This window comes from Parambassis ranga, chromosome 22 (genome assembly GCF_900634625.1).
Source record: "Parambassis ranga chromosome 22, fParRan2.1, whole genome shotgun sequence".
Taxonomy (NCBI): domain Eukaryota; kingdom Metazoa; phylum Chordata; class Actinopteri; family Ambassidae; genus Parambassis; species Parambassis ranga.
Genome location: NC_041042.1, coordinates 8,336,057 through 8,617,695, shown reverse-complemented (window position 1 = coordinate 8,617,695; position 281,639 = coordinate 8,336,057). Strand labels below are relative to the sequence as shown.

Sequence of the window (281,639 nt, the reverse complement as noted above, 5' to 3'; positions counted from 1 at the left end):
CACCATAGCATGTATAATAGATTTATCTCTTGAGTTAGATGCTTCTGAAAGAGACATTTGGACGACAGGGCAGACAGTGTGTCACTCTGCTCTTTCCCCAGCTGACCCTCTGATGCGCCTAGTGATAAAAAAGATGATCATAAACCATTTTACGTAAGAAGGAGATTGAGCAGGATTATGACGGTGGCAAATGTACACAGTACAGCACATAAACACACAGTCAGTGGTGGAAGACAAGAATGCCACAAGGTCACAAACACACACACATAGATGTGATTTGGGTCAACCAGTAGTGGACCAAGGTTTTAATTTTGCTAATGACTAAAACCTGTCAGTCTGTCACTTCTGTGGCTTCACAATCTGAGGACTCATCAGTAGGTTGCTAGTTTCTGCTACTGCTCTGACTCAGATGAGAGGAGAGATGAAAGGGGGGAGGGAAGGAGAGACTGAGTGTCTTGTTTCCTCTCCACCAGCAGAGGAAATACTGTTTAAGCAGGGGTGTGGGAACGCCAAAGCCAGCAGCTAGGGGCTCAGCAGGGCGCCGAAGGCCTCCTTGGCAGGATGCAAGCAAAGGGGATTGTGGGAAATTACACGGGATTAGAGCGGGCGTCTAATGCCCTCATCCAGCGGGACATTTTCATCAAGAAACAGGGCTGTTGGACAGGCACAAAGAGAGACAGAGAGAGAAACCTCAGCCGACCCTTTTCTCCAGCTCCCCAGGATTAGACCTTACAGAAACCTTCTTTCTTCTCCTTTGTGGAGCTCCTTTGAGCAATTGTCCAGACACACGGGAAGAAATGAGGGCACAATAAAGAGGAAAAGGAGAGTAATAAGGATGCTGATGGATGGAAGCCCTGCTGTTTGAGGTGTGTTTGGAACTGTGTGCCTCCACAGCAGCTATACATTATTTTTCTCTCCACTCTCCATCACTCCACATGGGGTTTGTACCATGGTTGTTTCTAAGGCTTCAGGTCGCTGCAGTGTCAGACTCGGAGTTCAGGAGTCAACTGTGTTAGGATAATTTCCAGTTTCCGGATACTTTCAGGCCCAAAGCCAGTGGGTTTTTTTTTTTTTAAAGATATGTCAGATGTTTGTTGTCTCTTTGTTCTCTGTATGATCAACCACACCTATGCAGCCCGGTCTGATTTTTTTTTTTTTACAAAGAACTTGTGCTTTAAGCTGTTTTTGTGCAAATCTGCTCCCTGTAAGTGTCCATTAAAAAACATCAATAGCTGTTTGTCACTCAGTCAAAATGCACTGCCGGTCTGTGCATTCCCCTCATTTGAACTGCTGGTTGTATGAGCTAAGGGAGTCCATAAAAGTGACAAAAAGAACTCAATCCCTGCTGGTTTTAAAGACAGGCTGTAAAAGCAGATGACTTTACTGCCACTTTGCTCATCCTAATGGTTCAAGACATTTTAACACACAGAAGAGAGAAGAAGAAAACACAGACCTCAGCATACATTCCCTATGGCTGGCAAGGGTGGAAAAACAGGAAGCCTTCCTCTTTATAAGGCAAAATAAAACCTTAATGGCCTTTTTAATATTTAGGTTGCCAGGTGCTGCCTACTCTGGCATGCATTTCCCCCTTGACTTGCCTGGCTCTATTCTCTATGGGCCTCTGTTGTATGCTGTGGGAGAAGCCACTGAGAAGCCATTCACTAACATTGTAGTGGTTTACATGGCCATTAAATCAGGCTTAAACACTGCCTATATGGACATGACTGCTTTGTGTAATTAGTCGTGGAGGGATAACTGCAAGGTCACTGAGTGTTATTATGCACAATCTGATTAAAAACCCTTCATTTCTGGCCAGCCCCTCACTAATAAGATGTTAGAAGTAATGGATTAACACGGCTTTGCTGAAATATTTGACAAAGCATTCCATTTTAACCTTTCACACGGGCTTTAAAAACGACAATAATTTTAACCTTATTCATTATATTATTGAATCAACTTTTAAAATTTGATTTACATCGTAATTTGTCCTCCAGTTGCTATGAATGTCATATTTATAAACAGAGGGCATAAGCAGAGGGCCACAGCAGAACAAATCATTGAATCTAACTGTGGAGGACTTCAAAGCCCCATTGATGATCTGACACTGTCAGGGATTTTCCTTCTGCATTCCAGTTTCTCCTTCAATTCTTTTCTCCATTTAAAATTAAAAGTTGTATCATAAAACAGCCCTGCTCACATCAGTACAGAATGCAAACCTCATTTTCAAAGATTTACTATACAGCAGCTGTACGTGGTTACACTCTTTAACCCTATAGTATGATTATTAGTGTAAGCTTCTCAGTGGCATGTTCATGACATGGATGTGATGCACCAGGAAGACACAAATTTTTAAATGATTTTGGAAGCTGCGTTTTTTGATCATTATGGTTGAACAGCACCTCGAACTCCTCGATCTTCCAAAAGGAACTGAACATTGCAATGTTAATAAAAGTTTCAGGACTGTCTTACTGTTAGCTTGGTGGTTCTAATAAACTGGCAGTAGCAGTGTATATTGAATACAAATTCAGTCCTATAATGTTTATTGTGATTCATGTCCTTTATGAGCACTTTGTTAAGTACAGCGCAGCTTATAAAGCTGTACTTTAACACCACAGATAGCATGCTGCCACTGCCAACCAACACAAACTCCAGGTCACATGACTCTGGTCTGCTAATTCTTCCAAGAATCAAAAACTGCAGGCAGCAGGACTTTCCAATGCCAAGCACCACTGACATGGAATAACCACAAAAAGGACAGGGTACAGACAGGCTCTGTGCTCAAATCCAAAGACTGTGGTTCTCCTCCATCTCTGAAGGGGGTTCAGAGACCCAAGAATCAGCCTTACCCTGCTGGACCCCCTCTTTCTGTAAGGGCTGCAAATCTTCACTGTAATTAAAGTGCACACAGTGATGAATAGCTTGCATTTTACGATGCATAACAAGAGTGATTAGTCAGAGAGCTAATTATTCCTTTTGAGAAGTGTGGGGAAAGACCACAGGCTTTCTCAGGAAGCGTTTTTTTTATTTATCATGTGAATGTAGTAAGCCAAAGCATCCAGGGGAAACAGGAGTGGTGGTTTTTGAGTGCAGTGACTTTCACCCAAATTCAGTAACACATGGTTCTCCTATTTAATTTAGCTGTTTCCCTAAGCTGCTCTTTGGTTACATCCGTCACTTGGGTTCCCACCTTCAAAAGCAGTTTGTTTAGTCATAAGCCACACAGGGTGTCAAGTGTAAAGAAGCCTTTAAATAAACAGTGTAACCTTAGAAGTGCTTTGCCCTGCCAAGATGTCAGTGGCATAATTACAACAGGCTGAATCTTTAACATACCTTACATGCACTAACAGGGGGGAGTTTCACATATTCACTTAAAAACCATGTCATTAAATGCTGCTTTCCATTGCTGCTGAGCAAGTGACTCATACTTGTGCAACCACCTCGAGACAGGAAGTGGCACACTCAGCAATGACTTGAAGGAGAATAAAGTTCATTGGTATTTACACAATGTTGTTACTGTGGAGAAATCTATATCAGGTGATGCTTCTGAAGAAACAAAACATTAAATCAAGGAGTAAAACAACACAGGACTTTTAGAACCACCTTAGTTGTAAAAATAACAAACAGTAACTTCACACTAGGCCACCAGTGAGTACACTAAATATACAGTTTGTCCAGTGAAAAATCAACAGTGTCACAGCTGGCAGGCTGTTTGTGCTGCCCAGACAACAGTCAGGCTCTCTAAACAATGCTGCCAGTACAGCGGCTGCCCCACAGCTCACACACACAACCCTGCCGGTCCACTTGTTTGCATTCCCTGCTGCATGACATCACTGCTCGGGGTCAAAACCCTGCGAGCCCATTGGTCGACTGTGACAGAATTGCTGATCAAGTCCAAAGATCACAAAGTCGTGCCAAGAGGTGACATCAGTGTGTGGAGCTTAGCCAATGGCCGAGAGATGCCTGGATGACTGTAAAGCAACATCCTATTTACACACACACACACACACACACCACAGACCAACATCAAACCAGCAGGGGGTGGAAAGATGTTGGCATCTTTCAGCAAACTCAACATGTAATGTGTCCCTTCATTCCATCCCATTAAAAGGATGCGAAGCAGCTGAAAGTAAGTTGTGTTGTAAATTAAAAATGTGCTGTGGTTGAGCTTTGAGTCTCTGTTTCTTATTGACTCTCACTTCCACTATTTATGATGACTTGACAATAGACAGAGCGCTTAGCTTTCAGCCCTAAAACACATGTCTGTAGTGTGTGTGTGTGTGTGTGTGTGTGTGTGTGTGTGCGCCTGCATGTAAGTGCCACGGGTGTGAGTGACTATTAAAGCAGGAAAACAAACAGCAGAGAAGAGCTTGTGTGTATGTGCAATGTGGATCTGATGGATCTGATCAGCTGTGCATGTCTGAAAATATGCACAGCTGCTTTTTTGTTACATCAGCATTTTCCTGCTTGTCTCACACAACCTTAATAACAATGAATAGATTGATATTTTGAGTCATCCAACATCTAGTAAGTGCCAGTTCCTCCAACATCTAGTTTTTAAAAAGTGCCAGTTCTATGTATCACAAGTTTCCTTTTACTATAACTTAAAAAAAGAACGGTGGAAGAAAGTGGAAGTTGGTGCAACCTTAAATGAGAATTTACCCTAAAAACGTGTGTGTGTGTGTGTGTGTGCGTGTGTGTCTGTACATTACAGTGGTTGAGCTGTGTGAATGAAGCCATAACCATCAAGAGAGACTTTATTAAGTGAATCACCCCTTGATGGGCAGCCCTGGTTTTTGGTCTCCTTACAAGCCAGTTCCTGGAAGAAACCCTTTTATCAACTCAGAGTGGGTCTGTTTTCCATTCAGCGGTGTTTGAGTTTTCATTAGGGAATGAAAACTCGACCCCTCCCCCTCCTTAACATGACATTGATGAATCATTTGTCTTTGAAACTGTGGTTAACAAACTTTGACTAACCAGACTCCTGGAGAGCATCCCACAAAAACTCCCAGGGAGCACAACAGGAGGCCACAGTTACCGCCTTAGTAAAAGCCTGTAAGAGTACACAATGACTTCTGGGACAGAGCCTTCTCTAAACTTGACTGTGTGGAACACCATACTATTTGGCTGACAGCAGACTACATGAGATGCTCTTTACTGTCTATAATCTAATGTTAAGCTATATGAAGCCCAGACCTATACCTAGAGATCTTTGTTTGTTCTTACGTTTACATTTTTCAAATTTAAAATCATGACATTGCTGAACCTACAAAGGATGGAGTCCTTCTAACACACACTCTACTGCTGTTGAAACACATATTTTAAAAAGTGGCCTTTGGGATTGGGGAATTTTAGTAAGCTAGTGTGCGTCCCTGCCTGTCCCGTCCTCTGACACAACAACAGAAGATTAAATTATCTGCCATCCTTTGTTAGTTCAGGGACTTTTTACTCTTAGTCTATCGCTGGATATTTGTGAAAATGAAAGCTGGGGAAGTAGGGGGATTTTTCTGGCACCTACTACCTTAACAAACTCGAAATGCCACTCTAAAGATGAGCAAGTATAACACTTCCTCTTTCTTGCTTTCAGTTTCCTGTATTTATCACTAAGAGTGAACAGATACAAAAGAGAACTGTAAAAGAGACTTTAGTTATTACGTGGTGTCAGGAATTTCACAAGAATGGCCATTGTTGGCAGCTGAGGGAAGCACCATGTGTGGTAAGTGAGTGATGCTTGTGTTAGTCACTGTACAATACAGTTAATCCATCTGACTGACTGGCACTGAATCCAGAGTACAAGAAGGAGCATGAAATCCCATCAGACGGTACAATCATGTCTCTGACATACTGATGCATAAAACACGGTCATGCCATTGCTACGCATAGGCCTTCCTTCATACAGGTTGGTTTGCCTGGTGCTACATAGTTTGGCACAGGGGGAGGGGCCTGTGTGCCTTCTTGTCTGCAGGGCAGAAAGGCTTTGACTCAGCTTGCTGGAGGTGGGTGCTCGGGGGAAGTACCTCTGACGAGTCGAAAGCTGCAGGCTTCTATTAATATCAATAACATGGTGGTGACTGTGCTGCTTTACTTGACATCTCACATAACACAACATTCTTATCTTCCAATGTTCTATGTTTGTAAAAAAGCTTCAGCTTAGGGACATGAATCAGTTTTTTTAAAAAGGTGTCAACACATCGAAGAACTAGTGGTGATGTCACATTAAACATCAAACGTTTCAAATTGGATTTAAGTTACAAATCAAGCACTAACACACACACACACACACACACAAGTATCAGATATTTTTTCAGTCTTTTACACCCAGTAGGATTCATCCTCAGGAAACCATGAACGGTTCAGCATTTTCACAGAGCCGTGGTTTTGTTTATGGGAATTCATTTGCTGCATGCAAAAAGGAAAATGTGAGGAAAAACTGAAAGACACATGGAAACAAAGACTCCGCCATATCTCCTGTTAATCACAGGCTGCCATTCATTAAAAAAAAAAACAATTAAATAAGCTCATAGAGACACACTGCTGCATTGATGAACATAATCCATCACTGTAAATGAGACGGTGCGATTTGTTCCTCATGCTTTTTTCCACCAACAGAACTTTATGGAAGAGCATTGATTGCAGTTATAATCCTGTCAGCAGCAGCTTCACTCTGCCAGAAATGTTCATGTTACTGCACATTACCATGTTGCCTCCTCACTGCCACCAAATCTATAGAACTGAAAATAAAAAAACTAGTTCTATTAAGGGTGATGATTAGCAGCTTAGTGAAGTGCTGTTAAGAGAAATTACTAGTTGTCTCTTTTAATATGATGGATGGTGTCTGTTAGTACAGCGCTGTGTCACTGTCATCTGTTTTAATGTTTTTTTAACACGTTGCCAAACAAACAGATGACAGTTTCTGCTACACTAACTAATGATAGATATAAAAATATGTTGTTTTCATGGTTTTTGTCTTATTGATAGTGATCTGAGCTCAAGCTTTAAACTTCACACAAAACTTTTCTCAGAATGTGACATTTATCAAAACTTGTTTTCCCAGAATTTGATGAATTTGTTGGCCCCTCAAGCAACTGGCCATTAAATTATGATCTGGCTGGTGCACCTGATGTTTTTGGCACCATGTACAATAAACTTTTTTATCTGTTGAGAGGTGATAAAAATCTCAGCCTTAATACAATTTTGCACGCCGTGATGAACTGTACAGTAGAGCTGCACTTTCAAATATTTATTAGAATACACTGCAGTCATTGTTCACCTCAAATGCTCCTTATGTCAAGAGAGTGATGAAGCAGGCAGGATGGTTTTTACCTCTACCACTGAGAAAAGGCCTGCAGCTGTGCAGCCGGTGGTGGCAACTAATCTGACATGTGGCGGCTTTGAAAATTCCCAGCCTGTACATCAAGTCGGAGCAGTAAATATCACAGTGGCAGTCAACAGAGCAATCCTCCTGGGTTTCAATCTGTTGCATGATGGGCTGGATATATGGTCCATGTCAGGCGCCCCTTTGGGTTTTCAAAAATGCTTCCCAGCTCCAAAACTGTATGTAGGCCTGGAACTATGCCTGAAATCCAATCACCTTTGACTTTCTTCGTGAACAATAACAAAGATCTACAGCTGTGCATTTTTAGAAGATGCTAATCCCAGCATACAAACATGTTCACTATGAAAATGTACAAAGTGTTTCTGGGACATAATCATGACAACACTTTAAGTCTTAGTTCAATCATGAGAGACTCAGCGAACTGAATGAGAAAGAATTTATTAATACAATAATTGTGAATGTGCATTGGCGTCCTAGACCCTGTCGTGAGGACCACGTCCAAAAGGGGGGAAAGCTCGAGCGGAGAGGCCGCTGACCAGAAGAAACCCCCCCCCCCCCCCGGGGTCTAGACCTGGTGGTGGTGTAGAAGCAGGAGAGCAGGAGAGAGGAGGCCTTGAACTGCATGGATCGGGAGGTGCTTGGGGTGGAGGAGGGTTGCCGGATTCGATCAGGAGGCAGCTGGACAAGAGACAGAGGCTTTTAAATTTCTTGCTACGCTATGATTGGGCAGGAGAGGGACAGATTGACAGCTGATTGGGGAGGGAGGTGCCAGCCATTAAACACCTGACTATGTGGGAGGTCACTAGAGGGAGTGCAGTGCAGTGAAAGAGAGAGAGTGCAGGGTGGTGAGGAGAGAGAGGGAAGCGGATAGAGATAAGTGGTGGATGATGAGTCTTCATGACTGAACTTACGCTGAGAGCTACATTCTTAAATGTCTTAAAAGGAAACGTATCCACAGAGACCAGAGCTGTTTTCTGTACTAGACTCCAACCATGTTTCACTGCTGTAAATTTGGAGTGCTGTCATTTGTGCAGATATCTTGCTAGGGACCAGACCTCAGACAATTTTTGTTAACCATAGTGCCATGCAGCTAGCAGCAACAACAACAACACTTTTTACTGAGAAGCAAATGAGCAATGAGTATTTTTCTTCTATGTTTGAAATAGAAACTGACCTCAGGAGTTCCTCAACAGACCTGCTCTTTTCCTCTGTCTCAGTGAAAAAAGTCCAGAGCAAGTGTTGCAGCACCATTAGGATATTCTAGTGTTTCTGCACCTGAGAAGGGAGAAAAATCTGTGGGGTTTCCATCAGCCTTCTTTTGAACCGGCCAGCTGTCAGGCTACCTCTGTGTGTCCCAGTGACCTCAAAGGATTTGATGTATGTCTTTTCCTGCTCCATGTGAAAGTCTTACATAGTTTCTCTGTATGCCCTGAGGCCACAAATAAGGTGTATGTGACACTGAAAAGTATGTGATTATATTGTAAATAATTTACACTATTTGGCAGTCGAAACATCTCTGTATGTTTCTGGAAATCATTCTGAGTTGCAGTAACGTAGGCTCGTGTTTTTCAGCCGGCTTTGATATCGAGAAGGCAGCACAGTGTTTTGACAGCTTTTAGACTGTGATGGAGAGGGGAAAAGGGGGATGGGGGTGGGGGGGTTGAAAAGGATAGAGATGGGAGGGGAATGGGAGAGAGGGGAGGTGGGTGGGTGTGGCAGAGAAGGAATCTTGAGCTGCTCAATGTCACACTAGGGAGGACTGCAGGGGGAAGAAAAGAGGATGGGGGTAGGTTAGAAGGACAAGCTTATCAGTGTGTTTGTGAAGATAGAGGGGAGCAGGCTGGCTGTCTGAAGCACAACAGGATGGAGAAGTAATCCAGAGCTCATGAAGATACACACACACACCGTATAATATGTAGCACACCTCCTACCCGGCTGTCTCACATGCTCACATTATGTCGAGTAACACTGCAGAAAGGCTCGGGGTGTATGGATATTTAATGAAACACCCCCACTCTCATCCTCCACCAAATCTGCTCACTAGTGCAGGAGTCCAATGGAGGAGGAAGAGAAAAGTAGGGCACGTCTGCAGATTTAATGAGGCAAAAAAGCGCTGTATGACAAGCTTATGTTTTCTCCTCCAGCAGAGCAACTCTCTTCAAAAGGCAGGCCATCCCATACCATTTCTTTCAATTGTAAAACATGGTGGATTTTGTGGATACTTAACAGCGGGATGAAGGCCAAAAAACATGAGTCCCATCTACTGCATGTCACCGCAATCACGTTTGATCGTTTTCAGAATGTAATCCCATTGAGTAGGCTTACACTGCATTAAATCTCAAACCCCCTTTCATTTTTGTAAATTTTGTATTAGGCCGAGTCACAATGCTGTTTGGGCCAACAATTATTCAGTGATCATTAAAGTACTCTTCGAATTTTTGATCTGATGGGAGAAAAGCGAGGAAATGCAATTAACATGAAGTCCAAAAGAGTTTTTAGACGATCGGCAGTCGTGAAGGGGGACTGACATGAGGATCCATGCTGCTACTCCCTACATGGCTCTCTCTGATGCTCTGAAAGACACTCTATTTTCGTGGAGATGTGCTCAAGCTGATTTCACCTGGGGGGATTCTGGTTGCTAAAACAGACACACACACAAAACCGTCCCTTTGGTATGACCAAGGAACACTCCCTCATACAAATAGGCACAAATGTAAATACTTCAAGGCAAGTGCACATACTTAGGAAGCAGTCTGTGCTGGCCCGGGTGAAGAATCAAGACAATACAGGCAGCCATGTATCCAGAAACAGCTGAATATGTGGCTAATTACATCTTGAGGTAGGTCAGAGCTCGTATTTGTGCTCCTCTCATAAAACCATGTTTACCATCCGCTGCAGATTTCTGCCCTCATGCTTTAACGCTGGCTTTATACCAACTCATTGTATTTCTAATTGAGGACATGGGGTGTTTTCAACAGGGTCACCGTGTTTTACTGACCCATGTGTTCAGCCAGTGGTGGCATGACTCTGGATGGTCTGTTCAATAGGTGTCAGTAAGGCAGAATTTTCCAGAGAGGCTGTCAATTTGTTTGTCTACATTCTTACCGCGGGGAATCATGGTGTACCATTGTGGTTTGTGGTCAAGGTGACAGTCGAAAAAAACATTTTGAATGGCATATATATTAGAAACGTATCCTAATTATGATTTTTAGCACAATCTGCTCACCATCTGTTTGATTTATGATTGTTTTACAAACATCCCTTCTTGAAATATAGACAATGCAGTGCTGTTAAAAGCCCTACTGTCTCTTTTTTCATCTGTTCGATCAAAAAAAGCCAGTCATATATGTCTGTATTGTATCTCACTTTGGAGTGAAAAAAAATGCAACTCATCATGCCGACTTTAAAAGTGTCTGTCATTTTCACCCTGGGTGAGGTGGGAGCAGAGAGGGAATGCAGGTAGTGAGGCAGACGGGGAGAGGGGGAGAGACGGATGCTGCTCAGAGTGCGTTTGATTGCTGTCTGATTACGACTGCTCCTGGAGGGACGGGCTCAGACTTTCTCTCACAAAATATGTGCAACACACACATCAGTGGGTTCATTAGAGGCAGGCTGAAATCAGATAGCTGACTGTACATCAGCATCCTGGTTGGGACATGGACGTGTGACACCATGTCTCATGTATTCAGCACCTCATGGGACTATACATATGCACTTTTAAAACTGCATGAATATTCTACACCATGCAACTGGCTGCTGTTTTTTTTTGGTTTTATCAAGCATCTTTCATCAGGAGGAGATGGAGAAAAGGAAGGATGTGATGTGTGTGTGTGAGGGGCCCCTTCCATGCCACTTCCATCCCTCTAAAGTTACCCACTGTCTGTAGCTGCAGCCAGCAGGTCTCACATCACTATGTTCATTAAAGGCCCGCTGTAACCAGATAGCCCTAACTGGGCCCACACTGCCATCATATTTTGGTCAACATTGACACAGTTGCTCAGTCACACCCATTCACACTCTCTTACTCGGACTCTCTTCTTCTCTATGTATCATTTCTCTGCTGCCTCTTATCCTCTATCTTGTACAGCCATACTGACCAGTTACAGATCCAGTGAGGCTAATGAGAGATGTGAGTTGACAATATGGCTTATCACAGGCTTGGCAAAGCCTGCAAATGCTGGGCTGTGTGTGTGCAAGAAAAAAGCAAAATGTGATGTGGAAGAAGAAGGCGAGTTTGTTTAATTTTGTCGGCCCATGAGTCATACTGAGAAGCTTTGTTGCTTCCTGAAGTTATGCTTGTGCATCAACATCCTTATCTAAGACCATTCAGTATGTATGCCCTTATTTTTATGTCTGTTATTAAATAGGTCCACACAGCTCGGAAATTAGTACATTGGTAATGCTGTGGATGTATTGATTTTCTGTCTCTGCCTCACTTTCTCCTCTCCTTTGCCAACACCATCCAATGAAGGAGGCCTCGGCTGAGCCTTTATGAGCCCCTCTACGTGCGACGTTACTGGAGGCCGGAGCTGACCAACTTCGCCACCCCACACCAGGGAAAGGGTGGATACTGGTGGAGCTCTCAGAGGTACCAGGACGTGGGGTCTACATGGAGGGACACACGTCGACGTCGTGTGGTGTTGCCTGGAAACACTGGCTTCTCCGATGTGCCTTCAACTCTAAATGCAGGCTACTGCCATATTCGCCCCACCCTGGTGTGAGTGGAGCACTGATGATAGGAAGCATGTGTGTTCGAGTGCACTGCACTGTGTTCGTATGAGGCCTGCTTTTGACGAGCCGCTTCTTGAGTAGTTGTCAGCACTCTGAGAGAGGCAGACGACAGATCGGTTTGTACTCAATCAGCACTCGGCCGGCTTATCAGAGACCAGGCGTGGAGCCACGGTCAGGAGCTCTCCTTGTATGTCACCAAGGCCACATCTTCACACAGGGGCCATTAGGCCTGTCAGAATGCCTGTATGCCTACAGGGTCACCTCCTCATCTAAGAGCATGCTGCCCACCTCCTGTCATTGCAATAGTTGTCACTAACTGTCAGGAGGGCATTAACACAGGATGGAAACACAGTCAGAGGACGCTTTAGCTGCAAACACTTGAAAATGGTCAATGCTATTGGTCCAAAACAAGTCAAAAAAGAGCTTTTCTAGTTTACTGTTAGTATAGTGCAGCCCTCTTGCTGCTTACTCAAAGAATGAGCAATGGCAGGGGACCTGCTGGTACAGTACCACACTGACCCACATCCCTGTTTTTTATCTGTCATGAAAGTGTGCAATCCTAATCCCACCATCACCAAGTCAAATAAATATTACTCTACCCCTCCAGCTACCCTCATCACACCCTACATCCCCCTAGGAGCCAGAGGACTCTGACCTAAATGGATGGGCAGAGTAATGGTCTTTACACCCCACAGCATCTTGTTGTCATGACAGCAGATCGGTTGTGACCGTCTGGCACACTGATCTGATTTTTACCCCTCTGGTGATTGAGGTGAGCACATGACAGTAGAAAAAGAGATACAAAGGTGTGGTGGATCCAAGAAGGAAAATGAAACAAGTGATTTGAGCTGTTCACCAATGAGAGGGAAGGGAGCTGAGAGAAAGTTTGGAAACATGAGAATTTTATATTAGGAAGGTCCAGTAAAGAAAATAGAAAGATGGTGATTAAGAGGTTAAGAATATATATTTTTGAGGGAAAGAAAGAACAAATGATGGTCAGGGGAAAAAAAGAAAAAGCGGAAAGAGAGAAAAAGCCAGGGGGCTAATGGGCTCGTGGCTAATCAATCCTGAGTGATGGCCACTTTAGAGAGGGCCAGGCTGACAGATGGAGACCATCCCTCTGCTTTCGCTCTCCCCTGACTCCAAACTCCTAACTCACCAAACCAGAGCACATCAACGCCCTCACCCCCACACCCCTAGAGGGTTTCTGACATCAACGCACATACGGAGATGCAGTCGGCCCAGCCAACCTCTGTCAGATCAGTCGATCCATTTATCATGGGAGAAATGGCCATACTGTTATTCCTGACATGGATGAGTTTGAATGAGTGCAGCATCAGTTGTAGATTGATTCTCCATAAGAATTGATCAGACTAAATGAGCGCTGGGATCGATTGCTGGAGATAGGAGGAGTGTATGGTGACTGAGTTACTGCTCAGGCAGCCACATGGTATTTTTGTACACTTGTTCTCAATGAGCAGAAAGAGACTGTTCCATTTATTCAAGATTGCTGTGTAAATCGGCGATGTGCCACCACAGCAAGACAGACACACACTTTCCACATCGCTGTGCAAACCCACAGCATGTGGACCAAAACGGACAGGAGGATAATGAATGGAAAAAAGGGAAAATAGATGTTATTTAAAGATTCTCATGATGGTGTGGCAACTTCTTTTTAAAATAGACTAGGACTGTGGAAGTTCAGTCTTATTGCAATAGTGCTATTTTATAATATGATGTAACCCATGAAGAAGAAGACACCACAGCTCTTCCTTTTTCACAGTGACCTTGTAAAAATAGAGTGATCCACAACACATCTAACAAAGTCATATTTTACCCACAGCATCACAATTATAGTTCCAACATTAGAGGTTGTTTACAATCTTGTACTGAAACTAAGCCAGGGCCCAAAACACAGCCAAACAAGAAGGCAGGGTCATAAATTGCACTCTGCTGGCCCTGTTAAAAAAGATTAAAGGGAAGAAAGTGCAATCCTGTGACAGGCTGCTTGGACAAGGAGTGGATGGAGGGCTGCTATCAGCTCCTAAAAGACAGCAGGAGGGGGACAGAAGGAGGAGGACAGCGCTGAGGTCTCCAGTGATAGATATTCAGCAGACAGTCTCTTTCTGCCCACACTATCAGCAGGGACTCTGCCACTGGGTCACGGCTCGCAGGCACACAAGCTTCTTATTGGTGCAGTGTCAACAGCTGCCAGACTCCAGTTGCTACTGTGTGCTTGGTTGCTGCTGCATGTACAGTACATTTGCCTATGCACACATGCTTGTGTCACTCACATGTTTTCATTCTGTGCACTAAATCAGCGTGTCATACAATCCAGAGCATTGTGTGTTCTGTCGTTTGCCAATCCTCTTGCTCTGTTTTCCTCACCCAGCTGTCACGTCAACAGTCAGTCAATCAGCCAGTAGGGCAGCAATGAGTTTCTGCTAGGGTTTTAGATTCTTCACTTCCTGAGCCACAGAAAAGGGTCAAAGCACAAGCCACAGATGGCAGAACCCAGGCCGAGCTTTGGAGAAATTCAACTCTGCTGAGGGGTGGAGAGCTGGAAGGTCGAAAAGGCAGAGAGAGGGGAAAAAGAAATGGATCTGGCTGGAAATGAGGGAGGAAACTGAGCAGAGACAGGCAGTTTGTTTCCACAACCCAGCACACAGAATGGAACACATCCATTAGGATTAGACCAGGGTCTGCATTGTTTTACAGATCGTGAGGTATTCTTTCAAAGCATATTCATTTTCATACCTCTTCATAATTTCCAGGCGTAACCGTTAGCAGTGTTGATGTTGCAGAGATGTAAGATCACAGACAATCCCATAGTATATGTCTTTCTTAGAGGTGAAAAGCACCTTTGAAGGGGGAAAGGGGCTTCAAAATTACCTGACATTTGAAAAAGTAAAGTCTGGCTCCTCAGTGCTGAGAGAAAATCACCTGCTGAGCTTGGTAATTGAATGGTTCTGTTCCGCTATTATTATCCTGGTTCACCTCAGAGAGGGTGACATGCTCAATAATGAAGTCTTTGGTAATTAAGTTAGCTGATTAGAGACCTAATATATAATTAAATTCAGAAGAAATAGTTGTGATGGTAGTCTCACTGTTTCACTGTTTTTTTGGTATGAGGAGATTAAATGAATCTGTGGGCAGGTTAGCTGAAAAAATGGATAAACTGTCCACATGTAATACAACTGCTATTTTACATGTAGAGAAAGAAAATGAAACTATGACAAGCCAGCAGCTGGTAGTTAGTGGTGGTTGGCATCCTTTTTACAATTCAATGAATATAATAATACCTTGGTTCCACCCATTTCTTGTATTGCTAAGCATGCTAATGTGAGATCAAAATTCGTCCTAGATGGTTACCTCTTAGAGTTAGAAAGTAGCTTATGCTACTGACTAACTGACAAATGTAGGCTTAATAGGGCTAAGGAATTCATGTGTCAGTATATTGGTTCTTCTTAATTAGATCAACCAAACTAGCACACAGATCTGATTTGTTTATTGCTTCAGATGGCCAGCAGACACATCCTGGATGAGACATTTATGTGTATACACATACTACATACATTACTCTAGGATGTTTAATTTTTCGCACAAGGCCAGTAATATTTAAAACTCACTAAACCCAACTATGCCTTACCCTAAGGCTTATCATAGTGCTGATTATCTCTTGAGTCAGAGTCACCGCAGGAGCCTTTGAACACTCTTCCTCAGAGCAGAACAGATACAAATTTAGACTAATGAGTGATTTTGCCTGGGCAGTATAAGACATAAGGTAGTCATTAAGGCCTGAAAAATCAGATAAGTGAAGTGCTAATGCTTGACAAACTCCCTTTTCGTCACACTCTATCCATCGATGCGTGGAACATCCAGTGAAAAATGATGCCGAGCAGCAGAAGGCGGCGAGCTGAACAGGTGACAACACAGCCCAGTCACTCCCTGAGACGGCCTGCCAGGCTCAGTTTACTGTAGAAAGTCACACAGCAGATGGTGTCCAAGGAAGTGAATTAGCTCAGAGAGGCCATGTCCACATGCACCAGATGGGGGTAGAAGAAGAGACAAAGAAACTAGAGAGAAAAACAATGACATCGAGGCAGAATGGCCAAGGTGCAGAGAAGGGGTGGGGGTTGGGGGTGGTGATCCTTTGTTATAGGCTCATTTGTTTGTTTGCTTGTGTGTGTGTTTGTGTCTTTGTTGGACCAATGCACAGCCTTAGCCAAGTTCATGAGCCTGTCGACCGTGATTATACCCATTCACAGACTCATTTGTAGTCCACAACGCATGTGCAGCACTTCTCATTTTGATGATAATGTTACATGTGTTGTGCAAAGAAAAGTTGGTTAAACACCCTAAACTGTGTTTTGTTTTCTGCTTGAAAAGGTGGAGATATCGCTGGCAAAAACTCAGGGAGAGGGTGCCTCAAGTGCTGAAAAGAAGGGAGTAAGAAAACTAAGCCTAGTTTGCTCCAAAACTGTCGAACACCCCCAACCTGTTTCTAATATAATGTTTTTCTCTTTTGGTCCCTTCTCAGGAACTTTCTTGTCCTCTGAGGTTTCTTGGTTCCTCGGTGTGAATGTGGAGCCCTGACACTTGATACGTACATATTATATGGGTGACAAATCGCTCTTTGGAAAACAGAAACGACTGCTGTAATTTGTGCTGGAGCTGGAGAGAAACAGCCATGTTTTGGTCAAGGTAATCTCACAGTGTCAGTGGTTCAGGAATGAGCTCTGGAATGTTAATAAGGGGAAAAAAGGGCAACATGACTTAAATGCCACACAGATGGCCTATCAGTGATGCAATCTTACAAGGAAATGAGTTGTAGCACTCTCAGCCACAGAGCTGTGTTGGAAACTGTTAACGAAGTGTATTAACTGTACACAGGGCTGTGAATGGAAATGTCAGAATAAAGTTGCACTGTAACCTAACTCTGAAAATGTCCTACTCTATCTTGTTTTTCAATCTCCCTCTCTGTCCACGCCCCTCCACAGCCCATCTGGCTGTGATTATTGGCCGTGGCCTAATCCAGCACCGTGTCCCTTTTGACACAATGGGGAGGGCCAACTCTCTGTTGTCTCACTCGTCCTTCTTCTTATTCTATCCTTTTTTTTCTCCGCTCTCATTTTCTTTTCTCTCTCTTTTCTTTTCTTTCTCTTTCGATCTGTGACTGTTTCATCTCCTGTTCCTTTTCTCCTCTTTGCCTGACTGCTGCTGCATCTGTCACTAACCGAGCGGCAAGCGTCTGTGTGGCACTCTGCCAGTGCTGACAGCTGGCAGAGAGAAAGAGAGAGAAAAATAAACGGCAGAGGAGAGAGGGCAAAGAGAAAAGGCAGGGTGATGAGGGGATGGTGGTCGATAAATATCAACACAAGTAAAATTCCAATATTGCCCTTCTCACTGTGCACAACATTGCAGAAGTTGCAAAGAAAATCAATAACAGTATTGAAGATAAACAACGCCAAGCAGCGAAACAACAACAACAAAAAAGTCTGCATTCAGAAACAAGTGGCAGGGCATCTTTTGTCCTTTAACTGTAGATCAATTACCCTTACTTTCTGCTTTTCTGAATGTTGACGGTGGAGTCTGAAGAAGTTTTAGGGCTCTCTGTCCTCTTCTTTTTGTTGGAAGGCAGCCATGTTTAATGACAGTCAGTCTACTGTTCTATTTTATTGACCTTTGTTTGTTTACAGGAAGAAAAACATCAGCAAATAGAACTACAGAATAATCCCTAAATTTAGCTCAGCTTAGAACAAGCTCCCAGAATGAAACCACTAAATCCACATGGATTGTCAGTTTGTGTAATGTAATGTAAGGTTAGAATGAATGGCCCTCAACAGGTCTCAATTTAAAGGAATAGTTTTGGGTGGCAGTGGTGGGGGGTAGGTCTGAAACTTCAATATGACCAAGAGGAGTCCCAGGATGCATTGCTTCACTCAACATTCTACTAAAAGACAGGCTGCAGCAGGATAAAGGCTGGCCTCCAACATGTTAGGGTGGTCTGAACCAAAGCATCAAGTTAATCACAATGTAAAAGTTGCAAGGCTTTGATGATGCTGGTCTGTAATACATTTACATTAGCTTGTACTGCAAAGAGCTGGTATGAAATTTTAACCATGAGAAAGTACAGAATCTTCCTTATTTTATACAAACTTGCAGAGTGGGGCCAGCATGCCAAGGCTTCAAAGGCGACAGATTAGCAAATCTCCAGCTCTCCTGGTGCAGCATCATTCTTGTGTTAGTGTTTAATCCCGCTTGCGACGTCAAGGGAACACACTGAGTGACCCATCTTATAAATATCTACAGCGTGTTTATTTGGCAGCACAGCACTATTATTTCCCTCCTCTGCCTGCTATGTAAAAACAACAGTGGCGTGTTTATTGTATATACCAATATATGAGAGCTCTAGTGGAAAAATATTTCTGTATTTTGCAGGCTGGAATCTCAGGAATTACAAGGGTCCTTACTGTGACAACAGAGAAGAGTACTGCAGAGGGGGATATGGAGGGAAGAAACTAAAATGCAGCATTTCAGCCATGAAGGAGGTTGTTGTTGCGCTTTTTAAGACTGTGACGACAGAATGTGTTACTGTTCTAATAAATGTGCTGCGGGGAGAAGAGATTTATCGGAAGGGTAATCGGCAGTTTGGGTGAGGAGAAGAAAGATCCAGCTTCGTTCCCACTGTGGGTTTCCAACATACACAGTGAGCAATAACACTAAAGAGGAATGAAGCTTTCCCTGCGCAGAATACAAAATGGTTCACTCACACTCAGGAATGAGCTGGCTGTAGTAAGTCTGATTAAATGGCGGGGGTGGTGGGGAGGCAGCGAGAGAGTAAAGGAGTAAATCACCATTTTTCCATCTGGAGAATGTATGTCAGTGGGCTGCACTATCTGCCTGGCCTACATCTCTCTCTCTCTCTCTCTCTCTCTCTCTCTCTCTTAGTTCCTCAGCCTTTGTGAGTAGGACTGTGTCAGCACAGTAAAGTACAGTAGTCTGCTGCCACTGCAGCCAATTCTCATGCACAGTGCGTTCTCGGCACTGTTGCACAGCTCACACCGCACACTCCCATTGACTGGCTAATAGATGAATTGAAGAGGTCTATCTGGGCAGCCCATATTCACATCATTAAAGTCACAGTCACTCGCTCTACTAAAACACTGTAAGAGAATAACATCGGGCAAATGTTCATTAGAACATATGGCTAAAAGTATGCGGACACTGACAGTGACTCTGACTCTTAGGCTTTTATTCAGTTCACCTTCTAAGCTCAGGCAGGACTTGAACAATGTTCACCAGCAAGTTTCTGTTGAAGCTCAGAATGAACAAATGGCCAACACTGTTAGGTTCACACATCATGCTTATCAACCCTAAATCTAGTCTGTTTAATCCAAGAAAAGGGCCAAGAGCAGTGACAAACCAAATAGCAACACTCCAGCCAGGTTGTGGTAAACTATAATACCATTCACAAATGTGAAAGGTTTCATTCAGTGCAGATCTTAAAACATGTCTTGTTGTTAACGGATGCCACATTCTTTTCCACCTCCTTCATGGATACAGATGGTGGGATGCCACTCCTCGTTAGCTCTGATTATGCGACCGTTTGCATGATCAATAAGACCTTGGAATGTATTCCTTAAATTGATAATGAAATTTCAAACTTTTGGATTGCCAGCAGAGCTTGAGGGAATATCCCCTTGGCACAAACACAATTATATACACACCCAGAAACCCCTGATGCCTCAAATTAAATTAGAACTTTAATAAAGAAGTTATTTACCTCACTCAGTATAAGCCAGAGCAACAGAGTAAAGTCAGCCCTGTCCCAGTATAGTAAAGATCCACCACATTCCCCATCTTTAAACTACATTCACCAGTATGTAGGTTTGTGTGAAATTAAACAGTTAAATTGACTTATATTGGGGATGAGCAAAAAAGAGCTGCACTTCTTGTCTGAGAAATGTGCTCACACACTGTTTCCTGTGTTGCGGTTCCAATGCCAACAGCTGTAGGGGAAGTCAGATGGTGTTTAGCGGGTGAAGGAGTTGTTTATGTGTGTATAAACGTACACGGCCTGTTCCCCTGCTGGGGCTGTTCTATTTCCTGGTTGCAGGTGCTGAAGTGAGATCACTTCCTGCTGGCTCCCCTTTGCATGTGTATCCGAGGACTCCAGCCATTTCCTGTCCGTGGGGGAAGAGGAAACTATAGGAAACAGGATGAGCATCCCGGGCGGGAGGGGTCACAGAGGGTTAGGAGAGGTGGAAGGAGGGGTGATGACCCTGGAAATAGTGGAGAGAATCACAAATACCGCACCTTATCAGGATTGTTGTCTTGAATAGACAGTGATGCCTCTGAAAGCATTAAGCATTCACAAGAGACATATTGTATTTTCAGCTGGGAGTTGAAGGGAAATCCCAAAATAATTAGTCTGAAATTCTCTTTCATTCACAGCCCATAAGCCTCCCTAATATAAAGGTCACAACACAGGATAGCAGTACCATGTTTGTGAGCCAGCAGCTTGTTAGCTTAGCTTCAAATAAGAATGCCATTTGTTATTTGGAATAATTGCATCAGTTCACTTCCATATTACACACACTACACATTATATATTAGGGTGGTGTTTGAACACGGAAGCTTGTGCACTTACTGGAATTGTTGATAGCATTCAACTGGCTAATCTACTGAGCTAACTGCAGTAACTCAGGAGAAGCCTCTACGTAATAACAGGGTTTTGTTACTTAGTGCAACATGTAGATGGTGTGTGTTTACACTCACAACATGTTACCATGTCAGTGTGAAGTCGGCGGCGTACAGAGTAGGTATGTCCTTGAAAAACGTGCATGACATGGCTTGATGCTGATCGGAAAGGACACACAAAGGCTGAAAGGTCAGGAGGTGTTCCTGTAAATGTTTGCTCCACCTCACATCTGCCCAGTAGTTGAAAAACACACATAAAGGGATTTACCTAGTGTTAACAATGAAGAAAGGTAATGAGATGTAATGATAAATACATCAATCTCTGAATTTACAGTAAAGGGAGGCATCCTCAAACAAAACAGCCCACAGATGAGTTTTAACCCTTCCGAGTAACAATGATGATTCCTCATGTTTGTTTCCCGTCTGTCATATTTTCTCTGACTCACAAAACAATTCCTTTAAAACTTTCTGTCCCCCACAGAAATCAGCAGCTGTTACTCATATGTAGTCACACGTACTGTACACTCTGACACACACAAGCCCATTCATTAAACAAGTTCACAGGCCATAAGAAAGGCAAGCCTGGGCACATAAGTCTGTCTTTTGACATTTCCGCTACACTTCTCTCTGTCTGTCTTCATGTTCTCAACTTCAGGGAAAAATCCTGCACTCGTGGAAAACATTTTGGGATGTCACCATTAAAATATGCTCTGTATGTGGACTGATGTATTATTATGCAGGTTCACACATTTTATGAGGATCTTCCTTCTCTGCTAAAGGACGTTATTTCATCCTTTATGGTGTCTTTTCATAGCTGGTCAGACTCTAGTCAAAATAAAATTACAGGCAAGTTCCCAAATGTGCTATAACTTGAAAAGGCCCTAGCGACAGGAATCTTTTTATTATTACGATCAACTGCCTTGTCTGCACAGTAAAACTGGTTTAATGTCTGGGGTCACCTTAAACATTTACTTTCTCAGTGTATGTGACAGAGAGCAGGAGCAGAATGGAGCTGAGCTATCAGGACATGTGATCTGCAGCTTTCCAGGAAATTCCTCTTTACTGTATCTGAGCTCCATCTGAAGATGAAGAGGACACATCCTAAGGCAAAGAATTTCTATTTTTTGTAAACCCCCCAAACCCACCCACACAGGTCTCAGCTCAAACCCAGCCCTGAGATGACCTCTGACCTTTACATATCCTGTCAGACGCTGTGTGCGTTGTTGTGAACTTCATTTGCTTGGCTCACTAGTTATGCTCTGCTCTTGTATGTTTGCACATCAGGATTTATGAATGGAGTGGTGGGCCAAAGCCTGGCAGAGCTTCCTGACTTACTGTGTGTGTGTATGTGTGTGTATGTGTGTGTGTGTGTGTGTCGCTGAAACTTCCTTTCAAAAGATGTGTGATTTCCCGTGCTCACACAGCTGGGCTTTAAAGCTCTCTGGGAAAATACCAGAGGAGAAAATGCTGTGAGCTAAACATCCCATGCTAAATATGATTAAACTTTTGTGAAATGTTAGTGAGTTATTCTGAAACCCTGGCCTGGTTTTCTCTCTCTTCTCCCGCTGTGCTAGCCTGTTTGTACGTGAGGAGTGACACACAGAGCGTCGTACAGGCACATGTCATTGATTCACTCAAGCATGCCAGGAATGTAAAGGAAGACAGAAGTGGAGAAACACAAGATAAAGGATGGAGATGGTTTAAACATGTCAGTCTTGGAGACAGCTCAATGAAACCACAGAGGCTTTGTTATGCCACTTATGAGCCAAAATCAATTCCTCAAAAATTCAGCTGGATTGTTTCTGCACAGAAAGGTATATTGTTTTGGGCCGTTGTTAATGTAAACAGTCCGCTGACCTTTGACCTTTTGCCTCAGAGTTTTGTCCTCAGGAAAAGGTGCAGCTCTCACTGGGAGAAGTTTGAAAGAATCTGATTTTTTTTTAAAATATGTAACATTCATCTCAACACCAACAACACCATCCCTGAATCCACAGTTATCCCCTATCTTCTTCCTCTGTTTATGAGGACCTAATTGGTGGAGAGCAGCTTTGAGGAGGCAGCCGGGATGGGGGTGCCTTTGTGAAACAGACTCCTCTGATCTCTCCTGGGGGGTGGGTTAATGGGGCAAGATCAGGCATACAGGCGGAGTGGTCAGGCAGCAAGCCCAGAGGAAAAGGGTGTCACAGGCCCATTAACACTTTTGCAAAAATGGCTGGTTTATATGAGGTGTCAAACCTGGTGGGACGACACATCTTTGAACTGTAAAAAAAAAAAAAGAAACACATAAGAAACCAGCTAAATTGCAAAGTTATGTCAGCTCCATAAAGGCTGTGTACTCAGTGAATCAGCAGGGAGTGATGAGAGGAGCTGAATCATCTGCCATTCAGGTATTTGACAGGACTGTTAGTCTGAAGTGGAGACTCAATGGTCATGAAGGAATTTCCTCTTTCCTCTCACGGCCGGAAGCAGTAACTCCATCCTTAACTGCATATCTTCATATTTCATTTCTGCTGCTCCATTGACCCCACTTATCTGGGTGGTTCAATTCTTTTGTCACAGAAAATAAATGGCCTGCTATCAGTGTTAGGTCCTCAGAGTCTCATTAGTTTGTGACTCAACTTCTCAACAGCCATTATTACCTAATATCCTCTGGTCCAGAGTTGTTATAATTTTTTTCAATGTTAATCAGGCTGACACTGAATCTTCAAACCTCTGTCTCACTCTGACAAACTTACGAACATGTGTCATTCCGTCACATCTCTAGGGAGAACTAGGGGCACTTCCTCTTCCTGTGGGATGAGTGTCCCGGCATCCTGCGAATGCTCTGCCGCCCAGCAGGGTACTCTGGGCTTCCTGTATGACCTGAGGGGGCATCAGTGGGCGGTGGGGGAGGAACAGAAAATAGCTGAGAGGGTAAAAATCCTGATTCATAGTTTCAGGAACATTCCAGGTGCTGTGTACATAAATCATCATTATGAAACCCTTATGGTATCATTGTGAACGCTCCAGAGAGGATGAGACTGAAATGAATCAGTGTGCAGTGCTTCCCTCTTCACATACATGCCCGTCATTAGTAAGTTCATTTTCAATCCGGAACAGATCCAAAACTTCTGTCCCACTTTGTAGCTGTACTGAAGCTGTTTTAAAATAAAAGGAAAATCTTACAGAAGAAGAAAATACACAGCTGGCAGTGAGCAATGACTTACTAAGAAGTATAAAATAAGCAATCAAAATGAATTCCAGAGTGTCTCTGGAGGGGTTGAAATGTTCAAAACAGTTCGAGTAGTATTTTTTTTTAATTTGCTATGCTTACAGCTGCCCACCATCCAATTTAATAACAGATTCATGTGTTTAAAATGTTGAAAATGTGAAGAGCTGCCTCAATCAGCAGCTCTTTAGAGGCAGCTAAAGACAGAGCAGTTGTTCAGATTACACAAAAAACCTGAAAACCTCAACAAAATACATATCGGTTGAATGCCTTTACTAAGCAAACTAATCACTGTTTGTGGGGTCTGTGTACCTTCAGTGTAGACTTGGTGTATTATTACTATTGAAGAAGATTATTTCAGAGTCACTTTTACACATCTCGCTCTACGATGTTGCGTCATCACACAGATTGGTGAGTCAAAAAAGCTGCTTCATAATGATGTACGATCATATTATGCGGTAAGTGTTTTGTCTCAACACAGCAGCTGATTTTACACCTTTTCCAAACTGTTGTCCGACTCCGGCCTCGTCGACTGCAGAACAAAGAAAGAATGCACTTACAGCGCTGCAGTATAATTACAACATGGAGTCAACAAGCATTCTCTCCTCTTCACTGTGAAGGAAAATCTGTGACTCAAGTGACTCAAGATTACAGATTTCCATTCTCAGAGAGGAAGTGCCACAAAAATGACCCTTATTCTGACACAAACATGAGGAAGAATGCGGTCAGGCACACACATGCCCACTGTGAAAATTGGCAACCCAAAAACTGCAGGATTGTTTTCAGTACATTGTTATCAGCTTGTGTATGTGGTGTGGTGTGTTTGTGCGTGTTTTGCACGCATGTGTAAACAGTACCTAACCCATAGCTTTCATAGTTCAGATTCCTCTGGTTGTCCATGTTTACAAAGAGCAGATAGAGACTCTCCTCTGCTTGTCGTCCTCTTCTTGAGATGAAGCTGAAAGAATGCTGGGGTTCAGATAGTGAAGGGATTTAATTTGAAGTTCTTTTTTAACAAAAAAAAACTTTTAGGTTTGGTTAAAGTCAGAATTCCTCTTCATCTTCCTCTCAAACACAGTCTCTGATCTTCATCTCTTTGTCCTTCACCTCTTTTCAACTTTGTAGCTGTTTCTGGATGATTCTTTCTCAGTGCATGTGGGAGGATGGAGGTGTTTGAGCTGGAGCTCACGGGACTCTGATAAAACATACAGAAGAAAAAGAATTCCACAGAAAGCCATGTACACGCACGCAAGAGTGCACCGTCCAAAACATACAGGAGCTTCAAATGTGGAAAAGTGTTGGCTCTCACCATCTCACCATACTCTGGTTTTAATCTCAGCGTCACATTTAATAATCTTTCATAATTTACACTAAATTCATCATGATGTTCATAAAAAGGCCAGAATGCCTGGAACAGGTTTACTTAGTGAATCTGCAGTGATACAGGGCCTTTAGTACTACATATACACACACACAAACACACACACGAAACCGAAGGAGCTCAAAGTGCTGACAGGACAGGAAAAGAGATTTCTAAAATGTCCAAACCAGTTCCAATCTTGGACTATTCAACAATAAGGAGCAATTTATTTCTTAGCAACTGCTGGTGACATTTCCATGGGAACACAGGAATTGACAAATTCAAGGTTGGAACAGTCAAATACCTTTAAACCTAGCAGCTCTGAGGTTCCACCACAGTCTACAAAACTTGTGATCATGTTTTGCAGCTTGTAACTGTGAAGTGTTGGCTGTGTTTACGAGGCTGGGTTTGGCCTCCTTGTTGATCCTTGCTTGATGTTTAGAATCAAACTCCTAGGCCAAATAGAGGCGTGCAGCTGAGGTGGCTTTTGAAGAAGAGGAGGACTTTGTCGGAGCCTATTAACAGGATCATGTTTCCTCCTGAAGACCCAGAGGGGGGCTGACCACTTCCTGTGGCTATACAGCAAGCACCAAACCGTGTAAAGACAAGACCAAACAGATGGACTGGGCAGGGCTAAGGGAATTGAGTATATTTCCTCTGAAACTGAGCTCTCTTGCTCCTGTTCTGCATGCCCTATCATTTTATTTATTTTCTGCTTCATTTGTGTCTAGCTCTGTCTCTGTCTGTTCCTTCCTGTCCACCTCAGCTATATTTCTCTTTACAGCTCACACCTCATTTCCTTTGAAACTGCTCCAGGTTCATCTCATACATCTGCCTGCACTCTGTTGAGATACAGCATTCCCTCACAGCTCTGGCACCATGTAGCCTTGCATCCCTCTGCTCTCAAAGATGAGACAGTTGTGGGACAGAGGTGTCAGATCTCTGACTATAAACATCTGGAGAATGTTAATGGAATCAACGCAAATCAGATTCCTCTAACAGTCACTGGCAGGAGTTCAGGGCTCGGGAGGGAAAGAGGGTCTAGGGAGAATTGAAGCAACAACAAAAAAAGTGAATGATAGAAAGAGCCAATGAGGCAGCAAAGGAGGAAAAGGTTGCTGGTTTGTGTCCTGGAGATCTAAACAGACGTTTTGTTGAAGAAGTGACTTGTTCTTTTTACTCTCTCACTGAGTGTTCTGACATTGTGCTCATGCTCTGAGCCTGAGAGATTAGTGAGGAAGCACTTACATGGTGAGAAAATGGGGCCCACTTCGTGGCCACAAATGAAATCTCAAACCGTGAGATGTATGATCTTGTGGCATGGAAGCTGAGAGGGGTTCAGGGTCATGTGTGTGTGTGTGTGAGAGAGTGTGATTAGTGTAGCCATTGAATGGTTGAACGTGAGAGTGAGCCATATGTAATGGTAACCTTTGACCTCTCAGTTCAGAGCTGTCGTAACTACGTTTCCTCTCCCCCTGGGTAAGTGTGTGTGTGTGTGCATGTACCACAATTGGGGAATTGAACGAACTTCCTGGTGCACAGTCTCCCTAAATCCCACCGTAGTGGCTGACTGAGAAAATAATGACAATGCAGGAGCAATGAGGTCATCCAGTTGAGTCTCTCTCTCTCTCTCTCTTCCAGCCTGACCCAGATTACTGTAACGGCCAAAGCAGATTCTGATCCAACCCCCAACTCCTCCACCCCCATGGACAGAGCACGGCCCCCAGGCCTGCATGTGAAAGACACACACTCCTCTCTCTCCCCAGTTGCGCCCACTGGGTTTTTCATTGTGAAACTGTCACTGAACACTACTACACTGTCTACTAACCATTAATGACATCCACACATGCTGCTACAGTATGCTGTGCTTGTGTAATCCACCAGTGCAGCCTGCTCTTTGTGTCTGTGTGTGTGATATACAGACACAACAACATACTATGGAATATATATATATATATATATATATATAGCATGTTTGTTATTTTTTGTGTGACCTCTCTACATAACAACAGATTTGAAAGGAAGGAAGGCAGACGAAGGAAGAATCAAGCTGAGGGAAGGATGTGAAGGACAGGATGAGGTAAAAGGAAAGATACTTGGACGGAAGCCTGTAAAAGGTATTTATACCCACCCATTGAGCCTGCTAAAAGACAGAGAGGGAGGCAGACTAACAAGCACACAGCCAATATACCGAGGCAGAGAAATAAAGCCAGGTGGCTGAACCAGACAGTTTGCAATCAAAAGTAAAGATGAAAAATCCAAGGGTGAAGTTTTAAGATATGGCTGAAGCAGCTTTTGTAAAATCTCAAGCAAAGCCAGACATGGTGTAACAGATGTCAGCAGCAAAGTGCAGGTAAAGACCGTCTGATACATTCTGCAGAGAGGAGGTACTTATCATAAGGTTATTCTGAGTAGATGGCAACATATAAATGCAACATCCACACACACACATCATACATTTTGCTGCTATTATGGTGCATTTGTAGCTTATATATGTAGGCTACAGTAAACGGCTTTGTCAAATCTTTACTGAAGGAATGGTGTGCACTGTTAATAAGTGTTTCGTGGGCCAAATAGTGAGCCTATGATCACCGACTGGAGCTTCATTTGGAAGATGTCTGTGATAATTTTACTTCCAGTTGTCCACAAAGTAACTGTGCATCAGAATATGTAACAAAAAGGAACAATAATGTCATATTTTAACATGTAACCTATAACTATGGGCATGTGTGGTGATGATGTATGAAGGGCACAGTCACATATAGATATGCATTAGGATGAACATTGAAGAATCATAAGACAAGACAAAGTTTAACACTCAGAAAATAAGTAACTGCAGTGCATTCCTTGGAGAACTTTCCTGAACTGTGTGTTTGATAGTGCTGAAGGCTAGCTAGTTTGGATAGAAGCCAAAATAGAGAGAAAAAGATGCTGTTTCAAAAGTATCTCCATTAGTGTAGACACAGCGCCAGGAGAGCTCTGAGGGTGGGGAAGGTCAAACTATTACCATTCTGCCCTGGAGTTCTCCCACAGCTGCCACTTACATCCCAAACAATCACTGTCAAAAGGCACACACAAACATCAAACAAGTAGGGGTTGGAAAGATGTTGATACCTCTTAAAAATGACCACAACTGCTGACTTCAAGAACCCTTCATCTCAAACTCCTGCAATTCACCAAGGAGCACTGGTGTGGCACTTGTGGTGGGTCCCATCAATGTAGGCATGCTGTGTGGCAATCTGTGTTGGCATGAGACACTTAACCTACTTCGATGGCAGCATTAAGACCAAGCCATGATAAGAGTGTAAGCCACAGGCCAGGAAAACATCCAGTGTTTGATTTAATGGCCTCGCTTGATGAAATTCGCCACTTCCATCTGTACAATAACATAATGCTAACACTGCTTTCAGTGATCTAGACAACACAGTGTTGTAAGTGTAGACGAAGTGTGTGCGCTGATGAGCAGAGGCCAATGATAATGACCCATAAACTTAACACAGGGTGTGGTAATCAGCTTAGAAGTTCATAACAGCTCCTGAGAGTTAGGTGGCGATAAAACCACGATGCATTATAAAATAAAGAGCTCAAGGCAGCCCCTAACGCAGTAATGTTATTGAATTATCCCATAACTGGCTCAGCCAAATCCGCCTGCTGCACTTTGTTTAATGTACAACAGCTGGTGGCAGCTGGGGCCTGTGGCAGCCATGATGGATATGATGTCATTTTGCAATTCCCGCCCACTCTGACCTCCTTGATTCTTCATCTGCTGAAGGCTCCAGGAGAGCGGTGAGTGTGGTGGAATGAGTGGTGAGTGCAAAATTGTCCACAGCTTGTCCCTGATTCTACACACTAGGTAATGATATTCGTCCCATACATCATCAGTTAAGGGACACACATACTTGGTGAGTGAATTTCATGCAGGAGACCAGAATTTGTCAACTCTTTACCACAGGCTTCACCATGTGGTTTATCTCTTAAAGGAGAAGTGCTCTATTTTTACACATCTAAATCAGTTTACAGATCATAGAGCAAAAAAAAAGTTTTACTGGACAAAGACTGCAGAATGTGGAAAAATGTTGGCATTAAAGTTATTCATATTTGCAGGTGGGCCAATGGGGGGGGGGGGGGGTGTCCTACTTTCCCCATCTATACAGAAAGTTACCAGACATTTAGTCCTTTAGGTTCAAACTCTCCCATTCAAGTGATCCCAACGCCAAATGAATTCCATCACTGTCGTCATGGCATTGTCATGGCAACCACTTAGCTCACTGACAGTGATGCCGCTGCTCAGTCAACAGCTAAAGTGTGAGAGAGAGAAGCGAGAGAGGGAGAAAATGGAAAAAAAATGGCAACATAAGGGGAGAAGGAGGTCAGGAGGAGAGAAATGTGGAGTCAGAACTGGCTGGCAGAGATTTACAGTGAATGACAGGATGACAGTAAATATTTTATACAATCTGACCATTAAATCATTTAATAATGTAGGGAAGCTGAGAGCACTGGCTGACATGAGTGTTACTAGTGACTTTCCACAGATGCACGTGAACATCGAGTATGAGTGTCCTCTCTTCTCTCTCTCACTCCTGCAGGGAAATTGGAAAAAGCTGGGATGCACAGCAGGTACATGCTTTATTAATGGATATGACTCTATTCTGGGACTCTGAGAGCAACGGCTGCCTGAGAGGCACAAAAATATACTGATCACACACTTGATCTTTACATAGCTGAGGGCATGTAGGCATCACTTCCCTTCCTTTTCATCTGTGCTGTGACATACAAACATAAATCCACCTAGCAGAGTCACATTTTTCCATCACATTTCCAGGTTGAGTTTCAGCTCTCACATGCTACCTCCTCTCACAATCAAACACACACTCAATCTTTTCTCCTTCATTTTGATTCACTCTGTTATAGGCCAGGAAATGTGGATACAAACATGCATGCATATTTCACTGTGCCCTGACACAAGCACTCTACTTTACCCTCCCTTCAGACTGGGAGCTACAAGAGTAATCCATTTGCACAGCAGCGGAGGGGAGGGAGGAGCAAACAGGGACCAGCATGGAGGGAAAGTGAAAGGAAAGAGAGAAGAGTCAGGTGGGCTTTACTGTATCTTACTTCTAGACAGTGACAGTCTGAGTGTGCTTCATGCAAACAAATGAATTATTAATTTGATCATTATAAGATATTGTCACTTGTTTGTGTGTGCAAAGGGTTGAATTGCCTCTGCTCTTTGATGTAGACGATGTATGTGACATGTGATGATGCAAGCTGATGAAAAAGTGAAAAAGGGCTCAGCAAGGGAATGTTTCATGCCTGCAGGGAGTACACCATGGATGATGAGAGATGTCCTAATCTATGTGAGGGTGTAGGTGGGAAGACAATTGGGGGGAAAAAGTTATCTTGGATGACGACTACTTTGAGGAGCACACTAGAGACCTCAGAGGTAAATACGTAAAACCATTTGTGTCTGTTTGCAAACCTCATCGCCATTGCAGACACCGTTGGTCAAACATGAAGTCTGTTTGAAATTCGACATCTCCTGCACTGGCTTTCATCATCGCTGTGACATTGCCATCTGTGTAGTTGCAGCAGAGGCCCAGGCCAAAGCTAAGACAGGTATCTTTCCATTACAGTGCCCCCCTCCTCTCATCCGTTATTCTCATTTGAAAGGTGCGTCTTGCTATTGATTTTCTCCACCTGCCAAAAGCTTGGTGAACAGCTGCTTGGTTGGACAGCAACATTACTCATCCTGGACACTTAGCAGATATCAATAATCAGCCGTTTCCCTCTTCTCTATTTGCAATAACAAGGCCATACATCAGGTCCAACAGTCACTAGCTTGCTGCCAAACTGCATGAGGCTCCAAACTCTTTCAGCCCTTATAAGGTGAATCAGCCTCTGGTTAGACAAGAAAAGAAGAGATGGGTCTATAGGTTGGGACATTAGAAACACACACATCAACGAAAGCTCTTGTTTATGTTCAGCTCTGAATGCTGAGACGTTCAGCCCATTAAGCTTTATTTTGCTGAGAGCTCAGCCATTATTGCCCCAAAACGTTCTCTTGTTAGACTGTGACACAGCAACTTCGGGAACACACACACACACACGTGACGTGCTCATCGATCAGGCTGAAAACCATGTCCTTGAACAACCGTGAGTGTGTCTGAGAGAGCTATGTACACACAGGTGTGCTCTGGTGTCTCTTAGAACCTTGCAGGACCCGCTGAATGTTTGAGGGCCTTAATGATAGCACCGTGGCTGAGATAAAGCCTGTCAAAGTGCTCTGCTGCAGGTCGTTAATTACTACGGATCGCTTTGACCTTGAGGAGACCGGGGTCACTCAGCCCATTAGGAGGAACAACTTGCCTCCACCCAGGCAACTTTCCCATGACGCCCACATAAATCTCCCTAAAAGAATCCTCTGAATGCTCTGCAGAGAGCATAAAAACAGACAGCACACTTTAATATGACGCCCTTTTAAGCAGTTTATTACCTCCCCACCTACCAAATACTGAAAGCAACCTGGAATTTTCTGTCCTCTGTCTCTTATTTACTTGAATTATAATACACCTTCGGTTGCCTCTGTTTTTTTCTTCTTTTTTTAATTTTGGGAGAAAATTGGACACCCTGGAATGTTTTAGGAATAAGCCTCTTTTGAGCAAATTCTTCAGCATGTGAAAAATGAGCTGCTCCAAAGCTAACCACATCCATCATATGCTGCAGGGACAAATTTATGACACCAAATAGCCTTGACAGTTCAAAAGTCTTTCCTTACCAGAATGAAACCACCACAATCCCCCAACGGCACTCTGCACCAGAAATCAGGCCACAATGGACGGTGATCACATTTCAAGTGTTATGCATCAACCTGGTCATCTTCCTGTGACACAGGTTATGCTCTTATGTTACACATCTATAGACTTAAATCCTTCAGTGACATCAATAAAGAGTTGACAATCTCATCAAATTATAGGTTTCTATCTGTATATCTAAACCATTGTTGTTGGCTTCAAAGAGATTATCTCGCACACAGTCATGAATGGTGCCTGATCGGCTTACATGTTGAGTATTTGAGGATGTTACACAGGAGTACCTGATCATATGGTGCACAACCTCCTGAGAAATGCATTGGCTGATGCCCTTGGCCCCAATACCAGACCTGCTGTTACCCCTTTCCCTCCTGACAGCAAGACCTCCACTGTGGGCAGATACCAGAAGTCTTCTAAATGCCTTCCCATTGATCTCCAATCCCAACTCATCAGTGACCCGTGATAACCTTGTTAGTAAGTCTCAAGGGGACGACACACAAAGACAGTGTCTCCCTTTGGAACTGACAAATGGCTTTTTCTTCCATGTGCTGTTGTTGGAGCAGGTGTCTCTCATATTGTCCCTGTCATCAGGAGATATATTCATCCCATTTTGTTTTTAATGTCTCTTTCTGTCAGGGCGGTATCTCAGGCTCTGACAAGGAGTGAATGTATGAGAGAATAATATGGGCAGTAACAGTAAATCTTTGCCCAACTTGACTGCGCTCGTTTCCTGATGAGACACAAACGTAAATAACTGCCAACAATACCCATACCCTTACCTCAGTCTACCTCCCTAACCACTGTTTCAACCAATCAATGTCTAATCAATCACATGCAATCACTGACAGGCAGTAGCCAGAGTGTTACAGGCTAACTAGACCCAAGCTAGTGGGAGGTTAATGCAGACTCAACTATAAAGATTGGTCAAGCTACCATAAATCAATGCTAGCTGTCTCAGCAGACCAGTAGAGATGAGGTCAGTGCAGCGCTGCGATCACAGGCAGTTCTGGATTAATTAAAGCACTTATAAGACAATGGAAGGCAATGCAAAGTGGGTTTCCTGTGTGAACATAGTTGTGACTTCCTAGAGGTGAAAGCCAGCAGACAGGGTGAGATTTTGTAGCCATTGTCTTTGTAACATTGTAGTCATCAATCTAATAAGCAGGAGCTTTAGCAACCTTCAGGCTGGAGACTCCTAACTTCATTTGCATGGCTATCACCCACACCCATTTAAAGAAAACAAAACTACGCTTCCCAGGTTTGAATCTGGTGTCTCTGTATACAAAGTGTTTGTAAAGTGGACTATTCTGCACATTTTTCTATATATACAAAACTAACCAACTTCAAAGAACTAGCTGCAATGAAGAGTAACAGCAGCGACTGGAGAGCAATAATATTTAAGTGGTCTGTGTTCCAATCTCACCTTCCCCTGCCTCCTTTTAATGGGAGAAAATATTTGCGCTTACTCTGAGATACATCACGTTATGTAAGCTAACCTGAGTCAGGCTTCAGTTTTGTGGTAACACAAGAGACAAATGTACAATGCAGACTGCAGGGTGGAGTTAGCAAACACTCGTCTTCACTGCTTCTTTTGACTTTCAAATAAACGCTCAACTCACATGTCTCCTGTATCCACATCTGAGCTAAGAATATCTCTAAAGACTGCAGTAAATATGCCAGACTCCACACCTCACATCTTCTCCTAAATTATTTAATAACTCGCGAAGATTTTCATGCCACAGTGATGGCCCAGTGTCAGTTCAAAGGGAGCTGTTTTTATGTAACAGTGTTTTGATAAACTGGAGGAGGACAAGAGAGGGAATTGGGGGCAAGAGAGAGAGAGGGGGTGGGTTATAAATAGGTCACTCACAAACACACCGCAATGATGCTCCATGACAACCCAGCTGCAATGGCAGATGGATAAAATGGAAAAGTGGAGCAAAATGACAAGCAAATAATAAAGCGGAGCAAGCTACGTAAAACTCCAGACTCAAGCAGTCGCTGAGAGTGCACTCTGATGCCTGCAATGGACGGGACAGGAAAACAGAGCAGCATGCTATCAAATTATTATTATTACTACAACTGCTAAGAATCCTAATTATGTAACCTTATGCTTGGGAGTGCAGTTCAAACAGGAAGAGGAGTCAACAACAAAAGTGAGCCTGATGTCTTTTTTTCAGTGCAATAAGAGGTGCAGAGTCAATGAATCCAGCCCACACACGGCTCATTAAAACACAATGGCAGAGTATCGACTCCAGACATTTATTTATTTTTGCTGCAGGCCTTTTTCTGCTGTCTGCCATCTCTGCCCTCCATTCTGGTGTGTCTGTGTGTTTGGTAGGAGGGGGGGTTGCATTGTCAGAGGAGGACAGGCACTCGGTAAATAGCCAAGGTTTGACTTCTTGCTCTAAGAGAGACTGGATTACACTCCGACAGCTGGGGCGAGCGTGGCCGTAGTACACATAACAACTACACACCCCATATGCACACACACACAATGATGAAATACACATCCCAGCACAATTGCGTACAAAAACGGGCCACAAAGCTGCTCTATGCGAACAGGCAAATTAGTGGGATTCCAATAATAGCTTTACAGTCCCTGCACAGATTAATGCCCAGCCATTTGCAAATGATGATCACTATTCATTTTCCAGTTAGTTTGACATGGTATTAGTCTATGGCAGAGGGAACAACAACCTGACCTCAGTGACATTAAGCTCATTATGTCTACACAGAACTAAACGCCATCGAACAATCCATTCCTCTCTGTTATACTCCTGGATGCGATTACTGTGGCATGAAGATACACAGGGCGTGTCTGCTATCTTTTATTTCAAGATGGGATGAGATGATGATCTGATATCTGAGTCATGTATACAGGATAGGGGGTAACCCTCAAAGCTCTCTCTCTCTCTCTCTCTGTCACTCTCTCTTGGACTCCCCTCCCCCTAGCCCACTATGGACTGCCCGCTGAGGCACAGCGGGGCTGCCAGGTCATACTTAACACCAACCACAGCCCCAACAAACCTCCTCTCTCCCCATCCCCCCCAGATCCCATCCCCCTCTCGGTCCTTTAAATCTGCATTATAATGAAGATGGCAGAGGAGGTGGGGGGTAGGGTGATTGGGTGCTCAGAGAGAGAGTGATGATCTCACAGCAGACTCGCCAAAAAATAAAAAAAGGCCTCGGCTGCAGATAACCCAGGACTGAGCTAATGAGTCTGTCTGTGCATGTCCGTAGCTTGTGTTTGTGTGGGGCAACAGCAGCAGGGGGTAAATGCATTTACATGTGGCTGCACGCAAGTGGTTGTTGTCGTATATATGTCTTAGTGTTTATCAAACAAATGACACTTATGCTGCCAGCTATTTGTGAGCAGCAGGGAGGATGTCTGTGTGTCTTCTTAACATCTCATTTTGATCATGATCACTCCTTAAAGAGGGCTGTTGATGTTGGACCTGAGATGGCAAAGAGGAGGATTTTATGAAAACCTGGACACTATGGTGGATGCACCTAAATGTGATATTTTAACCCAGAAGTCAGCATGCCAGCATGTGCACATTACCAGCGCTTACATGCTAAATGTCATCTTGTTAGTTTGTCATGTCTGCATGCTTAGATTTGCTTCCTAGTAGAACTTTAAATAAATTTAATTTGGGCACCATGTCTGCAAAAATGTAATGGCTTCTGTTAGGTGAAAGGTGCAGATGCAAAAGTCCAGCTGGTGTCTGCATGAATAGTGGATTATTGTTAATGTGTCATGCAGATTATCATGCACCACAAACTATAGACTTATTGCAGTAAGCCTGGATGTGGTCTAATGAAGAGCAAAGAGCACAATAAGTGTTAAGTAAGCCGTGCCTTTTGGCAAATTTCTCAAGCTTTAAAAAAAAAAAATTAACCATGTCCCAACATGACACTTCTTTCAATCTTGAACTACCAACACGTTCTGTTGGGTCAAGCATGATGTTTGCTGTTTTGCTACATCTGTTAGGGGTTTCCATTCTGTCTCCAAATCTGTTTTTGCAATGTGTGTGTGTGAGGAAGAGAACAACTGCAACAAAATGTGGGAGGGATGAGGAGGGAGAGTGAAGGAGAAAGAGCCGGCTGTGATGATGAATGAGATGATGGCACACTGACCTAGTAACGCCGCAGTGCCGTTGCCAGTGGGGATGAGCTGCCCTACTACTGTACTGTACACCCCTGCCTGAGAGACAGAGACACACACACAGACGTTTCCTCCCCCCGTTTCCCTCATCAACACTTTCTGTGCTTCTTAACCCTTCACCCCTCCCCTTTTACTTGTCTCGTCATCTGTTGCTGCCTTCTTACCTGGCCTGCATGTTATGACAATGGTTACATTTGGTGCCAAGAACAAACACAGGACAAAGATGTCTGACTGACAGAGAAAGAATGCAAGATGTGGAATAGAAAAATGAATCTGACAAGAAGGCAGTGAGGGTAAAGGTTAAAAGGAAGCTATGCTTATTTCTCTGTGGTCACAGAGAGGTTGAGCGTCTCTGCTGCATAAATTGTGGGAGTCAGAGTCATTTAAAATAAACAAACCCCAGATGATAAGGCAAACAAAAACACCAGCAAAGCCATATCCTCTTCCATTCTCTGAGTTCCCACCAAACCGCGTCCCCCTGTAACATCAGCCAGAGATGTCGATGGAAGCAGTAGTTGCCATGGTAACCGGCTCCCTGGCATGTCTGCACGCACGTACAAATGTAAGGGGGGTTTGGGGGGGCGGCATGTCACGTCATGTCTGCCACCTTAGGCATGGAGAGACGGAGAGAAGCATTTGTGAAGAAATCTACACACATCAACGTGTTTACCGCTGGTTTCCCTCCATTTTTAGAGGTTACGTTTCCAAGCTCTTACTAGCACTCCTTCCTCCTCCTCATCTGAGAGACAGATATGTCTGCACAAACCCCGGGCCAAGATGGCTACCATGTGCAGCTTTGTGGTTGCCTGCTGGTGAGGGGCTTTTTGCAGTCAATAAGCCAGTTGATCGAAACAATTAGCATTACAAAGGGCTTTCTTTTAAGTCGATGCACTCCTATTCATGGCAGTGAAGAGGGCTGTCCACCTGATTCTCCTTGTAATTAGGCACTCGGCAATGCAAATGTTGTTTTTAGGCCAAACTAAATCAGACATATAAAATCACTTTTACATCCCAGCATACAACAGTGTTTAAAATTCACTCCTGAGTGGAACTTAGTGTTGCATTTGCATTTTTGGTACATTTTTATTTTGCATATAAAATATATTTTATGATAGTGACTTCGAAGGTGGCACTGCAATAACTATTGAGGCATTTGCTGTGTAACAAATCAGAAAGCACACAGGAAACAGTGCTCTCTTGTTTGTGTGATTGTGTATGCATGAATTGCTGACAAACTAAGGAACCTTGGGAAATTACATATTCATCATGCTGATGTGCTCAAGTAATTGTTCAAGGTGACTGTCATTTTTTCTCCCTGAAGTAAAAGGAACCCCAGAGACATGGTTCTGATTCTTCTTCTGATTCTTTTGCATATTTTTCTTGTGATACGCATTAGTTGGCTCGCAGAGGAATAGACAATAGAGGCTTTATGGTGTGGATTTGTCAGGGCATGAAAATGAATGAACAGCAAAAACAGGGTCATTGACTAGAAAAAAAGAGTGCAAACAGCAGGAGCCCCATGTTGCAGGTTGGGTCCAGAGTTCTCCAGCCACAATCTTATTGTCAAGGAAATCACGATGTATCATCATTAGTCTGTGTGCTGTTCTAGATTGTGTGCAATATTAAATTAATGGTAAAGCAGTCCTTGTTGGAATACTCTGAATCATCTGCACCACCTGTTTTTCTCTTTCTCCAGCTGTTTTTAAATGGGCCCAAGCTAACTGAAGCTACGTCTAAATAAACCTATAACTACAACAGCACTAAAAAGAAATGGTAATACTTTGATAGCTGGATCATTAAAGATCTGTTTTAGCAGTTTAAACTCAAAAATGCCTGTGCAGAAGAAGATTTAGCCAAAGACAGAGTTTATGATTGACAACATGGACACATGTCTGAGGGGCAACAGAGGCTTGCCCCCCTTTGAAATCAGAGTGTATTGGCATCCCACATCAGAGAGCTAGGAATTCCAAACCCATGTTTGAATTGTGTATGTGCTGGATGGTGAGACTGCGGTTACCTTGACTTAGTTTTGGAGAGTGTATGTAGTGGTGTTGGTTGGTCAGGAGTGAGGTGGGGAGGTGCAGGTTTGTTGCACCCCTGAGGGTGTATTCCACTCTGGGGAATCTCAGCCCACTGAATGGATGGAGATCATTCTTTTGGTGGCGTATGCATGCCTCGCATACCATGGCGGTGACATGTTCGTGTGAGTGTGTGTGGAGGGGCCATCAGACTCATGGAAATAGTGACAGGAGAGTTAAAGAGTGAGAGAGATGGACCTACAAAGGGATGCCTTAGAAGAAAAGAGGAAATCATAAATTCAACTTAATGAAGTTCTGTAAGAATGACAGGAAGACAGAGTGCAATTTAGTTAACATGGGTTCATCCGAGGGATAAATGAGGGCCTTATTGATGGGAAAGAAAAAGATCATTTGGTTAACGTTGCCAGAATTAAGACTAACGGCTCCAAAGGAGGCAGCTGGCAAATATAAATGCACATATCCAGACTATAGAAGCCTTCCACTGGCTCTCATAACTCAGCCCTAAAACACATGACCTCTGACCTCACTGGATCACAAGAGGGACCCATCAGCTTTTGGCCCCTGAGAAAAAAAAATGCAGTGTCACTGCTGCGATCGTGGGATTCACTGGTCTGGCCAAAGAGACCTCATTAGTGGCTGACAAGCTGATTCTCTGTCTCTGTGTCTGTGACAGTGACAAAGCAGCCCCAGTGCCCTCACAAAGTCTCCACTCAGTGTTGCGTGTTATGTAACAACTTTAGTGTTGAAAATGGAGGCTGTGTCACTCAAAATCCAGAGGCCATTAAAATTCCTCACTATTCATTGATGAACTGTTTATTCTCCACCATCATAAAGATCATCTGAGGATTGATTGAGCTAGAGGGACACTATAAACATGAGAAAAGGAGGCATCCTACGAGACTTCTGCACTCCAAAAAGTAGTTCCTTTTTCAGGTGTGTGGCTTCAATCATCTTTGGAGCCTGAAGGAAACACTAAATAAGACGGGACAGTTGTACAAATATTGATTATCCTTCAATTTTGTTGAAAAACTTGAGATGGAAGTTATAGTTTTGCAGATTTGGACCTGTATTTTCATGATGCAAAACTTTTGAATCAAGCGACATCTGAGTGATATCTTGAGTGTCTAAACTATATTTCACACTCTGACAATCACGTTGAACATTATGGACAAATTTTGTCCAAAATCTTCCAAGCATCTGAAAGTGGAAAAAGTCTTTCTGACCCTCCAGTTGAGCAGCAGACTGTTGCAGTGACAGCGGGGTGAAGGAGGCCCATCCCCCTACTCCAGATTGGACAAAGCGCGGCTGGCACGCCCAGGGGAGGAGACGCTGGTCGATTTTGAGGCGCGGTTGAAATACTCACAGTCGTCTCCCTGCCATCCTTTAATTTGAGCTCAGCCGCCGTGGGGTTCGTACACTCACACACAGAAGGGGGATCATCTTGTGTCCAACCTTATAGCTATAGGGAGAAGGAGATCTGGTCGGATTTTTTTCACCTCTCTGGGCAAGTTCTGACCCATTCAAGAGCTGGATTTTTAAATTCTAAAAACTCCTCGAGGGTTTTCTTTTTCGATTTTATTTTTTGTTTAGAACATCAAAAGGAGAAAAAATGGGAGCCCCGTTGTCCAAGGGTGGAGTAGCTGTTGAGGGGAAAGCTGCCGCCGACCCTGCTGCTGCCAAAGCCAACGGCCAGGTGAGTAAAGTAGGCCTGATGTGGCGAGAATCAGCGGGGAGCCACATGGCACCCAACGCCCACTGGCAGCATGGGTGTCACAGCGCAGGGCTGTGGGGGGAGTGTAGCCGTTCCTCTTTCCTCTTATTCTACTCACTAACTCATGCCTTATGAGTAACTAATTAATTAAATCAAACTTAATTTAAGAATGATCACCACAATCCAGGGGACCTCCAGCAGAGCAGCCGTCGAGTGTCCGCGCTCGTCCCCGCTCAGCGCGCACCAGAACTGCCTTTGTTAATTCTGTCTGCTGCCTGTGAGGCTGTTTTGCCCACAAGCTGTTGCTTTTATTTTGCCAGAATGGCATAATCTGATAGAAAAGTGCGTTTGGAGCGTGTTCTCTCTCATGAGTTGGCTGCGGTCTCCCAGACAGCCGCTTTCACGTCGAACAAAAGATGTGAGGCGAGCGGTGCAAAGGATGCAAATGCGCTCTGCTGGAGGCGCGTTTTGCGGAGTTGCAAACAAAGCGCGAACAGGCGCCAGTTCAGACCCAGTTTCCACCAAAGTGTCACACATTTGCTTGGGGTTTCTATGTAGATAGATTTGTGGAGAATAAATTATTGATGGATGGGTGGCATATGTTCCAATAAAAGAATTTACATTATGTTATGGCAGAACAAACACCTCCCTCCTCTCAGGACCCGTTTTTGTCTTAATCACCACAGTGGTAGAAGGGGCATGTGGCTGCGCTCGGAGCTCACACAGGGAGAGTTGGTAGATGTGAGCTGCAGCTTGTGAAAAAGAGCAGAAACCAGGCGGGGATTCCTTTGTTCCCCAGCTCGCTGTCTGTGTAGATGTAGGTTTGATGCAGCGCTACTGCCCCCTTGCGTCTGGTGAAGGTCCCGCAGACAGCTGTTGAATTCTCCCCTCTGGACCACACTTAGGTCAGGCGGCTACCGTTAAAGGCCACAATTCCTAGGAGTCATCCCATCTGTGTTTAAAGTATCAGGCCAAGTGTTTTATTTTATTCCATGACTAATGAGTATTTGTCTCTGCAGGAGAACGGCCATGTCAAAACCAATGGCGACGTCTCAGCCAAGCCCGATGGGGAAGTGGCTGCAGCAGATGGGAATGGAACGGCCGAACCAGCCAAGGAGGGCGAGGCCAACACCGGGGATGCCATCGAGCCTGCTCCTGCTGCCGAGGGCGAAGCTGCCAAAGCAGAGGGCGAGGCCACCAAGGAGGGCAAGAAGAAGAAAAAGTTCTCCCTGAAGAACTCCTTCAAGTTCAAGGGCATCTCACTGAAGAAGAGCAAGAAGGGCAGTGAGGAAGGCAAGGAGGAGGCCACCTCCCCAACAACCGAGGACAAGCCAGAGGAGAATGGCCACACGGCCAAGGAAACCAAAGAGGAGACGCCAGCTGCAGAGGCCAAAGAGGACGAGGCTCCTGCTCCTGCACCTGAGGGAGAAGCCAAGGCAGCGGAGGAGGCCCCACCAACAGAGGCTGCCCCGACCGAGCAGGCTGCTGCTCCCGCTGAGGATACGACACCTGCAGCCCCCGAGGGCGAGGCCAAGGCAGAGTGACTGCACCCCGCCACAGCACCTGAACTGATTTTCCAAGATTAAAGTATATAAATATATATATGAGAGACTCGTGCCACGTTCTTAAAGTTATAAACAAAACTACAAAAGAAGACAAAGGATATATCACGTTTGCTGATTCAACCACCAGTTCACTGCCTTTATTAGTTCTTCGACAGACGGATCTCACCGGGCCCTCTCATGATAGCATCGGCTTGTGTCGCCCCCCTCATGGTACACACAGGGACTGGCGTGCGGCGAAGGTAATGGATTGGATGTGGAGCGAATCAGGAATACTGACTTATTTTCCCAATTCATGGAGAAGCATCCTTTTTTAACAGCGTGGCAGCCCTATAACATCATATGTTTTCTCATCTTTTTTGGGATCTAAAAATTGTCACCACCGCAGAGGGGAGCGTACCATCTTCTTCACTCGAAATGACTGTTATATGGACACATAAACCTTTCAAATGATCTTATTAATTTTTAGAATTCTACATTCCTATGTTTTACCCCCAAATTTCAAGTATTTTGTCATGTATAGAAAAGTGAAAATCGAGGAGGGGAGGTGGACAAAAGAGCTATGTCTTTGTTCGTGCATTTTGATTCCTTTTCTGGCTAAAACCACATTCTAGCTTCTGAGTATTGCAGTGTTCACATTTCAGAGTTTATGACGCAACAGGGGTTGGGATTGTGTACAAAATGTGAGCTTTTTATCTGCAAACTGTCTCTGTAAATATGTTTTGGCCGATATTTTTGGTTCTCTTTATTTTGCTATCGTTTGAAGATGTTAATGGTTTTATTGTAACTTTTAATAAGGGTAAATAAATGTTTGATCCCCTCTTTCTTTGTCCTGCCTTGTTATGATTGACACCATCATTGCACACACAAGACATCAGTGATAGAGTAGAAACTCAACAATACAAGTCGGATGTAGTTTCAATGTCGAGTAGCCAACTTGCAAGTTGCAATAGTTGGCTATATAGCTATACGCTGATTCATCACATTTTTAACATTAAACAATACTCTGCAGCATATTTATGATAAACCTTTTGAAATATTGAAACTGAAACGGTTACCTTGATTTAAAGTCTTGGTAATAACCAAGAGTGAGCCTCCACAGACCTCGACCCAGTGCAGTGTCTCACAAAATTAATGAAACGTGTAATAAACATGCCACCATACTGTGTTTGATACTGAGAGACTCATGTTTATTTGCTGCCTAGACCGTCACTTAAATATACGAGTGTCTGGCGCTCTCTGGTGGTCAGAAACTTCTACTGCATCCATATTTACTTTGGACGACAAAGCATAGACGATAGTAAACACATTCACACCTAATGTGCACGTTGTTTCAAGTGTTTTAGCTAATTTGTGTTTCCCCAGATGTAGCAAGACCCTATACCGTGTATTACTATGGTGAGACCTTATTCTCAAACAGTTTGTGTACATAACGTGACGAAAAACATATTCTCGGGATTTTGAGGAAATAATTGTCCGTCATTGCTTTGAAATCTTTGAAATTTGGGTAACATCCACAAGTGTCATATTCGAGAACTACGTCATCAGACGAGGTGGCCGAGTGGTTAAGGCGATGGACTGCTAATCCATTGTGCTCTGCACGCGTGGGTTCGAATCCCATCCTCGTCGGTCTTTTTCAATTGCCGCCCAAACATTGTGGTGTGACCTGCACCTCAGCGTTATTGCTACTGTTTCCACAACATATACTGAAAATCTAACCATCTTTCCACTGCAACACATTATTTTCACTTCTATTGCAAAAACAATTTTCGCAACCCATTGTATGCTGGCTGTGACAATGTCCTTCATGGCCTTTTATTTGGCAGGTGAGCACAGTAAAGATGGGCCAGATTTATTCCATAGTTCATATTTGCAGTTGAAGACAAAATTATTAGCCTTATTCCTACACTTGCCACAGACATTTAACAGCCCTAGTTTTTCCACTTGAGAAAGCATTAGGCATTAACTCATTTAAAGATAAGACATAAACCAAAAACCACTTAAGAACTGTCCTCTTAGTTTAGCCATAGTGCAAATCAATGTTATGCAACACTACTACATAGCGTATGGTTTAACTGACTGTGTTTAATGTTTTTATCATTCATACCAGACATTAATTAAACAGTTGTAACATGTTCAGTGTTATATATCAGTATTTAATTAGTATTGTATATGTATTTATTATACTAGCATTTAGTCACAATTAGTAGGAATGTTTCTTAAATGTTGCCATCTTCAAATACTCACATCAAAGTTCATAAAATAAGATTTTTCTAGAGTTTATGCTTTCTTTACAAATGTCCCATATCTTACAGCAAGAGAAAAACAAACAAAAAACTATAATCTCAAATTACACAGGCACACCAAACACAAAAATAGGCTGTAACTATAATTATGAAGACGCTTATGAATGAAATCATTCATGTCCTTTTCTGGCACTATTATTTGAGAATCATGGATAGTTTCTATGTTGTCTTTTGCCAACCAGATGAATGGAACTGAATGCACTACTCTGTGGCCTTCCTTCAGTTGACACATGGTCACTTAGGTTCCACAGTGTGGACACCTTTTAAAGTACAACAAAATAAACTTCAGTTAAGATGTGATGGCTCACAATAAATACTGCAGCCTGTCTGGATAGGTACATGTCTGCTTCAGTTGAGGACTACAAACGTTAACTATAACACCTTAGATAACACTATTGTGACTGTAATTGTTGTTAATGAATCGCATTTCTAAACAGAGATTTTAGCATGTGTGTCTCAACCTAAAACTGGTTTGTGTACTGGCAGGAGAAGGGCACCTGAAGGGGAGACTGTAACATCATCATCATCAGTGGTGGATGTTGGTGATGATGTTACATTTGATCATCTCTGTAGTGTCTGTATCTACTCTAAAAATATTCTGGACAACTCATCTGTGGAGCAGCCTTTCCACCACTACTGGACATTTACAACACCCGGGTCACAAAGAGGGCACACAACATCATCAAAGACCGCACTCACCCACAGCACACACTGTTCACACTCCTGCCGTCTGGCTCTCAAAGCAAGGACAACCAGACTAAAAAACCGTTTCCATCCACAGGCCATCAGGCTGCTGAATCACTGACTGAACTGTGAACATTTAAAAATGTATCATTGCCTGACCCGCATGCATCTGTGGATAGTGATGACAAGGTGACACCTGCACATTATTTTTATTCTCTCTATGTTTATAGTAAATTTCCTTAGTATATTTTGGTTGTGTACCTTACTCGTGTGAAGGGAATTTCGACAACAGCAACATGCACAGAATTATAATTACGATTTAATGAGTTTATCCTTGTTATAAACTACAAGACTTCAATCACTTTGTGGATAGCTGCATTAACTGTTGCCATCCTTAAATACTACTGACCAAAAAGTTCAAAAGATAAATATTTGTGGACTTTATGCTTTCTTCATGAATGATCTCTCTCTTTACTGAAGGCACACAACACCGTTTAATGGCTCTTTCAAGTGCACTGTTAAATTCACAGGGTAAATTTGTTGTTAATGGAAATTGCGTAGCACAGAAGGTTCATGTGAAATTCAATACAACAGAAAACAATCATCTCAAATTACAAAGATACATGAAACAGCACATGAGCCACTGAAAGAGAGAACAATAAAGAAAATGTTAAGAAGCTGGTCTCTCCATGTCCTCACAACCAACACAAATAGGATGGCTCCCAATGAGCACGGAAGCTTACCAGGATTTGTGCATGCTGATTTAAAAAACTAACTAAAAACTTAACAGTTAAAAATTTATAAAATAAATGTAACAGCTTTTATAAAACATGTCATTGACACTTTGTTGTTGCAGTTTCAAAGAAGGAACACAGGGTGGCAATATCTGCACCTCAACCCGGTGCAAATATACTACTGACCCCAACCAGGAATAAGAAATAGTACATGACAATCAAGTCATGGTCCTCCATGACCAGCAGGCCTGCCTGGAATCTCCTGGTAAAAAAGTATGGTAGGTCGGGCTGCCGCTGACAAGAACAAATTTAAGCTTCACATGAGTGCTAAGCTCAAAGCCATTGTCTGAATGCAAATTCATCTAGATACGTCTGTTTGTTTAACAGCTGTCTGTGTTCACTCCTCTGCCACAGCAGGTTAACATGAAACACATCACCATCGGTGCAAAACTATCGCCACAGAAACCAGCTTTGAACTATAAAAAATAGAATAAAACTTTGAACATATTTACATATGTGCAGCCCTCATCTGGGTACCAGTAAGTCAGAGGTCAGGAACCTCTGCAAAGAAAAACAAGTATACACACAGGAGCATGAAACATTAACACCTTCCACCAATAAAGACAAACTGATAATCTGACATAATACACTTATAATATCTATCTATCTATTTATCTATCTTAAACAAATGAGCTTAGTGCAAATTAACACTAAAAAATAACTTTGTTTTGTGTGGAGTAAAAGCACTGCACACCATCTTCACATAAAGCATGAAGCAAGTTGCAGTACAATAGCACGGTAAACATATTGTTTAGCACCAAACAGAGAGACAGTTTATGATGGTCATAAAAACAAGACTTCAGAAAGAAACAAAACAACAGTGTCAGAATAATAATCATGCTGGACATCTTACAGTTCTTGAGGAAGGCCTGATGTGTACTGTGTACCAAAACAGGTGAAAGTCTCCATTTTCTGTATTTACAGAAATATAATAAATGTATTGCAAATCTGAAAATAGGGTTAAAGTAGGCTATGGCTGCATTCTATGTGTCTAATAGGTTTTTACAACAACATAATAACAGGAGTAAATGTAGCTGAAAGTGCCTTGAAGTGCCGATCTGTGAATCTGAAGGTAACTTTAGCGTGGTGAGGTGAGGGACAATGGCCGAAATCATAACATACAACAAGCCTTGTCCACTACTATAGATAACAGCGTGTTTTAAGGATTAATAAAGGAACACAGATCTGTCCGTCAGTGCTGCCTGTAAGCTAAGTTTCCCTTATTTACGGTGGCACTTGTGGCTTCATGTAACGCTTGGTTATAGACGCACATTAATGCTTTGACTGAGCAGCTACCAGATAGCTAGCTAGCTAGCTAGCTAGCACGGCTATCATGCAGTCTGTAATTCACGCTATTTTTAGGGCTATGATGAATGTCTTGTAAAAACACCAATACTACTACAAACTTCCTAAAAATATTTTTTTTTGAATCAACGTTAAACCTAAATCTTAAATGACCTAACATGAATTTCAAATAGGAAAGCAAAACAATATTCAACTTGCGGAATAAACTCTATTTGACTCCACCAGGGGGCTTTAGAGCAGGGCATAATTACGATGAACCGAAAACTGAGCAAAACAAACCTATAAACAGAAAAGAACAGTAAACCTAGCATACAGAAAGGCCTCTACACTTACACACAGAAGATAACATTAGTTAATGAATCACAACCACGAACAGGTACCAACCATCCGGGCTCACAACAGGCCAATGCGGAAGTGGCTTTGAGTGCAATACCGTTGTTGGCCGGTAGGGGAAGGCTCCAAAAACTCTCTCTGTTGCTGGAGTAGTAATTAACTCAGCTTTGTCTTATAAAAGGACAGACCAGCATTTTTAAAAGTCATCCTGTCTGTGGGATTCAGCAGTTTAGTATACTTCTTTTTTATTAATTATTATTAATAATTATATTATAATATGAATAGAATACTATTAATAAAACAATGCAGCCGTTTGTATGTTTAATGACTAAAGTCTAAGGCCTGGGTAAAGGAATAATAATTAAAACGTGCACAGTGCAACAGTCTGTAGTTAGGTTAGAGACCAGCTGGTGTAGGTGGGCAGAGGTACAGTCCTTATCCACCCCTTGCTGCTTCCCCGGGCACCGCCCTCTTGATCAAAAATGTCAAGGTGCCATATGGGGAGTACGGAGTGAGAGATTGATTTCGGACACGGCAGTATGCATGCAAACCTGTCAACACATTGTAATATGGATCATCGAAATGCAATCTAATGTTGAATGTTTCCTCAGGGATTGTTGAATCCTGTTTTCTAATATAAGTCACACTAGTTTTCCCTTATCTGGTGTAACACATAATAAGTGATTAAAATGTGTAATAAGCTGATGTTAGACATGGAGCCCTGTAGGCAAATATGGGCTGCGCCGTCCCACCTGGAGCAGCAGGGGAGCTACAACAGGAGTTTTTCCCGACACTGTTGCTCTTTGCGCTGTATACATAAAACTGAATTGAATTGAATTAACACCTGAAAAAAATGTGCTTGGTTGTAGTAAATTTGCGATGAGGTCAGAAAAGACACCAGTGGATTTTTCACAACAATCTAGACCGTGTGTATATTGTAAGTATGCCTGGAACCTGAAATATTGTGATACCACTGAGCAGTTAGATTTCTTCATTAATCACAAAGAAGCATGGTTTAGAAAAATGAACTGCTTTATTAGTGCTATCATGTTTATACTCATCGTATCAAGTGTACAGCAGTCATTGCTTAATGAGGGCTAGCATGGTTTAACTATTATGCACAAGGTTACACAACTTCTATCATGAAGAGTATGGTGTATGCTTAAATAAAATATATAACATTTTCATAAACAAGCTTTCTTTTCTCTTAACTGAAAACAGGAGGGGAAATTGGTTGTCATGGCAACACAATTAGATGATTGTGTCAGTGGTGTTTCAGTAAATGATGAACAAATCATCAAAATACTTTAGTGTACCCTGACTCATTATTTTTAGAGGTAATGCCCTGTGAGCTGTTTCAAAGATCTACACATCACTGCATACAGTCAAAAAACTTCCCCATTCATCAGCACCGGATGCTTTAATTTTAATTTAAATTTAATTTTTTCTGTCCTACGCTAGTACTTTGGAGGAGCAAACTTTGGAAAACTAATATTTATTAGTTTTATTTTTACAGTAGTGACTGATTGTCAAACTACATAAAATTAAATGGCAGTTACTCCTGGAATGTATGTGTTGATTGTAGCCACATTGCACATGACCACAACTACTTCTTGTAACAATGAGATATCCTCCTTTTTTCCATACATTCAGCCTGCTACCTTTGACTTTCACACCTCTGACTTCCCTGGGCTGTAAGCATTCTAATGCATATCACCACCTAATCAGTTGACACACAAAAAACAACTACCCTGCTCCATAGTCATTGACCATGTAGCACACATGCATCACTTACACACCCCTTCCACACATCTACCAACATAAACCCCGGGTTTACATGTACTGGGTGCTAGTCCTAACATATTGAGTTGTCTTTCAAAATGGTGCCATTGTAATGAGGAATGTAAATACATTTCCTGGTAATCATGTCATGGTGTCCTGTTTGTTCTCTATAACGTTTGTTGTTTGCTGCATGTTTGTTCCTCTCTCTCTCCTTCATCCTCTCTGTCCTGTCTCCCTCTTCTTCTCCTCCTCTACCTGGGCCGACTGTCAGCAGGAAGGTTCTCCCTTATGAGCCAGGTCCTGCTCAAGGTTTCTTCCTGTTAAAGGGAGTTTTTCTTGCCACTGTTGCTCGTAAGGGGGTTCAGGCTCTGGGTCTCTGTGAAGTGCTTTTGTTGACCATAACCTGTTCAAAATAAAGACAAAAGTTAGTTTGCTTCAAAGCTCAGACAGTTGTAAACTTGATTCAAAGCTTTAATAACAAAGCTGCTGTTCTCAGTTTGAATCATGCAGCGCCCTCTAAAGGTCCCACCACAGCACTTCAGTCAGGTTAAGGTCTAGAATTTAATTGGACCAATTTCTTCTCAGACATTCTGATGGAAAAGTGCTGCTGTGTTTGGGATCATTGTACTGCATAACCCAGTTCAGCTGTGGGACAGACGACCTCACGTTAGACTCTACAAGACTTTGGTATGCAGAAGACGTGATGGTACATGCAAGCTGTCCGGATCATCAGCACTCCTCCACTGTGACTGACAGCCAGGGATGACCTTCATCCAGCACAGGTCCCTGCAGAGAAGAGACAGCAGGTGCAGAGAGAGAAGGTGAGAACGAATGTTTGAGCAGTGGTGTCTGGAGTTCATGAGTGAAGTATGTGAGGACAGAAGACCAGAAGGAAGACAACCAAAGCAGGATGTGTCTGAGGAGAAGAACAGAGAGAGCGGTTAGACTGCAGCCAGCTCAGCACACTGGGGGCCACAGATGCTCCAAATCACACTGATCAGGCCCCTGCAGATCACACAGACAGAGTCAGTCCCACATCAACCCTGAGAGGAGACCAACACATACAACACTGTGAGGACTTCAGTGCAGCCATGTCTCCCAGCACAATCCACATGACCTGTCAGTCACTAACCGCCAGCGGCAGTGAATCTAAACCCGGGGGTCTCAAACTTGTGGCCCGCAAGCCGATATTTTGTGGCCCCCCACTTGACATCAAAGTTTAGTGTTAGTGCGACCCACACATGTGAGCGCACTCCTACCAGCAGACAGAGAGCACACATTGAAAACTGTCAAGCGACGTGCTGTCTTGGAAAGTCATTAGCAGCCTAGTCACGCTGGTATGTTGACGTGTTTGTTTAGAGGTGCTGCGTGATCTCTGTGCGCATGTAGCAGTGCTTCGTCAGAATACAGTCCCAAAATGGATCAAACTAAGAGATTGCTGTGTGATAATCCGCATTTCCATTTGTGCTTGTTGTGAATACACAGGTCACATGAATTACTTGGAATTTCTTTCTTTCTTTTTTAATCAGGATTCTAGTTGAATAGAACCCGTGTTCTCAGTAGCTGCCCTCACTGTAAACAAGCTGCGCACACGCCTGACTCCTGGACATGTGTCTGTATGAGGAGGCAGTGAACAACTTATTTTCATGTTAAAGTAGTTTACATATTTTATTTAATTTCTATTCACATCAAATTGATTTTTGTTATACTAGCCTACATAAATGTCATTGTCTGTACTGTATCCCCAATGGTACAGCAAATCACTCAAGGAATATGACATGCAGGAATATTGCCGCTTATCAATTAATCGTTAATCGAACGATAAGATCATTCAACTAACGATTAATGAATTAATCAATAATTTGCATCCCTATTCTGACTTGTTATTAATAAAGATTGAGAACATTGGACCAGTTGTGCTTTTTTTGGAATATTTGAAACCCTTTTTTTTGTGGAATACTTAATGCGGCCCAGCCTCACCTAGACTACCCCTAGCGGCCCCCCAGGTAAGTTGAGTTTGAGACCCCTGCTGTAAACAATCCCCTCTTAAACACCAGGTTTCTACAGCACACTAAAAGTTATTTTTATGCAAAGACAGTCTACTAATAGTTTATATAGGCATTTTTATATAACAGATACATATATCACTGCTGGACCTAATTTTTTACATTACAGCTGACAAATATGAAGTGAGTGTGGTGTTTATAAGTTACACATGATATACCTTTAAAGAAGATATTGTCCCATCAATGCATGTTTTTCAAAATAATACACAGATTATAGCCCGCTTCCAAACAGGAAGTTTCAGTTTCTGTAAGTCAGACGCACTGCATCCCCTGGCAACACAGCATTGGAACAAAAACAAAGCAGCCATACGTCTGAACCAGAATCAGACCAGAATTTTAAAAGTTTTTTTAACCTGATTGTGCATAAAAAAAGATACACATAAGGCATGACAACCTACACTGCAAATGTAAAATGTTAAATGATGTAAAGTTGTAATGTAATGTAAATGACTTGTTCAGGCATACATGGATTCAGAGACACAACAAGGCCACATAATAGTGTTCTAAAAAACAAAAAATGCTCATTATGTACATAATTATCAATAGCTGCATTTGTGACCCCCCCCCCTTTTTATTCCCTGTGCTTTGCTCATACAATTGGCTGTCCAGAAAACTCTAGACACATCCACAGCTACTGTACATTAGATCAGATCAACAGGAGGTAATGCTGGGTGAACTTGATGCAGGGCACCAGCTCATTACAGTCCCAGTCCCAATTTGGTCCCATTAAAAGAAGAAATATTCTTTTGTCAATGTGACATCTAATAATATGCCATTAATAGTGCGTAAGATACCAAGAGACGTTACAATTTACAGTATTTACAACGAGATGGAAGATTTAATTTAAAATGATATTGTTGCAGATTAAATAGTGCTCTGCAGTGGCACCAGAGTGATGCAGTAACTGCCAGTATGATCTTAGTGTGTTATATGTGATGACTGGCAGTCCTCTTTTTCCTCAGTGTCCAACTACACATCAGCAGCTGCTGGTGGTAATCCATCTAAAACAGAATCATGAATGTTTCATGTTCCAGTGGATCACAATACACAGGAGCGGCCCAAGTTCAGTTTTCATAATTCTGTTCCTGTAAGTCACCCATGATCACAAACACGGGTCAGCGAGACTCCAGGATTCCTACAGTGTTGTACTCACAGCACCTTCTTTAACCTCATCCACATTTGAATTCAGCTGGCTCTCATCCAGCGTTGGGTCAGTCCGCTTATACTTGGAGCTGGGCCCAGCAAGTGTAGTGAGCTTATGCTGGTCAGCGCCGTGTCGCAACCTTGATAGTCTTACGATGCGCTTGCCAACGAGGTAAAGCATCTCAAGGATACACATAAAGATGCACACCGCACTGGACGCAACCATGAACAACATAAAGATCTTCTTCTCTGTTGGACGACTGATGAAACAGTCAACTGTGTTGGGGCAAGGATCCAGTGAACACTTGGATAGCCTAGCAGAGAAGATTAGAGGAGATTTTAGCTTGCACAGAACATTATTAATATTATATGAAACATTATCAGTTAATATCAATACCTGGGGAGGTCATATCCATGGTATATGTGGTACAGAATGTAGAGAAAAGATGTGTCAAATCCAGCTTTGAAGATTAAACTCAGCAGGTACGTCCACCAAAGGCCCCCTCTCTTCTTGCCAGGGTTTGCATATAGGTGAGGGCCATGGTGCAGCTCCATATGCTTCTTATCCTTTCCTTGACGGTACTTTACATGAGCCACCACCATCAGAGACGGGCAGGTGACAAAGATCAGCTGCAGCGCCCACAGGCGAATGTGGGAGATGGGGAAGATGTGGTCATAGCAGACATTGGTACAGCCAGGCTGCAAACAGAATGCAAAAATACAGTGGTGTTATAAATTATGAAGCAGTTTCTTTTTCCAGGATGACTAAGGTGGTTGAATTTAAGCCAGAGAGACTAAAAAAAGTTGCACTATTTTATATTTTAGTACAGCTAATACACCTGTAAGTAAGTGAGCCACACATCTTAATACAAATCGTGATTTTACAATACACTTCGATTAGGTTCAGGAGTTTTCTCAAACTTTAAGAACTATGTAACTAAGGACATAATATGTTTCAGAAAGAGTTAAACTGGATGAAAAATTATTCCACCTCCATTGTCCTGTATGACAGGGTCATAGCAGTTTGTGGAAGGAAGCCAGAGTAGCTGGAGAAAACCCATGCAGGCACAATGGAAGATTGGACAGATCCATATAGTGTAAGACATGCCAAAAAGTTGAGTAAAATTGTTATGATACAAGTACAAAGTTGTTTCAGTTTCAGTTACCTGTCGCGTGTTACACACAAAGTCTTTGCTCTCGTCACCCCACACCCTCTGTGCTGCCACCACGAACACCAGCACCCGGAACACAAACACCATGGACAGCCATATCCTCCCAAATGCAGTGGAGTATTCATTGACTCCACTCAACAAACTCTCCAGTCCCGACCAGTTCATCCCTGCTGCTGCACTGGCCTGGGAGACACTAAGTGCACACTGTGACAAGGAAGCACAAAAGTGACATGTTTATATTTTCCATAGCAAAGCTGCTTTGCAAGAGAGTCAAGCATTTAGAATGTTTTGTTTTACATTTGCAAGTTTTTTTTTACTGGACTGCACAACTAAATACTGAGAATACATAGTTTTTCAGGCTTTATCAGGCCCCTTACTAATGAACATGCTTCAGTAACTTAAATGAGATGTACGATTAATATTTTGTCAGTAAAACATCATTTCCCAAAATCTAGAATTCCGTCTCACTTTTTTTGTAAGTTAACAGCAGAGCGTATGGTCTTTATAGACACAACAAGTCTGTATGTTTTTTAAACACATAAAGGTTCTTTGTTTATCTCTGTTAACTCAGCTGCTGTGTGTGTTATTACTATCACCGCTGTCTGTGTGGGTCTGCTGCTGCTGAATGTAAACACTGTGTGAAGGTAATGAGTTTGTGAATTAAATTAAAGGCAGGGCAGTATGCATGCAAACCTGTCAACACATTGTAATATGGATCATCAAAATGCAGTCTAATGTTGAACGTTTCCTCAGGGATTGTTGAATCCTGTTTTCTAACATAAGTCACACTAATTTTCCCTTATCTGGTGTAACGCATAATAATTGATTAAAATGTGTAATTAGCCGATGTTAGACATGGAGCCCTGTAGGCAAATATGGGCTACGCCTTCCCACCTGGAGCAGCAGGGGAGCTACAACCGGATGCTCTTTGTGGTGAATATGATGGGCTCATTGTAAACTAAGGACAACGTCTTAATGGAGAGTTATAGCTGATTTTAATATAATGAAAACATAATTTAGAATGCTGGACTATAGAAACTTTGTATATTAAACCAAAGGTAGGAGAAATACATATATAGCGTAGCCCACAAAGGGAATGTAAGCCATCGTTTCTGTGGTTTTTACTGACTGGAAAATATTTAAAATAAAATCCATGTGGGTTCTGTAACACCCTCCTCAGACCTTCATGGTTTGTGCAGGAGTCAGTGAGTGTTTAGAAAAGAGTAAAATATTTGGATTTCAGAAAACAGGGGATGTTTATCACTGAGGAGTTTTCAGTGTTAACACTTTAACCTCTGGATCAACTCCACTGACACTTAATATGCTAAATAACACAGTAATTTAGCATGAGAGGCTCTGACACCGATAAATGACTGTTGATGTACATGCGCAGCAAAGATCATGTTGTTCCAGGCATTGAGTGTTTAATACCAGACGGAATGATGGGATCAGATATCAAACCTGGATTTTAACGACTCACATGAATAGAATTAATTATTCATCACACATTACTCATAATGTCATTGTCACAATGTGGAAGATTACATCTTCAAAGGAGCCCTGCCTCCACCACACCTCTGTCTTTATTATGAGCCTTGAACACTGCAGTCTTTTTACACTTGAATTTTTCAAGTATTAGTCATAGCAAAAAGGAAAAGTCACTTCCTTTGTGGATTTTCTTTGAGACTATATATCCCTTTAACTTTCTAATTTGTTGACAGAAATAGCACCCGGAGTGTCTGTTGCTTTGGAAAGAAAGCATGTCTGGTTAATGTCTCTTTGTTTAGCATTCAGTCCTGACTTTAACAACCAGTGAAATGAATCAAACATCAACAGAAAACAGTGTTACCTGGTGCTGAAGCCTCACTCAAACACCCCTAGTATGTGGACATCGGCAGGAGACGAGTAAAACTAGTTTCAACTCTTGAGCTCCTTCCTCTTTGTGCTCTGTCTCTGCTCTGCTGGCTGAGAAATCCTGCCAAACCAGATTCAGCCGCTGCAACGTCATAAAGCCAGCACAGCAACACACAGGCTTGACATGCTGTCTTGTCAATTTGCAGGAAACAAAAAGACTCCACTCCCTTTGAGATCTGTAACCTAACACCTTATAAATAGGTAAACAAACAGGCACATATGCTTTACTGAGCAGAGAGACAGAACCTTCATCTTTGCCAGATTGCATTCCTGTGTGTGTGTGTGTGGGAGTGGGAGAGTGTGTTTGAGTAGGAAAAAGAGACTAAGCAAGAGAAAAATGACACACCCTGTGTGCTGTTGGGTTGTCATGCAAATGTTTAGATGAACAGCATGTTCTCATTGCAGACAAGTGAACCGCCATTTCTTTCAGTGCAGCAAACTCCTTCGGTATCTGTACATTCATTCCATTAAAATATTTCAACCAATTAGACCACACATGCAAACAATTTCTTTGGAATGAGAAACACCCATGGATTTGAAAAAACTACAACTCCCAGTGGACAAACTGTGCATAGAGCCGCCAAAACTAACTCCTTACAGACTCCAGCACACCTCCCACCAGAAAGCTCCTCCATGGAGAAGTACTGAAAGTGATGTGGGGCTGAGCCTTACACTATAAGCATGTGTATTTGCATTATAATCAGGCCTGTCTCATCCACCATATTTATTAAAAAAGGGACAGAAATCCATCATGTAGACCTCAAGCATGTGCGCCAGCCCTAATTAAATGTGTGGGCATGCCCTGCTCATGTGGAAAGTATGGATAAGTTAAGGGATCCAGAAACTCATGCAACATGATTCATGTTTATATGAATTAGAAATATCATGTAAAAACAAGTTTGATAGAGCAGCATCTCGCGAGCGTAAAATATAATAATAATAATCTGTAGCTTGAAATTTGTAGGAGGAGATACATTTGGTAGATGACCCTCGTTGAAGGGCTCTCTGTAGACTAAGGCTTTTGAGTTTTATTAATATTTTGAAACTGAAACATATTTGAACAAATCCGACTACAAGTTTAATAGCCCTTGAAGAGCTGAACAGAATGATGTTTGAATGGTTTCTGTAGCTGAGTTGAGTTGAAGGTGGTTTTGAAGGCTGAGACTCCCATGTTAAAATAGATGCAGAAATTGCTTAATATTTGAAAAACTATAATTTAAAAAAAAACTTGGCTTTGGTTTGGAGAAAAACCAGAAGTTGTTTAGAGGGTGTTTTTACATTGGAAATGCATTAGGAAGGGGGCAGAGAGAGTTGATACAGTTGATAAACATTCAGGTTGTCATGGATGCAGGCAGGCAGGCAGGGCTGTTACCATGGTGACAGTCTAACACACAAGAGGCATACAAAGCAGCCACTTTTGTAGTCTTTATCAGACTTTAAGCATTGTTTCTGTCATATTGATCATCCTTCAGCTGTATACTACTTTTCCACATTCAAATCCCACAGCCTGAGCTTCTTATAGTCTTATGGTATTATTCCAGCCTTTAAGGTCAGTGACGTCATACTGTTCTTGTCTTCAGCTCTTTTTCATGTCTTCATAATATTACAACATGTACTTTTCAAAATAGGAGCTTCATCTTTCTAAATTCTTAACTGCATTTCAGCAAATTAAATTCAGATTGCAGATTCTCCAGCAATTCAGAGCAATCCTTCACATCAGCATTCAAAGCAATGCTTCAGCTGCAGCAATCAAACTTGCATTGTCTTCAGGAAATGCTTTTTTCTAGTTCATTTATAGATTTAAACAGTTTAATATGTTTTGGTTTTTGGCCCTTGGTAGATTTATGCAAAATAGTATCAAATATAAATATAATTTATATTTCTGCAACTTAATTAAACCCCGTATTTAACATAAATTATAAGTACTCAATTTCGTCCGAAGTTAAGTCCGAATGATCTCGGAAGTATCTTATTTTTGAAAGCTTGAAACCGGAAGTTGTAATTATTTGTTTCTAAGTCGACATTCGTGTGCATCATGTCTCCCTTGCAGACTCTTCTCTGTCATTAGAAGCGTCTGGATTTTTCGTGAAAGTACTACATTTTGTGAGTACTTACGTTAATCCTGTGCATGCGTAACACCGGTGTAATAACTGTCACTGTTATTTAGCCAGTGTTGTCTGTGTTAACAAGGTCATTGTGCTCGCTGTCATTTGGCTGTTGCTGAAAACCGGTTAATGGTTTAGCCTGGAAGTGTTAGCTTGCTATTTACTCTGGGAACATGATTGTTGACCTGCTTTTACATGACCTGGCTGGCGGAGCTTCTAATGACACAAGGCGCTGTTTGTTTGTCTGGTGAGAAACCTACTAAATCATGTGCTAAGTTTGTGTTTTAAACTACGTGGTATTTTATAACCTTGTTTATGGCTTTTAAATTTATCTTCGTCAATCTAGCTAGCCGCTCGGGTAGTTAAGGGGAAAACATATCCCATGCTAACGTTAGCAGGTTTTCGTTGTCCTGGTGTTTAAACCGTATAAAACCAGATCGAATATTATTTTTCGTTCTGTTATCTATTAATACAAGGTGCCTGCTGGATCATTTCAGAAAGATTAGCCATGCTAAACGGCATGGACGCGTATATCAACACATTAGCTAACATTCGAAATTCACAAACGGTAACAATTTCTCATACACATACATGTAATGTAACACTATCTTGTTTTCCTCTGCGCAGAAGGTTAGCATTAAGCTAGCGGGCCGTTGTCAGCAAGGACCCAGAAAGCAGCAGCATCATCATCAATGGTGTGTCTACATCCCGGAGCCGTCACATTTTCCTGTGTCCGCTCAATGAACCATCTCCTCAGCTCTCATCACAGTAAGTATTCAACCAGCGTGTCGCTTCGACGCAGTTCTAGCTGTAAAAGCAGTGAGAAACAGCTGCTAAAGTAACAACCTGCCGTTCTTGACGTTGTCCCTTCCAGGCTGCACATGTATGGCGTTTGCGAGGCTTGGAGGGGAGTTTTGCCAAGCCCAGCACCTGCTGCTTATTGTGGACAAGTGAACAGGAGACACCAGCTAGGCACATCCACTGCCATATTCACACACACAGGTGAGTAACATGAGTAAAGTAAGCATGGATGATGTCTCAGTTTTAAAAACATGAAAAAATATACTGTGTTATGGACAGCAGAGAGTAGAGGCACGCTGAATCAATGATCAAATAACATCCCCTGTCACACATTCACTACAGTCCTGGAGCTGTATGTTAGGAAGTAAAGGCCTGATGTGTGAATGTGGAAATCCACAAGGGAAATAAACTGTCAGGCTTAAACAGCACAGTGTAACGATACATTGTCATTTTTACATCCTCGCAGGTCCTTACTGCCATCCTGTTAACCCATATGAAGACAAGCCAACCTTCATTCAGTGACCTGTCCTGGGGAGAAGAGGAGGCGTTGGTGTCAGCCCAGGAGTTCCCACTGCTGTTCTCCTTTCCGGCTTTTCTGTTCTCTGCTGCTGAGATTTGTACACAGCTTCTCTGAATGGGCTAACAGATTTTAGAGAGAAGACAGATATTGTTTCCGTCTTTATTTTTTTCTTCTTCAGGACTTCTTCTCTTGCAATTCACAAGATTTTAAGTTCAACCAAGCCAGTTTTTCCTGTTTTGCCAAGACAAGTCTTTCCTCTACGTTTTTACGCAGAAATAGTTGTTGTTTTTTTTAATACTTTTTGTCAAAGGATTATATTATTTAGATGCTTTGATTCAAAACCACTCTGACAGTTTTTTTGTTCAGCAATAGGATTATTTGTCATTTGTCAGTTTTTAAACCATTTCGGTTTTTAAAGAGTCCTGCCTGAAGACTCTGTCTGTTACTCCATTCTTTGAAGAATAGTACTTTCTGATTTTTTATTCTTTATAACCAAACGTTTGTTGGACTGAAAATGAACCGACCGGCTCCAGTGGAAATCACCTATGACTGTCTGAGATTCCTCATCACGCACAATCCCACCAATGCACAACTGGGAAGGTTTATTGAGGTAGAACTTGTCTCAGTTGATTTTGTTTTCTGGAAGGGATGAGAGCAACACATGTTTAAGTGCATTTTGAATTTGCAGGATCTGAAGGCATTTGGAGTAAACACACTGGTGAGAGTGTGTGCTGCTACATATGACAAGACACCAGTGGAACAAGAAGGTATACAAATCCTGGTAAGTGATGCAGTAGAGAGTGTTGTGCCATTGGTCTTTTTAAGTAATTATAAGGACGTTTAAGCCTGTGAATCATGACTCACAGGTTTAAGTGTTTAAGAGCATCCCAACCATTAAAGGATTAGGTGTACTTACAGCACAGAAGTCTAAATAAACACAGAGCCTAAATCCTGCTACATAATGGTAACATGATAAAATGAACCAGGTCAGCAAAGTAAGGAAGATGAACTTGATCTACAGGTTAGTCGAGTTTGAATGACAGATGGTGAAACAGAAAGCATTTAAGTGGAAAAATGCTGGCACAGTATTTTCAGACATTCCAAACCTCCAGTGATCAGGTGGACATACCACAGACTCTTCTGGAGTATGGTTCTATCAGCATAATAACATGAAGAAACACTGATGGTCTGTCAATGTGCAACAAAGACTGTTTTCCTCCCAGGATTGGCCATTCGATGATGGGTCTGCCCCTCCAGACCAGGTGGTTGATGACTGGCTGAAACTGCTACAGGCAAAGTTTAGAGAGGAGCCGGGCAGCTGTGTGGCTGTGCACTGTGTTGCTGGGCTGGGACGGTCAGTATTAACTCGATATATTGATCATTACATTACATTATATTACATACAAGAGATAGATACAGTGGAAAAACATGCATTTGAGCTTTCCTTTCACCTTATTTAAAGTTTGTGCATTAAAGTGTGTGATTTGTACAAAGCTACCTAGGCGCTGTTGGTTTTGGTGTTCTCAAACAGATGGTTGCACATTTCCTTTTCTACTCATTCGTCCTCAGGGCTCCTGTGTTGGTGGCACTGGCTTTGATCGAATGTGGGCTGGAATATGAAGACGCAGTGCACTTGATAAGACAGTGAGTGCTCCGCTCTGATTCTGCTGTTGTAAATTTTTGTCAGTACCACAGACAGCTGTTCTATGTCTCCTTTGTTTTTTCAGAAAGCGTCGTGGAGCACTGAATGCCAAGCAGCTGCAGTACTTGGAGAACTACAAGCCTAAACTGTGTCTGCGCTTCAAAGATGCCAATGGACAGAGCTGCTGCATTCAGTAGGAATCTGTTCCTTGGTTTGTAACCTCAAATGTACGACATGTAGCAAAAAAACCCTCAAATACTAGAATTAAAAGCTTGTTTGTCTGTAAAAATTAAAAACATTTATTCCAAAAGTCACTTTCTCAGTTCGCTGTTATTCAACAGATTTGATAACGCTGTAGCTTTTGTGCACAGAGCAACTTGCAGGTTGAGTTTCTCAATGATCAATTGGCAACCTAGCATTCAGTTTTACAGTTGCTTCTGTGGTCGTGCTCTGTGTAGTCGTCCCTGTACTGAGTCTGAGCAGTTGTGATTAGTGAGATGAACTCGTATGATGTTTTTTTTACTCCTTCCTGTGTGGATATTAAGCCCACTTTACCTAACAGTGGGGCTGCTTTTGTGCAGTGGAAGAGAGTGGTCTTCACTGGTGTGTGTGTCATATAAAATGCATGTCTAGTGCTCAGTTTAGACAAGAGGATTATATTCCTGCAGATATGGTAGAATTTTAGAGTGGTGTAGAAGCCAGGAAGTGTGAGACTTAAAATCAGATTTTGGTACTGGTGCTGACAGAGACTCGGGATGATGCCAGTGATACCTAGCAGGTACTGAGCAGACTCTGGGCCATCATATACACATGAATGTACATTTATATACTACTACTATTTATAATACTTGTGTCAAAGCTTCTGTTTGCATACACATTGTTAGGCTGTCCCTTCTGTGACTTAAAGTTTTTTTTTTATGCAGGTGTCAAATGTTGTAGACATATTGAGTACGTTCATGGCCCTGATATGTTGCCAGCCTGCAAGTTGCTCTTTAGTCTCTTTAACTTTGGGATCAGACATTACAACTAATTCAGTGTTGTATGTTTGACAGAGAATTCAGTCTTCTATCGGCCGCAGCTTGATATTCCTATAAAACTGTTAAAATAGCTGGACGTGTGTGCATTGAGAAGCTTGATGGTTTATGGCACATCAATCCCCTCGGTGGCCGAGACTTACAAATGTATTTTTAATCAATACTCACTGACCAAACTGACGACAAACACAATCTGACAAGTTAGAAAATATTTAAGAAGTATGCTTATAAGGATGATGTAAAAGATGTAAAGAAATGTGTCCTCAGTAGGTGTTTCGCTGTATTTTGAGTCATAAGCTTCTGCTTCCCTGGAACAAACTCATGTTGGCTATTAATGTTTGGTGCTGACCTTCATAATACCACCAATGCAAGTATACCAATGTAAAAATTCACTTGGTGAATGTATTAATAAAGGAACACTGAAAGGTTTTGGTAGATTATCCTATTAAAAGTGCTACAAACACAAATGAAAATCCAGCATTTACTAAAAGATGAAGGAAAATAAGCTCACATTACATACACAAAAGTAGGATGTTGCAGTAATACAAACACCCTCATTGCTAATTAATAGGACAATCTCTCAGATACTTTGTGTTCCTGTTGCAACAACAGCTGTGTAACAGGAACGTGGGATCAACATGGCTGCCGCTGAAAGCTTTAGTAGCCACAGTCCTCATCTATTTCCTGCTCTACCTTGTTCATTGGTCATCTGCTTTGTCCGTAAGATACTTTGTGCTTTTTTTGTCAGTTTTGTAATGGTTTTCTTTCCCTTGTACCTTGTATCTGTTTGTACTTGTTATTTATTTAGCAGTTTTATCGTGTTTCTTTGTGAAATGTCCGTCTGATGGAGAAACGCCTATTAGTCTTCTTGTAAAATTAAAGTGTTTAGCACTGTAACTGCTGCTTTTTCTTTGTTTTAACACAACCTAATGTTATATTTTTAAAGGATGCAGCAAATTTGCTGAAATGAAAGCTGTTTAAGTTTAAGAGCCACTCAGAGGTGAATCACGTTGATCAGAGCCACTTCACATAGTAATATAATGACATGTATGGTATTCATGAAAAGTTCATGGGAAAAAAATGTAACATATCTCCTCTGGCAGTTCGTAATGATTGGACAGGCTTTCCAATATAAGGCAGAGCCTGACCTGATCTCGGTGCACTCTGTGTGTATGAGTGTGAGTTCCACGAAGCGAGCTTGCCTCTGGCTGTGGGGATGCTGTGTGAATGTGGCTGTCGGAGTGGAATCACAGCATCACGTGGAGCCAGTGGATGATTGAAGGTTGACTGGTTTTATTGACTGACCTGACAGCACACACGGGCTAACCTTGAACAAAAGACACCACAACAAATATTCAGTAAGGGGGTTTGTGACTACAGGAGGCATGTGGCATGTTATAGTTGTTCTGGTAAAGATGGTGCACCGAGGGATTTGTGAGAGACTATGCTGCTATTAGGCAGTTTAGTCAGCTTCATTGTAGGTTTTTCCCGTGGACAGTAGAGGGCACCATTGTCTTGTTGAGTACTTCACAGTTGACATTTGCATTAAGGTTAAAAAGCAGAAACCTGTTCTTAATCTCTTAAATGTCTTTGTAGGGCGTGAATCTGGAAGGTTGACCTCATCCCTACAATAGTAACATTTTTCTGAAAGATCTACAGTGTCTACAGTGAGGAAACAAATCTCCGAAAAATGTGTCATATTTATAAAATTTGTAAAACATGACTTTAAAACGGAGGGGTTACATCATTGAGGACACACACCGACACACAGACACCAGCATCCGAGGAAAGCTCTGTGATAATCTGCTGAATTCATGACTGCTGAACATCTCTAAGCTCTCAGGCTACAAGCAGCACCAGCCTGTGTGTGTGTGTAACTCTGAAAGGAACCCGGCTTTCTGTCTGATCAGGCTGAACAGGCCCTTCATACATTTACTATCTAACCTGTTAAGTATTTTCTTTTCAAACAAATTTTGTGCCTTTTTTTAGTTTTATTGATGTATTTTATGTCTAGATATTTCATTGCTCAGATATAAGAAACAGGTGTTTTCTTAACACCTAAAATTATATCATCAAAAAAATTGAAAACATGGAATTTATTTAATAATTAACACCCAAAAAAATCATCATGAGCTTGACAATCTGCACAAGCAAAATGGCTTTTATATAAATACAGTAAGTGCATTTATCTATATTTAAAGTGCCTTTCCTGATCATAGCTGAAAGCTTGTGATAAAAGTATGAACATGTATCACTCGAAATGTTAGTCCATGGTTGCCTTTTTTATTAAAGTGGAATTTAAGAAACATGTCACAAAAATATACAAAAAGAATATCTACAAATGATATTTACACTGGTGAAATGTAAATCAAAATATGCAGCAACATTTTAGCAGTTAGTCTTAATACATGGAGTCAAATGTTTTGCACTTTTTAATATTCTCCTTTCTGATAAACATTCCATTTAAGTAATATACTTTTATTACACAAAACATTAACTTACTGTTGTAAAAGGTCACACTGTTCATATTCATGAAAATGCAACAATAATATATCATAGCAGCACACTAAAAAGTGAATTGCAACAGTGCATCGAAATATCAATTTTTACAGCTATTCTTTTTTGTTTTCTGAGGATTTTGGTTCAGACAGATTGTCTTCCAGTAAGCCATGCACACGCACACCCATTAACCACAAAGAAATCCTCAAACAAGTATGCACACGTTAACATGTCATGAGGGGAACACTGCCGAGGGAGGTCTGAGGTCAACCACTCAACAACACAGCCACATTAACAACTCATAAATGAACCACCAGGGCGACACAGTGACCAGGTCAGGTGTACAGTGCATAGTATGCTTTGGCATGCTGACATCCAGAACATAACAGTGGATGTTACATTCAGGAGGAAGGCCACAGGATTTGGAATAACCAGTAAAAATAGAACAAACAAAATGACTACATGAGCCCAAAAAAAAACAATCAAACAATACAAAAAGAATCCAAACCCGCATAAACACTCAGATTAAGGCTAATTCATTTTGCTACATGTTTTAAAAAATGGCATTGTCAGTAACACAAATTCATAGGCCTGCCAAGTGGCAAATCTGCCATTTGGATACACAGATAAGCTCATTAAAAAAATAGTCCATCACTGAAATGATATGCAGAGATTTTTTCTTTTTTCTCAATGATAATGTCATGTTTTCACAATCAGGACTGTGATGAAAATGAGCCTTGCACATATATGCATGCACCTAGTTTTGAGGCAGTAAGTCAAATCACCACTCATTTACGAGCTGCCAGGTCTGTCCTCCTCCTCTTCTTCACTTAAATGCATCCCTTAGAGGGCTGATCTTTTCCATCCTAGGAGACGCCGAGTCAGGAAGGACCTCAGTGCGGGGTGTGGACACACCTCCACACAAAGAGGCTGGAGAGAGGGAAATAAAGGAAAAGGATGCATCATTTAACACTTGGATTGTTATAGCCTTTTCTACACCGTGCTGTTATTTGGAGCACCTGTTGTACCTTCTGTCATCTCCGCCGGCACTGACGACAAAGCGGTCTCCGTTTGTGAAGCGTATATTTGTCAAATGAGCAGAGTGGCCCAGGAAGCGTTTGTGTTTGGCCTGAAACAGGTAGAATTTGAAATATTAGTTTCACACTAATTTATTCAAATTTGTATGTGTTTGTAAAAACATACTATTATACAGGCTAAATGTGGTGAAAGTTAGTCAGATATGGTTCTATTATTTATAGTTACTACCACTAGAGGGCGTTAAAGACTCATAATGCAACAAAAACATCAAAGCTAAGAAACATACATGAAATCATTGCACTTTACTAATGCTGTTCTAACAGGCAAAAATGGGAAACATGCTGACCAGTAATAATAATATAACTTACAAACTTATCTGGGCAGGGGAAGTCAAACAGCTTCACCATTCCAAAATCATCGCCTGTGACGATGTTAAGGCCCGAGTGGGACACACAGGCACAGGTGACGTCTGCTTTGTCAGTGTTTCGGGACCAGATGCCTAGGACCTCGTCCCCAAGGACACTGTACACACACACAGAGAAACATTTCCTAGTCTTTCCGTACTATACCCATGTCCTATGTTTTTTTTATCAGTGTAACTCTCACCTTGTCCAGGTGGCCCAGGTAATCCTGTCAATATGAGACTGCTCCGTGACCTGTTTCCCAGAGGGCACCTCATACACCAGCCGTTTATAAGCACCTGTGGATATCTGTGTGGAGGCAGAGCAGGTTATAGAGAAGCATCAGTCAGACGCTGTCAGAGCTGATAAAGCCTCACACAGTCCGTACCTGGACATAAGTGCTGTCAGCAGAAAAGTCCATCTGCATCACGAAGCTGGGGATGTCCCTGCAGCAGTTGATGCGGTTCAACTGGGGGCCGAGTGTCAGATCGTAGAAGTCAACGGCACACTCGGTAGAGCCCACAGCCAAGTAACGAGAATTTGGACTGAACCTGTAGAGGAGACGCACAGAGTTAAAAAAAAATCCAACTAAATTTAGTTTAAAAAAAGCTGATGTATAAAGCATTTGAGAATACTACTGTTTATATTTTATTCAGTATATTGTACCTAATATCTTGGATAGGAGAGCGCCGGTCCCTCTTCTTGCCCCAGATTTTGAGCGAGGCTACCAGCAGGATGATAAATTCTCCATTCTTCATGCCAATGGCCACCATGTCTCCTTCAGGACTGTAGCTGATGGTGCGCGCCGGGTGGCCCAGGTTCACCTTATTCAGCATCTTCTGTTTTCCCAGAAGGCAATGCAAGATCACTTGTACTTATGAACCAGCTAGTGCAGTTACTCTATTAGTCTCATGGCTTAACGTCCCCATGTGTCCACCACAACCCATTAGATTAACATCACATGGCTAAACTGAGACTCTGACCTTTTCTGGGATGTCCCACAGACGAACAGTGCCGTCTTCTGCAGCAGACAGAAATACATCTCTTGAAGGATGAGTGCCCAAACCCCATATAGGTCCGTCCATGTGTCCGTTCACCAAGATGTTGCACGCTGCGTTCTTCTCTCCCACTTCAATAATCTCTGCATTTCTGGTCCCCACAAGGATTTTACCCTGACATAGCACAGATGCACTAATATGTCAGAATCCATATGACAAAGTCTGGAAGATCTTCTTAAGTATTGAAACCTACCTTTCCTCTGCATACAGAGCGAACACAGTCTATAATCTGTCCAGTTTCTAAGCGAAAGGCTCTGCAGCGTTTCAGCTCCTGATCCCAGAGTTTCAGAGCACCGCCCTCCTTTGACCTAAGAAGGAAAACAAAGTAAAGTTTTAGATGGAAAACACAAGTTAAAATCATTTGTATCTGAAGTTAATTAGCTGTACACCTGATCTGAGCAATCATACAGTTATTAATATTAGTACTACAGCAATCAGAATACAACTACATCCTTAAATATAAATAATACATCTACCCTGAATGTAACTGAATGGAGAATCACTTACGGTCTTTCTTTGCCTCCTGTGACAATGAGGCCGTCTCTCAGTGTGGTGTACATAGTGAACACAGGGCCCGTGTGAGCTTTGGCCACTATTCTTACTAGAATGTGTTCCTTCCATACACACACATCCCCACTTATGGTACCTGTAAATGTCAAGTTATTCTGAAAAGAAAACAAATCTGCACTAATCTAGTGGCCTAAAAGCACAGCAAGCAATGCACAAACATTCACAGCTCACATTTAAGCAGACAGTTCAAGCTCAGCATCCTGAGCTTTGAATATTAGCAGAATCAAAACATCAAATGTGATATATAGGAAGTCATTTAATAAAACCTTTGAACAAAATAAAGCATATGACATTAGCAGGATTTACTTACAGCTCCAAATGCTACAGAGAGCATGGTCTGCATCCGGGCATCCTCAAGGAAACTTAGCACACCTTTCTTGCTAAGCAATGCCCGACCAGCTAACGTCCAGAATCGCACATGCTTGATGCCAACAGACACAAAGTGTGTATCTGAGTCGGGTCGAAACTCAGCAACAAAAATCCTCTGGGTGTGACCTATCCGGCTGGCCACTTTGGCCCCTGTGAAACAGGAGAGGGCAGCACAAGTGTGATCTTGAAAGTTAAACCCCAAGAAAAAAAAGAAAAAGAAAACAAAAGCTGATTTTTTTTTACCTTCCTGCCACTTCCAGATGGTGACAGTGTGTTCTGGGTCCAGGCCCACAGACAGCAGGAGTTTTCCTGTGGCGCTGAAGCTGACAGAACAAACCCCGCCGGAGTGGAAACAGCGTAGCACCGACAGCGTCTGCTTGGTCATGGCGTCCCACACATGGATGGATGGAGATGTGGCTGAGGGGCAGATAAACAGACTTTCTGTCTAAATTTAGCCTTTATGATAATAAAGCTCTTTTTTGTTTGACTGAGACAATGTTGGAATATTTGTTCATGTATTGTATTGGCCTAATTCCATAATCTTTCTTCAACAAAATTTAAAAATTTTTCCTTTCCATATTCTCTTTGAAATTCTTACCTGACATGTCACCAGCATCACCTGTAAAGCAGGAAAATACGATTTATCGACAAAATCAATGCTTCAGCTACAGTCATTTGTTTGCTTATTTGTTTTTTTGTTTGGATTGGTGTCAGAATACAAACACAGGATAAATACAAAGGAAACCGAAGCTTCTCACAAACATACCTACTTGGCCAGTTGCCACCACGTTGGGGAATTTAGGGTGTTGATTGATTGTCAGGCACAGAATGTCGTCACTGTGTTCTATGTAGAAACTTTGGCAAGCTAGAAGGAAACCGCACAAAGTGAATCACACTTCAGGTAGCGAACAGCAATAGTCCTTCACTCTGTTAACTTACAGGTTGTCAAGTTGAGGACGATGCCGACTGAGGCCGTGTGGTAAATGATGTCCGCCCCCTCGTTCAGGTAGTGTACGTTATTGCGGCAGTCATTGCCACGGTAACCGAACACCAACTCCAATACCAGGTCCTGTGGGAGAGTCAAAAAAAGACACAGCCTGAAAGTCACAGAGGTTAACACCATGGCAACTGGGATGCTCAGAGCCAGTTGCCGGCTGAAGAGTGTCATTATTTGATTACAGCATCATCATAGTCCTCAGAGAGGCTGTCTGGCCAGAGATTGAGCACACAGCGTATTCCGCTGAAATAATCACATTAGAATCCGCTTTTCTGACAGACAAGCCTCCTTCTGCTTACATAAAGATCATCATCTGTATTAGTCTGTTGCATTTTAGTAAAGATCTTCTTACCTCAATTGGTCTCTTCTTTTTGCCAACATTGTTAGTCTGCAGCTTCTCTGGCTGAGGCAGCGCTCTGCTGACAGGAGGCCTGAAACAGACAGCTGGGATAAGACGGCTGCCACAGAACTGCGGATCATTCTGAGAATAATGATAATGATGATAACTATTATTTCACTAAAGGACTGCTTCATTTTACTACTGTCTATTACTGACTGTAATAGTTATACTCATGAGAGGGAACATCAATTTAACAATGGTTACAATATGACAGACTTTACAACTTTATTTATTTATTTTCATTTAGAGGCATAACGTACTATCAATACACTAACCTAACAAAACATAAATTAAAAACATATTAAGAGGCTTACCGCGACCCTCTTCATGGCAGCAATGACAAAGACAAAAAAAAAGAATTAGGAAAAAGTTTCCCATGCTCACTGCTGCCTGGGCGACACACACACGTAACACAACACCTCAGCCACTGAGGACATAAAATACAGGGGTCAGCGCCACTGTGTAACCATGATAACCAGAGTCCATTTCTATGACATCTGCTGCTTAGTTGAGGTGTTTTTATCAAACTTTAATTGTTGAGTGTTATCACTCAAAGTCTCCTTGGTGTTTTGTCACAATGCTCTACAGTACCTCTCCTAAATTTTGCTAGAGGATAAATTTCTTCTGTCATTCAATACTTGCTTACTGCTAGACTGATAAATAGGACCTTAATTACTGGTATTTTTGAAGGTGACCATGTAACAGATTCCACATTTGCAGTCTTCTCTTTTTAGTCTACCGTAATTATACATATCGTGTCTTATTTTTTGGTAATATTCAGCATACATGATCTCAAAAACTTACCTGACCACGCCTTGTCTTCAAGTGGAATTAAAGAAGGAAGCAGGATAATGACAGATGGACAGCCATTAAAGGAAAGAAGAAGAGCAGAAAGGTTTGAGTTATTACAAAAGGGAAGAGACAGGACAGGAATTTTCACACAGGAAAAGAAATGTCTGAAGAAGACAGCTTTAGCTTCATCTTGACAGAAAGCCTTATTGTGATCTGAGCCTCAGTGAAAAAACATACCTTTCATCCACAGAGGGCTCTTTCAGCTGCAAGTGGGGTTTCACACCCGTCATTGGTCGCATGTTGGTGGATAAGGCCTTGATGGTGTAGTTGATCTCGTTCTCCCTTGTTACATCACTGTCGTAACCTGATGAAAGACAGAAGTGATGGTTTGGTTGTAGCAACAGAAAGATCTTAGAAAAAATAAAAACCTCAGAAGAAGTTCATGTCTTGCCTCCATCATCCTCGCTCTCAATATCTGACTCCTCACTCTCACACTGTTTGAATTCCCGGTGGCCTTCAGGCTCATGGGCCCAGATCATGAGGCACGTGTCACCTCCACCGACCGTCACCAAGAGGCTGTCGTCATGTGTCCATCGCACATTGGTAACGTGTGTGCTGTGGGCCACATAGCGTTTGAACTTTGCATACTTCCCCTGAGGGAGAGGAACAACAATTATTCAACACCTGTGACATTAACACAGCATTAACATAACATTAGCATAAACCTATCCCGTGAGTTGTGAGATAGCATACATCGCACCTTGACGGGGTATCTGAAGAGCTTGACGTATCCCAGGTCATCTCCTGTTGCTAGCACCTTCCTGTCATTACTAAGGCAGGCAGTGGTCACCTCTGTGACATCACTGATTACAGGCCAGATGCCTTCAACAGATGTTCCCAGGACACATGTCCACGTGCTCCAGTCGATCTTCTCCACCTAAACCAAGTCAGTAGATACAGATTATTTGTGCTCCACAGGGTTAAATGTCAAAAAACACAAAATTTCAGAGATTGTATTAATATAATGAATTAAAGTCCATCTTAAGAACATAACAATATACATCAACACACACACATGTAGCTCTCAGCGTAAGTTCAGTCATGAAGACTCTATTCCACATCATCCACCTCTTATCTCTATCCCCTTCCCTCTTCACCATCCTAGCACTCTCCTTCACTGCACTGCACTCCGTCTAGTGACCTCCCACATAGTCAGGTGTTTAATAGATGGCACCTCCCTCACCAATCAGCTGTCAATCTGTCCCTCTCCTGCCCAATCATAACGTAGCAAGAGATTTAAAAGTCTCTGTCTCTTCTCCAGCTGTCTCCCGATCGAATCCGGCAACCCTCCTCCACCCCAAGCACCTCCCGATCCATGCAGTTCAAGGTCTCCCCTCTCCTGCTCTACTGCTTCTACACCACCACCAGGTCTAGACCCCGGGGGGTCTTCGGATCAGCGGCCTCTCCGCTCGAGCTTTCCCCCCTTTCGGACGTGGTCCTCACGACGGGGTCTGGGACGCCAATGCACATTCACAATTATTGTATTAATAAATTCTTTCTCGTTCAGTTCGCTGAGTCTCTCATGATTGAAATCCTATTAATGCACAAATCCATATCAAGTGTATGATGGCTAATGTAAGGAATGGAAAGAAGACACAAATATATCATGATGGGGTAAAATGAGATGAGAGCAAAGAGGAAATCTGCGACATGACCTAGCAGCATCCACCATCTCTGACCCTTATTTTCTTAATGCTCCCCTCCACTGTGTGCAGCACAAGGTGTATGAATGTCACAATGTATTAAAGGGACCCTAAACACTATCCCACTTCCACTTCCAAAATTAGAACGATACTGGTGAAAAGTGGGCCGTGTTAATGCTTCACCGCCCTTCCCCGAGCCTCCTCTGATCCCGAGGGGAAAATGTGGGCCAACAGCGCAACAACCGCGGCTGCTCCTGTGCCTTTTTTCTCTGCTTACCTCAGTAACTGGGATGGTCTGCCTCTTGCCACGGGGAGCTTCAAAGAAAAACTGTTCTTTAGCACCTGTGTTGACTTGGAGTAGTTTACCTACGGATGAAAGTATAGTGGTTAAATGTTACCATTTGTTACCAACTGGTTCATAGGATTTAAAGATGCATGTTTACCTCTCCTGTCCCAGTCCAGATGGGTTATGTAGTTGAGGCATCCTTTACACACTCCAACCCGCTTGCTGCTCATTACATTGTAAATATCCACAAAACTGTCTCCAGATGCTACTGCGAGATATTTCCCAGCTCCTGATCCAACAAGAGAGAAAAAGCTTCCACTCTAGTCCAGACTGTAAGCACAACTCTAGATAAATAACCATGGCTTTCAATCTTATTATTTGGTTTATTAATGATTAATGTTTTCTCATATAACAGCAACAAAACATGTCCTAATGTTCCTAATGTTTTCCTGACTTGCCTTTAAGTGGGCTCATTTTGGAACTTCTAATACGACTCTAATAAAACTCTATAAAAAGACAGACTTAAAAAACATTTGCAATTTAACGGTAGCAAAACCAATTTTCCCCATAGAGTTGTGTTAACTCTAAAGATGTATGCTCTCAGGAATTCATTAGTGTTGGGTGGAGAAACAGGATCCCTTGCATGGTAGATTAAGGTTAAGTGTCCAGGAGAAAGAGAGTTTAGTTTCTTGCTCTCACTTTGCCCCCCCAACTGTTTCTCATTCCTCTCTTGCTGTTTCGCTGTCTGGCCTTATTACAGAAAGCCATTAATTTGGGTCAGGCCTGCTGCAACATCACCCAGACTCACAGTAGTAGGGAAATGTGTATACCTGCTGCAATTCCATAAAGCACCCTATATTCTGTGACCTCAGGATCACAGAGCATTGAGAGGTCTATTTACTTCTCAGACAGACATACTTCAGGAGGTGCTTAAAAGAAATGCACAGGTGATGAACAACAGACCTGGAGAGAATCTGATATCAGAGATGATGTCCTTGCGGTGGTGGAAGGACACCAGGTCCTCCAGGGTGTCTGCGTTCACAATGAGGAAACTGCCATCATTCAGGCCCACTGCTAAGGCTTTCCCATCAGGAGAAAAGCAGCAGCAGCGGCCTCCTGCAGAGGACAAGGTATTTATTAAAGCTGTGGGACCAGTGCAATCCTTGTCAGAAAACACGATTGTCTGTCAACAATATAATGACTTACCTTTCCTGAGTTTGCGTACAGCCAGCATGCAGTGGCTGGGTGAGAGGTCCCATATGCGCAGGGTTTTGTCATCGCTGACAGTGGCACAGAGAGGGAGATGAGGATGAGTGGCCAGGCCCCACACTTCACCCTCCATGTGACCCTGCATACAATAGGATAAATAATTTATTCATAGCTCATTCTCAAAACAGGTGATGAAAGAAAACTAAAAAGGCAAAAAAAGTCTAACCAGATGCTATACTTCATTCAGAATCATCCACATTATATCACAATAAAACAATAATAATCTGTTTATATAGCAGACCCATGCATACACTGTTCTGTTCAATATTCACGTCTTCTCAAAAATCTGCATTGGTCTACATATGCTGAACGAATGAACTGAGCCAACATGGTTACCTCACTGGCCTACAGAATGAATTTTCAGGCGCAAGTCTCTCATCAATTGAACCCATCTGTCAGAATGTGTGACCTAAAGGGCAATCGATAGCATTTGTTGTGTCTTGCTACAGTCAAGGGAGCCCAGGAGACACTGCAAGACCACTTAACTAAATTAACAATGTCACACTGAGTGGCATTAATTCATCAGCATTCATAACTGTTTCCTTTGTTAATTTGCATTGCTAAATTCTTATGGTTAGGCTTCTTAACCACACAATTCATTACTGACTACTGTTTTTATTATAAGTTTTTATTATAACTTCAGCACTTTTGCCTAAACAAACGTGTAAGATATGATGGACACTTTATTTCAAACCTTAAAGTCACTCCTTCTCACTAGCTTGCCAGATATATATCAGTTTATCTTTACAGCCTCTGCCATCTAATCACTTAATACTAAAAACAGTGTTCAAATTTGGTAAGTAATCTATGGTCTCAACACTGCATTAAAAGATGCTGGGCAATAAAAAAATTGAAGTCTGATGTAATCTTCAAAGTGTCCTTGAAAAGGAATGCTTTACACAATCCCACAAGAACATATAATATTTCAATACAGTGCATCTTCAACTTTTCAAATCTTTGCTAACTTAAAAGACATTCACCATCCCCACTGCGGCTGTCAAGTTACAGACACCCAGTTTATCATTCTGCAGAGAAACTAGCCTCCACACGAATATCCTGTCTGAGTACAGACTGAATCTGATTTACATTTGTTACATGTACCTGGACCAGCAGTGTGATGGGGCCACTCTTGTCTACCTCCAGGATCTCGCCATTCTTGGTCCCAACTAGTATGTGGCCATGGCCGAGAGATATGGCACGTATGGAGGGATTGTCCTCCAAGAGCAACCCTGATGAGACAATGAATCATAGGATGAAGTCAGACCTTAGCTTGAACCAGGATACAGGACACAGTCTTCATTAAAATTAAAAGCACTGAATGTGTTAAATGGATTTTCATAAGATGATGACAGAAAAGAAGAGGATGACCATTTTACCTTTGGAGCCTGGAGCCAGGACTGCCCTCTTGATGGCGTAAGTCTTGAGGCACCTCTCGAAAGTGTCATCCCACAGAGCGACAATACCATCCTTTCCTCCAGTCACAAATCCCTACAGAGGCAAAATAGTGACACCTTTAAAGATCTTGACAGAGCATGCCTAAAAGAAAATATACTCAAGACGAGCAGATAGAGACAGAAATAACTTAGACAAGATAATACGTCTCATTATGCAGAAATTATTTTGCTCAAATGCTTCCTCTTGCTTGGTGACATACCTTTTCTAAAGCATGCATACTGAAAACAGGGCCATCATGAGCCTTGACAGTCTTCATCAGGAACATGTCCCTCCAGATGCAAATGTCTCCTGTGCATGTGCCTGAAAACACCATCTCCTCTGACCAGCCATACACCGCACACATCATGGTCTCAGTCTTCCCCATGTTTCCCTTGCGCCCAATTAGACCACCACCTGAAAGAGAAGCACACAGTCAGCTCACACTAAGAAGTGTCACAGCTAAGCCAGTGTTGCTACTTGTTAGAGTCTAGTCAACAGAAACATGTGAGTCTCACCGGCTTTATGCCAAAACTTCATATGTTTCACACCAGCTGTGATGAGCTTGTCTGGCAGGTAGGGATTTATTTTTACAACAAATATCTTGTCCTTGCTTCCCCTGAAAAACAAATTGAAAAACATGAAATATGGACAAAAACATCCAATCTGTAATTTCTTGCTCTCTCATAAATGTCTCCTGGTTTTGTGTACAGATTGGTTTATACAGTTTAACTGTGGCTTGCACTGTTTCTCATCTCAGATTCCTACTCTACATCCTCCTCATCCTCTTTGTTTCCTCCTCTGCCAACTAAAGCCATGATGAGGTACAAGCCAGGATCTGTCAGGCCCCATTTCCCTCTGCCCACCTCAATGCACTGCCCACTGGGGTCTGCAAAGGAGATTAGTGCTGCTCCAAGCTGTCCCTGAGCTGCAGTGGGAGCCTTGCACACAGCAAGCAGGGGAGCAACGTGCAATTGGCCACTCAAAAGTAGCCAGTGGGGAATTTCAATTGAGTAGGAACTAAATATGAACATCAAGCGGGACGAGCAATAAAGCAAAAGCAAAGCTGTTTTTGAGACAAATTCTTCCGGTTCCTTCTGGCTTCTGAGTTTTATCACTTGCTACTGCTGTGAAAGTGAAAATTTTACATGTTCAGAACAAACTGTCACCTCTCATTTAGATTTTTTTAATTTGCTGCTTAATTTGATGTGTTAATTGTACTTTGGGAAACATGTACTAAAAGAAATTAAATTCAAACTAATTCTCTTTAAATATGAATCAGCTATCAGCCAAGACTGTGGGGCAAACTCACAGCTACCCAGGCTCAGGCAGGGTTTAGCACTGCAGAGGAGGAACCTCTAATTTAAAAAAGTAATTCCCTTTCTTTCCTCTTCTCAATCAATCACACTGTCGGCCTCACACAGCCAAATGGCTACAATTTAGCTCTCATCCATAACTGTCCATATTTAAACTGAATGTGTTCAAACCATTTGTAGAATTAGCTTTGAGGTTTGTAGAGGCTTTCTCGAAGTGAAGACTGCAGCTGCTGCATACTGAAAGTCTGGCGTGCAACAATGTAAACATTGTGAGTGCTAAGTGCTAACCGCATGGCAGAAAGCTTCTCCCCCTTCCTCCAGTCCCACAGCACAATGGTGTGATTGTCATCCAGCCCCACCGAGGCCAGTCGCTTGCCATCCGCTGCAGAGGGAAACATCATTCAGTACAGTACAGAGAGCCAATCCTTGTTACGGTTCAGTGAAGCTTGGCCCTTGTTAGCAACATGAAAGCATCCTGGTGGGTTTGATCTAGGCAGGTGATTCACTGACACAGACATACAGATCACCACCATGCCTCTATCTGGGGCCAATTACGGATAGCAAGATGAACAGTTCTACCTTGATGCTGTCAGACCGCTGTGACTAAAAGACTGAAGGAAAGGATTTTTCATGGTTGCCTGTAAATTGGGTATCTTGTGACTGTATCTTTCTTTTTGTTTTGTTTCATGTGAAGCCATTTGTGGCTATTAAAAAAAACATGCTCTGTTGGGTATGTATGTATATATATATATATATATATATATATATATATATATATATATATATATATATATATATATATATATATATATATGAGAAGTTTTACGCAGTTTGGAAAAGCTGAAACAGTACCTGAAAAGTCCAGTGCGCACACTCCAACCTGGTGGGCACCCTTCAACACAGACATGGGTTTTAATGTTTCTGTGTCCCATATGTGAATTGAGGAATCTCTGCCAACCTAGAAAGATATAAACATAATCCCATTATTGAAATAAAGAAACAGAAAAAACCTGTAACATTCCACAACTTTTTTTTTCAGAAAAGCCTTGACTATTCTATGCTAGATGTCCTGGTGGCTACCTGGCCTGTTGCTACAAAGTCCTTGAGTGGGTGGATAGCCAGACAGAGGATGTCATCATCATGGCCCATGTAAAAACGTTGGGTATTCTGTTGCCTGTTGTATACAATCCCTATTGCGGCTACATGGTAGACGATCTCCCCAGTCTGGGTGTAGAACAGGTTGCTCCTGCAATCGTAGCCCCTGTAGCTGCAAATATAGCAACAGATGGTATTAAGTTAAATAGAAAAGAGTCACTATGCAGAAAAAGTTTTGGAACGAATGTTCCAAAACTGGCATGGCGTGGATTTTAAATCATTCATCAGCCTACCCATGAATGAAGTGCAGCTTCACCCCACTCCCAGGTGCCCGTTCTCTCTTCTTCATGGCTGTTGCCCGATGCTTCTCTTTGCTCTGCTCTTTGAGCTGAGGTAGATCTTCTTTATAAACCTAAATGCATAAAGAGACGTATTTATGTTTATATGACATTCCAGTTGACATTTATTGGAAGAGTTTTTTTTTTTATGACAAACCTGTCTTCGATACGTGAGCTGCGTCTCCTGCTCAATTTCTGAGTCCATCTCAGGTACATCTGACTGATCGGAGTCTGACTCTTCACTGTTGGAGTCTGCCAAGGTCTCTGCAGGGAGAAACAAGGTTACATCACAGCTCGCCAGTAAAGTCCTCCCCCATCTCTAAATCAGACAAGTATATTACAGTAAAAAAAACACTGCATCCTGTTTCAGTGGGAGTGAGGGTCGATCATGTAATAATACTATGACATCTCCTATTTATTAGGCTGTCGTGCTACACAGTCAAGACAAATGTAGAAAAATGCTGAGGCAGCACACTATAGGCCCTGCCAAGACTAGGCAATAAGCAGAACTGACAGCTAAGGGTGGCCACTCATAAGATCCATTAGGAAAATTAAAAGGAAAGGTAGTTAGTGTGTGGTTTAATTTCAGAAAGCACAACTGCACCCTTTGCCTGGAAAAAAAATATGACTTGGGAATGACAATGCAATTACACTTTCCAAGCCTCATTCGGTTTTATTGCATTTTCGTCTTAATTAATTCTATGGCTGTTCCATTGCAGAGCTTTATAGAAATGATAAAGTAAGTATGGGAGGGGAGAAATCTGGTACATTGTTCTCTGGTGATTTAGCACACCAAGTTCACAAGGCTAGTGGGAGCAGTATGCACATTATGTAACAGAAGGCTCCATTCACAAAAGCCTGTGTAGGTGAAATGTTTAGACATGAATTATGTCTTTTTAAGAATAACATTGTCACCAATACATTAAACACTGCAATATTCCTTAGTGAATATATAAGGGAGAATAAATCCTGCCATTACAGTAGCGACAGTAAAGACATTGTCTCACCTTGTGGTGCTATATGCAGAGCTTCTTTGGACTTTCTTTCAGGAACAAACTTCCACTGGAACACTGAGTGATCCGCACCACCAATGGTTATTACCCATTGATAGTCATGAGACCATCTAGCATTAGTTATGTGGGCTGAGTGACCTAAATATTTTTTAAATTTCGCACCTGAAATCAAGACATCAGCAAAATCAGACAGTGGACAGATCAGCGGGCCATCATTTCAGTATAATAAAGTCACTGCTGTTTCCAATAAGCCATGATTACCTTTTTTTACACATGGATATCGCAGGAGTTTGACTAATCCGTAGTCATCAGCTGTTACTAGAACTTGATTGTTAAAGTTGGCATCCACAGAGTTGATGTCATTGATGTCTGAGTACTTGGGCCATATTCCATTGACCTCAGGGCCCAACACACACGTCCATGAAGCCCATTGTACAAGCTTCAGCTCCTCCCTGTTGGTCACCTCCTTCCCACCTCAACAAGACAGAAACATTCTATCTCAGTGGGCATTTCCTCAAATATTAGCACAATTCACAAAACAGATCTTACTTGGCATTCTGTAGAAGAGCCTCCTGCCACTGCCATCATTAGTTTGCAGGTACTTGCTGTCTGTGGACCAGTCCATGTGTGTGATGAAGCTGTGAGAGCCGATGCACTCACCCACTTTCTTGTACCTCTGCACCACACCATAGATGTCAACTGAATTATCATTAGAGCCGACAGCCAAGTGGGCACCGTCAGGGGAATACTTCAGCTCATGGATGGCCTCCTTCCTGTCTTTGATGTGGACCACCTCTGTCATGTCTCTGGAGGGAAAAGGAGAAATGAATCTTGAATGAGGAGCAAAAATGGACGCGGAATAATGAAGCCCTTCATTTTCTGTGGGCATTCACTGAGGATCAAATTTCCCATTCACCTTTAGAATGGTGTACCCACCTGACCCTCAGAACGGTGAATGAGCCATCCTTCATCCCCAATGCTAGGTGAATACCGTCAGTGCTTACAGCTGCACAGCGGATGGGCTCCTCCATGTTACAGCGAGCTATCAGTGCATGATCTATAAGACTCCAAATCCTGTAGACACAGAAAAATGTGTTTATATATGTTTGTGACTACACTGCACTACTCAGGCTGATACTAAAGTTTTACCTGACTGAGCGGTCATCACTTCCTGTCATGGCCAGAGGCTTGGTGGGGTGCACGGCCAGCGCCCATAGCTCCCCCTCACAGTGACCCTGCATGATGAGGAAGGGCTTGTTGCGGTCATGGACCACCACCTCAAAGATCTCACTGTCCTGTGTGCCCACTAGGATGTGATCTCCCCGCCAACATACACTGCGTACAGACAGCCCTATCGAAAAACACACATATACAGATGGTAAACATCAGGCAACATTTAAAAATAAACAATACAAACATGGAAGCAGACAGACATTTGACACTTATACAGTCATTAGAAGAGACACAACAGGGATAATAAAGACAGGAGGTGATAATAGCCATCTGCAGGCTAGGACGGAGATTTTAACAGAAAATACAACAATGTTTTCAAGCCATTCTGACTCAATACAGCAAGATTGGAATGCAGGATGCATTTGCTGTATACTAACAGTTCTGTGCAAAAGTTTTAGGCACTAGGATGTTCGGATTCCTATCCATCAAACCATGTATCAGGCCTCAGATTAGTTTGCAGCTCAGTCTGTCAAATTACAATGGCTTTAAACATACAACCACACTAACCTGTACTTACTAGGATAACAACAGTGGTGGACTAGTGTTCATGTAAAAACATGTCAAATCACCCCAGCCAAGGCAGGACCTAAACCTAAACTCTGTAGTATGACATTAATGTAAACCAGCATGTACCAAAAGAGAACAACACAATGGTCTAAATCTGGATTAACCTAATGCACAGGATGGTTTAATTACATGGAGATTTACAGAAAAGTGCCCTTGGATTTTGTCACTCTTTGGCTAATGCAACCAAACACCCCTTATTACACAGAGAGTCAGAAGACAGGCAGACTAAATCAAGTGAAAATTGTGGCAAGTTCTCTATAATGCTTAGACTGTATGGAAAACAATCAATAGTATCTGTAACTTAAAAATGTGCAGAAGAACAGGTGTAACTGTTGAAGGTTACAGTCACAGTTGCTTTATTTCTGTCACAGCACATCATATAATTTAATAATGGAAAGTATGAAGCTGCAAATACGTCTTTAAGAAATCTTAACAAACTTAACAAATCTAGTTGCCTCGCTTCAAGCACTTGAATGAAAAATTACTTGGATGACAGAGTCTTCATTACCAAATAATCTTTTAAAACATCATCAACAACATTATATACTTTTGCACAGGACTGCAAGAAAGAGATTTGCAACAGAGCTTGGACTAACAACAAGAGGAATAGCAGAACAATGCAGGGACTGCTACAAACAGACTGACATGGTTGTTAACTCCGCCCTCAGTGACATTACCCACCTCGGCTATTTTCACCTCTAGCTACTGTTAGGTCCAAGATTACAAGTAAAGGAAATAAAAGAGAACAAGAAAGGAAATGTTAGTGAATGTGAACAAAGGATTTAGACCACAGTTTGGCCTGTAAGCTTTCCATACACAGATTAAAGGGAAAAAGGAGGCCATTTGACATCACCTTTATATCCTTGGTCTGTTTCCCTGAGATCAATGACAGTAATTGGTTTGAAGTTGAGATCCCACAGCCGGACGCAGCCATCTCGGCCTCCGGTGGCAAAGCCCTCTTCACAGGCATTCATGCTGAAAATCCCTGACTGGAGGAAATGACAGTCTGTCAGTGGGAATATGCACAATAAATGAGAAATGACATAACCAACCACAACTACAGGTCGCAGAGTGCTGCTGCTTAGCAAGACGTTTGTTTAACAAGGCTATTACAATTACAAACCTGCTACTGTGGCCTCAAGATAAGACCAAAGAGAGAAACAGGAGGTGTCGTATTTGTTTTCATTATTACTGGAAAGCTCCACTGATGGCCTTGTCTCAGAGGCAGAGAATGTACAAGGAGGCCCTTTGTCAAACCCCCAATGAAGCGTTTGGAGATACAAAAAGTAGGACTGAACATGTACTCTAGTTATTATCCCTTCCCCCATTCGTCCATCCCCTCACCCAGCTGTTGATCCCATAGATATCATTTAATCCGGTGGAGCAAAAGGCTGATCCCTTTCTACTGAGTAAAATCAAATGAAGCCAGCTTACACAGCGTTGAACCTGTTCAAGTTTACTCTGCAGTTTTACCACAATTCCAGAATATAAAGGTGCAGCAGGTAGGTATGCTAAAGCAGCCCTAGTCAAATGGATCTTACAAACATACCCCATGAGCTCCTTGTACCGTCCTCATCAGGTTGATCCCTTTCCACACGTAAATATCTCCATTCAAGGCACCCGAATATGTAATTTCGTCCTTGGCGCAGGCAAGACAGAGGATGGTTTGGAGATCTCCAGTTTTGCCAAAAACACCACGTTTGGGCGTGAGAGCATTACCACATAAGCTCCAAAACTGCAAACACAAACAGAAAGAGTGAAAGAGTATGGTGCTAATAATCCCCTGTGTAATCCTCTACTGTAAGAGCAAATGGACAATTATGGAGTCTTTGGGAACAACAGAGTGAAAATCATTGAGTCATTTATGGTCTGACACAAACACAGACTCTATTAAAACACAAAGAGACCTTGAGAGGAAGCAAAGTCAAATTTAAACACCCACCCCTTCCTCTGCGTGCGATACATAGAACTCTTGCTGCGGGGTCAGAGCTGTAACTACCTAATCAGCATGCACAGACAGAGATGTACGCACACATACGTGCAACTCATTATTTATGAACAAGGTCATTGGGATGCACTGGCACAGCCACGTCTGAGGGCTAAATCCATTGAACAGAGGAGGAGAGAGCGAACGAGAGACACAATGTCTGCATGAAGATGAGATCACAGGGAAAACGTACAAGGAAGGTGTCTTACATACTGAGACACAGCTGCATGCATAACCATAGACCGTATATATGTATAACATAGACATGAAGTCATTACTGATATGAAGATGGGAATTGAGAAACTGACCGTCTTTATGATTTCCCTAAAACCAGATTTACTCCCAAAGTTCCATATTCATTGAATAACACAACTCTTCAACAGTAGAATGAACAAAGAAACACCTATCATCCTAACTGATAGGGCTGCTGTGTGCTAACAGGAAGGATCGATTATCAGAGACAGGCATCACCAGCTCAGATACAGCCTTGTCATCAAATATCTAAGATGTGCAAGCTCTTTACAAGAGCAAGACTTTGCTAATCTTGAGGTCCTAACAGAGATTCAAGTAAGTATTTGTGTGTGCGTGAGCTTATATGTGTGGGGTTGAAGTGCTGGGTATGTGTGGTTGGTGGGGTGGGGTGGGGTGGTTTGTGGCTCAGCCTGTTGTGGAGGCAGAGGGGTTGGATGTGGCATGACTGCACAGCCTTCCCTGCCCACAACTGATAAGGCAGCAAGACATGGGTAGAGGCTAATCCCTTTCGCTGCTGAATTACTCAAAGGAGATGGGATGCTGGAGGGGTTTATGATGAGGCCAGAAGCAGGAGAGAAAGGCACACAGGGAGTAACACAGCACAGTAGAAAGGTGTTGGAAAATGAGAAGCCTGGTTAACATTGTGGCTTTCTCTGAATAAGACTTTTCATCCTCCAGAGATCCTCCAGCACAGTTGGAAGCTTCTCCTCTTAACAGAGGATTAGTGGTGTGTCATTAGCTCAGTTACCTTCACCATCACTCTAAGGAAGATCTTTTAAATACAATCAACACAGAGAGGGCAGCTATCCATCACCTACTTCACTGCACCACCCCACACACCCTTCATGTCACTCATAACATGCCCTTTTGACAGACTACAATAACCCTGACTGGTGTAATTCTGCTAACAGGGGTCAACTACTTGGCAGCTGGCAGTAAGAAAAACTAGATGATTGGCCGGTAGCTTTCCTGAAAGCACATTTTCACAAAGCTGCTGCCATCCATTCAGTGTGTCAAAGCTAAACACTGTGGCACTTCACTGTTGGTTCACAGGTCACAGCTAAACACAGAGATAACAAAAAGGTCACTATGATGAATTACATAAAATTAATGGAAAACATGGAGTAGTTGTCCAGAAAAGAAAAACATCTTGCTTTCACAAATGTGCTAAGCATGATAATCTGGGAGATAATTGTGGTTACCAACCAAGTGCGTGATTCCCTGCACAAGAAATTGAAACATAAATTGTACTTCTCTAATCTTCAAAAATTAAAAGAAGGTTAAGGTTAGCAGCCACTGGGTACAGTGGTTCTATAAACAACCTCTAAGCAGCAATTAGGCAGTAGGCTGTAGGCACATGGTAGACAGTACGTGTACATATTGGCAGGCTGAAGGAGAGCAAACTATGGTCTGATATGTGATGAACAAATCCAAACACAAAGACTTATGAGGATCTGCGTGAGGAGGAAAGCGTCCTCATCAGGGGTTGCGTTTTCCTCAGCCTGCTAGTGAGTGGATTACTGAGGCTAAATCTCCTGGCTGCTCTGAGTGCTATAATCGCTGAGCGAGCAGAGGCCCAGGGAGCAGATGTCACATGGTCTGCAGGGTGAAGGCTGGGGAATTATGTGGGACAATTGCTGGATTGCCTTGGCATCAGAAAACCAGAAGGGAGAAACATGGGGGAGGAGGAGGGGAAGGACTGGAGGATTCGGCAGGGACTGCTGGGGGCGGGGTGCAGCGGTCAGAAAGGGTTTCTGTGTCACGGTGGTAGAGGCAGAGTTCAAGAGGGAATTACTACGCGAAAGGAGGCTGGTCAAGCTGGATTGAGATGAGGCAGTCATCAGTGAGATGGTACACCACTGTGGACCACTACATGCAGCAGGCAAAACCCCCATAGATGACTGCATCAAACCCATTAAAGCATGGTGCAATGTTTAGCCTCACAGGGCCAGAGGGCATATTTTTTATAGTGAGCAGGATTCATTCTTTTCCCCACGTTTTAGAGATAAGCCTCCTCAGTGGCTTCATACAGTAGTACACTTCCCAAGGGAAGGCTTGGTAAAGACACCCTGCATTATCTCATTGAAGATTTATGAGCACCACTCTTCTGTGAAAAGAAGTGATAGAGATAGGGCCTGGAAAGGGAAGTGAGCACAGCTGCATGCTGTATAGTAGAGGGTTTTTAAAAGCTGAATGAGGAGAGCTGAAATGGGAGCTGAGCAACAGAGTCACGTCCCCCATAAAAAGACATTTTTCTTCTCTGCAGTGCAGATTACAAATTTGAGAAAAGACACTGTGAGTCATTGCCTGTCCTACTTATATTAAGTGTCTAATAACCATGGACAAAGTGAATTTGCATAGATCTATTTTAAGGCTTTCGTATGACCATGATGATTAAGCAAGGAAGGCAAAGGAGAGAGGGGAACAGAGCCGTCAGATTCTTCAACCTTTGTAAAAATGATCTGTTTTGAAATATAGTTAATATAGACGTTAATGTAAGTGCATATAAAATGAGGAGGAGATGGCTATACCTTGATATGTTTGACACCACAGCTTACAAGTTTGCTTGGTTGGTACAAATCCCACGAAATGTCAAATATCTGTGGGAAGAAAAACATACATGGCATTAGTGTTGGTATTATTAACACTAGTGTTAATTATATTTGTTACAAAAGAAGATAATTAAAATGCACTGCCTGTGTTATCATGTGTGTGGGCTGAATTAGAAAACAACAGCTGCCTGTATTTCATCTTTTTAAAAATCCTTTTCATTAGCAGTGCACCCTCTCAGACGGGGCTCTGGAAAGCTCACAATCAATCTGGCCTAACTTGTTTATGTCTCCGCTGGGCAGGCGCTCCATCCTGCGTTTATAGCTAATTGAGGTGGTCGATACTAAGATGTGACGGAGACAAGGGAGGAAGAAAGTGTTTACCCTGTCTGTATGACCAGGAGCAGCTGCCAGAACCTTCCCTCTCCTCCAGTCCCACACACAGATTGTGTTTTTAGAGTCCAATCCCACAGACACCAAACACTGAAAAGACAGCAAAGGAAAACACACATCACAGATTTAACAAACTCTGCTCTGTTGCACTAATCACAGCAAAATCTTATCTTAGCTACCTCCACTGTAGCATGGTAGGCCACAAGGAAAAGGCTAATCATGGCTACAGAGCAGAAGAGAACAGTTGTCCAGCCCCTGGCACTTCCAGTGAGCACATTTGAGTGCTTTTGCTGGAGGAGCCTCCTATAGCTGATAGAAGGAGTAGGCAGCAGCAGCAGTGGAGCAGAATAGATGAGAGCAGCTCGAATGGAAATCCCTCACTATTCTGCAGAGCTCTAGCTTTACATGGAGGAGGATGCCCTGTTTGATCCACTGCTAAATCAATGTTTGACTATGGATAGAAGTCTCTGGTGATTGCTTTGGGAAAACCCTGCGTTTTAATGATGAGCAGAGAGGCCGCTTGTGACGAAACCCTGTGAAACTGTGTGGATGAGTGCAAACTCATGTAATGTTTTGGCCTTGCTAGCAGTGTAGCTCTCAGGTTGTTCTGTGTACTGGTCCATCTAATTTACTAATGGAGGCATTGCTGGGAAATTGTATTCAAACAACTAATGGCAGACTTTGGTGATCCTCCAGTGCAACCATGTTTTTGATTGTTAAAATGTTAAGAAAAATATTGAACACAATTTCATGCACACGTTCATGTTCAGTTGAGGAAAACTTAATTGTAGTGCTCCCTGCAAAACCAGTTTGATTCGTTCTTTGTATATTGACTGGACTCCTATTTCCACAAGCTTCACAATGGATGTATCTCAACACTGTAAGCATTGTTCATCTGCTGATGTTAGCATGGCTGCTAGCTTTGCTAGAAACTCTTGGTCTTGTTGAGGGTTCATTAGGGTTTTTTAAGACTTAACATGATCTCAACCACAGCCTAATGTGGCATGCAGACAACTGACTAAAGTTTTGAAAGTCTTTGTGCTAAACAATACAACTGCAGCCCATAGTGAAATATCCAGACCCAGAGTTGTCTCAAACATCAGTGTAATTTTTTGATATTGCCTTAATGGATGGACAGGATAATGGCACCAAGGGATCCCTCTTGATTGTCCTGAGCTCAGCTCTGACTTCCTCTGATCCAGTCGGGGAAGAGATAGAGAGTAAATAGAGCCGCTAAACTAAGAAGCGATGGAGCCTCCCCTGGCTTTAAACTCTGTCACATTCTATCTAAATCCCCTGCTCTCTACCCAAGCAGGAAAGTAGCACTGGGTCATCTCCCTGGTTCTTATAGCAAAATACAGGATGTAAAACTCTGCTCTTAAAGCTCCTATGGGAGGAAGGGAGAGACATGCAAAGATAAAAACCCTAGCTATGGTTCTGTGTGGTATTGATTTTCATAGTCTAAATCAACATTGAGTGGAGGCTGCAGTGTGTAAACACTGACCGGTGGTAGGTCTACAGAGAGTTTGCTGAAAAGGCAGCATAAAAAGGCTGAAAGGAGAATGTGTCAGCAGTTAAAATATATTAAAACCCTCAAGTTGGCATTCTGTTTATTTTTACAAGAGGAAAATCTTCACATTGTGAGTTGCTACATTGTAAATTAACTGTAGAAATTGTGTCGTTGAACTCTATATCGGTGGAAGGCTGCATAGCATTTAGTGATGCATCCACATTTTCCAGGAGGCTTTCCAGCTAAAAAAAGTGTGCAGAGGTTTAAACTACAGCAGCAGTGTGAAAGATCATTTAACTGCATTACAACTGTACCTGTCCCTCCAGGTCAAAGGCCAGGCAGGCGATGCCATGGGTGTGCACATCTTTGAGGATGGACACAGTCTGCACAGTGTAAGAGTCCCATACGCAGATGTAAGGCTCCTTGCCCACCTGTCCTGTGGCCACCAACACACGCTCTGGATGGAGAGCTAAACTGCACAGAGAGAAAGGGGGGAGAGAAAACATCTGGTTAGCTTTAGTGTCATGCGTGCTTGTTGGTGTGTGCTCAGACGAGAGGGTTTGCCCTGCCAGCAGAAACCACTGGCATGTGATGAACACATTAAGGTCTGAATATGTAAGCAGAGGGGCAGCTTGACAAGGGGACATGGTTCAATTAACCCAGTCATGCTCAAATGCACACATACAGTCTGGCTTCATGCATGCCTACAGGGTGTTCACACAGTAATAAAAACCAATGTTGGTAAATGTGTGAATTTTGTCATTCTTCATTCTTTTAGCATCCATTATTCCACTATTCTCCTCCACTTTCACCTTTTCTATTTCATATGGGGTTTCCTCACATCAATGGGCATATGTTTATAACAGTGTTACATAATCCCCCCCACCCCCCCTACATACACTTGTTCCACCCCCACCTACAAGCATTCCGACTCCACAACTGAGCATCAGCATGCTGTACAAAGCTGTCACCTCCTCCTCCTGCTCCACCCATCCTCTCAGCAGACCCCAGTCACGTTCCAGGCAGGCCTGAGTGATTCACTGGGCGATTCTTCCCCTTGCCTCGTCCTGCCCTATATATTTCACGCTGCGGTGGAGCACCCTCTATTATAATCAGGCTAGTTGTTTTGCCAACTGCTCTACAGAATTTCTAATCCCGGCAAGTATTTAGACAGCAGGTCATGCAGGCTTCATGGGCTGTGTTGCATCAACCTGCTGAGTCAAACACTGGTGAAAGTTGAGGTGGGTTAGACGTGACAGGCCTGATCTTTGTCCTCCCTCAACCTGCTTTGTTTGTCCTCTCCCATCACCTCTGCTTCGCTCCCTTCTTTGTTGAACCTCTCTCCAACCTGGTACAATTTCTCATCTTACTTTTTATGATTATTATATAATCAGAGCAAAGCAGCTAAAAATAGCATTCAGAGGAAGAGAAAAAATGATTGGAACACTTTGAAATGCAGACAGACACAGCAGAGAAAACTGTTTCAGCATAAACAGGTAGTACACAGAAATCTGGTTTAACACCAGAACATCGTAAAACACAGAGAATACAACTTCTGGTAGGTAGAGCTAATGCTCATTTGGACATTTTTATATATTAGTTGCTTAGTCTTTGAGCCAGCTGCAATGAGATCACCGTTTCATTTCCATTTCTGTCAGCGAAGAGCTTGCTAAATGCCATCACTAATGACTTAGCTTCTCCTGTTTGATATAGGCTACGGCTGTTTGATGCGGCTGTCTGCCATCTGCCAAATGCTGTAGTACAAAACTAGCAGATACTGCAGCAATTAAACAGCCTGTTTTCATGTAGATATGAGGCATGTAAACAACCTCAGGGGCCAATTTCTTGAGATGACGATGCAAAGATTCAAAACAGGAAAGGTCAGAGGTCAAATAAGAAAAAATGGTACAAATGCTTTTTTAAGCAGCACGAATTTAAGAAAAACATCTATGGCCAAACAAATACTACAGCACAAATGGATGAAAATATGATGATCATCATGTCAAGGTGATTGTGGTGTAGTTGTCTTTGACTGAATTTAAAGAGGATTAAGGTAGGTATAGTGTAGAGGACATTTCCTATGATACAGCCGCCAGCTCCAAAAACTAAAAATAGATTAGCTACAATGAAAGTAAGCAGCAGGTACAGTGGCGCTCTGCTTGATTAGATTGTCAAGAGGACAAAGAACAGGAGAGAGAGCAGTGGTAACATGGGCAAAGACCCCTTAAGACCCAATATTGTATGACTGCTAGGATTCAGGAAATCGTTGCTCTGTAACCTGGACTGGAAACAATTAACTGATTGAATTAATTGACAATAATAATAAGATAATAATCAACTGGTAAAACTTACCAATGGACAAAGTTCTGTATTTGCTGGTTCAAGCTTCTCCAATGAAGGAAAGCTTTCATTTTTTCATATCAAAGTATTAAAAATAACTTTTTGATTTTTAACGAATTAAAGATGAAAACAACTGGTCGTTGCAGTCCTGAAAATGAGTAATTCTCTTTGTTAATCCGTCATAAATAGTAGTCTTCTGAGTATCAAAATCCAAAAAACACCAGGTATAATTACATTATATTGGGCTATTTTTATGTATTCTATTGATATTAGACGGATTGTAGTAAGGGTGAATTAAGGATAAGAGCAGACTATCCGTGCAGCCACTTCCACATCATCTGTACAACATTTATGTAAACACCACTTAAAACTGTCTGAGTTAATTTCTTTAATCCCTGCAACAACAATGCTGAATCATGCTGTCATCCTAAGTGACTGAACTAAACTCTACAGGATCCTGATTGGGTGAGACACATGTGCTCTTTAGAGACCATGCTTCCTTTCACAGAGAGACCTGGCAGCTATTCTAACAGTGAGGGCATTTTACGTGTGCACTAGTATCCTGGTTAAGTGGGATTTGAAGAATCAGTTTTCCTTGTGTTCCATGCAAACCACCAAACAGGAACCAAACCAGGATGTAATAAAACCAAGCTACAAATGTGCATTTAAACATGCTCATTTGCACATTAACTGACAGCAGGACTTCAGCATCTTATTAACACTCTAGAGACGTGTGTAAAGATAAGACACAGACAGCCTTGTCAACACTGGAACACTGATGCAAATCTTGCAGTTTTGTCCTTTAACAGTATATTCTCAAAATTTGCTCATACATTTCAGAGCAATCCTGCTTGTGTGAACCCTGCAGCAGTAGTAAAATAAATAATATTCACCTCACTTTATTCAACCTTGCTGAAACAAAACCAGTCGCTGCCTGGCATCTATAATCTATAACTCTGGCTCTGGTCCATCATAAAGTTAACAAGATAATGTAATAGGAGACAGTCTTTTATTCCTGGCTTCTTTATAACACTATCACGTTAACTCTCACTATCATAACAGCAAAAAAAAAAAAAAACAATTTACCAGGTGGGGGTTTTTCAGCCAGAGAAAACGTTCTAGAGGTCAGAGGAGGTAAAAAATGTTCCATACTTTTATATTTACTGTTATTATTTATGAACTTAAATAATAAAAGATTTAAAAAAATAAACAATCTTTAAAACATTAAAAAATATCTACATAAATAAGACATTCTATTATCAAGATGGTAGTAATTTACTATGAGAGTCAGCCTAACGGGCTTTTCCCTCCATCACAGGATGTGTGATGGGCAATCTTTATCTTTACTTCAGTCAAGTGTATTTGTAGCCTAGTATCTATATTTTGAATGCATTCATGTGCCTGGGTGAGATTTATGTTCTGTACATGTCAGCATATAGTACGAATAAATTCTATCAAGTGCAGAGATCACAAATCAATGCAACAGCAGAATAGCAAATAATTCTGTTTTACTGTGCACAGAACAGCTAAACAAAGGGCTGACCATTTTGCACCCTCGTCACCTGAAAACCTGCTAGCTCTCCCACATCAGACTGGGAAGCCAGTTAAAAGAGCCTATGGGGTAAACAGAAGGAGAAACCGGGGCAGCAATTAACTCTTCAAGTCAGTTTAGGCACCTGACAAACATGATGTAGCAGTAACCAAAATAGACTAAGAAAGTGAAACATAAGATTACAGTGAGGTATTTGAACTGTAGGTCTCTACAGCGAGGAGGAGCTGCACGTATTCCACATGAGTGAGTGCAATGTGAGAGCCCTTATTCAGCTCTGACCCTGCTGAGGATTGCTCCTGGTTGTTCTGTAGAAGTCAAAGGTTTCTGATCTGTCATACAGTTTAGTGTGAAACGGTGACATCAAATATCCAGATTAGGCATTGTGGATTCAAATATTTATCAGTTTTGCAAATTTGGTTTTGCAGTTTAGCAAAAAAAAACATCAGGTTCAGTCAGTGAGTCCTCCGGCTAGGTTTTTGAACACCGGCACTTCACCCAGGGGCAGCGGAGGGTTAGTGTCTCTACTGTCTGTCTGATTAATAATGAAGCAGGAGTCCAGCTGACTACTGACACAATATATAAAGGCAGTCATCTCCAGGCCAACACACAAGCATACATGTCAACACAAGCACTGGAGCATTGGACACAGGTCATTTTTGTGTGGCATGCTGAGAAACAATTAGAGAAAGGACCTAACACTGAAACCGAGCAGAGACAGATGTGGACTTTGTGGTGTTTGACAAGTCAGGCACTACATTAAAGATACAAAACCCTGCTCAAATGATGAGACGAGGCCACCAAGAAGAAGTGACATGTGGCTGGTTACAGACACCTGCCCTACCTGAGTACCCTTGAGCAATACACTGAACCTACTAGCTCGCTACAGGGATGCTGCTGAGTAGGAGTGTGCTTCCACGAGCTCCCCAGCTCATATTACCTTACAAGGTGACACTAGCACCTACAATGTCAACAGCACACTGTCAATGCATTTAATGCTGTAGCCAAAGTCTGGTGCTGTCCGCGGTGCTGAAGCCTGTGTGTGTGTGTGTGTGTCAGTGCACACATACCTGATTATATCATCGTTGTGCCCCAAGTAAAATTTCTGTTTGTGTTCCCGGGTGTTGTACACAACTCCCACACCGGCGACAAAATAGACAATTTCCTTGGCGGCGGTGTAGTACAGGTTGTTGCGGCACTGATGTCCCCGGTATCCGTACACCCACTCCAGTCTCAGGTGGCAGTTGGGAGCAGTTCTGTCAGCCATGTCCGCACTTCCGTGTGTGTCTCTCTGTCGCTGTCACGTAGGTTTTCTGATAGAGTGTCATTCACCAAAAAGGATTATTTTAAGCCCGTGTGTCCCATTAGTTCCACTGGGTTTTAACCAGTCCACGGAAAGCGTTGAAACGAGGCATTTTCGAGGCTGGTGTGAATGAATCGTGTCGCTGCCCGGTAAGATGAACGCCCCGTGCCTCTATTTAGGACGCAGCGTTCTGTGCTGTTGTTTTCATTGCGAGAGTCTTCTTGTACTTCTGCAGCCCGCGGTCCTCTTCGACACAGGTCAAAGCTCCTGTCAAATCCTACAAAGATGGAGCTGCACTGTTATTCTACAAGCACCGCCCACACTGCTGACGAAGAGGTCTGCCGTCCAATCAGATGCTTGGACTCATCATACAGGAAAAAGCAGGAGAGGACAACTCCTTTCACGACTCGCGCTGACCAGTGCTGACTAATTTCAAACCAGATATTTTAGTGAACTAGTTAAAAATATAATTTATTGGATAAAACCTTCATTTATTTATTTTTGTTTTAATTCAAGAATAACGCAAAGAAGTCCATAAATTGTGTCATAGCTCTTTGTGAAGGTAGTTCATTGTTGAATTTAAAATTACAATGACACTGTGGATCCACACGTCCAACACGTTTGCGATTGACTTTTTGTTATTGTTTTTTTAATACTTTATTTTTGTTATTGGTTTAATTTTACTTTCTCTTTTTTTACAACAATGAGGGAGTGTTTGTTTGAGGTGATCTGATACTTTCTTTTATTTTCTTCTCTTGTCTTTTCTTTTCTTCAGAGGAAATTGCGTCACTAACAGACCGCCCTCCTCTGCTGTTGCCGAGCGACAGAGGAAGCTTTGGATTCGTCATCATCCCATCTTCGTTTATCGGCTTGCTGAACGATTTGAATAGTTGTTTTAACACTTGCAATGGAGGTGACAATGGACCCCTTGTTTTTGGCTTGGAGCTATTTCAGAAGACGGAAGCTCCAACAATGTTCAGATATCTGTACGAAAATATTACGGGACAGCCCATACGACCAGGTACAGTGGAACAGTTAGCCTAGCCAGGCTAGCATGCTAGCGATTATCACGACGGAGAGCTTGCTAGCGTGCTAACGCTGGGAAGCTATGCAACCTACTGCATAATCCCGATTAGTCGAGTCTGTACTTTGTCATTATTAACGGTGCAAGTAGTGGTGTTTATTGAAATTGTCTGTATCTTACTGTTGCTGGACATCTTGCTGCATTTGACTCCTGTCTTCTGCACCCTATGTCATTTGTTGTCAACTTTTGCATTTCTCATTTACTCACTCCATACTATCTTAAGGACTCCTCCTTACTCATCTCAGAGGTAACCATGATTGCACTGTTCCTTCCTGCCATTTCCATCCTTTATAACTTTTATAGCTAGAAATAAAACCCAGTCGTTTACCTCCAAGTTTATCTGATTACTTTTAAATGATAAAATGAATTATCAATGATAAAACATTTTGTGCACAGGCAGCGTGGAGCTTGAAAACCCGTGCTCTTACAGAGATGGTATACATAGATGAAGTCGAGGTGGATCAGGAGGGGATTGCTGAGATGATGCTAGATGAGAGCTCTATTGCACAAGTTGCTCGTAAGTGTTAGCGCTCATTTAATACCTATATTTAACCGAATCAATAATTGTAACATTTCCTTAAAGGGCAACTGATTAAAACTTAACCATCTTGCAGGACCTGGAACCTCATTGAGACTCCCTGGGACGAGTCAGGGTGGAGGTCCCACACCAGCTGTGAGGTACTGGGTAGCCTAACTAAATATAATCTGGGAGATCTTTTTAAGAAAGTAAGAAAATATCTGATCAGCCTTTGCTTTTCCTTTCTCTTAGGCCTATGACACAATCAGGGCGGCCTATCACAGGATTTGTGAGACCCAGCACACAGTCCGGACGCCCTGGCACAATGGAGCAGGCCATCAAAACTCCACGCACTGCCAGCACTGCTCGTCCTGTCACTAGTGCATCAGGTCGATTCATCCGTTTGGGAACGGTGAGTGTAAAGAACGTATGTATGTTATGGTCAAATATTCCGATTTTATATTGATAGCCTAAAACATTTTGCATTTCCTTTCCCCAGGCCTCAATGTTAACCAACCCAGATGGACCTTTCATTAACTTGTCAAGACTAAATCTAGCCAATTATTCCCAAAAGCCCAATTTGTCCAGGGTAAGACAGAGACTACAGTTATAATATACTATATTTCTTATTATTTTTACCTCTCATTTAAAATAATGTCTTCAACAGACACTCTTTGATTACATCTTCCATCATGAAAATGATGTGAGAAATGTAAGTTTTGCACAATTCTGTAGGATAAAACTGGTTTATATAATATTGTAAGATTGGTTGACATGAATGTCATATTTGTCATACAGGCTTTGGATTTGGCTGCTCAAGCCACTGAACATGCACAGTTTAAAGACTGGTGGTGGAAACTTCAGCTGGGGAAATGTTACTACAGGCAAGTAACTCACAATATTTCAGTTTTTAATATTACTCTTTTTTTTTATTGTTTTTCTTTTTTAATCATTTAATTATCTGACCTCCGCAGGCTTGGTTTGTATAGAGAAGCAGAAAAACAGTTTCGATCAGCTCTTAATCACCAAGAGGTGGTAGATACATACCTCTACCTAGCAAAGGTAATAATTGAGATATTAAAGTAATACTTTACATAACCAAATTACAGCATAATCCTCATCTGTGTTGTCCCATAGGTTTACCAGCGCTTGGATCAACCAATAACGGCACTCAACCTCTTTAAGCAAGGCCTGGACCACTTCCCCGGTGAGGTCACCCTTTTAACAGGAATTGCCCGCATCCATGAGGTACAGTATGTCCTAACATGATATAACTGCAGTAAAATAAGAAGCCATGTTTTATGCCTCTAATGTGTCCCCCCCAGGAGATGAACAACATTTCCTCCGCTACAGAGTACTACAAAGACGTGCTGAAGCAGGACAACACTCATGTGGAGGCTATAGCCTGTATAGGCAGCAATCACTTCTACACAGATCAGCCAGAGATCGCCCTACGGTTCTACAGGTCAGATAAAAGGTTTCTGTTTAATTTATGTACATGTGATGAGAGGTTATATTTCATCTGAGATTCACTTCATTTATAAATGTGACTTTGCTAGACGGCTTCTCCAGATGGGAGTGTATAATTGCCAGCTGTACAACAACCTGGGCTTGTGCTGTTTCTACGCGCAGCAGTATGATATGACTCTGTCCTCATTTGAGAGGGCTCTGACCCTGGTTGCCAATGATGAAGATCAGGCTGACGTCTGGTACAACATAGGACATGTCGCAGTAGTAAGTGCACTGCCTTTGATAATATCAATGCAGAATGTGACAACGATATCAGGCAAGTTCATTTCACACACAGACGGATTGCTGCAAAGTGTTGTTTTTATTTTGTGCACACAGGGCATTGGGGATTTGACGCTGGCCTATCAGTGTTTCAAACTGACTTTGGCTTTTAATAATGACCACGCTGAGGCCTACAATAACCTGGCTGTGCTGGAGCTGCGCAAAGGTCATATTGAACAGTCTAAAGCTTTCCTGCAAACTGCTGCATCACTGGCCCCTCACATGTATGAACCACATTTCAACCTTTCCATCCTCTCTGAAAAGGTAATATATTCAGCTGACCGTGTATTCAGTGGAGTGCGGTTCAACTGACGTGTGACGAGTAATAATCTTAACAACATAATGTTTTTGACTGTGTCCAGATTGGGGACCTCCAAAACAGTTACACTGCGGCCCAAAAGTCTGAGGATGCTTTTCCAGAACATGTCGACACTCAGCAGCTTCTCAAGCAACTTCGGCAGCACTTCTCAGTGCTGTGAGGATGCGACCACCACTGTGAGGACCACGAGGCTTACAGACCCAAAGTTATTTAAAAAGTAAAAGGTTTGCGGGTTAGTCAGACTTAAAAAGAAAACAATATATAAGAAGTAGTTTTGGATTATTTATTAAATGGTCACTAAACTGGTCACAAAGTTCACTGGTCACACGGTGTTCAGTGTGGATGTGACTGAGGTCTCTGATCCACAGGAAATACTGTGGTGGGCATGTTATGTGCAAAAAAATCACAGTTTTTTGCACCATTGTAATTAAAACACCAAGACCAAAACACCAAGCTTTAGTGTTTACATTGAAGTACTTTATGTAAAGCACAATTCCTAAATATTTTATTTATTATAATAAATGAACACATATTTTGTATGACACTTCATCCATTTAGTAGTCTCATTGAACAGAATAAAAAAACATAAGATGTCACATTAATCTGCAGGTCTGCTTCTCATTTCACAAATCCATTTCAAGGAATAACTGCACGGAGCATCATTCCAGGACTTAAAGGGATTGATTCTGGGATACATAGCTGCACAATCTTCATTAGAGTGGTTGTTGGGCTCTCCGTCATTCCAGTACCTGAAACAAATAATAGGCTGCTCAGTGAGGCTGTAATATCTATTGTGAAGCGGATGGCTGCCACAATTCTAAGTGTAGGGTGTCACAATGACGTGCAACACTGACAAGACAATACTGATCTGCTGATGCTAGATACAACTGTTACCCATCAGTCAGTCTTGTCCCATCCAGCCACTTCCAAATCCCTTCTTCGTCAATGTCTCTCAGTCCAATCCAGTAGCCGCTCACCGATATGGGTTTTGTGGGGTCTCGATTATTATTTATCAACTCAAAGAGACGCATCTGACAACAAAGTAAATACACACAGGTACGCTATATTTAGTTATATAGTTCTGCATGTAGCACAGACCTCTTGTAACGGGTCAGTAATTAAATGTGAAGTCTTTGTAGATCTGTCTACATTATTCTGTTTTATTGAGCCTCACATGTGTCTCTCTGCTGTCTATCACTGCCAAGTCCCCTCCTTTAATCTTGCAGTAGCGTCGGGCTACCAGCCATGGTTTGCGTAGATTATTAGAGAAAGTGATGTAGTAACACCTTGAGTTCATGAAGGTCCATCCTGGCATACATTGTCTGCAGCCCTCCTCTGTTGTCAAAGAAAAGGGGAACATGAAGAGTTCTTGTTTGAATCACAGTAATTATGAACTGAGTATCTCACCAATCATTGGGATGTGAGACTTCATTGATGCAATTTCTATTTGAAACTGGTTAATCTGTTCTTTGTAGCTTTTGCTCCGGCTGTCCAGGTGATCCATCTCCCACTTGGTAAATTGGTGCTCACTGGTCTCTTTCGCCAGCTCTTTCCTGGCTTCTTCTTTGCTTTGGAGTTCAGTGTCATATGTGGCCTGCAGCTTAGCCATCTCACTGGCGATATCAGTCACTAAATGGTTTCCACTTGTAATTTTGTTATCTGCAAGTGGTGAAGAAAGAGTTAAAAAGCACCATACATATGTGCAATATTCACTTTAGAGTGAACATCTTGTCTGTTAACCTCTAAATGAACTTTTAACCTTGATACTATGTTACTACAATATGGAAACCTCATGGACAATAACTTACAGTAGACTCCTAGACTGATATCGACCACCAGCAGAATGACAGCGAGCACTGCCAGGCTCACTGTAAGCATTTTGTGATAGCTCAAACTGGATTCAGGTCTCCATGTTGACATGGACACTACACAGAACAGTAAGACATAAACAGAAAAAACAACCTGGATGATGACATGAGGGTGGGCCTGTCTAAGACAATTTTCGATGAATGTTCTCAAAGTTCAAATTAGCACAATATTGTTTTTCCATTCACATCTGTTGTTTAAATTAGCTTACCTCGCTGAGACTGCTCATCAGCACCAAAGTCCTCTTGAGAAATCAGTTTGTTATATGTGCCTTCGAAAATGCCACCTGAATTATCTCTGTCCTCCATTTTGGCTTTCTAGAAGAGTCTAATATGACAGTCCAGGATGGATTATTCGTCAGGACATTGCCCCGTGTGTGTGTGTTGTCAAACACAAAGTGCATTTGTTAAACATTTACAGGAGGGGCAGCTTATTGGTAGAGCTGTCGCCATTTTCTAATCACATAAACCAAGACAATGACATTTATACATATATTTTATTATGTGACACATAATTATCTGCTCTTGTTTTACATACATCTGAACAAAGTCACATCATACACAACAGACATGTGTCAGATTGAGGCTTATTTATTTGAAATATTTATTAATCCACATTGTATGGTTAATTTCTAATCATGTCTCTCTCACAGATCCACTTCAGTAGATGGGTTTGACAGTTTCGATTAAGCCACATCTTTATTTGAGAAATATGGGGGTAAGTAGCAGCACAGTTCTTGCTCAGAGGTCCACTAAAGTCAGGCTCTCTCTCTCCCCAGTACCTGTGGGAAATCAGAATCAGTCAGTCACATGTGCAGTGTATCCTGGTCATGATGTTGAAAATAAAGATTCATTCACTGCTTACGCTGTGGACACCTCAGTCACATTGTTAATCCAGACCCAGGTTCCCTGCGTCTCCATATGAGTAAGGCCAATCCAGTATGCGCCCTCCCACCACACAGTAGATCCTGACACCCTTGGACAGTTGTCGGCAATGAATTCCTGTTAGAGAACACATACAGGAGTTCATACCCTGTGTTGTATATTTTATACAGTATAATTAATGGATTTTAAAGGTCCCGTGTGTAGAAACAATAATCATATATTTGTTTTGGAGTCTGTTCATGTAAGGCAAAATGTCATCAAAACATAGAGATGAAAGAGGGTTTTTTGCAATCTCACCACTAGATGTCACCACTTAGCAGCTTTACTGAGCAATAGTTCCATAAGGAACTATGTGATAATCCCAGTCTGTAATTTTATTCTGCAGACAGCATTAGACCTTTTATTAGTTAACTTAAGAAACAGAACCCTAAGATGAATTTTGTGGTATTATGACATGTTGTATCAATATGCATTTTTGACCCACCTGCTCCTCCAAGCTGTTGATCACAAGCAGGTCGCCCCCTTTACTGATACAATCTGCTCTACTATCCTGCCAGTTCTTTGAGGATTCAGGGGGAGAAAAATAATAACAGGATGTATTAAAGAGAGTCCATCCAGGTTGGCACCTGCCACAGCTTAGCTCTGTTGCAAGGGAAGAAATAATACATTTGTTGTGACAGTTAGGGATGGATTTTTTCCTACTGGACTGTTGCAAACAATGACAAATAGAAGGTCCGCCTCACCAAAGAAACTTTTGTTTGCCTGAAGATTTGACTTCTCTACATATAATGTCTCGAGTTGACTCTGCAGCATGTCAGTGAGGGCCTTTTTCTGCCTAATGAGCTGCTTTAGCTTCAGGTGGCTGCTGCGCTCTGTTGCCAGGGCTGCCTGGGCCTCCTCTTTGGCTCTGATGATGTCACTGATGTTGCGGAGATGGTTCATTTCAACGATCAAGGGGGTGGCAACTGACTGAGCAACCTCAACGTCTTTGGCTTTGGCACCTGATGTAACACAGAAACAGGAGAAAGAGGAGCTCTGTGTGGAGTCAGTGTTAGTGTTTCTAGTTCCAGCAGCTACACATTAGTTAAAAATAAGAATGGAATTTAAAAAAAAAAAACAAAGCAAATCCCTTTCCTCTGATTGGTGCCAGAGGTTTCAAATATTACAGCCATGTTTTACTGTGACCTTTATTTTCTAACTAACACACTTCAGGTATATGAATGACAGAATAATACTGTGACCTCTAATACTTACAATAAATTCCAATGACAACAGCAGTTAAAAGCAGAACCGCATTCAGCAGGCCTAGACTCAGTACAACCAGTCGTTGCTGTGGAATCGCAAACACCCGTCCTCCTGCAAACAGACCTTGAAAATGTTCCTCTCTGATGAAATCATAATCTCTCATTTATATCCCTCTGAATACAGTTAACAGCATTTAATGATGACCTTTTTTAAACCATCTGACAGGATTCACTTTAAACTGATACACAAATTAAAATAATATCTTATCTTACACATATCTAAAGTCATATGTACGCTAGGTATAGAGCTAAAGAGGAAGTAGGACAGAGTTCAGAAGCTGTTGAGATTTTACAGTTTTACCTTGTCTAAAACTCCGACTGTGAGAGAACGAATGTCCATCTTCATTGAAATCATCAGAAAATGTTTGTTCGCATGACATTTCCTCCTCATGTTCTGACTGTAGCTGGGAGGCCTCCATTATCCTGCTGCAAGTCGTGCTTATTGATCTGTTTGTCTCTCTGGCTCTCTGGCCTCTGGTTGTGTGTGTGTGTGAACCCTGTTCTGGGTGCTTCTGTGTAAATGTAAGCATGTAAGCAGGACAAAGCCATAATCCATCAGGTCAAGAATATATTTATTTAAACATTACAACACCAAGACACAAGTGAGCCTTTTTAAACATAGAGGTACATCGATTAATAATAGGTTTGTTTGTGAAATTGTAATCAGATGGTGTTTATTGATGCATGATTTTCCAAAGCTAATAATCCCTATATTAGTGCTGGTAAGTAAGAGGTGACGATTAAAAAATGTGCGAGTGATCTATTTGTGATGCTTTGATATGTTCAGTATGTAAGATTTCTGTGTGTTATGACAACACTAATATATTTTGTGTGTGTGTTCTCCCTCCCCGCCAACAGGGGGGAGCATACTATTGGTTCTGCAGCTGGATGAAGCTCGGAGGATTGGAGGACGCAGATGGGCTCAGAATTTAAAAACCCTCCACGTCAGACACCCGATGCTCTTGCCCTTCTCTCCACATCTTAAGAAGACTGAGCTCGATTTTCGATTGTATATTTGATATTAGATTGTGAATATTAGTTCATGTAATTTGGATTCGTCGTTTGATTTGGACTTTACCTAGAGTCATTGAATTTAAGTTATTATTACATACCAGGCACATTTAAGTAGGGGTGAGAAGCCGTTTTTGTTTATTCGTTTTCTCCTATTTTTCGTTAGGAAGTCAGGGAAGTCATGTGTTTTTGTTTGAATTTATTTTCTTTTGTTCAGGAAAGACAGGAGCTGAGAACCTTAGTTTTGTTTGTTATTTTAACATTGCTCACACTGAAGTTTTCTGTTGCCTCGGTTCATTTGTAAATAAATTATTTCATTCGTCATTGGTATTTTTCATATCTACCTTGGGAGTCGGAACAGGAGGGAAGAGTCACTTTATGTTACAACTAGGTTTCCCTAGGTGACAGAAAATGTTCAACTCATTCAGTCAAAGTTGGTGCCTTTTCACAAATCCATTTCATTGGGACTGCACACTTAGCATCATTCCAAGCCTTGAAGAAGTTTTCTCTGGCATACAGTGCTGCACAGTCCTCTTCACCAACATTATTTGGTTCTCCATCATTCCAGTACCTAGACAAAAAACGTCATGCCATGTTTGTTGTGAGAGCAACTTGAAGACACAACAAGCATAGTCATTTCTTTGTTGACGTTTGTGGTGCTGTGTTTATCTGACTATTATTATCCTGGATAGCCTCAGAGTGTACCAGAAACACACCCACGCAGTGAGACATTATGACAACAATTACCCACCTGACGCCTGACTGCAGCTCAATTTACACAGAATGCAACTTACGCTTCAGCAAGGTGTTTTCCATCAATCCATTTCCAGGTGGTTTCTTCATCCGTATCTCTCAGACCAAACCAGAAGCCCATTAAAGGTTTCGAGAGGTCTTCATGAGTTATCAGCTGATTTACCATTGCATTCTAAAAACATAACAAATGTAAGTAAATATTATGATATCATAAAAAAAGATATAAATTAAGAGTGTTTCAGTAAAATGTTGACTTACCTCTTTGTCTTTGCTGTCTATGATTGCCAGGTCTCCTCCGTGTGTCTGACAGAACTCCCTAGCTTTCTGCCATGATTTGAGTCCATCACTGCTCGAGAAGGAGAAGTAGTAACATATGGAGTTCATCAGAAACCATCCTGGTGAGCAGTGTTTGCAGCCACCGTCTGTCATATAATTAAAAAAAACACCAATATATGAAACCATGAAGACAAATGTTATATAAATTGGGGGGTTTGCACTTATAGTAAAACATGTCTCACGGATCAATGGTATTTGTGATCTCAGAGTGGCGATATCCTTTGTTACTTTAACAATCTGCTGTTGATAGTCTGTGCTCATTTTTGTCAGGTGTTCAAACTCCCAGTTGACTTCTTTCTGAGTCCTCATCTCGTCTCGCTGCTTCCGGGCCTCCGTTGTGTTTTTGACCACAGCCTTGAAAGTGTCCTGGAGCTCTTCCAGCTCTTTGCCAATGAGTTCTGCATCATATACGGTGAGGCGGGTATCTGTGAGCTTGTTATCTGTGAAGAAAAACAAGAAACTGTTTGGATTTACAACCAACCCATTCTTGTAAAACTTCCACCTTATGAGGATACACAAACCCAGTTCAGATAAACAATGAGATCAGTGACCTCTCAGAATGACTTCAAAAAACTTTTAGGATATAATAGGTTCAGTATAATTATTACACAAACATACACAATAACACACAAATAGATTGACTTACAATGAACTCCAAGACCAATATCAACTATTAACAGGACAGCAGCAAGAAGTGCCAGGAACCCAGCAGCCAGTCTGCAACGTCTCTCAGGTGTCATACTGAAAAATGGCACTAAACAGAAAAAAATGAACCATCATCATGAATCTGTTTTAGCAGAATCCAATGGAAATGCATTTAGTAAACATTTACTACCTTGTTGCCAGGTGGATTGGGGGTATGGAGGATGCTCTTCCAAGTCCTCTTCACAAATCAGTGTGTCAAATCCACCTTTAAAGTTAGAACCTGCATTTTGTCCTCTGTCCATTCTTGCTGTTTAGTTGTGATAAGTCAAGAGTGGACATGTGAGCATTAATCTGCAGCTGTGTTGAAACGAGCTAGCACAGCTGAGTCATGAATCTTGTATTATTTCAACAAACTTCTAGTGAAGTGTCAGTTAAATGAAAAAAGAGAAGTGAAATCAGAATATGAAATCTCCACCGTTACTTTCCTCACTGTCTGAATCTGCTGACCCTGCTAAAATAATTCAAGGCATGCAACTGAATGCAGGTCAAGCCATTCTCAACTCTCATAGAGCTGAACACTATTTCAGGCTGCAATTGACTGAATTATCAAACAACAGATGTGAAAAAAACAAATGTATGTCTCCTTTGAGTGTGTCTAAAGAGGCCAAACCAGGAAGTTTTTTCCTAAAATGTTGGTTGTTTTAAACATGAAAGAAGCTTTTTTTGGAGTCAGCCTCATTTTCAGTTCAGGCCCACAAATGAGGCATGTGACAGCTGTCAATCTGATGTTAGGATCTGGGAAATTATTTAAAAAAAAAACACACAAAAAAAAAACTGGTGGCCCATCCTGCACTGATTTTAGCCCCTCTGAGTGAGCAAACACATGAGTCTCATTCAAAGGGCATGTCAGCATGTTAACATTTTTGAAGCATATGTCATCTTGACCATGTTCTTTCCATGTTTCATTGTTTTCAACCAACCAGTGTCAGGACTCCAGGTTGAGCCAGGCCTTTTATTTTGTATTTTAGTGTTTTGGTTATGTATTTTGTTTTACTTCCTGTTCCTGTTTTATTTTGATAATACTAACTCTCCTCAGGTTTCAGGTGTCTTGTCTTCCCCTTCCTCATGTTCTCCCTCCTCCTGGTGATCATCTGCTCCTCCCTAATGTGTCTCACCTGTGTCTAATTGTCTTCCCTTCTCCCTAGTTTGTCTCCCCTTCACTCGGTGCCAGTTCGTCTTGGGATGTTTGTGGGTTTGTCGCCTTGTCCAAGCCTTGCCAGCCTTGCCAGCCTTACCTCAGATCGGGTTCCTCCTTGTTCTCACATATGCCATGCTAAGGATCTGTTTTGTTTTTTGCACCTTGCTGTTTGCCTTGAACTTTGCTTGCCTAGCCATGTTTTTTTGAACACCATGCCAAGTGTGATTTTTTTTTGTCACTCCTGTGAGAGACTTTGATTCTGGCCCCCTGGTCAGTAAATAAAGACTGCTTTGATTTTTAAGTGCTCTGTGTTTCTGCATCTGTGTCCACCTCCTGCACAAACCCTGACAGAAACACAACATGTCTTAAAAGTATTTTATTCAAAAACCTTCCAAGCTGAGCATGAGCAGAAAATACATTTGGTATTTAACTGGAAGGAATTTCACATATCCAGTGTAACATGTGTTGGTGACAATGTCCATCGTATCTTGTCTTCCAGGGATTTGTTGGTGTGTACAATACAGCCCCACAGTCCTCGTTAGACCCATGGTTGTTTGGTTCTCCATTTATCCAGTACCTTAGAAACATCAGACACAGAGATGGCGTCACTTCATCAAATTAGTGTTTAATGTGAAAATAATGAAAGAACAGTTCTGCAGCTCTCACCTTCGTTCCACCTCTGTGACATTATTAATCCACACCCAAGTCCCCTCTGCCTCTTTGTCAGTCACACCGACCCAGAATCCATTTTCCCACCATTGAGAACTGGTTTTCTTGTTTTGGATGCTGTTGCTCACAAATGTCTGAGTGAGCAAAGGAGTCAGCATTTTCAAAGAGCATGTCAGCATGTTTACTTGTATTTGAAGCATATAATCAGTTTCTTGCCATGTTTTATTGTTTTCCACCAACCTGCTCCTCTGGGTTACCAATCACAACCAGGTCTGACCCACGACTGATGCAGTCTGCTCTGCTGTCTGGCCAGTTCTTTTTGACAGTCATGGACTCAGAGTAAGAAAAAAAATAGCAGGTTGAGTTAAAATAAATCCATCCAGAGAGACATCTGCCACAAGATCCCTCTAAGAGAAACAAAAGTCAGCGTTAATGTACTGTAGATCAATTAAAAACTGCTATATTCTTATATATTTTGTGTCTTCATGTCACCCATAGTTGATATGTTGGACTGCAGGTTGTCCTTCTCTGTCCGCAGTGCTTGAATCTGTCCCTGATAGTCTTTGTTGGCGGTCTTTAGCTGCTCGATTTTCGCCTTAAGTTGTGCCTGGTTTTTGATTTCCATGTCTAACTCCTTCTTGGCCTCCTCTTCAGCCTTGATTACATCACTGTGGTTGCTATGGAGATCATTGAGCTCAGTGAGGAGCTGTGCAGCAGCTGAGTGGGAGGCCTGGACGGAGCCCTCTCTGAATTTGTTACCTGAACAGGTGAAAATACAAAGACAATGAGATCTACTGAGGCGATGGAGGTGAATAGTGTGTAAAAAATTTATGTAAGGTAATAATTTACAGAAGAGGGAAGTGAAACTTTTAACTGTCATACTTACAGTTTATGCCAATTGCAACAGCAGCTATCAGCAACACAGCGTTGAGCAGCCCCAGAAACAGCAGGATCAGTCGGTAGTTTGGAAAAGTGAATCCACCTATCATTATGGGACGTAAAGGTTTCCAATGCTCTTAAAATCTCATGGAGATTTAGTGATATACAAATATTTTAAAACTACACATGAGAACTCGGTAGCAACATAACCTTTCAGGAACAATGTGTACTAATAACCAGGAATCTGTAATAGGCAACAATATACATCTGATTATTATCCCTCATTTAGCCTGCAGTCATTAAAATCATACCTTGTCCAAATACTTTATAGGAAATCCCTCCTGTGTTGTCATTTAGCCTCTGCTGCTGGTTTCTCATGTCTGCAGTGTTGCTGTTACTGCCCACTGAACTGCTTGCCTCGTCTTTTATACTCCCATCAGCAGAGTTTGGACACAGCATGAGTACTCTCTGGGTGACTAATGTCAGGAAATCAAAAACAGAGATGTCTTTATCCAATCTTCAAATCCACTGGGTTCATATTGCTAAATACCAGTCCCACACACAAAAATAATGAAGCTGGAACTTATGGCTTTGTGTTTCTTCCAATGTCCATGCAATTTTTAACATATATTTTGTGGCACCAAGTATTTCTCGTGCTTCAGCTCCTTACAAACTCACCTGAGGTCAGTGCAGTCCGCTGCCATGAAGGCCCTTTTCTTGTTCAGTAGAGCCTTCAGGTCAACTGTAACCCATTGTGTATTGTCGGGGTAACAGTGCACTGTCTGGATGGGGAAGGAGTTGTTTTTGCAGAACTTGATGTAGTCAAAAACAATGGTTTGAGAGGTCTTGACAATTTACCAGCTCTCATAGAAACATGAACATTTCAGCAAATATTGTGAATTAATAACATAAATCTTAAAAAACCTTTTTGTCTTTGGTGTCTATGACTGCCCGGTCTCCTCCATGTAACTGACAGAACTCCCTGGCTTTCTGCCATGATTTGATTCTATCTCTGCTCTTTATCATCTACTGTGTGGTTGTTACAGTAAACATGTAAATATGTGAAAGGAAACTGCACTTTATGGAAACTGAAGGTGACAAATACACAGAAACACAACATGTCTTAAAAGTATTTTATTCAAAAACCTCCCAATCCATGTATGAGCAGAAAATATATTTGGTATTTAACTGGAAGGAATTTCACATATCCAGTGTAACATGCGTTGGTGGCAATGTGTATCGTATCTTGTCTTCCAGGGATTTGTTGGTGTGTACAATACAGCCCCACAGTCCTCGTTAGACCCCTGGTTGTTTGGTTCTCCATTCATCCAGTACCTTAGAAACATCAGACACAGAGATGGCGTCACTTTATCAAATTAGTGTTTAATGTGAAAATAACGCAAGAACAGTTCTGCAGCTCTCACCTTCGTTCCACCTCTGTGACATTATTGATCCACACCCAGGTCCCCTCTGCCTCTTTGTCAGTCATACCGACCCAGAATCCATTTTCCCACCATTGAGAACTGGTTTTCTTGTTTTGGATGCTGTTGCTCACAAATGTCTGAGTGAGCAAAGGAGTCAGCATTTTCAAAGAGCATGTCAGCATGTTTACTTGTATTTGAAGCATATAATCAGTTTCTTGGCATGTTTTATTGTTTTCCACCAACCTGCTCCTCTGGGTTATCAATCACAACCAGGTCTGACCCACGACTGATGCAGTCTGCTCTGCTGTCTGGCCAGTTCTTTTTGACAGTCATGGACTCAGAGTAAGAAAAAAAATAGCAGGTTGAGTTAAAATAAATCCATCCAGAGAGACATCTGCCACAAGATCCCTCTAAGAGAAACAAAAGTCAGCGTTAATGTACTGTAGATCAATTAAAAACTGCTATATTCTTATATATTTTGTGTCTTCATGTCACCCATAGTTGATATGTTGGACTGCAGGTTGTCCTTCTCTGTCCGCAGTGCTTGAATCTGTCCCTGATAGTCTTTGTTGGCGGTCTATAGCTGCTCGATTTTCGCCTTTTTTTCGATTTCCATGTCTAACTCCTTCTTGGCCTCCTCTTCAGCCTTGATTACATCACTGTGGTTGCTACGGAGATCATTGAGCTCAGTGAGGAGCTGTGCAGCAGCTGAGTGGGAGGCCTGGACGGAGCCCTCTCTGAATTTGTTACCTGAACAGGTGAAAATACAAAGAGATCTACTGAGGCGATGGAGGTGAATAGTGTGTAAAAAATGTATGTAAGGTAATAATTTACAGAAGAGGGAAGTGAAACTTTCAACTGTCATACTTACAGTTTATGCCAATTGCAACAGCAGCTATCAGCAACACAGAGTTGAGCAGCCCCAGAAACAGCAGGATCAGTCGGTGGTTTGGAAAAGTGAATCCACCTGTCATTATGGGACGTAAAGGTTTCCAATGCTCTTAAAATCTCACAGAGATTTAGTGATATACAAATATTTTAAAACTACATGAGAACTCGGTAGCAACATAACCTTTCAGGAACAATGTGTACTAATAACCAGGAATCTGTAATAGGCAACAATATACATCTGATTATTATCCCTCATTTAGCCTGCAGTCATTAAAATCATACCTTGTCCAAATACTTTATAGGAAATCCCTCCTGTTTTGTCATTTAGCTTCTGCTGCTGGTTTCTCATGTCTGCAGTGTTGCTGTTACTGCCCACTGAACTGCTTGCCTCGTCTTTTATACTCCCATCAGCAGAGTTTGGACACAGCATGAGTACTCTCTGGGTGACTAATGTCAGGAAATCAAAAACAGAGATGTCTTTATCCAATCTTCAAATTGACTGGTTTCATATTGCTAAATACCAGTCCCACACACAAAAATAATGAAGCTGGAACTTATGGCTTTGTGCTTCTTCCAATGCCCATGCAATTTTTAACAAATTTTTTGTGGTAATTAGTGTTTCTTTGCTGCATTTTTGATAACTTTCAGTCCCTGATGCCTTAAGAGTAAGCAGACCAATTTTCAGGTGAATTGGACAAATCCCCCAGGAGTAGTTCTGAAAGATGGAAAATGCAAAATGGTGCTGTTTTTTCAAAATGCCTGTGCGTTCCTGTGCATTTAAGAGGATACCTGCAAGAGACTTTTTTTCTCGTCTTGAGGTGATACATATGTGTACCAATTTTCGTGTCTGTAGGGCAAACAGAGACTCAGATCTCATTCTAGGGGGCACTGTTGAGCCATGTGGCCACGCCCGTATATGATGATGAGGTGATATGAAAAGGTGCACAGGGGCTGATGTCATGATAGAGTAAGAGGCAGGTAGGATGAACAAATCAAGACACTGTGTTCTGTATGGTGGCGAAGGGTCACCTTCGCGGCATTGCCCCGCCCACACGGTGTAACATCGATCTGCGTTTTTGATAACTTTTGCTCAGCTATGGCTTCAGAACCATGTGACAAAATCTCGGGTCTGTCAGAGTATTTCCCTAGGGGGAGTTCGTTCAAATACGAGATGTGGAACATGGATAATCAGCCTGAACACAATTCATACTGCCAGTAGGTGGCACTATGAGTGTATCAGCTCATTAGCATATCAATCAATTTTTTCATCCACATAGGATGAAGTATGTGGGAGATACAGCCACAAATACATCCATTTCTTGTGCGTTGGCAAAGGGTCAAATTCGTGGCGGTGCCACAGCCAGATGGTATGACGAAGTGCTGCGCTTTTGATAACTTTTAGTCCCTGACCCCTTAATGACAAGCGCACCAATTTTTAGCCGTATCAAGCGGAAGTTTGTCAGAAGCAGAAGGGAAGTGAAACTTTTCATTGTCATTCTGACATTAAGGTCATAAATATTATAAAAGTCATAATGCCCTTAATCAAATAGATATTTGGTTAGTGGTGCAAAACCATTTAAAATCTACATATTTCCCAGATAGCAAGTGAATGTGGTCCACTTATCTCTCTTATTGACAAGGATTTGGGCTGCACACTTTGGGTTTGTTGTCCGCAGATGGAGGTGCATTTACGGTATTATTTTTTGTTGCCAGGTGAATTGGCATGGAGGATGCTCTTCCAAGTCCAGTTCACAAATCAGTGTGTCAAATCCACCTCTGATGTCCATCCATGCGTCCATCTTCAAACTTTTTATCTAAGGCCGGGTTGCAGGGGCGTCAAGACTTCCTTCTCCTAGGACACTTCCTTCCCCAACATTTCTAATGAAAGTGCCTTTTCAAATTAGAAAAGAGAAGAGACATCTGTACATGTAACCTCCACCATGTAACTTTCCAGTAATGATGGATATAAATCTGCAGACCCTGCTAAAATAAGTTGGCATGCAGTCCGGAGCATGTCAGGTTATCTTCAAGTCTCATAGAGCTGAACACAATTTCTTTTTGGGAGAATTGTCAGCTGCTTGAAATGAGGCTGCATTTGACTGAATTATCAAACAACTGCTGTGAAAAATTAAACTGAGCATAACAAAAAACAAACAGCCTTAATTCAGCCTTAATGAAACCTGGACACAAAATGTCTGTCCCTCCCCTTGAGTAAAAACAACAACCACACAACCAAACACACACAGACACAAACACACAAGCTGTACCTCATGAAAGCCTCTCGAAAGGCAGGTGTTGATGCTGACCAACTGGACCATGGAGCAAGGGAAATAATGGCCTGGCCTGATGTGTTTTTTGACATCACATGGAGGTGGGACCATGCTCTGTATTAGCTCTAGGGGGTGGGATGTGTATGGGAAAGTGGGGTGATGGATTTCACAGCTCTGGGGAAGAAGCTGTGTCTCAGTCTGTTGGTGTGTGTTCTGATGCTCCTGTACCTCTTTCCAGAGGGAAGAGGTACAAACAGTTTGTGTCCTGGGTGGGTAGGGTCTGCAGCTATACGACCAGCTCTCCTTTGAATCCGGCTGTCGTATATGGAGTTCAGCTGTGGGAGAGGACTCCCTACAATCCCCTGTACTGTCTTCACCACCCGGGCCAAGTCCTTCCTGTCCTGTGCAATGCAGCCCCCTGTACCACACTGTTGCACTCAGACAGAGGATGCTTTCTATTGTGGCCCTGTAGAAGTTTGTCAGAAACTGAGAGGAGAGTCCAGGCCTCCTGAGCTTCCTGAGGAAGAAGAGCCTTTGTTGGGCCTTCTTCACCAGGTGTGTGCAGGGACCAAGACAGGTCAGATGTGATGTGAATGCCCAGGAACTTGATGTTGTCCACCCACTCCACCTCCTCCCCATGGATGAGGAGAGGGATGAGTGCCATCCTCCTGGATCTCCTAAAGTCCACAATGACCTCCTTGGTCTTGCTCGTGTTCAGGGCAAGGTTGTTGTCTGTTGTCATGAGTAAAAACAACAACCACGCAACCAAACACACAGACACAGACACATGCTCTGTACCACACAAAATCCATGAACTGCATAGATTCTAGTGCCCTCTGAGGTTTAGGGGGCTACTTGCTGTTATATGTTGTTAATAGAAGACCCTGGCCCTCAATGGTGGGTGAAATATTTTTGTCTGTAATATTTCTCAGAAGAGGGAAGTGAAACTTTTCATTGTCATTCTGACATTAAGGTCATAAATATTATAAAATTCATAATAATTGGTTAATGGTGCAAAATCATTTAAAATCTACGTATTTCCCAGATAGCAAGTGAATGTGGTCCACTTATCTCTCTTATTGACAAGGATTGGGGCTACACACTTTGGGTTTGTTGTCCGCAGATGGAGGTGCATTTATTATTTTTTTGTTGCCAGGTGAATTGGCATGGAGGATGCTCTTCAAAGTCCAGTTCACAAATCAGTGTGTCAAATCCACCTCTGATGTCCGTCCATGCGTCCATCTTCAAACTGTTTATCTAAGGCCGGGTTGCAGGGGCGTCAAGACTTCCTTCTCCTAGGACACTTCCTTCCCCAACATTTCTAATGAAAGTGCCTTTTCAAATCAGAAAAGAGAAGAGACATCTGTACATGTAACCTCCACCATGTAACTTTCCAGTAATGATGGATATAAATCTGCAGACCCTGCTAAAATAAGTTGGCATGCAGTCCGGAGCATGTCAGGTTATCTTCAAGTCTCATAGAGCTGAACACAATTTCTTTTTGGGAGAATTGTCAGCTGCTTGAAATGAGGCTGCATTTGACTGAATTATCAAACTGCTGTGAAAAATTAAATTATGTTGCTCACTCTGTGTTTTTGTCTTTGATGTAACAGAATAAAATGTATGTCTTGCAGCTATATAGACCTTAGACTGGATATATGATATCCTTTGAAAGTGGCTTTGAAGCTAATCTAAGCTAAAGCCACCGCACTGAGCATAACAAAAAACAAACAGCCTTAATTCAGCCTTAATGAAACCTTCCTGACAATGGACACAAAATGTCCGTCTCTCCCCTTGAGTAAAAACAACAACCACACCACCAAACACACACAGACACAAACACACAAGCTGTACCTCACGATAGCCTCTCGAAAGGCAGGGGTTGATGCTGACCAACTGGACCTTGGAGCAAGGGAAATAATGGCCTGGCCTGATGTGTTTTTTGACATCACATGGAGGTGGGACCATGCTTGTCACTTACCTGTGGAATACAGGGCCCCAAGATGCACTATGGGAAGAAGGCTCCGATCAATAAGCAACTGCTATCACAGTTCACACATGACAGTTTTTTAACTGCCCCTATGTTATGAGGCCAAACCACAATCAGTGTTGGGTAATTTTACCACATTTCGTGTCGGTACCATGTAATGCAGTGTTAACAATCCGTGCGTATGTCATGTATTTCTGTGAGATCAGGTTGATTTGAATCAGTCAGGTCATTTTCTCCCAGTTCCAAACACAAAAATCATGAAGATGGTACTCATGGCTTTGTGTTTCTTCCAATGCCCTTGCCATTTTTAACAAATATTTTGTGGTCATTTGTGTTTCTTTCACTCCTCACACAGACTCTGGGTTTTTTCTTTCCTGTTTTAGTGACTATCCTAATATATCACAATGTCCTACAAAGCACAGTTATTGTAGGGCTCATGATAAGGATAAGAGCTCTTGACACTATTTGGTGGATTACTACTAATATTGCTTCTTGTTATTATTCTATTCTTGTTAAAGCAGGTTCATGTCATTGTTGTGTTGTCTCATTTGATGTCACCTCCTTGTTCACCTGCATCCCTACATCAGAAGCCACAGAGATGGTAAGGACGTGCCTCACACAAGACAGCACACTCAAGGAGAGAACCAACCTAACGCCAGACCACATCTGTGACCTGCTGGACCTCTGCCTGACCACCACTTATTTCCAGTACAATGGGAACTTTTACAGACAGAAGCACAGCTGTGCGATGGGATCACCTGTGTCTCCTATTGTGGCCAACCTCTACATGGAAGAAGTGGAGAGAAGAGCCCTGAGTTCCTATCCTGGAACCACCCCCACCCACTGGTTTAGATATGTGGATGACACCTGGGTCAAAATCAAGACCAACGAAGTGGAACAGTTCACAGAACACATCAACGCAGTGGATAACAACATCAAGTTCACTCGCGAGGACACCAAGGACAACAATCTGGCCTTCTTGGACTGCACAGTACATATTGAGGAGGACAGGAGCCTCAATGTGGAAGTGTACAGGAAACCCACACACACGGACCAGTACCTGTTGTTTGATTCACACCACCCACTGGAACACAAACTGGGAGTCATCAGGACCCTGCAGCACAGAGCACAAACTGTACCCACCAGCTCAGAGGGGAAGAAGAAGGAGCAACACCACATCAGGAAGGCCCTGCAAACATGTGGCTACCCGAAGTGGGCACTCATCAAAGCCACAAAAACAAGACCCCCCAACAACAAGAAGAAGGACGACACCAGGTGGAGAAAGAACATCTCCATTCCATATGTGTCAGGAGTATCAGAGAAACTCTGCAGGATCTTCAACAACCATGACATACCGGTCCATTTCAAACCTATGACAACACTAAGACAGAGACCGGTTCACCCGAAGGATAAGATTCCCAGGGAGAAACACAGCAATGTGATATATGCAGTCCAGTGCAGTGAGGAATGCTCTGATCTGTACATTGGAGAAACTAAACAACCACTCCACAGAAGAATGGCTCAGCACAGGAGAGCCACCTCCTCAGGACAAGACTCAGCTGTTCACCTCCACCTCAAAGACAAAGGACACTCCTTTGAGGACAACAGCGTTCACATTTTAGACAGGGAGGAAAGGTGGTATGAAAGAGGAGTCAAGGAAGCCATCTATGTTAAGCTGGAAAAACCTTCCCTTAAAAGAGGTGGAGGCCTCAGACATCATCTTTCTACCACATACAATGCAGTGATTCCATCCATTCCCAGGAAGTTTGCACATACTCACAGTAAGAACAAAGGGCTGTCAACCAGTCCCCCTCCGGCAGTTTCATAGTCGTTAGCCAGTCGTTAGACACACCTGGCCCAGTCAGCCAGAACATCACAGGTAAGTATGGAAACATTTAGTGCTATTGTTTTTTAAGTTTTTTAAGTTTTACCCAGACCCACCCACTGAGGTCTGTAACCACATATAAACCATGTTTCCCCACCAAACAGTTAGAACTGATGAAGCTGCTTGGATGAGCAGCGAAACGTCTTCTAGAAAACTCTACAGGTCCAGACGCCTTGCTTCAACCTTCTCTACGTGTGATGACCTGGATGACTGAGAATCTTCATCAACAAACTTCAGTATAGTTAAGTCAAAAATAATTAGTTTGGTGTACTATAAAATATCAGTTCAGATTAGATAAAAAGTGTGAGTTATGTTAAGTAAGCACTACTCAAGTATGAGGAAACTGATGCCTCAGTCCCTGAATAGAGGATTTGCACCATGAGTGAAGGTGGTTGGGGGAGCAGTGAAATATCTACAGAAAAAAAACAATGACTATAATTACCACTAACACTATTAACACTAAACAGATGAATTACTTTATGACCACACTTTAAAGTGTGGACAGCAGCCACTTCCAGTAGGGCTACATCTGAGTGGATGAAGGGCCGGTTCTAGACAGGCATGTATGAGGGGGCAGTCAGAAATGTGAAGGGGGCATCATGTGTTCGCTTCATGTTAAACCACCTTTTTTTCTGTTCTTATAGTGACTGTATTTTCCTTGCTGAATTGGGTTGTTAGCTGTGTTCAAAGCCAGCCTGGAGAAGTAGATTGCACTGTGTCTATACCGCCACCTACTGTACGGTCTTTGAGACTGCAGCCACTGCTGTTCTCTTGTGTTTCTAATATCCAGCTGTTGTGACTCACCATTGTAAACTGTCTCTCAAGTCAAGTCAGCTTTATTGTCAACTCTGCTATATGTGCTGGACATACAGAGAATCGAAATTGCGTTACTCTTCACTCCGCAACATATAACATGTAACTAAAAACTAAAGATAAATATAAAGTGTAAAAAATGTACCTACAATGAGGCACACACAAAATACAAGGCACATAATGAAGGCACAATGCAGTAAGAGTGCAAAAGATGTATAGTGCAAGTCAGTGCAGTTGGCATAATATAAACAGGAATGGTTTAACTTATAACAGCTTATTGAGACTGGTATGAGAGTGCAAAAGATGCAATGGTGCAAGACAGTGCGGTTGGCCTAATGTAAACAGTCCAGGAATAGTTTAAGTTATAGCAGCTTATATGAGACTGGTGTGACATGACAGGGTAAAAAGTGACTGGTGCACAGAGTTCCTTTGGTAAAGTGGCTGGTACAAAGAGTTCCTATCTTGGGTGGTGGTAGGGGTGAGGGGATGGTGGTAGGGGTAGGGGGTGGGGGGTGGTGTCAGGGAAGGGGGAGAAAGTGGGGCACAGCAGGGAGAGAGTTCAGCTTCCTGACAGCCTGGTGGATGAAGCTGTCCCTCAGTCTGCTGGTCCTGGCCCGGAGGCTGCGCAGTCTCTTTCCTGATGGCAGCAGACTGAAGAAGCGGTGTGAAGGGTGGGTGGGGTCTCCTGTGATGCGGAGGGCCTTTCGGGTGAGACGGCTGTCGTAGAGGTCTTGGAGGGAGGGGAGAGGGACGCCGGTGATCCTCTCAGCTGCTCTCACTATGCGATGAAGCGTCTTCCTGCAGGTGGCGGTGCAGGCTCCGTACCACACAGTGATGCAGCTGGACAGGATGCTCTCAACAGCCCCTCTGTAGAAGGTGCACAGGATGGAGGGAGGGGCTCTGGCTCTTTTGAGCTTGCGGAGGAAGTAGAGGCGCTGCTGTGCCTTCTTGGTCAGGGATGCAGTGTTGTTAGTCCAGGAGAGGTCCTCAGTGATGTGCACACCCAGGAACTTGGTGCTGCTCACCTGCTCCACAGCAGCACCGTCGATGGTCAGAGGGGAGTGCTGACTGTGTGCTCTCCTGTAGTCCACAACCATCTCCTTTGTCTTATTCCTGTAGTATGTTTCATCTCCACCGGAGATGAGACCCACCACAGTTGTGTCGTCCGCAAACTTCACAAAGATGTTGGTGTTGTGTGTTGGCGTGCAGTCATGGGTCAGCAGAGTGAAGAGGAGGGGGCTCAGCACACATCCTTGGGGAGCCCCGGTGTTCATTATGATGGTGCTGGATGTGTTTCTGTGTTTCTCTCAGTTTGGGGTTAAAAAATAAGGACATAACATAATGTTTAAAATGCACCTCAAAACTCTTTGTGTGTTAAAACTGTATGTGCTTTTTTGGAGAATGGTATGCAGCGCCTCTGCCACAAACCACACACACATATTTGCATAATTTTCAATTGTTTGTTTTCCTTTTTGATGGGATACTGTGATGTTTTTATGTTTCTGTATTTTTGTTTTTCTTTGCAGTGGTTCCTGCCCTGTACTTGATGAGGGCTATAGTGACGTGTTTTTGGCTACTGCACTTAATCAGTGAGCACATACACACCATAGCACATCACAACATGATGAAAGCGCCGCCCTCTTGTTTCCAAATATGGTTACTTCTGGCTCCAAAATGTCAAGATAGCAACCAGGAAGTAAAGAAATCAAGGCTTCAAAATAGGAGTTCACAAACTAATTGCTAGCAGGTTGATGGCTGCGTCCATCTTTTATATGTGGTCTATGCTTTGTCCATAGTTGTTACTGTCAATGATCGCTCAGAATTATCTGAAACTGCTTCACCTCTATGATGAGGGCTCATATTGATATTTGGTAGGGAGCAAGTTGATGTTGTGTTGTAATGCATTGCTCAGAAGTTGAAGTATTTTACTATTGTACACTCAGGGAAGTTCTGTACCTGCAGCAGATAGTGTTCATAACACGTAATCACCTGTAAATACAGCAGAAGACCACTGGACCAACTCTGACTGCACAAACATCCTGATACATATTTTGATGTGGGCTCACAGTGAACACAAAAGGCCCACTTAATTATCACAAGCTGACCTTTGCTTGCTGTGTTATGGTGGGAAGACATGTTACATGTAACAAAAAAATAAAACAATAAAAAGCAAAGTTTGACAAAGGAGACAAAGTTTTTTTTTGGATGCAAATGAGAATTTATTGAACAGGAGAAATTCATCATGATCAGAAAATAGAGTGTGATTAAACAGTGATTAAAGTGATTTAAACATTTCACCATTATTTCTCAGTTATATGTAAAACAATCACCAAACTGATTAAAGTGTATTTTCTTTTTATTCATTTCCATTTCTCCTTAGTGAGCATGCTCAGTTGAGTCTCCATAATGACTCTCAGCTATAAAAACACAGGTACTCACTCCTGCCTTTGGTGCCTTCATTGAGATTTTTTCTGATGACCTGGACCCCTGCTCTCTCATATGACTCTGCAGCTGCTGTGTTGACCATCACAGTGACAGCCTTGATGGGGCTGAAGCTGCAGTCATCGGCCTTGTACCACAGGAACACGTTTTTTCCTAGAGTACCCTCATTGAGATTCATGTTCACTGGTTTATACTGCTGATTCTGAAAGCTCTGATACTCGTCATCATTGATAGAAACTTGCAGATCTCTGAGGGCCTTCTGCTGATCTGTGGTGAGACGATACCAGATGTAGATGTAGGAGCCTCCTGCACCTCTGTTGGTGTTTTCATCCACTCGGATGTAGCCCTGCTGGAAGTGGCTGCTGTCCACGTCAAAGCTATCAGTAGCAATGAGGTCACAGATGTATGTTGGTTCCAGTCTCTTCACCCACAGGAAGATCCAGTTCCCTCCAGCATTTCTGTTCAGGTCACAGGCCAGCTTCTCATAGCCCAGCTGGAACCTCTGGGCTTCATCTGGCTCTTCTGTAGAGACATGGATGTCCTCAATGGGAATGTCGTAATGGGAGGTACCTTTAAAGTACCACAGATAGATGTTGTCTCCTCCTGAGCCTGTATTGAGGTTTTTGTCGACCCTGTGGTACCCTGCCTCTCTCAGACCCTTGCCCATGTCATCAGTGAATGAAAGCTGAATCCTTGTGACTCCTGGACAGCCACTGCCTCTTTTGTACCACAGATAGATGTTGTTTCCTTTAGCTCCTTTGTTCAGATTAACATCAATTTTGCTGAAGCCCTGGTCACGGAACTTAGTCTCCTGGGTGTCATTCAGAGACACTTCGAGCTGAGTGATATACTGGGACATGATGGGTTCCTGTGTTAAAAAAAATATTAAAAAAATCATAACAGTCAATGAGCATTTTTTCACTGAAGTTCACATGACTGAAATTTGCATTTAATAACATTGACTATGCATATTTACACATGATGTGGATAAAAAATCTCTTCTAGCGCACTAATAGAAAGCTGCTTCACCAAATAAATAAATATTAAAAATGATCACATCATTCCTTTTATCTGACAGTTGTCTATTAAAAGTGACATTGTGAAATTGTTCTGTTTATCCAATAGCAGCACTGGAAATGTGTAAAATTCATGTTAAAATACTTTTTTCCCCATAGTTAATCTAATCGTGTTTAATATTATGTTAAAGAAAATGTCATCGAAAATTAAAAGACACAATAGACAATCTTTATATAGTGACTACTTACACTTCTGCAGAGTAGATTGGGACTGATTGGATATGTGTGACCTCTTGGCGACTGACTGCTGCTATTCTAACACACAGTACCCTGTCTTTATACAAGCCCAGACTGTACCCAGCCCAGACCACAATTCACATGTTGTGAAATCAACACATGATTAGTTGTGGTTTATTCATCCTTATGCTGAGTGAGCATTGGTACTGTTACAGTGTCGATTAATAAAAATGTTCCTTCCTTAAAATAATGTTGCACTACAGTCTATTCGTCAACAGTGGCCATACCACACCTGAAGATACTATATAATTTATAATGTATTGTTAGCTGCTGTATGGTGCTTCGGTGGCAAAGAGCCAGAGCCACAACGCAAACCTGTCAGTTTACATCCCTGCCCTCACCTGTCCATGAACCTGAAAGGAATTGGTCAGGCTCGATCTCAGAGATATGACTATGGAATCTAAAAGAGGGACAACTGAGGAGAGCCAGCTGAGGACATATTTAACTGGAGAAAGATACATATAGGCTCAATTGTTTGGAGAATGGGTGTTTATTGTGTGTCTTTTCTTTGTTGTTTCAAGGTTCCTACAGTTCACAGAGTGTAAAGAAAGCACAAAAAGCAAGACCAGACTGCTTCTCCGTGCTTGGACTGTAAAAAAGTAGCAGGTGTATGAGAATGAGTGTCTGTCCATCTATCAGTATAACCTTTCTTTGTTTCTTTGTCTTATTATAACATACAAGGGATATGTGTGTGTGGTGGCAAATACTAAACCTTTTTCAAAGTCATTGAGCTTCATCAAGGAAAGAAACTGATTAAAATATTTTTAATGCAAAGAATTGATTTGACATAAAGTGACACATAAGGAAATAAATGTGAAATAAGTGAACACTATGGTCTGCTCATGTGATTTTATTTTCCTTATACTAGGAATTTTCAGTTCCCGTGGTTTAGAACTTGCACATATGACAAGAAAAATGAGAATGTTTATTAACATAAAAATTTGCTTCTGCCTACTTTTTTAGAAGTGGTCTGCAGTAGAAACCAAAACTTGACATGGCGACACACTCACTTTCGCTTTCTGTAGACTATTATATATTATTATTTTACTGATCTTTTATAAAGGCACTGCATATCAAGTTTTCACTCAGACATTCCTCATCAGGGCACTGCACATATCATACATATTGTGCATGTATGTTATATGTAATGCCACCTGGCTGAAAAACCTATATGCAGTGCCTTTATGTAAGTCTATAAATATACAGTGTGGTTGCCTTTACTGTTGGAAGTCCTCAGACCTCAGGCTTCTTTGCCCAAGCCTTTACCATAGTTTGTGAGGAGACGAGCCACCGTGTACAACTGATTGATGCTCACAAAAACCTGTAGGGTGTGCTCTTTGACTTTGTGAATGGAGTGCTCTACATGCACCATTAGAAGTGCTACAGCCTGGGTCTCCCTAACCTCAGATGAAGACATTTGAGGCCTGCCAGAGAGGAAGGCTGGCCTGTAAACCTCTGTCTACCATGAGAGCCATTCCAGGTTTGAGCAGGTTGAGGGCACCAGATTCATGGGTAATCTGTTTGTCACAGAATTGTGACTCTAAAGCACAAATTCTGTCAAAAAAAAGGTTAAAAAGACTTTTTTGTGCGTCTGGGGGTGACACTTATATGTGCCAATTTTCATTATCCTGTGTCAAACCGGCCAGAGGGGGCGTTAGGGGGCGCTATAGAGCCATTTCCCACGTGCGTTTCAAAAGTCTGCAAATTACAACATTTTTTTGGGCGAATGAATTTTTCTACCAAGTTTGGTGAGTTTTTGAGCATGTTAAGGCCTCCAAAATGCGATCATTGACGGAGAAAGAAGAAAAACATTTCAAAAATAAAAAAAATTATTGAATATATACAAATACCCATCAGCGTTTTCCACTGCTTTTATACATATCATATTTTCATCCACAAATGTTTTGACAGAAATTATTCATAAAACATATGATTGAGTTTTGAGCAATGTGAGTCGTGTTTGGCAGTTTCCGGGTTTGAGCTGAAGCAAGGATGGTGGAGTTGTCGGTGTGTTGTTGTCTGTTTCCAAGGCCAGCTCATTTTAAACACACATTACGTGTGTATTTGTTAACGCAGACCCACTAAAACTCTTTAAGCGCAATAACACATACAGCTCTGCATTAGATCGTGCCAGACAACGCCGCGCTATACTTTCGTCTTGCTAACTTTCTAGCAACGTCAAGCTGACGGACACAATAGACGAGTAATAATCTCGGAAATGAGCTCAATGCTCTTTCATAATAAAAGCCCTCACATTGTGTATAAAAATAAAACTTTTATTTTGAAATTAAGGAGAAAATCTGGCCGAACGTCCTTATTTTTAATGGGGCGTACTTGACACGAGTGCAACTACTACAGTTGCACGCACTTTGCTACGTACGTTGTTTGTTTCTGTCATTGTATGCTACACCTATCTTTGTGGCAGCTTAGCTGCATTTGCTGCACTTTAGCAGGTGTTTTTGTTAGCCGACGAGGCTAACATGATAGGTGTCTGCACGGGTTTGTAGAAGTCTTTCAGAGAGTTGACGTTAGGCCTGTTCGGGTTATTTCCATCACTGGCTAACAAGTCCGTAAACAGAAATGTCACTGGAGGACTACGAGAGACACTTTGACTCGCTAAATTCGGATTTGGGCGGCGGGTCTGTGGTCAGTGAGCGATCAGCTACAAGCACGTTTAATGGCGAAGAGGAGAAGCTGCACTACATTCCTATCCGGATCCTCGGGAGGGGGGCGTTTGGTGAAGCAACTCTGTACAGAAGAACAGAGGTATGTTAACAACACACGGACAGTTTATGCACGAACACATTCTCCCTTTGTTATCAGAGTTCCTGCAGCGCAGAAACACAGTTGTAGTAAAATATCATATGATGTAACTTTACCAGGATAAATGACTTGCTTAAAGGACTACATTCTGTCTCCTAAGTGAAATAGTATGTGCCAACTTGCCTGAATTGCTCTCTGTTCCTCTGTCTTCACATTCTTGAATGTGAGAAATTCTTGCGTGAGAGCAAGATAAATGACTTTCTCATGCCTATCTTGCTTCCTCACCATCTATTATAGCCTTACCTGTCTGCAGGAAAAGGGCACCCCTGCTGATTATTGTTGATTATTGGTCACGTTTCCTGTCTTTCTGTCCAGCAAAGAGCTAGCTATCACAGCACTACCTGTGCATTTCACCCACTCCTTTCACTTCTATAGGACAACTCTCTGGTGGTATGGAAGGAGGTGGACCTGAACTCGCTCTCAGAAAAGGAACGCAGAGATGTCATGAACGAAATAAGCATCCTGTCCATGCTAGAGCACAACAACATCATTGCCTACTTCAATCACTTTATGGATAAAAACACTCTGCTCATTGAGTTGGAGTATTGCAATGGTAAAAAAAACACACGCTGAAGATTTGATTGATAGTTTGGATGCTGTGCTAAATGAGCCTTGTCCTCGCAGGAGGAAATCTGTATGATAAAATCAACCAACAGAAGGGAAAACTCTTCACTGAGGAAGTAAGAGGACACCCTTTCTGGTTGTTAATTTTAAAAAAAAAAATCTTGTCTTAATCTGTAATGTGTGTCTTTAGGTGGTCATATGGTATTTGTACCAAATCGCTTCAGCTGTGGCCCACATTCACAAGGCAGGGATCTTGCACAGGTAGGATGTTCGTGCTCTTATCAAAGGTACATGCAAGCCAGATAATGTTTAAACAATGACCTTTAAGATAAACTCTATTTTTTTTCTTGCAGAGATATAAAAACTCTCAACATTTTCCTGACCAAGACTGACCTCATTAAGTTGGGAGACTACGGCCTTGCAAAGAAGCTTGACTCTGAGTTTTCAATGGCAGAGACTGTAAGTTGTGACTCCCAACAGTTTGATCAGAAGATATGGTCGAGTAAAGCTGTTAAATCATCTGTTCCATCTGTTGACTTTGGTGTAAAGGTGATGCAGTGTCATAGCAAACATTTTGAGGTTTAAAAAGACAAACAACAAGACAAACAGGGGGATACTAATAAAGGATTATCTTATCTCATCTCTTACATTTTACACCTTTAGTTTTAGTTGTTCTAAAACAACCAAGAGTTGCAGCAGTTTGTTCCAGGCACATAGAGAACACAGAATGGTGTGGCTTCACCATGTTTACTTTAATTCAGAGAACAAAAAGCAAGATAGTCAGATAAACTGAGAGGAATACATTTTGTGTCTAAACCATTTAATGCTTTGTAAACTAACAGTAGTATTTCAAAATAAGGTTGTTTTACGCCAAGAAGCCACTGTAAATATCTGAGAACTTTCCTGGGTCAGACACAAGCAGCATTATGAGTGACTTTTTAAAATGACTCAAGTTGAATGAAAACAAATGCATGAAAATATTTGTCTAGATCATTGAGCCATTGAGGCTCTTAACCTTTGATATACTGTATGTCTTAATTTTGTCCATGATTATGATTGCTGGCACAATTTGTCATTTTCACTAATTTTTCGTTATACACCTTTCCTTCCCTTGTACATGCAGTGTGTGGGAACTCCATATTACATGTCACCTGAATTATGCCAGGGAGCGAAGTACAACTTCAAATCTGACATCTGGGCTATGGGCTGTGTACTTTTTGAAGTATTAACTCTCACAAGAACCTTTGATGCAACGGTAGGTTTGCCAGCTTCAGAGTAATGAAACATTTGAAACTTCTGAAATTGTATCACTCACGCCATTTATGTCTGTGCAGAACCCACTGAACCTCTGTGTAAAAATAGTCCAGGGCAACTGGACTATGGAAGTGAACTCAGATGTTTATTCATCTGCACTGATAAAGCTGGTGTATGAGTGTCTGGATCAGGTGAGTGAGAGGAATAATTAAGAGTGTATAATACTGTCTGTTAAGCAAGTCTTTGATTAACTATTCTTGCAATCTTTTTGTGGTGCAGGATCCTGCAAAGAGGCCCACAGCCGAGCAGATTCTAGAGCTGCCATTCATCTTTTGCTGTCGACCGTAAGAATGTTTCTTTAGTAAGAAATTCTCTTAGTTTCATTTCATCACTTAATATCTTCACTCTGCAACAGGGAGCTTGAAGAGAGAGTTGCTCTGCTGAATTCAGCAATGAAGAAACCAAAGTAAGTTGACAGCTATGATCCGACTGTCCTTAATAATTGTTATGCAGAGTGTAACTGGTCTGTTGCCATATATGTACCATAGGCTAAGTACAGCGACTGAGACACCTGTTGCTGTGGTTACTACTCGCTCGAGAGAGGTGTATTTCTGGGGTGGAGGGAAGTTTACCCCTCAGAAAATGGACACATTCAAAGGGGGCAGCAGTGCCCAACATGTGTGTGCAGGAGAGAGCCACTTTGCAGTGGTGACGGTGGAAAAGGAGCTGTATACCTGGGCTGTAAGAACTAATTGATCAATCAGAAGTACAGCATCCACTTGTTGTTGTCCTGGACTCCAAAGAGCTTTGTCAATTCTCAGAATGTCCAAGGTGGTGCCAAGATGGTGGGCCAGCTGGGTCATGGAGACCAGGCATCATACCGACAGCCAAAGAAGGTGGAGAAACTCCAAGGCAAGGCCATTCGACAGGTGGCCTGTGGGGCTGACTTTACTGCCTGTGTCACTGGTGAGTGTAGAAAGCTAAAACAGAAATTCAAGAAATTCATTTTCAACTAAAAATTGTGCTACTTCCATTTCAGATGAGGACCAGATGTACATGTTTGGGTCTGATTATTATGGCTGCATCGGTGTGGAGGGCGAGATGGGGATGGAGATTTTGGAGCCAGTGCTTCTGGAGTTTTTCGAGGAGCGGCATGTCCGCCAGGTTTCATGTGGAGACAACCACGTGGTGGTGCTGACTCAGAGTGGGGACATTTACTCGTGGGGCTGTGGAGAATATGGTATGTACGTGTGGTTGTTTTGAGCTAATGTTTGCCGGCGTTTGTGAGTTTGCTTTTGTTTTTATAATTGTAGCCACCAGGTGGAGACAGTAACTCTTAAATAATTAAATACAGTGAATATTCCCAGCCAAATTTCCTCCTTAACTCCTCTCTTCTGTTTTTTCTCCTGCCTCAGGGCGTCTTGGCCTGGAATGTGAGGATGACTTCTCTTCGCCAATGCAAGTAAGACTCTTTTTTTCTGACATGGCTAAACCCAAACAGGAGCCCCTAAGACTGAAGGTAGCTCTGTGTCTAATGTCGGTTTTTTTTCTAGGTAGAGATTCCTAAAGGTGCCACCATCTCCTCTGTGTTCTGTGGCAGTGATGGAACCTTCTTTTTGACAGAGACTGGTAAAGTCCTGGCATGTGGAAACAATGAATTTAACAGGCTGGGGCTGAATCAAGGAATCTCTGGTCTTAAACACCACCCTGGAGAGGTACTTGGTTATAGTTAAAGTACTATAATAACAGCCTTACACTGATGAAGGTATGTTCATAAGCTTCTCTGTTTTTATGTACAATACACCAGGGTTACCAGGGAATCCCATACATCACCACGCTGACCTTGGTAAAACAGCTGTCACACTTTAAGATCCAGGTCATTGCTCCAGGGAAGACCCACACAGCTGCCATTGATGGTACAACAAAAACACTCGTGGAAAACAAAGTGGAAAATATCACAATTTCAAGGAGGTGTTATTTCATGTATGATGCATGATGTCTGGTTTTGCAGAACGTGGTCGTCTGATCACCTTTGGCTGCAATAAGTACGGGCAGCTGGGGGTGAAGAACTTCAAGAAACACCAAAGTGTCCAGGTCCTAGTCGGACCATTTGGAGGGAAGACAGTGACCAAAGTGTCTTGTGGAGATGGGTTCACTATTGCAGCCACTGAAGGTAAGAACAGTACATGTAGTCCAGGTGTGGCAACAATATTAAATACATTATAGTTTTATATTCTGTGACTTCAGTGGGTATATCTGGATTTTTTTTAACCTGCAGACAATCAGATTTTCGCATGGGGAAACGCAGGAAATGGGAGACTTGGGATGCCTGCTGATAAGGGATTTGGTTCAGAGGTTTGTCCTGCCATGCCAAGACCCATCTTTGGTTCACTCCACCATGTGCCAGACCTTTCTTGTCGTGGCTGGCACACCATTATTATAATGGGTCAGTCATCAGAATCAATACACACTACAGACATTACAACATATAAAATAACAAAAATATTTTATTTATATATTTTTCTTTTGTTATAGAAAAAGTGCTCAACTCAAAGACCATCCGCTCAAACAGCAGTGGCCTTTCTATTGGTAGTGGTAAAGGCAGTTTTTGTCAGATTTGTGTATAGGTTCATGTGGACTGATTGGTGGTAAATGTGCATTTCTCCTTGTGTGTGTATGTTTAGGGCTGGGTCATGAAGCTTCAAGATCTACAGTAGATCTGGACATAGAACCTGGTTCAGAGACAGAGTGTCGTGACAGGGGTCTTGGTGGTACAATGGAGGTTAACACGGATTGCTTGATGGAGACCCCAATGATGTCAATGACAAATCAGACCGGGGACAGCTCCTGCCCTCTGTGGCTTAGAAAGGTTTGTTCCTGTCAACGGTGTGTCATAGTTTGAATCACAAATTAAAATGCAGTCACTAATTGAGAGAGGTTCTCCGCCAACAGGAGCTTGAGGACGCTGAGTTCATCCCGATGCCTGAAGACTCGGAGCTGTCTACTCCTGACCTCCCTTCTATTTCTGAGAGCGTAACTCTACCATATGAGGAACTGAGAGAGCTTAAGGCCGCGGCAGCAGCAGTCAGTAAAAAAGACCTATCGGTAATACCATGAATACTGCAGAATTTCCACATCAAGGAATATTTCAGTTAAATGTATCCATTCCATTCAGACTTTTATCTCTGTTGGCTCTACAGACTAAGCGAATGAGCTGCAATAAAATCAATGGATTGGGAGAGGGTGCCATCTGCCGAAAAGGAGAATCGGGTGCATGCTGCAAAGCAAGTAGTGAGGTGGCACAGGTATCAATTGTACACACTCAGCAGTGTACATCATAAGATATTAAGTGTACTCTATAATGGCAAATTGACAGTAGATCATGTTTTGCAGCTGCAAGAGACAATCGCCAGTCAAGAGATGCGGATTCAGATGCTTGAAAAGCAGGTGATTTTTTTTTTGCTTCTAAATCCATCCACTTTGGAGCAGACTGTAATCAATATGCTTTAATAACCGCTAGCATGTATTGTATCTGTCTCTAGGTCCAGGAGCAGCAGAAGGAGAATGAGAAGCTCTGGGCAGCATTCAATCGTTTAGCGCTGCAGGAAGCTGGATGTGACAATAATGGAAACCATCGCTCTGATCCTGTGCCTGGGGATGGAGGGGGAGGAGGAAGAAGAGGCGGATTCACACATCACGGAGGCCGATCAGCTGGTGCCAGCGTGTGAGACCTGCATGTCGTGGTTATGGGATTGTTACGAGAAGTGTCAAAACTTGCTGGTTTGTAGGGAGGTAGAGGTTCGGTTAGAGGTGCAGCAGAGACGGTGTCCTCATTCCCACTCAATGGTTACATTATAGTATGTTTAACAGAGTGCTGAGTAGCATGATTACATTTTATTGCATAATGTATAACACGTTGCACACTTGTTCACCTGGGTGCGGTGATCTAATTTCTCCAGAGACTGAAATGTTGGCTGGATTCAACATGAAGCATCAGACCTTGACAGCAACTGCGAGGGACAGTCTGATCACAATGTTACACCGCAATGTGAAGCCTACATATTGGTGGTGTTATTGTTGACTCTTGGTGAGGTCAGCGTTGAGGCTTTAGTCCCTCAGACTTTAGTATTTATAATACACCAGTTTAGATCAGCTTAACCAAATAGGAAACAGTTTCCTAATGTATCCAAAGTTGTTTTCTTTTTTTAAGTAGTGAGATATGAAGATGTGTTGGCATCATCTTCCAATGTGAAAACAGAACTTTATTATTGCATAACTTTGAAAAAATTTTAATTTCAGGTGTTTTGAAAAGTGCCTAATACAATACAGCCTCTTAACTTTTTCATATTTATCACACATTTTAGCAAGCATATCTAAATTATCTCATGCAAACATCTATTTTCAATTGCATGCTGTAGTGTCATATTAAGAGCATTTGTGTGAAACACCAAACTACTGATTCATTTTTTAAACAAGTAGGTTATTTTTCTTCTTACTGTCTTTAACCTTGAATTCTTGCAGCACATGTAGTTGTGTTTTCTTTATGTGAACACTTGAAAAGTTTTCTCATGTGGCCTTTAAAAGATTTATAATATAGCTGACCTTGCAGCTATAATATCATTTTTTTTTTACTTTTTTGTCTGCCTTTGGTACCTAAGCCATTTTGTTTGTCATTTGTGAAACCAAATATGTAACTGCATCTTTTTTAATGTCTGTTGGGTGTGTTTATTGTGTGTCTTATATTTGTGTAAAATCCCTAACCCATAACTCGTGGTCAGATGAGCTGTCAGATGTCAACAGGGTAACACTGGCAGCATTTCATGCAGTAAATGCAGCACTGTATTTTACAAAGCCATTGAAGCTAGAATGAATGCAACTATGACAATGTTGTACCTTGGGTGAAATATTTACTGTTGCTTTATATTTTGCGTACAAGCCATAAATAAAACCAATAGCTGTATTTCATTACTTGTGTGTACTGTAGGTATTTCTATTTAACAATCTCAGATATGAACATTGACACAACAGCAGATTTACAAACTTCTTCTACCAAGTGACTAAATGAGACATAGACAGTAACTAGATCATGGGTGACTTTGGTGACACCTGAGCGTCTGTTGCTTGTTTGGGTCAGCTTACTTGAGTTGCTTTGACTTTAGGGTGCCAGCTGGGAGTTGGCTCCGGTGTAGATTGCTTATGTTTCCCTTGTAGTTTCGTTTTTTTGTCTTTATGTCCTGGACAAAAAGATGTTAAAACAGTGTCAGGTTCTTGTGTATTTAGACATGTATTACAAAGTAATTAAATGTGAGTTTCAGCCTGTGGTGACACCTATACTTACATTTGGTGTCTCACTTCTTGTGTGAGTTTTTAAGAACTCCCCCAGATCTGACCCCTTGGTCCTATGAGCGTAGGAGTTGTAGACTTGACGATGCGACTGTTTCAACTTTTTACAGATTTGGACATGCCTCTCCAATCTTTCTCTTACAAACATTCTGCTGCAAATTTTGCAAGGAAGACTCTGGATACTGACAACTGTGCTATCGAGGAGTTCAAATTCAGCTTGCTGTGGTCCGCTACGTTGAACAGGATTAGACTCGAGAGGTTTTCCTCTGTGGTGTTCTGTGGCCATCTTCAGAGGGGTGTCTTGTTCACTAACTGAGCAGTCAGTCTCCAGATGTGTTCCTTCTCCATATATCTTTTCCTGTGTCTGACCTCTATCCCTCACAGAGGCCTTACTTTGTTTGTTGTGTTTTGTTTTCTCTGCTTCTCTCCAAATGACATCATCCCTTTCATTCTCTCTTTTTCTTCTGCTATGCTCTTTAACATTGTGCCATCTTGATGGGTTCAGTTCCACACTTACTTCTTGCTCTTTGGTCTTTATGGTCGGATAGGTCTCTTCATGTATAGTGCTCATATAATCCTCAGTCTGCTGCTCTTGTCTTTTCTTCACTTGTTTAAAATCTCTTTGTCCTCTATCCTGCATCAACATGTCCCTGTTTCTCTCAGGCCTGTCCTCTCTAGTCTTTTGGTCGTCACCTGCAGCTCTGTCCCTCTGGATTTTTTGTCTTATTTGTTCTTCAACCTTCCAGAGCTTCTCCTGTAGCATGAGCTTTTTTTCATGAATTTCTCTACTCATCTGCAGATCTGAACCAGGCACTCTGTGTGAATCTTCCTTTGAGTGGCTGAACTGTGGATCTCCTGGACGTGTTGAAACAGTCATTTTTTCAAAATCACGCAAGATTTGCATCCTGAGAGGTCTGTGGATAACAGGCTTGGTTGGAAATGGGGGGTCATCAGCAGCATCTGCTTTCCTATTAGACACAACACCATGCTGTGCATGGCTGTAGACATTACCATGTCTTTTTCCTGCAGTGTTGTATTGCCTTTGCATATTTAAGCAATGCATAAGCAATTTCCCCCTGGATTTAATCAAGTGTTACTGATTCTGATCGTGTTGTGCTGCTGTTCCATAGATTCAGCCTCTGTCCTAGATGTTGTCTTAGATGTTTTCTATACTGTAAACAAGCAGAAACTAAAATAAGGCTTAAAGTCAATGTAATTTACAGGTCAGCACTTTGCAGAATACTAAACACCTAGCCTTACAAGAAAACATGCAAGAGAAGTATTATAGGCTACATTACTGGGGTGAGAGGATTAGAAAATAAAATACTTGCAATACCTGACTAATAGGCTAGTCGTTAACAAAATAATACAATTAAAAAAAAACTCAAAATGAAGCTCCTATTTACTTACCAGTGTGGATACTTAATCGGTTGTTAACGCAATTGGCCAAGAGTTCGGTAAACTTTCATACATTTACTTTATCTTCGTATAAATGTCTTTATCATTATCTGATGCGACACAGCTGCGTTTACGTTTGTTGCCTAGAAACCAAGTTTCTAAGCTATCCTTTGATTGGTCAGTTAAAATCATCACTTCCGGTAGTGTAGTCCCGGATGTTTTAAACTCGACATCGTTCGGAGCCGAGGGATCGTGTCAAGGCTTCCCAATAACATTCAGGTAATTTACATGAACGACAGTTAGCTTATTGTCTAATACGTATTATATGTAGTTAAGACAGTTAAGTATTAAATTATTATATTGTGTTAGCATAGCTTTTAGCCAAAACGTAGTGCCTGCAATGCATGATGGGTTTGTAGCACAGGCGATGCGGCACCAAAGGACTCTCTTGTTTCTCTGTTTTTAGGTCCAATATGTCCAATGAAGACCTAATTTCAGTGGATTATGAAATTTTTGGCAGAGTGCAAGGTGTATTTTTTCGGAAGTACACTCAAGTGAGTTTGACATTGGTCTGCTTCCCTCATTAGCTAAGCATGACTGACTTTTGCTGGTAGTCAATGTAGTTTTTAATGATAAGCAGTCTGTCCAACAGTGTCATAGCTTCTGAGGCTCACTTATTATAAGGCTTTCTGTATAGTTTTACCTATTTGTATGACTTCTCATCTATGTCATCCCTGTCTGCCATGTTCACCATTATAACTATCAGTGTCATTTTCCAGGCTGAAGCGAAGAAACTTGGCCTGGTAGGCTGGGTCCAAAATACTGGAGCAGGAACAGTTCAGGGTCAGCTACAAGGTCCGCGTGGCAAGGTGAAAGAAATGCAAGAATGGCTGAGATCCACTGGGAGCCCAAAGTCACATATAACAAAGGCAGAGTTCAACAACGAGAAGACGGTTGACAGCCTAGAACACTCTTCTTTTAACATTGTAAAATGAAATAACATTTGGACTGTGCCTGTGATAGTGACACTAATAATAATAATAATAAGCAGATATCTTATTTATTTAGATTTTTTTTTATTGGTTGGATTTTAACATTTGAATGACTCAAATGAAAAACGTGTGTAATGTGTCATTAACATCCACAAAATATGTATTTACAGTAATAAATGGGGAGTTCATTTAACAGGGTTCACATTGTTTGAGTTTTATTGCAACAAATATAAGTGGATGTTTCCGTATTTTACAGCCAGTTGTAAAATATTTTATAGGTGTGGTTGCTGCAGGCATCATCTGCCTGCATAAAAACAAAACAAACAAAAACAATTCTAAAGAGCCTGATAAAAGGGTAAAATACTTATTGAAATACTTTTTGTCTTGTGTAGCACCTAAACAAGCCGGTTGTTGTAGGAACATGATTACAAAATTGTGAAAACTGCCTTAAATAGATCACTGTGGTCATTGTGTGTTATGTCTTTATGGCAAAATTGATGACAGCTGATATTTTTAACGTTGTGGTTTAATATGGATGGGTACATTAATTATAGATATATATATTAATGTAGTTAATGTGGATTTTTGCCCGGGTCTGAAATAGCACACTTCGTACAGTAGGTGGTGGTAAACATACCAAGCTGCCCCGTAACAACAAGAAGGCAGTGGGAATGATGCGTTTGGCGGACATTCGGAAATCAGATTTTCATATGAAAGCACCCTGTTTAGCCAAACAATTAGGAGTCTGACCACTGGTATTTGTTACATAGCATGTATGTAAGTGGTGTTAACTTTACCAGACATTTTTGTGGACATTCTCGTGTCACCAGAGCGTTTGTTTGACTGTGTATTAAAGGTAAACTCCGACGTAATTTGAACGCAGCTGTAGTTAGATCCGTCACACCAGACGATGGCAGTATTCGCTTATTCTGTTAGCAGTACATGGGTAAGGTCTTCTTCTGTAGCTCGTTGACTGTAAACAGTAGCTGAGCTATTGTTGGCATATGTGTTTTAGTATAATTTTTTATCACGTTTCAATGTATTGTGAAGCTCGACTTTTGACATGTTTGCTCAAGGGTTTTCGTTGGAACTAGTGAAACTAGCTAGCATTATATACGTTAGCATGTTAGCGACGAGCAACTATTTTTGTACTTTGCAGTCGATTCTAACAAGTAAATGACTCAACTTCCAAAAACAGCAGAATTAAATGGTCGTCATGATTAAGTGTTTACCTAGAGAGGTTCAGGGTAAACTGCGTTCCGGTGTTGCCATTCCCACCCTTCAACAGTGCGTGGAGGAGCTGATTCTAAACAGCATTGATGCCGGGGCAACGTGTGTGGGAGTCAGGATGGACATGGAGGCATTTAAAGTTCAGGTAATCGACAACGGTGCTGGGATGAGTGCTGAGGACATGGAGTGTGTGGGAAATAGATATCACACGAGCAAGTGCAGCTCTCTTGGAGACTTGGATAACCTCAAATGGTACGGTTTCAGAGGAGAAGCTTTGGCAAGTATAATTTCTTTAGCCACACTTGTTGAGATCTCATCTCGGACCAAATCATCAGTGAAAACACACGTCAAAATTTTCAAAGGCGGTAAAGGCTTGGATGTCTTCGAAGCAGAGGCTACCCGACCATCTGCAGGGACGACTGTCATCATATGTAACTTCTTCCATAACATGCCAGTCCGGAGGAAGAGGGCCGATCCTGTGCTGGAGGGTGAGAGGATCCGACATAGAGTGGAGGCTATTTCACTGATGCATCCCTCTGTGTCCTTCACTCTGAGGAATGACTGCACAGGAGCCATGATGGTGCAGCTTCCGAAAGCCAGAAGCACCTATCACAGATTTGTTCAGATACACAGCCTTGAGCGAGCAGAGAAACTAGGAGAGATCAACTTCAAGCACAGACAGTTTGAAGTGATTGGTTACCTTGGCCGAGAAGGACACTACAATAACAGCTTACAGTTCCTATATGTAAATGAAAGACTGCTACTGAAAACAAGACTCCACAAGTTGCTGAACTTTCTCCTGCGCAGACTGAGCTGTTCGAACCAGAAAAGCGACAGTCCAGATGGGCACTCTGTAATCAGAAGTCCAAAGCACAAGCGAAGCCAAGAGATGTATGGAGTGTACATCGTCAATATCAAATGCTCCTATTCAGAGTATGACATCTGTCTTGAGCCTGCTAAAACTCTCATAGAGTTCAAAGACTGGGACAGCATTTTACTCTGTATTGAAGAAGCAGTGAAGGCTTTCCTAAACAGGGAGAACTTGGTGTCTGTTTTTTCTCAGGATGACTTGAATGGCTGTGTATCTCCAAAAAAATTCTTCGCTGACAGAACAGAGGAAGCAAACAATAGTAATCAAACAGGTGGCCAGTCCGCTACTTCTACACTGGATTGTAGTGTTGGAATGAAGCTGGCATCTGAATCTGTTCATCGAACGTGCACAGATAAAAGTCCTGAATCTGTCCTGAATGAGTGCAATGCAGCAGAGTCTGAACAGTCAAAACAAAAACAGACACATGCAAATGAGTTGGAAAAGATGCACAGTGAAACATGTGCAAGGGAAGAATGCAGAGACAAAACACCATGTGATATGGATACAGTGCAGTCTGCATTACATAATAATGTTAATGAAGAAAAAGAGGCAACATTAACTAAAGCTGGGGAAGAGTCTGAACTTGTACAAATGTCATTTGAACCAGAGTGTGTACTTTCCAAAGATAGACACATAAACATGTTACCTCAGACAGGTAATCACACTGCCTCAACCTGCAATGCCACTTCTCTGCACAGGCACCACCAGAAAGCTCAACTTGATTTAGGCTGTAATCAGATAATACATAGTGACAACCAATGTACAGGCAGATTTGGACAAACTTTTGGAAGTAACAGAAAGATCAGTCTGTCTGATCCATACATACATGAGAGTCTGCAGACACATGACCTTTCCCAAACCAATGCAGCATCACTCCAAGAGGATTTAGCAGCAAAATGTGAAGAAAAAACCTCAAAACGCAAAATCTCACTGGATGATGGATGGGACAGATCATTTCAGAGAGGAGAATCAACTTCTAGTGTCCCCTCAAAGGTTCCCAGAATAGTTTCTTGTGAGAAATTGTCAACATATAAAGCATCTGGATCTCTTGACAAGTTTAGAAGACTATATGTTAAACCTCATGGACTGAAATTCAAATATCAGAAGGATTGTTTAAAAAACACTAGAGTTTCTCAGGAAGACAGGATTATTTTGAAGCCTCAGAGTGCATCAGTTTTCCCAAAAGATATACAAGATGAGAGTGTTTCACAAACACAGGAAAAACAAGAAACAGAAAGTCCACCAGCCCTCTCAGTCAGCCCCATTAAGCTACAACCAGCCATAGCTCAAAGTGGAGGTAAACCTAATTTGAAACAACACAGAATAGAAGACTCAGCAGTGTTGCTAAACATGTCCGTGACTACTACAAAGAATAATACCTATCCCAGGAGTAATAACAATGGTATCCAAGATAGCAACAATAATGACAATTCCTGTGACACCGCACCAAAGCTTCAGCTAGTCTCAGAAGTCAATGCAAATCCTGAGGAGGTAAAGGAAACCGCAGCAAGTGACTGGCTTCATCACTATGACACATCTGTTGGAAAGACAGTCTATGTCAACAGAGTGACAGGGCTCAGCAGATATGAGGATCCAGCTGCAGAGGAGACAAATGTTTGCTGTACGTCTGATGTCACCAACATGGCAGTTAGTGTCATCTCTGAAATGGGTGAGTTTACAGACGTGATACATGCAAATTTCCACCACTGTCACACTAATAACACAGAAAATCTGCCCGTCATTTTAGAAATGTTGTGTTCTCCTGTGGATAGAGTGCAGGCTTAGACTGTACATTCATGTCCCTGTTTCTTGAAATGTAGGGATGGAATACAGGTGTTACCCTTTTCAGTTGGATCTAGTTTTGCCTTTCCTGCCTAAACCCAGGCCAGAAAGAGTGATTAGCTCAGGCAGTGACTATAAAGGTATTTCACACACATATCAGAGTGTAGAGTGTAAGGGCCCAACACACACAATGTACGCAAAGTTTATGTTTGTGGTCACGTCATGTGGTTTCTCCTTACAGATGATGATGGCGAGAGCTCAAACTCACTCTCTTTACTGTACTCAAAATGGAAAAATCCTGTGTTTGTCCGCCCTCCTATGGTAACATTTTTTACATTTGTATTCTTGTTTGAGATGTTTGTACTTAATGATGTTTAAGGTAATTAAAATCTATTTCTTTGTTTTTGTATGCATCATTAGGTTGGTGTGGACATTTCTAGTGGACAAGCTGAAGGACTGGCTGTGAAGATCCACAACATCCTGTTTCCATATCGCTTTTCTAAGGCCATGATTTCATCAATGAAGGCAATTTCTTCCTCTGACTTTGATCATTTCTTCGTATTTTGGCAACCTGGAATGAAATGATGCTATGAGGCTGTTGTGCTTGTAGGTTATTCATCAAGTGGATAAAAAGTTTCTCGCTTGCCTTATCAATACAAGAGATGAAGAGCCAGTGGTACATACTGAAACTGAGGGTATGGGCAGAAGCTTTGAATATGTTTTGTTGTTTACAGATTGTGTATTTAAAAGTTTTTACATTATCTGTTAAAAAACCCAGGAAACCTTCTGGTGCTGGTGGATCAACATGCTGCACATGAGAGAGTACGACTTGAAAATTTAATCGCAGGTAAAGAAAACAGTGGACAATAAAGGATTATTTAACCAAAAATTTGTCATTGGGAAACTGATGTATTGATGTGTTGTAGATTCATATGAAGACAATCCAGATGCACTGGGGGAAAGACGCCTGTGTTCATCAACCATTTTGCCACCTCTTGAGATCAGCATAACAGACGATGAGCTAAGACTGCTGAGGTTGGATTTCTACTCTACCAGTTTGTTTGAGCATAGCTAAATACGAAGAGATGCTAGCATTTATTGAGTATAGAACAAGTCTGACTGACACGCAGGGGCATTAACAGATAGGCATGTGACAAACAAGCAAGAAAAAAACTCAGTCGAACATGTTTTTTTCCTCCTAAAATTGATTTAAAAAAATGGGCAAGTGGAAGAACTGGAACAAATTCTGCAAGGGTCAGATTGAGATGGCCAGACAGCTGGCTCGGAGCATCTCCAAAACTGCAGCTTTTGTAGGGTGTTCTTGGCAGGTAGACAACTTGATGTTATGGCTGATCGTTGTATCTCCCTGCAGATCTTGTCAGGCACATTTGAGGAGTCTGGGCCTGGAAATTGCTTTCCCACAAACTGCAGATACAAAAGTGTTTGTTGGGAAGGCACCGCTGTGCTTTATAGAAAAAGAGAGTAATGAGCTGAGGCGGGGGAGACCATCTGTTATCAGGCCTATTGTTGAGGTAAGACTTTCAAACCCTCATTTAAAAGTGATTTACCTTAGTGAGGCTGTTAACGCCTGTGCTTTGCTTTCTCTCACATCAGGAGTATATCCGAGAGCAGATTGAGGTAAGCTGGATCCTGTCCGGTCACAGTTTGAACTTCTGTGCTTACTGATCAATAAAAGAATTTCTTCTGTCTTTTCAGTTACTTCACTCAACAGGTAGAGTGAGGGGAACGTTGCCTCTAACTGTCCTGAAAGTGCTTGCCTCACTAGCATGCCATGGTAAAGATGAATTATTTCCCTGTGTTATTTTTTTTTTGCTGTTACAATTAACCTCACATTTTTGACATTTTCAAACATGCATTATAAACAGGAGCCATCAAATTCAACGAAACTCTGACTAAAGATGAATGCCACAGCTTGGTAGTGTCCTTGTCATCCTGTCAGCTGCCTTTCCAGTGTGCTCATGGCCGTCCCTCCATTGTTCCCCTGGTAGATATCCTTCATTTGGACGAAGACCAGAAGGTACCAGAATGTAGTAGCACATCTGAAGTGTGGACTAAATGTAGGATTCAGAGTAATTTGCAGCACAGCAATCTGATGGTGACTAAGCCTTCCTGTCCTTGCAGGACTTCCAGAAACCCAACCTCAAAAAGCTGAGAAGAATGTACAAAGCATGGCAACTATATGGGAAATAGAGAAGTGTTATATAAGCCCTATATTGCAATGTGAAGGGATATGTACAAAAAGCTTTACAGTGTTGTAACTCCCCAGAAAGAGGAAATACTAAAATAAACTGTGATGATCAAATGTGATGCATCATCAAAAACAAACAAAAATGCAAAAAAATGCAGTAAGTAGTAATGTATTTGTAATAATATTTAATAATTTTTGGAATGTGTCTGAGATCAGAAATTACCCATAAAATAGTATTTAATTGCATTTTTTACATATGGACTTAGGTGTTGCTGCAGCTTCCCCCACTCTTTATTTATTGTGTAACTGTTGACACCAAAACACATCTTGTAATTTAAAAAAAAGAAGAAGATATTTTTGTACCAAGGCTCCTGATGGCTTTGTTTTAGAGGACTGATACTGAAGGTGACAGTGGTCTCAGTGGGGAGACAGATGAGTAGCAGGTGGGTGAAGGTAAGATTATTTTATTTTCTTGTACACTTGTACACTGCATCTGCCATTTGTATTTGTGGAATCTAAACAAGTGAAAGGTTGATAGTTTATGTGTATATAGGGCTGTCTGCCGTGTGATGCGTTCATGCACCCTCAGACAGCACAACATGATGTAGCTCTTTAGTTGTACGGTCGGTCTAGCAGGGCAGCTGTCAGATGCACACGCGCTGTGTAAACGTGCTGCCGCTGCTCTGTTGTTGTGATTGGAAGTAAAGGGTGGTGATGATAATGCTGCTCCCGTTCAAATGGCTCTCCTCCTTCTCCTCCTCCTCCTCCTTCTCCCCCACAGTTCCGGGTCATGTCACATGACTTGCCCGCCCCCACACGTCTCCGCTTCAACATCGCCTCTCCCAAGTAAACAATTCAGCATCATTTCATTGTCAGCCAACAGTCTGATTCTCTGAAGCAGAGCGATGCCTGTCAGACAGCTTTGAGTTTCATAAAAATTTAAATACGTGCACTAACGACTTAATTGCGTGATTAAATCTATGAGCTATATTTATATATATATATATATATATATAAAATATATCGTGCCCAGTCGACCTTGGGATGAAATTAACTTCCACGTTAGGCCTATTAAACACAATCATTCCCAAAACGCATATTTTAGGCTTCATTAAATAAACGCATCAGAACATATCATTTTAAAAGAAATGGTTACATATGAGTATTTATAAATAGTCACGTTTTCACCCCATATTGCATAAATAACAGCCGATATTTATGAATGGGAGTAAGGACTGCTACACGCGGTGTTCATTCGGCGACAAAGTCGCGACTACATCTGAGTAAACCTGTTAAAATGTCTGTGATGGAGGACACATGCTAGAGGATAAATGTCTAAATAATGCTCCTTCACAACAAAATGTAGGCCTGCGTGGCTGTCAGGCTGACCCCCCCTCCGCGGATGGTACAGTCTTGGTTCATTCATAAAATTCTAGCAGAGCATAAAAGGAGGGGCTTGCATTCTAGTCGTCCAGTTACCAGGTATATACCTGGAGAAAAGACCCGAGCCGCTCTTCCCAGCGGAAGGCCACGGTCGTATTTGTCATTGATCAGTGCACTGAGTGTGTGTTTTTGTTTTTTCCTCCGTGGTGTATCATAAGAACCTGACGCCTGACATGGATTCAGACTCTTCCACCTGCAGGACAGAGTCTCCTGTCGGGACACTCTGCCAGAAGACGCCAGAAGAGGCGAGTTCTCCAGCTTCCTCCTCAGAGAGCAATGCAAAGGTATGAATGGCTTTGTTAATAATTTATTCAACATGCAACCCAGAAAGGGGGGGGGGGGGCATAAACAGACTGAATGTCCCCCCCATTTTATATGTGATCCACAGACTGAATGCTTTTCATCTTCGCGGTGGGGGGAGGGGGAGGTGGAGCTGATTGATAAGATTTTAATTAACTGGATGCGCTTTATTTTTAAACATCGTCTCTGATAGATTTACTGTAAAGATGGAGCAGGGATCAGAGCAGGTGCAGATGTGTGGCGGGGTGGAAAAATAGCCCTGTAGATTGTGTTGTTATGATTCCGACGTCCTGATACCATATGTGAGCGTGTCGATGCAGCGGTTCATTGAGAAAAATAAATCCATTCAGGAGACTCCACAGCATCTCTGCGTCAGTGTTGACGTCAGAAACAATGATAAAGTCAAATATTGATCTGGAGAAGGCTATTTCTGGTGGGGTATATTTCAAGAAATATAACACATGCTGCCTACTCTCTGTTTTTAGACCATTGACATGTGATTTTTTTAAAAAAAAATAGATATTGTTCTAACAATAAGATCCACTTGAAATAATTAAAACAAAAAAAATCCTTATTGTAGTCTTCATGTCAATTATTTCCATTTTTTCAGGAGGTCTGTCAAGACATGAACGCTCAAGACTCCCCATTTGTTCCAACAGTTACAGCAATTTCCTCCACCCCAGATTTCCAGTGGATGGTCCAGCCTACGATTATTACATCTGTCTCTCCGTCTCTGGGTAGCAAGCAAGCCAATGAACCACAAAGCTCTCAGCAGGCAACACCCAAAGCAGGCGGGAATAAGGGGAAAAATGCTGCCAGAAAGGGGAAAGCAGAACAGGTAGGTTAGCTCAGATGAAGTCCACCTGCTATTGGATAGAATGGTCAATAGTGTCAATTTGCATATGTCAATCTGATTTCCTGGTGTGCAACAGTGCTGGTTGTGCACGCTCCTCCGGTGCCGTATGCAAGCTGTGTGCCTTCCTTAGTCAGTCAATTTATATTCAGGTCACAGCAAGTCTGCAACAATGGTCTATTTTTAGACGCATTGCAGCGAAACATGCTTTTGCCATTCTTCAGAGGGAGAACTGGGAACGGATGCAGTGGATTAGGGGATGAAATGGCTGGAATCTTCAAGGTAATAACTGAATCACTTCTTTTGCATGCCAGCTGTCTCCAGAGGAGGAAGAGAAAAAGAGGATAAGGAGGGAGAGGAATAAAATGGCCGCAGCAAAGTGTCGCAACAGACGGAGGGAACTCACAGACACACTGCAAGCTGTAAGTAAACAGTGATCCATTTATTCAGCTGTCATTTGCTCCTACTGTTGTGTGTTTTCCGGTTGGATGATTTTGGATGTTGATCTATCTGAAGGAGACAGACAAGCTGGAAGAGGAAAAAGCAGCCCTGGAGACAGAAATAGCCAACCTCCTGAAAGAGAAAGAACGCCTCGAATTTATCCTCGCCTCACACAAACCCATATGCCAGATGTCAGAAGAGCTTGAGTCTATTTTCCAGGAGCCCGCAGGGTCCCCAGAGCTACCACCCAGTCCAGACGTGGACAGACTTCCAGAGGACGGCACCCAGGAAGCTCCTTCACTCCAGGACATGGACATCCCCAGTGATCCGTCCACAGCCATCTCTGGGAACTCCAATATCTTGCTGTGTGCCAGTGCTGAAATCAACATCTGCGATCTGGAGCCCTCTCTGGACATTAAGGAGGGGCTGCTGGACAATATGTTACCCAGTTTGGAGGAGAAAACTCCAATGGAGACAGCTCGATCCGTCCCAGACATAGATCTGAGCAGCTCTCTTGGAGTCTCGGACTGGGAGACTCTGTACAAGTCTGTTTCCAGCGACCTGGAGCCTCTCAGCACTCCTGTGGTGACGTCCACCCCCACCTGCAGCAGCTACCTGTCTGTCTTCACCTTTGCATGTCCCGAGCTGGACTCTCTCACAGAGGCACTAGACAGCCATAAAGGTGGAGGCAGCAAGGCTGAATCTGTCGACATCCTCAACTCTCCAACTCTCCTGGCCTTATAATTGACAGAGGGAGGTCATCCGTCTGATGTCTCTGGTTTCTCTGTTTGCAGGTCCCTGACTTTGAAATGATATGAACAACAGTACGCTGTAACACTTCAAGGAATACATTCATGAAATGTCTTGTGTGTGACTAAGCAAACATATAAACTGTCTCCAGATACATAGCCAACAGAGTGATGTAGCTGAAAGCATGGCTTTTAATTTAACAAAGGGGGGCTGAAGGAAGTTCTGATTTTAAAACGCATGCAGAGAAATTCCAAATAATTTTCAGAGCTCATATACTATATCTGATCTGTTACTAGATCTAAGGTGTAACGTGGAATTTAATGTAACAGTATGGTTTTGTGTTTTAGGTGTCAATAGTGTATCGATTGCTGTAAATGTTGTATTCATCTATGTTCAGTACCTGCATACCTCAATGTCATCAACTGTGCTTTGACCTCATTGTTAAGATGTTAAGAGTTTTCCATGAAAACATCCAGTGCTATATATATAAATATATATATCTTATCAAGATGTAACTTATGATTTATTTTTTTACCTTACAGATTTTGACTTATTTGTTAAAATTTAAAGATAAATAGGCTGAAAAAAATGGGCATTGATTGCTTATCTATGCTGCTGAATAATTCCAATAAATCCAAGTTCACAGTGGTGAATGTTTGTTAATCAATTCCATGAAGTTGAAACAAAGATGCTGGAAGCAGATGTTTTGGATATATGTGTGTGTGTGTGTGTTGCCTGCAGTTCAGTGTCTATCCTGTATTTCCAGGCCAGGCCACAGTGCTGTCGTTGCAGCAGTCTGCAGCCTCAGTGTTTCTTTATGGGAGGAGCGGTGCGACTTCCCCACTTCTGCCCCCACTATGTACTTTTTTACATCCCTGCTTACGTTTGGCTGGCATAGCCTAATTTCCGCATTCCCAAATCCTCCCAGATTGGGGATCACGTTTAAAAAAATCGGGCTGATGCAACGATTTCCACTTTTTAAAATCTACTGTCGACCCTCGGCTGACCAGAAGAAAGGACATTTGTTGCACCTGGGATCAAAGTCAGGTCGGTGTTACAAAACTTCATAAGCTGGATGTGCATTTTTGTTGTTGTTGTTGTTGATGTTGTTGTGTAGACTTACTGGCTGAATGGCTCGTTGACGCATCGGCCATAGTTTGTAGCGATGTTTTCCGTAATGCAGCTGTTTGTGTGCGCTCCGTGTGTTTTGTAGCTGTGCGGGGTAAAGCTGAGTGCTGCAGAAGCAGCCGTTCTTTTGTTTGCATGCTCCTCTTACAGGAGTCGCAGCGCGCACAATTCAGAACAAAATGTTCTTATACTTAGCCTGCTGTTGCATTAACGTCAGTGCTGCGCAATGATTCATGTGCTTCACGTGAAACATGTGAAAAACTAAACAGCTGTAATTTTTTTTTATCAGTGCAGGTCTCTGATGGAAAGACAAAGTTACGTAAGATAAATGCCGCACTGACAAAAAACTTCCGCTTTCAAGTTGAGCAGTTGAGCAGTGTTAGCGTCAGAAAGATGACTGCAGGGATAAAAAGTTTATTCATGGCTGCACTGGAGTGCAGTATTAAGCAAACGAAAAAAATTAAAAATTTAAAATAAATAATGAGGATACTCTTTAATAAAGTTTTCACTGCAACTAAAAGATTTTTGTTTTAATTGTGCATTCTGAGCTATAAAAGGAATGTTCAACTTCTGATTGGGCATTTTGTAAAATAAAAATAAATCAATACATAAATAATAACTGGTTTCTCATGGAGTGATTACAGGTGACAGCCTGTTTTCTTCTTGTTGTTGGTGACCTGCTGAGGTCCACTTTGTCTTTCTGAGTTGCATTTGGAGGGAGTGACAGTGAAGGTCATCCCCATGTGAGATTCAGTGTGTCCATGTTCTCACAGTTCACAGATCAAATTAAATCCAGGTGTCTGTTTCCTGTATGGTGATATTTTGTCAGACGTTATACGTCCACTGTGAGTAATTGACCTCAGATAGTGCTTTTTGGCTGTGTCATGTGGCTTGGAAATCTGCTGAGCTGTTGTTGTAATTTCCTGTGTCTTTGGTTTCGCCTTTTCTCACACGCCTCTGTCATTGTTTTCTGTTTGTGTTTTTATATCCCATACTCGATCAGTGTCATCATCTGGAGGATGCCACAGTTAGCAGATTTGTCTTGGCTGTGGCAGCATGAGAATAAAGTAGACTTTTGTTTATTCATTCCAGGGAAAGTATAGGGAAATAATAAAATAAGTCACGGAGCAGCCACTTCAGCATTCTGCTGCTGTAACCACCATTCATCACAGAGCAGGGAGTCTGACTGCTAAAAAAAGGATCAGTGCACCTCAGGCAAATGCTTTCTTGCAGGTCAAATACAGCACTTTTGTTTTCAATTTGTTTTGTTGGAAAAAAGCTGTTTTCTTCCCTCACGCTATAAAAAAGGCCCCATTATGCACTATAACAGGCAGGGCAGACAGAGTTTTATGTGTTTTTCATTGATCTGGTTAAGTCGCCGTCTGAGTATGTCTCCCATTTTCTCCCTCCTAGCTGTGGTCACGACCGAGTCTGACACGATGCCAGGACAAATCCCAGATCCCTCTGTGACAGCGGGCTCCCTGCCCAGCCTGGGCCCACTTGCTGGGATCTCAGCCACCACGCTGACTGACAAGCTCAAATTTGGCGACCTCCAGGAGTTTGGGACGATGCTGTCACCTCTGCACATCCTGGGCAGTCTGGGGAAGAGATCACTAGTCATCAAAACTGAGGTACTGAGCACATTGTGTAAAAGAAATCTGTGTTTTTACTCAGATTACACACTCTAGATACAATGATCTTTAGGTGTCATAAACAGGTTTGCTTGAAGTGAAAGCGCCTTTGTTGTTGAAGTCATATTTTAATCAACAGGTCCCTCTAGTGGACATGGTGAGGTATTTTACTGTTGTTAAATGAACTGTGGGAACTCTCCACCATTATGGTCCAGGGGAGAATGGTGACATTAAGATTTATTTGCTTCTGTTAGATAATAGGGCAGTAAACACACTTGTCTAGTTTTTATTTTCATCCCCTTCTGAGCGCTCCTCCTTGTGCTGTTCTGTAGAAAGATGAGGAGGAAGAGAGGAGGAAACGAAGGCGAGAGAAAAACAAAGTGGCTGCAGCCCGATGTCGAAACAAAAAGAAAGAGAGGACAGATTATCTACAAAAGGTGAGATATGACCATAATCTGTGTATTATTCCACAGTTTGTTAAAATACATTTCCTTCTACAGCTCAGTCCGTCTGTTCTTTTCAGGAGTCAGAAAGACTGGAGATGTTGAACTCTGACCTCAAAGCTCAGATCGAGGAGCTGAAACTGGAGCGACAGCAGCTGATCCTCATGCTTAACCGCCATCGCCCTACATGTATTGTCAGGACGGACAGTGTGAAAACTCCGGAGAGCGAGGCGAACCCCTTACTGCAGCAGTTGGAGGCCAAGTGAAGATGCAACCCGCTTCCACAAGCAGGTTAAAAGCAGCCAACGAGAGGCACTTAGGTTTGGTCCAGTCCCCCACACCTTAAAAACACACACAGTGCTGCAGCACAGCCTGTGGGTCCAGTGCACATGGACATGCTTTTCCATTTCAGAGCTCCACATATTTCATACAACCCCATAGGTTTCTGATTTATAAAAGCTAGAGTTCCAAAAACATCGATGTTTCATATCAGCGGAGTAATGTTTATGAGTCATTGTGGGTACAGACAGGGACAGGGGTGATAGCCCATTTGGAGAATCCGAACTTTAGGTGGAAGTTAGAGGGAAACCAGGCCCACAAAGAACCACATACAAACATCATTTCCTGCTCAGTTTCATTCATTCATTTGGTGACAGAACAGTTTTTATTATATATATATTTCTTGTTTATATTTTGGCGCAGGCGTCATGTATGCACATATAGATATGGACTGTTTACATTGTACTTTATTTTCTGTTACCATAATGCTACTACCAACTGTTCATGTTTTTATACTTTTGTATATGATATTATATAAGCATATAAGCTATCACAAAATCCCCTTTTGTATTTCAGTAAGAAATAAATGTTTAGTTTCTTTTTTACTGGATTTTTTTTCATTTTTTTGAAAATTAAAAAAAAACTCAGGTACAACAACAAGTTTCTATAAAGGTTGGGATGCTTTATAAAATACAGATAATTTTTTAAACATATGAACTCCTTTTGAATTTGATGGCAGGAGCATGTTTACTAACCCCAAATTCTTATTTTTACAGTTCCCAGTGTGTCCTAACTTTTTTTTAAACACTGCCATCTGGTGGTTAGTAGTTGCATTTGTTGTTATAATATATTATATTACTATATTTTATTACTTGTACTATTTTATTACTACATTCTGTGCTCAGTGTACACATGTTAATGGCTTCAATTGGAATTGGAGTGAAAATGTATTATTTATTTTCGATTTAAGTTTTAGATTTAATCGACTGTCTGTATTACCTATTACTATCCTTTTTATATATACAAACTAAACTGAGGCATGTAGTAACCAGAGATCTTAAAAGTACCAGAGACACATACTTGAGTAAAAGTACTCAAGTATTAAAAGTGAAAGTACAAGTATGGAGTTTAATGTGTGACGGTGCTGCTCAGTCTCTACCTAAAGAAAGCAGTCCAAACTTCTGTGCATGTAGTTCAGTGGTTCTGAGGCAGCTTGATGACCCGATGATGAAACCAGCTCCACCAAACCTGCTTGTAGTCAGCTGCAGAGCCATGCTGCTCTGGCAATGATGCTGTAATTGTAATGGAGGCTCTGCTCCAGTGTGTCACTGCCTGGTTGGGGGTTTATCACTTGTTCATGTGTGTCAGCCTGAACACGACTTAATGCCACAATTCCCAACATAATGAAAGACAACACAGAGCTGGGTTATCTGTCCCTTTACTTATGTAGATGGAGGGCGTGGTGCAGGGCAACAGAACAGTCATTAGTTTAACCTAAACAAATTCCTTGAAGTAATAATAATCATAACTACAGTCAAATAACCAACAGGCTCTGTGTATAACATAATTTTTCTCCCTTTTGCACTAAGCTCTAATATTTATAAAAGAAAAACAAACATATCAGTAACAAACTGCTTCCAGACTGGAAATGTATAAACTAAATTATCCATCTATCCTCAATATTTATCACTATAAAATCATCATATATGAACAATGTGGCATAAACAGCATACTTGCAGTGCATAATACTCCAATAAAGTACAGTAGTAAAGCAGTCATACTTCAGTCAAACCAACAAGGCACTCATTGTTTTTACCAGGAGGGATTTAACTGGCAGATTAACAAGACTGACTCAAATTCTGAATCCAGTTTCTGGTAGAGAAGGAGCACCACCAATAGTCCTCTTATTTATTTGCTTGTTTATTCTAGTGAGAGGACTTTCAGTTTTGTCTCTGAACATTTCCGATGTTATAGTAGGAGGTGGGATAGAGCCCAGGCCAACAGTCATGTCTTATCTCAGCAGCTGGGTGGAGTAAAAGTCGAGTCAACTCGCTCTTGGTCTGTATTTCTCAGAAAGCTCAAGTATTGAATGAACTTCTGCACAGTTCAGTCCTCTGGAATGATCAGCGACCTCAGTGTTAGTGTGAAGGCAGAGAGAAGCGGTCCGTTCTGTCAGTGAAGGCAGGTTGCTGTCACCTCTGTGAATTCTTCTTTTTTTTTCTTTGGAAGAAATCCTCTGAGGTTTTCTGATCTTCCAGTAACAGAAATGGGGGACCGCAGTGCTCAGGACATCAATGGTCCACATGTGGGGTCGAAATCTCCGGATGCCACTGACCAAATTGAACCCAGCAGCATCCCAAACGGAGACAGCGGCTCTGCGCTCACTACGCGCCTGTACAAGAAGCGCTGGCTGATTGTGTTCCTCTTCAGCTCATACTCTCTCAGCAACGCGTACCAATGGATCCAGTACGGCATCATCAGCAACATAATCATGAAGTTCTACAACGTGGACGGCTTCGCTGTGGACTGGCTGTCCATGATCTACATGCTCATCTACATCCCCTTCATCTTCCCAGTCACCTGGCTCCTGGATAAGAAAGGGCTGCGCACCACAGCGCTGGTGGCAAACGCTCTCAACTGCGCAGGGACGTGGATAAAGGTGGCCAGTGCCAGACCCCACCTGTTCTGGGTGACTATGCTCGGGCAGTGCGTAACTTCCATAGCCCAGGTATTCATCCTTGGGATGCCCGCCCGCCTAGCGTCCGTCTGGTTCGGCAGAGATGAAGTCTCCACCGCCTGCTCCATTGGAGTTTTTGGCAATCAGGTGAGTTGGAAGGATGTCACACTTTCTGACATGTACATGATATTAATCCACACATTTGGTTCCTGCACTATGTGCGCAGTTTATTATTTTATTTCTTAAAAATATTCATATATTTTTAATAAGCCACAGCATCATCGATCGTTTGATCTAAAGCAGTCCTACAACTCATTTATTTATAAAAATGATGTTATTCATGGCACAGTTTGCTATTTAATAGATACCATGGTATTTGAATTAAAGACATATATGATCAGTAATCTTCCATTGATGGAAGCATTAGTCAGTCTGATGTTGGTGACTAGGATTAGTCAGTATAACTGAACTGTGGAAGTCATAGTTAAGTTTCACTGCAAGAAAATGAAGGATGGACCCAGGAGAGAACACTGAGGGGAAAGAGCCATTGTTTTCAATGAGGAGGACAGGAGGACGGGAACACACAGGTCTAAGGAACACAGAGCCACACGCAGCAGGTGACCCTGTGGGTAAACAAACAATCCCACACGAACAGAGGGGAGCACAGGACCTAAATCAGTGAGACACCTGTGTCTTGTTTCCCTCCTGTATTTCCACATTAGGGTAGGAAGTAAAACTCATGGGGAAACACAAGGGAACACAGGTTTTAGAAATAAGACAGGGAGACACGAGACACAACTACTGACAAACACGGGAGGGACTGGAAGGAAACTTTACAACACACTTGCAGAAGTAAAGTAAATAGGACACAGGGGATGCACAGGGACACAGATCACAGAACAACACAGGAGGACGGGGCGAAAATGAAAACTAATAATGAAAAACCACAATGTCAAAATAAATTGAGAACTTTACAGAACAAGAAACAGGACCACAAACAAAATCTTGTTCATAGCCTCCAAAATCTGAGGCTTATAGGTTAGCAGACTGGCCAGCCAGCACCAACATGTCAGAATAACATCCCCTCTTGGTTTGTGGGTCCTTGAACACCTGCCTGTTGAAGAGTGACAAATGGAGAATGCAGGGGACTAAATAGTTGTAACTAAATTGCTGTGGTTGTCCTTACCTCTAATTTTAGGTTCAAAGCCAATGCACTACAAACACACGTCACAGTTTTTTTGCAGCACTGTTTGTGTGACTTGTGGCTGGTATAAAATGCAAAGCAGCAACACACATTGACAGGATATGTAGGCAAACATCCTGATGTTCTATCCTAAATGATATTCTGGAGAATTATGTGTGCCTGCTTGCCTTGAAAAAAGCCTTATCAGAGTACATGGAGGTTTTCTTTTATTGGTAACATTTTTATGCTCACTCTGACAGTGGTCAGATCCCTGATACCCATCCAAAATGATCTGCATTCCACATTTAACTACAAAATGTTGGTTCAGGCCCAAGGTCACTGCATATTTATTATGTTATGTCACAAGTGGCCACACTATTGATGATGACACTAACAAAAGGCCACCTGTAGTGGAATAAAATGTGCATTTGCCTCTGACATTAGGCAAAAGTAGAATAAAATGCATCTCAGTATAGACTATACCAGCAGGCTTTTTTACACTTTAGATATAACAAGTCAAATGTAACACACACAGACAAATATGTTCATGGAATAATCCACTGATCATAGCACAGCTTCATAGAACACGTGCCTCATATGTGTGCGTAATTGGGAATGACGTGTCAGTGCGCACTCTCGCCACCTTCTGCTGGAATCCTGTAAACACTTAAGTGTGTTGTTTTGTGTCCATCCTGCCCTGCTCCGGGTATGCCACACTCACGGGTCCTTTAAAATTCACATTTTGCGTGAATATTTCAGAGTGTTCAAAGAACAGAGTGTACAGCCTGTGTGTGTGTGTATTCGTAGCTTTTATGTAATCTGATCACTATCAGGAAGCGTAATGATCGTGATGATCTGTTTAACAGCCGCACTATCAGCTGTGATTACGCGGTTTATGGCGCTAATTTGAAGGAAATAACACGAATGCGATGCCAACAAACAAGTCTCGCTTCACGTGCGCCTCTTGCATCCAGAATCAAAACGTGTTATCATGATTTACTGTGTCGTACAGACTCATGCAGATGCTTGTAGTGCTTGAAATGTATGTGGAGTTGTAGTTTGGATGTACGAAGAGAGAAGCTACACACCACACACACACACACACACACACAGGCAACACAGTGAAGACTTATCAATAGGGAAATCTAAAAGAAACACCCAATAATAATAATAATAATAATAATAATTAATGATAGATCATATGTAGTAGTTATATACAATAAATACATAAATAAAGATCAGAAATATGCTATTATAAGAATTACTTATACTTATAATTTAAAACTCAAAACTGAATAAATCTGTGAATCATGTCACACATTATGCAGCCTACATCAGAAAATGTTGGAAGCCTGGTTGTAGACATGTACCTTGCTCTCCCACACCTTTACATGCCTTCTGTCAGGTGTCTCCCTTGGGTCCTGTTTGTTCCTTCACTCACTCATGTTATCTTCACCAACAAGAGCAAAGGTCAGTTGGCCTTTTGTACTGAAGCTTCCAGCTGAAGGCCCTGATGCTGAAACATGTGAGACCTTTGTGTGTGAAAAGCTCAGAGATTTGAATGAGCTCAAAGGAAATCTCCACATGTCAATTTGGGAAGGAGGAAAAATCATTGAAGTCATCAGTACCTATAGTCCCCCCCCCCCCCAATCTCGGTGCACTTACTGACCTATGTCCTCTATCACAACAGAACCCCCCCCCCCTTCCACTTATGTGGACTCTTCAGTGTAAAAGTGAACACATTTAACATTTACTCAACACGAAATGATTTTTACATGTCGGACCAAGTAGAACTGAGTGAACAAATCTAGGAACATTAAGCATTCTTGCACACCACGTAAGGCTTTTGAATATAAAGCAGGATAAGACAAACAAATAAATAAATAAATCAGAAGAGGATGTAAACACACTTACTGTTGAAGCTATAATGGTGGTAGTGCAGCCTGGTGGAGTGTCAATAACAGGCTTCCTGAATTACTTAGTCTGTACATATTAGTTTGCATAATGCCACATGTAAACACCTTTGAATTAAAGCTGGACCCACTGATATGTGAGCCAGTGCAACAAAACAGTGACAGAGTGCTAATGCTTTCTGGCTGCACTGGTGTGTAACAGCAGCTTCTTAAACCACCAGGCCTGTGACTGCTGTGAGACAGATGATTTAATCTGAAGTGATTGGGCATTCCTAAATCCAATTTATGACCCAGAAACAGGTCTAATAACCCCAACCATAAACTTGTTACTGTCACCTCCTGTTTGATTGGAGGCACACAGCCTCCCCATAGCCACAGCATGGAGGCTGTAAAAGTTGTTAAAAAAGTCATAGTGTGGCAACTTAAGTTGCATTTCTACATTACAGAATAGGGTGATGGGGTGGACTTTAACTTGTCAGTTGATGTGTATCTGTGGTGTCATGTGCCTGATCTGAGCTTTCCCCTCTATAATGTTATATTTTCCTGTACTGTGACCTGAGCTTGGAAGGAGGAGGAGGAGTCAGGAGAAGAATGTAGTCACATGACTACACAGACAGAGCAGACTGATTAGTGTAGGCAGGTATATAGGTTAACTTCTGCTTCCAATCAGACCCTCTAGCGGTGCTCATTATTTTCAAACTACAACCTCTGCTGCACCATCAGGAGTAACAGGTCGTAATCTCCACTTTTGGCTCAGCGGGCAAACTTGTTATGAGCTGCCAATAGGAAGTGCCTGTCACCTGGTAAACTGTGCTAAGAGAACGGCAACACAAGCAGAAATGTTTGCTCTGCCTTCCAGCGGTTCAGTGCCACAGAGGACGAGTTTCAGTTGGAAGAAGATGCGCTTTCAGAATGAATTCCCTGAAAACTTGGTGGATGGGCTAAGCAACATCAGGGACGATCCACCAAGGACAGAGAGGTGCAGTTTGTTAGAACACGACCAACTGTCTGTGGGAGAGAACAGTGACTTTGAGGCTTCGGTCATAGACACTGCTCAGCTCTTCCCACTTATGGAGACCAAGCTGTTCAAGAGGCGATGGGTGATGTTGTTCATCTTCAGCACTTTTTCCATGAGCAATGCCTTCATGTGGCTGCAGTACGGCATCATCAGCAACATCTTCGTGCGCTTCTACAACGTCGGTGCGCTGGCCATCGACTGGCTCTCCATGGTCTACTTTCTCACCTACATTTCTCTTATCCTGCCCGTCATGTGGCTGCTGGATAAGCGGGGCCTCAAAGACATTGTGGTGGTAGGCTCTGCCTTCAACTGCATTGGGGCCTGGATCAAGACCAGCACAGCTGACCCTAACATGTTTGCCATGACTGTGTTCGGACAGTTTGTGTGCTCAGTGGCCACAGTTTATATCTTGGGCATCCCATCCAGGCTTGCATCCCAGTGGTTTGGGCAGCAGGAGGTGTCCACTGCCTGTTCCCTTGGAGTTCTGGGAAACCAGGTGTGTCTCTGTTCAACTGATAGGCTGAAAAAAAGATCTTTGGCAGTGTGTGCACTGTGTGACACTTTTCTCATAGTAAGAAGATGTGTGTGTGTTGATATTAACATGCAAAACAGGCAGGTACATGTTATGCCACATCAGGATCTTCTTACATCTTAACATGTGTTCTTGTTATTTCTGTTTCCACCTTTCTTCGTGAGTCAGTCACCCTCTCTCTCTGTCTGTAGAATAAACTCAGTGCTAGTATCCGCTAGATTGTAGAGGGGCAATGCAGAGTTTCACTTCTGCTCCCTCAGTGTTTTCACATGGCAAGTGAATTATGGGAAGCAGTGAATCTGGCTAAGCCCTTTTAAACACAACAAGGGTTAGTTTTTTTTCTGCAAGTTATAGACACAGTTTTGTGGTATCATGGCAGTGTTGGCTTTATAGATGACCTGATCAAATAATATTTTAGATTTAGCAACAAGTACATGATATTTTTCCTTAATAATTTCATTGTAACATTATGACAAGGCTTCTGAGTTTGTAAAAATGAAAAGTACCACATGCAGTCCCAGTGTACACATGCAACAGGTATGTGATAAAAATCCCTCCAGACTGGGTGGAAGTTAAAGGCAGAGAAGCACGCATGACACTAAAGTGATTACCTTTATGTCTGTATGGTTTGTTCTTTCTGAATTTGCTGCGGGTGGCGGGTGACTTCTACCGCTTGCATCGTCTGCTTCTGAACAAGCTCCCACAGCTGTACAATGAGAATGCTGTGTGCGTGGCAAGTCTGGCTGTTATCTTTCAGTTTTTTATGTCCTTCTTGGAAAAGACAACAAAAAAGTGTATGAACACTGCAACATGCTATGTATGTATTAGGCTATATATGGGTGCTTTGTGATTATGTGAACACCATCAAAAGACATCTGACCCCTCTGATGCTCTTTAACCTCTGAGTTCACACCGTTGTTTCTTCATTTTGAAGCGCCCACTCTCAGCAAACACCAAACACCGGTCATTGTCAGAGCTGTTCTCATTGTGTCCTTTAGTCCTGCTCCCTACCGATGATGATGAAAGGACACATTGTTGTTGATGTTTACTTGCTCACCATGACTTCATTTCTTTTGGCTTCGGTGCCTATAAGCAGGATTCCAAGTTTCCACATTTTTTCAGGCTGAAGTACTTTACATATCCCCCTGGACATTTAGAAATAGTTCACACTAACAAATAAGTAGGTAGGATTTCCATAAAGGCCTGTGATGATTTGAAGATCAGACAGATCAACAGTTTATGTGCCAAAAATAACTCTGAGAGGCCATCGTTAGTTTGAACAAGTAAAGAATAATATGGTTTTTGTATATTCTTGAAAAGAAATCAAGTTATTTTACAAAAAGGATCGAATATTTAGTTCTTCCACTGATCTCTAGCACAGTGACCACAAGGTAAGTTAATGCTTGTTTAAGTTGTTTAGTAAGTTAAAACACAAAGCTTCCTGCAGAGGTTAGCAGGTGCAGAGCTGAGAAGAAAAGGGGTCTGACATATTCAGTAGAGTAGAGGGACCTCAGCAGGTGTCTCTTCTGGAATGTACTTGGGCCTGTAGGAAGCACAGGAAGTGGTATTCAAACCTGGGAAATTGAATATCCCATTTATTCACAATCTACTGGATTTGTTAGTGGTCATTGGAGGCTAGGGTTTGAAGAGTCAGATTTTGTCTTCACTTCAGAAACTATAAGCTTTAACTTTCTTTTTCTGGCTCTTCAACCTTTTACCACTTTCCCTTGTGTACTGTGTATTTGTGTGTGTAGTCATCAGCTAATGGCAGGAACTCTTTTTCTAACTTTGTATCTCTTACCTACAGATGGGAATTGCTATTGGGTTCCTGGTCCCACCTATCCTTGTGCCTAATGTGGATGATGTAAATGAGCTGGCGCATCACATCAGAATCATGTTCTACATCAGCGCAGGTGTGGCCACCTTCATCTTTGTCCTTGTAGTCATTGGTAAGTCTGTCTCTCTCTCTCACACACACACACACACAGAAGGAGGGAGCTGTCAGGGCCCTTTAGTCACTCATGCAGCAGTTGCCCACTGCAAGTCCCTTTTGATGTCACATAACTCCCACAGCCATGGTAATGAAAATATATAAAGAGGAGTTGACAGTTTGTGGTTTCCAGTGGTGGACTGTAACAAAGCTGTTACCTCACCCCACTTCCGTTGTGCCTAGTGCCAGCAGTTTATTTAGGGAAGCACTGAAAATATATTTTCGTAGTTTTCCAGGAGGAATATTGGAAGCACTAGGTGTGATTTCAAGGTCTGTGCATGTGTATACTCACTTAGTGTTAAGCCCAGTCCCAGCTTGTTTGTTCATGTATCAATTATCGTTGTGTGGTATCGTGTTTCCTGTGAAATGTCTTTGTGACCTACCTCAGTCATCTGAATGAGTACATAATATTGACATTTTAAACCTAGTTAGGGTGAAAGTCGTCAACATGGTAGCTGAAAATGGTGGGAAGCTTGTTGCAGATGGGAGAAGACAGAGACTACATTTTTAGTGTATACTTGTTTGTATTAAATGCACCTGATGTAAACAGAGTATTCTGGTTACAGTTTTTTCACACATTCATTCATTTTTTTTGATGGTAGACATTTATGTTGAGTTAACAGGATCCTCAACCAGCACTGCTGTGAAGCCCGAGATCTGCCGTCTACTAAAACTCCACTGGAGCTTTGTGCTCCACTAGATGAGCAGCTGCAGTAATTGCTGTAATTGTCCATCTCTTGATGAGATGTGTTTGGACATGATGTGAAATAAAAGCAGGGGCTCAGGGAGTCCCATCAGTGTTTTATAAAATCATCTCGCCCCCTCCAGCTCTGTTAAATTCTCCTTTCACCTCCACCAAGGACTAAAACTCACAGAGAGTCAGAGAAATGGGGTAAAAGGGGAACCTGTGCCTTTCTGAGGGATAAGAAATGACAAGACAGAAAGAGAAAGAGAAGAAAGGATGCAAACAAATTCACTGAGCCCGGTAAAATCATGTAAAGTTATTGGCTTATTGACAACAGATGTGTGCACAGTGACGTCTTCAACTGTATTGACGTATTTATTGTATCTTTAGAGGCTTGTGGGGCACGTGCACAGACACACACATACACACCTCTGCTCCATTGATCTCCATTAGGAGGAGCAGACATACACTTTCATGAGCAGATTCATGTTGACCCCACACATGTCCTATAATACTGTATCTTTGTGTGGCAGTGTTTCAGGAGAGACCTGAAATCCCTCCCTCTCAGGCCCAGGCTCAGGCCAGGAACATGCAACCTGACGAGTACTCCTACACGGCCTCCATTTTGAGGCTGCTGCGCAACAAACCTTTTATGCTGCTGGCTGTCAGCTATGGTGGGTCCCTTCCAGCTGGAAGAACATATTTTTTGTTACATGGTTAAAATATCACACATGGTGCCTTTCTTACATCAGCTTGCATCATTCAATTATACTATCACTAATTCTGTATCACAGGTATTAAAGTGAGAGGTGACAAAGGTATAAATGCCTTTTAAAGAGACATCTAAAGCTATCGGGCCTAATCAGCTGCCATGTAGATATGATGACGTGTCATCGTGATGCATGTCTGACTATGTGTAGCCATTGATCCAAAGGTCTTCTGAGGTGTCCAAAGGTCTCTATGTAGTGATGTAATCAATGTCTGATTTCTGATAATTTTCCTTTGTCTTGAGAGTTTTACACCAAGAGGTGCATATTATTTGTAGATAGAGATTAGAGGCTGTGTTCTCTTGCTGCAGGGCTGAACGTTGGCTGCTTCTATGCTATTTCTACCCTGTTAAACCGGATGATCATCGAACACTACCCTGTAAGTCTGCCTGTTACCTCATATGCACCCTTCTTTCCTGCCGGATGTTCAGTGTGTGAATAGGCCCAGTATGTATGATACTTCCTTTGACACTGAACCATAGAGCTGTCTTATATGATCTGTAAAACCTGAAGTGATTTTTCCTTTCAGGGTGAAGAGGTGAATGCTGGGAGAATTGGTCTTACCATTGTCATTGCTGGCATGGCAGGGTCCCTCATATGTGGCATTTGGCTGGACAAGACCAAAACCTACAAGTAAGATATACCTACAAAATGCTTTGTAGTCCTGTTCTCTGCAGTGTTCACACATCCTTGCATGAACATCCTTCTGAGACGTCCAATTGAATCAAAGCTTTTGTCCAAAGTGGGCACGAATAAGAATCCAGCGGAAGTGAGTTTTATATGTGATGTCCCTCTCTGCTTATGTGAACTGACAGGCTCAACTCAACTGGTCCTCCCAGGTCGCATCTCAGGCCTTTCTGCCACTGCATTAAACATGGAAAACAGTAATAATGCAGACTTAAAGAGAATTAAAAGCATCAATAGTGATTTTTGATGCTGTCGTTTCCACCAGTCAGTTTATTGTTGGTGTGTGCTGCTGACTGTTATGATCAGAAAAAAAACTCAGATTCCTTTCATGCCATTAGGATGCTTAGCTGTCAAAGTGGTTAGGCCAGATTTATGTTGTGGACCCTCGTGCTGCCTTTGTGTTGTGATGGAGAGACTTTGCTATACCAACAAAAATGTTTTGCAGCATATTTTACGCGTGGTTGTACCAGAGACAGCACCACCAGAGTAAGCCTGTTTTTGCAGATGGCCTGTTGTTGTTCTTGAAAATCTGCAAAGCAATCCTCCAAAACATTAACACTAGAAGCTCGGTTTGCCTTTGGCTACCAAATTAAGCTGTGTGTGTGTGTGGATCAGCTTTAGCAGGTCTGCAGCAAACATAAGACTTGTCACAAGACTAGGACCAAGATTCAGTTTATGCATTGTCTGATGTTGGTCTCCTGTTTCCACAGGCAGACCACGCTGGCTGTGTACATCCTGTCTCTGGTTGGGATGCTCGTCTACTCCTTCACCCTCAATGTGGGGCACCTGTGGGTGGTGTTTATCACAGCTGGAGTTTTAGGGTAGGTAATTAATCAACATACATATCTCAGCAAGCTCAGTTAACATGCTACCAGCAAACATGTAACATTTATTCTTATTTATTCACCAATAAACATGTTAAAAGGGCTGATTTGTTTTGCCAGAACCATCAAACAGACATTTCAGCAAGAAACCTTGTAACATCTGGTTAAACTGGTAGTTGTGGTCATTGTGACACGTCTGTCTGTTATGATAAACCTTATCTGTCAGAGTCTCACACATTGTGGTAAGGCTCTATGTAGTTCATGTTTTCTGCATTTCTTTGAAATGGGAGCTTTGTTGAAGTGAAATTAATACCCCTCCATCTCCCAGTCCACACGCTTCCTCCTTAAAATTACAGCTATTTATGGTAAGCTGATTATGCCTATAACTGGTCTCCATAGCAATTCCTTTGTCTGGTTTTCATTTTTCAAACCCAGACAGGATGTATTTATTAGAAATATACACGTGTCCTACTTTTCCATTTGTGGTGCTGTTTCTCTTTTACAGGACAAAAGCTAGAAAGATAATCACCTTAATTAATGCATTCATTTAGTTTTTTATTTGACCTTCATCTTCTTTTTGTCTGCAGCTTCTTCATGACAGGATACCTTCCTCTAGGTTTTGAATTTGCTGTGGAGCTCACCTACCCAGAATCAGAGGGAACCTCATCTGGGCTGCTTAACTGTTCAGCTCAGGTCAGCAATAACATACCATTAGCAGAATTAATAATCAATAATTATTCAAGAAACGTTTTGTTAAATCTCATTTCAGATCTTTGGGATCATTTTCACCATTGGTCAGGGGAAGATTATTGATATGTGGGGAACCTTAGCTGGAAACATCTTCCTGTGTATATTCCTGCTAATAGGAACTGTAATGACAGGTAAGATCCTGCAACAGTGATTTCTGAAAACGTGTCAGCACATGCATGCACGTGATTTTAGAAGGAACTGGACACGCTGTTTAGTGTTAACATTTTAGTGTTGGAGTATGACTCCTTGAACCTTAAACCACTGTGTTGTGATTGTAGTCATCGATCAGGATGTCATATATTTTACTGGATATTGTCTCCCCCTAGTGGCTAAATGAATAAATACATTGTTATTTTCTGTTCATTTTAATTTAAACCCTTTTTTTCGCATAATAATACATTTTACACCTCCCTGTTTATCACAGGATTTATCAAATCTGACCTCCGGCGGCAGAAGGCCAATCTGCAGACTGCAGCACTGGAGGAGAGTGTAAGTACATCAGGTCAGAGGTGGGACCCTCACATCTCTGTATTGAGGGGATGTGTTGGATTCCATGGCTGTAATCCCTGCCGGCTGCTTCCCTGCAGTCACTCTTCAGTGTGCTTCTGATTAAATGAAGGCGGTTGGCCTGCTGCACGGGTGGACACTTTAACCCACTAAGAACATCATTTCTCTCACTTCTGCATTGTCCCTAACAAACAGCACGTTTCACATTTTTACCCCATTTTGTTTTGTTTTTTTACACTTTCAAAGAGGTGCAGTTGACAGCTGTCATTAACAGCTGTTTAATGGTTTGATGTAATCCACTAAAAGACACCACAAGACAATATTAACAAATGATAAAGCATTGTTTTGGCTAATCAGACAAAATAAATTAATTGCAACACAGAACAAAACTCAGTGGCATCCAGCTGCTCAAAATCACCTTCAAACGCTGCTCTAATACAAACCCTTACTTCACATTGTGTGTGCTCTGCAGCTGGTTGCGTCATTTAAAACAAGCATGTGGCTGCTTTTCTGTCCTTTTTCTCTCTCTTTATAATATTGTAATATTAACTAAACAAATGCAGCCACAACACCAGTAACCCACAGGAACTGTACTTGTTCAGTTTGTTTATTTGATGAGCCCGTTCTGTTAAATTGATGTGAACCAGCCTGTGTAAGTGTCACTGGTAGGCTGGTGGACAGGCTGCAGGCAGCATAGTACTGTAGGTGTGCAGGTGTTTCTGGAGGCGCTGCTGCTGGTGGTGTGGTATGAGGTAGTAGTTGTTTGGAGACAAAGCGATCTCCTCATGGGCCCCTCCTCAGAGATGTGACACCTAAGCTGTCATTCCAGCCTACAGGCTCCATGTCATCGGTGCAGGACTACGGGGCCACGGCGTGCAGCGGGCCCTGGCAACAGCAGTCATGACATAAACCCACCTCACTATAATCAAAACACACACCTGCCAAGGTAGGGGCACACACATTCTGATTCTTCAATACTAGTGATACCACACACACACAGCATGCACACACTATTCAAGTTGTAAAACCATAAAAGCCATATACTCAATGTTTAAAAATGCCACTGAAACTTCCATAAAACAAACCACAAACACATGACTGATGTTGAGTACATGTTGTGTTGTGAGTTACTGAAATATAGTTTATACTATGTATAATCTGATCTACTGTTACTGTGAAATGAAACATCTATCCTGTGATCTTAACCTCCTATAGAGATAATTATATAGTTTTCATATACAGAATCAAACTGGTCTATTGTCTTTTTAAAAGCTATGATCAGTTGAGAATTTGCATCTACCTCACTCACTTGTTGAATTTTAATTGCGTGTCCCTTACAGAAAAAAGCAGCTGACCTGGAAGGAGGTGACTCTCCACCTGAAGTGCTGAAACAAAGGAAGCTTTAAGGAGGACCGGCTGTCGCCGTGTACAGACACATCACCATGCATAAATGTGCACAAATGACCACAGAGCTGCTGGAAGGATCATTCCTGATCAACAGACCTGCTGTTCTTTTCATGTACTGTATGGACTGCAGAACAAAAACATTAGTAGTGAACATTATATTTTACAGAAAAGGCATATTATGTGTCATCAGTGCAATGAAACTTTAGTGACTCTAATATACTAACTGAATTACTTCCCTAGCCTTTACACTCTCTCCCCCGATTAATGTTAATGTTTTATGCATTTAATGATGAATATTCAAACTGTTTCCTCCTCTTGTGTGTAACTGAACTCAGTCTTTACATTGCTGAAGGTATTCATTCGAGTGTTCTGTTTTTTAGAATATATAATGCATGTTCAATGCAGACTAAGGACTGTGACGTGCTTCCCTGTAATGGCAGCCTGTGTGCCATTAAGGATCACATGGAAGTATTACTTCTGAATACTGCTGATTATAAATATGATTGATGCTGTGCATCTGAGTACACTATGGAAGGCCAGTTATTGTCCTTGTTCTACTGTCAGTGAGCTCTACTAGAAGACATGTGGTGATCAACACAATGTCAGCACAAAGCACAAAGGAAGGATCTGGCAAATCCAACCTGCCGCCCTTATCATTTTGCACAGAAAACTGTTTTTATGTGTACTTTTAGCATGTAAATTTGTTACTGAGAAATGTAGTCCATGCTGTGTAACCAGTATTTATAGTTTGTCATTAACATGTTCATGTGTTGTTGAAATGTTCCTGTGATTGTGAGGTGCTAGCCATTCATTCAGTGACATCTTATGAATTTTCTACACCATGGCTTTTTGACATTTTTATGATGTGAACTGTAAACTGAAAATTAAGACTCTTAATACAGTGCAGGATTTTCTGTCACTAAAGTAATGAGGAGTCAGAACAACAAAAACATAAATAAATGTGTTCTAGTACAATTTGTTCATCTTCTGTATCTGTCAATGGGATTTTATTTATTTATTTGGAAAGAATTAAACAGATGCAATTTAAATCACTATGACATTTTCATTTAGAGATTATCATTTAAAAAATACATACTCTCATATTACTGGGATAAAAAAACATTTAAAAATCTGAACATTGCATTTTAAAAAGTTTTATATCAGGATAGTTGTGCATAAAGTCACAGCACAGAGCAAACATTCAGGGAAACTTTGTAATGAGGAGCATAGTTTTATTACTCTATAGTCATGTGATGTCTTTGGTGTGAATCAATAACAGCACAGATAGATTATGTATGTATTATTTTTGTTGTCATTTCTGCCAGGAACAACTTAACTGGAGATATTGTGCGTTAAGACACTATATGTATTGCTAATTTAAAACTATCATAATTAGAAACAAGCACACATTAACCACTGTAGTCTTTTGAGATTGCACTGTCAACAGTAAAATCAAGATGTATGTATCAGGGGTGATTGATAGGTCCACAGCAAAAATGTCACCACTGAACTTCGTCTTGGGGAAGATGTAGTAGTCTTAAGATGCCAAAGGGTTATTAGGACAGGAGTTAAGAGTTCAAATCCAAATCCTGGATGGCAGCCATCACCACAGCTGAACTGTGGACTGGAGCCTTGCCCTGGTGGAAAGGTTCTCCTCTTGTCAGGTTTCAAGACCAAGTCTTCTTCTGTGTCCCATAGGTCTGACAAGAGATCAGCATTGGAGGCCCTAAAAATAATGTTTCTTAGGCAGATTTAGCTTTCAAAGGGCTCTTAATGTTTCTACTGTTTCTGTTCTTTTGTTTCTGGTTGGACACAATGTCATGTCAGACACAAGTCTCACCTGGGTCTACAGATTATTGGATAAATATGTTGGGACTGGCCTCACAAAAATGAATGAAGACTGTCCTTTGAGACATGTTCTATCAAGTCAATTTTTCATCAGACCAAAGGAGTTGCAGGACCCAGTAAGTGGACACCTTGGTCTATATTCATGGGTAATTGCATTGATACTGATTGATACTGTGAGATACCCAGCTCTGTTGTGTTATTCTGTGATAAGTTTCTAGACATGGTATCCTGTGAGGTATGGTGTGGTAACTTCTCTCCTTATACCTTAGTCCAAAAACCTATCAATCACCCCTTGTATACACATAGACATGGACTTACTGTATATACTTAAAATGTCACAGTAGAAAGAGAATGTACATTGGGATAGCCTGTTCTTCAAGGCAAGAAGGTGGTGGATATGGTCAACGAGAGGAAAATGCTGGGATTTAGTTACGCTTCTTCTGCCGTGGAAGGAAAATGCTGGGATTTAGTTACGCTTCTTCTGCCGTGCTCCAACTTCCTCCTGAGTTTCTGGAAAACACTGGAATCCAATGAGCATTGCTATGACAGAAAAACCTGGAAAAAACACATAGAAATGATATTAAGCTTTTGAACAGTGTCTTCCACTGAGACAAGAGGTTTGGTCTTTGACAAAAATATGTCACTATTATTATTATCTATACTCACTGGCCACAATGAGAGGGGCCATGACTCCAATGGTAAGTGGTGCAGTTTTATAAAGGAAGGCTTCAGACAGAAAGTGTCCCAGTGCCAGCACGAACGTCCACAGTGTGATGTGGTACAGCCTGCAGGAGGCAGTGTCACATATAACAGTGAGAACAGATGTAGGTAACCAAAAGGAACAAGAATTAAGAAGTAACATGCTGCCTTACGTTTTATTCTGGATATCAATGGCGCACGCACAGCGAATGATCGATGACAGCAACGTCCAGATGCCAAATGTTCGAGCCTGGAGACCATTCACTGAAGGAATGGATGGAAATAGGAAAGAATGCAAGAGGCTTAAAGTACCAAGTACATCCAGTTTAGGACAGAACACACTAATCCTGCTTTATTTGATGATTTCACAGACCAAAATATCTGTTCAGATAAACATTTTTTAGCCTGTCTATAACTCCTGGAAGTCCAAACATTATGCTCACTTGTCTGAGAAGTACACTGATGTGACATCTAATGTTGTATTCTGTCAGCAGTTTGCATACCAAACTCCGGTGTACCCGTGTAGAGTTTCTCAGACAGGAAGCTGTGATCTCTGAAACTCTGCACCGTGTTTCCCATCGCGATGACGGACACCATCACCAACCAGCTCCGCAGGACGTTGAGAAAGCGACTCATCCTCTCTGTCTGTGAGACGCACCTGTCAAAGAGGACGAGTCGCAGCAAAACAAACAACGTCAAACTACATGTTATATTACGCTGACAAATTCATTTTTATATCTTGTATATCTCCTAACTGATAACGGAAATAATCTTTCAGCTAGCAATGCATCAATAACTAATGTGACATAGCACGCTAACGCGGCTATGATTTAATACAATTAGTCGGCCTGCCATAATAAAAAAAAATAACAATAATACGTGTTTACCTGGTTGTAACTATGAAACTACAGTGTGTCCATATTCCTGACCAAAAAAACTAACACTAGATGTAAAACAATAAACTGGGACAGAAGCCAAATGTGGGTTCTGTTATGTTCACGTTGTGGGTCCTTCAATCTTGGTCCGCGGATTAACCAATGAGAGAGCTCACAAATGGCTCCATTTCATCGCACCATGAACGTCATTGGCCTGCGTGAACCATGCGGTCCCGCCTATTTTCCTCAACAGCCAATAGAAATCAAGTAATTCGGAAGCCGGCTAGGCTGTACACAAACAAAGAGAAGAGGTGAAGCGAGAGAATCATCTTCAGTGACTTCTTACTTTGTTAAATGGAGCGTTTTATTCCGGTCAAAATGACACTAGTACTATTCGACAACATTAAATAGAAAATGTTCAATATTTGTGTTTCGAAGTTTTAATATACAATTAAAATGCGCACTGGCAAGTATTTTGGACTGAAGGAAAACAGTTTCATTGCAAATATGATCACGTGGGCAAATTTATTCACTGAGTGCGCATGCTCCTTTCTCTGTTGCTACTCAGTTGTTGTAGTTACCAGGAAGATTAACCGCGATGATCAACTGGCTCTGGTGATACCAGTTAGCTAGTTAGCTGTTAGCAGCCTCCGTAGAAATAAAAGGCAAGTTTACGTTTGTTTGAATTTCTACTAAAAGCGTCTGGCTAAGCGGTCTGACAGGTTGTACCTAGTTGGCTAAATTAACATGTAGATTTAGCTTATTTAGCTAACGCTTCCTGGACTATGTGGGTTTAGTCTTAACGTCTTATGTTTTACATTAGTAAGGTGATTTCAGTGGCAGTAGAATAAGAGAGCACCTGCAGAGAAGTAGTTGTTATTATTAGGCATGAAGGGACGGATGTGAAACTGAGTTGCGTTAATCAGTGGCTGTCGTTTTATTCTGTTGTGCTGTATTGTGTTTTTGTTGATGTGTTAGATGCCGTGGTTAGATACTTGATCCCAGGGAGATTTCACCGGGCAGCGTGTCCCCTCTTAATGTGAAAATGCCAGCTGTGACCCGGGATAAAGAAGACTCTGAGTCCTCCTCAGAAGACGAGCAAGAGTAAGTTTGCAGTTTTCATTTTAGTTTGTCTGCTGTAAAATGAAAGTGACTGTGGATGTGCTCCAGTTAGATGAAGAATTGACCATTGTCTGTCATGAATAAAAAATATCCAATCTTTGAATAAATGGAGAAACCTCCCAGCTATACGCTGCCATATTTGCGTGTGTGTTCATCAGTGAGTCATAAAAATGAAAATTTGTTCAACTGGTCTTAAAATAACTGTTGTGAGTCTGTTCTCTATTAGATCTCTACAGTATTAGAATTTTTTTGTATTCAAGTATTGTACCATATATTTACATAGGCCATTCATCAATATGTCAGAATTGCTTATGGAGCAGAGATTCCGAGGATTCAGGAACCAGGCTGCACAGATGGAACCAGATAAACCAAACGGTTTCTTGGCCCTATGTTGTATTTATACTAGCTGTACCTTCTACAGTATATACTGTAGATGGTTGTCAGTGAAGATTCTCAGTCATCCAGGTGATTTTTATGCAAGAATTTGAAACAAGGCAACTGGACCTGTCAGTTTTCCTTTGAGATGTTCTGCTGCTCCTCCATCTGTTAGTAACTTTCTTAGATATAATGACGGTTGGTTTGAGTAATTTCTTTTCCATACCAGGCTCTTAACATGAGATGAACGGTAATCACCATTCTGATTCTAAACTGTGCAGAGGAGTTGCTTACCGTCCCTGCAGCTTTTGGACTTGGCAGGTCTTCTTTAGCCTACTGATCCTCTTGGCATACCTCACAAGATTTGCCTCTTAGTAGATTATTAATATGCCGCCACAGGGGACTAAAGGCATAGCTGATTTTTTTTTATTTCTGCTGTACTAAGTCTTCATCTTTGCAGCTTGTCATAAGGTATTGTACAGGTAATGTAATCTATGCTGGTTTACAGAAGATGTCCTAAACCCTTTTTAAATATTTATGTCAAGATACATTTAGACACAATGAATCCTTTGGGTGTCTTTCATTTTGCATAATTCATGAAAGTTCTGAGAGAGATTAACGTCTAGCTCTCGGATACACCAATTGGTGTGTGGTTCTTCTCTCCAAAGTAATTCCCTCTTAAGCCATACTTAAGGTCAGTCTTACCTTACTGAGTGCCGCTGTGTCTGCTGTTAGGCTTCATCACCTAAATTAGTTTGGATTGGTTAGATTTAGAGTTTAACCTCCATGTGACCATTGCTGCTTTTACTGACATGGTAGTTATTATGTATCAAGATGTTAACAAAGCACTTAAAAAGTTTTAGATTTTATAAAAGATTTAAAAAAATAATTTCTTTCCCCACTGATCTTCATTAGTGATGTGGGAGGACTGGAATTAATCATTTAACTTCTACTGCAACACAATGCTTCAACTTCAACTACACAATGCTAAATAATGCACACTAATTTTGCACTGCAAAAGTTTCTATGTTACTCCCTCCTATGTCTCAAGTTTCTATGTTCCTCCCTCCTCCTACATTTCTTCCTTACCAGAAGCACTGCATACATACATAGCCTCACTGCTGTAACTACGACATAATGGCTGTTCTCTGTCAGGTTGAGGTAATATTGGTGGTGAGGGGTTCTTGACAACAGAGAGCAGGCTTTTCTTTACTCGTGGATGTTCTCAAATAAGATCCAGCAGCTTGTTTCCCAAACTCTGACTTAATTATTGAGAGTTGTATAGGCCTGTTTATTTGTTTATTTTCATTTTTTTAGGTTTTTATAGAACGCATTGCTTTACTGGCTTCATGGGAACCCTAAATGATCATTGGCTCAAATATCACAGTTGTGGTAACAAGTCGGCCTCTTGTCTAATATCTTGTGTGCAGGTACACTGTTATCACAGTAGTCTTGATGCTGGCTTATGTTCATAATAAACAGCAACCTAAACCTTTATCAAAATACCTTGTTTAACATTGTGCAACTGAGCCATCTAGCAGATATCTGCTTTATTGTGTGACATACCTGTATGTTTGGAAGCTAGTGGCAGTATCTGCCTACATGCCTCCCTGCTTTATCAAGGCTTGTCATACCTGATTGAGTTCTTTTCCATCATCATGCCACCTTATCTTATTTGGACCCCTTGATAAGCAGGCTGTGTCTGGTACTATGAGATAGTCTGGACTTTTACAAGAGCGTTTCTAAGTACAGTACGTAGGTTTGTTATTGCCCAGCACCCCATGAAACAGTGTACGATTCTGTCTTTATCTGCCTAACTGAAATAAACACCATGTCAGGATGCATTCCCTCAGCATTAGATAAGCTGCCCATATAGGCCGGTTCACATCATCCGAGAATGAACGGCTAAGATTTTAGGGGCTGAAATTTACTTGAAAGTGCATCACTATTGTTTATGATAAATTTTGATTTACTAAATTGTTATAATGTGTTTCATGTAATTTCTTCTCCACTAGAGACCATCCTTGCCTCACATGGAGCGGCCTTAGTAAGACCATCCCAGTTCTCTTGTTTCTTCCTGAAGCTGTTGTGTCAAAAGATGGGACCATCTGTTCTGTTGGAGGTAAACTACAAAGTGGCAAAGTTTCACTCTGACCATGGAAACAGTACTACCATATAATTAAAAACCTGAACCATTAATAATTTGGATACTGTGCCTTATTTGTCTAGAGCGATATAATATGGGCTTCAAGATTGTGCGCACAGAGAGCCGTCTTGTACGAGGAATACTCACCAATCATGGATTCCATGAGGTAATGTTCTCCCTAATGAATTTAAGAAATATCCATCCTTAATCTTACAAAAATACATATTTTGCAGGTCATGCAATTCAGGTTCATGCTCTGCAGTGTAGATTTTGTAAATACTATTGTGCGTCTGTTATTTTTCCTTTGACTACTAATGCCACTGTCAAAACCTGGGAAAGCACCAATGGAAAAAACTAAATGACCTCAAGATCATTAATCCTGCTTCAGGAGGGTGCACAACCCCCATTATTGCTTTATCCAAGCAGTTACAATTAATTCCCTTTTTATTTCATTTCAATGCTTCTTGACTCCTGCTAACCCATCATCAAAGGCAGGCGAGTGTCTACCACAGCCTCCTGAGAGCCAAGCTTTAATATGCCTTTATTGCAAACATCTGGCTCTCCCGGAGATGCAGACCGAACAGTCATGCGAATTCTGCCTCTTAACGAATTGTTGGAATACAACAAACAACAATAACAGAAAAAAACAACACGACTGTGATGCAAATCTGTGAGCCGGCCTTCCTTTTGAGTCAAAAGTGCAGGCTGTATTTCTCCAGGTCAGTGGTGGACTGATCTGTTTCTTACATTGAGCTGAGCTGTCATTTGTGATGGACGTCAGAGTATAATGCTGCTGTTGGTGAATGGAAACTCCACACAGCTCATTCAACCATACTTGGCTTTTTAAATGTATCCCTTATATATATATATATTATCCTGCTTATCAATTGAGGCCAATTAATATCTCTGTTTTTCAGGTTCACCCAAACAGTAATGACTTCAACCTCATGTGGACAGGATCTCACCTTAAGCCTTACATTCTACGCAGCCTTCAAGATTTCCAGAAGGTCAACCACTTTCCCAGGTACAATAGAGTGCTCAAATACACCACACTGCCACTGTTTTCTGTATTATAAATATCACCACAGAGTCATTCTAAGCCTCGGTTCAGGCCATGTGTTTGTTGGCTTCCGCTGCAACACGCATTTAGTTTGGACCGGTGCCTCTGTGAAGCATGAAATGAATCATACTGTCAGGCAGAGGGCATTCTGTCACTGCTATGTATTCATATGTTTGTTCTGCAAGTGGAGTGTACTCTGCTCATTTCCAGGTCATATGAATTGACGCGCAAAGACCGTCTCTATAAAAACATCCAGCGAATGCAGCAGACTCATGGCTTCAAAAACTTTCACATTGTTCCTCAAACGTTTGTGCTTCCCTCTGAGTTCCAGGAATTCTGCAGTAAGAGACACCCACCTCTAAGCAGGGTTATATTTATGATATGTCTACACTTATTACACCTACATTATAGACTTCTTCCTGTTTGACTCTCCTCTTTCCCTTTCTCAGATTGTTTTGCCAAGGACAAAGGTCCATGGATTATCAAACCAGTGGCATCTTCAAGAGGGCGAGGCATCTACCTGGTCAGCAATGTGAGTGATTTCTATTTACTGTGACTTCATAGGTTGGTAAAGGACAAAAGATGTTTGTTACAACTTACGACAACAGAGTTGCAGACTAGCAAGTGTATACATCTGCCAACTTTTTTCATCCATGTCTGTCCAGTGCATCTTCTGGCAAAATAGAAGTTATCACTATGTTGATATAAATGATTTCCGGAGTAGTTTCTAGTGAGAAACATGTTTTATATGAGTATGTGTGTATTTGAAGAGTGAAGGTGAGGGGGTTGGAGTCCAAGAAAGGCCAAAACATTTTGTAAAGTCACCTTTAACCTCAAAACTCTAATCAGTTCATCGTTGAGTCCCACAAGTGGAACTTTGTGCCAAATTAAAAACAAAAAACCTGTCAAGGAGTTCTTGTTGGGTGGTCTTGACCCCCAAGTTGGGAGACCCTGCTCTAATACGCCTTTCAGACTAAAATAAACCTGTGTTTGAGGCTGACTGTGAATAGACTGACATGTTTGCATAGACATGGAAATTTATTCTCATAAGAATTAGCGTTTTTATGTTTGTTATTTATAGCAGGTAAAACAGCGCCGAAGATTTATTAATAGATACATGCCCATGGATCAGACCCTAAAAAAATCAAACTGAGGATATACAAGTGTAGTTTTAAACCGAGACTCAGACTAAGCTGAGAGAAAACTGCTAATCTTTATGCTTAGCAAAGCTAAACACTGTCAATCAGCTTTTCTGTTTCTGTGTGAAAAATCCCCTCTGTTCACATGTAAGCATGGATTCAAATCAACAGCAAACCTAGTGGGAGTTAACTATAAGCATACTGACATAAAAAATACCGTGTGAACTCAAACAGTCACTTGGCCAGATTTTATCTGTGTGTGGGGGGTGCACTGATACAGCTGTCTTTATAATAAGTGTCAACCGGCCTTTCAGACATTAATAAGCTCCATGGAGTAAATCACATACTTCCAAGGCCCTGGCTCTTGGAGGAGCTCAACAAGGTCCTCGCTCTTGGAAACATATGCACGATTCTTCTTCTTCTCAGGCATTTTTATGAAACAGTGGAAAGAATGTCAGAGCGATACTTGGAGAGAAGAAAGAAATACGTTCATCTTTTTGCTTTGGGTTTTCTCTGAACTGTAGCCAGGACTGAGGTTACTACACTCACCCCCCCTCCCCCTTCCATCTCTTCTCAACTTCGCCACCTGCAACACATTTCAACCTCATAAATGACCCATCTCCCACCACCAGATTGTGTTTTTATAGGCTGTTATTGAAGGTTGACCTGCTATGGCCAACGTCACTGAAACGTTTCTCCATCTGAATATGCTTTGATGTTTATGGTTGACTGCAGTCTCACGTCAGCTTTTAGGAATTGAGTATTTAATGCTGTTCTAAATGAATTAAGTAGCAGTATTGTACTTATGATTAAAATAATGCCGACATCTTGTTCTCTGTGCCTATATCATGTTGTCTTTTATGTGTTCTGTTTCTCATCTACAGCCGAATCAGATTTCAATGGATGAAAACATCTTGGTTTCTCGTTATATTAATAACCCTCTGCTGATAGATGGTGAGTTGCCTCAGATACAGATTTATTTATTAGGGGAATCTATAAGTGTGTTTTTATTAGAATTTAATCACCTGTAACTATTTAATGATCCTTTTATATCCTTTTATATCCATATCATATGTCTTTTTCCATTGATCTTATTGTTTTCAATCTACAAACCAAACACTAGATGTCACTAAATCCTAATACACTGGTCCTTTAAGTGATATTTTGACAGATTTCCAAAATCACCTTTCTTGTTGTCGTTGTTTACAGATTTCAAGTTTGATGTGCGTTTGTATGTGTTGGTTACATCATATGACCCACTCCTCATCTATGTGTATGAGGAGGGCCTGGCCAGGTGAGTCCCTTCGGGATTAATAAAGTTTTATCTTATCTTATCGTACCTTATCTATAAACATCATTACAATTAATCGATCTTTGTTTGACCAAACTCCCAAGAAAGAATTAATCTGCTCACGAAGAAGAAAAATTCATCCACATGTTCAGATGTCCGGTCCAGATTTGCTAAGCACTAAATGCATTTGTATGTGCATGTACTGTACTTGTTTTGTCTTGAATCATCAGTGTTACAGCTGTCAGGGTTTGTGGATGAGGTGAGGACACAGTTGCAGGACGCAGAGCGGTTTAAATGTTCAAAAGCAGTCTTTTATTTAAAGCCAGGAGGGCAAACAAAACAAACTAAAAATCACACTTGTTGTGGTCAAAAGGTAAAGTACAAAAGTAGCAACACAAAATCACACTGGCGTGGAAAAACTACAGGGCAAGAGCAAAACAACAAGAGCAAGGCAACTACCTGGAGCACCCCGAGGTCAGGCAGAAATACATGGCATGGTAGGCGAGGATCTAGGCATGGCATGGCATGGCATGGACGAGACATGAAACAAACAAACCCTACACCAGACGAGACGAACTAGCAAGGACAAAGGGGAAGACACAGACTATATACAAAGGGACCAGGAAAGACAACGAGGCACAGGTGACACACATGAGGGCAGGGCTGGTAATCAACAAGGAGGGAAAACACAGGAAGCAAAACTCAAGACAATACACAGGGAGGACAGGACTACCAAAGTAAAACAGGAAACACAAGACAAGACTAGACAGCTAAACACAAACCAGGGAAAACAAAACACCAGAACTACAGGAAAAATAACTATAACTAAACACAGATTAAACTAAAAACCCAAAACAAGGAAAACTAAACCATAAATAAACCCAAGTCGCGACAACAGCAGAATAAGCTGATTTGGAGACATGTTTTGTTTCCCTTCCCAGTGATTTCATTGTAGAGGTGAGATTTTATAAACTGCATGTTAGAAGGGTTGGCTGTATAAGGAGTTTTTTTTAGAGCAAATGTGGTACTTATAAATTAATAATAAGTACTTTATGTGTAGGTTTTAACAGTAGGCACACTGCTGTTCATTACTAATTAGTTATTAAGGTCTGGTGTGGAAAATGTCTGATTACTGAGCCCTCTTAAACACACTCTGGGTGTATTATTTCAGTGACCAGAAGAGGGCAGCCTAAACTTTCCAGACTGACTTGTTTAGTGTGTGGTGATGTGATACTGAAACAAAGCATGCTATTGTTTGACTTGTAGGATGTGCTAATCAAATGCCGCTGATTGTGTCATAGGATCCTATCTTATGATGACTTTATGTAATTGCACTGTATTTATTCGGCGTAGGTGTTCAGTGCAAATGTAATTTATGAAACAAAGAGCAGGCTGTCAGTCACAGATAGGTTAGGAGGCGGTAGATGATTTATAGAAGGACTGGCTCTTTGCCACACTCTGATAGAGGTACGTGCTCATGCTGGAAACAGAGTTGCCACTGCCCTCTTATTTGCTGGCTTCATTATCAACTGTGCGCAATAAATCAAGGCCAAAACCCGAATCCCACTTTTATCTCCTGACATTCCTTTGGTTGTGTTGGTATTCAGGTACATGATGTGTGCCAAGGAATTCTCATTACTGCACATGTGGCATCCACTCTTTTCAAACACCAGTAGCGACTAATCTCTCTCCAGAGTACACCTATCATTTAGTCAAGTGGATGTTATGGCAAGAAAAAATGTGTAAAGAAATTGTTTTGTTTTTGTATTTTTTTTGTTCCTCTCCACAGGTTTGCCACAGTGAAGTATGACCAGACTTCTAAAAACATCAAGAACACATTCATGCATCTCACCAACTACAGTGTGAACAAAAAGAGCAGCGATTATGTCAGGTAAGCAGGAATGGGGTGCTGATACGGGAAGCCCCCCCGACTCATCCCTTTATTACAGCTTGAATGTGTTTGAAGTTCATTTTTCCCTTTCAGTTGCGATGACCCTGAAGTTGAGGATTATGGGAACAAATGGAGTATGAGTGCAGTGTTGAGGTATTTGAAGCAGGAGGGAAAGGACACCACATGTGAGTCAGTCGTCTTTTTACTTTAATATCAAGGCAAAGATGTTAAAGTGTATTGACAATAGAATACATAGAAACTTTCTTAATATACTTTCTTTCGTTTTCTCTGTTCCAGTGCTGATGAAACAAATTGAGGATCTCATCATCAAAGCTGTGCTGAGTGCTGAGCTACAGATAGCCACCGCCTGCAAGATGTTTGTTCCTCACAAGTCGAACTGCTTCGGTAATCATTTCATATTCCTCTTAAAATACTTTAAATGCATTCACACCTGCTTGAGGTGAAAATCCTTTTTGAGTAGCATGAGCCAGTGTTATGTCACAGTATCAGGTTGTATTTGCAGATACAATTGCAGTGAGCACATTAAATGTGACGTGCATCAGGAACAAGCTGTTCTTAAGAAGTGCTACACAAGAAGAAGAAATCTGAACTCTGGAAAACTTCTTTGCTCAGCGCAGATACACACACACACACTTAAGTCATACACATTACCACACCCCTCTCATTTCCTTTCAGTTTCAGATTCATTGTCCAGCAGCCCCTCTACTCTGTTTGTCCGCTGAGCCATGCTGAGGTTGTAGACAGTCATTCTTCAATGTGGAGCCTTGCTGGCTGCTGCTGCCCTCTGACTGGTTGCCGGGTCATAGAGGGCCTGTTGACTGAAGCAGGAATTTGCTTCCTCTCCTCTGTTGCCATTCAGGTCTGCCTGATTTAGGCTTCTTGGCTAGTCTTCCCTAGCAGCGGGCTCGTGTGAACTCCATTTTGGAGCCATTACCCATGTTAGTGTTGGCACTAATTGTCTGCGCTCTTTCTCTGTGTGTCTGGCAGCCTTTCTGAGAGTTTGGGTTTGAAAGCGAGTACGTTGGCCTAACCTCCCTCAGCACCACTGTCTCTTTTTCACTTTCTTTTTTTTTATTTTTCTCTTGCTGTTTTTGCTTGTTTATAATTCTCCCGCTCCCGCACACACTCTCGTTCACCCCTCAGATGTTAGGAAAATAAAAGGCCCTGCAGTTGTGACAGGCTTCTCTAGACGTAATAGCCCCCCGATTGGTGGTTGTTTGGGCTGTACTGGGTGCATAGCAGCATGGACTCACGACAGACATACGCCTGCATAAAGATGTTATCTGCACCCTGAGCATCACTGCTAGGTTGCCTAATCGCATTAACCCTCGGTGTGAATGTTGACCATGCAGGTATTTACAGGAAAATGTGGCTTACCTAGCTTTAACCCTGCTCTCATATACACCTGAGAGACATGAATAAACAACACAAGTTTAGTGTGAGGGTGAAAAACACATATTGAAAAACAAGTTTGCTCTTATTCTCTTCCGATCTTTCACTCAGGTATGACATTGTTTTGATTATTCTTCTGTACACATTCCCAGATCCAAGTCACAAAAATGCTCCCTGGAATGTTCTGTGATACTGTGGAAATTTACATCTCATCGAACAATACATTTGTTTTGGACACGTTGGAATTATTACAACAAAAGCAGCCTTCACAATTACCATTTCATGCCTAAAAACAATTAGGCTCCACACCTTTGATTAAGATACACAATACACTGTGGCTTGCCGTGCTTGTTATCCTTCTTTAGCCGTATCAGTTTGCTGTCGAATTGAGTGTAATTTTGTCTTCAGATGGCCCCAAGCAAAGTTAATTACAACATTCATATTCTGTCTACAGGATTAAGTTTCTAAAAACAGACACTGACGGTTCCAGAGGACCACCCTCATCCTCTGTTGATCTGTCTCTCCCAGTGTGGTCATATTGCATGCAAACCCACTCAGTGTGTGAGCATGTATGCAGACAGGGACATGCAGGAACCAGTGTAAAGCAAACACACACGTCTGTCTAAGATTCAGGGTGTCCACTATGGCATCATTGTGGGCTATACTTGTCCCTTAAATAAAACCCACCCAAACCACTTGGGAGTCATATTCAGTCAGCCGCCGTCAGTTCCCCTCCTGCACCTCCTCCTCCACTTGCATTTATCCTCACTCTACTTTCCTCCTCCACAACCTACCACACAGTTGTGTTTCTAGGCCTCAGCAGCTGCCCGTAATAGTAAACAGGTAAAAACGTCAGAACACATGGCAACAAATGCATGCATGTTAGCTCAGTGAATGCGCCGATAAAAGCAGCCATTGTTTAGAGTTGTTATACAGTCTCTGGCTTGACTGGAAGGGAGCCATGCAAGACCATAAAGCACATTATAATGTTAATTTACTGCAAATTGTTCCCTGCCATTTTAATGTCTATTAATGGCTTTAATACAATGTTTATTGTTTTCAAATGGGATTTCTTCCCTTTGCTCAAATTGCGCTGTGTATCTAAATGGGAATACTGTAACAAAATCTTTTTATAGCTCTGTAATGTCTCATGTGGGAAGAAATAAAAACAACAGATTTTACATTGTAAGAAGTATGTGCGGGTGTGTGTGCGAGTGTGTCTGTGGGTAGAAAATGCCACCCATGCAGCTCCTTACCGCTGCCGTGTGATTAATGGAGAGGCTTTTTTGCTGAGAGATGCTGATTACGAGATGTTTTGACTAAGATCTGATTAGCCAAGCCAAAGACCCTATTTTATTACACACAAAACATTCCACTTACTGGTCCTGTGTTCCACTGAACGTCCCTCATTAAGTGCTGAGTGTGGCTGGATCTCCCGTCTGTGAACCACTCTCCCTGTTATACATTTGTCAGATACTCCCACACTTCACTGCGGCACCGTGTTTGTATCCCTGTGATGACAGTGTAGCTGCTGTGTAACTCAGTCTTTTAGGGAATGATTAATGGTTTGGGTCCCTCTGTCACAATAAGGCCATAGAGTGTTAACTGCAACTTTAATTTGTTGTTTTCATGACTGTGGCTCCAAGCTGCTCTGCTGTGCTCTTTGCAACAGCAGTGAAACAGCTCAGCAGCAGTAATTTATCTCAGAATGATGTGAGAGTAATTCAGAGTGCTCGCCTGTATGAAGAAAACACACATGAAGCACACAGTTTATTTTGCTGTTGTTTATTATGGGCCATCAGGCTGCATGGCCAGGGTGGGGAAATGATTGTTTTTGGGTGTTTGTCTCTTGTGGTGAATTTTCCAGCAGCGCCCATCCAATAATAAAGACAAAAAAAATCCTCTTCATCATCCCTTTTCTGCATCACAGTCTTTTTTCTCCCCTCCCTCTTTAATGGGTGTGATGCTGATGTTCGCTGCCTCTCGTCTTCTTGTCTGTGATGCTTGTTGTGGGCTCTCTGTGGGCGCATGTAAAAGCTCTCCCCCGGCAGCGGTCGAGCCACAGAACAAACGTGTCTAACAGTGAGCGGCTCGTCAGGCTCGTGGGGAAGGAGCGGCGTCTGCTCCTAATTGGGGGAAAATTCGCGGCACATGGAGTCTGCTTGTCGGGGGCTGGTGAGGTGGTGTAACACCTCCCCATTTTCCCCTGTTGTTGTGGTGCCACTGATGAGGCACTGCAGTCTCAAACCCATTTATTCCAGCACTCTGTTCCCTAAGATTAATGCTTAATGTTTTATGATGCACACACACACACACACACACACATACACACTCCATCTTTCGTTTAGACGCAGATCTGTGTGGATAGAATGGGATAAACCAGCAAGTGGAAAATAAAATCCTAGTGCTCTGCTTAAGCGAGCAGTGTTTAGCAGTGGGGGTCCAGTCCACCGTCAGAAGTTAAAGATGGCAGTGGCAGCTTATGTTGCAACTCTTGGCTCATGGATGCTCAGTTCCATCATGAAAATACAGTTTTCACTTACACCAGTTTGGACCCTGTGACACTACCCAGAACATGTGATATAGAGTAGCCCAAATTAAACTGAACAAAATCCTGTGCAGATTTTCTTCACATTTACTTAATATAAGAAACACGAGTAGTGTTTAAGCAGTGTATGCAAACAAAGGAATATGTGTACACTAAGCCGTTAGATAAGTGTGATTTATTAGGGTGACCCCCCCTTACAAAAAGGGATAGTTTATAATAACACTGGAACACACAATGTAACAAAGAACAAGCACAACCTTTTTCTATTTATAGCAGATTAATAAAAAGAAATATATGACGTATAAACCTTTACATTTACATCAGAATAAGTAAAGTATCTTTATAAATATCAACCAGTTGTTTTCATTCAGCATCTGTTAAACTAGAACCCCTGCTTACTTTCATCAGTGTGACATTAAATGCAGTATCAAGCCATTCCTTGCTCTCATGCTGGCTTTTGTATGCTTAACACTGGCATTGACCTGAGATGCTAGAACAAACAGTGCTGGTTATGGCAGCTTTGAAACTTCCAACCCCCCTGGCCTATTCTCAACACAGTCTGTTCTTTTGAAGTGCCATTAGAAGGATTTTTCCTCTGGCTCTTTGGCTGGGCTTTACCCCGTCCCTGTTAAATACTGTGGTTTCCCTGCACGCTGCTTCTGGGGCCGACGGGTCTTTGCCTTGTAGGGTGACACTCCCCAGAGCAGCTTTCATATGTCACAAAGGGCCGACCCGGCCGCAGTGAGCCATATCAGTCATAGAATCAAGAAAGAAAATTGGGATAGAATGGATGAATTTTTACACAGGGAACTTCCTGACCACTTTGTAGAAGGCTTTTATTATGTCACTCAGCACAAGGCTATTAAGTGGACTGAAATATATACAATAAATTGACTGCCTGAGGCTTTGTAATTCCCCAGGTTTTGCCACTTGGGAGATACCTTGACATGCTCAACTTTATTTTTCTGGATTTATTATTCCAGCTGGCCAAGATGCTTACTCCTGGTAGTGTTGGAGCCTTTTCTGGTAGCCATTAGGACTCTATGTTTATTGTTAATATGTAGTGACATATGTAGACTTTTTCTAGTCATGAGAAAATTATTGACTCCATGTATGAAAATGTTCATAGCCGCACTTTGTTTCTGATCTGCCATCTTACGTAAGCAGAGTCATGACAGATGAAATGTGTATGTACTTAGTTAATGCAATTGAGCCAATCCCTCAGTAGCAGGCATTGGTGAATGTTTCTCTCTTGAATGATTTGGTATATAACATGCATGTAATCAACAGCAGAGACTCAGCCTGTGTTGCCAAATGCCACATAATGGGGCTGTGATAAACCCCTGGAAACACTTGTGACTTTGATGCCCTTCAGCCTTTATTTTCACCGAGCAGATATTCAAGCTTTTTTAATCCTGTCTGTCTCTGCTGACTTCCCCGTCTGCGGCCAAAACCTTTTGATTCATTTTGTCTCTCCCTCTGCAGAGTTGTATGGTTTTGATGTGCTCATCGACTCCAACCTCAAACCCTGGTTGTTAGAGGTGAACCTTTCTCCCTCCCTGGCTTGGTGAGTGACTCAATTACTTGTAGGCTTTTGTTTGTTATTTCAAGAGAATCTCCTGCTGACAATGTAACTATTTCTATTGCCATATCCTTCTGTAAAAACACATGAAAAAAGTGAGTGCTACCCTGAAAGAAATGAGTCTGTGTGATGTGAAAACATCTGGCTAGAGATGTAGCTAGATTATTATTCCTCCTACAAGGGTGCGTAGTCAAGGTCAGAGAAGAAATCTGTATCTTTTTGACAGTTGACTCATTTTGCTCCATTTGATGTGTATTTTTCAAGTTTGTGTCTTTCTGCTTATTTACAGTGATGCACCCTTGGATCTAAAGATAAAGGCCAGCATGATTGCAGACATGTTTTCACTTGTGGGTAAGTGCATGCTGAAACAATGCCTTTATATTTGATTCCACAGTTTTGATGTAACTTCACAGATATTTAGGTCACATGTTGTAATCAGTACATCTTGCTTGATGTAATAAATTGCATCAAAAGTAGGAAGTTGACCTTTGCACACCCACATATTGAGTTCCAGTAAGGCACAATTTGTAAACCATTCTTTGAAAATGATATAACTAAGGGGAAAATGTTAATTTTGTAGATGCTAATATAAAAATTGTATGTAAGTATGTGTGTAATTGTATTTTCTTCCCCGTTTCACTCCAAAGCAATAGCTTAGTTGGCTATCCTTGTAAGCAGCAGGTTTCAAGCTGGTGGAGACAGTTGTCTATTGTTTAATGCTTAATGTTTTCCTGCATTCCACAAGTTGTGTTTACGCAAACCACTGAAAATAGCTGTGTGCCTTCATAATGGGTGCTCCAGTGTTGACAGAATAAACCGCAGCCTTCATTAATTAACATTAAATGACTTGCAGCCTGAATTATCAACATAGGCACCAGTTACTTTGTAGTCATTAAGCCTAGCCCAAGGCAGAGATCATCATATGACTCCCCTCTCATTATTTATTTAATTCTTATGCAAGAAAAACAAAAAGATTCAAGAAGAATCTCATAGCTGAACCACCTTCACATAGTGTTAAAACCTCCTGTCTCTCTTTCTCCTTGTTGATGCAATGTAATATGTTTAGAAAAAAGGAGGCACACATCTCTTGATTATTTGAACTTCATGTAATCCTCTGCATTATCCTTATTACCATTCACATTATGCGCAGAGATCACTGATTAGCAGGCGTCTATCTAAACTGGCACTGAACCATTATGTCTATCTGTGGTCTCCGCCTAGTGATATTAGAAGAATGGCTATTACGTGCACGTGTGTGCCAGTGTGCATGCGTCTTAGCCTAGGCCATGCTGTGGCTTGAAACCCTCCCCTCCGGCTCATTAAATGAAAGAGTAGAATCATAAATTGCCAGTTATCTTTGGACTGAGACGTTACTGTGGGTCTGGGGAAAATGAGCAGTGGCATGTAAAACATAGCACATCCATTATGTACCAAACAAAGTCGCTGTTGGCTGATAACACTTGGGCTGCATCCCAGACCTGTAAATAATGACAGCATTCCATTAGCATTCATTTTCTGCCTGCGTGTAGCTGTCAGCTCTGTGTCGCCCATGTTTGTAATAATTGCTGTGTTGAGGCAAGAGTGAGGCAGGGGCCTGATTCTTACCTGACGGCTTGGATGAGGTAGAACAAATAGCCTCCAGCTCCAAGCTGTCAATAGACTTTATTCAACCCAAGTGTAAGTGCAAGTACATAAACATGTTCCTTCAGCAGTCCACTGTGGCCACTAGTTAGCTTTGGGGGAGTGTGGGAATCAATAAACAGAACATCACAGATTTAAGCACATTCGACAGGCCTGGAACATCTCGTTAAAAGATGGGAATTACAGCATGATGCTCTTAAATGTAAAGTGGTGGAAAAGTCCACTGCATGGTGTGACTGTGTAAAAAACATAAAACCAGCATACCGACACATCTAAAACTCATCACATTAGTATTTTTGTTTTAACAAACTTTTGAATAAGTGTGTGTCTCTGTGACAACATTGACATATTTTCCTAAAGTACAGTTACATGAACTGTATACATGTTCAACAGTTACATGAATCAAATACAAAAATGAGCAAATAAGTGATGTCTAGGAGAAGCTGATACTGGTGGACCCTTAGATTGTGGCACTTGATAAAACCCCTGTCACTAAAACAGCCATATCCTCAAGTATACATAACTTTTAAGCTTTTATACTATCTAATCATGTGCTTTAAATGTTGGCTATATGATCTCTGTGGACTTTGGGGGAAAACATTTTTTTTGTTGAGCAGCTCACTTTCTACAGTACTATTACCTTGCCCCTGTGCTGTGTCTCCAGTCTAAATGCTAAAAGCTAAGCTAATGTATGTCTTCGATTTTGCATGATATTTTATCCTTTGCCTCTGTGTCCCCTTGTGTTCTCTGTACTATGGTTTCCTTGCACAAGCATTTCAGAGGTGATGCAATAGTGAAGATCATGGGAATGAGTAACATATTTAGGACCTGATGTCATTAATATACCCCTTTCATGGCTCTCCTGTGTCCCCGCAGGCATTGTGTGTCAGGACCCCCTGTCGAGACAGTCACGATCTGATCGAGCTACCTTGGACCCAAGCCCCAAGCACCCGGCAGCCCAGAGAACACAGGTAGTGGACACTGATGTACACACACACACACACACACACACACATGCACACAGAGCAGAGTAGCAAGCCAAGTATTGCACTCATTCACCCTTCCCCGGTGAAACATTCCCATTCCTGTCTTCATCTCTGTGTTGCTTACAGTACATTCCTGCCACTGCCATTGAGCTTGTCTCTTACCCTCATGGAAAATTCACTGTAATGCAAAACAACTGCTAATGTAATTACAGTGTTTGAGTGACTTCAGTTTGTAAGTGCTACACTTTCTCTGGCTTATTGTTTTATCAAGTGACTAATGCTCTCACAAGGCCATGTTGCTTAATGATGCCACAGCAGCTAACATGCACTTGGCTCTCTCAACTCGACTACTGCACCAGGATTTGGCGCAGCATCTGCTGGAGGGATATCACTTAATTGGACAGATTTCTGCTCCACCTTATATTGTGTAAACGATCCGATTAGACACACAGTAACAGTGTTTCATTGTTGCATGTTGATGTGGTTTACATGTTGTTTGAGTGCGCCTTCATAACGATTAAACAGTGATGCTGTTGCAATGTCTTCACCCACTGCTTCTTAGAAACGTTTTTCTGCAGCGACAGCCACAGCAGACAGCAAAGTGGTAAGTTTTGTCCTGACTCAGACATATTAATCTTCTTTTGCCTTGTTCCTTTGCAATTCCCTGATGCCTGTTACATTACTGGTAAGAAATTGCTTAATGCTTTTTGCTTATTTGATTATGTGGCATTACTATTTCTCATAGTGACAGATAGATTGCTTATATTGATTCCTATTGCTATATTTTTAAAAGGCACTTCATTACATTAGCAAAGACCTACGGTAAATCATGCCCAACCCTGGACCAGGGCTGTCACAGCAGCAGCTGAGGAACTCCAGGGGCCTACAGAGAACCTGTCCTCTCCCCTTTACTCTGATCGGGGCAACAGTTGGGAATTTTTTTTAAGGGATTAGGTCCTGTCACTTTTTGGCTGCCTTTGTATCCCCCCAACCGCGTCAGGCAAATTAAATATAATCCCCCTGCTATTTAGATGACAAATTTTGTATGCGATCCCGTGGGGTTGTGCCCTGCTTTCTGGCCCAAGTTCCAAACTGCATGCCAGAGTTGTCAGTCACAGCCTGGTAGTGCATGCAGCGGGAATACAGCCAGGAATGCCAATGAATAACAAAATACTCTCATTCTGTGACGGGGAGAAAAGAAGAGAGGGTGGTTTCTGTTACCTGTGGTGTAATTTTTCCATTTATACATAGGAATGAATTATACTTGAAAAATTACACTTCACAAGTAACAGCCAGCTTCTTTGCCAGACATTTTAGATTTTTAACAACTTTTAAACATAATTTAACTCACTCCGATTATGAAGTACCCAATTTGTTTTAACATTGCCAAATTTATGCATTGAAATACTTTTCTACTACTTTTTTGTAGCGACAGAGGCCCACATTAACCAGTAACCCTGAAGCAGAGGTGCTAAAAGAAAAGCAAGGAGCTAAACACAGCCAAGGAGTCAGCGCTCTGAGCTTGACAGCTGAGGAGGTAATGTGGTGTAATTAAAGTGTGATATCTTTTAACAAAGACAAAATGTATAACGTTGGTTAATGTATTTCAACTTTTTTAAATGTGTGTTTTATTTAGGTAAAAGTGCTGAGGAGGATTAAGGAGGAGTATGAGAGACGAGGAGGCTTCATTAGGATCTTCCCCACTGCCGATACATGGGAACTCTATAGGTAATCTGACAGATCACTTGTTCTCCACATACTGACACTGATAGTGTACACAGATTAGTAGAGATTTATCATGTAAAAATGCTTTAATGTCAAACCATATGACTCAGACTACAGTATGGCTGGCAATTAGTTGTCAGAAGGTAGATCTCCCTGTGTTATGTTCCATAGGATTTATCCCACAGTGATTTTATATTGAACCTCTAATTTAGAGAGGAAATCCATTTTTTGTGCTTACAGTTTCTATTCCTATATGAGGATTTGTTGCTTGATTAGATTCATGGCTCTCTTAAAAGGGTATCATTGTGCGGTCTGGGGAATTATTGGTGCACTTAATAGTGGCTGCTTCCAGAGTTGCAATATCATAGAACCCTCATTTTAACACATTTGCCGCAAAATAAGAAGGTCGATGCTCCTTGGGGCCCACTGTCTTTATGATTATTGTAATTTGCTCATTATCTTATTCTCTCAGTGGATATCTGGAGTCCAAGACATCAATGAATTTCATGCTGGCAACCAGACTTTTCCATGGAAGGTAAGCATTTCCATTGTGGTCGGGAGTGGGGAATAAAACTCTCCATCAGCTTGTGGAAACGCTTGGATTCAAACATGGCGTTTGTTTGGTCTTTCAATTGGATAGGTGAGAGGAGCAGCTGAAAAGATGAAGCAGTAGAAGTCAACTTTTCCAGCACGTGGCCAATGTTTATGTGGCATTGTGGTGTCGATTTTGGGAAAGAGAGATGAATTGTGCCTTTATTTTGAACCACATTTTTTGTTATTGTAAAACAACATGCATTCAGTTTATTTGAATCAGTGTGGGCTTTCAAGTTTCAACCACAGCTTTGACCATTGCATCATATTGACCAAGGACTTGTCCCCAGCTTAGCCCATCAAGGTTTTTTCCATATTCATTAGGCAGCCAGATCAGGGAGAAGGTTGTAGCTAGACGACCTCAGTTGCTGTTATTGTTTGCCATGTAAGCTCTCTGCTTTGGACCATCATCAGCATCTGTCCTGGCTGGATGAGCCACATTAATGTTTTCTAGAACTGGCTTAAGTAAAAGTTTAAATTTACAGCCATTTTTCTGCTTTGTAATTGATGATGATATGCATATAAATCATTATTGTTGTTGCGTTGACAAGTCTTGCTCTGTCTCTCAGGAATGTGAATGGGAATGTGCAGCTGCAGGTGGACACAGTCCATTACTGTCACGCTGTCCAGTATGAGAGGAAGCTGCTGTCTCTTGAGACAAGAAAGAAGAGACAGCGCCACCTGACTCGCCGCTCTGTTGCAGGGAAGAAAAAATCGGGTAGGGTTGATATTTTCTGCCTCTGTTGAGAAAACAGAAAAGAGTGTAGCTAAGTAGGACAACATCATACACTAATGCACTTTTGGTTCCAATAAATAACTCCCCTGTGTCACAGTAAGGTTGGCCAAATATGACTCTGAATGAGTTCATTTCATTGCAAAAACAATAAAAAGCCTATTGTGTGTGTGTGTGTGTGTGTGTGCCAGTGATGCAACTGACATTTGTCTTTCCCTGCACTGCTGCATACCTCAGGGAAGGAATCCAAGGCCTCCCCAACCAAGAACGGCAGTCATCGGGGAAAGGAGTGTGTTCAGGGGGAAGGAGAGGACGTGAAACGAGCTCTTGAGCCAGTCTCACACAAGCCTTTGGTAGCAGAGCAAAGAAAACAAGTGGCCACACCACTGGAGCGTTGCCACAGTGAGTCTCTGTCCAGCTCAGAGGCAGCCATGCACAATGCCAGGCCCAGAGTCAACCTGCTCAACATCCTTCAGCAGGGCTGGGACCTCAGGTCAGTCTCTATTCTGAGCTGCAGCTCATGTTGGCTGTTGCTTCCATCTTCATTGCTTACTGCATTCAATCATTTTGTAATGATAAACGGCATTTCCAAAAACTATACACTGTCACACATACAAATACAATACACATTGCTACATCAACAAAGGTCACAGTCTCCTGTTTATTCTAAACGTGTGCCTGAATTTATAATTTGAGTAGGAATTACAATAGCAAGTCTGAGTTTGTAGACATTCCTTCAGAGCTTGCCAGGACTGTGCACGAAGCTGTGAAATTATAGTACAGCATATCATTGTTTGTGTTTGACAGCTTTTTTCCAAAACATTTTTTTCAGCTGTAATGTTCTGACAGTAGTAGTCTTTCCAGGTTCACCTGGGCCACAGAGACAGCTCATCATTTTGATACTGATGCAAGACAAGATACACATATGTTTTAACAACTGCTGGCTGAAAGTGATACATGCCTGTTTTTGTTTTCTCTCTTTTTCTGGATGATATGTCACTAAGTTGAATGAGTACAACTGCTTGTTCTCTCTGTTGTAAATGATATCAGAGCTTCCAGCTGAAAAAATTCTTTACTGTCAGTTCAAAGCAAACTAAGAGAGAACTTAGTGCATATCATCTTACTATCAACTGCTGTTTATCTGTTGTTTTGCCTTTGCAGTTGTTGATGTTCCCTCTCTCTCTTTTCCTCTTCAGTAAAGTGCAGGCCCGGATTGCTTTTTCCTCTTACCTGCAGCGAGTCCAGCAAAGACTGTTAGAAGAAAGCAGAGCCAACGCCATCCCAGCTTGGCCAGAAAGGGACAACGACCAAATGGTGCAATTATAACACTTTTTAAATCATATTTTCATCACAGACAGCAGGAAATTATACTGAAGAAAAGACGCGTAATATTGAGTTAGTTGGTCATATCTGTCAGTATTATATAGTAGTAGTATACTATATATAGTAGTATATACAATAGTAGTATAGTATAGTATTATTGTGCTTTCCTACCCTGGAGCGTTGTTCCATTTTTTACACATATGTGTATACGCCAGATTTCTGTATGCAAGCAGTCGCTGAGTGTGATGCATTTGTGGTCACCTAGTAGGAAAACAAGTCTGACAGAAAAGTTTGCATTGATGGTGAATCATCATACCTGTAGGAAAATCAATGCAAACTCAAATACATCTCTAGAGCTGTAAATTTCAAGTACATTTGGAAGGAGTGGAAGTGCACGTGGTGTGATGAGTCAGTGATCCAGAGCACTGATAGTAAGAGCTATCTGATGTATGTTTTTTATCTGCACAGGAGCTGGTGATTCGCTTCCTGAGAAGAGCAGCCAGTAACCTTCAGCAGGACATGAAGGTAGTCTTGCCCAGCCGCCAGTTACCACTTCAAGACCGAAGACGCATTCTGTCTCACCAGTTAGGGGAGTTTATTCACCGGTACAACAAGGTACCCCCTTACAGACTTCAGTTTTTTTACAGAAATATAATTCCTAGACAGATGATTGCAACACATGAGACATTTTTTCAATAAAACTTATCTTCTAAGGAAACTGACTATATGGTGAAAAAACTGGAAAATGACACAGAGAAGCACTGTGTTAACCCCAAAGTATTTCAAGAGTACATCACTGCAGCAAGGTAAGTGTACTGGCAAGCACACTTGCTTAATGTACTGTGTGCTACTGACTAGAGAGATGTCAGTCTGATATTCACATTTACAGTATGTCCTGTCTCTTGTTTTATTAACAGTGAGAACGATCTGGAGGAGGTACTGACATTCTATACACAAAAAAATAAATCAGCCTCCGTCTTCCTTGGAACAAAAGTCAGAAGTGTTAACAAAGATGTTAATGAAGTTAATCAAGATTCAGTCAACTGTGAGAATTCCAAATGTAAGTTCCCTCAGATTTTACCTAAGTCTGTTTAATGTTTTATCATCAATGCACAGTAAACAGGAATCACTTAGAGTTTTATAACCAAAAAAAGGGAAGGAAATAAAAACTGAGTCATCTGGGGTGAAGGAAAGGTCAGCTCCGGATGATTAGAACTCATTGTGGGGAAAACAAATGTGTGTCAGAGCTGAGGAATGGCTAACTGATGATAAAGGAGCTCTGGCTTCTTTCCTCCTTTGAACAGCTCTGCCTGTGGCCAAAGAGGATTCCAGTGCTTCAGAATCCTCGCTCTCCACAGGAAAAGTCAGCAGTGACCCAGACATCAAGGCCGCTGAGAGTCAGTCTTCTGTCTGTATGTTGCCTGAAGACCAACAGGCGGAGGTTAGAAATGGTAAAACCCAGCCAGATGTCCAGTCGTCTCAGCACTGCTCCAGCTTTCCTGTCTCCTTAGACTGCACGCACATTCATCTGCAGCACTGCTCTCCTAATCTTGCATCCCTGCCTCTTCACTGTCCGCCACCGCCGCCACCACCTCAGCCGCCATCATATATACAGTCTTTGGCGAAGTCTCACTTCTGCCATCTTGAGGCCCTTTCTGACCCTCCTGCATACACCTCTGCACCTGTGATCACACAACCTCCAAAAGGGGTGGGGACAGTGAGGCCCCCAGGCTCAAAGTCACTGAACACAAGCCAATCAACCCAAGTGCTCAGAAGGATTCAGTCCTTCACCTCATCCACGTCAGGCTCTGGAGCAGCCTCCTCCATCCCAAATGCCACACACATCTACAGCCAGAAGCTCTCTAGACCCACATCTGCAGGCCAAGGTAATCTTTATTGCTCTACATGCTGTTGTATTAAATCAGATTCACTGTTATGTTCTCACCTCTTTTTTGCTTTTCTTCTTCAGTGATCAGGAGGAGCAGTTCCAGTAAGCTCAAGTCAAACTCAGCAGGAGCTTTTAGGGAGCTAAGCGCTTTGTCTGCCCAGGCCCAGTGTAATCAGCAGGCCTTCATCTCAGCCCTGCAGAAGCTGGCAGACAAAAAGGTTGCTCGCCATCATGCCAGCTCCAACCACCTAAACCTGCTGACACAACACGTATGTTTATTATGCTTCATACCCCTATAGAGTCAACAGCTTCAGCTATTTTAAATAAGAAACAGAGTTGAGTTATTAAGCAGCTTATCTGAGTAATGCTTCTTGTAAGGAAGGAGAATGTGGCCCCTCTGCAGTAGTCTCTTACTGTGAGGTCTTTGATATTTCTCTGTGTTGATGCGTAAACCTGGCTCAGACCCCATGCTGATCAGCGGCTTCTAGCTGCTCATTCATTCAGCAGACCTGTTGGAGCCGGAGGGTCTGCTGCCTTGTACTACTCACCTTCATCCTTCAGCCCTCAGCTCGCCTGCAGACTGTGGGCTGGAGCTGGTGTGGGGGTGGGTCTGGAACTGGAGTTTAAGGCTGGCTGGCCTAAACAGTGGTGAGCCGCATCAAGCGTCAGCTCTGTGTGAGGTCTCATTATCAGATGCACCATGGGGGAGTGATTTCTGTTGATACTTAACAAGCAGCCATTTTTTGTGGTAATTGATGCTTATAAATACAGGAATGTGGCAAATTGGCACTAAGCAGGGGAGTGGCAGCTTCGTTGGCTCCATCACCACCTTCTCCTATATTCCCCAGAGGTTTGGCCTTCAGTTTAGGGAGCCCCTCAACCTTTCCTCTCCCCCCCTCCTCCTCTGCTGTCTCACTGGATATGTCAAAGTTTTTTTGTGATGGCACCAGACCACACAGACTGCAGTTTTATGGCTTCCTTTCGACTGTACATTATTCTGTCTATCTGAAAGGTGTTTGCTGTATTTCCTGTGGGTGGTTAATCCTGGGCATGCCAGCAGCTTATTTTTCTAAGTAAAATAGTCCAGTGTTCAGCACTTAAAGGCTCAGAGTACATTTAGGGTTTTTTAGGACTCAGATTTGAGGTCATTAAATCACTTGCTGGACTAAATGGAGGACTTTGTAAACATGAACAACACCCTGTTGCACCACTGACCTCTAAGGTTTAAGTAATTACTCACTCCCATGCTAGCCCACATATACAAAACACAAAACAGAGTAGATCCAGGCACAGTCACCATCAATAAAGTGGATGTGGTCCTGTGCTGTGATGCATGGATATGATAGTGAATCCCCCCAGTGTCTGTGCATATGGATGTTTATGTCCAAGACATTATAAGGTGCTCTTGTAATGCTCAAATATACAAGCCTGTGTGCATGACCTTAGATTAGGGCAAGGGCAGCTACATACACTGGAGATAGTGACTATACCTTATGTGATAAGATTTATTGTAGTAGTTATTTATTCACATTGGTCAAACATCTTACAGACACGTCTACCAGGCTCAACTAGAACTGCAGCTGTATAACAACATGCTGATGCATTTTTTATGTCATACAAGACATGGCAGCTTTACAGTTTTCCCTTTGGACATTTACTGCACAGGAGGAAATAAAGTAAATAAAACACCACAGCAGAATGATTAATTCTACCATTAGATTTTACTGAACATAATTCCCAGGGTAGCAGAGAGCGGTACAGAGGTGCATTCGCTCCAGAAGTGCTGATGTGGTTGTAAACACATAAGGCCTGGCGAGTCATGATAACAGACTCTGTTGAGTATAGATGAGAGGGAGGGGACCACCTGGATTTAGTGCTGAGCAGAGACTAGCTGTACCATGTGCTGTGTGTACATTAGAGCCGCCAGATACACGAGACAGAGGTGGTGGATGTAAGGAAACAGACAATGTTATATTTATTTATCAAATTGTGTTCATCACATCACTAGTAGCTGAGATGTCAGCCTGAAGTAGCCTGACAGTGATTTAGTTGAAGGCTCACATTCTTTTCTGAGATTATATGTATGTAACGTTTGTGTGTACACAGGTTTTTCAAATGTCTTCTTCACTTCCCACAGTTGACAAACCTGAATCTGGCTAACAGGATGCTGAGCAAAGAGAGCTTCACACTGAACCCCAAAACTCTTACAACCCAAGGGCCACTGAGAGTTGTTCACTCTGGGACAGATCTGTTAAGCAGCACTGGGTAAGTCCAAGGAAACACGGTATGCACGTCTAAATGCTTGGTATTTTATCTGTCTGAGCCACTGTGGTGCAGTCAAGCACACAGCTTTAGGTCTGGCAAGAGGAGATCTCACGTGATCTCTCCTTGACTTTGATGTACTGTGAATAATTACTCTTACCACTTTAGTATTCATAATGGTACACTTTGTGGAGTTTTATTGGAATCTGCCAGTAAACAATAAACTGTAGTGACGGACGTCTTACTACAGGAAATGCAACACTTAATCTATAAAGTCTTTTGTTCACAGTTATTTCTCTGGTTCTCCACTTACAGTTAACACACACTGCATCTGCCTGTGCTGCCCTGTAAAAGCTTCAATACTACTTTTGGTCAGGTTTCACCATTGTGCTCACGTGTACTATTTATTTTCCGTCCCCTGAGGCTGCAGACAGAAGAGTGTGTTACAGTCTCAATGGGCTTCACTGCCAAGGTAAACAGCCTGTCCCTCCTCTGACAGACTTTAAGTTGGAGATGCTGTGTTGATGTACGTGCACAAATGTTAGAGTCACAAACTGTGATGAAGCCTGAAGCAAGCGAGTGTTTAACCTCAGGGATTCTGCAATAGTAATTCTTGAGATTGATGTGTGTGAAAGTGTCAGAAAAGCTGTTCAGGTTTCACATCTGATTCACTTTGGCCTGTCCTAGAGATTTTCTGTATAATCAATTTTATACAAGTCTTTAGACACTTAAATTGTGGTAGCCTATTTGGTCACACTCAATCGAATCTAAAAGCCTTTTTTAATGGCCTCTGTCGAATTTTTAGATTGTAGATCGTTAGTCTTTGGAAAAGGATTGCGGAGTGCCAACACTGGTCAGTTCAACTATGTGCCTGGAAATAGGCATTTTGTTCTCCTTTTTAATTGTGCTTTGTGGAGCTAAGTAGCAGTAGAACTGGCTGCTGAGTGCCGGCAGTGTGTGAAGCATGCTGGCAGCTTCACAGATTGCGTCGGAGAGGTTCTACAGGAGGCATTGGTGCAAGGTCAATACTCATGGAGCGTTTGCACCCATTGAAATTCCTCCTTCCTCACTTCTCTTAATCTTAACCCGTCACACTACCCTGAGAAAAGGAGGAAGAATGACAGAAAATGATCACGTGGTTGTGGTGTATGGTATCAGACCAGGATCATAAGCCAACAGACCAGTGAAGGTATAACTCACTGAGGGCAAAGCGTCAATGGCCTCTTCTTTTCTGTTTTTGTTGATATGTGAGTGGCAGTCTCTCAGACAGCTTGGCCCTGATCTTGGACTCTGTTTTTCCAGTCCAGCCCTTCCTTATGTATTGAGCTGTCAGGGAATTCCAGGAATGTCTGGCCTTTTCCCTTTTTAAAATGTTTTTATTTCCACAAACCAAGAAGAGGCTTTTAATAGAATTCATAATTTTACAGATAGCTTCAGTTACTTATTTATACACTGTATGGTGCTGTGGAATCAGTATTTCACTGCTTTAATGGATCATATTTCTTATGCATATCCATATGTTGTACAGTAGCTTTTGTCAAAAAAAAAAAAACATACGATTCATTCGTCTTTCCAGTTGTCACTGCAGTACAAAAAGCTCTTGTCCCTCAGTACTCCCTGCCCTTTGGCTTGCCCTTATTGCAATAAAATGTCTTTAATAAGATATTAGAAAAAAAATTGTTTTGATTTTATTCTGACTCTGTTTCTGAAAACACTGAATTTCCTGAGTCCCCTCCCCCTATGCTTGGGCTGATGGTTTGTGCCAAACATACTGAAACTGTTAAGCGCACTGGCTCTTTAAGGAACCACAGGGGTGAAGTATGATGGGTTTCAAAGCGTAGTACGGCTCTTTGAAGTACTGCTGCCAGGATCTACCAGGTATGCTGCATCAGCACCTCAGTCCAGTCTGCTGACAGCCAGAGGGGCTGTGAAACCATACAGCATGTCTTCATACACCCACTCTTAACTCAGGGATCACTTCCGGTCTTGGACCTCCTGATGCATTTATGATGATTTCCATTCGGTGTACTCGTGAACCGATGTAAGCTGTTTGAAAACACCATAAAAGCAGGCATCAGATATTCAGACTGTACCCTCAAAAGCAGAGACACATTACTTTATATATATATATATATATATATATAGATAGATAGATAGATATATATTCAGCTTAGTAAATGAATAAGTACTTTTAGTACTGCTGTATTTTGAGTTTTTGATGGATGGTTCAAATAGTTCACTATCTGTAATATGTGAAAACATATTGAAGATGCATCTGGCCACACAATAGTATCTCTATTCTCCTCTGTCTGTATGTACAAAGAGCTGCCGATCTATTATCGGCAGTGTAATGTTTACTCCATCTCTGTGAACGGAGAAATACCACAACCCTGCTTATTCTGGGTATTTTTAGTTCAGCTCAATACTTTCTTTGATTGCTGTTTTACTTGGTCGAAGTTTGTAAGGACATACCCTTCCAAAGGATTTTATGTCAGCCCATTTGTTGAACCAACAATCTAACTAATCAGAAAAACTCTGGTGAAAATGTACAAATTCTTTGATGGGGAACATTTGATGGTTTGATGTCCCTCTTTCTTTGAATATAAAAGAAAAAATAGGAGTTTTATTATTATTATTATTATTCACATTGATTGGACCCAGATGTGGTAATAGGAAAGAGAAGAACTCCTTCACACCTTTTACAGCAGTATTCACCACAAAAGTGTGCAGTAGTATTAGGAAAATGGGAGATTCAACTGCCAGTCTTTTTGTATGTAATAATTTTAAACATGTAGAATGGAGCTTGGAGAAATACTTGTGTTTTAATGTATTTCAGCAGTTTAATGTGTGAAATATGGAGTTGCTTCTAAAATGCAGTCAAACAGTATTTTCAGAGGCCAGCTTTTTAAAAAGTAGATTTACTGCTTCCCCTTGTCATACATCTTAATAAAGACCATAGACCAAACTATTAAGTGAAGAATAAAAAAGATTAGTAGAGGAGTAGTTGTGAGTTGTAGCCTCGTTTTTATTAAAAAACATGCATTTTAAATGTTAGACTAATGTACATGTAAACTAGTTTTTATTGCACAGAACAACTTGTGTAAATGTCTCCAGCTCATAATCAGGTTTCTATTATTTATTTTGGGGTATTTACATAACAGTATTTAAATGCAGCTGATAAAATGTATGCATTTTTGGTATGTTCAGTATCTAATTTGCAGGACCTATCAGTGTTTAGGATAACACAGACGTAGAGAATAGACCAACAAACACACAAATCTCAATGTTTAGTCTCTTTTAAAGACATTCACTGGAGAAGAATACAGGACAAATATTTGTATAGGGTTTTACTAGTTTACAGTCTAGTCGTAGAGCCTCCTTTGCTGTCATATTTCGAGTGACTATTTTTGTAGCAAGGCCATTCACACACATTCTCCTTATTTCACCGCTGTACTGGCTATGCTGAGATTGTCATATTTTGTATTGCAAGGACACTTCTGCTCTCTGTCATGTTGTTGCAATAAAACAGGATAAACAAACACTGATTAATGGCTGGAAATACCCTCACGCTCTTGAGGCGGCTGATGTTTACACTGGTCGGGCAGGGCTTTGAGATACTGTGGCATGATGTCATCTCAGACGGTTCATTTTCCCACATTCACGCTGAGTTAGATTGATGCCGCACATGTGCTTAACTTGCACTGCTGTGTTGCTCTACAGTAAGTTATATCAGCATATTAAAGGATGGCGTGCACAGCGGGGAGTAAGCTGACACCCACGAGCAGAAGTCAAGCAGGGAGGGAAGTCCCAGATAGCTGGAGCTCCACACATGTGCCAGTGATGAGAATCTCAGATGCAGAGCTGTTCTTCCATCTCACTTTTTTTTTTTAATTTCATTGGTTGCTGTGTTGGATGGAACTGCTTCCTCCTGGTTTTGAAATTCATGGCGATCTGTATCATTTTTTTGTGTAGTGTTGTGTTGACAAGCCCTGTCTGAAAAGACCACTCCATGGGGTTCTACAGTGACATTGCACTCATGAAAAACATATGCTCTTGACTCGTTTTTAGATTTTAGCTAATAAAATAGTAGCACTGAAGTTCCCTGAGGTCCAGTGTGCATCCTGCAGCCAAGTTAAAGGAAGTCGCTGCTGTAAACAAAAAAACGAGTTCTTGTTCTGTCTTCTGGCATTGTAGGATCTCTGGCCTCGCGGGCTTTATAGACAAGCCTTTGTTTCCACAAGCTAAAAACATTGAATTGGCCTTTGGTCACACCAGTTGTTTTTCTAATATATGTGCTATTATGTGAACTGAGAAATGCATGGGCGGTTAGCATGTTCACATAAGCCTTAGATCCCTTGTGTCTTTGTTTGGCCACACAGGACAGATTTTTTTTTCACTTGAGTAACACAAGATTATTATCCCACAGTGTGCATTGTTGTTCAAGATTAATTGAATTCTAATTTTAGACCTTATCGTACTTTGGTTCTAAAAATATTGTGGCTATTGTGATTTTAAGTCTGCAGTGTTTTCTTTAACTCTAGACAAATGGACAAATGTTATTGCATATAATGGGAGGAATTTCCAAGAACCTTTTTTGTCATTAGGACCCCCAGGGATTCCATTTCTTCAGCTGTGCATGTATCTCTTTCTTTTTTTTTCTCTTTTATATTTTTCCTCTGAGCTCCCAATAGTGCTCTTTATGGCATTATTTTTGGCTGAGGTGGTATATATACAGCAGCACACCAGACTCCACATAGACTCAATTTAAGCATGTCTGAAGGGGAGGCTGGTCACCTCATTGCTTTAGCAGGGACCAAAAAGAAAAAAAAGAGGCTGAAACAGGCTTAAGTCCTAATGACAGATAATCCAGTTACAAACTCGTGGAGCTCGTCAAAAGGTTTGCTTTCCAGGTTGTGGCTTTGTGATGAGAATGGAACGTGAAGCTTGGGGAGCAGTGAGGCAAAGAGGAAAGGTTTTTAGTTCATCCTGTGTTTGCCACAGGCTTGCCCTCTGCTTTGAATCTGATTTGCACACTTTGATTTGAGGCTTCTGTGGGCCCAGCAGCCACTGAGAGGATGCTGTCAGCTGTCTTGTTGTTTTTACTTTTTACCGGTGACGCTGAATTTCAACACGTGGAGAGAAATGGAGGGAGTTAATTAGCTACTGTCACATCTCAGCTTGAGTTGGACGATTAAACAACTAAACAGGAAAAAAAAGGTAGTGACATCTGTACTATTACAGTTGCCTACTCAGCCACTGATACCTGCAACACTTCCATTAAAATGTCAGTACTGCAGCACCATTTCCAGTAAATTAACTACAGTCTGCTAGCTGTCCATTCAGTGTGGGTTTTTTTTGTACACAGCCATGGCTCTGTAAATGTGGAAAAAACTAAATGACTGATCCATATAATAGTGTTAAAGCCAACCAGCAACAGGGGCAAATGGGGATGTGCGAGAGAGGGGGCAGAATGAGCGACAGGAAAATTCATTAGGAGAAGAAGAAGAAGAAGAAGAATAGGGACTGTAAATCTGGCTAATGCTAGCATGCTGAAGGAAAGATGGCAGAGAAACAACCCAAGAGGAAAAGGTCAGATGGATGTAATGGTGGAGAGGCCTCAGAGAGATAAAAGCCCTGAACACAGATTCAGAGCTTGCTCTTTTCCTTTCTAATGTAAAATTATTTGCTGTGTAATACTACCAAGTTTTGCCAATGTCCATGATTTATGGAGGTTGAGTTTTTATCACACAAATTCTGTCCATGTCTTTCCTCCCTTTTCTGTCCTTGTCTACACTGTGCGTCCAAAGTAGGAATAACCCCGGCCAAATGCAGTAAACTACTTGTTCAAAGGTTACATAATTCACAACAGTGATTTTGTTTGTTTAAAATTACTTCTCTCTCATCACTGTTCACTAAGCTGCAGGCCACTGAAGGATGAAGAGGACATTTGGAATGGACAGATGCAGAGTGCCTATAGCCTGGTGACCGGGGTGAGCCCCAAACAGCACTACCAGCCCACCCAGGGAAGCTACCAGCTTCAGTTTGCTATTCAGCAGCTGCAACAGCAGAGACTCAAGTCTCATCAGTTTTTGGACCAGAGCCACTGCAGACATCAGGTTTGTTTCACAGTTATAATTTTTAAAGTGGAAGTCTACTGTGTTAGTCCAACAAGATACATATAAGCCACTGTCATTCTGATGTAAATCTTACAATAGAAAAATGGCTTGTTAGCTTCCTTTGTCAGAAACTGAGCAACGTGTCTGAGAACTGTTAAATTATACCTCAGGAAAACCCTCATATTTGTGTCTGTACAAAATATTCCCTTACCTAAGCCCAGCTGTCCAAAGTAGTGCAAAATACGCCCACATCAAGAAGAGGGCTTTTATGTTAGCATTTACAGAGCTATTCTGAGAATCTCCTTCCAAACCGCTTAACAAAATGATGTTTGGTGGGAAGATCTTCCTCAACAGAAGCTCATTCCTGGAGAGCCAAACATGACTGACTCCTCACCCTTAGATTACATTGTTTGGCTGAGTGACTCGGCTAGGTTTATATTGGAAGGTGAGTAATCAAGGAATGCTGCCTATGAGGGCACTAGAGAAGCCCCGGTACAGATTCCTTTACGAGTTCATATCTGAACTGAGCTCCATTTATGTTCCCATTACAACACTAATAAAATTTTGGGATATGATTTTCTCAGCAGCAGCGCTGTAGCGACAAAAAACCTTTTAGTCATGGCTGAGTAGCCGTGACAGATGTGATTTGGCTGTTTTTACAAGGAGATTAGAAAGGTAAAAAGGTCCCGGTCATTTTGCACAGTATAATTTTAATGTTTAGAGAAAAAAGATAGGCCCTCCGTCTTTCTGTACAGTTTCTTTGAAAGAGAATCTCAACAGGAAGCGTGTATTTATTCACTTTCCAGTGGATTTTGTAGAGTCAATCTATGGATGGAGAGAACGGAGACAGGAGAGTGCCATGGGACGGCTTACAGGCTGGAATGATTGGATGCACCCGCTTTTTCCGATCTGTCCTGAGTAATGCAGTTGCTCTCACGTCATTGTTTTTTTCATCATCTTGGTTGGGCCTTAATTAATGCAATTGAGGTGATATTTCTCTTGGCTTGGTCTGGTAGCCTTACGCAAGCCACTTTATGAAAGTGATCCCTTTGCCTTTCTCTGTGCCGTTTATCGTCTTTTTTTAGTCAACACACATATTTTTCTTATTTCTGACATATTAGAGGCAGAAACATCACTTACTATCTGAAATGCGTTGTGGCACTAAGGACTGCATGTGTAGAGTACACTCGTATACACACATCATCAAGAGAGATCCGTGCTGATGTTCACCCTCGTACGCTTAGGTCATAGAAAGACTGACTTTGGATACGGTTGTCTCACCACCTAGTCAGACTTCCTCCTTTAAATCCCGGCCATCCCACAGGGGTCCTTCTGCCAGGCTCTTCTGGCAACGTGTGCTTAGCTATTAGAGCCAAACTTTCTTTGCTGGTCATGCACCTATTGGTCCAGGAAATAGTCACTGAGTTGTGACTTGACGTCTATAAGGAGCGAGGTATTGGAGCGATCTTTTTGATGCAGTCCCTGATAGAACGTTTTCCATTTTTCTTGACCTGATGGTCAAATTATTAATGATTTTTTTATCATTTAAAGGCACAATAGCAGTAGTAGTTGACTCAATAACAGTGTCTTCATATACAAATGTTTACTTCTGTGAGAGCAAAAAAGACAGGGGTCTGTTCCGGCACTCCAATCCACGTTCCAGTTACTGGGTGCAGACTGCACGGCTCCTCCACAGGCTTGGCTCCGGGCCACCTGGCAGTGAAAGAAAGGTGCCCTTCCTGGCCCCGCTCAAACTGAATTGCGGCCATAGGCCTTGCAACCTGGAAACTCAGCTTCTCATTTATCAACACAGAAATTACATCAGATATTCCCTGTCACCCTGTCGGGCCCTTTGAACAGCTATACTGTGAGGCTGGAAAACCATTAGCTTGTTAGATAGCCTTATAAAGCTGCAGAGAAAAATAGCATGGACATGACATGTGGAAAGAATGTATGTGAGCATTCCCCACCACTGCAAGGACAGAGTGAAATGTGGCTCTAAAATATTATGTCAGTAAGACAACAGTATTTTCCCCCCTTCCCAAGCCTTTGAAGAGATCTTGTATAAACAAATAAATAATGTGAAGAATTTGCTTTTCAGGGCAGCCAACTGCAGAAAAATGTTGAGCTTGTTTTGATACTGGATGGCATTTCATTAATATCTGCACTAATTCATGTCAAGCTCTCTGATATTTCACCTTAATGACCAGAGGCCACATTTTTTCCATGACTAACCCATTCCAAATATGATCACACCTCCTTAGTCCTTTTTGGACAGAGGTTTGCCAGTCCACAACCAGTAGAGTATATTGCAATTGACAAGCCCTGCTTTTATATAAGTATATATAATACACACTAATACACAGTGAAGTTCTGGATCTGACCAAATAAAGGTCCAGGCTAGATGGCAATAAACCTAACACACTGGACCTTCAAGATATTTTATTCCAGGTTAGCTGATGCACAAAAAATCAGAATGAATTTGTGCTGTGCTCAGTTTATTTCCTAAAAAAGTATGTTTCATGTTATGCATATATATATGGTTAAAGTGTCATGTGTTTGATTGTTTTTGTAGCTTGATATTGCCCATAAGTAACAGCTGTCTCTCTTTGTTTCTTAGGCTCAATATCCAGAGCAGACAACACACATCCAGGCTCCCACAAAATCATCCAGCTGCCCTCCATCCAGCTTTCATGTTCAGCCCACTCACAGCCACATCCAGACCTGTGTTAGCCCTGCTCTCGCTCCGAAGCCACCCAGCAGCGCCCGAGAGACACAGATCAGGAAAACAACAACAAAGCGCCTCATCAAGTAAGACCAAAGAATCAGTGTTTAAATCAGTCTATTTACACTTTCAGTGCAGTGGGGTAGCATTCATTGGCCCTCTCTTGAGGAGTGGGAAAGGGTTCATGGGATCGGTGAGTTCAAGAGGACACGGCTAATGCTAATGAGAGTTAGAATATGTGTGTAGAAGAGTGCTCCCAGTCTTTTGGCTGCAGGGTATATCTGCCTGTTCAGTAAACAACCTCATCACAGGCCTGATTTCTGCCTGAACCGTAAACAGAGCGTGGTTCAGTGGAAGGGCCTGGACTCTGTGCGCCGTTTAAATCCTGTTTGGTTTGGAGATAAGCTGAAGAGTACAGAAGGAAAAATAAAAGGAAAGGGGTGAAACTGAGCTGAACTGCCAGCTATTTCCCTCACTTATTTTATGACTTTATTACGGCAACATCTGGCCAAATTACACAACAACAGCCAACCTTTGTGATCGGGGCTGATTGTTTGTTTAACGCACGCCATTGCAGCGGTGAAGGGCTCTTCACACTTGTTTAATGGTTAAGAGGAGAGGATGCAACTGGACTGGAACGTGGGCTGTTTATATAGTGTCCGAATTAAGCCCTAAGACAACGTGATTTATCCAAAAAATCTGAGAGACCATTTCTCTGTGACTCATTCATTCTTTTCAGCTGTGTAGCCCCCGCTGACACTGCACTTCGCAAAGCCCTTACTCTGCTGACGTGTTACATTCAGTCATCTTTCTTGACTGGACAAACTGTACCTGGCAAGGAAAGAGTTAAGAGGGCAGGGATGCAGCGCAGGCCGGGGTTGTATAGAATAGGTTAGGGCAGCTGGGTAGGTGCTGTGTTTGCTCCTGTGTGTGTGTCTTCCTGGCAGTTACCATGTTTACCCTCTGCATGTGGAATTCCAGAGCCCCCTCACACTCTCCTCTGTCCTGCATTTTTGTGGTTGACCAGTGTGACAGGGGAGAGTGTGGGAAAAACGGAAGCTTCAAGACCAAAAATGCGCTGATGGAAACAATGAAAAGAAAGAATAAAGAGAGAGGGGAAAGAAAGAATGACAGAGAAAAGTAAACTCTATCCAGGAGAAAGGAGATGATTGTTTGCAGAAAATGGAAAGATAATAAGTTGCTTCCCTTTATTTCCAGTGCTCATTTTAGGGGCAACCCAATACCTCTGTTATTGAGGCACATCTGAAATGCATCCCAGTATAGACCTAAGCCCCTCCAACTTATAATAGAATCACTGTGCTGGGTGTGTTCAAACAGTTCAAGGTTATCCAGCCATTCAAACACCTTTCTCTACTCAGCTAAAAAACTGTTGCTTGATACAAATATACTAGCACTGTCATTTCTTTAAGTCATACACAGCTTATTATTATAAGTTGTTAGCTGGATCTGTTTATTAGAATGAAATTAGGTTTTTGTTGTTTTCTTGTAAATTTCTGTTGATGCAGCCAATTGATTTCCTGTCTGGAGAAAAGACAAAATCCCTCAAGAGTGCTGTCCAGTCTGAAAGTGTTGACTCTTGTCCAGTGACCAGTCAGCATTTACTTTTAATTAAAAGCAGAGTGGACATTGGCAAACCCTCTTAGTGACAGTTTTGAGCACACGCTGAACTTGCTTGAAGCAAATGTGCAGCATGTTGGTATCATACTTAGCAGGGCAGGGCTCTTTCTGCTCTATCAACATACCACAACTGCCAGCTTGAGGTGCTGCAACAACTCAAAGTGGTATGACTTCAGTGAAGGCTTTGAAAGGAGCAATTTGTAACACAAATAAATGAGCCTGTTTGGTATTTTGTTTGCGAGGTTTGGGTAGTCGCAGCTGTAACTACGGAAACCCGGGCTGTCGTGTGGCATTACTAATAGGGTGACAATTACAGCGGCCCCATTAATGTCAGCCTCACTGCTGCTTTCACTCCCTATTAATCAGCCACAACAGTAGTTATTTTCACAGGATACTGTATACACACAGAAGCTGCCAAACGTGTGTTTATGGTTAAACTTTATCCCCTTTGGTCACTTGGAGCGACATTAAGACAATCTAACTACCTGAGTGCACACAAAGTAAGGCTGCACATCACTTTTGTTTACATAAGAACTTCAGCTCTGTGTGCACAGTGTGAAATTTTCAACTTTGGGCTTATGTATCATCCGCACATACTGCTGAGTTCAGAATCAGTTCTCACCTGTGGTGCTTCTGGCTGCTGCCTGACGCTTGGAGTGACAGAGTGAGAGACTGTTGACAAAGAAAGTGATGTGAAGGACCCAGAGGTCAAGTTTTTTTCTCCCCCCCCCCTCTCAATATGAAAGCGGTTGCTTCCTGTGGAGGTATGCCATGCTTAAAGTGGGCCAGTTCTATTTGTGGTTGTGTAATGGTATGAAAGAACAACTGTGCAGCCCCTTACAAGGAGGCAGTGTGTACCCTCATTACCTTATTAATGCTCCTTTGGCAAGCTGCTGTTCTGGGGCAAGAGGTTAATGCCAGCTAAGCTTTATTTATTGTTCCCCCTAAAAAAATGCTTAACAGATTTAATGTATAGGGTTACAGACGTGTCTGCTCTTGCTCCGTGCTTCAGTAGTTCTTATAATGGTTTTTCTGTGAAAACACTGTGTTTGCTGTTTGATTATGAGAAAAGGCCTGTGTAATTCCTTGTCTATGATCTTCACACTAATGTATGAAGCCCTGTAAGGTAAATCTACTACTGTATTCAACCCATACTGTACCTGTCTGTTCCTTTTTCTGTCTGCAGCCTGTAGCCAACACCATAATCACCACAACAATCACGCCAGTGTGACAATCGCATCACCCAGGACAAGGAGCAGGAATTTCTCCCCTTCTTGTCACAATAGCTCTTAAGAGGCTCTCAGTAAACACTTAGCCTCACGAGCCTCCACTGGCTGCACAAAAAGAAAAAAAGCTATTTGAAAATGACTCCGTTTTTCTCCTGTCAGAAGACAGCTCCTAAGGCATACACAAATGCATGCAGCCAAAAACAATTGTTATCTATTAAATCTGATGTTTTGAAAGACCTCTGTGAGGTTTCCCACTGCTCGTATGATGACGGTGGAGCTGAGCGTAGTCATTTAAATACAGTTTGTCTCTGCATGATCCCCTTGTGGAATGATCATTGTCTGTGTTCACTTATCCTGTGTCTGATTAACAGGCAGACGTCCTCAGAGAGTTCAGCCAGTGGAACCTTGTCCAGCGGCAAGCAGGTGGTTTATGAGGCCATCTGCGGTAAAACAGGTGGGTGTGATGCTGCAGTGCTATATATGCTCTGTGCTGTGCTGTAGTCCTCAGGCAAAGGGGGTTGGGGGGGTGTATTCCAGCATCACTGATTACAGCCAGGCATAGTGGACATTCCCCATGGAGGACTGATAAACACCACTGGATATTTTTACCCATCCCCTGCTTGCTGAGCGAGTGTGAAAGATGTGTAAATATAATTTGCACAAGATAAAATTAACAGCATGGTCATAATAGTAAAGACTGCAGCTCTGGTAGAGACAATACTTTGGACCAGGTGGTTTGTTACACAGAACCATCTGTTTGTGGAATCTACTTGGGAAAAGTATGTGGCAGGTGAACTTTCAGTCTATCAGTGTCAATTCAACTAATCAGATGAACCATAACACAAGTAGCTCAGTATCAATACTCACCTAGTGTGATGTGGATAGATTGTTGTCACACTAAAAACACACCATGCTGATTGGTCCTCACCTCAGAGTTCGCCAGCCATAAGCCTGAATTCGTTTGTGTCATCTGCCTTACAATGTAATGAGGCGGGAACAGTTTGAGCATTCCCATCTGCTGGCCTTTACCATGCAGTGATAATTGCTATCCACCCTTGTGCTGCACTTAAGAAATCACATCCCCTACTACAGAATAACAAATGCAGCTCAGACTCTGTGGATTCATGCACTCCCATTGGCCCTGTCACCCTTTCTCATTTCCTGAGTAACTCTGATATTAAGCAACTCATGCCTGATCACAGGCTTTTTCCAGAGGCCTGCTACACATTAGCATTAGCAAATCATTATACTGTTCCTCGCATGATATCAATACAGTAGCCATGCACTGAGCTGTCAAATCCCTGCACAAACTCACGTACGTACACACACACTCTTGAAATTGTGTGTCTAAGACTAGAGATTTATTTTCACCCCCCCCCCCCCCCTCCCTGAACTATGAAAGCTGGCTTAGGTTAACAAACATCTTATAAACTCATCAATTACTGTAACTGGATCCTTTGGGAGCAGCTTCTGAATTTCATGAATGCATTTTTTCCGTCGTTCATGGTGCACAGGGTAAGGGGGACATGCCTCACTCTCAAAAGTAAAAGTACATATATTCACCCCTAAAGCCAGTTAGCAGGGCAGGTTTATGCGCACTGAGAATGGGACTGCTGGGGAGCTGAACAGAGATTCTGTGTGGTGTTTTGGTGTAGGGGGAGTGTGTTATTGGAAGGGGCACCGCCTTTGTGAAGCTTAGAAGTGCATCAGGTCTTTCTGCCTGCCCAGTGTACCTTTGTAGGGAGATGACTGAGCTGCCCTGATCGACTCTGACAGGCAGTTAGAGCGAGTCCAGATGGAGAGCATTCTCTATGATCAGCTGTCAACCATCATTAATCACACTCTCCTTTATCTCTCTCTTGTGCGCATTCTTAATCTCTTCCTCTCTTTGCTCATACAACTCTGCCTTTATCCTCTGAAAACCTTTCCTGCTCACTCACCCTGTCCCGCCCCCTTCCTTTCCGTACTTCTTGTATGTTGATTTTTGACATGACATGAGGGCCCACCAAAGCTTACAAAACTTGATTATATCGGGCGCGTGTGTTTTACAGTGCTTCCCTTGAAGTTTCCTTGATGTTTTCAGGGCTCCACAGCCGGTGACTGTGAGGAGATTTATTGCCAGAGTTTGAGAAGGAAATGAATGCTGCACTTGTGCCATTTTAATGGTAGTCTGATCATGTCAGGACAGATAGCTTAGGCCTCTCTCTATCAAAATAAGACTGTGTGGTGCCTTGTTGGGAAAGGAAGTAAGTAATTGGCTGACATTGCCTTTTCAGCTGTATTATGTAAGTTACTGGATGCTTAAGTATTCACTGACTCTCTCAGATTAAACAATGCATTTAAATAAGTATTTTATTAGTAGATGGAAGGAGGTAGAGGGAAAACTACTATGCATGATGCATGATTTCCATTGTATCTGCGGAGTACTGTATTTCAATTAGAAAGTGTTTAATAATGACAAGTTATTTTCTTGCTGCTCTTTGTTATTTCAGTGTCATTTGGATAGGGAAGTGTAAGAGAGAATATTGTCCCTTTATCTCACTTTTGCTGAGCTGGAGGAAGGCACTTCCAGTGGTCATGTCATCAGATTGGAAGTCAGGGAGATGTTTTTCGTTTTCCAGCTCAGTCAGGCCCCAGAGTGTAAAAGAGCACCAAAACAAACAGTGCGCAGAGAGGGAATGAAAGGGAATACTGTTTGGGAGCACAAACACGGCAGCCCTAACTGTACATGGAATGCCTTTTTCTACTGGATACCTGGCTGGAGGCCAAGGCGATAGCATGAGGGGTAAGGAGAGCTGAATGTGAAGGAACAATCAGACAAAAGACAAACAACTGTGCTGACTGGGCTGATCAGCTGGCCATTTACCACCGTGACCATGAATATTTAAAGAGACCAAAAGGAAAAAAATACTTTCTACATTTCACTGCTTTGCTTTGAATATAATCTCTTTGGTTTGCTCTTTCCAGGTCTTTCTGTGTACCGCCAGCTCTTCCAGGGCCAGGAGCCCTCTCATAGATGACATGAAGGCGACCAGAGGCACATCATGCCACTCTGCAGGCCTGACAGGTGTCTCTGCATGTAACCACATCTCACAGTAGAAGTATATTTTTGGAAAGGACAACAGATAGAAGTATGCCAAACACTGAACAGGGTCCTATTAATTTCTCTGTGATCCAGCTTCAGACATGCAAAAGGATAGGCTGCAAGGCCAGGAATGCCCAGCTTTGACGCAGGTTGGGATTTTGTTGCGTAGCTCTGCCCTCTCCCCTCCCTTTATTGCCCTTGGCTACTAACAGTCTATATCCCAGCACTTTGCCACCCTCATTCTCTCCATGCTGCTAATGCCACAGGAAGATTTCAGTGACAGATAGCCTTCAGCAGATGGCTCTTGAAGCCCCTTTGGTATTTTAACTACAGGATTCAGTGTTTGATTCTTTGCTCAGGCAGTGGCATGTGCACTTCTGGCCCTGTATACACATATTTCCCTCCTAAAATGAGACATGAGATGAGATTTGGTAACAAGAGACTTTTGATGAGTTTTTGATGTGTATTGTTAAAGCTGCCTGCACAGCTTCTCATCTTACTGTCGTGAAGGGTGCACACGCAGAGACCATCCTTTCATGTGTGGCTTACAGCATTAAGACACTCCTGACTCCCACTCTTTTGGAGCCAGACAGCTGCCAAATTTGATTCTCTGCCCATTACCTAAGCATGTCTTAAAAGACATCAGACCCTTTGCTTATGGGCCTGATGAGGAAATTATTATTATTAGAGCTTAAAAATGATTGGTTGTTGCCTTGTTTCCAATTTACAAGAATGGCGTAACACTGTCAGGGATGTTTGTGTCCGTTGGCTTGTGATTATTACTGTTGAGGTGTTGTTATTGTTATTCTTGGATGGACCAAATTTAATATTGATATTTTAACAAGTAAATCATTGTAATTGCATCAGTATTTATTTGCTGTTCATTGTCCACTAAACGGTCTATTGGACCACCTTTGTAGCTCAAAGAAAAAAAGAAGACTTATGGTTATGCAGTTATATAATGAAGGCTAATGCTGCACCAGCAGACCCATATCCTCATGGATATTCTGTTGTTTGGGACCATATCGTGAGTTTTCTCAGGGTGTAATAGTAATATCCGTGTTTATCGTTAGTAGACTTAACATATATATATATATATATATATATATATATATATATATATATATATGAAAACTGAATACTTGAACTTTGTGCATGATTTTCTCTACACTGATGATCATCAGCAGCGAGATTTTGCACAGATTGTCGTTTTCAATGCAGTAAAACATTGACTCTTAATATAACTGAGGTGACATGTTTTTGTAACGCGTGATTCCATGTCAGTGCATGATGTATTACATGACTCCTAGAATTCAAATCAGTGTGCATAATCTACTGTGGTGATACAAGTTTGTTTACAGTGCAGTCGTTTGTTTTGTTTCCGATTGTTTACAACATACATGCATGGAACTCTTTTTGGCAATTTGTAGCAAACAACATTGAAATGGATAACAAGAGAAACATTAAACCATGATGACTGTGTCAAATAAATGTATTTGTTCAATTATTTTCTTTATGACGATCATCAAAATTCACCCTAATGCCCCTAAAGCGCACCAAAGTGTTTATACAAAGAAAACAATGAAAATAGAACAAATCTATCCAACTGTCCATTTTTAATTAAAAAAAAGAGTGTTTCCAAGAGTAATAAGAAAAAAAAAACATTTACAGTTTGTGATCTAGTTAAGTTCACTTAGTGACATACATCATCTCATACAACAGAAAGGCTTCACTTTAAAACAATCCCTGGAATCACCATCCTGTTGTATTACAGAGGTAAACATAAACATGGAAATACTACTTTGAAATAAACATCATTTTCCAGCATGTTTTCTTTTTTCTAAGATCTTTTTTTTATTCAACAGCATTTGCTCCCTATATGAACGGCAGGAGCTGCGGCGTGCACAGACTTGGTTTCCAGCTCGGACATTCGAATGTGTCCTTGTGTGTCAGGGCAGAGAGGCATGCTCACGCTCAGCCAGCTAACATCCTACACTCTTTGACATATTCTCTATTTGAATGCAGTTATTTTATGTTCATGAATGCATTGGTCATAGCAAGATAATTATTGTTCTGTTCCTCTTTCGATGAAAACATTAGTCATATGAGGTACAGGCTGTTCAAAATGCTGGAATATAAAAACAAACAAACATGAATCACTGATGTCAAAAAGAAGGGTCAACAGGAGGTCTGATGGGTTTGAGAGCGCTGATGGTGAAGTGGTGTCTGAATAGTCTTTTGGGTAAATGCTGCCAATAATTGTGAGCATTGTGAGTGGTGAACTGCTTTGAGAGAGGCGGGGAAAGGGGAAAAAGCAGGGGGAAGAGGTACTTATGGAGGACAAATCGTATGCGGCCCACTTTATTTTCTCACATCTGCTTCTGAGTAGTGCTGGGGAGCTGTCACATCCCACATCTCTCGCCGGGCCCTGAAGCCTTGAAGTTTAGCTGCACTTGCAGGACTTGACGACCATGTTTGAGAGCTGCTCGACTTTTGGGGTGCGACCCACATAGTAGAGGATGGTGAGGGGTTCCAAGTCCTGAGGAACACAGCAGGGCGAGGCGGACGCTTCAGGGTTCAAGGTGTTGTAGAGGCTCAGCAGCTATTGAAGTCAAGAGAAGATAGTGATCAACAAACACGTTTCTCAAATAAAAGCATGACTAATGGGTTGTGGAACTCTTGTCTCACCGAGCTGTGGGTGGTGTCTGCGCTCCGCAGGTAAGGACAGGGGCCGGAGCAGAAGTTGGCATAGTACCCTTCAGGCTGATGGATCCACCTCCATCCCAAATCCTGCCGGAAATTAATGTATAGTGGTCGCACACAGCAGTTCTCCTCATAATTGCTGCAGACAAGACAGAAGAGACAGGATTACACTCTTGATTTCACAGATAATGCACAACAGTAAGAGTTGTATACATTTTCCCCCCTATGTCCTCTGTGAGAGATGAGAGAGAAGTTCAGAAATTCCACTCTTAGGTGTGCCCTTATTTTCCCTCTTGGAGTCAGCCCAGGTGTCTTTGGTAGTGCCTGTCAGCCTGACAGAGGAAATCCACAACGGAGGAGACGGTGTGTAAGAGGAGGTAGCATTTCTAGGACTGGGACAGATCCTGACTTGTATCAGACAGTACCTCTGCCAGGCTCATCTGGATTATTAACAAGATTTTTCTGTGTATTTTCGGCACATGTGTCTTCGTTGTCTTTTTAAGATGTGACAGTTGATTTAAAGGTACTTTTTTGACATAGCCCTCTGCCTATCTGCAGGGATATTTGTTTGTAGTATGTGAACCACCTGGTTATTTTACAATGTTAAAGATAATGAATCATCCAAGCAGTACATTACATTCAGGAAATGGGCCTTACTTGAAGCAGTAATTGGTGTCAAGTGCCCGCTTGCGCCTGCGGGAGGAAGACTGGGCATCCAGCCTGTGTGGAGGGAGCATCATCAGGATAAGGTGGGGGTACAGATGCTCCTTTCGTTTTGTCGTAGGGCTCGGATCATCATAGTCCACATCCATACCTGCAGGACAAAGTAAAATTTGTAGCCTAAATCATGACCTAACTTTAGTGGTAGCGCAGTTTAAGTCTAATCAGCATAGACAGTTGTAGACACTTTTACATATGGACAATCTCCAGGCTCAGCTTCCCTCAGTTCTTTCTTCCTTTTCATCCCTTTTCCGTATTTAACACTGGTCCCTCTAACTTTTTTCCTTCATTCTCCCCCCTGGGCCTGTGTCTGCTCATCCAATCTTTTCCTGATAGCTAAAGCAGTGGATATCTCAGGAGAGACTCTGCTGGTGGATGTATACGGCCCTATTTAATTTGGGGCCAAACGTCTGAGCGCCGTGGCAGCACATTCCTTGTGGCCAAGCCAGTCAGGAGTGTTCCCAGGATCGAGGGCCTGGGGGCCCCAGTGCTAAGTGAGATACCAGATCGATTGTATTCCCATGCTCAGTGTCTCTCTTCCTCTAAGAAAGGAGACCCATTATCTTAACAAAAAGACTGATGAATGTCACTGCTAGAAGAACATTCCAGTGACGAAAATGAGAAGAAATTTTGAAGACCAAGCACATAGTAAGGACTGTACTGTGAACAATCATTTGTTACAACTAACTTATACATCCTGATCAACAACCTAATTCAAGGTTAAAACATTACAATAAGTCATGTAGCATATCACACAATAGGGGTCTTTTTACAGTACTGGAAAAAATCTAAAAATATCCAGTCCTACATTACAAACTAAACACATGAGGAGAGCAGCCAAAACGAGCTCCTTAAATCAACTAGGCTTAAGACCCACTAATGCAAATCATCCGTAAAACCAGCAGTGCTTCAACAGCGCTAATCAGAATAAACCAGTTTTTTTAACAAAGAGATGCCTATCTCAAACATTAGACAAATCAAACAAACTGAATGATTATCTTGCTTTCATCATAATTACAAACTGGAAGAACATCCTTTCACTCACACACTGAGAGATCAAAAGCAGAGGCAAATCCTGACCAAACACAGGCTCAGCCACCACAATACCAGACATGATGATGACATGATGACACACAAAACATCTTAGAGGCACATGAGTCTGTGCTGCAACAGACTGAGATGCATGTTAATAATATTGATTTGATTTCTATTGTAAGATAAATGAGAATATGGATGCAACATATACAATAGCTGCAGATGAGAAAATACAGCTAGTAGCCATTAGCTTAACATAGCACACAAGGATAACTGAATGCAATGTTAAGAATGTTGAGAAAAAGAGATTGCTTTCACTCTTTGTGCTAAGCTATGCCAAATCTACACTATACAGACATGTAACCTCATTAAACTCTCAGGATAGGTTAAATATATTCCAAAATATCAAACCCTTCTGTTTACTTAACATTATGTATATGCATGTGACCTCTTGTTGGTCAAAATCTAACTGTTTACAGTGGTAAAACATTGCTTTACAAAGGTAAAGTAGTATCTTACCTTTGAACTTGACCTCCAGCACCTCGTTGGCATTCTCGATAATATCCCCATTAGGCTTAAAAGTGTGGCAGGGACAGTGCACACTGATCTCCAGTCCAAGATTCTTCTCTGAAGGGGAAACGGAGAGCAGAGAGATGTAACAGAGAGATTAATTTTCCCTTCATTCATTTATTATAAATGAATCAGTGTTTTTTTATGTAATGAGGTGTAATTCAAAGAAGATTCAAGGTGTACCACTCACGTCTGTTCATCAGCCACTCCCTGACTGTCTCTGTGACATCAAAAGAGACCCACTCAGACATTCCCATGGTCAGGACGTTCTTACCCCCAATGTAACGATGTTTGGATTTGGGGTCATCTTTCTGGAGAATCTGTGAGGAAAGATGAAAATGTGACCCAGCTGCATAAACTCACACACACACACATAGAACCGGGGATGTCTGAGCCAGACTCTCCAGGATGCCTTGGGCCAAATGTCTACTCTTCATGGAAAAAGTGACTCCCTGTGTTGATATCCCCATTTTGCAAGTTAATGCCTGCGTGTTACCCTCTTGCCAATGAGAACCTGGCTGTCCTTCACGTCAGCCATTCAAATGTAAGCTTCTCAAATGTAGTGTCACACAGTTCAAGAAAAAGGTATCTCTGAGGGCATTTGTATCCAGACTGTGTTATCGATACAACAGTGTGTTTCAGACGGCGCTTCTGTGAACAAAAGGTATAGTGAGAAGTGTGTGATCGCTGGTGGGTATGAGCACTTAGCCCCACAACAGCGCTATGGATAACCAGGTTCCTGAACATTGTCAGCATCTAATCTGTCTTCCTGTGGGAACAAGGGGCCAGAGGACTGCCAGCGTCAGCCCTCTGCCAATCAGCTCTGGCCTGAAAAGTGTGGGGGCGAGTGAGCGGCTCCATTTACTCCCCCCAGTGGGTGACCCTGCCTCTATCTACTCCTAGGCCCCTGGAAACAATCTGAGGGTCTGACAGTCCATATTCAGCACTGGCCAGAGCCTTGCCTCAGAGGCGGTATGCAGTCCGGAGACGCTTGTCTCCCTGGCAGGAAATGTTGGAACCTGATCATTACTCTGAGTCTCTCACGGGAGATTAATGAGGAAACAGAAAAAAAAACTGTTCATGCCACCCAGACATGTACCAGATGTATGCTTAGGGAAATGATCATAAACACACACAAATGCAGATGCAGATCTACATACTCCATTTAACATAGGTGGACAACAGCTTTAAGACTGACAGCTAAGAAAGAAGAAACTGCTGAATGGCAATCTGGGGTTTCTTAAAGATGGCTGCACAAGCTCTTAAATTTGTCCTAATGTAGAATCCATTTGACTATAAGCACATGGAATAATGATCAGTACTTGAAAAGAGGAGAAAGGGAGTTGGACACCCTAATATAAATGTTTTCATCTTTCTCACTGACCTACACGGGCCTTCTGAGAGAAATAGAGCACATAAACCCCCTGCGCTCTGCTAACAGTGGAAATGAACGGTCAGTTCACACACCTGGTAGAGCTCAATCCTCTGCTCGTTTTTCTTGGCGTTGGGGTTGGGGATCCGCAGGGCTCGAAACTCAGCCCGGAACAAGTTGGTGGCATTCTTCTCCATGATTGACACATTGAAGCGGAATGCCTTGGAGGTGATACTCCTGCAGGTCAGTTCATCTGCAGGTAAAGTGGAAATGGTGAGTTATAAAATGCCTCCTCTGAAGCTTTTCGAGCTCTCATTCATCTGATACTTCAACAACATCCTTACAGAGATGCACATGTTTACCTTCTGATTATTGATTAGATTTTTCCAAAAAGAAATCTCCTCTGCAAGTTCATAGATAAAAAAAAACAAAAGTTCTATTTCTTTAACTATTTCTTGGGAGCCATTACCACAAACCATCTGCTTATGCTTTGTGCGGTCCAAGTTAGCAACAAGTTGAAGTCATGAAATGAAAACCAAATGTCCCATGTGGTGCTGGAGCAGGCTACAGAGGGACAGCACCGTGCTCCTCCTCCCACCGGCACTTGAGCCCAACAGGTGCTCCGAGGGCTTGGCTGGTGGCCAAATATTGGCTTGAACTGAGAGGTTTAGCTCGGAACATGTGGTGCTGCAGCAGAACAATACCTGAGCAGCCTGCACTGAGGAGGAAGACTCCAACATGACAGCAGCGCCACAGAGAAGGTGCCTGACAAGCAGTAACTTGCATGTTTATGTGATTGCACGCTGACCTTTAGCACAATCAGCTTAACGAATGGCCACACAGCGATTCTATCTGAAAAGCTTCCTGTTACATTGAAGCCTTTCCCCTTTTTATACCATAATACCATTCAACAGTTTATTATTTTAACAGGCCGAGCACATGCAGTGTTGAGCAAAACAAGCACATAGCAAACGTTTTATGAGTCAAGTGGAAAGAGTCATTTACAGCCAAGCCTTGGCTAATTTATTACCTCAAGCTTAAACTTTACTACCAAGCCTCAGATTTGCTGGTGGTTGAAAGAGGGCACTGCACCTTTAGCTGATTTGCACCTCAGGCACTTTTGGGACAGATGGAAACTCAGAAGCTGTTTCTATGTCATGCAAAAGGAACTTGCACATCTCAAAGTATCTGTACTTCATTTGACCCATAATCCTATTCCAGTGTCCTCCCAGTCATTATCTGATATTTCCACTAAGTTTTTTTTCTCAACTTTTCCCTATTTATAGGTGACCTTTTTAAGCATTTATCCCCAGCCAGATATCTGTCCAGTGTTTCCACACAATCTATAAGGAGGAACCCTCAGTAGCCCTTTCCTCCCCTCACTCACTGCTCTGTCTCACCTCCTCCTCCCCCACCCCAACTCTCGGCCTCCCCCACAGAAGGTGGAAAGCCCCACTTCGAGGGGAGATTTGAAATTCTAATCAAGTCTTTGGTTTCCTTTTGGATGACCTCATTTTTCCCATTGCAATGGTTTTAGGTGGATTTCACATTATGGCTTATTTTTGCCAAGGGTCTGAAGGGTAATTTGTTCCATGTTGGTGAGTGGAGGGAATTGCTTGTATAATTAAAATGAGATAATTGTTTGACCCCTTCCATTTTTAGATGATGGCACTGAAGACTGAGTGTCGGGATGCTGACACAAGCTGAGCCTGTAAACACAGCACCAATTATGTCAAATAGAAATGAAACATTACTTTTTTATGTAAAATATTATATTAAACATAATATATGTAATAAGTTAGATCTTTTGCCAAGAGATGTAATTAAAAATAAGTTGAAATGTATTTTTTGTCACAGCCTGCATAAAAAAATGTATTTGTTGTTGTATTATTTGACAGGTTTTAAGTTTAGATGTACAGACAGCCTGGAGACAGACATTTGCATAGCTCTGCTATGCCCTGCCCAGACGCTATCGACCACGCCTCGCGTCCTGACACACGCTTAGCCCTCCGGTGTCTGGGATCCTGACACAGAAGCTCCCTGATAAAATACCGCTCAGGAATCACCTCTCTTTGCCCTTTTGGCCTAAAGATGGTCGGTGATGTCAGTCTCTCCAGAGGTTTGTGGAGGTAAACAAAGGAAATAGGAAGCATAAGTCAGCAGGTGCTAGCCAGCTGCTGTGGTGTCTAGATCTCATAAAGCATAACAGAATTTTCATTGGAACTGCATTGGCTGGAGCGCTTAAATTGCAGCATCTGGAATTTGAATTTGTTTGCATTGGGCTCCAATGGAAAAGTTGGACGTTCACTCACCAATTATCCACAAAATAAGGTTTTAATATACAGGATTCAAATGCTGCTTTGTGTCAGACTGTAGCAAGCCACTACAGCCATAAGAGACTTGATTAAAGAAGAGGAAGCAAAAATGGTAAAGGCGTGGGAGCTGGTAGGAGAGATGCTGTTTCTTTGGGACCAAGCCAAAGACCTCTGTCTCTGTTTGTTCAGATGACATCATCTTTCTACTATCCCACATATCAGATACCCTGCTGTCCTCAGCGCCAGCTCTTACTTTTTACTGACCTAACAGTGAGTCAGTGATTAGCTTGATATTTCACTTAGGTCACCCCTCAGTTCAAATGAGCATTATCTAATTTCTTCAGCAGCACTGTGCACACTGGCCTCCTGATGCACCATTAAAAGGAAGCTCTAAATTGCTGCCCCTGTCTCAGTTTAGCTTCATAAATGGCAAACACCTTGACTTGCATTGGTAGTGGTGTCTAGCAAAGTAGTCTGGAGCAAGTGGTGCATTAAATATGAGAGAAACGTTTCTGTTTAACTTCTTAGCTGAGCATGAAAAAAGCAATACTTGACCATATTCCCAAACACTCCTACCTTCCAAAACTGGTGCATGTAAAAGTCATTATATGCAGCAGGAATGAAAATGAACTACACTGCAAAATTATCAAGGTGACAGACATTATGTTCCTACTCACTGCAACATGCCCAGCTCTCCTTAAAATTACATAATGGAAAGGGAGAGAAAAGTGTTAATTCACATGTGTTAGTACCTTCTGTTTATTTGAGTAATATCTTCCTTGGATAAGCTGGCGGGAAAAAAAAATATTGCCAGTAGTAAGTCAGGTTCATGTCCTGTATTATCACCAACAGTATGGCCTAAGGTATGAGAGCAGTGATGTGTCCTGGGCACCTGGCCATCACTGATCCCACTCCTTAGACCTCTGTTTGTTTTGGGAGCTCTGGCTACCTCTGACCAGTGGATAAACCCCGAGCTGTGTATTTTGAATGTCAGAAGCACTTTGTGGGACCTGTGAAATGGATTCGATTCCGGGCTTATGCTGGAGAGGCTCTGCTCAGTGTCACAGCACAGCATAAACACCTGTTGATTTCAAAATGGTAACACCACGCACTGACCGACCTCTGACCGTGAAAAAGCACTTATAAAAATGGACTTTCTCTGGAGAATCTACTGCTCAATGAGCTTCTGCTTCTGATTTCTGGAACAATCAAGGACCCGTGGTTTATACAGGAAATACCGATACAGATGAACAAGGGAATTAGATCCTAATACAAAGCTACACTCGAAGAAATAGTAGGAAAACAGTAACACAGGATGAAAAATATTAGGAAACTCACAGCCAGAAAATGGAAATGAGGTATTGGATCTGGCTATAAATACTAGACTTAACAGCCTGAGAATTTTCCTCGCTGAGGAATGTGTCAGACTTAGGCTGGGGTTCCCATGGCTTTGGTGTGAGGTATGTATGAGGAATGGTGCTCATTTCTATTAGACTGTTTACTTTGCCCTCTCCTTTGCGCGACGCTCCACTGCTCACTGGCGCATCTGTGCGTAAAAGTTGCACAGACACGAGTGGACCTCCTACCAGATGAGGAAACAATGTGACTTTTGTTTTTAACGTTTTCACATCACTTAATTATTACATGGCACAATCAATGGTGGCTTTTGTTTCACGTGCGTAAAGACGCAGGCACGTTTTCAAAGGAAAGTGATCATTTTGGACACCATAACAGCGTAATGTCAGAATGAAGGATGAATATTTAGGACTAAATATGAAACTCACTGTTTTCTGTTGGACCATTGATCATGTTGAACTTGTAAATCTCTTTGGCGTAGTACTCAGTCTCCGTGTTATCCTGTCCGCAGCTCTGCTGCCGGTCTCTTCCCAGCTCCTCAATGAGCTCCTTGGTGCTGTTATATAGGGCCAGAACCTGAAACGGTACTTGACTTGGACCTGTTGTCTGAGGCGGACTGGTCATCCGGAGTTTGCTAAGAATCTGTCCCCGGACCGCCTCCACTCTCTTTTTCTTTATGTGGTCGATGTCCACAGTGGTGCAAGTGGATAGCGAGAAAGTCATTGTCACACAACTTGAGAGAAGGAAAAACAGAAGTGCTTTGCCCAGATTCATATTTAACGTTGTGTTCACTCACAACCGAGGCTTGTCAAGTAAAAAAAGAGAAAAAAACAACAAACTCCGATTTGAATAGAATCCCTTTTATCTTTTCATTCAGGTCGTGAGTGAGTACTGTTCCTGCAGAAATCCCATTTTCTCAAGTGCTATGTCATCTTTGCAAAATGCGCATTTGCATGGGAGCAAATCCGTGCCATCACACAAAATAATCTCAACTCTTCATCAAAACCCTTAATTACACTCTTCATTCCACCTTGTCCCATTCAAGCATTCCTCCACCTTTTTCCCCTAAATTCACAGAGGGCCGATCTCTGCACCGTGGTTCGCTTTCTCCATTGCATTAAGCTCTTTCCATGCACTTGTGCGTGTGGAGTCAGTGCGCCTCTGCTATCTCCCTGCCGTTCAACCTCAGACAGACGCTTTCCACTCTCACTCATACTTTATAGTCACACGCTGTGACGTTTCTGAGGGAGGGGCAGCAAGTTATAGCCTGTACTCGGACAATGAGATCTGCCCAATTTTGAGATTGTTGTCAAATGTGCACACACGCACAGTATTTGGCAAGAGAGAAAAGAAACAAGAAACCCTCCTCTGATGGAACTGATTATGTCAAGGTAATATTTTGTGTACTTTTTACAGATGGAGAGGACAAATGCCAATCATTCTTATCTGACTGAAATGATCTAATATTCTGATGTGCTCATAATTGCATCACTTTCTTTATCTTGACTCGGGGTCATTAATTGGCACATCATTATAGCCTAAATCCACTTATTACATTCTGAATACAGGTAAAGATACACATCAAATACAGATAAATAGCCAAAGCTAACTAAAGTAACGTAAAAGTGCACAGGGGAGTCGAACCAGCTGCTGTGATGTGTTGCATGCTGCCACTGTGTAGTGTCTCCTCAGTAACACAAAACATGCACAACAGCGACATCTAGAGGAAAACAAAGTGAACTGCGCGTATTTACACACACAATATGCCAGTGCGATGCCCAAATAATAGGAATAATGAAAGTTAAAATAAAAACAACCTTTTTCATTAAATGAATGAGGAGAAAGCAAGATAGGTTTTACAGGAGTGAGAGGACACAAAGTTATTTCTTCAACGGTGTTTAAGCCAATGATCCCTCAGCATCATTTACATTTTATATAAATCACCATGGGATGCAAGATTCATTTTTAAATTCATTTTGGTTCAGTTATGTTATGTACTAAATAAAGAAGCCGCAATGAACGATGTAGCTTCCTCCTGATTGGCGTTGCCATGGAGAGCGTTGCTATGTGACGTTGTTGATATTCAGGAAGAAGCTAGCCATACTGTTGCAACAAGGAGAGAGATGGATGATAACTTCCAGTTCGGAGAGGCTGCAGCGACAAAACATGTGAGTGACTCGTTTCATTTACACACACTGCAGTAGGTAAATATAAGGTAGGCGATAACCGTAATCTATAGCGCTGTAGGAAGAGCTGAAACGACATAGCGAGGCTAGCTGAGCAGGTATGAAGCTAATGTAAACCTCAGTATTAACCAGTCAGTGAATGAGTTAGCTGTTTAAGCTAACAGCTAACAGCAAAGACGTACTATTATTTGTCGCTTCAGAACAACAACCGCTTATAGGGGTGTCTCTGAGTGTCTAGCTAAGCGTATCTAAGTGATTAGCCATGCTAGCATGCACGCACAGCTCAGTGTTTTGTTGGGTTACCTGACAGCTAGTACTGTACCCATAGAAATCTCATCCCCACATGACCACAAACACGTAAAAAGTACGATTTCACAGACGTCATACAATGTTTTTTGCAAAACCCTGCCAGCCTTCAGATTGTGGTTGTGTTGTGTGGATGTGTGTGTGGATGAAGTGATCTACAGTGCATTGCTTGTATCGTTACGATGGCACCAGCCATACAACATTTACCAAACAGTACAGTGCTGCTTAGAAGTGTTTGTACCTTTCAGAATTTTAGGACAACCAAATCAAACAAATAAAACACAAATAATATATGTGTGTATTTCTTTATTTCAGAGAAGTAGCGAAAATTATACATGCAAAGGTTTGTTCAGTCAGTCTATCTGCCCAGAAGTGTTTCCAATCACTTAGGTGCCATTTAGTGCCCTGTGTTATTTTAAAAGGCAGTGATTTGTCATAGTCTGAAGTTCATAACACATGTTTGTGGAAGAAATAGTTGTTATTGCTCATCAGACTAGAGGAGATTACAACACCATTTCTAAAGAGTTTGATATCCACAGTCTGATTATGTCTGACTGACCCTCCACACAACTGTGACCCTCCACAGGAGGTGTTAACCAGCAGGTAGAGGTCACAAAATACCCCACGGTAACTTCTAAGCAACCAAAGGCCTCTGTCATATTGCAACCTTGGTGTATATGGCAAGAACAAAGCTATTACTCTCCAAAAAAACAAAAAATCTCAACCTGTCTGTAGTTCATTAAATATGATGTGGACAAGCCAGAAGACTACTGGGAAATTGTTTTGTGGACAGAAGAGACCAAAGTAGACTTTGGTTTAAATGAAAGACGTCATGTTGCGATTTGAAAAAACACTGCATTCCAGCAACAAAAACTTGTCCCGTCCAAAAATCATGGGTGTGATAATGCACATGTTTGGCCCTGCTTTGCTGCATCTGGACCGCTTGTCATCATTAAATTTCTTCCAACCGCTGTAGACAATGTTACCGAAAATGTTATTGCTGCACAAGCCGGTCACACCAGCTACTGAAAACAAAGGTTTTACATACTTTTGCAACTCTCAGATATGGACAAATGATCGATTGTCTTGAATAAATAAATGTACAAGTCTAATATTTCTATTTTATTTGTTTGCTTGGGGTTTTTGGCTACTGTTAAGACTTATGAAGAATTGTGCTGGTGTTTTCGGTAATTTTTATGCAGAATTGGAGAAATTTCTGAAGGGTAAAAATACTTTTAAGCAGCACTGTTGGCATCAGTGTCTAGCTTTCAAACATTTAAATTTTTCATGGTCAAACTTTTTCACAGGCCACCAGGTCCACTCGAAGATCTCGCCTGACAGCTGATCAATCATCATTTGAAGACTCTCGTTACACAAGGAAGACCTCTACTACAGCTTCAGTAGGAGAAGTATGTATTCATGTGATAGGCGATGGCTAGCTGCATGTTTTTATTCCATATTATAATAAGCATCATAAATGTGCATTTTGGTTTTGTCCCATACATGAATTGCAGGATGATGATGAGGTAGGTAGGCAAAAAACAATGACTTTGCATGGCTTCTGTTGCAAATGCTCCTAATATAAACTTTATACCATTTACTGTCATATTTTGAACATAAGATGTACTTTGCCTTAGTTCAGCTGGTTGTATTTGACATTCAAGCCTGCTGAAAACCACCACCTCTCAAATGATGCCATATACACAAAAACACTTAAATGCACACTTGGTATAAAGTTTTAATGGAGTGCTTATTTATGCAGAGTAAAAGATGTTTGAGTTGCCATTTTTCTACTTTAAAGCATGGCAGCCAAGTTTTAAAATGTTCATAGCAGCTGCTTCATGCATCTCTCCATGCGCCTGTTTAATCCTATATGTTTGCATTAAGTGTTTGAAGTGTTAGTCTAACGACCCTTAAAATGCCGCAAAACACTGTAACTGCGCTCTTTTAAGCGATCTTGTTCAGTCCCAATTGATATGAATCATACCGCTTCTCTAACGCCGCCTAATTTTACACGAATGGCGAAAGTTTAATTGCTATTATAAAGTTTTTCTGAGCCATCACTGCCACTTGTAACTCAGCTGAGTGGAATGACGCTAAATTTAGACTTAATATAGGACAAAATGTATGAGAGAAGTCACTTCAGAAGTGACAGTTGACATACAACAAATAACTTCACTATCACTGGTATTTATGGAATCAGTCACATCTCCTGAACTGTAAACCAGCCAACATTCCCATAGCAAAAAAATTCTAGCAATGCTCTCGCTTTAGGCTAATCTTCCCAAATTAGGCCAACTTCTCTAATGTATGAACCAGAATTCTCGCGCCCTCTCTGACCCGCTGTGCACATGCATTTTTCCAGAGTGTCATGCAACTTTTTTTCTTATTTGCAGTCTTCATTTATCAGCCTTGTCCTCTTCTTCCTAAAATACCCAACTGATTGGTCACATTCCTTATATCCTTTTATACAAAGACTCTGTTGCTTTTATGGACTCATAGGCTTTGCCCTAGAGACCGTCAGAGAATCTTAAATTAGAAGCCATGAAGCCTAAGCTAATTTCCTTAACAGCCATAACTATTTTACTACAACTATGAGGTTCATATTTGGTCATGAAAAATTGGAGGCACAGCTTTTGTTTTGTTTCTCAGGACACTTGTGGTCCTCTCCATTTTTGTTGAGTGAAATAACTATCAGAGAAGGAATTTATGACACTCAAAGACACTTGACCTCATTATCTAGTCTGACATAACTAGATGTTAGTTGTTAGAAATACCAAACAGCAAACATCAGTGGGGGTTTAACACAAGTTTTGATGTTGCTTAAAAATTCTCAGTTGTCATTATTGTAATCCTCTTTGTTCTTATTAAAGAGACAGTTACTAATTACACAAAGTTAAGGGAGCTCGTTCAGCCTCGGCTGTCTCGATTAATGGTAATATACAATGGAGCAGAGTGGGACCCCCCTTCCTCTGCCCTGCTTAATGGCGACATTCAGATTTATAAATGGCTTCAGTAAAAGAACCAGCTATGAAAGATTATTTCCTCTTTCATCATAAATGAAAGAAATTCTTCACGAACACTTTGTCCTCTGCAGACCCAATTTAGTAATGAGAAATGTTGTGCCTTTTTTTTCTCTAATTCATTTGTCTAATGCCCACCCTTTTGTGCTCTGAGGAATTCATTCATTCAAGTGCTGGTCCCAGGGTCCCAGTCTCAGGATCTAGATGCAACAACGCACTTCACTATTTTAGGAATCAAAGAACTTTTTTTTTTCTCTGAATCTATTTTAGGGTCAAAATCGGTTCCCACAGTCTGCTCCATATATCCATATCACTATAATGCTACAAATAGCCCTCACTAAAGACAGTATGATAAACAGTTGAGTGCTTATAGATGAATCTTTAGTGCATGTACCAGACATACTTTGTGCTTCCGGCAGCTTGTAACTTGTATTAATGTATAATTTAAATTCAAGGTAATTTCTTGTCATGCGTTACTTATTATTTGTGCTAAAGCTACGGAGCCTGTTTTTCCTGTTGGGGGTTTCGTTTTCAGTTGTAGACGAGAGGGCTCTCTACTGGAACATGTTCTATCATGAATTCAATTCTTTACATTCTTTCACAGAGGGATTTTCTCTTATAAAGCACCGAATATTTTATCACATGATCAAAAATGTTGGATCTGACACACAGACACTAAAAGTATAGGCCATGAAAACATGGTATTTTGTGCTTTATATTAAGTCAAGGGTAAAATAAAATTTTTATATTATTATTATCATGTTATTATGCTATTAATGTTATTTCTTCTTCTAGGGCCCTCCACCTAAACCAGCCCGGAGGCAAGGCGGCTGGGCAGAAGAAAGTTCCGGGTCTGGTTCTGCCAAGTACGTATTCTCACCTTTTTTCTCTCTCCTATGGTAACGCTGAAAGCGGGGACTGCAAGCCATGGTCCTGTGTTATGTGTTATTAATGAACTCTCATGCTGTTGAATGAGCTTATTTATCAGTGCATATTTGGCACTCAGGCTGTGAATCAACAAGGTTAGAGGGAGCCTGTCTGAGCAGGCAACTCTCCATTCGTCTTCATCTGTGAGCAAGGCGGTAATTGACATGGTTAATGCATCAGCCACAGGAGGGCACTGTTAGTCAGCTAGCCACTTCATCACAGGGGTTCAAGCCACTTAATCACCCCTTACCAATTCAGTCTGTTCTTTATACAGGGAGCACAATGTGAAGAATTCATGCAATATTTGGAACAGATGGAAGATGTTTGCCAAAAGCTTTTCGAGTACACCTAACAAATGATAAATCTTAATATTTTACATGACTCACTTAATATATGGCAGAACACAGTTTGTTCTTCCACCTGCCTCTGTTCTTCAGTGTCAGTGGAGGTGAGAGCAGAGGAGATGCATTGGAGTGAACAGGCCGAGTCAATTGTGCTTATTTGCGTAGTTTACTGCACCGTTAGTGCAAGCAGGAAAAACAGCAAACTCAATAGGTCTTTCCGTTCTCACAGAAGGTCAGCATGTCGCTTCTCCAGTTCTGCGTAACCCAGCTTGAATCGCAGTCTCAAAGTGATTGAAATACAGGAGGTGTAAAAGGGGTTTGCACGTGCATTGATCCTCTCTGAAACAAAGTAAGTAATGGTCCCCCCTGGAATGGGCAAGGACTTTTCCCTTCAATGTCACCCCTCATGCTCAATCACCACCGCCCTCCTCCCACTAATCCCAGCGCAGAAATCCCAGGATTTGTCGATCTATCACTTCTAATTGACACTAAATGATCTGTCAGTTTATTGATGAACCTTTGAAACCAGGTTGTCACAATATATTTTATCCCTAACAACTTTTTCCAGACAGTTTTACCATGTCTATCGCTTTGCCTTACATGAGTCTTAATCAAGGGGCCTGTAATGTGTCTTAAGTGTCGCCACCACCGCCCCCCCCCCAGACAGGACACAGTCCAAGGGCAGGCAGGTACGCTTCCCTAGCTCCTCTCTGGCTCGCCTGGTGGGACTCCTGTTGGTTTAAGGCTGTTGGTGTGTGAAACACCATATCAGACAGTAGTAAACATTATGAACTGAGAATGGTTCTCTAACTTTGTTTTCATTGTTCTGTTATTTTTGTTTTGCCTACTATTAAAATAGAAAATTTGAGCACATATAAAATGCATCACCTCAAATACAAATGTTTGGCATCTGGATTTCTTTACAATTGTGAAATGGTCATGTGAGTTTTATTTATATTGTCAATATATATAAATGTATCCATCAAAGAGTTGCTATGAAGTTGGTCCCCTGACATAAAAGCTTTGATTTATTTTCCACTCTTTTAGGCAGACTGGATTATCTACTGTGTTAAGTGCCACTTAATACACACGTGTTAGATGCATAGTTTAGGTATACATTTCTATACAGGTTTGTAGTATCTCTGTGAGTACCATTAATACACTCAAGTATTGGTAGTGTGTTTAAATCATTGAAAAGACTGTTGCTGTGCTGAATTAAAACCTTTTAAAACCAGTAGGGGGCACTACTCAACCAGAAGAATTACGAAAAGTATGCTCTATGGAAAGAAATGATTATTTAGTATATAGTGTATAGAAGCATGTTTTTAAGTCATTTATTGGAAATACAAAAAACATATAAAACAAATATAACAGGATAACTGCTTCTTATTGCAGTAAAAATATGGTGTTATTGTACATTTGAAACGTGATGGAGATGGAAGTTTTAAACACTGTACTGTACTCTTTTACTGAGCTGTTTAGCATGAAGTCAGAAAATAGTTGCATAATCCAGCTTGAGAAAACAGAGAGGAGATGAGAATGCAGACTCTTGTCTTGGCTTGTTTTAAACTTAGGTCTGATATTTAATTGTTTTTTTTTTCTGCTGATGCACAGGTCTTCCAGAAGAACTGCAGCTGAGGACCTGGAAGAGTAAGTCAAACTCTGAAACCTGATCCAAATTTCATTGCACCCTTTCAGCTGTTGGTGTAGTTTATTGAAAGTTTTTTGTATATATAGAAGTATTTTAGTTTAAATGTTTGTTCTCTTGGCTGTGTGGAGACAGCAGTACAGTCAGATTGTCCTTGCCTTTAACCAACTCTCTCTTTCCAAGAACAATCACTTAACATGATTAAAAAACAGCGTGACCGAGTTGCCATCACTTTTATTGCTGTTTTCCTGTTATTCTGGTACCCCCCCACCCTTCACATCATTCTGTGACTCAAATAGACATCACCACGAGGAGAGGCAGGTAGAGGACGTAGTGGTGTGTGTTTTACTCATCAGCGCAGCTGGAGCTCGGTGCCTGAATGGCTGTAGTGAGATACACGCTTTGTAAGGAAACTGATGACGTTAGCCTACAGTCCTGTTGCAGTTATCTTGGATTTTAAATACCTCGAGATGATCTTGGCTAGGGCTAGTGCTCTGGTCAACCAGTCGGCACAACACTGTCTGATAGCACCTTTGTCAAAAGCAGAGTCAGACTGTAGAAAACTGAACTTGCGCCTTATGAGAAAGAACAAAAACAGACCCATCATCAAAGCAGGGTCTAGGAGCCGACTCACTCACAATGATGACCTCACCGTCAGGCTCAGTTTTAAAAGCATTAAATAATTTATACTCTCACACTTCCTGTTTCTACAGCCGCCGCCTGCGACCACAAACTCCCCAGGGATCAGATGATGAAGGAGGTAAGAGCACCCTTGCAATAACCCACTCTGTGTCTCTTCTCACGGGCAAAGAGGAGCCCTCCAGTGCCTTCCCAGCGCATTCATCCTCTGAAAGTAGAGCAGATAAGCAGGCAGTCAGATCATTGCTTTTCACTGATGTTCTGACCATGTATGATCTAGGAGAGAATTCATGTTCTACAGCTTTGACCACTGACTGTGTGGTAACATAAGCACGTCCCTTTTGATGAACATGACAAGTAAATATGTTCATAATGATCCACTGCTGATGGAGGGTAGTATGGCTGGATTGAGGCTGTGTACCAACCATTCAGAGTGATAACACACACACACACAGCATCAGACTAGTGCTGTTGAATACAGATCTACCTGCTTTCATGACAAAGGAGGGATTTTCAGCAAGGTGCTACGGAAGATAATTGTTTTATTTTGCAGTGCAAATCAGTGTAAAAAGAAATTAAGATTAGTTTACCATGTGCTGCCCAGTCAGCATACTAAAGGACCTAAAGATATTATGCTATGTTGTGTAAAATAACCTAGTAACATTTCTGATCACAAAAATGTTTACCTGCTCATATTTTTTAAATGTTAAATAAAATTTATTTTAATGCAGTTTTTAAAAAAAATAATAATATTAGAAAGAGACTATTCCTTGTTCTCCTTGATGGTAAAGTACTGGTTAAATATCAGCCATTCCCTTCTTCTGGTAATTTTGAACTGTGTGGAAATGTTGCCATATATCTATTTGTTGGCCTTTAAATTTGAATATTTCAATTTCAATTTATTACATAAAATAAATAGTATTACAATGATAATACATGGAGGGGAAAATATAAAGTCCGTATTGTGTAAATGTTTTATAATACTACATTATATGTCTTTTTTTGTGGGCACATACACACTGTCAGCACACTGGCTAAAATGGCCAGTTGAATGAAGAGTCCAAAGGTTTTTTGCAGTTAATGCCGCCGGAAAGATTATTACTCTGTGGAGGGAGACCTCTTAATACAGTGCTGGAGGCAGGGGCATTGGAAATTACAGTGCTGAGGGTTAGTGAGATAGCCCCTGCGATCTTGATTATGTCCCCTACCCTTATCCCTTATGTCCACTGGCTACAAGCACGCACAGAGACACAGAGAGAGAAGGCTAACCCAGTCCCCTGCACCCCTCTCCCTATCAGCTGCCCCCGCAGCCTCCTGCTGGTCACTTAAAATAGCAGCAGTATCGCAAACACACTCATCTGTTTCATGTCTGACTGTCTTAGACTGTGATGCGTTGAATATTGTCCTGTAAGCCTTTCAAATGGAATCTGTGACTAGGTAATCATTTGACTGGACCCCTGCGTAGATTACAGGAGCCAAAAGTGATGTGGAGAGCCGTCCCACTCTCCAATGTCGCTGACTGGCAGGTGCCTGCCGGGAGTATGTCTACATTCACAGCAAATTATCCCCTTTTGATATTTACATGCTTCAGCGAGGAAGCCGGACGCGACCGTGTAATAAGGATACGCGTGGCCTGCTCGCTGCCAGACAAAAGCCACCTTGATACATGTCCAGCTGAGCGAGGGAAGTCGGTGTGTGCGGCGCGCTAAGCAGAGACAACTCCTCCTGATGGAGTTGCCCTTTGCGTCAGAAGAAAACGCTTGTTTGCAGCTGCTTTTATGCCCTGCTTGACCTCCAGTAATAGGTTGAATTTGAAGCTCATTTAAAAATGTTGTTCCCTTTTTTCACTTAATAATAGACTTTGCATATAGACAACATATGCCTCTGTGCTTCACATTGAACTTTCATGAAGTGTGTTAATAGTGCATTACTGGCTGAAATGAAAAAGGGGAGCGTGTGGACAGATAGACAACCCAGGAAGCTGTTTGCAGAGTCGGACGGCAAAGCTTTTTGATGTCATTGCACTAAGACCATTAAATTTGATTGGGAGTCCAGGGGGGACGGATTCTGCTGAACGCTGTGCTTTGTAAATGAGAGGACAAAGTGTCACCGGGGCCTCATGAATATGAAATACCCGCGCCCGCATTTATTTGGATATCAGAAACACAGATGAATCTTGTCAGCGGCTAAACGAGTGTGGCATTTTTAATTTGGTTTAATTAAAAAAGAGAAAGAAATAAGTTATCAGCAGAGGGTGAGGTTTTGGTGTCTGGTGAAACTTGATAGGTTTGGTTTTAACCAAAGTTCTTCCTCTGAGAAGATACAGTATGTTCAGGATCAGAATATTTTCTATTTCTTCCTTCAAAGATCGATGTTTCTTCAGCATGAGTTTATTTTCAGGGGTTATTTTTGAAGGAATGGTGACATAGATGCCAAGATATTTCCCCACATCAGATGCAGACTTCCATCTCCTCACCTCTATTTAGCTCCTCTATTGACTTTCCCCTCAGGGTGCAGTACTGTGGTTAGAGATTACTGACAACCCTCTTCATGCAGTCCTGCTCTCTCTTTTCCTCTGTCTGTTCCTCTCTCTCTCTCTCTTTTGCTTCTTTCTCTGTCTCTGTCACTGTCAACATTCAGCTGTAGAGCTAATAAGGACGTGCCGTCTGCTGCCCCACCAGAAAATATTGTTCAGGAAAGACATATCACACCCAAAGCAAGGACACCTGTGAGCCTTCTGCAACTGTCTACACTAAAAATGTATAGTGTTACTCTATACTATACTATATCTTTTTGAACAAGAATGTCAGCATTTTTCCTGTAGATGAAAAAAAGACTGAAAAAAATCTCTGCAAAGTCTCTCCTCAGTACCTCTTTATTATTTACAGTTTACCTAATTTGCAGCCAGCCCATCTACATCCTTCATTACCCATCTCTTATTCCCCTGCCCTACCATGTCCATCTGAAAAATGCTGTGAAAGTTTGCCCTGTCCTTCTTGGGAGTGGAGCCATCCTCTGTCCTGTTGCGTTTTGCCAATTAAAGTGGGTTCCCACTGTTTGAACAGCGGGCTGGCGGCTCCTGGCACTGCAGCCCCTGCCAGGCCTCACTGTGACTTCCGACCCCACACAGATGGGCCCGCAAGCAAATGCTCTTGCACATGGCTGGATGCCGCCCCAGTCGGAGTGGCAGAGTGGACATGGAGGTCGGCCTACCGGCCACTGCAGGTCCTGGGGGTGGGCGGCACTGACAGGGCCCAAATGCTAAGGTAGCAGGGGGTGCTTTCTGGGGAGCCCCTGGCCAGCACCCCTCTCACAGCAGGATGAGCTGCCGCCTCGCCTCCTGAATATTCATGGCCGCATGGCTATTGTGACAGGGCAGCTCTTATGAGGATGTAGCTAGCAAGAGGGAGGGGAGGAAGTGCCACACAGATATGATCTCACAAACACACACACTTCTAACAGCCATACACATTGGATTTACTGTATGTTGATCAGTATGTAGGCACATCAGATGTCTGTTTTTGTTTTTTCAGACATTCCAGTGATTCCAGACCTTGAAGAAGTCCAGGAAGAAGACCTCACCATGCAAATAGCTGCCCCACCAAGGTAATGAGCTTTGGATTCATGAACACAGTGTGGCCCCTAGATCCATGACAGTTAACCTCTGTCCATACACAGGATGCTGGATCAGTAACCCACTCTGGTGACTGTGATGTTACCTGTCCTCCACTCATTCTGTTGCAGAGTGCCTCACTTTATCTGGCTGAAATGGAGAAATAACAGTTGGGTGTGATTTATGCAGCTCTGTTACCAGGGTCCTTACTAACCGGGCCCTTTGATTTACAGGGCAGTGAGAGACACGCCGACATGTGTCGAATATGTAGCAAGGCTATGACAGCGGTGGAGGTTATTAGGCTGGGGCTTGCTCTCTGTGCGAGATAATATCCACATTGAACTCATTGCAGGGGCAATGTAGCGTGTAATGTGCAGTAAGTAGGACTGGCATGCACTGCTAGGCCTCGGCCACTTTGAGAGCCCCCCCACTTAATTCCAACCCACAGATAAGCAGCTGGGTTTCAATTTGAAGCGTTTAACACTTGGCAACCATCTCCTGCTCTCTGTGGTCTTTGCTTGAAGTCTTTCAGCTTAATTGTGCACAAACTTCAAACTCATCTAAAGGTACTCCCAGTCTTGCTTTGCAGATAATATGAAAAAAGTGTATGGCATACGGTTTTGACTAAACTTTATCAGCCTATTTTTCTCGACTATTCTGACTTCCTGTAACTCTTTTTAGCATCCAGGTGAATCGGGTAATGACCTACAGAGACCTGGACAATGATCTCAGGCATTATTCTGCATTCCAAACCTTGGTAAGTCAAGAACGTTTTGTATATCTTTATATGTTCTCATGTCATTTCTCTTCAAGGTGGTCTGCAGGCTGTTTTTGCAAGCTAAGTGAAATTTCTGCACTCTTTCTTCAGGACGGAGAGATTGACTTCAAGCTCCTCACCAAGGTTTTAGCACCAGAGCAGGAGGTGAAAGAGGTGAGTGGGTTTTTAGTAAATATAGCTTGTGAGCTCCCAATGTAGGCCCGTCCAGCTGTTTCTAAAGCACCAGGGGAGGTTGCCACTCTGTCTCTCAGGTAATCAAGATTTATGATGTGTACATTAACACCCTCTGCTCTCCTTCCCCCATTCTTCTCTCTTTGCTCCCTGTGTTCCCCACGCTCACTTTCTTGCTTCGTCTCCCCCTGCCTCTCTAATTCTTCTGTTTTCCCTCTCGTTGGTTCTGCAGGATGATGTGAGCTGGGACTGGGATCATCTGTTTACAGAGGTGTCCTCAGAGCTGCTGATGGAATGGGATCAAGGAGAGAGTGAGGAGCAGGCTGTATTGCCATAAGGAAGAAGTTTAAACTAAGACTTTAAATGGCTCCAGTGAGAAAAGAATGCTGTATGCTCATTACACAGAAGGACCAGAGACTTTGACTTTATAAGCTTTACTTACAGTTTGTTATCCATAATGTATTTTTATAAAGTGTGTACAGCATTTTTTTAAATTTCTAAATAAAGTTGTGCAAGAAGCAGCACAGCATTTAGTTTATGTTTAGTTTTTTAATTTTACAACAGCCAAAAGGCAAACTTGATTTTTTTTTTTTTTGTAAAGCTCTTCTGAAAACAGAAGTTAGAGATAAAAATGCCCTCGCTGTACTGCCAGCATTATCAACAGCCTCATACAAGTCCAAGGTTGATAATCAGCTAAGCTGAAATCCAGTTAATTGTGTTCAAATTAACATTCCTCATTAAAGCCTACAACCTTATTGTTATTGACTGTGCCATTGACTTTATCTTCCAGCTCTTCGATAGGAGCAACCCCTTCTTCACTATTATCTCAAATGCATTGAACAGTGTTCCTATTGACACCTAGGGGATTAGCATACATTATACCTTTTTTACTGGACAAAGAGAAATGGATGTAAGTGGAGGACAAGACAGCAGCTGCTGTGCACCTTTAAAGTGAAACATTTGACATATTATGATGCTGTGTATATGTATGTTTTTTTTTCCTACATATGCTGGTAACATGTATCAGCATTCAGTTTTGTCTTTGGTCCATGTGTGTGAATATAAATGCAAGCCTCCAAAGTCAAGCCAGGTCTATTAGGGAAACAGCTGTAACATTTACAGATTGTGATTAGGTTTATTTCTGAGGCACAGAGCAGTCTCATGACATTTGGAGATGCACAGCAAAGTCCTCAAGGACACACAATCTACGCATCTTACAGCTCAATCACTGCCCATCACAAATAGATCCAGATTTTTTTTCATTTGCTGGGCCTTGAATCAACTTCATCAAGTGTAATACCTCAGGACGAAGCTATCACATGGGATATTTGTGCTCAGAATATTTCTGTGTGGCACAATATTTGATCCTGCTGCTAAAATTCAGTGAGTGATCTCTGTTTGTTTCTCTACCAGACATACAAATGCACATTTTTTTACCACCTTCACAATTGGCTTATTTAGCCAGACTTAATGAATTCTGCCCATATGCCCCGAGCAGCTGCTACATTGCCCCTTCCTCCCGCCCCCGCCGAGCTGCGAAGTGCCCATCCATGTAGAGACAACCTCTAGCTGTCTCTCTGGAGAAGGCTAAGCCTGCCACTCCTCTGCTGGCAGCCAGCCGGTGCTGTCTGAGGTGGACTGCGTACGGGCCGAGGACTCAGATTAGGGCCCAGTGATCACGCGCTGTGGCCGGCCTCAAATGATTGGCCCAAGCGTTGGTGGATCAGAGAGGGGATTAGAGAGAGAGAGAGAGATCCAGAGACGCTGTTTGGCATGTGCTTGCATCCAGCTTCTCAAAGTGACCTCTCTCTACTACCTCATCCTGCTGCTCTCTCCTCTTCCTTTATTCTCTCCATGTCTCTCAGTGTATATAGTGCATATCGTGATGCTGCAGCGAGGCTAAGAATGACCTCTCACTGCCTGTGTGTGCTGAATTCAATCACATCAAAACAACTACAGTGTATACATCATTTCTAGCGAGGGAGACAATTGTGCAAGCTTTGTGGTTATGGCAGTCGCTTTCAGATGAACATGGTGTCACTGGGAGGTGAGCTGAGTCTGAGGCCATGTTGATGCTGTGTTTGTCAGATCAGAAGATACAGGCTTCACATACAGGTTTAGGAGGTCATTTGTTTTTCCCTGACATTTTTCTATTAAAATAATGGAGCCATTATTGCTGTAAAAACCCACATTGCCTCTATGCATGCTTCAGTAATACAATATTTCACTCCAAACACGGCAGTAAGTGCAGTGTTTAGAAAGTTTGGATTTGACAGCACACATGCAGCACTGTGGCACAAGAACTGTGGAGGAAAAGAAGTTTTCTCATGTGAATCACTTTTCTGTTTATTTATATAAAGCAGCAGTTTATTACTGAAGGTCCAGTGTAAACCCTTAAGGCCAGTATAGACTAGCTGCTTGCAGTCAGTTCACAGGCGGCATGGTGGAAATGACTTTTCATTTTGTGGCAAAGAAAACAAATGCAAGGAAGTAATACAATTTTAATAAAAAACTAAGGAAAGTCCCAGTTATGCTTTTTTTCTGCTCCTCGTCGACAGGCTAGTCTTAATGTATTTTGATATTGGGCACTAATTGGAAGGATAGAGTAGAGATAATATGCTTCCAGCTCTACCTAATATGCTGTGGTGTTGACAGAAGTTTATACATCTTATCTGTTCTCAATATCTCCCTTCCATATGGTCCAAAAGCAATATGCTGAGGTGTAATTAAAGAAAATGGGGAGATGTGGAGATAGCTGGGGCCCGATGCCGGGGCCCCTTTAGATGCAGAGTAGTGGGTGAGGACAGACATGCTAAAGCTCAAGGAATATTAGGCCCACTTCATTCCACCAGGGGCCACGTGCCTATCACAGGTTCCCTGTCAGTGACCTGGCCAGCGCTGCATCAGTCAGGTGCCATGAGAGGATGATTATCAGTTTAAAGAGGCAAGAGCACAAAGACATGCCAGGACCCAATCGTGTTTTACTCATTAATTTATAACTAAAAATATATGCAAGGTCAATTTGAATTCTGATGCTGGAAATAATAAATGCAAATGCAACCATATTCAAATGTGCTCTTTGAAACAGACCTCAAAAAGCTGCCACTGTATTGATTTGCAACAAAGACTCCCTAATATTTTAAGTTTAAAGGAGAAATCCTCGACACACAACTAAGGCAGTCAGATCAATATCATTTTTTGATCAAAAGAGGGATACGGCTTTGAAACAGCTAGATTAAACACATGTTTTACTTTTTAGCACTGCACCTTTAAAAGCCTGCAGGGTGCTGTGGGAGAGGAGGGGGATTACTCCACAAAAGACACAATGAAAGTGGTATTTTTTAAGACCTAAAGTTTGATGGGCTGAAAAGTATTTTTTCCCTCTTTTCTTTAGTTAATATTCTGTCGCTCTAAGTCCTTTTTTGTTTACCCCAGGTGGGCTCGGACATGAAATGGCTGGTTCGGTGGCAGCTTGGAATGCCCCTGGGCATCTTTATGGCCGTCATGTTGTCAAAAGACCTGGGAGAGAGGACTGAGAGGGCCGGGAGTTTTTTTTTTTTTTTTTTAAGTATAAACCATGTGATGAGGGGAAAAAAAACTCTTCTGTTCTTTTTTGTAAGAGTGAGATTGGCTGAATTCGATATTATTATCTTCTTTTTTCCTTTCATGTTTTTCAGTGCTGCGCTGGGTTGGAAGGCAAGACAAGGGTTTGAACATGAAATACAGTCGGGCTCCACATTTGTCATGTATTTTATTATTTCCCTTCTTCACCTCTCAGTCCTGTAGGCAAGGTCCTTCATTTTTCACATGACTGGTTTTCTTATCATTGCAGGCCCTCTCTGCTGGCCTATGAGTGACTTAAAGGCAATAAAACACAAAACATTCTGTAAAACACGGATGCCTCTCTGGTCTGGAGGCCCTGCAGTGCCTCTCTGGGAAATTATGATAATAACTCAGTGGCTGTTGGAGTGGCCAGGTCACTGTGTGTGTGTGTGTGTGTTTGTGTGTGTGTGTGGAATGGGGGCAATGGAGAAAGGTTCACCAAGGTCCTCTGAGCGGGGACAGGTCAAGGTGGCCTGTTGGGCCTCGACACCCCACATTCCCTTCTCACCCCCTCCGTCATAAACTCTTTCCATCATGCAGGATGCTGGCTGCAGCCAGGTATACAGCAGAACCTCTTTGTCTTGTAGCTGCTTGCGATAAAGCAGTGGCTGATGGGAGAGTGGTTGTGTTGGCCTCCTGGCAGTGGCGAGGTCAGCTGGGGAGCTTATCATGGCCAGCAGAGGAAAACGCCTGAGTCAACACAACTCTGCAGTTTGCCCTCTGAGGGTCAGCTGAGGTTTGAACTTGGTACTTTGTAATTTTGTTCCTTTGGAGGGGAAGACAGAAGGCAGCAAGAGCAACATTTATTAGTCCTCTTATTGTTGAACTGTGTCTGGTTGTGATTTTTTGGTGGGTGGAGGGAGGGGCTGGATGTGGTCCCACAACACCTCTCGATTGTGTGAATGAGAAGGAGTGAGGACAGGAAGAGAGCGCGGGCTCCACCACTGAGGTGCTGACAGAGGGGATAGAGGGGCTGAGATTGCACCTGTTCCGGCCCAGCACCCTCCCAGCAGGGCCCCGTCATAGTCTCAGCCTTCTCCTGGCATCTGTGATGGGGGCCAGGGCCAGTCCCACCTCCAGCATTCGCTCCACCTCTTCTTTGCTCGTGCAAGAGAGATGAGGAACACTGGAGGCTCCATCTGCCAAGGGCTCACCGCGGTCTCTGCGGCCCGCCTGGGGAAGGGGGTTGCTGGGCCTCCACGACTCTGCCACGGGGGTCTCACAGTGGTAGACCACAGCGCGGCACATCACACGTCACATGCCAGCTGGCCTGGTTTCTCCCCTGTAAACACAGACTAATGACCACTCTCTCTCACACACACATACATAGGGAAGTGAGACAATGTAGGTGAAAAGTCTTGGCTTGGTTCAGGTACAGAAAAGCAGCATCTTGAGGTTTACATCACAGGATCTGTGGTCAGCTTTGGTTAGGGACTTCACATCACAGTGGGACATTGCTTAATCTACTCTGTCCACTATATCACAGTCTACCGGTTTTCCTGCCTGCATGCAATGTCACATGACTCCCAGCACACTGCTGAGTCTGTAAAGCTCTGCATGTAGCAAAGAGTTGTGTGAAGGAACCAAGGAACCACACTGCCTCCTGAGCATTTTTCCACTCATTTTACTGCACTACCAGCAAAATGATAAAGAGCATTAGTTAGCTGGTCATGTTTTTTTGAACATGTATACCAGAGCTACCTTGGGTTTGCAGGCTGAAGGACATTTGTGTCTCTGCTTTCTGTCCCTGTCGGAGTCTCCTTGTCTGTGTCTCCAAAGCTCAGTTTTCTCAAGAAATCCCCTCATTCAATCAAATTATTTTTAGCATCCCCCAACCAGATCATTTCATATATGTCCTGCCATCTCATTTGCCCTAATGTCCCCATCACATGTTTTTATAGATATAATTATATATAGGAATATAAATAAATATATCAAATGCAGGTTAGGAGTAATGTGACATTGAGTGTTATTCCCCAGTCAGGCAGGCAGCAGTAGGGAGGTCACAGAGCTACACTGAGCCACTGGCAGCCCAGGCCCCGCTGGTCCATTGGAGTGACTTGGCTTCATCTACAAACTCGCAATAAATATCTGGCCATCATTTATTTTAATTCACTCCTTTCTTGCTCAGATGGAATGGATTCTTAACCTTGTAGGACAAGGACACCCGCATGCTGCCTGCCTTGCCTTAGCTGCTAAATTATTCTTCATTCTTCAGGGGAAATAAAAAAAAGGAGTCCAGCGTTGCTCAAACTGTCAGCTCCAATGAAAAGCACGCCTGAAAACGTTGTCACTGAACCCCTGGACAAGGAAAAGAAGGGGAGTGGGCAGTGAGAGACAGAGTGAGAGATGTGGGGGAGAGAGAAAGTGTGTGTGCAGGGGGGGAAGGTGGGGGAGTCAGCAGCCTCCAGAGTGATTTATTTGCCAAATCAGGACACAATGAGTCGATTATGAGTCCTCTAATAAGAGAGAGTGTTTGGGGACCCACTAATTGGGCATGATTGAGTTGCAGTCTGGGAGCCGGGCGAAAAGGGAACCTGGTCGGCGGCTGTCATGCAATCATCAGCTAATCAGAGCTTTGAAATTAAAACTGCGTGTTTAGGGTAGAGGACGGGATAATGGCAGGGACCTGCCTGAGCTCTGAGGCTCTGCCTGAGGAGGCTGCCAGGGTGTGTGTGTGTTTTTCTGTGTATTTGTTTGTGTGTGCTCATGTGTTTAAAAGTACAGTATGTGTGTGTATGCATGTGAGTGTGTGCATGTGTGTGTGTACAGTGGGCATATAGGACAAATTATTGTATTCACTCTACGTGTGTGTGTGTGTGTGTGTGTGTGTGTGTGTGTGTGTGTGTGTGTGTGTGTGTGCGTGTGTGTGTGTGTGTGTGTGTTTGGGGCCTCTCGTCTCTGACTGTGGTCTGTGCTGGTCTTGATGAGGACAGTGAAGGAGATGTAATCAGCCCAGTCCTTGTACTAATACTTGTACGGTGTGTGTGTCTGTAAGTGTGCGTGTGTGTGTGTCCAGCTTTGTATGTGCAATTTCAAACTATATATGATCAAAGGTTACAACAAACTTACAGATTTTCTTTATACATGAAGATAAAATATTTTATAGATATAATTATCTAAATAAATACATTTATAATAAACAATAAGTATTTGTCATTTATATTCACATGCTTTAAGCTGTTTAATAGCTTTTAATTTTTTTTTTTTTTTTTTAAATCCCGAGTTGTTAATTGTCCTGCATCTACCAAACAAGCTGCTATTTTCACAGTTCTATCTGCGTATCGCCACTAGGGGGCAGTGTTTATCTGCACTGCGTCATGAGAGCGCACAGACAGGGCTAATTGATGTCAGGTGCTTCTTTTCCTGGTTGTGTTGTTAGGACAGAGATGCAAAGCAGTAAGTGTAATAACGGCAAAATACAATACGTGGATCTGACCTGGAGGTAAGACGGAAACATTGTTTTCATTTAAAAGAAAAAAAACACACAACATCATATCAAACTACTGACGGCTCAACATATTTTTTTTAAATAAGCAGCCTTAACAATTAAACACTAAAACTCAGTGTTGTAAAAATCAGCTAATTCATAAAAACTTGCCACAATAACCTGAAAAAATCCCTTTAATATTCCTGTCTGTATTCTTCTTAACTCAACAGTTTCATGAGAATGAGATTTATTTTACTTATTTATTTCATATGATATATTAAAAAATGGAGTGATAAGTTCACATCACTTTTCTTTCCCTATACCCACAAAGAGAATACTTATTTAAGTGCAATTTTAAGAACCATTTAAGGTTAACTGTATTGCTTCTTTAGTCCATAAATGTCCTCTGATTGTACTTAAATACTTATATGGTGAGTCAAACTATTTATAATGTATGCTAATGTTTAATAATATAGATGTATTAATATTAAATTGTACACAAATTCTCAGTGGCACTATAGAAGATATTTACATTTTTTATTTATCTCATAATTATTACATTTACACATCTGCTGACTGTAATTCACAGTGTAATATTAAAATGAGTGAAGCATTATAAGTCACATGACACTGGACATGAGTACATCATGTACTGTGTGACATCAGATCTTTCAGAGTAACTTTTCTGAGTGTTTTTCTCCTATCTGAGCTTTTTCTGTCTGTATCTCTAAATTACCCAGCAACCAAACCAACACACGCAGTATTTTTCAATCCTCCTAAGGCCTTGTCTAATTGTAAATGTGCCTTACATCTAAAGAGGGCCTCACTATAAAAATCTGAAGTGGGTTTAGGCATAAATGGGATTAATTCCCAAAGAATGTCCTTTGCTCTTCCTCCCGTAATTTCATTTGCAGGGTCCACAGGATGAATAGCCAAGCAGGCAGTGATGTGGAACTGGAGGACAGGCCTTGCGGGGCCTGTGCTGCTACACCGCAGCCTTCAGGTTATGTTACCTTGATAATGTCACAGCTGCAGGAACCACACCGCCCACCGTACAGGACACAGGAAATCCAATTATCCGCCTTCTAATGTGTGGGAATTTTACGCTCTCATTTCTTAGACTTTGGCTTCAGCGGTGCCTGAGGGCAAGCCTACCTGAGAAAGATTCCTGGGATTGTTATTTATTTATTTACCAGGAAGAAAAAAAAATCCACTGGCTTTTTCCACTGAAATCAATATTATAAGAAGAGAAAGCAAGCCAAAACAAAGTTGTTTTCTTGACTCAAAATGTAAAATGAAATAGGTTAAGAATATTTAAAAATAGTTGATTTAATTAAATGAAATATTTTAAATCTGATCTTAGTTTGCCTGCATACATACACAGACAGAGATGAAGAGGAGCGACCCTAAGTCGTCCTGGAGTCAGCCCGGTCTTTGTGATGTGAGCAGGTTCCCCCACCTGCACGGACCCCCGACTGTTTTTTGATTTAATTAAAGGGAAGAGGGGGCATCAATTTCAACTGCGTGGCGGGGAGATGACAGTACACAAATTGAAAGTAAGCATCTCAGTGGAGCAGGGAGGGGGCTGGTCTATCATTAACATGGAAGACAATTCTGTGTGCAATGTAACAAGATTAGAAACATTATTATCACTCCACCACTAAACATAAAGAGCTCTGCAGACGGAAGGGAAGAAAAATATCAGCTGACGGCTTCTTACACCGAGACAAGCTTAAAAATACACACACACACACAAAAGATGCGTTACATACCTGTGTTTCACACACACGCACAGCAGAGATTATGTTTCTCAGGACTTCTTATATACCTGCCCCCTACCCATTGAAGCCAGTGTTTTAGTTATAGGGTTTGATTTCAAGCTGGTCCAAAGGAATGTGAATGGGCTCTGAGCTCAGGGAGGAGCCCTATTAATAAACAGTAAAGACAGATGAGTCTCTCTCATGCCAAGCAGGTTGCCTCAATTGGATTAGTGAAGCTGAGATTGGGATAGATAGCTGTCTATGTGCCAAGTGGCCATTAGCTCGGCCAGTATGCCAATATAAGTGTATACAAAAACAGACTCAGGATTCCCCTCTAGTGATCTCAGTAGTCAGACCAGACTCAGCTGCTGAGGATGCCTGAGGCAATAAACTGCACCGACGTACTAATAAGCAATAAACATTTATCAACTATGATAATATGAGGGTTAAACAGTTGATTTAGCCTTTGCTTTTATTGTTGTGAAAATACAAATATCAGTATCTGGTGCAGCCAATGATTTGTCAGCTGCTGTCACAGTGTACTTTATGAATAGGAAGCTGCCGGTTCCTGGCATGTAGCAGAGTAAGTTGCTGTTTTTTCAAGGCTGATGTCATGTACTCTGTGAGGTGATGATGGCCACCGTACATGTCAGTGGACACCAGGGGCCCTTCTCCAACCAACTATACAAATGGGCATGAGTGTGAAGAGCTGGGGAAATGTTATCAATCACCTCAGCGTCTCAGTGGAGGAGCTGCTGGCGTTTGTGTAGAGAGTCCCACTCATACTGATCCATATAAAAGGCTGTGTGATGTATTAGAGCAGATGAGCAGGGGCTGGCTCTGACACATGACTGACAGCTCATTTGACAGCCCCAGGAAAGTGTGCAGGGAAGTTTCAATCTAATCTAATGCTGCTGAAGGAATGAAATTGTGGTGTGAGATTATGTTCTCATGTTATATCCCCTCTAGGACAACACAGACTGAATGGGATGAATATGATGTGGAGGAGCGCAGGTTGAGCATGTACCTACGGAGACAGATGCCACAGTCGACTTTAGAGGTGAGACCTCCTGACCCGGTGACTGTCCCTGCAATGCACTTCAGTTCGGTGAATCAGGTTTCTGGGGAAAAACAAGAAACAGAAACCTTGCTCAAACCCCGTTATCTGTGGGTAAACAAAAACATTTTTGTGTCATGCATTATCAATCAGCTGTCTCATGGGGCTTTCCAAACAGGTAATCTCTGTCATTCAATCGCTCCACCGCAGGAGCTGGGTTCTCTGGAAACAGGATAGCCACAAAACAGACATTAATATTAAGTGCAAGGGAGATCAGCTTCTCTTCGGCCTGCTCTCCCTTCTCTTTTTTTTTCATAATATCTTAGTTGGCCGGATTCATCTTGAAATCAATATTCTTTACTCCGTGGTGTAGGTTTACACTCGTATGTTTAAGGTTGAGCTACAATTTCTTCTAATCAAGGTATTGAGACAATCCTAAATGGACCAAAGCTGCCTTATAAAAATATTTCCACATATTACACTCAAAGGTCACAAAGGTCACCGAACATTTCTTAATTACAACAGAAATGTAAAATTATTTTACCAGAAAACTATTAAACCCCAGGAGACTCAAACCTCCCAATGCGTGCTCCCACAATGATCAATCATAGAGGGCTAATTAGCCATTTTACAGCTATTAAAAAAAGAGACACTCAGCCCTTTTCATTATGCCCCATCTATTTTCCCAACATTACGGCCTTTGCTATTTTCCAACTTTTGAAAGTTATTAGAAACTTGTGTTCCTTTGAGGAATAAAGCATCAGTTTTCCATATTCGACACGCCAGGCTTTTTCCCTCTCCGTCCACGTTTTATTCATAGAATGAGGTCAGTGGTTGGCCTGCAAGCGTTGAGTGTCAGCTGCTGTTTTTCCATTGAAACAGACTACGCTCGGGTGTTTAGCCCTCTGACAGGCCTGACGTTGGCCTCCTAGCAGCCCAGTGACCACAGAACCTGATCTCACACAATCAAGCAACTGTGTCTGCCCAGTCTAAACTCGCTCTTCACACACACACACACTCCTCCTTTCTCTCTCTTCTCCTTCCAGGCTGCAGCTTCTGCACCTTCTGATGGCATCCATATTTCCCTGTTAATTCCATGGAAGCCCTGCAAATGTGCGTATTGTCTAAGTGATCATTAAAATTTATGGCAAGCTGACTTCACCCAGCTTGCTAGGCCTCACTGACATAAGTCATAATTATGTGATGACACTGTAAGACGGAGCGTCCACGCTGGCCTCCTTGTCCAGGCCAGTTAAATGATGTAATTAGCCCACCTCAGAGGTGAATGCTCCAGATTGGATAAGTTATTAAATGTTTGGATGAACCTGAGCTCCATTTCCCTAACTATCACTGTCGTTGTCTCAGGCACACTCCCTCTCCCCTCCCTCCTTCCTCCATTAGCCCATTAGCAGTTATGTGATACTATATGCTGATGGGGCAGTGGACAGAGAAAGTGGGTAAATTAAGCCTGACCACTGGTTGTGTTATGGGCTGCTCTTATGAGGAGCCACTGAAGGACACTGTGAGTGAACAGCACATCAGTGAGGGACATGCGACGGACCCAATGATACAGTAACGTGAGCTCAGCTGAGTTTGTAAACTTGCAAAATTTTTGACCTTCATCACGCTGATTCATTAGGACCTCATATGTGTCCCATGGCTCGCTGTATTCATCCTGCAAGACTGTGTGGAAAGTGAGCATACTGTACAACATGGTCAGACATGTCAAATTTAACCCATCAGATTGCTCAATTTGTCCCCAGTTAAGCTGTAATGGAAGGCAGTGCACTGAGGTTGACAGCGTGCCTACTGCTGGGCCCTTGAGCCTCCGTGTGTGCGTCACTGTGCGCAAGTGTGTGTGTCGTGCTCCACCAGAGGGTCTCACCAAGCGTGACTGCGTGTTATTCACACTGACGAGTTCCACTGTTCACTGTCACCTCTCATTGTGAGGGGAAATAAGCCTGTGGAGAGAGCCGTGGCCAGGGGAGGGTGGGAGACAGAGGAGCGGGGCCACATGCAACCACAGACTTCTTTCAAGAAGATTCAAGCTGGATATTCTTAAATATCAAACCACACCTGATGGACAGAAGTGGATGTTCAGCTACAAGATGCTGGTTGTGTTTTCTAACACACACAAGCGTAGCACTGTGTGTCTGTGTGTGTGGCCACGTTCGGGGAGGGGTTGGTGTTATGGTGTTTGATTTGTTGTGAAGACTCGAGCAGCAGGACGCAGCAGAGTCCAGGTTGGCCCAGCAGGCCCGCCGAGAGTGACACTTCCTCTCTCTGTCTCGTCCTGCGGAGAGCCTTGACAGCAGGGACCTGGTGCTGAGCCGCGTCCCCCTGTTCATCATCACCAGAACCAACCACCCACAGCGGGTGGGGAGGGGTCGGGGGGGGGGGGGGGGGGGCACTCGGTTATCTGTGTCATCCCCACTGTCCCTCCCCCCCGCTGTCTCTGTCCCCCTCCTCTTCCTCCTCCTGCACTGTCTTTGGCCCGTCTCCAGAGAGACCAAAAAGCCAGTCTCTCTTGGCTCCCTGATTGTTTTTGTTCCTGAGAGCAGACAAATAGAGTTTGGCCTCTTACAAAAGAAAATGCCCGAGCTCATCTGATCTTACTGCCCTAAGGAGTGGCCTGCCCTGAAGGGCTGGTGATTGGAAAATTACAGTGCTGCTGCAGCCATATTGTCAGGGAGTCTCGGCCAGACTCCTTTTTGTTTGTGTGAAAGGCCATCAGCTGAATGGCCAATCGTGTACTTTTAGACTGCATCCTTCAGTGCTGTGAAGTGATTGGCTGTCAACAATAATTTAGAGAATCATTTGGTGGTAATCCTAATTTAGGTATCACATGTACACATATGTATTCTGGTTGAATTGGTCAGCAAATCCAGTGTTAGAGATTTGGTCTTTGGGTGAAAATACCTGTTGCAGCTCCAGAGTGATGCTGAAGCCTCCATCCCTGCCTCACAAGTGGCTCTCTGATAAGTGATTACAATTGGGGAGAAAGACGGAGTAAAACAAGGGCCTTGTCAGCACAGACCCTCCAGATCTGAGGTCAATTTCGCCCTCTGATTGCGTCTATTTTTGTGGTGTCTGCGTGTGTGTGTTTTGTGTTGGGGGGAGGAGGCAGAGACAGAGTGGGAGAGTTTACTGTTGCCTCATTGAAGCCATCATCATCGCCTGACGACTCTGGAGCCTGCGTTGTCTGCCTGTCTGTCAGCTTCTTTCCCTCTTTCCTCCTCTTCTTTTATTCCTCTCTGCCTCCCCTCTTTTCCCTCCTCTCACCCCCTATCTGTGCTCCTCTCCCACCCCTTGGCCCTGGCCCTCTGCCTGCTCTTTCGTTCAACCCCCCCACCCCACCCCCCATGTTCGCAAATCACTTCTTCTCGTGTCAGCAGGTAAATTGTTTTGTCCTCCCATTCCCTGCTTTCATTACCTTGTGTAAATTAAGCGATATGTCGTCCACCGGTGCGCGCCAGAGCACTCACCGCGCCAACGCCAAAATCATGAGATTTGGCATAATAAATGAAGACAAACTGGCAGTAGCAGTGCTCCTCTCCGCGCGGGCTCGCCTTCATTATTCGCTTAACTTGCCGGAGAAAATGACTTAACCCTGACCTGTGTATTACGTCCCATATTCACTCCAGATAAAAGCCTTTTTACAGCGCACAACAATTTATATTCCAGCAAAGAGGCTGCTTTTCTCTGTCAGTTTTCCAATCTCAGCTCCTGAACACACGTCATTAAACTTGTCTTGCCTTCCTGTATTTGTCCATCAGTCCTTCTTTTTACATAAAATCTGGCAGCATTATTCTGGGATTTGATGGCACCCACTCATTTTTTTCCCCTTGGAATGTTTGATTGGAAGAAATATAGCCAGGCTGGGACTATCTCCTCTCTTCTGTGGAATCATGCACTTGATGAAATAGTGTTCCCTCAGCAAGAATAATAAAAACAGACTTGTGCATTACAGGGGGCTCTCAATCTGCCAGCCGGCCTGAGCTGAGCGAAAAAACCCACCCCTGCCTCCTGACAGATTTTTATAGTTATCCCAGCAGATAAATGGAAACGGGTGACCAGGCTTAGGAAGGCCACTGTGGAGCGGGCTGCAAGGCTGGACAACAGCATGATGTGTGGTGTGAGCATTAAAAGTGCAGAGACGAGGACACTATGTGTCCTTTCCTTAGAAATTGTTGCTTCTGTTAGCATGTACTTTGGTTTGTGTGAGTAAACCTTCACTCTTTCCTCAAACTGTGGTGAGAGAAGTTAAAGTCAGACTGTGGCTTTGCTCCATTGAGAATGAACTGTAGAAGATGAAAAGGGTGATTGCAACTGTCCTCAAGGTGATAGGTGTTCACTTTCCCATTTAGAAGTGTCAGCATTACTATAATATCAGGCTCACTTGAATGTAAAAGGTCACAGACACTTTGCATAAAGTCTTTCATTCACTGCAACTGAAGCAGAGCCTGCAGTCGTTAGTTGGATGAGCTTTCGGCTGGAGCCCCAGATGAACGTTTCCACTTGGTTCACAGCTGTGGATTCATTTCCCTGTTACCTGGGCTTTTGGTGTGCCCTCAGACTATAGTGGAAAAAAACAAACTAGCTTCCTTCTCTTGTGTATACATTTTTATTCACACACTAGAAATGTGTTGCCTCATGTAACCATGAAACAAATAGACAGAAATGATTCAGTTTAAACAGAGGTGGAAAAGTTCCACTGTGGGTTGTACTTTAAGGTTTTGCCGTCTGGGAAGATAATCAGCCATAAATGGTGCTCGTTTCCATCTAACGGGCCCTGATTAATCAGCCAAACTGTGCGGGCTAATCAATCTACCTCTAGTGCTTTCCTCTGCTGGGTCTGGAGAGCGACGTGTAGTCTGCATCCTCCCCCCTCCTCTCCCCTCAGTTAGCATTATGTAGAGCAGTAAAGCTGTAAAAGATGTAACAGAAAGAGAAAAGGCCAGTTATAATGCTGTCTTATGTCTTATATTTTACTATGTCTGTGTCATTTTATTGATCTTGTTTAAATTTATTACAAGAACATAACCAAAAATTGAAACACAGAAAAAGAAATTGTATTGTTTTGAAGTGGGATCAGACTGTGAAGGTGAGAATACAAAGGACTATGCTGCATGTGCATTACAGGTTTGAGGCCACAGAGACAACAATAAAGGTGGCTTGTAATCAAATCAAAACAAGCTTAGAATTAGTCATCATATACAAATTCGAATAGAATAAATGAATAATACACTTAACAAGTACAAAATGTATATAATCCAGTCTCGGAGTCCTAGAAAAGAACTTAATAATAAATAATAAATAATCATTAGATGGACTGGCTATTGAGCATGGCGTGAGAGGAAGCTGTTCAACAATCTCTTGGAACTTCTGGTCCAACATGTGCTTCATCTCCTTACTGATAAAACATCACATATAAAGAGCTGGCCTGAAAGTGTGTGTTGCTTTCTGGATGCCAGATGAAGGCGGTATTTGGACAAGTAAACACAAAATAATGACACAAGCCTTCTTTTTACAGATGACTTTTAAACAATGATTTTGTAAAGTATATATATTCAGCTTCAGTTTCAGGCCCTTGATGTTGACCTTACTGTCTCACACTATCATGGATCACAGGGTATAGAATATAATGGAGCCATCCTTTATGTGAATGGTACCACCTGTTCACCTGCTTTTAACACTATGACAAGTCAAAATCTCATTCTCATGCATCATCACATTAGTAACATTAAATTAAAACTTCAGTGTTCATTTAGTTGTTTTCACACATGCCCCAATACATTTCCCACTCCATCACTTTACACCCCACACAGAAGAAGAAATAAAAAGATCAACTGACTGGCCTCAGCGAAACCCACCTGCTAAATTGACATGTCAGCCACACCCTGGTGAAGCAGGTTGACAAGGCTGCCCATGACAGTGATGCATTTGAAACAGTGTACAGGAGAGTCTCCAGGTACGCAGCACAACAAACAAACCTGTGTTTGATTTGCTTGTTAGACAAAACTGTACTCCAGAGGCTTGTGGGCCAGCTTTCTAGATAATTCTGTTAATGGCCTGTGTCACCTGGGGATGGAAAACCAGAGCCTTTGAATCCTAATGAAAGACCTCAGAGATGGCTTTTTGAAATCAGAACAGCAGAACAGAAGGCTTTAATACTGGCATTTCTACACCCATTACATTACAGTTAAAGGGGAAACGTTACTTTTTTGACCTGGCTTCCATAAATATACAACTTTAGGCAGAATCAATCAATTAATCAACAACAAAAAATACTTCACATGGAATAGTAAGCTTAGAATATATGATCAAGTGAGTGTGTTTTGCAGTAATCAAAGTTAAAATAGTCTGGAATGACTTTTCTATTAACTATTGATACCAAATATAAGTTTCAGATCTGTCCTGATCTGTCAAAGTAGAGGCAATGGATGGGCTCACTGCTCACTGCAGGAACCCCTTCTCTTTAAATGCACAGAGACAAGAATAATACAAAGAAAGAAAAAAAAACTCCAATTGCACTCATTTTTTACTGTATGAAAGTTTTACAAGGTCGTTGTGAGAGTCATGTTAACACAATACCTGAATACAGATTTGTTTTCTTGTTCTACAAGTCACGAAGACTCGAGTCTTTAAGCGATCATTATTACCATACAAATAGACAGATCTATTTAACAACCCCTTTTTATCGCATAACACTTATTCTTTAGTGTTGCTCCCTGAAAGGCACTGAAATGTGTCTCTCTCCCTTCTTACTCTCTCTCCCTCTTTTTCTTTTTCTTTTTTTTTTTTTCGCAGGGAAATCGTCTCCGGGTTGATAAAGGCTCAGAGCAATAGAAGAAGCAAGGCTGACATCTTCTTAAGAGATGATAGGAGAGCCAAATCAAATAGGATGGAGCAGTCACTCTTTTCACAGATAGGTAGCTCATTTCTGGTGGCTGAGAGTTTGCATCCCTAGTGGCGCTCTGCCTGGGAAAGATAGCTCGCTCGGACTCCATTCATTATTTCATTCCCTGCCTCCTCTTTTCACATCTTCAGCTAACTTCTTTTTTTTTTCTTTTTGCTTTAATGAGTTGCCTATTTTTCTCAAGTGTTGATGGGGATCTTGGAATTTAGATTTGGAGACAAAATGTTTAATCACAAGCGTTTTTCATTTGTGAAGAAGAGGCAAAAATCAATTATTTCTATTAGACAATGCTGATTGGAAATGAATGGAAGTGGTAGCATTCTGAAACAAAGGCACCACAGAGACAAAGATAAGTGTCAGTCTGCACCCCCCCTGAGGTACGATATGTGGCTGGGCTTAATAAGCAGTTTGCAAACATTTGCTATTAAATCCAGTCTGATACAAACACAAGCAATTAATTCATGATAACAATGCTCACAATTCAGTAATTGGAGAAGTAAGTTGCTAAAAGCCAACGTAAAGCTGTGAAACTGGCAAACCTTCCTGCATAATCAATATCTGCGCTGAAGTAATTTTATCAAATATCACGTAAGCTTGAATACAGAAGTTTTGTCTACAGCAGGACTTCCTAGTTCCTAGAACTTTTTCCATATTTACAGCCATACTTGAAGCCCACACTCCATATGATATTCAGCTTGGCACTTTGTGAAGAGCACTTTGCTATCATATCCCTCACATTCTCTGCAAATCCCTTTGAAAATTATTTATAAAAATTAACTTCTCTCGCAAAGGGCTCATTGAAAAGAAGAATTACATGACAGATAAAACACTTTATCGCCAGTCAAAGGCTAGACAATGTACATTGAGAAATTGGGAAGATGGCAGAAACAATGAATATTAAGTGCCTAAGAATCTAAAGCTGCTGACTAAATTGAAACAGTATATCCTGAGGGGACAAGGTTTCCAAATTGCTAATTATTGCCTCTGAAAGGGGGCTGTTTCTGATATGTTTGCTTGTGAAAGGCTGCCACTTAATGAAGCAGTGGTTCAAGTTTTTTTTTTAATATTCCCACTCTCTGGCTTACAGGACTCTCTCTGGACTTTCCTCCCAGGCCAGAACAATGGCGGGCCCGGGAGCCCAGCTTCCCCACAGGCCCCAGCGAGAGGAGGCCGGGGGCTGGGTACTGAGGGAGCTGCTCAGTGTGCTGAAATATGGAAGCGACAGATAAGGTGGCAGCGGCACAGAGAGGCCCTCTCCCATGGGCCCAAGGGGAAATTTGCAGTTATTAAGAGGAAGATGAGAGCGATTAAATGGCTTTTGTACTCATTTTCACAGACTTTTCTTTTTTTATATTATTTGGCCTGCCTTCATCTGATAGAAATAAGTGGTAAATTACTTTTTTTTTTTGCTCCAACACTAGCTTTGAGAAACAATTCTTCATTACTGAGAGCTGTCATAAACACTTATTATTAGCCCACTATTGTTTAAAAGTTGTGAAAGCAAAGGAATTACTGTAATCTGTAATCTACAACTACAGCGATTACAAATTGTACATGGTTTCAGATTTTGTTTGAGGAAATGAACAAAATGTGTTATATGTGACGTATATTCACTTCACAGGGGGTGGACACAATAACGAAAACAGCTGTAGAACTTTGTGCAATCAACTATAAAAGGCAAGCAATATGCCTTTTGATAGCTACTGCATAGGGTTTTGTATTGTAAAGCTTTTATATAATGTACTGCACTGCATTGTATTGTGAGGTTTATTGAACACACAACAGGTGCCTCTAACTTAAGCTACATTACATAGATAGATCCATATTTACAGCTCAGTCAACACTTTTTGAATTTGTTTGAGAATGTTTCGCTGAAGCTAATAAAATAAATATGATAATCTGTCCTTTTATGTGTAAACATATCAATAAAAAATAGTGTTGTTGAAAAAAATCCATCACACTTGGTGAAAGCTTTTGTTTTCTTGTGTAAAATACATGATTATGCACACACACAAGACAAAAGTTACAGTGTAACTTACTGTAAATGTATGGCTTGTCTTTTTTTCAGTACAGTTATGTAATATATTTGTGTTATCTGGCACACAGCAGGCTGAGTGTGGCTACTTATCTGCATGTACACTGTGCTGCTGCTGCTGCTGGTGTGCCTGGTTGTTTTGGCGGAGAGTGACAGAGAGGCGGAGCCACCTGATTGGCTGCCTGCTCTGCAGGGCGGAAGTGCGTCTGGTGCCCCAGCTGTGCTGAAAACAAAACAAGACAAGCTGCGACTGGTGAGTGCTTAAACACACGGGGCTCTGCGCCTGTTATTACACAGCATCAGTGTAGATACTGTGCACATAAGTGTGAGACAGAGTCTTTGTTCGCCGCTGCTTTGTTTCGCCGTTAACAGCACAGAGTTGTGTAGCTGCTGTCCTTGTGCAGGACTCACGTGTGAGCTGTTGTTATGTAACACGGGCTGCACAGAGCATGCAGATACTTCAGCTGTTGTTTTTCTGCTGTAAATCTTTTGTAGCTGCTGATGACTACAGACGCTAACAAAACAGTAATTTTAACAACGCTGCAATCAAATAAGGCGAGTTTGGATGTTGCAGTGTTGATGAGCATCCAAATGCTGCTAGATTTCAAGGAAAAAAAACCCACTGGCATGTTATAGCTTAAACGTGTGGCCTATTTTGTCACATGTTTTTGAATCAGACAATTGATGGTACTCTCAGCTGAAAATGTGGACAGAAAATCTTTAAGCTCTGTCTTCCACCAGTCACAAATTTCATTCTGTATATAGGCTGATTTGTCCTTTTAGATCATATGGTAATGCTGAAATGTTTCAGATGCAGAACAAAGCTATGTAATTCTGCTTCTTTTCCAGATCAAAAGCGCTTAGGGGTTTTATTGTTGTGCCTAAATGATGTCCAGGTGCACAGTGTTGTCTGAACATATTAATTTGGACCATGCTTATGCTGCTACAAAACAAATGAACAACCAGATTGTCTATGTCAGCTCATATGAAAAAAACATTTGTCTGCCTATTTAAATGTAAACGTCCTGTCACATGTTCAGTCAACATAAAAAAATCTATGTGGACGTAATTTTAGTGTCAGGAGCCTTTCACATGGACAAATATTTGACCATGTTTGTCAGTTTAAAATGTACTAATGTAAAGAAAGTTGCTATTGCAGAGATTGAGAGTTTAACTCTCCTCTAAAGTTTCCTCTACTGTGTCTTTGGTTTCCAGCATCATGATGGATGAGCTGGTGCAGGACCTTGTTTCTGCACTGGAGCAGACCTCAGAGCAGAGTAAGCTGGGAGAGCTGTGGGAGGAGATGGTCCTGAGTCCACTGCAGCAACGTAGGCAGATCCGCCGCCGCAGAGGCCGCAAGCGCTTTCGTGAGTCTTCCCTATATCCGATGGAGCACAGGCGATGCTGGATTGAGGCCTCAGAGTCCAGCTTGGACGAGGCCAAAGAATACAGAAAGAACTCTTCCTCTGCCATTGCTGCCTCCATGGCGTACTGTAGTGACTCTGATGACATGAATACAACTAACCACTGGCGCTCCTTCATGAGAGGCCCTGTCAGGACAAGGCAGCCCTCCTGGCCAGAGTCTGACTCCTACACTGAGAATAATCCAGGACGGCCACTCAGGAGGCGGAGGAAGGTGAAACGTATGACCTCAGATGTAACCGTCAGGCTGCGGAACAGGTTAAGAGTGAATGGGAAACAGCGGCACAGGACAGGATCCAAGAAGAAGCCTGGTAGTTGGATGGGAGCAGACAGACAGACCGAGGGAGGGAGACTGATGGGGAGGGAGTGCTGGAAGAGGAAGATGGCCAAGGAACACAGAGATGCTCCAGACGAGAACTTGTCTGAGGGGTAATGTTAAACCTAACTATTCACTCATTAAAACATCTCTTAGCTCTGCCCTTGCTTAAAGAGTCTAGATTATGACTAATCTGAAAAAGGAGCACAAAAACTCTACAACCCCTCGTCCCCTTTATATTTTAAGTTACTAAGACAGTTAAACCCATAATATAAAAGTCATGGGCATAACTACTATTAGACAGGAGCAATTAAACAGACGACATTTAAGATGATCTATACCACCTGTCTTTATTGAGCCAGTTGTCAATATTCAGCATGTCCTCAACTAAACCAAAAAAATGGATCACAATCATGCCACTCCACTTTAAAGTATTGAGTTGACATTAAAAATGAATGATAGAGCTTCTTGATTCTCATCTCCTGTAGCTGCAATGATCATCAGGGAGGGATCTTTGATAGTTATGCCTCCAGGCATCTGCCAGCTCATTATTTCCTTTCGAGAAATATTGTCACAAATAAATAAGTGACTTGGTGTGGTATTGATTTGTTTTGAAATGAATTCCTGTCTTGGGCTGGGTAATTAAAGCTGTGCCTGTCCCACAGTCCCAGAGTGCACCCTCTTGTGTGCATTTTATTCAGCAAAGCTAAATGTGGCTGGAACTGCATAGCAGAGAGGAAAGGCAGGAGGATAAAATATTAAAATGCAATGATACTGTAAAGAGCTAATGAATAGACATAACAGGGAGTGATGCTGTACATTGTCACTGTAACATACTGTACTTTTTTAAAGCTTCACCTCTACAAAGTGTTTTCTGTGCTGATCTAATTGTCTGTTGTTCATATAAAACACGTGAAAAGCTGACATTTGATGTAACCCATAATGGGACAGAGAGAAGGCTTTACATCTTCTAGTTTAATTTGTGCTGACCTCCCTAGCCCCTAAACGGTACTTGTTTTCTTATTTTATGGAAAAATCAATAGCCGTTCTGACAGAAAACAGCTCCGGAGAAGAAATAAATGGGAGCACCAAGGCACACTGTCAATCATTTCTCACTTACACAACGCCAACACTCTTGATTGCTGCTCAGTAGACTGCCGCGCTGTACTGAGGGCTGAACAATCAAATGGTTAAGCCCTGGCGGAGGCAAAGGATAAGAACAAATGGCAGCAGTGATGAGGGGTTGACAGTGGTACAACAGCAATATTTATACTCTGAGATCGTACGGTCCATTTGAGACACAGATGCCATTGTTAAAATGTACTTTAAAACCCCTGGATTTCTTTGGTGTCCCTTCATTCCATTAACATTTTTCTTATGGAGTGTCTGGTCTCTTAAAATGTGGCTCTCCTCAAGGTCACTCCCCGTATGTGCATACTGAGAGGAGCTTTGCCTTCAGCCACCCAAGTGCAAGCAGAGCAGATGTTGGTAGCTCCAGTTGGACTCCACATCCTTGATTAGACCTGGCCCAGCCTGCTGGCAGTGAGGCCACCTGGCACCCAGGCTGGCCCAGCAAGCAGGCCTCACCTGTGGGTAGTTGCTGTCCCGGGCTCAGCCTCTGTCTCCAGCTGTGTTGATGTCAACGCTTGCATCAAGAGAAAAAAAAGAAAAGGCATTGTGAGCAGCACTTTTCTCACACTCGGCTTTATCACGCTGTAATTTATATTTTGAAAACTCTATAAGGAGTTTTTGGAAAAGCAGTGCAGCATTTGCCGAAGTTAATTTTCATAAATCTCTGAGACTAATCCAATTACTGCAGCTCAGGGAGGGTGGGATAACCTTATAATCAGACACCCATGGAAGAGGGCATGGATTTGGGTTGGGGTAGCTTGTTTGAAGAGCCCACAGATCCATTGTTATCAGCACTTTGCCCCCCTTCGACTCTGCCTCTTCTTTATTCCTCTGCAGAATGAGCCCAGGCTCAATAAATGGCGGCTTGCCTGTAATCTCTGTGCAAACTGCTCTGCCTCTCCCAGGAGTTGGGGATTATATCCTAATGATTAGTGCTCATCTGGATACTGTGTATTGCTTCAGCTCTTTGGCTTGTATAGAGACAATAGGGCCATGAAAGTGAAGTTGATCCCTAAACACTGGAATGCAGTTTTTGTTTTTGCCCTTGGCTTTGTTTCACCTGTACATACATATATATATATATATATATATATATATATATATATATATATATATATATATATATATATATATATATATATATATATATATATTCTAGTTGGTCTCACAATATTTGTAGCAGCTGTTTATCTGCCCGCAGTGAGGCAAAGACCAAGTTTGCTCAACATGTTTGTCAACTTTTCTTGACAAAGGTCACTGCTGAAGAAAGGAGGTGTTTCTTTTGGTCCCAAGAAAAATGGGTATCTCAATTATTCATAGCATTAATTAAGCAGCACTTAATGGAAACGGTCTCACATTGGCCCAGTGCTGCTCCAAGCGACATCACATTACACCTTTAATACGGATAAATACTTAATGGGTGTCTCTAATTAATTGTTTATACCTGTGATTCTTTTTCAAACTTTGCACAAAATCGCCTCAATAAGACATTTTTTGTTGTTAATTAAAGAAAACCCCATGCAGGCCTCTGCTTCCTATCTATTTTTAAAGGTACAGTTTGTCCCCTACTGATTTTGGAATTGTTGTGTACTCCAGATGCCAGCTGATGTGTCCAGAGGTGGGCCTACAGCTGAGGAGAGGCCCGGGGAGTCAGTAAGTCCGGAGAGCGGGTTGAAGGGGGGTGAGATGGGGGAGGGGATGGAGGGATGGTTTAGGACTACTCCGCCAGGCCAGACATCATTCCCCTGGAGAGGCCTGCTCCCTCTCTCACATCTGCTTCTTGAGGATGTTAGGGGAGATGATGCAGGACCATCTGGCGGAGAGAGACAGGCGGGCAGGATGGACGTTTTTCCTGATCCTGCCGTCACTTACAGCAAAACACTGTATCAGCGCATATCTGACCCTCCAGCTTTCTCCTACAAGCAAGGTCAGCGATGAAAAACAGGAAGCCACATGGAAGGCGGTGTAGAGAATTAAACTGACTTGTAATATGAGTGGCAGTGAGCTCTGTGTAAAGGGTAAGACAGCATTTCATGTAAAGAAGGGGTTCAGGAAAATGCAAAAATAACATGGACCTATACCAGTACAGTTGCATTTCTTTAAAGTAAAGCAATGGCACTCCTTCCTCCCCATCCCTTCTATGACCTTGAGCTGTCTAGAGGTCCCAGCTAAAGGTGTGAGAAAGGCACAGAAACCCACAGTGATTTGGACATGGGGCAGGGGCACAGAGGGAACGGTGGGAGTATGACGGGTTGCCCGGGGGTTGCGGAGAGGTCTGGTCTAGGCAGTAAGCAGTGGCAGACCACACAGCAGATGTCGGCCAGTTGTTGTGTGGAAGTGGCACGTCTGTGGGTTGCTCTCTGTGTATGTGTGTGTGTGTGGGGGGGGCACACCCAGAGGGAGGGGCAGGCAGGGGAATGTGTTTCGCTCTCCTGTCATCCTCCACAACGCAGGCCAGATTAGATTGGAGCTGACAGCGGAGGATATTCAATTAGATTGTTCATGTCACTCAGTGGCTTCGATCAGAGTCTCTCCTGATGCCTTTGTGTTTGCTATCGGAACAAGGGAGAACACAGCACGCTCTGTCTTTTTGTGTCATTTCCATTTATGTCGACCTCTAGCTCCGGACTTCTTCATTATTTTTATTATTGAATGTTACACGTTAAATATTGACATTACAGGAGCATGTAAATTTTTTGATTTACATTGTTCGCTTTTCAGATGCTATAACATTGTTTGACCTGAAGAACCCATCAGGTTTGAGATGACAAATCAAAACAGAGTTTTAAAGAAGCAGGTCACTGTGGGAATCACTCACATGGGATGTTTCTTTCTTTGCAGGGAGACCAGCAGCACATGCAGCAGTGACCCAGGCCTTTTCACCAATGATGAAGGAAGGCAAGGTATTAAAACAAACAACTATTTCTTAATATTTAGTGAATTAAACTAGTAAGTGATTGGCATCTAAGTGTCTGCATCTCAAAAGTAAAAAGCTGATGAGGGAGTTGTCAGGTCTGGACACTACCCAGCTCCACTGAGGGAATGCTGGTGGTAGAGAGGAAGGTTTAGATACAATGGGCTGGTTGCTGGGCACCCAGGCGACTCTAATAAGACGTTGTCATGTCGTGTTAATGAGCGCTGAAGCCTTTGCTAATCTCATTAGCCGTGGTGGGGCCAGGCGGCCTCTGATTTAACAGTTGTCACTACACCTTGACTGTGAGAGGCATGGTTCCTGTGTGCGCTTTGCTGAGTGACAGGTCTGAGAGGCGCTTGCTGTCTGGGGACAAGACGAGACTGCGTCTGGTAATGTGTAGTTAAAGGGGCAGTTTACCCAAAAATTAAACCTCAGCCATTATGGACACACACACACACACACACAGAAAGAAATATGGTTTCAGCAACATCTTCCCTCTCCCTGCCTGCAGGTGATGATGAGCAGAGTGACTGGTTCTTCGAGGGGGACTGTGGAGGTGTGGCCGGCCTGCTGTCCGGCTGGGACTCTGACAACCAGCTTTCACTTGAGGATAAACACACCTTGCCTGCGTTTCTGCAACCTGCACGACCCACTGACAGAGGTGGTAGAGAATTATTTTGCCTTTTTTGATCCATAAAAACTGCATGTATCAAACCCTGAACACCACAGGACTACATATTTAATTATATTTTATGAACAGATGTTTTCTTTCTACAGATGTTTTCAGCAAGTTGCTCTACTCATTTTGCAGCACAGGAAGATAAATGTTGTGTTTTGTTTTGTTGCAGGGTATCATTCACGTCTTAAACGACTGCCGGGCTCCGCCGCCTGCTGCATCAGGAGGGATAGGAGGCGGCTTCCCCGCAAGGTTAAAGCGAACTTTACATTTCCCTCTTCACTTATCTTACAGTTTTTTTTGCTTACTGTGTGTCTCTGATTTGTGTTGAACAGGGCAGCAGCATGCCAGTGTTTGTAGAGAGGCTGAGACACTTCTCCCAAGATCCTTACCAGAGAGAGTAAGAAATACGTCTCTGTGTATATAGAGAACTCCTATGCTAAATCATCACCACTTTGCTTCTGATCATTGCTTTGTAGCTTTTGGCGGCCTGCTGTTGGAAAACGAGATCGACATCAGGTACGCTCCAATAAAATATTACTTCACTCTTTAAGGTCTTCTTTTGGCTTTGTTTCATTTAATCAGAAAATCTAAATTATCAATATTTTCAATTTCCAGCTGAACCCTTTGTGCCCATTACCAGTGTGTCCTATTGACATGGTGTCAGAGAGCCCCCGTCTCAGATGCTCCTCCTCAGTCTTCAGAAACAGGTAGTGATGCCACTGATGTTAGTTAAACAAAGCAGCCTCTCAAGGGCCTATCGGACACACAGTTCAGCCTTTTCAATCAGAGCTCAATATATTGATAGGCAAAGTCTTTGGCCTGCTCACTTAAATGAATCAGTTACAGAGCATACACCATGACTAAGTGGAGTAATCTTTGTCAGCATGATACCTCAGAGACTGTGTGTGTGGGCAGATATATTTGGTGGGTTATTTTAAACCTTCTCCATCCTCATTAAATTCAGATTGAGCTGTGGGTGTATTAGGAAGCAGTTGTTGTGCATACACTTTGCTATAGTATTTATTTTTCTTTTTTTGGATAAGCAGGACCAGGCTAGTCTCTGCACCTGCTTTGTCTTTTAAAGGAGGTCATAAAGTTGTGGCTTTCATTTTCAAACCAGTTTTCCTGGCAGGGAGCTGGTGTCAAATTGTCACACTTGTGGTAGGTTAAGCATTAACTTCTTTTTCTGAAACATGGGATCATGTTTACTATAAATCTTCAGGTCAGCTTATAGGTGTAAATAATGTTTATGACACAAATGTTGATGTAGTTTCTGGCCTGTAGTCTGAGCTGCTTTGACAACAGTACTACTCTGGTGCACCAACAACACTCAGTTCAACTAGTTTTCAAGGTCAGTTTTCCCAAATAGAGAAATACTCTGTGTTGACATAGAGCAGATTCAATTCCCAGGCATTTCTTTGACTGTAGAAAAACATAAAAAAAAGGTTTATCCAGAAGATGTTTGTCAAAGCGTCTCATAGCTCCCAGTCATTCCTGCAACCGTTGAGACTGTTGAGAATCCGAACAGCCCTCTTGGCCCTGAGACTGCGGGACTCCTCATTGTGTTGTTTCCACTCTGCCTATTTATGGTGCATTCTTAATTTTGTTTCACACACACACTCCTCCTTTTCCTCCCTCTCTCTTGGGTTATTTCACAGAGCGCTCCAGCGCTCCTTGATGAGGGGCAAAAACACGACAGCTATGAAAAGCCCCCGACTTCTTAGGGCTTTCTTTTCTAAACTGGCTCTTTCTTCTCCACCTGAAAGGTTCCTTCAGATTCCAGTTTAAGGCATTGTGAATACTAATTTCTCTCTATTAAAAAGCCCTCATATCCCTGCCATGCTCTCATTTGAATGGCAGACTCAGGGGAGACCTCTTAATTCCTTTATAGTGGGATTCAAGACCCTTCACTTCAAAAAGTATAAATCATACTCCCAAATGAATGAGGGAGAGAGGGGGGATTGACGAGAGGGGCTTCTGATGTGTCCCGTCGGACGGCACGAGCTGACTCTATCTCCCCAAGCTGCTCAAATCCACTCTCCAGTGAGATGGCTGCTTTGTCCTTACGACCCAGCTCTGCACACACACGGCACCCATTCGGTTCCTTTAACTTCCTCCAAAGTGCGCACACATATATACAAACAGTGAGGAATGTTGGTTGGCATGACAATGAGAACTGCTCACAACTGCTCTTCACAAACTTTTCACTGATCGATCGTTTGCAGCCCTCCATGACAATGAGAACTGCTCACAACTGCTCTTCACAAACTTTTCACTGATCGATCGTTTGCAGCCCTCCTGCATTCTTTCTTTATAAACACCCTTGAGAGAAAAGTGTTTTCTCTGTGGGCAGCGTTAATCTTGTACTGTTGAAATGATATCATAATAATAAAAACTGTCATCTCTTGTTTGATGCAAGTTGACAGTGACAATCGCACGCTGGATATTAAGTGATAAAGGCTGTATGAGGTTGCATGCTGCTCATCCTCGTGAATAGGCACAATGCTTTGTGGGATTTGGCAGTAATGCTCGGGGCTGGTGGCCATGTTAAAATGCATAACTGCCTCCCACCTGAGGCAGGCAGCAGCAGCTTTTATCTATTGACTTATTTATTTCTAAATGACACTTGCGCTGTGAGATAAATCATAGTCTTACGCCACTCCCTTCCCAGTTTTCATTTTAATTGTGAGATCACGGTGTCAGCAGTTAGTATATTGGTGTGAGTGGCCTATTGATTATTGATTTGGAGCTATTGATTATGTTCCCTGGAGACCCTAATCCTTTCTGATTCATTTGAATACCTCTATTAATCTTGAGATCCTGCTCACACCTGAAGCGCCATGTACCCTAATGAAAATAGATGGCCATTTTGTAACTGCAGCTTCTTACTCTTCTTTTGATTTATTATTTTTAATTGATATATTTGCTTTTGGATGTGGGCACCAAAATTACAATTGACCCTATGTCAGTGCTGTTTTGCTCTGCGCCCAAAGGGACTGCACTGCATTTAAAAGTGTCTCATATGACCTGAAAAATCCATCTTGGACAGTTTTTCCTCAGTGTCCTTGTGTCTTTGATGGAATTTAGTTGTTGTTTGTCATCTCCGTTACCTACTTACTACTTGTTTTTTTCAGCGCTGATTGCTTCTGAGTCAATCTTTGCTTTCTCATCACACTTTCAGTGAATGTAGGCACACACTGCCCAACATCTGTCAAGCTGTTAAAAATGATGAAATAACAGATGTTAAATAAAACAACAGTGTTTTTTTCTTTTTATCAGTCCTTCCAGTTTTACACAGAGCTGTGTAACATGCTTATAAAAGGCTTTTGGTTTGAGCTCTGAGATGAATGGGTGTGTTTTGCCTTGGTTAATGAGCCAGCTGATGGTGTTCTCATGTTTGATTTGCATTGTGCTGAGGAGACGGCCCTGGAACGGCTCTCAGTTGCAGCGAAGGGCCCCTTACCTTCCTTCAGGCTGCAGTGGCCCCAGCGAGTGTCAGCCTTCTGTGTAATGAAGGAAGAGATGGAGGGATGGACCTCCACACATTAAGACCAAATGCATCAGGGTATTACTTTTAATACCGCAGGCGTGCCTCGTGAAATAATGCGACGTTTAAACGTGGATCGATTTTGGAATTAAAAAGTTAGTTTGCAAAGATTTACTGTGGGGAGTTCAATGCCTGAGCTCTTTATCAGGGGCGCAAATGGCTGGTTATGTGCTGTCCGACAGAGGTACGATTGAGGGATCGATAGGCGCGTGATTTACTAACTGGAGTACAGGTAATCAATAAGTATAAAAGTAAATGAAATATGCATTACTGGGATTTTATTAGAGAGGGGTAGCAGGGAGAGAATAACGGTCAGGCCATTTATTTTTATATCTATTGATTATACAACATAGAGACTTCGCTCAAAGCGTGCCCTGCACAGCTCTCAACACCCAGCGCCTGCACACCCGTCATGTGATTTATGGGTGTTGAGGTCATGGAACAGGCTGCCTGTTAAAAGGCTGGCCTGACGGGGCCTTATTGCAGCATGTGTCTGTTAGGGTTGTGAGCTTTATGTAGCCTGCAGTCTGAGATGAGTAGTGCTGGTTAACAAGGGGTTGTCTTCTGTGAGATTGTGAGATGTTAAGAAGACTGTCAGGAATTCGGTTTATTGGCATTTTCAAAAATCACATCAAAGTATTTTTTTAAATATTGCAGTGCAGGTAAAAGAAGCTGCTTTAACAGGTTTTGTTTTTTTCCTTCTGTGTCTTTTTGTAGCTCGCTCTTTTCCCCCTGTCCCCATCCCTCCCATACACACAGCACTGATCACATGAACTGCTCCCAACCCCCAAGTGATGGAGCAGACCTTGACCTTAACTTTACATCTTAGAAGTCAGGGCTATTAAGCTCGTGGGGGAGCTTTTCCTATTTCAGGGCTCCTGACATATGACACACAGGAGGCATAGAGCAGGTGTAATTTGTTTATGTGATCTCTGCAATGACTCAGGCCCCGCCATCTCTCCTCATTGCTTAGGTGAAAATATGAATTAATGATGAAAAATTAATATACAGCAAAATATGCACTGAATGTAAGCTGCAGTGTTTGTAAATATGTGGCGCTTGCATTTATCGACTTTTGTGAAGTTATTAAATTTCTACATGTTTCTGTGTGTGCTGTGGGTGGGAGCTGCATCATCATATTTTGAATTTTCACTCTTTCTATTTTTTTCTGTCCCAGGCAGAATAATGTCACACCAGAACTGTTGTGCACAGGAGGCATCAGGAGGAAGAGAGAGAAAGAAGCCGTATCCATAACAACTTCAGGTAACACCCTCTGCTCTGTGACATACCCATGACGGTTTATACTGCTACATATGTCATAGCTGAAATGATCATTTTTGGCATTTAAAAGCTTGATCAAGCTCATGGCATTGATCATGTGTTGTTTGCTGTGTTAGATGGTTTGCCATGGCACTTGTACTGTCCTCTGTAGAACTCCCCAAAGGTTTCAGTGTTCCTCCGCCCCGACATCAAGTTGTGTGTGTTCAATTAGCTTAACAAAATATAAAGATAAATATCTCATGTACTGTATCACTTACAGTCTCCTAAATGAGTTGAAGGTGTTGTGAATAGGTTTAGGATGTATATTTTGTTTTATTAACATGTGATATTCACACGGCCCACAGCCATATTTAGCATTACAAAATAATTTAGGCAGGGCATCCGCTAATATATCACGTTTTATCTGAAAAATAAATTTTTTGTGTCAAAATGATAAGAAGTTTGTAGCTTGGTTTAACTTGTAGAGAATGAGTCCAGTATTTAATTCTGTGTGGTAAAATGAGTGGTCTGAATCTGTCCTCTCACTGGTCAGTAGACTGACGACCTGCTGCCGGTCTCCTGAAGCATTTCACTGCCAAAAGCCATGTGACCAAGTGACTCTTTAATACACGTCTCATTTCGAAACTATTCCTGAATGAACTTGCTTAACATGTGCTTAACTTCAGCATCGACCTTCTTGATTTGTAGACTTCAATATATGCTGAGAAACAGCTTCCTCAATTAGCAGACTTACCAGTGTACAGCTGTAGACTCTTTCTTGGAGTTTTTTTTTGATTGCAGAAGAAGTATGTGGAGTTTCAATCGGATGAGGCACCCAGCAGCCGGCATTGTGTGTGTTTAGACTAGCGGAGCTGCCTTTTTTCATTAGACTGATGGCTCGGAGCCTTGTGTCTTTGCGGGATTGAAATTTGAATTGGTTTGTCCACCTTTTCTTCTGTGTCCCCTCTCTGTGCTCCACTCCTGCAGCTGCTGTTTGTCATTTAAATAACAAATGCCGGTAGTTCCCTGATTTAGTGAGGGGTGCAGGCCTCTGATGTATATTAATATTGCTGCACAGTGCACTGTATGGGGGTCCATCATTCATTTGGATAAAAGAGGTGGAATTTAAAAACAGCCAATGCTTTACTTGGATACAGATTGCATCCATTTATTGCACTGAATGATGGAACGGCCGGCAACTCTGTCCTTCACCTCCCCATCGCTGAACCGCTTCCCATAAAAGTAAAAAAAGGATTCACCCCTGGCCTCTAAGGACCCCTCATATTCAACATGCGGAACAAGGGGCATCCCTCAGTTTGTCAACAGATCCACAGCCTGCAGTAAACGGTGTAAGAGTGGGTGTTTTTGATTGATAAACAAAACAAAATCATTTGTCTCCCACAAATTATTCATATTCTTCAGTAATCTGCAAAAAAAGCATAAAAGTATTTTAATGTTGAAGTTGAAGGCTGTGCTATAATCTGTTTTCTAAGTGACAAAGAAGGAGAGTCCCTGATTGTCACATCCCCCCTCAGACCTGCTCAGTGTTTTCCTGCTTCTTGAGTCTAGTGCCCCCTGTCCACCATGATTTATCATGCATCCCATGTCGTCCAATGTCAGTTTCTGCAGCTGCAACTGCTCTGTATAAATCTTTACTTTGGCAGCCTGCTGCACCATGTCTCTCCTCAGTAATCTCACCACCACCAGGAGATGCACATTCACACTGACAAGCTTTCACACACTGTGCAAAAAAAAATCCGGTTTGCTGCCATTCTGACATAAATGTGTACAGAGACAAAATCAGACTCACTGATTTACTGAGAGGGGTTGTTTTCTGGTAAACATCTTGTTTGCATGGAAAGATTGTTTACCGGATTCAGCAGAAAAAAAACAGTGTGTTGCTCTTAGTGAACACGACAGCTGAGTCTTTGAGTTAGCCAGAGGAAGTGGATTGTTGTATGTGTTAGTGGTTGATTTGAAACTCTGTAATCAGGAGTGAAAATGGTCTGCGGCTGAAGGTATCCTCCGGTGCTCTATGGGGAATTACTGAGGCGGTACCCAGCTGTTGCTTTGTCTTCTTCTTTTACCCTTTTAGCACCTCCACGGCAGTGCTGAAGCTGGTTGTGAAAAAGAAAAAAAACACAACAACTTATCAGGCCAGGTATCTGTTTGGATTAGATGACCACTCCATTTCTCAGCCTTAAATTGGCCCTTTTCTAGTTTTCTCACCAGCATCAAACCAGAAATTCAACTCAGTCCAACAAGTCCTTATGAGAAATGAACAAAGCCTGACATCTTTTGGAATCAGATATTATTAAAATACGGATTAATTCCACGGCCTTTTAACTTTAAGTACCTTTGTCCACAACTCTGCAGAATGATGATTGATGATCATATTTGTTTGTAATTAGTCATAGATTCTTCATAATGTTACAGGTGTTGACAATACTTTCAGGAATTTGGAATGGCTTGGATTTAGTGGTGAGTTCTTCATCAGTAATTACCTTCAGAATTGAACATTATTATGATCATCATTACATTGAACGTTGTCCTTACTACATCTAATATATTCAGACATCTTGCTTGATGTATAAAATATTGATGGATAAAATAATACCAAGTTCTTCCAGGAACAGTTTGGGGTAACAAGGGTTGATATCTGTTTGAGTAACCTCATCACACTGTGCGCTGTCTTTACTACATGACGGTGCCCATGTGGAGGCCTGCACCACGCTCGGCTCTTCTGCCTTTCCTCTCCCCTCTGTCTTCCTGCGTCTCCTTGCCCGAGCAAGACGGCTGCGTGACAGATCACCTGCGTCGGAGGCCCGCCGTGTTCCTGCCCGGCGGTCCGGCCCCCTCTCATTAATGCCCAGGCTGGTGCAAGGGCCGTATGGCAGCACAAGACAAATAACGCTACCACTCAGCCATCACTTCTGCTGACAGAAATGCAGCCCACCGCACTATTTCGCCCTCTCCGGCTCCACTCCACACCCTGCTCTTGTCCTTCAACAACCCCCTCCCCCGGTTTACACCTGCACCTGCCTGCACTGCTCCACCAAACTTTCATGGTGGGCTTTTGCTGTTGCTGGAGGCTGAGATCCACACAAGTTGATGTACTGTAACCACAAACCTTGTGCATTTGTAACCCCTGTAATTGTTTTCTGTTTGGGTTCCTCTTTGTGCAGATAGATTTGTCTTTAGCAGTTTAGTCTGTCAGGTGATTCTCATCTCACTTGTGTGCAAACCCTCTCACCAGGAGGTCTGATTTGAAAAGAGCTCTCTCTATGTGTGTGTGTGTGTGTACATGAGAGGGAATGAGAAGGAGAGCAGGAGAGAGAGAAACACAAAGGCTAATCATTAAAGAGCTATTCAGCCCTGTTCATTTAAGTGTGGGAATCAGCAGGGCCATTACTGTCAATGTGTAATTAGCTGATTAATAAACAGGGGGAAGGGGAGTGCTCCAGGAAGGCCTGTAATGATTGTTTTTAGAGAGCATCACATGAGAGCTTATTAAGATGGTAAGATGGTTCCATTCAACTTCCCATTATCACCCACAATAAATGCATGCACTGTAATTCTCCCATTGACAGAAAACCGTTACAACTTAATGTCTTTATTGACCTTTTTAAATTATCTTGTACAACATTAATAATAAAGATGCAATATTGTAATATGCTGTGTATATTTATTATATATCCCACAGATGCATTATACTCCACTAATTTTCAATCAATGTAGCACTTTTCAAGTAGATTTTATCTATCAAAGGCTATGCAAACACTGGTTCTCACCTATTTTGCCTTGCAATACCTCAAGTTTTCCCATATTTAATTTAGATGTATGCACAAAGGGAATAAATAAACTGGGCTAGGAGTTACGTAGTAGTGCAAAAGAAGGTTTTGGGTTTGTGCCTGGCTGTTTTTGGGGCGTTTACATGATGTGTCTGTACCCTTTTGGGAGTTCTAAATTGTGTGTAGGTGTGAATGACCAGATTTACCCGATTAGACTAGGCAATGCTACTTTTAAGAAAAAGGATTACTTTTAGTATTAGTTGTGTATTTGCATGTACTGGGTGTACACCACCTTTGGCCCAATGCCTGCTGGGATAGCCTCCAGCTCTCTGTGACCCTTTATAAGACAAAGTGCATATAGCTGATGGATGGATGGTGATGGTGATGAATGGGGAGATGGGACAAAGCTATAGCTATAGTTTTAGTGTGGGTTGAGTAGTAAGTAATTAAGTATCAAATAATGTCATAACATTAAATGCAGTAATACAAGTGTTTATACTATTTCCACTTTTTCTATAAGTAAAACATTTAAGCACTTCTGGCGTTGTAGTATTTAAAGTGATTGTGTAGAAGTTTGGTCAATTGATCATGTAAAAGATGTAGAAAGTTAGTTATCTTTCCCTGAAGAAATATTAATCATTTATCTCATCTTGATTATGACCTTGACTTTGGATTGAGTCTGGTATGCCCTCATGCATGTTAACACACTCACAAGCTCAATGTTTCCTGCTGTTTCTTTGTATCTGTCAAATATATAAAACCCTGAATTTTGATCAAGTCCTTTGACTATGTTTAACCTGAGTGTTTGGGTTGAGCCTCAGCAACAGTTAGTCATCATTCCCTCAAGAAATATTAATCAATTATCTTGCCCGCCGGATCAGTTTGGGGAAGAAGTCATCTGGAAAGAGGCACAAACAGATATAAGGGGAATGAGCACAAGCACATGCCAGTGAATGCTGTAATGCCTAATCCTTTGAGACAGCCCAGAGCCACAATGTCACTTCTAGTTCCCTTGTCCTCTGCTATGGGACTGCCTTGCAAATGTCTTGTGTGACCGCCGCTAACTTTTTTGGGGGGGTGGGTGATTTATTTATCAAAGTAAAGCAGGAAAACATGTTAGGGAGTGCAATTGTTTTAGAGTTCTTCTGTCTTCTGTGAAAATTGGCCTGCTTCTCTTTCAGATATTTCTCTTAGACAAAAAAAAAGCTTTAAAGGTGAGCGAGATCAAGAGAAAAGAGGATCTTTAAAAAAGAAGGTAGTCAGTGAGATGTGAAGTGTGATGAATGGAGTTAGAAACATACTGCTTTTTACACATCATAACCGGAGGGGGGGAAGTTAAACTATAAGAGCAGCACAGATTGGCCTTTTAATAACCATGTCCACAAGTCATATGGGGCCAAATTGGATTTGGCTCACATGACCAAAACCTCATTAATATTTAACCTATTAGAAGAAGACTGTTTCAAAGTTTTATTTCAATATACCTAAAGCAGAGATCCATGAGCTGTGGACAAAATGTGATTTTTTTTTTATAGAAGAGGCTGAAAACAGCAACGAAAATGTGATCTTATTTGTTTTTTTTTTTGTATAGAATATGATATATGCTTGCTTTTTCTCTGCAGCTACCAACCCATTCAACATGGATAACCAGAGAGCAGAGCCACAAGGACCCAGTAGCACCTCAACCCGAGACACTCAGGGACCTGGTTCGCAGTCCTCTGCTGAGAGTTCGTCTTTACTTCACGGGGACCATGAGGACACCTGAATGGGACCTGACAAGCACCACCTGTCAGAGTGTGACAAAAAGAATCCCAGAGGATTAAAAAAAGGCTCCTCTCGCTGCACAAACTTTACAACAAAGAAAATACAAAGCACATCATTACTCTTCAAATCAGCATGTTACTGCTAGATCAAGTCCTTCCAGGTAGTATATTAAGCATGACAAATGTTAATGCAATCAAGCCTTGTTAAGCCCTCCGCCATCTCCTCTAGGAAGATGGCTGCTTCAAGAGGCTCCTCGTTTGACTCTGGACTTTGCGGCTCCTCCTGTTTCCACACAGAGTCTCTAGGCCACCTGCTACCAAACAATCCAGCAATTACGTCCACTCTAGTAGCTCCACATTTGTCAGCAGGGACTCTGGGAGAATGGTCAGGTGAGGTTGGTTGGCGTGGGGGAGCCTGCTCTCCTTCAGGGCAGCCAACAATAGTTGTGCAGCAGCATGCTAGCTCAGAAACAGTAGAGCATCACAATGTTTAGCTACCACATGCTGCTACAGGGTTCAGAGCGGCGACCACCGGTACAGAGCCACACAAAGTACAGGCCTCCTATTAGCATGGATTTGAAAAGCTACAGTTGGTACAAACGTCCTCATTAGCACAACACAGAGGGAGTGTCGTTGCGGTCCTCGGAGGGCCGCCTCTGTTCTCTCCAGGTTACCTTCTATATTCAAATTTCCCCAAACGTATTTAAAGTTCAAGGCCAGCTGCAAATCTGTTTGAACAGCCTGTTTTTTTAGCAGTGCTGCTGGAGCTGTGCAGAAATGGGTTGGAGGCCAGCGGAGAGGAGCTGGAGGAGCTCTGGGCAGCAGGAGAGGAGAGCCATACATGTTTTTTTTTTTTACCTTCCCTTGGGGTATAGGTTTCCACAGCTCCTGCAGCATCAGATGCATTGAAGGATCAATGGAAGCATGCAGTGAGATCAAACACACCAGTTTTAGCTAAGATGGTAAACAAGCAGAACAATGCATTTGTGTTACCATGTTCACTATGCACTTTCTATGATTACAGGATATATTTTTAGTAAAATGATCCATATAATCACCAGCTGGATAACGCATATCTTTTCAGACACTTTAAAGCCTTATTTAAGAGAAGAATCGCATTTAATAGAATGAGATTTGCCAATTAACGTGAGTTATATGTCTGCAATAATCTGTCTGAGAAGGCTTTATGTGATCATGCTGGAGAGGGATGACATTTATAAATGCTGTGTGTGCACACCAGTCTAAATGGATGCCTCACACAAGACATCCTGCCACTGAAATCAGTCAAAGTGTGGAGGCAGGGAGCAACCCCCCACCTCCGCCTGCCCAGCTACGGCTACTTCTCTTCCTGCAGTTTGACCAGGGAGTCCAGCAGCACCGCAGGGTCTTCCCGCACCTGATTGATGAGAATAACACAAGTTGGGGATCATAATTAGAAAAAAAAAGCTTTTGATAGATACATCAGTGGGTTCTGCAAGATGTGCCCCTGAAGTTGTTGACAAGTATTGACTGTGCAGTGTTTTAAGGGTGAGCTCCGTGCTGTTGTCTTATCCGACAGTCAGTGTTTTGGTGCCAAGGCATTCACAGGAGGGAGATGCATCAGTTCAGATACAGTTCCATTAGTAGCAAGAGAGGAAGGTATATCTCACTTGCCACCATGATAATTAGCAGTCAACATAATGACATCTCAGTCAGACATTATGGTCCAAAATGAATTTCCAGTGGATAGGAAATGGGGGTATGGCATCTGTGCAGCCAGTCAATTGTCCTGTTACAGTTAAGGAATCCAGCAGGCTGGTACCGCTCATATTTCATCCCAGGTAAAGATTACCTGTCAGACCCATGGGAGATGTATTGATCTGTTTTCCTTTTTCCGCCAGCAATCACCTGACAAAGGCACCTAGGAGGCGAGTGAATGAGTGATGCCTGGTCTGTCTGCTCCAGTGTGGTGGCTTCTAGTGTCCACTGATGGGTGGAGAGGTGATGAGGAAGAGGAGAGATAATGCAGTCATAAACTCGATTTGAACCTCCTCTGTATGCATGCAGGGCATCCCTCCCCCTTTGAGCCCTGGGTCAAAGGTCAGTGGGGAATTTGCCTCTTTTTTTTGGCTCCTTTCTTGTCAGTGGCATTTGTTCTTGCTGTGTGGTGTGCACTGATGATGGAAACACATGCAAAAGAGGCTCTCGGGTTCCTGCTGACAAATGCATGTTGTGAGTCATCGTAGCGGAGCTCTCTTTGGATTTCAAAAGACGCCTTTTTGACGATGAACCTTATGTCGTCCTGGGGCTGTCATTGTTGCACTGATCAATATATTTTACATTATCATCTGTTGTATTTTTGGCAGCTACTATGATTTATATATTTGCCTTGTTCATTGGAATGTCAGAGTTGATGTTAATCCATGAAGCCATGCGTTTAAAGTGATTACACTGTGTAAAATGTGTATTTATGATGTGATAATTATACATCCATTAATTGAGGGATTTACGTCGGAAGACATTTAATTCATGAATTCAGTTTCATGATTGATAGTACAGTAGATACGGCCCTCTATCATATTTTTTAATTTCATTTACAGGGATTTATATATATCTTGCTGATATCAGGGCTCCAAGGCAGCTATCCACATTTGATACGTAGTACGAATAGCATCTTATCTCCTAGGCTGTTATCTTAATGTTTAATAGCAGCGGAGGCATGCCTAATTGCTTTGCAAATGATCTAAAGAGGATTACTCCTCCCTTAGAGAGGCTGCACCGTGTCACCAGATGTTAGAGAGACATTACAATGGTAAAAATTCAATCAGACCTGCAGCTTTCGTTTTATAGGATCATCACATAGTGTCGTGTCAATATACATTTCAGATTGCTATTGACTATTTGTGGATAAGAAGCTGTTTTAAAGAAACTGCAGTCACTTGTGTATTTTTATTTTTCCGGATGTCTTGTCTTAATGCCATATGTCATATTTATTCCTGTTATATATGTGAGTATTTATAGAAAAGTGTGTGCAATAAATGAGTCTTAGTGTTTATTTACAGACAAATATTCACTTTTTAGACACAATATTAATTACTAGACATGTGTTTTTGGGTTGTCCAAACATTGGGTGAGTAGCCCAGCATAGTAGGTTTTGAAGAAGAACATGAAGATGCAGAGAAGAAGCACACATTTTAATAATCAGCAGAGGAAGAACAAGCGCTCTGTGTTAAGCCTTGTTGATATCAAGAAGAGGAATTAGCAGCACAAGCAGAAGCAATAGTGGAAGAGGAAATATTAATGGACAGAATTCACAACATGCATTACTGAAATATACTCTAAGTGCATATAAAGTTAAAGAGAGATCTGCTCAGTCCATAGGAGGAGCAGCACAGGCCTATTAAAAGGAAGGAAGCTGGACATGTGAGTCCAATAATGTGAGCACTTAAGGAAAAATGAGATGTCTTTGTTCTCCTATATAGAAATAACGTGTCTTCTGGAAAAGTAGCAGACTAATTAGATGCTTCTCTGAAATATGTTTCAGAATGCACTCTGATGCATCTGAAACACGGTTCACCGAGGAGTTGACAGTGGTCCTAAAGAAGAAAATACTCCCTCAGCCACTGCAGATTATCAGCAGATCCCCCACTGTTAATCTTCCAGCTGAATGCTGAAGACTGGTAGTCACTTTGCCACGTGTTGAGAGTCGGAGCAATTCTCCTCGCTGGCTGGTGGTCCACGGTTACAAATCACATCATCAGCTGTCTGAGCACCCACAGCCACCTCTTCTCCACCAGATTGATGGTGAAATGGAGGAAAAATCAATGGCTTCCTCTCGTCAGAAAGAGCCAGCTCTGTCATGTTTGGGAGTTTGATGTTACCCTCTCTTACTTTCGCTCCACTGTGGGAAATTGAAAGCTCAGTTTGAACAAACTGACACACCTGAAGTCTCTCAAGTTGATTTCAATCTGCTTCCATGTGAGGTATCGGTGCTGCCTTTTAAAAACACTTCTAAACCACTGCAGACGATTACAGTGATCGGGCAGAGTAGGTTGGGTTTTTGGTAAATGATGGTTAGTCTTTAAACTGACTCAAAGGCTTCTGTGTAGGTGACCCTGTGAGTAACAGCAGTCAGTTTTCATACTGGCCCCCTCAGGAGTCTCCCTCCATCACTTCATCCTTATCATCACTATGACACACTGCAACTGTGAAGCAAGGTTTCCATTCACTGCCTTCTGTAAAATGAACAAGCATCACTGAGCGACACATATTCCCCCTCTAATGGGAAATTCAAATATCACATATCAGCTGAATGCAATATTCACTTAGTGAGAGATAACACTCTGCCCGATGTGTCTCATGTATCCGGATCAGAATGGGCACGGCTCCGTCTCTGACACCAGAAACTTGGTGTATAAATTCTGTCTGAAGCTTGTGTGCAGCCTGCTCACTCACTCTCTGCTTTATTGGTGCATGTGTTGGTCCTCTTGTACTCCCCTGTGTATTTGAGGGAGAGCAGATTCCAGGGCATCTGTGCTTGTCCTGCTGCCTCTCTTGTGTCTTTACAGCAGCACCATCATCTCTTTTCATTTCTGCTGGCATTCTAATCAGAGCGTTATGAGCTTCAGCGGGTGAAGTACGCATAAAGTTGTGTTTCCTGACAGCCAATAAAAACCTTATAATCTCCCTGATTCAAGTGGCCCATTTAAAAAAAAATACTAACTAGTGCTATCACTCAGACCACCTCCTTCCTTTTTTTCTTTAATGCCCTTTTTTATTTAATATATAGCCCATGAAAAATGAGAGACTCCCGCTTTGCCGTGTAGATATTTTGTTGCTGATGATGCGAGACGAATTTCCATCGCAGCTTTGTTTCCAGCGGGTGAGCGGATAATCTTTTACAGCGCAGGGAGGGAGGGCACCGCTCCCATCAATCTCTAGGGCTTACAGCTGCTGCATGGTTGCCTTACCAGACCACAGCACCAATAGCAGTGGCCCACTTGAGGGTCAGGAGCTGCCAGGGCACACACTGGAAGCTTCCTTATGGTCAGAAACCCTCCTTAACCTCCTATACAATGCCTCACTGCTGTTCCATTATTCCTGTCATTGTTATTATGTAATTTTTCTAACAAGGCAGTCACATCTGGGTGAGCAGCACTGCTCTCCTGAAACTTTCAGCGAGGGGCCTCAGCTGCTTCTTTTGTCGACACAAACCTGTTCCAGAGGTTTCACCCCTCTGCACTTTTCAGTGTGTTGTTAAGCCAAAAAAAAGGTCTCAGTTTTAGTTGTGGCATCCTGCCGAGGGCATTCTCTCGAGAGGGGCCCCTGGTGGCCCCCTGTGCTGGTGTGTAGTGGCTGGCAGGCGTGCTGCTGCATGCTGCTCTCCACACCCCGCTGCCCTGGCAATCGCCTGCTGCACTGCTACTCCCGCGGAGACGCCGCCGCTCTGATTGACAATAATGGGAAGTGGCAGAATCGATGGGAGACAAGAGAGGGGTGTGCGTGAAATTCTCCCAGAGCTTCTAGTCACAGACCGGGGCTTCTGGCACCACTCACCTGTCATCCCTGCAGCACCAGGATTAGGGCCTGTGACAGCAGGAGCAGCTTGAGAGAAAGATGCTATGGTCATCATCGCCACTGACAGCCAGGAAATAGTGTCTCTCCTGCACACTTAGACCACATACAGTATATTTCTCATTAACTGGCTTGACCCCCTAAAATCTGCATCTATAGGCAAGAAAAATCACTTTTAGACCAAGATAAAATTACTGAACACGATATGTAGAATAACCTGAAAACAGTGTGTGGCAAGGCATCTAATGAGCCTTTTAAGAGAGTGCTTTCTAAAAGTATCTAATTTCTAGGATTAAAATAGCCAGTCACCTTGTGTTTAGGTATGGGATGTGTGTGTGTGAGAGAGTGTGTGTGTGTATGTGTGTGTGTGTGTGTGTGTGTTGCAACAGCGGATGGAGGGCAGGTGTCGTGACAGAAGGGGCACTCCATTTTCTAATTGATTGGCAAAAGATGCACATGAAGAAGACGTTAAGGCAAAATGAAGTCATAACAGTGGATTGAGACATTTATTAAGTCAGACGAAAGGCCCTCAGAAACGTTGAGATTGTTTATTGATTTTTGTGTTTTGGCTGGCTGCGCAGGAGTAATCGCTTGTGCTTCTGCTGCCGCTGCTGCCACGAAGGCTCGAGCGCAACCAAACGTTCAGGTGGAGGTGCTGACTTCCTCCTAAAAGAGGCAACTTTAACCAGCATAACAGAGTTGTCACTGTGACTGCTGCTGTTCCATTGTTTGTATAAGGGCTCTGACCTGATCACCTCAGTGTGTTGCTCAGTGAATTCTCAGTACTGACCCACATGAGACATACATACAGATCTCTTAACATATTTTTGCTGATTTAACACATATGTCTGATTTATAGATGTAACTACTTTATTCCATTTTATAGACTGAACAATTATTATATTGATAAATGATTTGCTAAAGACAATAATAATCTGTTGTGGCCCTGTATTTTATATTTAAACATATTATCAGCTCCGAGCACAGTTCCTATAATTTCTCTGCCAGGAGAGGAAATAAAAATGATTTCATGACTGTCCCGCAGTAGTGCCGTGTGTGTGCGTGTTGTGCTGGTGAGTGTTAGGTAGAGTTCAACCATACTGGTGACATCAATCTGCCTGTTCTTTATTAGACGGAGCAGTGAGGTGTAACTGACTGCATTGTCCACAGATGGACTGGGGCCCACAGCACACGGAACCCTGGTCAGCCACCCTGACAATACAATCAATAACCACACACTCATTACAGGACCCCTTTCTCCTGGCTTCTCCTTATACTTGCTCACCATGGAGCCTCATACTGTGATTCTTCAACTCTGTCCTCCTTTTTCACTCTCTATTGCAGTCATTTCTGGTATTTATTTCTTTTTGCTGCGTCTATTACGTTGCAGTGTTGCATCTGAAATTATGCCAAAACTAAGGAAGGGTATAGGGACATTTAAGACATCCCAGTTGTAACTACTCGTGTTGCCGGGATGTGTCAGGGTGGACAGTAGCGGATGACAGTGATCCAGCGTGGAGCCTGGGGCCTATAAATGGTAATGTCCTCCACTTGCCTTCCTCATAAAGCATAATAAAAGGAGGTTATAAATCCTACCAATTAGCTGCGTCCATCAGTCGCCTTAATTGGAGTGTCGTGACTGGCTAGGGGATGACCTTGTGTGCCAAAGAGCCAAGACAGACGAGGGGGCCAGAGGGGGACATCTATGTGGATGTGGAGGACTTCTTTAAATCAACTACATCTAACAGGCCATAGGTTTGGGCCATATGGTGGTTTATGCTGACTGGCCGTTTTGATGTCATCAGTGTGAAAATTAATTCGTTTTAGTTCCTGTGATTATGAAAACAATATGGCTGGTACAGTGCAATGCCCTAAGAAAAACAGACAGTCCCTTTGATCAGTGAACGCAGGTGTTCTTGGTTCAATAGGCTCTACTCATCCTGTTGTGCAGCACTTGTTCTTTCTTCCTTCCCTTGTGTACAGCAGTTAAATCCACCCTCTGTCCTCCTGTGGGCCTGGCCACCACACCTTTCCTCTCAACACCTCAGTCAAGCACTCTCTGTGGCCACTCAAACCTGAGACCTCGGCTTCCGCTCGAGCCACGAACATCCACTATCTCGTGACACTGCTCTCTCAGAGATGGAACACTGAGCCCGTTTGTCTGTGTGTGCAGACGGTGATGTGTCCTTACACTGTGCTCTCTCCCTCTGCTCCCAACCCTCCACCTCGGGATTAGGCAGTAAAGACCAGTTAACCAACCAGCTGTCAGGGAAGAGTTTCTCTCCGGCTGACTGAGAGCTGCCGACAGTTGTTTCCTTTCTCTCTTACCGTCCGGAGATAATTCAGTCAACAGACTTTGAACTACAGATAAGGGAGGAAGAGGATGATCCTAGGGATGGGCCTGCTGTATTTGGGGCAGAGGCAAATGGGGTGGAAGGATACAGGAGGAGGAGAGAAGGGGGCAGGTGTATGGGAACCGGAGAGGGCCAAGTAAGATAAAAGCTGACAGATGCTTTTGAATATGCAGTGTGGAGTTTTTTTGTAATTTCATATCTGCAGGTTTGCATGTCTCCTTTTGTATTTACAGTGCCTGATAGATGATCAGCATCTGAGTCTGATTGTAATCAGAGTTTGTGTCCCTGTGTCTGAATGCTTCCTCGGATCATCCTGTTCTTTTCCTTCCTGTACTTTATGAATGCAAAAAAGAAGGAGAGGAGAGGAAATTAATTAATTCCAATAAACGCTCGACAGAGTGGCTTTTGTTTTGTCTCGGGCACGTGGTTTTGCATACCTGCCAGGTGTTGTGAAGCACCGCCCCCCCTGCCCTCTACCCTTCCCCTCAGGCCCACATGCTCTGTGGCAAGGTGCACGATGAAAGGCCTGGGGTGGGCCATCAAAGGAGCCATTGAGCTGCAGCCATGAGCAGGACAGAGGGCCACAGTGTGGATTGTGGAAACTTGACACTCTCCGACAGAAGGTCCACACAGCCCACTCAGGACGACGCTGACAGCCTCACTACCTGCTGACCCTGCTTTGAGAGACACTTACAGTCAGGGACAGACATGTAGTTATGTAGTTATCTTGAATCATAAAATGTTGTTACAACCCTACACAACAGTTAAATTTATATTAGTACTCTCTCCTGTGTTGCATTGTAAGAACATAGCATTAGCATTGTAGCGTTAATATAGTTAATATAATGGACAAATACAAGGGACATTGCTTTAGTAAATATGCTCAGTGTATGTACTGTTTAGAATTAGTGCAATTAAAGCCTCAGCAGTGTTATGGGTTGCTGCAGTGTAGTTTTCTATTTTGTTTAAAGTAATGAGAATAATTTGGAGCACCCAGCTCTCAAGGTTCATACAAACATACTTCCAGAAGTCTTTGCTCGTCTGAGCTTTGCACGCCCACTTCAAACCTGAGGATCTTTCAGCAGAATGATCTTATTAACCAAGTGCCTTCTGAATGTCAATCCTGTACAGATAAAACAAAAGTGTGTTTTAATGAAGTGTAATATAATTTTAACTGTGAGCGTCTCAAATTGGCAGCGACTGGGTCACAAGTGGACTGCACCTCTCAGCGATGTCCTCAAATAAGCCTCACCTGTCAGACCGCAAAAAGGGCGCGGAGAGCCTTCAATCACCAGCAAGTGAGCAGTGGACAGGTCACTTTCCCATACCCACAACTACAGGTATTAATAGACACACACGCATACACTGTATATAGATTAAATGTAGTAAGGATTAATTATATATTAGTCGTTTGCTTTCTACATACGAAATTCATTTATTTCATCATCTGCACAGATCTTATAAATAATGTGAACAAAAACCTGACCGCACCATCTCAACCACACAAGCTCGTCACCTTTAAAAGACACAAGCCTTAAATAATAATAGTTGTTTGTGTTGACACCCTGGCTGATGTTTGTTGCACGGTAATATATTGCTTTAGCAGAGCAGAACAGTTGTCTCTGCTCTGCACCTGCACCAGCCATTCAGCCTGAAGTCTATAAATCCCAGTGCAGGGAGGAATCAGGGAGCTGAAATGTTCTATGGCCCACTCACTGGACCCCTAGTCTGCTTGTTCTGTCACCTGAACCCTCGGATATTGTTAGTGCGTATATGTTTGTCTGTGGACAGTCGAACCTCTTCTGTGGCGGCACTTTGATTCACTGCTCTTGCCACATGAGTAGATTCCACCCGTGGTCTCCACTACCACAATCCTTTTGCAACTCCCCCTCCCCCCTTCCCAATTCCACGTGCCACCAGGCTGTGCATATACAAATCACCATGGCCTTGTTAGCATAGTTTAGTGAAGATGTCAGCTTTACGAGGGCCAGGATGCTTGCTATGCGTGTCAGGGACAGCGGAGGAGGGGCTGACCCACAAGAGGAGTGGGAGGTAGGGAAGGAGGGGGGTGGTGGGGTTACAGCGGGATGCACTGTAAATTTAGGTCTGAGGAATGGAAGCTGTGAAATGATAGGCCCAGACCTCTGTGGAACAATGTAAACCCACACTGCACTGTGTGATTTAACAGGGACACTGAATGGAAACTGTGAGAATGGGATTTCTGTGTCAATAAAAATAAGCGCCTGTTTTTTTTCTGATTTATCATAAATAATAATTTGATCATATATCACCCAAGATGCCTTTTCCTGGGCTCATAATCAAAGCCACGATAAACAGACATTTGCTTATGAGCATTGTTTTATGTGTGTGTGTGATGTGTGGGTGCTGGCATCATTAGATTGTTAATCTCATTTCCTTTCTGATGATTGAAAATGGAGAGAGGCTCCGAGTTTATCAGGCAGATAAATGGACAGCCCATCCTCTGAGAAGATCTAATCTGTCATGCGTCAAGGCTGGGGTTCACCTGCCGCCAGATAATAACCATGTCGAAGGGCACTGATGATTTAGGAGAGCCTGGCTCTTTGTTTGCCTTTGAAAACACCTGATGGTTTCATTAATTAACTGACCAACAATTAGCAGCTAGGTACAAACTCCTTCACCAGACATATTAAAAAGCAAGGCGGAACTCCATTAGAGCTGACCTTTTCAGTAAATTTTTGATATTTAAACCAGAATTTAAAGAAAACTTCATATCGATTCTTATTCTTTTGTTCTTCCTGTCTGCGGTGTGGAATGGGGTCTCCTGCAGCCTGCAGGTCGTTAATTATGATCTTTATAAATTAAATTAAGAGGATGTCACTGCTGGATTTTTTTTAATCTTCCTGTCCTACAGGTTAAAGAGTAGATAAGATATTTATCACCTCTTCAGTGATAGAAAAAATATGGCCTCTTACACATTAATTATATAGGCACATGGAAAATCCTTTACTTGGCTCCTTTTTTCAGGGAAATTTACATAAAAATATATAATAGAGATAAAATATATTTCACTACAGATTAAAGAACACATGCTCCTAATTAGAGTCACTCTGATCATGTTAACTAGCATGAGGATGCCTTTTTTTCCTTTTACATTTTCACAACAATTACAAAGAAGCTGTTGTTTAAGGAACTAATCTTTCGCAAAAATATAAATGGCAATAAAAATAATCTGTGTCTACCTTCTTTAATTTCCCACAGCATTCCCACAGAAATTATTATAAATAAATAAAATGTAAATCTGCAGTACTGCACAAAGGAAGAAAGCTCAATCTGTTGTTTTAAAGTTTCCAGAGATTTGGTATGTAAAGTAAATGTTGGCTAGACTTCTTTTGAAAATGTGTTGCTGTCATAGGAGGCAAAGAAGGAATGGAACCTCATGGAAAAGATGATTAAATATTAGATTATTTTAATAATCCTCAATGGGTCCCCTTATGAAATGTGCTGAGCTGTGCAATAAATGCAATGTTTGATGCGTAACACAAGAAATTCACTTCATTGAATCTTTCCACTCAAAACTAAACAGTTGATTAATTACTAAATCTGCTTTTAAATATTAAGTAAAATGTAATCACATCCTCCCCATAGTTCATATATAGCCTTATATAGCCTTTTCTTTCTGTGTGGCTAACACATCATGGGTAAAACACAGTATTCAGCAGCTGGAGCTGCTTTGGACCCTGGGACAGAAAAGACAATGTAATTCTGTGCATATACGTCCTGGTAGAAATGCCTTTGGCAAGATTAAGCACTGTGTACTCTTTACATGGTAACGTTTTAAGATGTGTAATACTCCAGATGCATTTCACTGAAGGGGAGGGTAGAACTAAGAGCACTGTCTGTCCTCTATTCTCCCTCCGTATAACGTTTCTATGTCTCTCTCTCTCTCTCTCTCTCTCTCTCTGTCTTTCACTTCACTTAAAAACACACACTGACACTTAAGTGCATGACGACCACCACATCTTCTTTCCTTCTTCCATCTCTCCCTTTTTGACTCAGAACCACTGCAGCTGCCTGCTCTCATCTCCTCTCTCTCTCTTTCTCTCTCTCTCTCTCTCTCTCTCTCCTATATACACATGCACATAGAAACACACATTTCCACCGCCACCCGCATGCATTTATTTATTCGTTATATTTCCTAATTCAGTTTGACGAATGAGTGACAGCTTGACACTTCATTCGGCAAGATTAATAGAACGACACAATATTTACGTGGCAGAGACAGCCAATTATCCCACCATCTATCATCCAGATTATCTTTCTGATTGAAAACTACTCGTCCATGTAATCGGAATTATTTGGAATTAGAAGGGAATTTATGGCTTCTAGTGTCACTTTTTCTGGACGGTGGTAAATTAGAAATATTAGATACATAAAGAGAGTAAAGGAAATGGGATAAATAGAGGCCCAGAATTAACGCCGCGCATTTCCAATTTATTTATATTCCTGCCATTCTTTGTGCCCTCGCATGAACCACAATTTCGGTCACCATTTTGCAGGTTATCATGGCATGTTATTAACATTAACGTTATTATGGAAGTGATTCAAATAAAGAATACTAGCCACAGCATTTTCCCATATGTTTGATTGAGCTTATTTTAATCAGAAAGCTGAATTCAATGTGTTCAACTTAGAAGACAGTAATGGATAGATCTTATCAGCAGAGATAGCCTTGTGTGTATTGATCTCTGGCTATGTTTTTTAAATGTCCATCTCACTCAAGGCAGAGCCGACATTAGTTTACTCCTTCAACCTCTGTCCTTCAGCCTCTGTTGATTAATTCACCCGACTCCTTTCTATCTCACCTCACAATACTTTGTATTCTGTTTTCATATATCACCTTTTTTGTACTATTCTCTCCTCAAACTTTCATCATTTGATTAATTTACCTAATCTCCCAGCTCTGCTTAATGTCTTTGACTTTTCATAACAAAACCATACTTTTATTTAATGAAAAGAAGAAGAACAGAACAGATGGGGTGTTCCTGCAGACAGAACAGGTATATGATGTAGGTGTCAGATCAGCTGTGACACAATGGATGGTCAGTGAAGCTCCGGCACGTCTCGCAGCTCACTGCAGGAATCAATATCACTCCTGCAGAATCCGAAAGTTGTTTTAAACCGCTATATAGTAAATTAAAATAGGCTTATAATGTAATCTGTTGACCAAAGTGGTCAATAGCCAAACCAAAAAATAAATGTACCTAATATTTGTTATTGTACATGGATTGACTAGGCATTTTTTCGCTGTTGGTCTTTAGTAATGAAATTTGGAAAGTGACGTTTCATCCGTTTAGTGAATCCTGACTCTAAAAGCCTGGCTCTCAGTGATTCCTTGTTTTAGAAATGGTGAAAAGTGCCACCTATAACAATGTTGCTTGGATCTGATTTTATTGGCCAGCGTGCGTTCAGACTTGTAAATGGGATTATGCCATCCCAATATAGAACTTCAACAACTAGCTTGTTTATTTTTATCCTCTTATTAGGGGAGTTGAATCCTTAAAGGGTGCCAAAATTATCCTGCAAATTGCTGACAGGGAAAAATGAAAGGTCTCTAACGGTTATTATAAGCAATCTGTCTGCATTGAAGCACAATGTGACTGCTGTGCTTGCGATACCAACGAGGTGACCTCAGTGAGATGGGGAGGAGAGACATGTTGAAAGTCAGACATGCCGTCTGGATGGGACCTCCAGGAATATACACACACCTCACACATCGTGTTCACACCACAATCGCACACAAAAGGACACTGTGGACTTTATAAGTGTTCATATGATTTTTATTGTCATTTTATCCAAGCCACTCTGTAATGTTGACTGTGTTTGATTAAAGTTTGATAAAAAACAATAATACAGATCTTTCGCTTTTGTTAGTTTTATATTCTGTCAGACAAATGCAAGTTCAGTGAGGAGGTGCAGGTAAACCTCTGTCCCTCCACTGGCTCACTGTCCATGTCATAAAGACAATCTTTGTCCAAGTTCTTCATGATAGATGACTGCAGCCTGCCAGAGGAGTTGGTATTTTGGATGTATCTCCTGAGTTAACCGACCCACTCCTTTGAACCCCAGGGAGCAAATTAACTGCACTGAGCTCAGGGCTTCTCTGTAACCTTTCCCCATCCTGACTGACATTTGTGTTTTCCTTTGCCTTGGGCCTGTGCGTATGGCGGCCTGTGAGAGAATGCACAGAGATGCTGCATGTGTTTAACAACTGTCTGCGAGTGTTGGAGTAGGATTTTCAGTTATTGTCAGTGTCTACATGTGTGTTTGTGAGGGAGTCTGTCCAGGTGTGCTGTAGTTGTGCGGGGGTGGTGGGGGGCAGCTACGACGCCAGGGTTATGACCTCAGAACGTGGTTCAGACTGACAACTCTGACTGGGGATGTGTCCAGAGACAAACTGATGAAAACAAGAGCCTGGTGTTCTTCAGCTGAGAAATCTTGTCATGGGCTTTTCACATCATCAGCAGAGAGGCTACTGTGCATCAGGATTGCATGGTCCTGGGTTTTGTTGGTTTCCTGGTTGGTTTAGTTGTTTTGTTATTCTTTGGGGTTCATGGTGTGTGTTTTGTTCCTTGAGGTTCTGGTCATTTTGTCACCCTGTTTCCTGTTTTACTTTGATAGTCTTGCCTCCCCTGTGCATTCCCTTGTGATTTACTTCCCCTGTTTTCCTGCCTCTTTGATCGCCTGCCCCGCCCTGATTGTGTTCACCTGTGTCTTGTGATCTTTGCCTATTTAAGTCCTGTGCTTCCCTTGTTCTTGTCTGGTCGTCGTGTCTGTAACTCTGCTTGTTCTTACCCTATCAGCTGTCTCTGAAACTGTCCTCTTTGCCTGTGCATATGTCCTCTCCTCAACCCTGACAGTATGTAGTTTTTTCATGTTTTTCATGTTGCTAAGAAACATAGAACTATCGACTTAAATCACCCACAGGTTTTTGAAGAGATGTTTAGAGTCCCTGTTGGACTTTCCAACGTCACCATATTAGCTGCATCTGAGTCCTTTTAAACTCCTCCCATCTAAATGCAGACAAAGAGGTGGAGCTTGAGTGGAGCTGGTGCAGGCAGGACAATGTGGGTCAGCACCCGCTTGTCACTTAAAGTAATCACACCTAGAATTATGTTAATAAATACATGTGTGCAGATGTTATAAAAAGAGAACTTATCAATGGAAACCCAAACTGTTTTTTATTTTGTGTCCACCCTCACCGGGAGAATGTAACAGGAAGTTGATACTTCCTTGAAACTAGAACGTGTGCGTGTTTCGCCAGTCGAATCTCAATGGCTTAGGTGTGGCTAAAACACCAATGGAAATGTGTTTAATGTTACGAGTTTGTGTGCTGAATCTAGATGATGTATTATCAACCAAATGTTACATTTTTTCATGAGGACGTGTGGTTTCTGCTGTAAGGTGGCCATTTTAACAAGATCTAAGGGGAAGTGTAGGGAAAACTGCAGTATTTGAAACTTTTCATACATTTCCAGCTCAGGAAGCTGCTGCTTGGTTGATTCAGCAATGTAAAATTTGTCATTTGCAACTGAACGTGTGCTGTTGGGGCTATGGTTACAAATTTCATTACGTTTTTGAACTGTGGCTCAAATTTGAATGCAATTACTGCTGAGACTTTGTTTTATTTAGATTTTTGTTTATTTAGATCTTTGTTACTGTACTATTTTCTAAATCTGAATCCCTGATTTATTCCTGCTGTGAATGGATGATGAAGCTGTGCTTAAACAAGTGTAATTGAACTTTTGAGGAGGAAAGGGGGACATGGTGGGTTTTAGTTCCCGGACCAGTTGAAGCGGTCTGCTGGGGAAGAGGGATGGAAATACGGTTGAGTATATGAACCTTACAGTGGAGCTGTCATGGTGCTAATGGAGGAAGTGGAGCAGAGGGTCAGGAGTCCTCAGCACCTGTGTGGAAGATTAATGACCACAGAGCCATGGGAGGGAAAGATAGACAGAAAAAGAGAAACTCTGAAACTGGCTCCGGCCTATCTGACTAACTCAAAGGTCAGAGCTGCTTGACCTTTGCTGGGGGTTACAATACACTGTGTTTGCACTAACACTGTCACTACGGTTAATAATCTAAGTATTAGTGCAAATGCTTTGTTTAATTCACCCTAACAGATATCAAAACTATGCTACAACATCATCTGGGATCATCATGCTACATGTAAAGTCTATAATGGAGCAGAGAGATTCATATTCAGTTCAAGCTGTTGTCCTCTCAGACCATAAAAGGTGCTCTCAGGCAGTGATGACAGGAGAGACCTTTATGATTACCTCAGTAGCTTGTAGCGCCACAGAAAAGAGATATCATCATTATCTCGACACAAAGGCGGCCCTCACATTGTTAAAACAATTTGCTGCTTGTTAATGTGGGCTGTCAGAGCACCGCACAGGTCTGCTTCCAAGAGTTAAGTTGTAGGGTTTTTTTCCCCCCTCCCTCTTTGCCTGCCTGGGGAATCACGGCGGGTACGAGGCTCATTTCCTCATCAAACACAGGACGAGTGATTTGGAATATTTATGAGGCTCCCAATTTAAGTTAAACATTTAACAAAAAAGCATCCGATTAAAATGAGACAGCAGAAAGGGTTAAAGTCCCAGTGGGCAGCCAAGGCTAAAAATTAAACATGGAATGCTGTAGATGAATTAAAGTAGCAGGTCTAAGACAGATTTCAGCTCAGTGGCATTACTGTATAGAGGCCATGGTGATATGGTATATGTTGAAACAAGATTTTCATTGACTGTGACTAGAATTTTAATCGGGTGTGAAGAGATAATGCTTTGATAAAGTGACTGTAAGATAATTTTTGAATAATCTGCATACTAATGTGTGAATTTCATACAAGTGAGACATGAAATGAAATAAATCTGTACATTTTTATCATTTTTTTAATTCAGAAGACAAAAAAATGGTTTGGTTAAAACATGTAATATTTCTGGCTTATTGAAAGTCATAATTTAACATGAAATTGTTAAATACAGATAAATTATTACTCTGTCCTCCAGTAGTTCTATTAGATCCTCAAATGCCGATATCACGATAAGGATATCAGAGCTAGTAGCCCTGCTTAGGTCAGAGGGCGCATGTAACACAATGCCATATTGACTTTATTGATAATCTATGGCTCCCTTTCATTTATTCCCTCTCCCTCGCTTGTAGTCTCTGTAGCGGCAGATCAGTCAGCAGCTGAGGAGGAGGGGTCAGCCAGCTCCCCGGTCTGCTCAGTGACTCTCCATACTTCCTGTTTAATCACCACTCCCTCAGGGATATTCTACCGTCCATCTATCAAGCCCAGAAAAAGTCCAGGTGCTCTATATGGCTGAAGAGAGATGAAGGACTAGGTCAGGTGTGTATGTCTATGTAGCCCTACACTGGTGCACTTCTCTCCGTGAGCTGCATATAGCAAAGTGAATAACATTCACTATAATTTACACCGGTATGTTCATATGTGGGAGCAGATTTATTCAACGTACCAATGGTCAAGTTCTGAGAAGAATAACCCCATGAGCTTGAAGCTGTCGTGAAGCTGTCGTGAAGCTTATTAACCACTTATTAAGTGGTTAATAAGAAGCCACTTGGGGGACAGATCAACTCAAGGAGCACTTCACTGATTGTTTTGGGCCTATTGTTAAATATCAAAATTAGTGCAAACAACAGCAGTTTTTATGTCCTCACTGGTCGTTTCTCATTAATAACATTTATGATGTCAACTCCAATAGTCCTCATCATCATATACACAAAGAGCACATGGTCACAATGAATCAAATGGCAAGTTTCTTCACATTTTTTGTCCTTTAGATGATAAGAATCATCTTTTTTGTTTTCTGTCCAACCTGTAAATCTTTATACTTTGCCATCCCAAAGTGATGATTTCTTTTTTTATTCCCATTATGAACGTCAATTTAACTTTACCATCAGATTTAGGAAGGCAGTTCTTCCCACATCATTGCACAGTTTGATAACTACTGTCAAGTTTTCTTGAACGCTCCCCTGCAGAGGAGGAGTGCTGTTTATTTATGTTTTCACTGGCAGCCCTGAGGGAAGTGACTGATGCCTCAACCACAGAGACACCGCCTCAGGCCATCATATGTTGCCCCCAATACAATCTGCATCCGTGTATGTGTGTGTACGACAGCAGTCAGTAGTTTATTCTTAATCTGCAGAAGTTTCAACTTCAGTATTCTGTAGTGCATTTTAATGTTAAATTCAGTTTTAGTTTAACCTATAAGCTGCTGATAAATGACAACACCTGTATGACAGTTAACACCTATAGGTGCCAGGCATCAAGAGAATTCATCAGTGTCTGATTTATTATAATGTTCCCTTGATTGATGCAAGTGGTTTTCTGCTGTTATCTTCATATATATCGCCTGGTATGAAAGTCTTCCAAAGACAGACCCCCTGTTGTGGCGGTGTGATCTCATTTTCTCAGCAGAGAAGTGAACTGCTAGTCTCCCTCTGATCCACCTGGCAGGAGGGAAGTTGGGACTGAGACAAGCTGGCCAGCCCACTGACCTCTGGGTAGATTATCTTGCTGTGCTGGGTAGGCAGCCGGTGTGTGCCAACGATGGGGCACGAATGACTGAAGCAATAGGGCTGTGATTAGCTGACATAGCGGCTGGGTTTTGCAAGCTGTCCTGTTCTCAGGCGTGGGTGGGCAAAGGGGCAGAGCAGCTAAAATGGGAATGAATGTATCGATCCTCCTGCTGTTATGAGAATGACACACACAAGCTATTTTTACAAGAGGGGGAACACACTGCTGGCGAAGGCAATCTGTCTGTGACGTAGGTAAGCTCCAAAATGGTAAATTGATCCAGGAGCTTGAAAAGAATGCAGGGATTACTGAAAGGAATAGTTTGATTTTGACAAAGCAAGTCTGTAAAAGTAATGTAAGTTTATATATATATATAGAGAGAGAGGGTTAAGTTTGGACTAAGTCAGGCCATAACTTTTTCTTCAGTCACTGAAAAATAACTGTAGGTTCTGCTACATACTTACAATACTGAGGGAGGGGGCAACCTCATCACTATATGCCCCTAAATCCTACACACTGGTCATTTAAACTAAGCTTAAAAAAGACAGGGAAGAGGTGTAAATCATTCCATTTAACCACATGTTAATTATATAGATATTAAACAAATGAATGAATGGATTATGCAATGTTCCTTCCACAGGGCTACACTCTGCCATGTCCTTTCCCTCCTTGCTGTCCTTTAGCATCCATGCTAAGTGAGCTGGTCCTATTGGAATGCTGCAGCAGGCCAGCAGCCAGAGTTCAGAGGAGCCTTATTCTCACTCACGCCATTCACTGAACCCCTCCACTCTTTTTGCATAAAGTAATTGCTGTCAGGCAATGTGCACTGCAGAGAGTTGCTTTGGCTCCACACGCACAGAGGGTGAGATTAGAGAATAAAACAGCTAAGTCAGTGCTACTTAGGCACTCCTCTGTCATTGCGCTGCCATGGATGAGGGCTGACAGTGATGAATATTGGCCAAAAGTTGGTATTCCACATGATGATTTTCCCTAATGAGAATTGATGAATGCGGGAGGGAGGGACTCAGGATTGGGTGATGAGAGGAGGGACCACTCATTAGCAGGCAGTCATGCTAAGTTGAGTGGCTTTAAGGTGGGCAGGACTGCCGGGCTGAGCTATGCCACTCCAGCAGTTCTTCAATAAACATCAGCTGATATCTTTGATCAATACTGCCTCACACAGAAGAAGTGTCAAATGAGATATATCCATGAGAGGGAAAAAAATCAATAAAGAAACTCCTCCCCCTGCACAAACAGCATTTATGTAGCAATACTGTCCACATAGCAGTGAATTTATTAGTTGTGTGTCAGCTCACACATATGTTAATAGAGATCTATAGCAATCTCTGTATCCATATGCATGGAGCAGTGCTAACACCTGGGTGGGGGACAGTCACAGGCGTTAGCTGTCCCAGCTGCAGCCACGTCAGCCTGAGCAGTAGAGTGGGGAT

At 42.1% G+C, this 281,639-nt stretch overlaps 22 protein-coding genes and 1 non-coding gene across 40 annotated transcripts; 13 read left to right on the top strand and 10 right to left on the bottom strand.

Moving 5' to 3' along the window:
• Positions 1-39,735: 39,735 nt before the first annotated feature.
• On the top strand, positions 39,736-42,446 carry marcksl1a (MARCKS-like 1a). The gene is made up of 2 exons (XM_028396486.1): positions 39,736-40,044; positions 41,082-42,446. The coding sequence occupies exons 1-2, from the start codon at positions 39,961-39,963 to the stop codon at positions 41,604-41,606; spliced, it is 609 nt and encodes a 202-aa protein (XP_028252287.1). The 5' UTR covers positions 39,736-39,960; the 3' UTR covers positions 41,607-42,446.
• Positions 42,447-43,171: 725 nt separating this feature from the next.
• trnas-gcu (transfer RNA serine (anticodon GCU)) lies at positions 43,172-43,253 on the top strand. The gene has a single exon. It is a non-coding gene; the product is annotated as a tRNA-Ser (tRNA).
• A 7,730-nt stretch (positions 43,254-50,983) lies between these two features.
• gjb9a (gap junction protein beta 9a) lies at positions 50,984-55,385 on the bottom strand. The gene is made up of 4 exons (XM_028395118.1): positions 55,059-55,385; positions 53,204-53,413; positions 52,435-52,736; positions 50,984-52,351 (listed from the first exon to the last, which is right to left on the bottom strand). Exons 2-4 carry the CDS (start codon positions 53,372-53,374, stop codon positions 52,030-52,032), a joined length of 795 nt encoding a protein of 264 aa, XP_028250919.1. The 5' UTR covers positions 53,375-53,413; positions 55,059-55,385; the 3' UTR covers positions 50,984-52,029.
• A 1,754-nt stretch (positions 55,386-57,139) lies between these two features.
• LOC114428038 (protein tyrosine phosphatase type IVA 2-like) lies at positions 57,140-62,122 on the top strand. 2 transcript variants are annotated; one of them, XM_028396351.1, is made up of 8 exons: positions 57,140-57,226; positions 57,856-57,996; positions 58,103-58,230; positions 58,496-59,159; positions 59,238-59,330; positions 59,773-59,903; positions 60,119-60,193; positions 60,277-62,122. In XM_028396351.1, the coding sequence occupies exons 4-8, from the start codon at positions 59,064-59,066 to the stop codon at positions 60,386-60,388; spliced, it is 507 nt and encodes a 168-aa protein (XP_028252152.1). In that variant the 5' UTR covers positions 57,140-57,226; positions 57,856-57,996; positions 58,103-58,230; positions 58,496-59,063; the 3' UTR covers positions 60,389-62,122. The 2 variants fall into 2 exon arrangements, with proteins under 2 accessions (XP_028252152.1, XP_028252151.1); XM_028396350.1 differs by lacking the exon at positions 57,140-57,226 and adding an exon at positions 57,255-57,475.
• Positions 62,123-63,674: 1,552 nt separating this feature from the next.
• On the bottom strand, positions 63,675-91,765 carry eml5 (EMAP like 5). Of its 3 annotated transcripts, none has more exons than XM_028395025.1 (44): positions 91,251-91,765; positions 86,606-86,765; positions 84,773-84,871; positions 84,371-84,439; positions 81,150-81,335; positions 80,454-80,589; positions 78,950-79,151; positions 78,737-78,874; positions 78,350-78,606; positions 78,062-78,274; positions 77,795-77,962; positions 76,945-77,051; positions 76,743-76,861; positions 76,435-76,621; positions 76,207-76,312; positions 75,643-75,736; positions 74,557-74,657; positions 74,262-74,455; positions 73,984-74,095; positions 73,709-73,836; positions 72,545-72,686; positions 72,302-72,454; positions 71,496-71,627; positions 71,330-71,418; positions 70,110-70,286; positions 69,801-70,002; positions 69,587-69,713; positions 69,362-69,376; positions 68,872-68,880; positions 68,510-68,588; positions 68,100-68,229; positions 67,927-68,025; positions 67,759-67,779; positions 67,404-67,577; positions 67,102-67,310; positions 66,729-66,886; positions 66,415-66,529; positions 66,147-66,335; positions 65,830-66,002; positions 65,552-65,714; positions 65,369-65,472; positions 65,131-65,284; positions 64,744-64,853; positions 63,675-64,654 (listed from the first exon to the last, which is right to left on the bottom strand). In XM_028395025.1, the coding sequence occupies exons 1-44, from the start codon at positions 91,445-91,447 to the stop codon at positions 64,618-64,620; spliced, it is 5,934 nt and encodes a 1,977-aa protein (XP_028250826.1). In that variant the 5' UTR covers positions 91,448-91,765; the 3' UTR covers positions 63,675-64,617. The 3 variants fall into 3 exon arrangements, with proteins under 3 accessions (XP_028250826.1, XP_028250828.1, XP_028250827.1); XM_028395027.1 differs by having other exon boundaries at positions 64,753-64,853; XM_028395026.1 differs by having other exon boundaries at positions 71,496-71,624.
• A 271-nt stretch (positions 91,766-92,036) lies between these two features.
• Positions 92,037-95,733, top strand: ttc8 (tetratricopeptide repeat domain 8). Its single transcript, XM_028395384.1, has 14 exons — positions 92,037-92,093; positions 92,259-92,504; positions 92,964-93,084; positions 93,182-93,245; positions 93,337-93,496; positions 93,584-93,673; positions 93,752-93,796; positions 93,883-93,968; positions 94,059-94,146; positions 94,222-94,332; positions 94,410-94,549; positions 94,644-94,818; positions 94,933-95,139; positions 95,238-95,733. The coding sequence occupies exons 2-14, from the start codon at positions 92,391-92,393 to the stop codon at positions 95,352-95,354; spliced, it is 1,518 nt and encodes a 505-aa protein (XP_028251185.1). The 5' UTR covers positions 92,037-92,093; positions 92,259-92,390; the 3' UTR covers positions 95,355-95,733.
• LOC114427361 (CD209 antigen-like) lies at positions 95,650-97,418 on the bottom strand. The gene is made up of 6 exons (XM_028395385.1): positions 97,272-97,418; positions 97,003-97,119; positions 96,602-96,853; positions 96,369-96,529; positions 96,089-96,225; positions 95,650-95,943 (listed from the first exon to the last, which is right to left on the bottom strand). Exons 1-6 carry the CDS (start codon positions 97,366-97,368, stop codon positions 95,793-95,795), a joined length of 915 nt encoding a protein of 304 aa, XP_028251186.1. The 5' UTR covers positions 97,369-97,418; the 3' UTR covers positions 95,650-95,792.
• Positions 97,419-97,630: 212 nt separating this feature from the next.
• On the bottom strand, positions 97,631-99,748 carry LOC114427727 (CD209 antigen-like protein A). Of its 2 annotated transcripts, none has more exons than XM_028395936.1 (6): positions 99,550-99,748; positions 99,199-99,312; positions 98,688-98,945; positions 98,429-98,586; positions 97,925-98,061; positions 97,631-97,841 (listed from the first exon to the last, which is right to left on the bottom strand). In XM_028395936.1, the coding sequence occupies exons 1-6, from the start codon at positions 99,665-99,667 to the stop codon at positions 97,685-97,687; spliced, it is 942 nt and encodes a 313-aa protein (XP_028251737.1). In that variant the 5' UTR covers positions 99,668-99,748; the 3' UTR covers positions 97,631-97,684. The 2 variants fall into 2 exon arrangements, with proteins under 2 accessions (XP_028251737.1, XP_028251738.1); XM_028395937.1 differs by having other exon boundaries at positions 99,199-99,300.
• Positions 99,749-99,803: 55 nt separating this feature from the next.
• On the bottom strand, positions 99,804-102,378 carry LOC114427985 (CD209 antigen-like protein E). The gene is made up of 6 exons (XM_028396258.1): positions 102,184-102,378; positions 101,995-102,102; positions 101,531-101,788; positions 101,271-101,434; positions 101,054-101,184; positions 99,804-100,830 (listed from the first exon to the last, which is right to left on the bottom strand). Exons 1-6 carry the CDS (start codon positions 102,293-102,295, stop codon positions 100,680-100,682), a joined length of 924 nt encoding a protein of 307 aa, XP_028252059.1. The 5' UTR covers positions 102,296-102,378; the 3' UTR covers positions 99,804-100,679.
• A 1,174-nt stretch (positions 102,379-103,552) lies between these two features.
• On the bottom strand, positions 103,553-107,442 carry LOC114427984 (hepatic lectin-like). Of its 2 annotated transcripts, XM_028396257.1 has the most exons (7): positions 107,337-107,442; positions 107,035-107,130; positions 106,798-106,913; positions 104,353-104,503; positions 104,101-104,267; positions 103,858-103,994; positions 103,553-103,768 (listed from the first exon to the last, which is right to left on the bottom strand). In XM_028396257.1, the coding sequence occupies exons 1-7, from the start codon at positions 107,401-107,403 to the stop codon at positions 103,618-103,620; spliced, it is 885 nt and encodes a 294-aa protein (XP_028252058.1). In that variant the 5' UTR covers positions 107,404-107,442; the 3' UTR covers positions 103,553-103,617. The 2 variants fall into 2 exon arrangements, with proteins under 2 accessions (XP_028252058.1, XP_028252057.1); XM_028396256.1 differs by lacking the exons at positions 106,798-106,913; positions 107,035-107,130; positions 107,337-107,442 and adding exons at positions 104,747-104,842; positions 105,051-105,203 and having other exon boundaries at positions 104,353-104,619.
• Positions 107,443-116,221: 8,779 nt separating this feature from the next.
• Positions 116,222-117,834, bottom strand: LOC114427986 (uncharacterized). The gene is made up of 2 exons (XM_028396259.1): positions 117,720-117,834; positions 116,222-117,322 (listed from the first exon to the last, which is right to left on the bottom strand). Exon 2 carries the CDS (start codon positions 117,311-117,313, stop codon positions 116,426-116,428), a length of 888 nt encoding a protein of 295 aa, XP_028252060.1. The 5' UTR covers positions 117,314-117,322; positions 117,720-117,834; the 3' UTR covers positions 116,222-116,425.
• A 2,270-nt stretch (positions 117,835-120,104) lies between these two features.
• Positions 120,105-127,331, top strand: nek9 (NIMA related kinase 9). Of its 2 annotated transcripts, none has more exons than XM_028396254.1 (23): positions 120,105-120,533; positions 120,966-121,143; positions 121,215-121,270; positions 121,345-121,415; positions 121,508-121,613; positions 122,278-122,409; positions 122,489-122,599; positions 122,688-122,752; positions 122,824-122,874; positions 122,957-123,149; positions 123,230-123,374; positions 123,448-123,648; positions 123,824-123,870; positions 123,962-124,123; positions 124,216-124,324; positions 124,420-124,581; positions 124,687-124,854; positions 124,944-124,997; positions 125,093-125,277; positions 125,361-125,513; positions 125,609-125,713; positions 125,802-125,855; positions 125,951-127,331. In XM_028396254.1, exons 1-23 carry the CDS (start codon positions 120,348-120,350, stop codon positions 126,134-126,136), a joined length of 2,880 nt encoding a protein of 959 aa, XP_028252055.1. In that variant the 5' UTR covers positions 120,105-120,347; the 3' UTR covers positions 126,137-127,331. The 2 variants fall into 2 exon arrangements, with proteins under 2 accessions (XP_028252055.1, XP_028252054.1); XM_028396253.1 differs by having other exon boundaries at positions 124,944-125,003.
• Positions 127,332-127,543: 212 nt separating this feature from the next.
• LOC114427779 (zinc finger C2HC domain-containing protein 1C-like) lies at positions 127,544-128,628 on the bottom strand. Its single transcript, XM_028395995.1, has 2 exons — positions 127,747-128,628; positions 127,544-127,642 (listed from the first exon to the last, which is right to left on the bottom strand). The coding sequence occupies exons 1-2, from the start codon at positions 128,626-128,628 to the stop codon at positions 127,544-127,546; spliced, it is 981 nt and encodes a 326-aa protein (XP_028251796.1).
• A 736-nt stretch (positions 128,629-129,364) lies between these two features.
• Positions 129,365-130,339, top strand: acyp1 (acylphosphatase 1, erythrocyte (common) type). The gene is made up of 3 exons (XM_028396261.1): positions 129,365-129,428; positions 129,616-129,703; positions 129,929-130,339. Exons 2-3 carry the CDS (start codon positions 129,623-129,625, stop codon positions 130,142-130,144), a joined length of 297 nt encoding a protein of 98 aa, XP_028252062.1. The 5' UTR covers positions 129,365-129,428; positions 129,616-129,622; the 3' UTR covers positions 130,145-130,339.
• Positions 130,340-131,098: 759 nt separating this feature from the next.
• On the top strand, positions 131,099-136,347 carry mlh3 (mutL homolog 3 (E. coli)). 2 transcript variants are annotated; one of them, XM_028396251.1, is made up of 12 exons: positions 131,099-133,911; positions 134,063-134,164; positions 134,266-134,345; positions 134,445-134,549; positions 134,635-134,719; positions 134,803-134,871; positions 134,951-135,059; positions 135,397-135,556; positions 135,639-135,662; positions 135,741-135,819; positions 135,911-136,062; positions 136,167-136,347. In XM_028396251.1, the coding sequence occupies exons 1-12, from the start codon at positions 131,349-131,351 to the stop codon at positions 136,233-136,235; spliced, it is 3,597 nt and encodes a 1,198-aa protein (XP_028252052.1). In that variant the 5' UTR covers positions 131,099-131,348; the 3' UTR covers positions 136,236-136,347. The 2 variants fall into 2 exon arrangements, with proteins under 2 accessions (XP_028252052.1, XP_028252051.1); XM_028396250.1 differs by lacking the exon at positions 134,063-134,164.
• A 224-nt stretch (positions 136,348-136,571) lies between these two features.
• fosaa (v-fos FBJ murine osteosarcoma viral oncogene homolog Aa) lies at positions 136,572-140,520 on the top strand. The gene is made up of 5 exons (XM_028396255.1): positions 136,572-136,686; positions 137,835-137,960; positions 138,587-138,814; positions 139,144-139,251; positions 139,346-140,520. Exons 1-5 carry the CDS (start codon positions 136,666-136,668, stop codon positions 140,012-140,014), a joined length of 1,152 nt encoding a protein of 383 aa, XP_028252056.1. The 5' UTR covers positions 136,572-136,665; the 3' UTR covers positions 140,015-140,520.
• Positions 140,521-140,828: 308 nt separating this feature from the next.
• On the top strand, positions 140,829-144,106 carry LOC114427988 (jun dimerization protein 2-like). Its single transcript, XM_028396260.1, has 4 exons — positions 140,829-141,067; positions 142,562-142,779; positions 143,112-143,216; positions 143,303-144,106. The coding sequence occupies exons 1-4, from the start codon at positions 140,878-140,880 to the stop codon at positions 143,486-143,488; spliced, it is 699 nt and encodes a 232-aa protein (XP_028252061.1). The 5' UTR covers positions 140,829-140,877; the 3' UTR covers positions 143,489-144,106.
• Positions 144,107-145,586: 1,480 nt separating this feature from the next.
• On the top strand, positions 145,587-159,106 carry flvcr2a (FLVCR choline and putative heme transporter 2a). Of its 3 annotated transcripts, none has more exons than XM_028395469.1 (10): positions 145,587-146,325; positions 152,632-152,773; positions 154,033-154,173; positions 154,578-154,645; positions 154,796-154,899; positions 155,664-155,774; positions 156,365-156,470; positions 156,547-156,658; positions 156,952-157,016; positions 158,375-159,106. In XM_028395469.1, the coding sequence occupies exons 1-10, from the start codon at positions 145,768-145,770 to the stop codon at positions 158,438-158,440; spliced, it is 1,473 nt and encodes a 490-aa protein (XP_028251270.1). In that variant the 5' UTR covers positions 145,587-145,767; the 3' UTR covers positions 158,441-159,106. The 3 variants fall into 3 exon arrangements, with proteins under 3 accessions (XP_028251270.1, XP_028251269.1, XP_028251268.1); XM_028395468.1 differs by lacking the exon at positions 158,375-159,106 and adding an exon at positions 157,864-157,980; XM_028395467.1 differs by lacking the exon at positions 158,375-159,106 and having other exon boundaries at positions 156,952-157,980.
• A 434-nt stretch (positions 159,107-159,540) lies between these two features.
• erg28 (ergosterol biosynthesis 28 homolog) lies at positions 159,541-162,010 on the bottom strand. The gene is made up of 5 exons (XM_028395471.1): positions 161,876-162,010; positions 161,492-161,646; positions 161,162-161,252; positions 160,956-161,074; positions 159,541-160,844 (listed from the first exon to the last, which is right to left on the bottom strand). The coding sequence occupies exons 2-5, from the start codon at positions 161,622-161,624 to the stop codon at positions 160,756-160,758; spliced, it is 432 nt and encodes a 143-aa protein (XP_028251272.1). The 5' UTR covers positions 161,625-161,646; positions 161,876-162,010; the 3' UTR covers positions 159,541-160,755.
• A 223-nt stretch (positions 162,011-162,233) lies between these two features.
• ttll5 (tubulin tyrosine ligase-like family, member 5) lies at positions 162,234-203,527 on the top strand. 3 transcript variants are annotated; one of them, XM_028394684.1, is made up of 32 exons: positions 162,234-162,528; positions 162,842-162,967; positions 165,376-165,482; positions 165,590-165,672; positions 166,424-166,530; positions 166,777-166,907; positions 167,016-167,098; positions 168,590-168,659; positions 168,915-168,999; positions 170,786-170,887; positions 170,981-171,072; positions 171,185-171,292; positions 176,334-176,415; positions 176,720-176,781; positions 178,948-179,042; positions 179,620-179,661; positions 180,487-180,594; positions 180,694-180,785; positions 181,255-181,317; positions 181,943-182,091; positions 182,344-182,599; positions 183,303-183,420; positions 183,898-184,044; positions 184,144-184,235; positions 184,347-184,489; positions 184,734-185,315; positions 185,399-185,586; positions 187,455-187,582; positions 193,497-193,695; positions 196,316-196,506; positions 199,659-199,741; positions 202,255-203,526. In XM_028394684.1, the coding sequence occupies exons 2-32, from the start codon at positions 162,909-162,911 to the stop codon at positions 202,305-202,307; spliced, it is 3,900 nt and encodes a 1,299-aa protein (XP_028250485.1). In that variant the 5' UTR covers positions 162,234-162,528; positions 162,842-162,908; the 3' UTR covers positions 202,308-203,526. The 3 variants fall into 3 exon arrangements, with proteins under 3 accessions (XP_028250485.1, XP_028250487.1, XP_028250486.1); XM_028394686.1 differs by lacking the exon at positions 179,620-179,661 and having other exon boundaries at positions 180,493-180,594; positions 202,255-203,527; XM_028394685.1 differs by lacking the exon at positions 179,620-179,661 and having other exon boundaries at positions 202,255-203,527.
• A 441-nt stretch (positions 203,528-203,968) lies between these two features.
• tgfb3 (transforming growth factor, beta 3) lies at positions 203,969-213,624 on the bottom strand. Its single transcript, XM_028394687.1, has 7 exons — positions 212,872-213,624; positions 208,868-209,025; positions 207,591-207,720; positions 207,350-207,457; positions 205,733-205,889; positions 205,061-205,214; positions 203,969-204,974 (listed from the first exon to the last, which is right to left on the bottom strand). Exons 1-7 carry the CDS (start codon positions 213,215-213,217, stop codon positions 204,816-204,818), a joined length of 1,212 nt encoding a protein of 403 aa, XP_028250488.1. The 5' UTR covers positions 213,218-213,624; the 3' UTR covers positions 203,969-204,815.
• A 133-nt stretch (positions 213,625-213,757) lies between these two features.
• Positions 213,758-226,833, top strand: ift43 (intraflagellar transport 43 homolog (Chlamydomonas)). 2 transcript variants are annotated; one of them, XM_028394688.1, is made up of 11 exons: positions 213,758-213,834; positions 214,531-214,611; positions 216,243-216,344; positions 216,450-216,461; positions 218,754-218,824; positions 220,844-220,879; positions 221,591-221,637; positions 225,050-225,122; positions 225,811-225,886; positions 225,998-226,060; positions 226,311-226,833. In XM_028394688.1, the coding sequence occupies exons 2-11, from the start codon at positions 214,567-214,569 to the stop codon at positions 226,413-226,415; spliced, it is 630 nt and encodes a 209-aa protein (XP_028250489.1). In that variant the 5' UTR covers positions 213,758-213,834; positions 214,531-214,566; the 3' UTR covers positions 226,416-226,833. The 2 variants fall into 2 exon arrangements, with proteins under 2 accessions (XP_028250489.1, XP_028250490.1); XM_028394689.1 differs by lacking the exon at positions 216,450-216,461.
• Positions 226,834-245,047: 18,214 nt separating this feature from the next.
• LOC114427991 (G patch domain-containing protein 2-like) lies at positions 245,048-264,638 on the top strand. Of its 6 annotated transcripts, none has more exons than XR_003669498.1 (11): positions 245,048-245,135; positions 246,098-246,733; positions 250,593-250,654; positions 251,177-251,326; positions 251,514-251,593; positions 251,677-251,741; positions 251,821-251,860; positions 251,960-252,051; positions 256,069-256,154; positions 261,565-261,866; positions 261,939-264,638. XR_003669498.1 is itself a non-coding variant. In XM_028396264.1 (10 exons), the coding sequence occupies exons 2-10, from the start codon at positions 246,102-246,104 to the stop codon at positions 261,705-261,707; spliced, it is 1,350 nt and encodes a 449-aa protein (XP_028252065.1). In that variant the 5' UTR covers positions 245,048-245,135; positions 246,098-246,101; the 3' UTR covers positions 261,708-264,638. The 6 variants fall into 6 exon arrangements, 1 of the variants encoding a protein (XP_028252065.1); XR_003669497.1 differs by having other exon boundaries at positions 261,935-264,638; XR_003669496.1 differs by having other exon boundaries at positions 261,565-262,095; positions 263,586-264,638.
• The last annotated feature ends 17,001 nt before the right edge of the window (positions 264,639-281,639 follow it).

Bases quoted from the DNA above. Each gene is read 5' to 3' on its own strand.
- marcksl1a (XM_028396486.1), top strand. From the start codon at position 39,961: ATGGGAGCCCCGTTGTCCAAGGGTGGAGTAGCTGTTGAGGGGAAAGCT. The intron at 40,045-41,081 runs GTGAGTAAAGTA...TTGTCTCTGCAG, and splicing joins CTGCCAAAGCCAACGGCCAG to GAGAACGGCCATGTCAAAAC.
- gjb9a (XM_028395118.1), bottom strand. From the start codon at position 53,374: ATGAACTGGTCGGGACTGGAGAGTTTGTTGAGTGGAGTCAATGAATAC. The intron at 52,737-53,203 runs GTAACTGAAACT...TTCTGTTTGCAG, and splicing joins TTGTGTGTAACACGCGACAG to CCTGGCTGTACCAATGTCTG. The intron at 52,352-52,434 runs GTATTGATATTA...CTTCTCTGCTAG, and splicing joins CATGGATATGACCTCCCCAG to GCTATCCAAGTGTTCACTGG.
- LOC114428038 (XM_028396351.1), top strand. From the start codon at position 59,064: ATGAACCGACCGGCTCCAGTGGAAATCACCTATGACTGTCTGAGATTC. The intron at 59,160-59,237 runs GTAGAACTTGTC...TTGAATTTGCAG, and splicing joins AACTGGGAAGGTTTATTGAG to GATCTGAAGGCATTTGGAGT. The intron at 59,904-60,118 runs GTCAGTATTAAC...ATTCGTCCTCAG, and splicing joins TGTGTTGCTGGGCTGGGACG to GGCTCCTGTGTTGGTGGCAC.
- eml5 (XM_028395025.1), bottom strand. From the start codon at position 91,447: ATGGCTGACAGAACTGCTCCCAACTGCCACCTGAGACTGGAGTGGGTG. The intron at 84,440-84,772 runs GTAAACACTTTC...TTCTTCCCACAG, and splicing joins CTCCTGGTCATACAGACAGG to ATATTTGACATTTCGTGGGA. The intron at 78,275-78,349 runs GTAAGATCTGTT...TGTCTTGTTGAG, and splicing joins GCTCTTCTACAGAATGCCAA to GTGGGAAGGAGGTGACCAAC.
- ttc8 (XM_028395384.1), top strand. From the start codon at position 92,391: ATGGAGGTGACAATGGACCCCTTGTTTTTGGCTTGGAGCTATTTCAGA. The intron at 94,550-94,643 runs GTCAGATAAAAG...TGACTTTGCTAG, and splicing joins ATCGCCCTACGGTTCTACAG to ACGGCTTCTCCAGATGGGAG. The intron at 95,140-95,237 runs GTAATATATTCA...GACTGTGTCCAG, and splicing joins TTTCCATCCTCTCTGAAAAG to ATTGGGGACCTCCAAAACAG.
- LOC114427361 (XM_028395385.1), bottom strand. From the start codon at position 97,368: ATGGAGGACAGAGATAATTCAGGTGGCATTTTCGAAGGCACATATAAC. The intron at 96,530-96,601 runs GTGAGATACTCA...CTTTGACAACAG, and splicing joins GTCTCACATCCCAATGATTG to AGGAGGGCTGCAGACAATGT. The intron at 95,944-96,088 runs GTAACAGTTGTA...TATTTGTTTCAG, and splicing joins GGGACAAGACTGACTGATGG to GTACTGGAATGACGGAGAGC.
- LOC114427727 (XM_028395936.1), bottom strand. From the start codon at position 99,667: ATGGAGGCCTCCCAGCTACAGTCAGAACATGAGGAGGAAATGTCATGC. The intron at 98,587-98,687 runs GTGAGGCGGACC...CCCTTGCAACAG, and splicing joins GGCAAACAAAAGTTTCTTTG to AGCTAAGCTGTGGCAGGTGC. The intron at 98,062-98,428 runs GTGGGTCAAAAA...GTTCTCTAACAG, and splicing joins TCAACAGCTTGGAGGAGCAG to GAATTCATTGCCGACAACTG.
- LOC114427985 (XM_028396258.1), bottom strand. From the start codon at position 102,295: ATGGACAGAGGACAAAATGCAGGTTCTAACTTTAAAGGTGGATTTGAC. The intron at 102,103-102,183 runs GTAGTAAATGTT...TTTTCTGTTTAG, and splicing joins CCAATCCACCTGGCAACAAG to TGCCATTTTTCAGTATGACA. The intron at 100,831-101,053 runs GTAAGTTGCATT...TTTTTTGTCTAG, and splicing joins GGAAAACACCTTGCTGAAGC to GTACTGGAATGATGGAGAAC.
- LOC114427984 (XM_028396256.1), bottom strand. From the start codon at position 105,198: ATGCTGTGTCCAAACTCTGCTGATGGGAGTATAAAAGACGAGGCAAGC. The intron at 104,620-104,746 runs GTAAGTATGACA...TCACCTGTTCAG, and splicing joins TGTTGCAATTGGCATAAACT to GTAACAAATTCAGAGAGGGC. The intron at 103,769-103,857 runs GTGAGAGCTGCA...GATGTTTCTAAG, and splicing joins GTCACAGAGGTGGAACGAAG to GTACTGGATAAATGGAGAAC.
- LOC114427986 (XM_028396259.1), bottom strand. From the start codon at position 117,313: ATGTCCCAGTATATCACTCAGCTCGAAGTGTCTCTGAATGACACCCAG.
- nek9 (XM_028396253.1), top strand. From the start codon at position 120,348: ATGTCACTGGAGGACTACGAGAGACACTTTGACTCGCTAAATTCGGAT. The intron at 121,144-121,214 runs GTAAAAAAAACA...TTGTCCTCGCAG, and splicing joins TGAGTTGGAGTATTGCAATG to GAGGAAATCTGTATGATAAA. The intron at 122,875-122,956 runs GTAAGTTGACAG...TATGTACCATAG, and splicing joins TCAGCAATGAAGAAACCAAA to GCTAAGTACAGCGACTGAGA.
- LOC114427779 (XM_028395995.1), bottom strand. From the start codon at position 128,628: ATGACTGTTTCAACACGTCCAGGAGATCCACAGTTCAGCCACTCAAAG. The intron at 127,643-127,746 runs GTAAGTATAGGT...CTTTTTGTCCAG, and splicing joins CAAGAAGTGAGACACCAAAT to GACATAAAGACAAAAAAACG.
- acyp1 (XM_028396261.1), top strand. From the start codon at position 129,623: ATGTCCAATGAAGACCTAATTTCAGTGGATTATGAAATTTTTGGCAGA. The intron at 129,704-129,928 runs GTGAGTTTGACA...GTCATTTTCCAG, and splicing joins TTTTTCGGAAGTACACTCAA to GCTGAAGCGAAGAAACTTGG.
- mlh3 (XM_028396251.1), top strand. From the start codon at position 131,349: ATGGTCGTCATGATTAAGTGTTTACCTAGAGAGGTTCAGGGTAAACTG. The intron at 134,550-134,634 runs GCAATTTCTTCC...TTGTGCTTGTAG, and splicing joins CCATGATTTCATCAATGAAG to GTTATTCATCAAGTGGATAA. The intron at 136,063-136,166 runs GTACCAGAATGT...CTGTCCTTGCAG, and splicing joins ATTTGGACGAAGACCAGAAG to GACTTCCAGAAACCCAACCT.
- fosaa (XM_028396255.1), top strand. From the start codon at position 136,666: ATGAGTAGCAGGTGGGTGAAG. The intron at 136,687-137,834 runs GTAAGATTATTT...GTGTATCATAAG, and splicing joins TGAGTAGCAGGTGGGTGAAG to AACCTGACGCCTGACATGGA. The intron at 137,961-138,586 runs GTATGAATGGCT...CCATTTTTTCAG, and splicing joins CCTCAGAGAGCAATGCAAAG to GAGGTCTGTCAAGACATGAA.
- LOC114427988 (XM_028396260.1), top strand. From the start codon at position 140,878: ATGTACTTTTTTACATCCCTGCTTACGTTTGGCTGGCATAGCCTAATT. The intron at 142,780-143,111 runs GTACTGAGCACA...GCTGTTCTGTAG, and splicing joins CACTAGTCATCAAAACTGAG to AAAGATGAGGAGGAAGAGAG. The intron at 143,217-143,302 runs GTGAGATATGAC...TGTTCTTTTCAG, and splicing joins GGACAGATTATCTACAAAAG to GAGTCAGAAAGACTGGAGAT.
- flvcr2a (XM_028395467.1), top strand. From the start codon at position 145,768: ATGGGGGACCGCAGTGCTCAGGACATCAATGGTCCACATGTGGGGTCG. The intron at 156,471-156,546 runs GTCAGCAATAAC...ATCTCATTTCAG, and splicing joins TGCTTAACTGTTCAGCTCAG to ATCTTTGGGATCATTTTCAC. The intron at 156,659-156,951 runs GTAAGATCCTGC...TGTTTATCACAG, and splicing joins AATAGGAACTGTAATGACAG to GATTTATCAAATCTGACCTC.
- erg28 (XM_028395471.1), bottom strand. From the start codon at position 161,624: ATGAGTCGCTTTCTCAACGTCCTGCGGAGCTGGTTGGTGATGGTGTCC. The intron at 161,253-161,491 runs GTATGCAAACTG...CCATTCCTTCAG, and splicing joins CACGGGTACACCGGAGTTTG to TGAATGGTCTCCAGGCTCGA. The intron at 160,845-160,955 runs GTGAGTATAGAT...TGTTTTTTCCAG, and splicing joins GGCCCCTCTCATTGTGGCCA to GTTTTTCTGTCATAGCAATG.
- ttll5 (XM_028394684.1), top strand. From the start codon at position 162,909: ATGCCAGCTGTGACCCGGGATAAAGAAGACTCTGAGTCCTCCTCAGAA. The intron at 167,099-168,589 runs GTGAGTGATTTC...TCTCATCTACAG, and splicing joins GCATCTACCTGGTCAGCAAT to CCGAATCAGATTTCAATGGA. The intron at 199,742-202,254 runs GTGGGTGTGATG...TGCTCTTTCCAG, and splicing joins GGCCATCTGCGGTAAAACAG to GTCTTTCTGTGTACCGCCAG.
- tgfb3 (XM_028394687.1), bottom strand. From the start codon at position 213,217: ATGAATCTGGGCAAAGCACTTCTGTTTTTCCTTCTCTCAAGTTGTGTG. The intron at 207,458-207,590 runs GTGAGTGGTACA...TTTCCCCTTCAG, and splicing joins GGAGTGGCTGATGAACAGAC to AGAAGAATCTTGGACTGGAG. The intron at 205,215-205,732 runs GTAAGGCCCATT...TCTTGTCTGCAG, and splicing joins GACACCAATTACTGCTTCAA to CAATTATGAGGAGAACTGCT.
- ift43 (XM_028394688.1), top strand. From the start codon at position 214,567: ATGGATGATAACTTCCAGTTCGGAGAGGCTGCAGCGACAAAACAT. The intron at 218,825-220,843 runs GTACGTATTCTC...GCTGATGCACAG, and splicing joins TCCGGGTCTGGTTCTGCCAA to GTCTTCCAGAAGAACTGCAG. The intron at 226,061-226,310 runs GTGAGTGGGTTT...TTGGTTCTGCAG, and splicing joins CAGAGCAGGAGGTGAAAGAG to GATGATGTGAGCTGGGACTG.
- LOC114427991 (XM_028396264.1), top strand. From the start codon at position 246,102: ATGATGGATGAGCTGGTGCAGGACCTTGTTTCTGCACTGGAGCAGACC. The intron at 246,734-250,592 runs GTAATGTTAAAC...CTTTCTTTGCAG, and splicing joins GACGAGAACTTGTCTGAGGG to GGAGACCAGCAGCACATGCA. The intron at 251,327-251,513 runs GTGGTAGAGAAT...GTTTTGTTGCAG, and splicing joins TGCACGACCCACTGACAGAG to GGTATCATTCACGTCTTAAA.